General features: G+C 32.2%; 9 protein-coding genes and 1 long non-coding RNA gene across 11 annotated transcripts; 6 read left to right on the forward strand and 4 right to left on the reverse strand.

Annotated features, from left to right (window-relative positions):
- Positions 1–5,611: 5,611 nt before the first annotated feature.
- On the reverse strand, positions 5,612–8,148 carry LOC136970829 (zinc finger MYM-type protein 1-like). Its single transcript, XM_067265296.1, has 2 exons — positions 7,435–8,148; positions 5,612–5,698 (listed from the first exon to the last, which is right to left on the reverse strand). The coding sequence occupies exons 1-2, from the start codon at positions 8,146–8,148 to the stop codon at positions 5,612–5,614; spliced, it is 801 nt and encodes a 266-aa protein (XP_067121397.1).
- A 3,889-nt stretch (positions 8,149–12,037) lies between these two features.
- On the reverse strand, positions 12,038–216,181 carry LOC136970830 (protein kinase C eta type-like). Its single transcript, XM_067265297.1, has 10 exons — positions 216,120–216,181; positions 13,757–13,811; positions 13,444–13,608; positions 13,172–13,375; positions 12,862–12,956; positions 12,650–12,786; positions 12,489–12,574; positions 12,337–12,412; positions 12,128–12,265; positions 12,038–12,054 (listed from the first exon to the last, which is right to left on the reverse strand). Exons 1-10 carry the CDS (start codon positions 216,179–216,181, stop codon positions 12,038–12,040), a joined length of 1,035 nt encoding a protein of 344 aa, XP_067121398.1.
- Positions 18,668–177,245, forward strand: LOC136970833 (uncharacterized). Its single transcript, XM_067265301.1, has 6 exons — positions 18,668–19,095; positions 23,612–23,666; positions 23,815–23,979; positions 24,049–24,252; positions 24,465–24,559; positions 177,017–177,245. Exons 1-6 carry the CDS (start codon positions 18,668–18,670, stop codon positions 177,243–177,245), a joined length of 1,176 nt encoding a protein of 391 aa, XP_067121402.1.
- LOC136970837 (RAC-gamma serine/threonine-protein kinase-like) lies at positions 24,697–25,934 on the forward strand. The gene is made up of 6 exons (XM_067265303.1): positions 24,697–24,771; positions 24,851–24,936; positions 25,015–25,090; positions 25,162–25,299; positions 25,373–25,452; positions 25,828–25,934. The coding sequence occupies exons 2-6, from the start codon at positions 24,886–24,888 to the stop codon at positions 25,912–25,914; spliced, it is 432 nt and encodes a 143-aa protein (XP_067121404.1). The 5' UTR covers positions 24,697–24,771; positions 24,851–24,885; the 3' UTR covers positions 25,915–25,934.
- On the forward strand, positions 30,445–84,117 carry LOC136970832 (stromal interaction molecule homolog). 2 transcript variants are annotated; one of them, XM_067265299.1, is made up of 14 exons: positions 30,445–30,706; positions 41,085–41,206; positions 44,403–44,517; positions 55,553–55,664; positions 58,092–58,204; positions 58,304–58,475; positions 62,144–62,219; positions 62,337–62,576; positions 63,187–63,287; positions 65,511–65,674; positions 74,905–74,982; positions 82,276–82,467; positions 82,636–82,948; positions 83,028–84,117. In XM_067265299.1, the coding sequence occupies exons 1-14, from the start codon at positions 30,472–30,474 to the stop codon at positions 83,380–83,382; spliced, it is 2,388 nt and encodes a 795-aa protein (XP_067121400.1). In that variant the 5' UTR covers positions 30,445–30,471; the 3' UTR covers positions 83,383–84,117. The 2 variants fall into 2 exon arrangements, with proteins under 2 accessions (XP_067121400.1, XP_067121401.1); XM_067265300.1 differs by lacking the exon at positions 82,276–82,467 and having other exon boundaries at positions 30,446–30,706.
- On the forward strand, positions 86,889–87,201 carry LOC136970834 (uncharacterized). Its single transcript, XR_010880046.1, has 2 exons — positions 86,889–86,952; positions 87,029–87,201. It is a non-coding gene; the product is annotated as an uncharacterized lncRNA (long non-coding RNA).
- Positions 87,642–88,331, forward strand: LOC136970835 (uncharacterized). The gene is made up of 2 exons (XM_067265302.1): positions 87,642–87,691; positions 87,778–88,331. Exons 1-2 carry the CDS (start codon positions 87,650–87,652, stop codon positions 88,177–88,179), a joined length of 444 nt encoding a protein of 147 aa, XP_067121403.1. The 5' UTR covers positions 87,642–87,649; the 3' UTR covers positions 88,180–88,331.
- On the forward strand, positions 89,602–93,667 carry LOC136970827 (clotting factor B-like). Its single transcript, XM_067265294.1, has 8 exons — positions 89,602–89,800; positions 91,095–91,162; positions 91,283–91,504; positions 91,586–91,683; positions 92,746–92,852; positions 92,925–93,181; positions 93,256–93,419; positions 93,497–93,667. The coding sequence occupies exons 2-8, from the start codon at positions 91,111–91,113 to the stop codon at positions 93,665–93,667; spliced, it is 1,071 nt and encodes a 356-aa protein (XP_067121395.1). The 5' UTR covers positions 89,602–89,800; positions 91,095–91,110.
- LOC136970828 (RAC serine/threonine-protein kinase-like) lies at positions 119,268–136,031 on the reverse strand. Its single transcript, XM_067265295.1, has 11 exons — positions 135,947–136,031; positions 135,815–135,869; positions 135,520–135,684; positions 120,956–121,159; positions 120,625–120,719; positions 120,413–120,549; positions 120,244–120,329; positions 120,090–120,165; positions 119,881–120,018; positions 119,728–119,807; positions 119,268–119,354 (listed from the first exon to the last, which is right to left on the reverse strand). Exons 1-11 carry the CDS (start codon positions 136,006–136,008, stop codon positions 119,268–119,270), a joined length of 1,185 nt encoding a protein of 394 aa, XP_067121396.1. The 5' UTR covers positions 136,009–136,031.
- A 3,085-nt stretch (positions 216,182–219,266) lies between the features above and the next one.
- LOC136970831 (calcium-independent protein kinase C-like) lies at positions 219,267–221,420 on the reverse strand. Its single transcript, XM_067265298.1, has 10 exons — positions 221,392–221,420; positions 221,260–221,314; positions 220,950–221,153; positions 220,620–220,714; positions 220,408–220,544; positions 220,243–220,328; positions 220,090–220,165; positions 219,881–220,018; positions 219,728–219,807; positions 219,267–219,353 (listed from the first exon to the last, which is right to left on the reverse strand). Exons 1-10 carry the CDS (start codon positions 221,418–221,420, stop codon positions 219,267–219,269), a joined length of 987 nt encoding a protein of 328 aa, XP_067121399.1.
- Between the last annotated feature and the right edge of the window lie 19,031 nt (positions 221,421–240,451).

A 240,451-nucleotide genomic window follows, 5' to 3' on the forward strand; every position in this document is an offset into this window, starting at 1 on the left:
GGTTAATGTTACCTATGGTAGCCAAGATGGCGACGGGGAAATTATGGAGGCCGACGGGGAAATTATAGACCGCGGTGGGGAAATTTTTTCACTCTCCGTTCGAGATTGCGACCGGGATTACGTCATGATTTCGTCATCAACTGAAGATATCCGTAGAGGGCGCTTTGATTCTTCGAATTGCGTGTTATCGGAATTATGCAAATTTTTCCTCCGAGTATGAGTGGGCGTCTTGTCGTGCCGAGAGATTTCGTTGGTTTTTTCTTACTTCTGGAATTTTTCTATTACGAGGTAATTTGTAATGTTCTTAATTTTATTTGCGAATTTAGGCTGTTGGAAAAGTTGTTTATATTGAAAAGTAGGCTAAGCGTTTTCTGTGATTTTTGGAATAGATATTTCGCAACCGAGTCATGGCGGATTGTGATTTAGAATCGGACGGATTTTGGAAACAGTGTACTGGACGACGTTTTTATCAGTTAATCGAAGCGGAGTATTCCGAGTTGGGATTAGACGAAAGAATTGATGGCGGACTGAAATTCGCCGTGAAATTAGGCCTCCAACACGCCGAGGAAGTTTGCGAGGAATGCGGCCAAACATGCAAATTGATTTATCGCAGCGACCGGAAGTCTTGCGCGATGCGTTGCCGAAAATGCAGGCGGAATAGTTCGGCTTTCGATGGAACGTTCAAAGGGAAATGCGGCAATGTTTCGTGGGCCAATCTGTTGGCATTCATATGGCACTATATTGGTTTAGAGTGCACGACGAGTAATTCGGCAATTTCCTCGGGCGTTTCTAAAAAGGCAGGAATAGACTGGGCTAACCACGTACGTTTCGTTATGTTAGTGTCCTTACACAATCTGACATCGTTTAAAATAGGAGGCGTCGGCAAAACAGTGGAAATAGACGAAACAGTGATATGTAAACGAAAATACGAGAAAGGAAGAAAGATGAAAAGCACTAAATGGGTCGTCGGAGGTTTGTGCCGGGAGGACAAGACTTGTTTTATATGCCAGGTTAATGACAGATCTGAAATAACTCTCAATTGGATCATTTCGAAATACGTTAACTCCGGCAGCTCAGTGTTCACAGACGAATGGAAGGGATATAACCACATCGACGATTTAGAAGGTATAGAAATTTCTCATAAAACAGTAAACCACTCTGAAAATTTTGTCAACCCGATTACAGGCGTTCATACTCAGAATATCGAAAGATTGTGGGGTCACTTAAAAAACAAGAAGAATTTGCCGAAACATTACACAGAAGATTTGTCGGATTCGTATATGTACGCATTCATGTATAAGAAGTATCACAATTGGACGTTAAAAAATCCCGGCGAAAAATTCCACACCTTTATCAAACACGTCAGAATGATATTTCCCGGTCGCGGAAAAGTACCTAGTTGGAAAGAACCGGAGACCATTCCGGCCGCTCCCGCACCTATTGCCAAGAAGAAAAAGGTGGAAAAAAACGAGAACATTGTTAAAAGAAAAGCGCAAAAGAGATCCTCTTCTCATGCCGGAGAATCAAGTTCAGTCGACGGGAAACGAAGAAAAAGAGGAAAGGCTCAGTAACAAAGTAAGTGCTCTTGTTTTTTCGTTCGTGTTTTTTAGTATTCTTAATATAGACCGTCGGGTAGAAATAACCTTCACGTCGCCGTTGAAATGTACGGTAGAAAGAAAAAATTTCGCGGTCGCCGCGTGCAATATACGGGCGGGGGAAAAATCCCTGCCGCCGTCTAGATTGTAGGGTAGAAAAATTTCCCCGTCGCCATCTTGGCTACCATAGGTAACATTAACCTATAAAACTAACCCTTAAATTACATACCTTATTTGCCAAAATGGTCATAATGAATTTTCCTGGATGAAAAGTCCGCAGTAATTGAGAAAACAATTCATGATGACATTCCTAAATATTAAAGATAACATTCTCAACGTAAAAACCAAATTTAAACAAATATAATGCAATTCTATAATTCAACTGCATCCTCTAGACCTGTGGTTCCCAATTCATGGTCTGCGGAACACAGGTGCTCCGTGAAGCCACTTCAAGTGTTCCACAAAAATTAAAATATACAATTAAAAATTGTTGCAAAAGAAAAATTGATACAATGTACAATAACTTTTGTATGGGAATGTAATCAGTAAACACCAATGACATCATACTAGACAGTGTGCACTTTTGATTTTAAAAAAGTTTGCTACCCCTGCTTTAAAGCTAGTGTACTGTGGGGGGTTGTCAAAGTTTAGTATTCCCTGACTTCAAAAAGATTGAGAACCACGGCTCTATACCAGTGTTTTTCAATTACTGGTCTAGGGACTGATATTTTTCAAACTAGCACTGCATCCACAGAAAAATTTTTGATCATACTGACATTGGCACAGTTAATTACAGATGACATTTAAATAGTAATCTACAATTACATACAGAAACTGTAGATAAGCATAATTCATAGTTGCATATAATTATTGGTCCATGCAAAATTATTCATAATTTTACTGGTCCATGGATAAGAAAAACATTAAAAAACACTGCTGTGACAATCTACAGTAACAAGTTTTGCCAAAACATTTCTCAAATCCTTAACTTTTTTGTAACATCCTAGTTACAAAATGCATTTCGAAACTACACCATTAGAAAAGTTTAATATTAAGAAATAAAATGTGTGTTTTGGCGAGACTTGTCTTATTGTAGATTTTGTCGATAAGACTGAAGTTGAATTACCTATAATTTATTACAAACCTGAGGAATATTAGTTTCAAAACTCACCTATGAACAAAGTGTTTCTGGTGTGATGTGAATTGTTATGTAATAACCCTACATATAAATAAGATCATTATTAATCATCAATTTTAAATTGATTTCAAAGGTTAAACAAAACTTACTCCTTTCAGTAAACCATAGAATATCCACATGGATTAAAGGGAAAATCATCAATAGTCACCCCTGGTAACAGTTTATCAATTCCTGACTTCTGAGTTGCATCTTTACGCACTCACTTCTCTTGTGAATATTTTCATTATCTTTTGATCTAAATCTTGCATGATAATGTGTTTTTCATTAAGGTATATTTTAAAGAAATTATTATGTCAGTTGAAAAAAATTAATGAAAAGGATATCTCCAAAGTTTGGTCTTGGATTTGGTTTTTGGAACTTGAATTCTTCCAAATTGTACAGATGGATTCAATGTATATAGATACCTGTAATAAAATTTAAACTTCATAAATTGAAAATGATTAGATTTTAGTTTTAAGTTTATACTTCAAACAATGAAAGAAGTGCACATGAACATTAGCATTTAAAATTTGCTGCTTCAGTTAAAACCAAAAATATACTTTGGAAGAGTACCAGAATTAAACTTTTAAAATGAGTGTGGTTAATTCAAGAAGAGAGCATATAAGAGGCTGTCCATAAATTACATAAGGTATTTTGGGGTGGGTGGGGTCAAGGATTTCTTACAATTTCTTACTCGGGGGTAGGGGGTAATAGATCTCGTCTTACGTAATATTCTTATTTTTATGTTTTGATCTCGTTGAGTGGTGGAGTTTTGAATTTGACGGTTTCTATTAAGAACGCTTGTTGTACTAAAACTATCAGGTGTGACATGATAAAATAATAACTCTAGCAAACTCACTCTCTAAACATTTTTTTTATCATGGGTGAAAGGCCGTGTGGTGGTTTCTGTCTCTTTTTTCTTTTTTATTAGAATAAGTGCACCACTCCTATGGGTATATAACACTAAGAATACATAAACAAAAATACAGTCAAACCTGTTTTTATGCGCTCCTTTTATGTGCGATTTTTATTTGTGCGATTTTTTTAATGCGAATTTTTAATTTGTGCGGTATAGTTGGCGACTAGTCTCGTGCGATTCGTCATGTCTTACGTTGACTTATTATAGCATAAATGCACTTATTATAGTAATATTATTGCATGAATATGCGAAAAATGAAATAATTTACTTTTTAAGTCAACAAAACACCACCTGGACAAAAATATGTAAAACAGACGATAGACCAGACGATGCAGTCAAGTGCTGACATCTGTTGTCAATAAATTCTATTTCGTACGGTTTTGAGTTATTTTCTATGTGAGACTTTTTTTATGCGGTCCCTGTTGACCGCATAAAAAAATTATTTTTTTAATTGTGTTGCGAAAACTATTATTTACAGCCATTCGTGAAGTTTCGTGAGATTTTTTTTAATGCGTTTTTTTAATGCGGTCCCTATCCCCGCATAAAAACAGGTTTGACTGTACATGATACAAAGTAAACATAAAATCAGTATTCGGCTTTTAGTGAAAACTAAAATGTAAAACTAGAAATTATAAATTATAGTCTTATCTTCCATATTTTTTGAACATAATTGTAAAAAGCATCAAACAGTGGCTTCTGAACAAGCTTATCGAATGGATATGGCCACCTGAAACCAAGCGTAAAGATTTCTAATTTCAGAATAAGTCTATCTTGATAGTAAATTGGACAATGATAGATCATACGGTCGACGGTGTCTAGGTTTTCTGTAGAGCAAAAGCAAGAGGCAGTTTCTGCCCGGTTATACATTGCCAGGTAGCTTCTAAAATTATGCTCAGTAAATAGTGGAGCAGTAGCAAACATTAAATCTCTAAGTGGTGATGAGAACCTGCATTCAACACTAGAAAAATAAAGTCTTGTTATTCTACCAGTTTTACTGCTGAACCATTGTTGATTCCACTTTTGCACAGCATTGTCATGAATATAATTTGTAAGGCTGCTATGTGAGAGAGGCTGTTTCACACTATGACCGACTGGTCCAACCTGAACGATCCTATAATCAGACCAACTAGTAGTAGAAGCATTCACATTGAGTACGATTATATGTCGGCGGCCAATTCGTAAGGACAATCAGAACGGGTGTTAGAAATCGTTTTAAGTTTTTCTAATTTTTAAAAATATTTTTGTAATCTACCTGATTAAACTTTGCAGTTATGATCTTACTTCGTTGATAAATTCTTATGAAAAGTCTAAATAATACCATCTTTTCTCATTATGTCGATAATGTTTTTTAATATATAAATTAAAATCATATGTGTTCCCATTTAAAATTTAAGAGGTTATGAAAGAAATAAGGTACAAGGAAAAATTTAAATAAATCAGAAATATATATAAAGTAAAGTTATGTTTGATTGATTTAATAGTTTTCATATATCCAAAGTCTGATTGGTTGTAGTTTCGAAGCTTTCATTGGCTGTAGCTCACTGACTGCTCTGACCCAGCTACAAATATTTAACTTTTTAAATCTGTCAGACTGGAACGACCAGTCAGTTGACCAACTGCTGTTGCCATGGCAACACGACTTGAAGTCCGACCAGTCGGTCATAGTGTGAACCAGCCCATAGCCTGAAAGTTGGCTTTTTCATTTCCAAGTATGTCAGTATGGCCAGGAAAAAAATATAAAAGTTATCTTATTTTCAAGATTTATAATATGGTGCTGGATCTATGTAATATATGTGTAATATGGTATTGGATATATTGATGCCCAGTGTGACATTGGGCAGGATTAACCAATAGACAAATTAGACAAATGTCTAGGGCCCGGCTTCGGTGCAGAATCGTTGTTTTAAAACGAGTTAAAAATTATTTAAGAAATTCGATAGCACAGGAAAAGCTGTCTTTAACAATGCTTACTAAAGACAATCCCAAACGGCTAGAATGATAAATTTTCTGAAATAAAAATCCAAAACGAAAAATTTAAATATTTTAAAGGCTGATTAATGGCTAAAATTATATACGTTTTTCGTTGCACCAGAAACTCTTTTGTTGTACAGTTATTATTGTATAAGCAGTGGTGATATTCAAAATAATTAACAAAGGGTTCGCTAGCAGAAAATTTTTCCCTGACAATCACCGACAAAGAAATGGAAGTTTTGGCTAGAAATAAATACAATAACTTTTCTTGCGATATATCTAATAATCAGTGGCGTATTTGGAACGTAACGATCCCTGGGCGAAGACCAGGCAACAATAGTATATTAGTGCTGTCGACCTTTTTTTTTTTTTTTTTTTTTTAGGCAGAGAAATTTTTCACCCCGAATGGCACTGCTGATAATAGACAGATGTCATCATCTCTCGAAATACAATATCCTTTTTATTTCGCTGTCCATAGACCGACGCGAGATAACACAGCCATCTTGTATTATCTCGCGCGTGTGGGATTGTAGGATCTCTCTTATGACTGGATCTAGTTTCAAGAACTCTCTTGAATCGATCGCGATTAAACCTCGTTTCGGTTGAGAGAGATCGCACCAAGACATAGTCCCCGACCTTGCTCACAATCTAGATTGAAATGCTCGGTGCGAACAGGTTTAGTTTAGTAGTATTACAGAGTATAATACGTATATTTCAGTGGCGTGCCGTGACATTTGATGATAGGGAAGCTGTGTTTCTGTAAGAAGCCGACTTTCAGGGGCAATCAGTTAATTGCGCGTCAGTGATGGTCTAGGGTCCATTCGTACGTGCGAATGACAAAAATAAACAATTTATGTACTTTAATTCTAAAATACAAATAATACATACATAATACAATTATAGAAAAACTTGTTTCTTTTTTTTATTTTCTATAAATTAACTCTATTCGGCGATGTTTTCCCGCAAAGTCGTTAATTACTTTATCATAAAAGTCACTCGTCGTTGATTCCATCAACGTATTTAAAAGTTCTTTTTCTATAGAAAGCAACGCTAGTGACGACAATCTTTCCTCCGACTGAGTGTTCCTGGCGAATGTATGAATTCGCTTCATTGTTGAAAAACTACGCTCAACAGACGCACTGGTAGATGGTATTGTAAAAATTAATGATATTAAACCATATAATTCTATTAGTACGTCTTTGTTTAGGTCATCATTAATTATAATATTTTTTATGTCTAAGAGTGACTTGCCAATATAGTCCGGACACGAATATAAATATTGCAATTCACTACGTAATTTACATAAATTAAAAAATTCTCCATAAAATTTACGTAAAGCATTAAAACTCTCTTCGGGAAATTGTTTTTCATAATATTTAAAATTATTAAAATCTAAAAGTGATAAAAATTCTAGAGATTTTATGTCGGCAAATCTGTCAATACAATTTTGTATCAATGTATCCATTATTTCATAAAACAGACGTCTATATAAATCCTTTTTAGACTCAATATCAGTATGTCTCATTCCTCTTTTTGGTTGAATTTCTAAAAAAGTTTCATCTTTTTTCAAAGCGTCCCAAATCAAATCAAAATCATTTCTTTTCTGTCGTAAAAAATCAATAAAGTGATTTATTCTAGTAATACAATATGCTATATTAAAATTTTTTTTGTAATATATCAAAAAGGATATCTGAATGTGCAAATATTTGATGAAAAACTAGTAATAAAAAGTGAAAATCAAAATCTATTAAATAATGGTATAATCCTCTTGCGGCAATTGTAGTATCAGAATCCCATTGTTCTGGACTTTCAACCATATTCAACAACAAAAGTTTTAATTCTTCTTTATACTCCATAACGCAGTTTACAATCCTGCTATTGTAATTCCATCTAATAGGTGTGGCTGAAGGAAAACGCTTATTGACTTCTAGGTCTAAGGCGTGAGATCTTTTAGAAGATTTAGAAAAAAATGAAGAAAATCCTGTCATAGTTTGAAAAAATATTTTACATTCTTTTATATATCCAACAGATTGAGAGAAAACTAGGTTCAATCTGTGAGCATAACAGTGTACGAAAATAGCATGTTTGGATATTTCTTTAATTTTAGCTCGGACACCATTATGTTGTCCGGCCATTACGGCAGCACCGTCGTATGTTTGTGCCACTAATTTTTTAGTGCATTGAAATTCGTCTAAGTAACTCTTAATGTGAGTGAATAACGAATTTGCGTCTCTGTTCTCACTCGCATCAGTAAAGCCCACAAATCTTTCTTCGACGTTACCGTTTTCTTTCACGTAACGAAATACAGTCGACATCTGGGCTCTGTGGCTAATGTCCGTTGTTTCATCTACAATTATAGCAACAAATTTTGCGTTTTCAATTTCTTTTTTAATTTCTTGCAATAAAACGTTTCCTAACGAATTAACGAGCTCATTTTGAATTTTGTTCGATAAGCCAGTAAAAACTGTAGACTTCTCTAAATGCATTTTTAATTGATTATCTGACGTACTTAATAAAGAAACGAGTTCAATATAATTACCTCTGTTATTAGATTCAATACATTCCCTATGCCCTCTAAATGCCAATTCTTGCTTTGCTAAAAAGCATGTAATATCTATTAATTTAGATACAATATATCTATTAGCCGTAACTATCTTGTTATAATTTTCAATATTAATTTTATATTGTTTACTAATGTTAAATTCTATTCTATTTTGATTTCCAAATTGCTTCAATTTTACGAAAGAATCGATGTGACATTTACGATTTTCGTGTCTTTTTCTAGCTTTACTCAAATTATTTAAATCGTCAAAGCCATTCTTATTCCACACACTAATTTCATTTGAAAATAATAGGCAAGGCCAACAAAACAATTTTTGCATTTTTATGCATCCACAAAGCCATTTTACGTCTTGATAAATTTTATCGTGAAAATGTCGAACAAATTTTTTTGTCGAAGTACTTATATTTAATTTAGGCGTTGGTCTTTCTCTTTTAATAATGGCTTCTTTTTCATTATATTGTCTTGAGCCAAAACTTTTTTTAAGTAAATTTTCAATATCACAATTACAGTTTAAATCGCTAGCCATGATATAAGGGCTAAAATTAAAAATAAAATTATTAAAACTTACTTAGTAAAATAAAATTTGTGATGGATATACAATTATACATACCTGGTACAAAATATTCAATTGTATGAATATACTTTTGCGAAGAAACGTATATAAAAATAACATAAAATATTGTTTATTTTTAAATATTTAAACAATCCACTGAGTTAAAATTGCTCCCTGCGAGTGGCTCACGAATGGAAACAGAGACGATTTTGGTAGGTGTACAGTGAATGCATGCGTGACAAATCCCGAGGGTGCCGATACCGGTCAATGTCAAATGCCTCTTTTGTCGCATCACTAGTATATCTCAAAGGACGCGACAGGGCCGTTGTAAATTTTAAACGTTTCTCACCATAGATGTAAATATGTTAAACTTAATAGTCATTTGTTTTCTAACTACTGTAATTCGTTTTAGTACCAGGTGTACACGGAAATCAGTTCCCCACTGTACTGAGCTAGTAATTGTTTCGGTTAAGCTTTTGTTTAAGTCAGCAGGGTTTTACTTATGTAACCATTCCCTAATCTCTTAATTATTTAACTACTTCTTAGTAGAAATAACTCGAAACCAGTTACTTTGTACTCGAATATCTGTAGTCTTGGGAAAAATGTGGAAAGAAATTTTTATGACAACCGATACTTAGATTGTACATTTAAGAAAAATAAATTCTAGAGCTTTTTTTGTACCATTGTACGTCTCATTCATTAAATTCGGTTGTAAATAATGATGCCAAAGTAACAGTTAATTTTTTAACATTATACAAGAATTGTACACGTTTTTTCTGCATTCCCTTACAGATGGGACATACTATAATCGTAATATCACCGGTTTAACATTGAAACCCGTAAGTAATATAAGATGGGAGAGCGGAATAAATATATCAAATATTTTAATGGATTTTTTTTAAACTCCTGTCAACTATACAGAACTATTATAAAAACATGCCAGTAAACTCCTATCGGTTGGGTTAAGTTATAAATCTAGTCTAGGGTGGGCAACCTTTTTTATAACACGGGCCAGAATAAATTTTACGTTTTTCCGCGGGCCGTAGTAGTTAATTGACGCCTTCTTGTGACTCGTAATTTTTTTAGTCTGCAAATATGAAATAAATAAATAAAAAGTTTATACTACATTTATTTCTCTTATCGTTTTCGAAAATTACAAAGAATTGGAAAATTAACTATTAATTAGTTATTTTTCCAATTTAATAATCTATTAAAGATCTCGCGGGCCGGATATAAACTTTTCACGAGCCGTAGCTGGCCCGTGGGCCGGGGTTGCCCGCCGTTGATCTAGTCTACTCGTGATTCACGTAATCGGGCGAGAGCGGCCGAATATCTAGCAGGCAGGCGGCTAAACAGCCCACAACCGGTCCGGGATATAAAGTTAGAAGCTTTATGTGTGAAGCATCCACCAGCTAAACCGGGTGACGTTGGTGCTCTGTAAAGCGCATGCGCCAATGCCTATAATCTGGCTGGTTGGAAGTTGACAGGCAGGTGGCTAACAGCCCACAACCGCTCCGGGATATAAAGCTGTACTCTTTACGAGTGTGTCGCTTACCCGGTTTAGCCGGGTGAGCTAAACCGGGTGAGTTTGGTGCACTGTAAACCGCATGTGCTAATGCCTATATAATCTGGCTGATTGGAGACTGACCCGGTTTCGACATTCCTTCCGCCACCGAATTATTCGAATATACAATAGCAATCTTATCGTTTTTTTTTTCACATGTAGTATAGAAATTTGTAAAAGATAATATTTTATTATAACTGCATTATGTAATTTTAATTAATTCAAAGTACGTTAAAATATGAAAAAATTTATATTTTATAAAATTCAAGGGAAAGTCATTGGAAGGTGGAATCGGCGCTTCCATCGCTTCCAATGACGGCACGCCACTGGTATATTTTAATATATTTAAAAAAAAAACAAAACCACTGAGAAATGTTCCGTGTGTTTAACAAGGTTCGGAAGACTGAAAATTTTAACAACGGGTTCGGCCGAACCTGTGCGAACCCGCTGAATATCACCCCTGTGTATTAGTGTTTGTATTCTCTATTATTATTTAAAATTTTAAAATGGCATTATTTAAGATTTGTTTAGAAGTAACTTATTTAACTGGAACCCCAATTTAAATTTTGTCTAAGGCTCGCTAAAGGCTTAATCCGGCGCTGCCAGTGTTTTCCTATGCACACAGTTGTGAAGTAAAAAATATTTTTCAAATTATTTTCACTGGGACGGTTTTCTTGTGTACACTATAACAGCTTTTGACGAATATCAATAATGTCTTTCCAAAATGTCTGTAGGGTTGTTTAGACATCGACATCCGCAAAACATTTCGCAACAAATTAAACGAAATCATAAATGTTAGTCTTTCACACATGCATTTAATGTATTTTTTTATATACATTTTCATTATATGTGTTATTGATACAGGATTTAATTATTCTTGTAGTCTTTATCCTCGTCTTTACTCGCGCTTGTTCAGACTATTCGCCATACAAATCCTACATGATTCTTTTTTAATATCCACCACACAATACGAATGCTTATCGTACAATATTCAACACACAAACTACCAAAAACGATCAAGCGCAATTAAGTTTAATTCGAAACGATTAGTTGAAATCATTTAAAGATACAATTAAAGTTTAATTAAGTATAATTAACAAAATCATATAATAAATTATATTTTGAAAAACAATTTCTTTTGAATATATATATAAATATATATTGAATCAGTCAATTGTGAACTGATTCGGGCCAAGGGACATCATCAAAAAATCTGTGTATTCTGATGTCTCCTTCTTGAAGACGTTTATTTGGATCCTGAAAAGACAAGAAATCATAAAAATTAGTAATTTTTAATCATATTTTTATCTGTAAACTTTCAAAGTCAATTCGTATTACAGTAAGTTATTCAGCTTATGATTACTAATTAAAATTTGATTATCACAAACATTGAAATTAAGTATTCAACAGTGTTGATTAAACAAATTGAATTAGTTATTCAAATATTCACCTAATTATTCAGAAAATGTGTTCAAATGTTATTAAATGAACGCGTTTCTTATTAACTACATAAAATTTATGAAATTCTCGTATAAAACAAGATAAATACTAACATTTTATACTTCGAAATGTAATGAAAAATAATTATGCAAATGAAATGTGTCATAACTAGAGTAGATATTATAACCTTACCTTTTGTAGTAGATCCTCGATCATGTCTACGGCATTCATCGACAGTCACATTGGATACTGCAACTAAACATTTTGAGCCACTGAAAAGACACGCTTACATTAGTCACAACGTTTCTCTTTCTTGTTAACAAATTAAAAATAACGATGGCTTACTTTTCGCCATCTCGATAAGGGACGTCAGGTTCATTTTGTCAACGTTGTTAATTCTTTTCAAATAAATAGCCATTGGGGTTTGTCCAATTAACATCTCATATAATATTATTGCAAATGCCCACCAATCGCAGTAAGCATCTAAACGTAATACGTATTGATTACAAGAGTTAAACGAAATGATTCGATTAAATTCGAATAGAGCACCTTACCGTATGGCTTTCTCTCAAGAATTTCTGGACAAAGATAGAACAAAGTCCCGCAATAGTCTTTGGGATTACGTTCATACTGACGGAAAGAAACGACAATGTCATAAAATGTGTACCTCTACGTAACTTAGGATATTACAGTATACACTACTCACTGTGCACTGACCGAAATCGATTAACTGTGCTCCTTTCGTCCTATCTATCATGATGTTGCTGGAGCTAATGTCCCTATGAATTATCCCTGTCGAAGACAGAAACAAATTCGTCATACAATTTGCATTTGTGAAAACATGAATAAATAAATTTAGAAAATCACCTTTGTTATGAATAAACGTGATGGCCGAAGCCACTTGAGCAGCGAGTATTTTGGCTTCGGCTTCCTCCAGAAATTTGTTGTGGCGTATGTAAGTTGTCAAGTCCTTTCCGTCCACATACTCGCAGACAAAACAGAAACTGAAGAAAAGAATTATTAGACTACAGAAGCATAAAGTATTGCCAATAACTCAAATGAAAAAGGTTAAAATTTACCTCGTACTCATTTTGAAACAACTCATTAACGTCACAATATGTGGATGGCTCGATGCGAACGTCCATGCAGTTTTTTCTCTCTTTAACTCGCGCCTCTGTAAAGAAATTATCTTAATTTACACTTAATAATATCTACATAATATTTTTATATTAATTAATGTTTATAGAACATCGCTTAGTGCATCATTAATAATTAAATAAATTTCGATAAGCGTGTAATAACATAAATGATGATTTTTGAAGTCAAGAATAATTTAATATACGTGTTCTGTTTTTTGACGGCGACACGAAAACGAAGCTCAAAGCATACCTGTGAAAGACAAAAGCGCTTCATCTTGACGGCTTTCAGAGCCAGTTTATCGTCTGAATTTTTACACCGAGCCAAATAAACTGTACCGAAATTTCCATTTCCTATTCCTTCAAACTCGTAATTCTCATTAAGAATGTGTTCATCATATTTCGATGAATTCTGTCGAATTTGAGAACGTGCCAGATTATGTTCCAATTCGCAGTTCTGAAAAAAACAGAATCTTAATTATAAGCTTCTTTAATTCAAGGATTGTATAAAGAACGAGAACTTACCCGTGAATCGGTAATCTCGCCCGACATACGACGACAACAACATAATTTATAGAATGCATTTCTGCAGAATTCTATAAATTTTCTCCTCTTTGAATACTTGTCTGGGAACTGTAAATCTTCTTTGTTTGAGGGGAAACACTTTGTTCCAAGACAATTTCCGTCCAACTAAGAAAAATCGATAATCAAAGTCATTTACACTTGCAACGTTAACGGAAAAAGTATATAAAACTGCTTTAGAAAAATACTCGTAGATACTAACTCAATCTTAGTCATAAATAACGCTGATTTTCCAAGAGAAAGATAAATATCTTACCTTTGTAGGACAATCCGTAACTTGCTGACCACTTGGTTCAGCATCATCATCTCCCCTGTAAAGAAATTCGATTATATCGTAATTAATATTAAACAAATCTCAATTATAAATCCATTTTCGCTTCCAAATCGCAACAATACAATATTGTTAAATGCAGTTTATTGTTAAGAATTGTTGTAATTCATTGTTATGAAATTACATTTAATATGAAATCGCGTGATTAAATATATGAAATTTTATTCGCGTATTAAAATGAGTTTTTGAGAATTCTTTACAAAGTCTGATCATTGTTTTAAATGTACATTTCTCTCTCGTTGCCATTAAAACGAAAAGTTTAATCCTTCGGAATTAATAAAGTTAGAAATTTATAATAGATGCTTTTATATGTCTGAGACTTCAGCTTGTGTTAAAACACATTGCACTCGAATGGCTCCACTCAAAGATATGTTTAGGTTCTCTATAGGAGCCGATATCTCCGGAAGTAATGCGGTTGTCTCTCCAGGAAGCGCGAATAAGTATTATAGCGGTGAAGAAATGAATTCATCCGTTGTTAATGAGCGATACAGAGAATAAGGGGCCGATCACATCGCTTTAGTCGCCACGATTAAGCAATATTAAAGAGTCGCTTTGCACTTATAATAACTTAGAAAGTCGTGAAATATTTTTTTAAAAATATTCTTATTGTAATAATTTAATTTATAGAAATATTGTAAATGAGTTGTAGGATAAAGCATTCTGTAAAACTCTAATTATGTTTTGAAAAATGACTATTAAGCAATTATAAAATATATTCGATATTTAAATTCAAACGGATTATTTGCCACTCTCTTGGATTTGATCGCGTAAGTGGTTTTAAGTCATGCACAAGAAGAAAGTCTATTTTCCATTTCACATGATATTGAGTTCCACGCTTCTGTTCTTCCTCTTCCATTTACATCTATTCTCTTGCGGAAGTGGCTTGCCTCCTTTCGGCTGCCAACAATTCGAACGACGACGTAAAATAAAAAAGTCATCTTCTGTGTTTGTTTCGAAGAAAAAAAATTTTTGCCCTACCGATGAGTGACACCATCCGTTAGATATGTAATATATAAACGCAAGCACCTAATGCTACATGACAGCATGGTCGGGAGATCGACCAATGCTTCTGGTTTATTTATTTGTATTGAATAATGAAAAAAATCAAGAAGCAGCCCGCTCGGTACAATCTAATTCATCCAATACAAGCGAGCTACAGATGGATTTGACAGTTTTAATTTTTAATATCTAAACGCTGAGTTTTGGGGTTAGAATATTGGATAGCCTGATACATCCACGCATAGCTGCAGCTTCTAGGTATGTATATCGAAAGAGATTATCTACTCAAATTAATTTCTTTTCCCCTTTTTTTAGAGAAAACATTTTAACATCAAAAATCAACAGAGTATTGCATCTCAGGAGACGTCTGAATCGACTCAACTATAGATACATCGATATTACAAGTCCCCGATATAACGCTGAGTTTTGGAGTTATTAGAATATTGGTTATTGGTTATTAGAATAGGACGAGATATTGTTAAGACTAATCATATTCGTTATTGTAAATTGCGCTTTAGTTAGGCGCTATCTGTTCATTTGCTTGTTTTGTATGTCCGACCATCGAAAGACCGTCTGTTTATAACTTGAAACATAATCTTCTCGGTTGTATATATGTTATGGACAAAGTGATTAATACGGGCATTATGAATAATGACCAACAAAATCGGGCATTGTAATAAATTTCAAAAATTTATCAAATTGACCTGATCATTATGAATATTGTACCACCTAGTCGGGCAAAGTGATAATAATACGTTGAGGAGTGATCATCCGACATACGCTAGCCACTCAGAATTTACATCTTAGTTGCGCATGCGTACTGCATTTATTACCAAATTTTAAATTTACGTGACCAGTAGTTAATCTTTTTTCTTTGACAAAAGTAACGATCATGGAGGAATCATTAAGTGACATGAACAACCGATTAAACAAGTTAATAGCAGAAAAAGGTGAAAACAATTAAATTTTTACAAAATCAGCGTAAATTAAATATTAAATATAATTAGTTGCCGAGTTAGAAATAAAGAATATTGATGTTAAAATACAAAATATACCTGGGGTAAAAATAGTAAGAAGGTACGTAGATGATTATTTATTAATCTTTAATAATAAAATTAAAATATCTTTTTCATTTATGAAGATTGTAAACAATATAAGTCAACATATAAAATTTGACATAGAGTTAGAACAAGATAATAAAATTAATTTCCTGGATATAACAATAAAGAAAATGAAAAATATTCATTTACTACTTATACAAAATCCCCCAATGTACAAAAAACAATGAACTATTACTCAAGTGCACCAATAAGTTTTAAAAAGAATGTATATATAATGGAACTGAGGAAAATATACACAAGAATCACTAATAATAACGAACAAATCATAGCATATAATAAATTAAATTTAAAATTTATTCTTAATGGTTACCCACAATACATATTAAAGAAATGGCATACTAATTATGAAAGAAATAAATTTAATATTAAGCAGAATAAAAAACATCTCTAATAGTTTCCCTTATGTGGATATTATATATAATAAGTGTATAAATTTTTTAAAAAGTGATGAAATTGTTTTGGCCCCGTCCTTGACCAATAAGATATTAAACAATATTAAAGTAAGAACTAACCCAATTAAAATTGATAAGGAAAAAAAAAGATTGGTACTGTGTATAAAATTAATTGCAACTGTCAGAACCCGAAAGTTTATATCGGGGAAACAGGTCGTACATTGGAAAAACGAATTAAAGAACATGAAGCAGCTATACGTTTGAAAAATAATATTTCTCCTTGGTACCCTCATGTTGTTAATAATAATTGTCAAATTGATAGAAATAGTGTACAAATTTTACATAATGAACGGGATATTTATAAACGCAAATTTAAAGAACACATAGAAATAATAAAATACAACAATAGTAAAAATAATAATTTGATCAACATTTCTAACGGTATGCAAATTGATCAGAGATGGTACCCTCTGATAGATGGCGCAGTGAGATAAGACTGTATAACGAGTGTGTTACAGAGTAAATTTGTACGGGTTGGTTATGTGACGTATTACCACTGAAAATTGTATACCACAGTGATGTTTTATTGGTATATATATATATAGTGCGGAATTGATTCCACAGTCACCAAAAAAGTATGTATTTTTGTATATTTTTTAATTTTTTAAATTCGGTTTTATACATATATTATAACAAATTAAAAAATTACATTTAATGTGCAACCCTAACTGTTTTAGCACCACAGTTACCAACTGTGTGAATATTTGCATGTAAATTAGCCGTATTAGTGCCGTAGAAGCGCATATAAGATCTGGGAGTATGAAGGTACTGAAGAGGGTCCATGATGTAAAATAGGACCGAAATGCATTTACCATACTAAATAAAAGAAGTTATTAGCAGTTTGGCTGAAAGATAGTCTACCGATTTACAAGTATATGTTGTTCGGATTACAGAGACTTTTATATTTACAGCCGTCATTACAAATCTCAAAAATCAGCGTATTTGTTAATGATAGAAAAAGTGAGAGTCAAAAATGGAAGTTACTTCTAACTTACCGGAAGAATATCCGTTAATAGTACTTTGAAATAATTCACAAAAAATAAATATTTCTAAGTGAAATAAGTGGAGTTTTTTTAATCAAATTTAAAATTCGGCACTAAACACGATACACACACGCAACCGAGTGCCGATTGGCTAGCGTATGTCGGATGATAACTCCTCAACGTATTATTATCACTTTGCCCGACTAGGTGGTAGCAGTATTCATAATGACCGGTCAATTTGATAAATGAATCAATATTTATCACACTGCGCGCCCTTTAGTCATTATTCATAATGCCCGGTCATTATGAATAATGCCCGATTAATCACTTTGTCCATAACATACACATTTATCAGATAAAAATACAAAATAATTTATTTGTTTATTTTATTTCGTCAATTGTTCACGATAGCAGATGCTTTTTGCGTAAAATCCAAGTCGGACGTATCTAAGCTAATAAACGTTCTCGTTAATCTTATCTCGCCTTTTAATTCGTTCACTCTTACAAGAAGTCACCTCAGGTTATGGGCCCAGGACCCGTGAACGAACCTCGACGGTCGAATTTGTCCGAGAGAAAGGAAAAGGCATAAATTGAGAACCGCAAGTTGCGTCGAGACACGTGTCAGCAACATCTCCGTTCATCGTCCGCAATCTCCATCTTTGACGAGCTTCAATCGTCGGTAACCTCGACACTGTTCGTAAATGATCGTGAATTGCTACCCGCCATCACCGTAAGTGTATTTAGATAAGACACAAACTATTTAAGTAAATTATTTAGTCTGTCAATATGGATATCGTGAAATCTCAAATGGAAACTTTGTCAGAAGAAGATTCGCAGGGAAATATTAATTATATTTCATGGAAGTTTATACAAATTCTTCGATGTCAATGTAAGATGAAACTTACATTGACATCGAAGAATTTGTATAACATTGCGAGCGGCATTACTCTTAAACCTGACGATGCGAATAATGCAGCAGATATCGCAGCGTGGATTAAAAAGTATTTAGACGCTCAAAGTTGTATAGGTTTAAATGTGAGCAGTAATATCGCAAAGAAAACTGCAAATTGCACCTCTGCGTATAGTATGATACACAAATTATTAGAAATCTTGTATGGTAAAAGGTTCGATCTCACAACTGAAGGGTTACAGAGAAATTTTTTTAATTATTAGTATGACTCAAGCAAGTCTGTAGCGGAGAATTGCTTATCAGTCCAACAATATGCAGAAGACTTAAAAGCTGAAGGAGAAACAATTAAGGAAAGCTGGATTATAACAAGAATGCTCGGAATACTGCCACCGAAACTATACCAATTCAGGATATCATGGGATAATGCTAATTCAACGGACAAGAACATCGACACCTTAATTGAACGACTTCGACTGGAAGAAGACAGATTGAAGGAAGACGACAAGAAGGAATCAACTGCACAGACTGCCCTCATTTTAAAGCAGAAATCGCAAGATAACAACGACAGAAATCAGCTGAAAAATTCAGGAGTCGAATGTTTCAAATGTGGACAGAAGGGACACGTAAAGAAATATTGCAAAAATAAGCCGTGTCAGAAATATTTGGAGTATTGCAGGAAAACCTACAATTGTAACAACTGCAATCAAAAAGGCATTTCGCAAAGGAATGTAAAAATGAGAAGTCAGACGAATCAAACAAAGGAGATAAAATCAAAGGACAACGACGAGCTCTTGTCACTGTAGGACTGACGTCTACGAAAATAAATAACAAGAACTGAAGACGAGATCGATAGGATATTTGGTATCAAGATTTGTGCTGTGTGGCAGCACTGACCTACAGGAAAGAATGGCTGACAAACTACAAAGCGCTGGAGGAGTATATGAATTTGATATTCTGGAACAACACGGAAATCAATGGAATCGGAGTAGTTGACGTCGAACTCGAGGCCTTTAGTGGAAGGGAATGGTATCCAGCAACCCTGCAAGACGTTTTATACGTTCATAATATACCATTCAATCTATTTTCGTTTACCCAAATGTTGGATAAAGGATTTATTCAGACTGCCAATGCAAACACGTCAATCGGTTCCTTTCTATCGAAACGGCCGATAGAAAGGAGCAAATAGCAGTAGCACAACGACTCGAATAATTATAAATCAAATGATGTTCCGTAGAGAGGTCATAGGAATGTGCATGATGGCCAACTCAATCAAAGTCTGGCACGAAAGGCTGGCACATCAGAATGTGAAGTACTGCAAAAGTATTTTTGACCGAAACAATATAAGGTACATTGACGACTGGGACAACAACGTATGAGTTGGCTGTGTCTACGGCAAACAACATCATATCTCTCACTCACGAAATAACAAGGTAGCGAAGGAAGTATTGGATCTGATACATGTTGACTTAGGTGAAATGGATACCTTATCTCTGGAAAAGGCAAGATATTTTCTCTTATTCAAGGACGACTTTTCTCATTTTAGAACTGTTTATTTTTTACGAATCAAGGATGAAGCCCCTGCAGCATTGGATAAACACATGAAACTAGTTGAAAACCAATTTGGAAGAAAAGTGAAAAGCCTAAGGTCTGACAACGGGACAGAAATCAAAAATTCGACTACCAGAGAGTTATTGGACGAGCTTGGAGTTTTACATACCAGGACAAACACGTATACACTGCAGCAAAATGGACAAATAGAAAGGGAGATGCGAACCATAGTGGAATCAGCTCGATCTGTTTTACATGCCAGGAACCTAAGCGAAAATCTTTCGGATGAAGCTGTAAAGTACTTAATTTTATTATCTTAGGAAACCGACTATAATTACGGTCGGTGAAACTTCCGTTAACCTAACGGGTACTTTACGCGGATTCGAGATTAGTTTGCCAGGCCTGGGCTTTTAAGCGTGCACCGAAAAATTAGTAATAATAACGACAAATATCAAGTCAGATCAAAAGTTCAAATATATTTAATTAGCAACTAGAACGTACTACGTACAAATATCAATAATTCCAAACAAAATTTATTAACGAAAATCAACAAGTCAACCCGACAATAAACTTAGCTACTTAGCTTAACTTAATAATAATTTCCCCTTTGAAATTCGACAATCAAATACTTAGAAACTATGAACAAAATCTCTTACTAATTAAACGTCTATCCGTCACCTCACTATACGAAGAAACTATTTCCTCAATCCTTTCGATATCGTCAAATCGTCAATCGAACTCCTCTTTAACACCTTGGATCGTCCAATTATCAATCTGGACTTCTATCAGAAAATACTTCGCTTTCGAATCTACCTCGCTCTCAAAGTCGCCTCGGTTTGGAACTCACCTCTCCTTCTTCGGTTAACGTACGGGTTTTATACTGTGAGGTGACGTTACACTTGAGCTGGGTTACTCCTCTTATTTACATACTTAGTTGCTAACATTAACTTTCTGTTCTGGCAGCTTTAAGTTTCCGACAAAGCTTATAACTGGGATGTTTAAGACGGTTTATCAAGTATTTCTCTACTAGTGATTGTGGGGACTCCCCCCTCCATTTTTTTTCTGCGGACTGTTACTTCCGCTGGGCAGCGCAAGTGCGTAAGATTTTTCCTACGGCGCTTATTTCTCCGTGAGTTGTTTTATCTTCATTTTTCATTACTAACAAGAGAGTGGTGGGGAACCTTCGTCTTAAATAAACATAAGCCCCAAACAAAAGATAATAAAACAGAAATAATAATAAAATAAAAATAACGTTTGGACTCAGTTCCTTACAAAGCTATTAACTACGCTGTATTCACTATTAATCAAACAGGCAAGAGCTCTATAGATAATGAAAGTCCTGCCGAACTTTGGTTTGGACGTAGGGTAAACATCTCAAAACTAAGAAATTTTGGCTGCGAGTGTTATGTGTTGATTGAGGATCATGAAAGGAGAAAGATGGAGAGAAAGTCTATGAAAGGAATCTTCGTCGGATATGATCTTGATTCACGTTGTTACTTGTCGACAATCAGTCGGCAATTCACATGCTTAAAAACGCTCACCAAGGAAAGATAACCAACGGTAAAAAGCATATTGAGATTCAGAGAAAATTTATTCAGCAGCTTATTGGTACGACTGTTGAATTGCAACATATTAAAAGCGTCGACCAGCTTGCTGACATACTAACAAAACCTTTCAATCGTGTAATATTCGAAAAGTTACGCTGTAATATGATTAAGGAGTGTTAAGATTCATCATATTCGTTATTGTAAACCGCGCTTTAGTTACGCGCTATCTGTTCATTTGTTTTGTATGTCTGACCATCGGAAGACCGTCTGTTTATAACTTGAAACATAATCTTCTCAGTTGTGTATACAAAAAAGTAAATTATTTATTATCTGATAAATGTATATTTTTATTTCGTCAATTGTTCACGATAGCAGATGCCTTTTGTATAAAATCCAAGTCGGATGTGTCTAAGCTAATAAACGTTCTCGTTAATCTTATCTCGCCTTTTGATTCGTTCACGGTTACAAGAAATCACCACAGATATGACTTGCTCCGGCTGTAAAACGAAAGCATAACAGTGTTCCACCTACCGAGGTGAGATGGAACACCATTGGAATTTCATGTTAGAACGACCAACCAACATTGTTGTTCTACCCTGCAAATTTAAAAATAACGGATATCCCGAGAGACGAGTTCTCAAAAAAAGAAGAATCCAAGAACGATGTTACTTTTATAATGCTTGTATGTATCCAACTCTAGATTCAACATCCCAGCAGGAGAGAGTCAATCGATAAGTATTCCCTCATCTTATAGACTGACATCAAGCCATGTTATCCTTAACTCGCTATACCGTTCGTGTGGAAATAGTCGGGTTGAAATTGTCTCAGGCTGTACTACTTGCCTGTACGTCGTAGTTCAAACGATCAAAACAAACACAGATAACTTCTAAAGAAAAGGGAGAAAGAAATTAATTTGAGTAGATAATCTCTTTCGATGTACATACATAGAAGCTGCGCTATGCGTGGAGGTATCAGGCTATCCAATATTCTAATAACCCAAAAACTCAGCGTTTAGACATTAAAACTTAAAACTGTCAAACTCATCTATAGCTCGCTTGTATTGGATGAATTAGATTGTACCGAGCGGGCTGCTTCTTGATTTTTTTCATTATTCAATACAAATAAATAAACCAGAAGCATTGGTCGATCTCCCGACCATGCTGTCATGTAGAATTAGGTGCTTGCGTTTATATATTACATATCTAACGGATGGTGTCACTCATCGGTAGGGCAAAAATTTTTTTTCTTCGAAACAAACACAGAAGATGACTTTTTTATTTTACGTCGTCGTTCGAATTGTTGGCAGCCGAAAGGAGGCAAGCCACTTCCGCAATAGAATAGATGTAAAGAGAACAAGAACAGAAGCGTGGAACTCAATATCATGTGAAATGGAGAATAGACTTTCTTCTTGTGCATGACTTAAAACCACTTACGCGATCAAATCCAAGAGAGTGGCAAATAATCCGTTTGAATTTAAATATCGAATATATTTTATAATTGCTTAATAGTCATTTTTCAAAACATAATTAGAGTTTTACAGAATGCTTTATCCTACAACTCATTTACAACATTTCTATAAATTAAATTATTACAATAAGAATATTTTTAAAAAAATATTTCACGACTTTCTAAGTTATTATAAGTGCAAAGCGACTCTTTAATATTGCTTAATCGTGGCGTCTAAAGCGATGTGATCGGCTCCTTATTCTCTGTATCGCTCATTAACAACGGATGAATTCATTTCTTCACCGCTATAATACTTATTCGCGCTTCCTGGAGAGACAACCGCATTACTTCCGGAGATATCGGCTCCTATAGAGAACCTAAACATATCTTTGAGTGGAGCCATTCGAGTGCAATGTGTTTTAACACAAGCTGAAGTCTCAGACATATAAAAGCATCTATTATAAATTTCTAACTTTATTAATTCCGAAGGATTAAACTTTTCGTTTTAATGGCAACGAGAGAGAAATGTACATTTAAAACAATGATCAGACTTTGTAAAGAATTCTCAAAAGCTCATTTTAATACGCGAATAAAATTTCATATATTTAATCACGCGATTTCATATTAAATGTAATTTCATAACAATGAATTACAACAATTCTTAACAATAAACTGCATTTAACAATATTGTATTGTTGCGATTTGGAAGCGAAAATGGATTTATAATTGAGATTTGTTTAATATTAATTACGATATAATCGAATTTCTTTACAGGGGAGATGATGATGCTGAACCAAGTGGTCAGCAAGTTACGGATTGTTCTACAAAGGTAAGATATTTATCTTTCTCTTGGAAAATCAGCGTTATTTATGACTAAGATTGAGTTAGTATCTACGAGTATTTTTCTAAAGCAGTTTTATATACTTTTTCCGTTAACGTTGCAAGTGTAAATGACTTTGATTATCGATTTTTCTTAGTTGGACGGAAATTGTCTTGGAACAAAGTGTTTCCCCTCAAACAAAGAAGATTTACAGTTCCCAGACAAGTATTCAAAGAGGAGAAAATTTATAGAATTCTGCAGAAATGCATTCTATAAATTATGTTGTTGTCGTCGTATGTCGGGCGAGATTTCCGATTCACGGGTAAGTTCTCGTTCTTTATACAATCCTTGAATTAAAGAAGCTTATAATTAAAAGATTCTGCGATTTCAGAACTGCGAATTGGAACATAATTTGGCACGTTCTCAAATTCGACAGAATTCATCGAAATATGATGAACACATTCTTAATGAGAATTACGAGTTTGAAGGAATAGGAAATGGAAATTTCGGTACAGTTTATTTGGCTCGGTGTAAAAATTCAGACGATAAAGTGGCTTTGAAAGCCGTCAAGATGAAGCGCTTTTGTCTTTCACAGGTATGCTTTGAGCTTCGTTTTCGTGTCGCCGTCAAAAAACAGAACACGTATATTAAATTATCCTTGACTTCAAAAATCATCATTTATGTTATTACACGCTTATCGAAATTTATTTAACTATTAATGATGCACTAAGCGATGTTCTATAAACATTAATTTAAAATATAAAAAATATTCTTAATTAAGTGTAAATTAAGATAATTTCTTTACAGAGGCGCGAGTTAAAGAGAGAAAAAACTGCATGGACGTCCGCATCGAGCCATCCACATATTGTGACGTTAATGAGTTGTTTCAAAATGAGTACGAGGTAAATTTTAACCTTTTTCATTTGAGTTATTGGCAATACTTTATGCTTCTGTAGTCTAATAATTCTTTTCTTCAGTTTCTGTTTTGTCTGCGAGTATGTGGACGGAAAGGACTTGACAGCTTACATACGCCACAACAAATTTCTGGAGGAAGCCGAAGCAAAAATACTCGCTGCTCAAGTGGCTTCGGCCATCACGTTTATTCATAACAAAGGTGATTTTCTAAACCTATTTATTTATTCATGTTTTTACAAATGCAAATGGTATGACGAATTTGTTTCTGTCTTCGACAGGGATAATTCATAGGGACATTAGCTCCAGCAACATCATGATAGATAGGACGAAAGGAGCACAGTTAATCGATTTCGGTCAGTGCACAGTAAGTAGTGTATACTGTAATATCCTAAGTTACGTAGAGGTACACATTTTATATGACATTGTCGTTTCTTTCCGTCAGTATGAACGTAATCCCAAAGACTATTGCGGGACTTTGTTCTATCTTTGTCCAGAAATTCTTGAGAGAAAGCCATACGGTAAGGTGCTCTATTCGAATTTAGTCGAATCATTTCGTTTAACTCTTGTAATCAATACGTATTACGTTTAGATGCTTACTGCGATTGGTGGGCATTTGCAATAATATTATATGAGATGTTAATTGGACAAACCCCAATGGCTATTTATTTGAAAAGAATTAACAACGTTGACAAAATGAACCTGACGTCCCTTATCGAGATAGCGAAAAGTAAGCCATCGTTATTTTTAATTTGTTAACAATAAAGAGAAACGTTGTGACTAATGTAAGCGTGTCTTTTCAGTGGCTCAAAATGTTCAGTTGCAGTATCCAATGCGACTGTCGATGAATGCCGTAGACATGATCGAGGATCTACTACAAAAGGTAAGGTTATAATATCTACTCTAGTTATGACACATTTCATTTGCATAATTATTTTTCATTACATTTCGAAGTATAAAATGTTAGTATTTATCTTGTTTTATACGAGAATTTCATAAATTTTATGTAGTTAATAAGAAACGCGTTCATTTAATAACATTTGAACACATTTTCTGAATAATTAGGTGAATATTTGAATAACTAATTCAATTTGTTTAATCAACACTGTTGAATACTTAATTTCAATGTTTGTGATAATCAAATTTTAATTAGTAATCATAAGCTGAATAACTTACTGTAATACGAATTGACTTTGAAAGTTTACAGATAAAAATATGATTAAAAATTACTAATTTTTATGATTTCTTGTCTTTTCAGGATCCAAATAAACGTCTTCAAGAAGGAGACATCAGAATACACAGATTTTTTGCCGATGTCCCTTGGCCCGAATCAGTTCACAATTGACTGATTCAATATATATTTATATATATATTCAAAAGAAATTGTTTTTCAAAATATAATTTATTATATGATTTTGTTAATTATACTTAATTAAACTTTAATTGTATCTTTAAATGATTTCAACTAATCGTTTCGAATTAAACTTAATTGCGCTTGATCGTTTTTGGTAGTTTGTGTGTTGAATATTGTACGATAAGCATTCGTATTGTGTGGTGGATATTAAAAAAGAATCATGTAGGATTTGCATGGCGAATAGTCTGAACAAGCGCGAGTAAAGACGAGGATAAAGACTACAAGAATAATTAAATCCTGTATCAATAACACATATAATGAAAATGTATATATATAAATATAATAAATGTACACGTTGTTCGGTTTTTTATAAATTTATTATAGTAGTAGCAACTAGTGATTGCATTACCGGTAATCGGTTTACTGGTACACCGATAAATTACCCCGGTAAATTTACCGGTAATTAATTTTTTTGCCAGTATTTCGGTTAAAAAAATCTTTTAATTAACCCGATATTTATTTTCCCAAATTCTTCACGGGTATTTCCCATGAAAGAAGCTTTCCCTTTTCTCTCGCCCCACACCATTACTAGAAACAGCGAGACATTACATTTGTAATATAAGGTTACTAAAAGGAATTTTCTAGTCTCTTTATAACTTGATTCCCTACGAAAACGGGTCATGTCTTTGCTTTCGAGATACCTGAGATGCAAAAGGAAAGTTCTTATCAAGTCTTGATTTAAAATAGTTCATAAATATGTGCTGACTAAAAACACGACTTACATAGTAATATTCTTTTCAGTTTCTTTACAAACATTATCAATATTTGTCATAATGGAACGATAATCGTTGTGACGATCGGGATATTGTGAACTTTATCATTTATATGTACCTTTATAATCTTTTAACTATATTTTATACAAAAACGGAACGAAATAGACCAAAAAGGGTTAGTTAAACGGGAAATCAACTGATAAATTCTGTTGATAAGAACAGTTTAAACTCGATTCCCACGAGTTGAGTTCCTTGTTAAGATGAGTCAAATTTCGGTGACACGACTACGTCACCAATAATTTTATTGGTCCAAGAAGATCATCTCTTCTGACGAAATCAAAGAAGGGCCTGCAAACTCCCTCCCCATATAAAAAGGGAGTACGATGAGTAAGACGAAGAAGTTGTTACTGACCGTGTGTTTGTGCGCTCAAAAGGATAGTTACCTGTCGCCGCCGATCCTCCCTCATCATCTATATTCAAGCCGAACTGTCATCGTTACACTTCCTACCTGAACAACTATTACCTGTTAGTGGACAGAGTCATTACCGACGATCTACTATAAGATCATTTATTCTTAGCCCGAACACCTACAACGGTCTATAAGGATATCATCGATTATTACATCGACATCCGACTACATATCTTGAGGTATTTATCCTACACGCGAATATTTGTAAGCTCTCTCTCTCTCTCTAATCCGCGTAGAATTTATGTTCGCGGATCGTGAGCCATGTACCTTATCACGTGTTTCTCTGTAAAGTAATCGCTTGTATCTAATTAGTCCTATGGAGAAAATAAACGGGTATATTTTTATATATAAATCTCTGGGTGCGTTCTTTCCGTCATCCTCTCCACTCGCTTCATTCCGGGTCTAACCCATACGTAACCGCTCGCGCAATTGATTTTCTGTATCAATCTAAGGATACAGTGGTGTCATCCTGACGTGGTATCAAAGAGATACCGGCCCTATGGTCACATCGTAATTAAATTGGATTAAGCGCAAGACTCGTAGAAGCTTGTTTTTAACTTTGTGTGTTTCTTGTTCATTGGTGTGTGCTTTATTACGCTGAGATTTCGTTAGTATCAGATTTCCTAAAATTGATATATCAGAATCTTTATTGTGAGATTAATTGAAACAGAAACAAAGAAACGCATTAATAAAAATATAGAGATAGTTATAGATAAAAAGATTAATTAAAATAGAACTTACCATTTTCCCTAATACAGCATGTTTCACGTTTATTGTGGTAATAAATAAAAATTCGCCATGGGATTACTGCGAAGGCACGAGAGAAAGAGATGCTGGAATGTGCAAACTATGCTTTAAAACAATGAAAGCAGTCGGAGGAAGTACTAGCGGGCTGCTTAATCACCTCATACGACGTCGTGATATAAACTTATTGAAAAGAAAATCTGAGGAGACAGCCGGAAACAGTGCACAATGCAAATCTATTTTGTTTTTTCTTTTTTTTAAATAAATAACTACGTTTATCAATAAAGAAAATGACGAGTCTTTGCCTGCAGTATTATTTCGTATGGCTTCAGTTGACGGACTGTTATTCTCCAAACTTTGCACATCGAAAGTTCTAAGACGACTTTTCCTTGCATGCGGATATGCAAATCTTCCCAAATCTCCCCATTCCATTAAAAAGATTATCACTAAATTTGGAGAAAAATTCAGATGAGATTATTAAAGATACATCGAAGTGAAAAGTTCGAGGAGAATCCGTCAGTATATCTTGTGACGAATAGACATCACTTAACAACCGTCGATTATACAGGCCGGATGGCCGAGCGGTCAAGGTGGCAGCCTACCACTCTGGGGGACCCGGGATCGAATCCGAACGGGTCGAATAATCCCCAGGATTTTTTGGGGGTGGTCCGTTCGGATATGTCGGGCCCCGTCCCTCACCACCCGGTCGCCCCATTGTGGGCCTGGCCGAACCCATAATGGGCCTACTAAAAGAACCACCCGGTCGCCCCATTGTGGGCCTGGCCGAACCCATAATGGGCCTACTAAAAGAGGCCCTCTTAGTGCCCACAGGGCAGAAAGAGTTAAAAAAAAACCGTCGATTATGGATGTTAAGCCTGATGATGGCCTATTGAGTAGGCCGAAAACGTTAGTTCTTTCAATAAAACTATCTCAGCAACAAGTAAAGGTGTTGTGTTGTGAATTAGACAATAACTCTAACTGTAAGGGCTGTTTCACACTATAACCGACTCGACCGACCGGTCCGATCCGACCGATCCTATAATCGGACCGACTAGTAATAAAAGCATTCACACTGACAAGTGAGTATGATTATATGTCGGTAGCCGACTCGTAAGGACCAAGCGGAACGCGTGTTACAGATCAGAACACTAGCCGATCATGGTAAGTTTTTCAATTTAAACAGAAAACATGGCCGTCACGGAAAGCGATCATGCATTTCGCGTTATTTTAAAACATATTTCATTCGTATCCAGAAATTGTAGTTCTGAATATGTTACAATTTATCGTCTGGCCATATCTTTGGCAACAATATCTATTGGAATGTTTTATAGTCAATCACGTACCTTCAACACTTAGTTTCTTGGAAATCTCCGTCCAAGAATTATTTTTTTTAATGTTGTCTTTATAATCGGCTCGCCGAATATCATAAAGCCACGGATATTTTCTGATTTCGTTTATTAAAGCTTCCTAGAAAACTGTACCTTCCGCCATTTTCTAACTTCGAATAAATCTAAACTCTGATTAGTTATAGCTTCGAAGCTCTCATTGGCTGTAGCTCACCGACTGCTCCGATCCGACTACAAATATTTAACTTTTGAAATCTGTCCGACTGGAACGACCAGTCGGTCGGCCGACTGCTGTTGCCATGGCAACACGACTTGGAGTCGGACCGGTCGGTCCAGTTGGTCATAGTGTGAAACAGCTTTAACTCTAGAAAATCGGCGAGTAGACGATAACTCTGGGTTTGACGCCTGCGCAAAGAAATCTATTTCAGAGAAAAATAGCCACATTTGACTAGGACGAAGCTGAGATGCTAGAAAATCTGAAATATCTAGATTATATAGATCGTATGGAACCAAGAAGTCGGCAGATCATTTCTCCAAGAAGAAATGATCTTGAAGAATTGAATGGTTACGACTTTCTATGTCGATATCGTTTGCATAAGCTAATAAGACAGCAGGACGTACGATGTTATAAACAAGACAGTCTTGTCAACAATCTGGATTTATATCACTTATCTAATTGTCTAAATCTCAAATCTAGGGACAAACAAAACAAATTAGTTTTATATGAGAAAAATCAGGTTCTAAAGTGACAATCCTGCCCAACACATAATATAGACTTTAATGTTTTGACTTAAAATAAAATGGCGGTCGATAGTACCCGTCGTTGCCACCAAGAGCGCTGTATGTAAGGTTGCAACCATTGTATGTAGTATATTCTGGCTCGTTGAAATTTTCTTAAAAATCTTACTTTGAAATCTTCTCCTACACCAAATTACCAAAAAAAAAAAAAAAAAAAAAAAAAAAAAAAAAAACTAAACTTAAAGCACTTTTAAATTTTAAAAATTAAAAATAATGTTTAAAATTCCCAATCGTGTGAAAATTATTTCGATTTGTATATAAGTGAATATTTATAAAATTAGTTTTAATTTACAAAGACATAAAATTCGATTAATAGAAATTTAATTTACCGGAAAAGAAAGAAGAAAGTCGAAATATATTTGACGTTAGATGTCGTGGGAAGAAACGTACAGAAGTTTGTTTTGTGTGTTTCTACTGTATGCGTGTGTTTGTCGGAAGAAAGTTTGTCAAGATGTTGAGTTTTGCTTGGATCGTTATAGTTGTATGTCTTTTAACAATTGACTGTGATCATTGTACTTACGTAAACTGTGCCGAGGCTTCGGAATTGAGCGTCAAATCGTCAACATTTAGTCACGATAGTAATGTCAAAGTTTCCAAAAGAATGTCAACTTCGTCAAGCGTATCCAGTGAAAATGTCAATGATGAAGAAGAGAGTAAGTATTTATTTTCTACAAGACACGTTTGTAAATTATTAATAAATATCCATGTAAATATCGACGTCGCAGTATATATAATCAAAGTTTATATTTTATAAGTTTCTATGATGCTAGCAAAAAGTTTGGATAAAGTACATTTATCTCTAAGTCTCTTGCAGGATTGTGTGAGAGGGATTATACAAACAATGGTAAGATGTGAATTGTGAATGAAGTATTTGTCACCCTTCAGAGTTATAAACCCCCCCCCATAAGAGCAAAACAGACCCTACCTGTATGTGCAATCTTTGACAGGTATTCTTCCCCAAAGATTGGTTTATACCGTGAACCGGTATACTGCTTGTTCTCTGTGCTCCACGTCGGTCGAGGGGTATGGTTTCTTTAACTTTTTTGCTCCAACGGGTACGGTCTATGGCTCTGTTAAGACTGTCTCATTCAGAGGTGTAATTGTACTTAAATGATTGAAGGCCCACTGGTGGCCAAACGTTTCTGTTCCCCGAACACTGGAAGTTCAGTTGTGGGTTTGCACCTCTCCAGGATGAGTTTTCCATGTGGAGTTTTCTGGATTTTCTCCAAGTCTGTATTGCCTGAATAGGGGCCAGTTACCCTTAAAAAGATATCCTGGAAAGTATCCCCCTAGGCAGATTGCTTAAGTGTTGCATTGCCATAACTTAACAAACAAACCTAAATGATTGTGAGAAAAATGTTTGAATAAATATATAAACTTTAAACTTTCTGTTGTCACCATTTGTAATTTTTGTTGAAGCTGCATAAAATAAAAATAGAAAAAGATATTAGTGCTGTAAATGAAATGTGATTCCTGAAGATGAGTTATTTAATATTGGTAAGTAACTTTGATTTTGAACAAATTTTTTTGTTGCATTCCAAGAAGAAAATATGGGAAATATTATAAAAGTTTTCATTAATTATCTCAAAATTAGGTTTTACTGATAGGGATCATTCTTTTTTTGAGATTGTCATATGTACTTTTAAGGATTTAATATGGAAAAACCAAACAAAATTATTTTAATTCTTAGAAAACAATGCTGATGTTATGTTTAATTCATGAATATGTTTGGATATTAAGATAATTGAATATAATAACTTGGCAGAAATCTGCAAAAAATATATAACTATAAATGAAATTTATTAAAAGCCAGTATACTAAGTACATTTTAAATCTGAAGGCAAATAATAACTTTTAAACAAAATATTTAATTTGTAAAAGAATTTTTATAGGATACATTTCAACTTACTTCAACATCTAACTAAATTTTTATTTCATTAAATCTAAGTAGCTTGAAATCTATGAATAAAATGTAATGTTTTAATATATTACTTTATTTACTTATCTAACTTTTTTTGTAAATAATAAGTAAAAACTTTTCTGGATACTTTTCAGTTTCTTCTGCTTTATAAATCACTAAACAAAACACATTTCACTCTGTCATTCAAAGTTTCATATTTAATATAGAAATCATGTAGGAAATTGACTTCTCTTATTATTTTAAACCAAAGTAATTTTCCTGGTTGGGTTTATACAGATCATCGAAGCTTCCTTCAAGACAAGTTTTCTATAATTAAAAAAATAAAAAGTGTTTTTATGTTAATAACCAGTAAGAAACTCAGAAAAAAATTTATGCTAGAAAAACCTGTTATGGAGATTGATTAATTTCAATGGCAAATGTTAAATAAGACTATATAAGTTTTTCCATAACTTTTTTGGATACTTTAAAGAAAAGTTGTTTTTAAACTGATTCTTAACATAAACCTTCAATAAAAAATTTTATGATTTCCAATATTACTTTATTAATGAGGATATAACAACTTACTTAAAATTGTAGATAATATTTGGATTATTAACTTAAATGTGGATATATAAGTAATTGAAAGTTTTTATTTTGATAATCATGGAATGACTTTTCATAAGTTTGATTATATTTTCAATTTGGTATGATGAAAATCAAATTTAATATTGTATAAACCTACAAATATGAGGCTATAATTGTTATTTATTAATTATTGATTATGCCATTTTTATATGCATTACTCTGATGATTTCATTCATCATAAGTTGTTACAATATGTGATGATTTAAAATTTTTTCCTTTTAAATTTTTACAGAATATTAATATATAATACAAATACATACATATACAAGGAATATATAGTTTATTGCAAGAAGGCTTAATATTCTATTCCCAAGTTGAAAATTAAAATCTTGGAATAAATCAATAAATATTTCAGCCTTTCATTTCAAATTTAAAAATAAGTTTTGAAATGTTTATATTAACTGATGATAGTTACATATAATCTTATTAGGTAAATTGTTCTTTTCTTATTTCAATTTTGAATAGAATAATAGTACAAAATATAATTTGAAGCATATAGTGTAAAAAAAGTTTTTTTTTTCCATATAAATAGAAAATTCTTAGAATGACAGTTATTTCAGAGATGCTATTAAATGATTGTGCAATTGTTTAAACAGATTTTGTTAGAAAAAAAACAAATTTTTATCGTACTTTTTTTCATTAGCAAACTGTTTTCGACATTTAAGATTTATTCGTAAAATTCTATTGATTTTATTACACAGGTATCGAAATATATAATAAAATAAATGTTTTTTTTATAATTAAACGAAGGTTGAATCTCTATTACGAGAATAAAAAATCAAAATGTAGATTCTGACTGGAACACTTCCTAAAATAACAGAGCAAATAAATAATAAAATTAGTTAATATGTACAGAATTTTAAAGTAGTAAAATCTTCTCTAGAAATTTGTTATTTATAAGTTTGTTAAGTAATTTGTAATTTTAAAATAATTCAGTCATTATATTGAATTTAAAAAATATTATTCTAGAAATAATCAAAAAATGTTATCAGAATGATGGGATTTTATATAGATTGTAATCTCTCATAAATTATTACACTTAGATTGAATTTTTCCTCCTCTCTCATACAATAATCATAGCTAAATAACACTTTAATTAAAATAATTGTCTCTATATCCTGAATACTAACAATATTGCTAGATTATTAATTATGACTTCATATTAACTGTTTTATTTTTTATATATCTTTGTAATTAAATGCATATTAGCATTTTTAACAATTTTTTTTTTTTTTATTATAATTATTAAACCTTTTTCTAATTTAAAAATAAAATAATAAAGTTTATTTAAAAAGATTGAAAGCTGAATATTGTCACAGATAAAATTGCTAGTTAAATTATATCAGGTCATTAACTAATGAACGGATTTTTATTAAACTGCTAATTAGAAGGACAAATTTAAGTTTTTATCAAAATATTTTTATAATAATTGAAGAGATTTTTACAAATTTCAGTGTATAAATTAAAATATTTTTAATGGTCAGCTCTTACAATACATTTGGTTAAGACCTGGGAATATATCAAGCAAAAGATTCACAATTAACAATTTTAAAAAAGTTTAGAAACATTTGAATAGTTTTAAATAAATTTCTGCAGATTTTCATTATTGATGATTTGACTTTTTTGTTTATTTTTGTATGTTATATGTTGTTAGATATTTGATATTATTTCAAATAATTCGATAACTAGAAAGTAATTTAAAAAGAAAAATGGAAATAATTTGAAAACAAGGTTAAATCATTAATATTGAAAGTAAAGAAATTTATTTAAATTAAAATTTTTAAATTTATTTTTCTGGAAAGCTAAATGATGAAGAAATTCTTCCTTTTTAGAATATTAGATGATAAATAAGTAACTTAACAAGTAAGAAAACAATACATTCTGATTTTCCTTATGCTAATTCAATGAAAAACTTGATGACTTACCATATTTTACGGACTATAAGACGCACCTGAATTTTGGAGGCAATTTTTCGAAGAAAAAAGTGCATCTTATAGTCCGTAAAATATGGTACTAGAAAATGTAAGTTACTATACAATAAATTAATGTTTTAATAGTAATTTCAAGTAATTTAAATTTAAAATAGCAATATTTTTAAATATATGACAACTAAACTAACTTGTTTATAAAAAGCATAAGTAATATTATATAATAAAAAGGCAGATCTAATTATTTCATTTAAAATGTGTGTGTAGTGTAATATCTAATATGTCCTGAGATATTTAATATATGTACTTAAGTAATAAATAAACAAATATAAATTGTTAGGAGGGGGCAAGTTACCAGACCATTCTTATCCTTAAGAGCTATGATAATATTTTTGATTAGATAGCATTTTCAATGACTCAGTACAGATAAGACTGTTAACTACTGAAATGTGGATTAAAACAATTGTTTTAAAATCATAAAATAGAAATTTTATCAAGTGCAATTGTTTACTGTAATAACTAGAAAAAACTGCAATATAAATAACAATAATGCGTATACGAAAATAATTTAAAATCATTAATGTTTATAATTATCATTTTCACATGTAAAAATTAAAATATTGAATTATCATTATTTAATAATCAGAAATTTTAAATAACTTTTTAAATATTTAATAATAATAATTACGTATAAAGCAATACTTTAAAGAATTCTTGGAATTTATTAAAGTTTTGGTTTAGATACGTCGAGGTGGGAATATCAAGATTTTATAGTTCAAGAAATGGATAGATAACAAAATGATTAAATTCTAAACAACTTTCAAAATATTACATTTCAGAAAATGTACTTTGCCCTTCAAAAGCTTCTCGTTTTCTTCCTATTTTATGGAAAGTCATTTTAATTAATACCTGTATGTGAGCTATTAATAAAATTAATATTTTATATATGTAAAGAGCATTGAAAGTGACAAAATAACATGAAAAATAAGAGCTATATGAAATTTCTTATTATTTTAAAGAAAAGTTTAATATTATATATATGTTCATCTCTCGCTCTCTTGTCATTAATTCAACACCATATTGAATTGGAAATCTTAATTTACTGTTTTAGTAGATCTTAAAAAATAAATTAAATCTCTTAAAACTGCTTTAAAATATCTGTAATTTAATCAATTATATTTTTCACATTTATAAATACAGTAGAGCATCGATTATCCGACCCTCGATTAACCGATTTATCGGTTAACCGACTGCGTTCTAGTCGGCAAATTCAAATGTCCGCTAGTGATGTGGCGCTACAATATTTGGTTATGTCTTGGCTACTTTAATATTATTTTTGTTAAATTTCTGCATGTTTTAGCTGGCAGCACTGGCTCGACCATGAAAGGGAGGCTAGTATTTAAACCAGGCCTAATACACTATACTAATAATGTATTTTTTCATACTTTTCGGTTATCCGACTTTCGTTATCCGACCAACCCCAGTCCCCAATTAAGTCGGATAATCGATGCTCTACTGTAATCTTTTTCTCTTTGTAAGAAATACGGATTCAGTTTACATTCACTACATTTCCTATTTTCATCTGAGACAAATATATACATTCATATTTATAATGAAAAACATTCAAGTACATATTGTAGAATACTGTGTTACATTTTGTTTTAAATAAATATGAAAATGCTTAAGAATATTAATTTTTTTAAAGCCAGAAGTATGTAGTATTAAGATTCAGCAATCTTACACATGCTACAAGAAAACTACATCTATTTAATATACATCATTGCTTATTAAAAAATCACATGTAATATTTCAATGATATGACTTAAGAATATTGAGTATAAATGGAATATTATACATATATATATATAATGATGACTCATTGTAGTGTTGATTTCACAGAAAACAAAATTTTGTTTATAGTAATAACATGAATATATGAACATGAATACAGTAATAACATGATATGTATTTTTTTATTTCTTTAAAAATAAAAAAGGATTTAAATATGAGTATTTTAATAAAGGGAACAAACAAATATACGAGTTTCGGTTGTTATTTAGTTTGTTTAATAAAAAAATAAAGGTAGGCCACTGTAAGAATCTTGATTATTTTTATAAAGTTGTGTAAACGGATATGTTTATACAATGCTATATCATTAAAATGTGAAGGTGAAGTCTATTAAAAAATGTTTCATTTTGAAATGTATTTCAGATAAATTATTTTTGAAATTATTATTAATACTTTAATAAATTCTAAGTCAAATTGTTGGCCGAAAATATTTACAGAAATTTTTATTTAAGGTCATAACTAGCTTTGTCCTACTAATCAGTTTCCTAGAATTTTATTTCTGATAAACTTGTTAATCAGACTGTCTATGATTTCAATTACATAGTACTTTGATGTATAATTAGATTAATCTTGATATTATTATTATATATTATTGTAACAGTAATCAATTAAGTTATTCATTTTTTTAAGATTTAAAATATTTCCTGTATATAAAAATAGTTATTTTTTCGGTTAGAAGAATGTAATAATAATCCTTTACATATTCCTAATAAATAAAGAAAAAATCATTAACTGTAATTTTATTAAGAGAAATGTTAGTGAAGTTTTATATAGGTTAAAATAAATTAATTTTCCTTATATAGCCACACAAAAAAGTTATGGAAAAACTTATATAGTCTTATTTAACATTTGCTATTGAAATTAATCAATCTCCATAACAGGTTTTTCTAGCATAATTTTTTTTCTGAGTTTCTTACTGGTTGTGAGCATAAAACACTTTTTATTTTTTTAATTATAGAAAACTTGTCTTGAAGGAAGCTTGGATGATCTGTATAAACCCAACGAGGAAAATTACTTTGGTTTAAAATAATAAGAGAAGTCAATTTCCCACATGATTTCTATATTAAATATGAAACTTTGAATGACAGAGTGAAATGTGTTTTGTTTAGTGATTTATAAAGGAGAAGAAACTGTTTTAAGAAGCAAGGATACAGCTTTCCACATAACTTATTTATTCATCGTTTAGAATATAAATATAAATCTGTTCTAAAATATAAATATTTTAGAACAGATAGATTCTATTTTGTTAAGAAAATGTTTTTAGAATGACAGAAGATTGCTTAGTTTTAAGTTTGCGCTCTTTGGAATACAGTAGTTTAAGGCAGTTATTTCGAAATACTTATTTAATTATATATAAACAACTTTTAAAATCGATCAGAAGTTAACGGATGTTTATTCTTTATCGTTTTTCACCACCTGTCATAGAAACTCATTCCGTATTTTAATTCTCCGCCTGCTGTAGTTTTTTCACAGAATAATAAATCGAACGAAACCTTAAAATACGTTTATTAAAATTGTTTTTTCATCTTTTTCGGTTCTTCCTGTAAGATTCGTGCTCGCCCTTTAACTAAGCTCGTCGTTATTCACTAAACACCATTTAGATTCCACGTAAGTGGTCGATGAGTTAGCAACTCTTTACTTGAAGCATATATATATTTATATGTATTTTTTTAAAGTTAGAATCTTATCATTTGTATTTTCTATCATATTTCCTACACTTACAGAAACAGTAGCGCGAATAAGTCAAGGTCGAATCGGTGACATTTCACCTCTACTTCGATGTTTTTCTACTTCAAAAAATTGCATCCTATGTGCCTACATTTAATGATTACTTATGTATATGTAAAGGTCATTTTATCCAATATACAGAGCTTATTGTTCGCTTGAAGGATCTTTATTGATTAAGCTAAATTTATTTCTTCACAAGTTACTCCGTTATTTAACACTCGATATTTGTATTTCTAGTGTTTCTGCCGGTTTTATCCTCCTGTTAACCAGACAATATGGAATATATACAATCGTCCTCGTTTATGAATATTCGCAACCGGTTTAACAGTTGTTAAAATCAGTCGACGTTAATTCACAGAAAAGAATTACAGTAGTGGGAGGATATTTGAATTTTTTTTTTTTATTTCCATTTTTTTTTTTTCTTTCCTTTCTGTCAGTTTTGTAAGAATGCCAAGCGTTTAAATACCTCATATACAGTGTCTACATTTATATATAACTTATATATTTACGTTCTATACAAAAAATGACTTGCATACTGTATTTACTCAATGGATATTACAGTAAAGTTTATAAAGTGGCGATTCTTTCTTCGGTAAATAATTAAATAAAACAGAATTTTAATTGATAACTGCAGCTGTTTTTATTTGAAATTTATTCCAAGAATAAATTTCAAATAAAAATTGATAATGGCAGTTGTTGAAGTTAATAATATTTAAATAAATAATATAAAAATTGCGGAAACTTTTGTAATGTAACACAACAAATTTTAAATATCGTTACCAATTGACTCGAACGTATAAAAAAATAGTAAACAAAAGGAAAAGTAGCTGTAAGATTAGTAGAAAAAGAAGATAAAGAGTTATTTTATGGTTGGTAGAGTAAGAAAAGAAATTGTAAGATTAGTTAAACTAATAAAAAATAAAAGCGGTTGTAACATTAGAACAACAAGGAAGACGGTAGAAAATAATAGGGAAGTAATTTCTCGATTAGTTAGAAAAAGGTGGGAAAGTCGAGAGATAAGTGAAATAAATTTAAAATAAAAATTGTAAACTAGCGAAAATTTTAGTTTAATAATATGTAATCAATTCAGAAAATACAAATTAGGTCAGATTTAATAATTATTTATTTATTACGGATATTGGTTATTTCAATTGTAATACGAAGCAATGTTAAAATATAAATATAAAAAGATTCAAAACACTTATAACAATAATATGAAAGATATAATAGCAGTTGTAAGGTTTGTAAAGGGGGGGGGAAATTACAGTAACGGTTGTAAGGTTTAAAAAAAAAAGTTGCTAAAGCATTTGTAAGATGTTGTAATGATACTTATATATGTCTTTATTCATATAATGGTAATTTATCTGTAAAATTTCGCTATTCTTATATTTAATATTATTTAAATGGTTTGTAGATTTGCTGTAGAAATTACAGTAGCAGTTGTAAAATTACCATAAAGATTACGAAAGAGGTTATAAAGTTTACTATGAAAGTGATTGTGAATTTGCAACAAAAATTATGCGGGTAGCCTAGTTACAGTTTAAAAATTTGTTGGTAAGATAGGAATAATTTGTATTTTAAAAATTTTTGCTATTTCGTAACTGTTATGCTTAAAGTATTTTACAATAATGAATTGATTTCGTCAGCCGTGTATTGTCTCATCATTCATAGGAAACTGATCGGTAAAATATTTACGCTCTCTCGTATGTCAAATTTTTATTTTTTTTTTCGTGTTAGAAAAATTGAAATTTAAACTGAATATTCTCGAAAAATATTAATTCTACTGCAAAATGAGCAGGTGGAGTTTTCTTAAAATGAAAATTTCGTTCGTAGACGGATAATTTTGCCACGTTAATCACACGTGGAAGCTCAAAAAACAAACTCGAAAGGTTGACTGTTGGAAAACTGTCAAGTTACAGGTTTATATAAATACAAAATGAGATACTATCCGGTTGCATATTTTGTTATTTACTAAAATCTATTTGAAGTGTCTATTTAGAAACATTTTTTTTTTTGTTTTTTACTTCAATTATGAGTAATGGTTAGCGGGTTTAGTATTCTTCGTCGGAGAATTTAAATTGCGCTAGTGTATTTACACGTAAAATAAATATAAAATCACCAACTGTATTTAAATAATTCTATATATTTATTTACAGGAAATGCAGTTTTATTTATCGTATTATCGCGATTACCATTAATTACAACGTGAAAAAAATTACACGATCGATAAACGATTCTCTGACATTCCCTGCTGTAGCAGTTTAAAAAAGCAATTTTAATTTAATACACAGGCACAGATGGTTTGGCCGTTATTAAGTCTCATTTGGTTTGTAATCTTTAATTCTGACCTAAATTTGACACGTTGTAGCGGCCTTGTGGATTCATTTTTTCCAGCTTTTGCTACGGAATTAATTTCTCTTGGCATTTAACTTGGTTATTGTCCAAAAAAACTAATCGTCTTAGTTTCTAGGGTAAACAAACTTATGCCGCTTATAACTTTCCGTAGAAAAAAAAATTATATATCGATTATCTGCGATAAAAACTAGATTAAAAGGTATTATAAGAAGTAAAGTCTCTGAATCCAATATAGTTGCACAACGCATCCAACTCTCGATTCAGAGAATTAATCAGATTAAACGTTTTGCAATTCATTGCGACCGCTCGGTAAACTGTCAAGGTCGATCCAATTTTCTGTTTTAAGTTCCATCTAAACTAAGTATTTTACAAATTTGATGTAGTAAAATAATGTTACCACGCTGCATACAATTTTTAATTAACAAAATTAATGCCAGAAGCGTCACGAATCGAGCGAAATTTGTTGAAAAAAATCGATTATCTGTGATGCATTTTATTGTTTTAATGAGAATAATATCTTAGCGATTAATTTCTCGCGAAAATTGAATGTAAAATCTTTAATTTGTGTAGTTTCTAAACGTTTTACATGAATTTTTAACACTTAAATTTATTCCTATATTGCTTTAGAGTGGGATTGCGAAGCCATAAATGCCTGTTCTGATAAAATGGGTTATGATGCCATTGTCACGCTTCATCAACAATTGGATGATGATGCTAACGGAAATATAGACATTGCCGAAAGTGACGAAGTGAGTAATTTTTAAATTGTGTGTACTTTATACATTTCTAATGCAATTAAATCTGATTTTATAATTAATTTTTCTTCTTGTGAATTATGTATAAGATGATTCTAAATACTGTAAACTATTAAAATTTTAATCACACGATATTATTTAACAAGATAAGCATTTAATTTATTTATACTTTATGCCTATTTTAATATGTTATCATCAGATTTAAGATCTTGGCCATTGATGTTATCATTCTGTTCTTTCTTAAAATATCTCTTATACAAATATTATTATTTTATTGTAAAATTCAGTGAGATAATGATTACATAATACTTAAAAAAATCGTTTCTTGAGTAGTAATTCTGTTGCCAAAATTTTCAGTGTCAATGCTTACTTAATGAAAAAACTTAGTGCAACCAAGCTAATTTATTAAACAATAAAATTAGAAATGTTAAACTGAAAAGTATTCTTTTAGAGATTGCTTTTCTTGTGATATTAATACACAAATTTATTAAATAAAGGTTGTGATATTAGTATTAATAAGTCAGTAGTGGATTAAATTTCTCCAAGGATTGCACATATTTCAGTGCCCTTAGATCCTGATATATATGTCATTCCTGTATAAATTTATCACTAATTAAGAATTAGTATGAATTATGAATTAAGTCATTAGCGAGGTTAAGGCTGAAGTTTTAAATGCAAAAACATCTACGTCGGTTGTTCAGTGCAGCTTTCCTGTAAGCCTAGAAGTTTTACAGTGGTGTTTGGAGTGTCGAGCACAATTCCACTGACTTTCCAAACACCGTTGTCAAACATCTAGGCTTACAGGAAAGCGGCGCCGAACGTCTGACATACACGTTTTCGCGTTTAAAACATCGGCCTCAACCTTGCTATTAAAATTTTATAATAATTTTATTATAACTATGCATATACAAAAGCAAAATTATTGGAATGTTTTATACGTTTAGAAAACATTTTATATTTAAAGAACTGTGTTAAAAATATTATATATGCAAGTAACATTTTTAATATTCCATGTACATGCATGCATGCAAACATGCCAAAAAAAAAAAATTGTTTTGAGATAAACCTGTACAGGTTATAAAAAAATATGTAGAACAGTTATTTGAATTTTTATGGATATAAAATTTGATGTAGAAGACATTTTTGTGGAAAGCATTACACATCTCTTGGGATTACACAATGCAGATATGTAAATATAATATTACTTCAGGATATCCTTTATTGATGCTTCATTCAAATTAATATGTAAATTATTCTTTATTCATATGAATTTATTAAATTATATTTTAAACTATTAGACGTTAAGATCTAATAAAGAACTATATAATCAATATTATAGTAACTTAATTAGCTTAATCCCTGTTAGAGACTTTATTAGCTTAAACACTCTTATATACTATCGTTCAGTAATAATTTAGAGCATAATTACCAGTCAAATGATGCATCATATTTTTCAGCATGAATAATCATTTTAAAAAAATAAAATAATTAGTAAATTAGTTTTTAATAAATAAATATTGCTTCTATAAATTCAGAAAACTGTTTTAATATTACAGCATTTTTTTTTAAGTTATAATTTAACTAATAAAGAGCATAGTTCCTATGTTTTATTAATTAAAATGTATTATCAGATTTAACTAATGTAAATATAACTATTGTGAGTTTCATTATAGAAAAGTTAGTATTGTAGTATTAAATTCTTACTTAGTCATTGTAATGTAAGAATATGTGAGAATACTTTTTATATTTGATACTCTTATTGAAAATATTATTAAGTGATGCAACGTCGTATAATTAATATTTTTTGACATAATAATTATTGCAAAATTGTCTTGTATTAGTATTAATGTTTATATATGGTATTGCATGATCCAGAAAGTTTTTAGGTATCAGACTATAATTTGATATAGATACATTTATTGGTTGCCAACCAGTTGGGAGAGCAAAACAAAGATGGTATGATACAATCAATGCAGATCTAAAGGTCACTCATGTTCATCCAGATGATGCCAAGGATCAAAACAAATGATGGTCAAAGATCCAAATGACAGATCCTGCCTGCCTAAGTGGAAAAATGCTAGGTTGAAGAAGTATATACATTCACATATTAACCGTAATTTAAAATACGACTAAAATTAATTTTTGTGTTCTTAAAGAATCTTTTAATCTTGTATTTTTCTCTATTTATTATAAAAATATATTATTTTGACTGTAGCAAAATAGGATGACACATTGTTTCTAGCATCATTTCAATTATAAAATGTACCTTGATGATAAGCTGAGAATTATTTTAGATTATATAAAGGAATATCCATTAACAGAAAAAGCAAAAATTTGCTTTTCTATTTATCATACACAGTGAAAAGAATAGAGATGAATAAATAGAACTAAAAAACAATTATTAATGGCAATTGAATATAATGGTATTAGATTCCCTAATGAAATTTTACTTTCTCTTGTTAATCTAAGAGTGAAAATGCTCAATTAATTATCCGACAGTTCATATTCACCACTTCTAAAAATGAGAAATAATAATCAGAAAAGAAATAAAGAAATAATCACCATCAAACAATGACGTAGATTATTTCTTTAATAGCATATTATTTACAAGCTATATCTCTGCTTTCGATATTTTATCAAGATATCAATAACATACATATATATTTAGATTTAAAGATGTTAAAAATACATAAATTGATTTTACTTTTCTTAATAATTAAACATTTGATCACATATGTTAGCTTATTAATAATTATGTGTACAATTTATTTAAAATATAGCATTTTTATTTTATAAAGTTTATTTAATGACGTTACTTGATATTACATTACATACAACATTTACAACTGTAATTTACTCAGGAGGTAGCATATTATGTAAGAACATTTTTAATTAAATCTGTAGCGATGGAAAAAAGATTGAACATGCTTATGAAAATATAAATTTAGCATTTCACTTGTACTATGCTAGTAAGAATGCTAATGATAGCAGTTTACAAATGTAAATTTAGATTCTAGTGCCAGAATATTAGTTTTGAATAGTACAATTATTTTATTGGCATACAAGCAATTATTTATGTAATTAAATACGTAGAGATAAAGAAATAGCTCTATGGTCTTTTATAGATTAAGGACTTTTTAATTAGAATTTTAATATGCCGAGACTAATTTTTGAAACTTTTTCAATGTAGTTTTTAAGAGATGAACTTCAATATGAAAATGGATACGATAGACAAAAAGGCTTTCATCGTAATGATAAATATATTAGTATTGACGAATTGTGGCAGTTTTGGATAACATCAGAAGGTAAAATTATGACTTTTTAATTGATTATTATTAATTACTTTTTTACTTTTTAACAATTGCTGCTTATAAATGCTTACAAATTATAAAAACATGCATATAAAATAATTAAAGCAATAAAGACAAATCTAGAATTTGATATATGTGATAGAAAAGTAAATTTTGCTGTAAAATTGAGTGATGTAAATGTGATTGAAATTGTTGATTTTTAGGTTTCAATGACAACTGTCTCTAGTAACATTTTACTGTAAATGCCTCTTATAAATATATTCATTAATCTGTAGAATAACATGCATCCAAAAAATGAAACTTTGGATTTTCCATTTTATAGGCTGCATCACATATATTTTTATTAATTTATAGATGATTCAATTTCTATGGTTACTACTATAGAGTTGATATAGTAGTAGCTATGAATATGTAATGACATGGAAATTGAATCATTTATGAGCTATATTAAAATGTATCACATGGATCTGAAAAGTAATATATTTAAGTTATGATCAGAATTGACAATGATAACACATACAGTACAGAGAATAAACCAAAAAACATGTAATTTATTACATATAATGCTACACTGAACTTCTGTTATTTCATATCACATTCTCATCAGTACTGTTAGTGAGCACTGTCATAAGAACTTTCCATTTGCAGTTAGGAAAAAAAGGTTTTCATAAATAGGTCTGAAAAACTTAACATAAACAGTTACTTTTCATTGAATTGTATCCTAATATTTTGTAGAATTACCTTGAACATTAATAGTAGTTTGGCAACACTGACATAGAGTGGATGAGTTTTTTTAAGTATTCTAAACCAAACTTTAAGTATTAATATCAAACATTTCTAATACACTCCTGCAGTTCATTTTCAGATCTCTCTGCAATTTATGTGCTTATAATGTGCCAGTAGTTCTCAACAGTGTTGAGATCAGGAATGTTGTCTGACCAGCTTAAGCATCTGATTTGGACCTTTTGTAGAATTTTTTAAAAACTTAAACAACAGTTTGTGTGTCAATTTCAGTGACAATACAGAAAGAACACATTATGCTTTTACTTATCACCTCGGTTATCGTGGTCTTACATTATGGTGACATGACACAAAATTGTTCTAGAAGATACAGGATTTCATATCATGAAATGTTCCTTGATTGTTAAAATTAGTTTGGCAGATGAAACATTTTTTTAGCACTCTGCATTTACAGATTCATCTATATAAAGTGTTGTCTTTATTGGATATGCAATCCCAAATCATTTGACTCATTGAAACTTTACTGTTCTCATCAAACAACTCAAGTTTAGGTCTTGCTTTTTCAATGTCTGATGTAGTGTTTTTCATTACATCTGTGCTAATTAAATTTGAATTCATTCGAAAACATAATAACTCCCAAATGTCACTGCTTCAGTCTTCGTTCTGTTTAACCAGATATAAGCCACTTTTTGTACATTTTACTCATTAGTAAATGTCTTCTTACATGGATGAAAAATGACGACATATTGCCAGAAGGTTAAACTTTCAAATGTCAAAGTGTGATACTGATGAGGCTTGTTGAATCGAAATGCATTTATCACAATAAAGACATTGAAGAAAAGTAAATTAATTTTTATTTGATTATTCTTTAATGTCTATTTTTTTAAATAGTTTTATCTCGGATGAACAGTCAGAAAAGAAGTTTGTATCTTAACAACTAACTACCCTTTTTAAATATTTAATTAAAATAGTATAATTTTGCTTTTTCTTGTCTTGAAATAAATTACAAGAGAAGAATTTTATAATATGACAATTTTTATATTTGTTGAAATGGTTTTTAGAATTCATTGTTTCATAGGAAATTGTGCTATATTTCAGTTGAGCAAACTTTTAATCTTTGATTTATGATATTGGCCTATTTAATATTTAATGTATGAATTAAGTAATTTAATGATTTATTTTATCAGTTTTGAAAACAATAGTTGAGTACATTGTAATAGTTTAAAATTTAAGATTTAAATTATTCAATCGTTATATTAACATTACATTTAATTTATAGCAAAATACATCAAGTTTATCTGGAACAGTTATTTTGGTTCACAGCTATTGATGATATAGTAGATATCCTATCTGAATTCAGTTTCTTACATATCGTATACTGTACATCGTCAGTTTGGTAACTGCAATGATTATTTGAGTTTTGTGCTCAAAGGGCAGAATTAATTCTAAGACTTCAATAAATTTTCAATACAGATATTTGTGATTTTCTCAATAAAGATATCCCAGACCAGTAGGTTGGTCAAGCAGGACTGAGAGCATGGCCACCTCATTTCTCAGATTTGACATCTGTTGGTTTTTTCTTTTAGGACTTTATTAAAAATCTAGTATTTATGTTACCCTTGCTTGTAAATTTTACTGAGTTTAAAACTCAATTTACACGTGTAGTTACTGAAATGACGACTTTGAGTTTAGTAAGAAATTGAATTCAGATGGGAGGTCTGCTATATCATCAATGACATTTGTATTGAACTAAAATGATTGTTGAGGTAAAACTTTGTTTTGCTCTAAAGTAATGCTTTAACTGATTCTAGAAGGATTTTGATTACAACTTTGAAAGTATTTAGAATTTTAAGTCCTTTTTGAATCATGCTTTATGGAAAATGAGAAAGATTCATGTATTTCCTCTGTAATCATATATTACTGTCTCTCATATAATAATAATTCATCTGTATTGATAATATATTAAATTTACTGCAGGTATAAAGAAAAATTTTATGATAAATTTTTTAAGAGAATTGTGTTATACTAAACATTTACCAGTACAGTTTATATTCTGTGATATTCAAACAATTTTATTTTTGATATTGATTATTGTTTGTGACATTTAGTCAGTTATAAGATTACATTTACATTTAAAATATTAAAATATATTGCATTTAGTAAACAATATTACATCATACATTTATTATTTAAATAAGTAATAATTCATAATGATCTCATACATAAAAAGAAACTTCTATATCAAAAATGATATAGCTATCAGGAATTTTGGTTAATTATTAGAAGGTATTATTAAAATAGATAGATAAATTATATCTGTTGAATATTTACATGTCTAATCAGAATTTTGATCAAAATTTGATAAACATTACTAATTATAAATTGTTTATAATCATTGATAAAATTGCTTCACAGTGTAATTCTAATCTAATTATTAATTAAGTTAAAAAATTACACCTTAGTCAATCCAGCAAGAATTTAATAGCATAAAAATGTTTTCAATTATTTTAAACGATCTTCCTCTGTACGTCAAAAAGATTAAATGGATATTCTGTTGCCAAAATATTAGACCACAGAAAATGCAAGGCTCACATATCATGACATAGAATAACATCATACCTCCACCATGCATTTTAGATGTTCTAAAATTTGGACTTCTCTTTGCTCCTGCCCCATACCGCAACCAGAAACGCTCATTCCTGATATTGAACTCATCATTAACGGCATGAACAACACCGATCAATATTATAAACGTTGGAAAACCAGATTCCACATGGCACAAGAAAAAAAACGATAGTTTGGATGCAAAACAGTTCCACCTCAGCTTAAAGAAATCACAGCAATGATTGCAGCAAAATAACATTCTGCTATGAGGGCGGATAAGTCAAAAGGTGTAGTACTTCTAAAACAGGATACTTACAATGAGAAGTTGAATGAATATATTACAACCACCAAATTCCAACCTGCACCTGTGAATTTCTTGGATACTTTACAACAAAGGGTTAGGAGATTCACTTCCAATGCTCTAGCATGACTTATGCATATGCAAAACTCTATGATCCTCACTCCAAAAACACCTAGGATATTTGCATTTGCCAAGACACACAAACCGGGAAACCAGATACGTCCATGATTGAAAAGTGTAGCTCCCCAACATTCTTGATTGAAAAACAACTAGTCAACTTTTTCCATGGTAGGGATCAGGTGCCATCCATTTTCCATTATCACTCACTACAGCTTGTGGAAAGTCTCAGAGGAATTTCTCTTACAGACAATGAGTATATGACTGTGTTGGACTACAAATCCTTGTATCCTTTGATCGATAAAATTACCTTCTTGCTTCTGTGCTTTACGGGATTTTTTATTTACCAATATAGATAATACGCCACATTATCATGTTCATATCCTGAGCTTGCACATTTGATTTGTTATACATCTTTTTTTGAGTTTGAGGGAAAAGTATCCTTAGAAGAGAGAAGTGTACCTATGGATAGCCCTACGTCTGCAATCCTTTGCAAATTAGTACTATGTCAACTCGAAAACTCTGTCCTACTCAAGTTTCAACAACATGTCATCCATGTATCTAGCGTACAAAATGATATTTTCATACTGTGGCAAAGGGAGTCTGACCCGCAACATTTTTTAAACACCATCAATGATAACCCTTACGACTTATCACTACAGGTTGACCAAAAGAGCAATACTAAGGTTATCTTCCTTGACATTTCCATCACTTGCAAACAAGGGGAAATCTGGATCGACATATATCATAAACCCTGTTTTCAGCCATTATTATCCCATATTAATCCATTGATCCCAAGCACATCAAGTTAGCTTTCAGGTCTTGGATTAAACGTGCCTATACACATTGCACAAGTTCTCATGACATGATAAAGGAGCTGAATTACATTCTTGAGATAGCTGAGTAACAAGGATACCAGAGAGGAGAGATGGAGAGGCTTATCATATCCTTCCAAACCGCAAGATGACATGCTCCCAGAATAGACTGGGCGAAAAGAATGGTGCTAAATTACATCCCATTTTTAAACAAAATTCATAGAAATATTGCCAAGGCTAATAATCTTCAAATTGTATACTGATGTAATCCCACTGTTTACAAGCTTTTAAGAAATGATAAAAAGAAAGTAGATCTGAATTCAATGACGGGAGTTTATTCGGTACCTTTACACAATTAACATTTCGATCCAAGCTTGTTTATGTGGGGGCAACTATGCGCAATTTAAAACAAAGACTCAAGGAACAAAAGTATACATCAATAAGAACCTCAACAGCATCATGCTAGCAGCATACGCACGACAACAAGATGTTAATGTGATCAGAACAATAGGATCAGGCAGCTATTATCAAAACAACGATGAATAGACATGTGGTGAAGCATCTGGAGAAGTTGGAAATCTTCAAGGCACACATGAGGACTGGTTGTATAAACCATAGAGATGCAGACACGTTATCTACTGATCATTTTACAATAATTGATAATTCTATCAATGTTATATCTTATATTTATTCTTTTTTGTTATTCTTGACCTTATTTATGTCATTTATTTTATTTATTTATATTTAGTCCGCAAGGACATTTTCCGTTAATTTTTATATTTTCATAAACATAATCATTTTATGTTTTATTTTTAATGTTCTGTTTTCTGTAGCTGAGGAAGATCATTTAAAATGATTGAAAACGTTTTTATGCTATTAAATTCTTGCTGGATTGACAAAGGTGTAATTTTTTAACCTATTCCATATCCTGTATATAGTTTGTTAAAAGAATTATTAATGATAAAAAAAACTACAATTTATAAGAATTTATTATTTTGTAAGCCTTAAATTTATTTTTGTTTTTATTTAAAACATTTTTTGGTCAATTTTCTTGGATTTTACATAAGATTATTGTTAAATTATAAATAAGATTTTGATGCTTGTCTTTGTTTAAGAGATTTTAGACAGTGACATGTGCATCAGCTGACTGACAAATGGCCAGACATTTCTCTCTCCAATTCAAATGTAACTTGGTGAGCATGTAGCTGTAAACACAAATAGTTTCTTGTTCAAATATTAGGATTTGCTCTCAAGCATTTCCAATAAACAGGTCTCTGAAAATTGAGTGTTTAGCTTATAAGTCTAGAAGTTCTACCTATCCTAGGAATCGCAATAGCTAAGTGGGTAAGGTTCTAGACACTGGAACTACATGGGTTCAGTCCTCCGCAACTTTAGTTTTTTTTTTAACCCATTGCCATTTTGTTATTTCTTCTTATCTGTTAGCATTTGTGCACATCATGTTCCAATATTAAAAATTGCCAGATATTCTGGTAATGTTCAAATTTTTTAAGCTTTTTATTTATTAGTATTATTATAATTATTGTGTGCCTATAAAATGTAGTGCTTGTTTAGTCATCATAAACAAAGGACAAAAATATTTTAAGGTTAACAATAAAGTACTATAGCATATTTTTTATTTATTAATTTTACTTTTGCATTATTTTTGTTATGCCTATCACTTATTTATACTATCATTCATTAATTAAGTACACAATATGTTTTTGGCTTTTATATGAACCGGTAAGTGTAAAAAAAAAAGAAATGCTATGATTTTCTGATGACTTTACAGTGATTATATAGAAGCTAACTCATCACATTAGCGAATGTGCCTGTACCAACAAATTGCTATATACTTTTTCTATAAGTTTTTAAACACTCTTTACTGCAGAAAGTAAATTTTTTTTCTTATTTTACACTTTTTTATTCATTTGCTAATTAATCCAACATAAATTGATATAATTTAATAAATGCATAGAAAAAATTTTAAGTAAGAAATAACTACACTGATAAAAGCTGCCAAATGTAATTCAGTTATTCTTTCAACTTTTTTTTTTTTCAATGAAAATAATCTGTTTGAGGATAAAGTATGTATAAAACATGCAAAAATAAGAATTGTTAGCAATGAAAAGAAATAGAATTTTTTTAAAAGAAAATAATTTATCAAGTAAAGCATGCTGAGTGACAGAAATAAAAATTATTTCATGTACTTTGTTACAGTTTCAATTAATGTATCACGTAATTTCGATTAATGTATTATTTGTATGTTTTGTAATCTGTAGAGCTTTTCATATTTCTAAAGTTATAATAAACGTAAACAATAGAGGCTTGTTAAACAACTGCTTTGTTATAAAAAAGAAAATAATCATCCAATATTGCATCACATAAGAATTTAATTTATAATAGAATATTTTTAAAAGTTATTTTCAATAATCAAAAATTAAAGTTGATAAGAGATGTTTTCATTAATCTTAGAAAACTTTTTAAATTAATGAAATATGAATTGCATTATCAAATGCACTCATAGTTAAGATTCTGAGATGGTGTTGAGATTGTACAGTAAAAATGTTTTCAACAGTTATTACCTGCTTTCGAAAATAAATTGAAAATACAATAAAGTATAGGATATTTCTGTAAATAAGCCTGGCATAATTATGGAAAATAAGTTCTGTAAGCTTTGGGCTTGATTATGGAAACTTTGTTATTACATTCTATTACTTTGATATCATTCTTATTCTGTTCATCTTCATTCTGAATTTTTACATTCATTACAGCTAATATTGATCTAAACTTAATGTTGAATTTCTCATTGAAATTTAGTCTATTCCATAAACTTTGAAACGTCTATTGTAAAAATGAGCTAATCTGTGGTCTGGAATGAATCTGCATTCCCTATATTTCTATTCAGAAGTGAACTCTAAAATTCTGATGCTAAAAGTTATCTCGGAAACTGCAGCATTGAAATTAAGTCTAGTATTTGAGAATAGGCCCATTGCATTAATTATGGAAAGGACTTATAAATATATGGCAATGAAAAAGAATATAAAATCTCTCCTTTTATGTAGAAATATATGCTACATATTTTTAATTACTGTGTTTGTTTTGTATCTAGTTTAAACTGTTGATATGTTTATTGATACTGGGTCCCCTTATTACTAGATTTTTCACATTGGTGGACTCAACAGACCACAATTCATACTTGTTTTAATATCTTTTGGTTGAAATCAATATACATTTTGATCTTTAGTCTCCTTCAGGTGATTTTTTTTTACAATTCTTTTTACAATATGTTTATCTATATAAACAACTACACTTGTTATTTTTAATAATTATTAACATTTAATTATGTGACAATTATATAATAATGTTACTTTATAATAATTTGATACTTTTCAACATACTTATTTGTATAGTGACTCTTATTCTACAACTTATAAATTCTTATACATTTGTATTTTTAAAAACTTCAATTTTCCTGAAAATTATAAAACATATACAAACACATTTCTACAATTTTAAACAATAATAATTATGTATAGTTATGTGTATGTTATAATTTTACAGAACATCGACAGAACATAAAACATTTATTGAGAGAACAATAAAGTTTCTACTTCACTTATTTTTAATAATAATTGAAGCGTGCAATGCCATAAGGTTGTAAATGCCAAAAAACAAATTTTTCAGGAGAGAGAAAAAACACTTTTTCTAATGAACAAACTTTAATCAAATGCTAGAAAAATTATTTTAACAATTTATAGTTTGGAATAAAACATTGGGTTTAATTTCAAACACCTACGAATAATAGTAAGGAAACAAAAAAAGTTTAAAAACAGGGTTAGAGCCATAACGTTGTAAATGCCAAAATTGTGCAAGTGCATAAAGTTGTAAATGCCAAAAACGATTGCAGTCATAAAATTAATGTTTCTACAGCTGAAAAACAGTTTTGAATACCAAAAACTTACATTTAAATTATTAAACACAATTTACAAATTCAATATCAATTTTAACATAATAATCTATTAATGACTTGAACTGGGCTGTAATCTTTATCAATAAGGTATTAATTTAGTGTAATAAAAGTTAAAACGTATTTAAAAACTTCAAATTTGAAAGATTAATGGAAGTCCAAATATCATTTTGAAATATCAAATAATAAAGTGACAGGTTAACTATTAATAAACTGGCATTTAGTTATCCGGTTCTGCTAGCATCTCCTTGAAATAGGTTTGTGCTATTGGAGTTAAAAATGGTATCATTTTACCAATGTCAGGTTTCTTCTTTTGAGGAATCCCAAAATGGGAGCGAGCAAGAGGAAGTGGAAGATTTTTGAAATCATCAATGCTAACTCCATCTTTCAGCACATTAAGCCCAGTGCACCATCTTGCTGCTTTACCTCCATCTTTAGCAATCATAACTTTACCAAAGTTATTTGATGAGAGTCTAATTTGGGATGCTGTTGAGATTCCCAGGTCTTTTGTATTCAAAAATGCGTGGGCAATCGATTTAAAGTCATGAAATTTCTCAAATACGATGCAGGTAAAAGGGTTTTTGGTCCCTGCACTTTTAATGATGTCCACAAGATCCTTTAGTGTGTAGGCTTTGCATTTTTTCCTCCGTTTTTCAATTAGAGCAAAGTCTCGATCACAGCTGAGAAATGTGTGACCCTTTACAGGGTATTTATGTGTTATTTCTGAAAATACATTATTGGCCAATAACACCAGATACATGGCTATCACGTATTGATTTTTGTTTTGACCAACACCATTGTCTGTCCACAAAGTCAGCTTCTTTCGGTCACCAATAGCAGCCTCAGTAGTAATATAATGGTATATACAGGATGATATTTCCAAAGACCCTCTTCCTCCAAAATTCTCACTCCACAAACACATGCATCCTTTCTCTTTAATTGAATCGTGAATTCCAAGGTTGTAGCATGCCAATTGTTGAGCATAATACATTTCAGTGTGTGTTAATTGTGGTATATACATTTGCTGCTGCAAGTCAAAAGATATAACATACGAATCTGAGGTTTTAGCATTTTTTGTGTCATCAGACATGTCTTTTGTGGTTACTTCAGCTCTGTAATGATGTAATTCCAGTTCTGTTTTTGCTGATGCATCACCAGCTTTTATTCGTACATCAAGGCGGTCACAAGTTGAGCAAGTGTCCATGCGAGGTCTTTGAAAAGACAGATTGAATTTGGTCAGGAAAATTTCATTGTACCATTGTCGAGTAACTGGGGCTTTGCTCCCAGCATACTGTTGACAATATTTCTCAAGGAAGGCTCTATACATTCTGCTAACATTGAGATCAGGTGATAAGTACATTTTATCTGTACTTTTGGCTCGAGCATAATGACTTTCTTCACTTGGAAAACTCTTAATGTGCTCAATTATTTTTTCCGTCCACAACTGCTTTTCAGTACATTTTCACTGGCCTCCTCTTTGATCAGTAGCATCCATTTTTCCTTCCAAAATCTTTTCTCTAATCAACTGAATTCTTCTTGCAGTAACCCCGAATGTATTACACAAAGTCTTAAGACAAACTCTTATTTCACTTCCACCGGGAAGAAGCAAATGATAACTGAAAGAGTGTTGCCTTCTACTTCCAGAAGGATGGTGGTACTTCCCATATCGTCTCCTTTTTATCATCTGGGGATGAACAAGTTTTTGAAGATAACTCTGTTGCTTATTGTAGTCAGCCAGTTCATAAAATTGTTGGAAGAGTTCCTGACGGTAAGCCAACGTTACGTTTTTGCAAGCGAAGGAACACTTGCATGTCACCTGTAACGTAAACAAAAAGTTTGACAAACTTGTTGGAAACAGTCATATACAAGTTGTTCACCCATGCATAGACACAATAACTATCCATATCTTGCAAATTTCAAATCTACGTCTATATTTTTGAAGTATTAAGTCTTTTACTTACCCCTGTTGGTGGATCCTTTCTTGGATTAACTTTCTGTGATATGGGAGAAATGTACTCTAAGCCACTATTTTTTCGTTTCTTTCGAATGTTCTTCCATTTTTCTGCACATTTCTTTCTTCTTTTAGTTATTTCATACTTTAAGGAATTCATTTCACTCGTAAAAAACTCACTGCGTTACAAATTGGAATAACAAAATGATGTAAAAGTAAACCGTAACATTTTACGCGCCAAAAGTCACGTGGCTTGCGCTTTGGCGCTTAAAACGTTATGGCTTGCACATAACGTCATTTTCAAAATATAGCCACTTAGAGCGCCACAATCGCCACAATATTTTTTTGTAGGAAAAAACATTGCATTTAAAATTCATTTCTTCAATAAAATGAATTTTGAGAAAAATGGCATTTACAACCTTATGGCATTGCACGCTTCAATTTAAGAAAATTGTTTATTAATAATATAATTAATTATTTTCATAAAAATATTTTAAAATGATTGTAATTGAATTTGTTTGTATATATTTTAGTTCATAATTGGACAATGGAGGAGACAATTGAGTGGTTGGTGTCATCAGTTGAACTGCCACAATATGTAAAAAATTTTCAAGAAAATGCTGTTACTGGCACAACTTTACCAACGTAATGTACTATTTATTTGTTATGTAATCTCTAATAATTGCATAATGCTACAGAAAGAAAATATAGTCTTTTAAATGATGCACTTAAATTTTATTTTTGTAATTTGAAAATATATTACATAAAATATTTGAGGAGCATTAGTGAAGCCTCTTCTATGTGGCTTATAGAATTGAGCTCATTCTCAGATTTTGATTAAACTTTTTCATTTTACATAATATGAGATGAGGAAATTAAAATGTAAAAAAAATTGGAGGTCCATGATTTCATTTTTTGAGATACAAGGTCGTTAGCATGACTGTGTACAATTTTTTTCATTTTTTTATTCTAGTAACGACGTCACTGCTGCGGTAGTGGCAAGTGATTATTGTAGATGACCCCTGAAACAATATTATTGAACCGATAGCATTTTGACTCAATTCTGAGTTTATGTTTGGATAGAAAATGAACAGTGTGCTTAGTATATTTTTTTCATATGAATAACTCATGTTACATTTCTTGTATTCTTCATTCAGTATCTGCAAGCATTCTTTTTACAGTGCTATATTCAGAACTAAAAGTCACATGCTATCTTAGAGCAAACTACCAATTTAAAATGGTAGTTAAAAAAACTTTTTTTCATAGACCACTCCCGAAAAGTTTTTGGGATCTTCCAATCTGTCTAGATTCAATTCTGCATTCCCAGAATGGTAGGCTGACATCTTAATTGCCTTGACCCTCTGGCTGGCCAGTTTTGATTAGTTATTACAGTAGTCCTGCAAACTTAACTTAATATAACTGAAAAGTGATGAGTTATTGAAAACAACATGTTTTACAGTACAGCAATGATGATAGTAAAAATAGCAGACTTTTTAAAAGATATTATATGTGCAAATTTATATACACATTAACTACATACCAATAGTAACTATTTCTATTTGTAGTTAAATTTTAATTTAAAACTTGCCTACTTTTGAATGAGTGACATTTGCATTCTGGTGTTTTACAGTGACATTTTAAAAAGGGTTATATTCTTTGTTAACATGTGGAATTGATGCTATTGTCAAGTGTTGCCAGTGAAGAATGATAATTTATTTGATACTAGTGTTACGTTACAGAGATGAAAATTAGATTACATGTATGTTTTTGTTTTTGAATGATGATTTTCATGGAATGTCAAATAATCGACAGTTGATTTTTCAGGGCTGTTGTATTGTAAAAAAATTTATTAATTCAAGACAAATATATTAATTTTAATTATAATATACAGAATAAACATAAATTATCATATTTTGTTTTTTTTTGGGTTGCAATGTTTTCAAATTGCAGCCCCCCCAAAAAAGCCAGTATTTTGAACAGCAATTTGAAAAATTTGTAGACCTATAAATTCTCACTTTTGTCTGTCAGTCTATCCTTAATCTCGAGAACAGAGTTAGATAGATGAAAGCCGAGACCAGATATGGAAATATTAGGGGAGGGAGGTCCCGATTAACTATATACGGATTTCCAGTGTAAACCAGAAGTCACATTATTTCAATTAAAAAAAAATTTCCTTTGAAAGGAGTTAGATAGATGACTGGCATGACTATTGCTAATGGAAAAGTATGATGTACAGGGGCAAGACACTACTAATTTGAGGTAGAAAGAGTATATTTTACATTAAATAAATTAAAAATATGATTAAAAGTTGTGGCCCTGCATTGCATTCTGATGATGTCACAATAAATAATTGCTTGTTTTAATTTTGTATTATTCAAATATCAGTTCTATTCGCATGGAACTGATATTTGATATTTAAATCCAAAATATATTTTTTTTAAATTAATTTTCTTAATTATAAAACTATAGAACTATTAACCCCTTAAGCTTCATATTATATAAATAATTTATTTTTTAATGAGCAATTATTTATTGTGACATTGTCACAATGCCAGGCTGCAACTTTTAATCATATTTTTAATTTAATTTAAATATATGCTCTCCACCTGAAATTAGTATGGTAGTATCCTACCCCTGTACATCATACCTTTCCGTTAGCAAAAGTCTATGCCTGTCATCTATCTACCTCCTTTCAGGAGAAATTTTTAAATTGAAATTAAATTGAAAGTGACTTCCAGCTTGCATCGGAAGTTTGTATATAGTTAATCGGGAACTCCACCTCCTAAGCTTTCCATATTTGTTTTTGAATATCATTTACATAACACCGTTCTTGAGATTAAGAAAAGACAGACAGACAACGGTGGGAATTTATAGATCTACACTTTTGTTAAATTGCAGCCCAATCAATATGTAACATTCTTAGTTTAAAATATCTTGAATAATAATAATATTTCAAAATAATTTTTAATTCATTAAATAATTAATGAATCTTTTGATAAAACAATTTTTTAAATTTAAAGATAATACAGCTTTTATCATTAAAAAATAACAAATGATTGTTTTTTATTCTAGAATGGCTGTAAATATGCATTTTTTAAATTCTGTTTTGGGTATTAAAGATTCCATTCACAAACATAAAATTGCTTTGAAAGCAATGGATGTTGTTTTATTTGGACCACCAAGACGTAAGAACATGTTTTTTTTTTATTTAAAGTCTTTTTTATCTTATAGTAAAATAAGATGTAAAATATTTATTTTAAAAAATATGTTTAATTTTTATTTAGATCATAATTATGTGAAAGATGTTCTTCTTGTATTTTCTTTGGTCATTGCTATTGGAGGATGCTGGTTTGCCTATGTGCAGCATAAATATGCTCAAACGCACATGCGTAAAATGATGACAGATATGGAGAGTTTACAAAGGGCTGAAGAAACACTTTTAGAAGTTCAAAAAGAGTAATTCTAATATTTATAAAAATTATAATAAAATTCAATTAAAATGTAATATATTCATAAAATATATGGTTATGTTACAGTATTATTAAAATATTAAATTAAATTTTCAATTATACTCTGATATGTAATAATTATAAGTTTTGGTGATTAAATTCTAGTATTATGTAGTTATAGAATTTAATTGACAAAATGTAGAAAAAATTTATAATTATAAATATGAAAGTTAGAGGAAATAAAACTATGTATTTAGGAGTATAATATCTGTAGAAGAAATACCAAAAATAGACAAGTGTCTTTGCATCTTTATCCACTTCACACTTTTGTGGTCCAACAACAGTCAAAGTGTCAGCAGAGACAACCTTTTCTTAGAGAGTCTCGTATACCTTAGTAACATTAAACATTAAAAATCCCTCTAACAACAATTAAAGTTAAAAATATTTATGTATTACAAATATATGTGACCGTAGGGCCAGTATCTCTTCAATACCGCGTCAGGATGACACCACTGTATCCTTAGATCGATACAGAGATTGTAAATTCGCGCGAGCGGTTATGTATGGGTTAGACCCAGAATGGAGTGAATGGAGAGAATAGCGAAAGAAAAGCACTCGAAGATTTTTTATAAATAAATAATACTTGTTTATCTAGATGTAATTTCTGTTAGGTACAGGTTATTTAGATTAATTACTATATAAATTTACAGGTTCTCTGTATGAATATCATAAGTGTACATATTTTAGATGAGAATGCAACCATAGTCGACTTTACAAGAGGATGAGAGAGAGAGCTTACAATTAGCTGCGGGTTGGATAAATACCATAAGATATGTAGTTGAATGTCGATGTAATAATAGATGATATCCTTATAGGCCGTAGTAGGTGTTCGGTCCAAGAATAGATGATCTTGTAGTAGATTGTGGGTAATAACTCTGTCCAACAACAAGTAATAGTTGTTCAGGTAGGAAGTGTAATGACGACAGTTTGGCGTGAATATAGGTGATGAGGGAGGATCGGCAGCAATGGGTAAATATCCTTTTGAGTGCGCACACACGTTTAGTAACTACATCTACATCCTTACTCATCGTACGCCCTTTTTACATGGAGAGATGTTTTGCAGGCCCTTCCTTGATTTCGTCAGAGGAGATGATCTCTTTGGGCCAATAAAGTGATGGGTGACATAGTCGTGACACAGAAATTTTACTCATCTTAACAAGGAACTCAGCTTGTGGAAATCGAGTTTAAACCAATCATCAGAAAGTTTTGTCACTTGATTTCCCGTTAAACTAACCTTTTTTGGTTTACTTTGTTCCATTTTTGTATAAAATGTAGTTAAATATTTTAATTAAAATTATATAAAAATGTTCACAATCTAAAAATCCTGATCTTCACATATATATCGGGATGACACGTATTATTATAACACTTGTAGAAAAAAACATCAAAAATAAATAAGTATTTTTACATTTTTCACATCCCACTTTCAAAATAACAACAGTCTGATGAAGATGTTGGTGAGTCAATTTTATTTTTCTTAGAGGCTCTCATCTGCCTCGATTTGAAGTGGACAAAGATATGATGACAACTTTTATAATTTTTCCAAATGTGTGATAATGTGTTTGTATGAATTGTTATGTACAAATGAAGTATATGGTTTCAAAGCTTAGCAACTTAACAGATTCGATGATAAACGGTACTATGTGAAATTTGAGTATTATTAAAATATTAAAATGTGTTAGAAACTGAAAAAAAAAGTTCATTAACAAATATGGAGACAGGATATAATAATTGCTGAGGAATTATACGTGAAATAGTAAACAGTTGTTATTTTTGTTACAAAAACTTAAAAACTAAAACAAATGAGGATAATGTAGAAGTAAGGGTAGGAATTTTTTAAACTGTAAGTCTGATGGTGATATGATTATTATATAGCTGCTTAGTTTTAACTTTTTGCAAGAGCTTAAAATAGTCATAAAAATTGAATACATTTTTGTTTTATGGAGAAGTTAAATAGAGGGTTAACCTGTAAATTGAGAATTAACTCCTCTATATCAGTGAATTAAATCACTATTTAGATTTAAGAATTAAATCTAGAGTTTTAGTGAGGGTGAACATCAATTTTAACTGGCCTCTCAATTCAAACCGTACTTTAGAATTAACTGGATGTGTTAAAGATGATCACTAGAGCTTTGGACATAGATTTTAAAACTCATTTAGATTTACTATCACAGTCTTAAAATAGAAATAATATATTGCATTTAATAAAATGCAATGTATTATGTTTTAAGATTGTCTTTCTTTTTTTAATACCAATTTGATTTTGTGAAACAAAAGTTATCTGTCATATATATATATTGTGGAAATAAGAGAAAGTATATCTTTGTAAAATAGGGCTGGTGGAAATACAGTATTAACAACATAAAAACACGTAAACAGATAATAAACAGATAATTTGGCAGAGGCTTAGTCTCTAAAGAAAGGTCGTCTCTGCTGTGGAGAATAGTTTGTTCCTGGTGATTGGACATGGCAAGTAAAGAAGATATTTTTATTATCTGTTTATATGTTTTTATGTTGTTAAGAGAAAGTATAATTCTATAATTTAGTAATTATAAAAACTTCTTAATGATCAATGCAAAATGAGGCTTTGCAATCAGGAATGTCATTAAAAATGTATGAATTATTATTTTTTTTATCATTAAATCTTCTACATGCAAGAGTCATTTGAAGAATACATGCAATTAATTCATGAATTTTTAAAATGATTTCTGTAATTTTAATCTGCATTTGTTGGTCAATCACAATGTTAATTATCATCAAGATTCTCTGTATTTAAAATATATATATATGCATATACAGTATTTACTCACATATAAGATGAGGTTTTTATTCATTTTTCATTGCTTCAAAAACCTAGGTTGTCCTATATGCACGAGCAAAGGATTCTTTGCGTTTTTGCAATAATTTTTGTGAACCACGTGTTTGCATTTTTTATTGGATGCTCACCCTCTGGAGTTTAAAAATAGAAGTATTTTATCTGGGTCATTTCAATCATTCTTGTGTATTGTCAGGAGTAAAGATGAATAGCAATAGGAAAAGCAAAGCTTTTGAATTGAATTCAAATTTGAAATTCCAAAATCACACAGGAGCCTGATATAAGTTTTAATCCATTTCCACATGAAAACATGATTATTCAGAAATCAGAATTCGGAGAAACTCAATCGATGGAGAGTGGATTCGACTGTTAAGAATTGGCAAAAATGGTTCCTTATTCTCCAACTTTACATGAACAAATTATGTTGTCGATTTTACAAGATTTTTCCTTAGTTTAAAATGCCAATAATTTTTTCAGGACAATGTGTGCATTTACATTTATTTGATATTTTATTTTTGTTAATTGAATGAAATAAAATTAGAATTCTATCACATCTAATATTCTTTATTTTGATCTTTATAGTCACACCTCGTCCTATATGCGAGGTTGTCTTATAAGCGAGTAAATACAGTATAATATATATAACATATATATATTATTTATATTATATATAATATAAATAACATTAGATTAATATACATATTTATTCTACATTAAATTTTTTCTTGATTAATAAAGCTTAAACTTTAAACTTTATTCCCTAAACTTAAAATAATACAAAAATTATATATTTATTACAGATTGGACAAAGCTAAAATAGAACATGAAAGTGTTATGCAGGAGAAAAAGAATTTAGAACAAAGGTTACATGAAGAAGTAAGCCATTTTAATAAATAATAATATATTAAATAATTTTATAATAAATTAAAAAGAAGTATTTTTCATTGATTGAACTGTATAGATATTCTTGCAAATTTTTTCATATTTTATTAGATTAGTATTGAAGAGACAGATAATCTTGATACTGGGCAATCTAGATTACAACAGTTAGAACAACAATTACAAAATGCACGAGAAGAATTGAAAGTAGCAAAAAAAGCTTTGGAATCTAGGTCTTGGGTACCACCTCCAGCACTACAACACTGGTTACAAATGACACACGAATTAGAACTACGGCATTATAATGCTAAAAGATCTGCAGCAGAACAACAATTAGCAGCAGCCAAGGAAGGAGTAAGTAAATACAGTATTTAAAAAAAAAATTAAGTTAGTTTTTTACCTATAAATATGTATAAGCTCAAATGATTTGAGTATAAAACATTGAACTAAATCTTCTACCATAAGCTGGAATTTTTATAAATTATATATAAAAAAACACATCTTTTTGTAGATTTCCAACACTTCTTTATAGTTCTAGTGAAAGTTTATTATTATTATGTTCTTTTATATTTTCAATAAATAATTTTATTTAAATTTATAAATCTCAAGTTACAACATAAGAAATTTAAATAACCTTAAAGAAATTTTGAATTGTTCCATTTTGGAACATCATAACTCCTAATTAGAACAGCTTCTAATCTGAAGAAGGCCTGTAAATCAAGTCAAAAACATTTGTTAGAACTATAAAGACATGCTGGAAATGTATGAAAGGGTGTTTTTTATATATAATTATTATATATATATATATTTGTTTTATTGCAATTAAAATTATTTAATTTAAATTCTTGATAAGTTGTTCTAATTTTATTTTGAGAGATAATATAAAAAAAGATCTTTATAACTGAGTTAACATTTTAAAAATTGTAGATATATTTGTTAATAAATTTAATAAAATACTTTCAAGTGTGAAAAACTTCGTAAAAGAAGAACTAGTTTTCTTGGATCTTTTCGTATTGCTCACGGGGGATCAATAGATGATGTGGACAATAGAATTCTCCAAGCAAAGTAAGTTTTATATTTATAAAAGTATTTCTTTAATAATTCCAATTAATGAGATGAGAGAAATATTTTCAAAATATAGATAATTTATAAATTGGTAATTTATGGATCAATTTTAATCTGTTTATTTATTTATTTTCTTCTTTTTTATATATTATTCTTAAAATATTGATTTTCATTTTTCCATTATTATTATTTAAAATCCTCGTAAAGAAAAAAGTGCAGAAAACGAAATTTTTGAGGTCGTAATTTGTAAATTGTTGTTAATTTACTGAATTCATAAAGATATTTTCAAATAGATAATTTAAATCAATTGATATAATTTTTAATTTTTCTTAATGCATTTATATTATTTTCTCTGTTATAATATTATTTGTTTTTGCTAAGTATCGGTAATGACATGTAATTTGTATAATAGTTTAGAACTTGTTTGTTCAATATTGCTAATTTTATGTTGAATTTTTTTAATACCAAAGAAAATGCAACCTACTGAGACTATGCGAGCTGACTACGTAATAGGTTGTGGATAAAGGTTTTGTTCGAAAATATGTAACGTTCAATTTAAAAAAAGGAGTCAAAATTATCTATTAGCGCGGTTTTTTTCCACTGTTAACGCGTTATCATTAAAACACTTGTGTGAATTTGAATAAATGATAAATCGTAATATAATAATAAACTTATTATTTAAAATAACACTGATTATTGTTATACTACATGACATTTTAAAATATTTGATACAAATAATTAACTGTTTCGTGTAACAATGAGAGAACATGTGTTGGGAAAGGCAAATTTGAATGAAACTTTGCAGTTTGTAGATGGGGCCTCCTGAGCGCGCACGTAAAATTTTAGATGCAGATGATCAGCCATTCAATGATAATTAACAAAATAGATTTTAATGTCTGTAATAAAATGTGCGATAAGGATGGCATTCTAATGTACTACATTGCAGCATGCTAAGACTTCTGCATACTACTGTGATGTCTCAACTTTGTATCCTGTTTCTGGATTTTTTTCCAAACTTTTCTTAAAATAGTTTTTGTTTATAAATAACAGTTAAATTAATTAGACAAAATAGTATGTATTTAATTTATTAGATAGCATTTGTTGACTAGTATACCTGGTGTTGATCTACTTACTTGGAATGGATAAATTTTATTGTTTATTAATAATAGTAGTTTCTTGTTCTTTATTAGTTTAGGACTTATCATATCATCAGTGTGGTATAATAACTCTTAAACTAATAGCAAAATATGTAGCTATATAAAGTAAAAATAAAAAAATAATTTTATTGTTTCATTGCATTATTGCCTTGTTACTGTACTTACAAATTTAAAACTAGTTAGTCATATTTGGTTGTGAGCCATCAAAACGAGCAGATTAAAATTTTCTGTCTTTGTCAGTAAAATGAAGCCTGTGCCATCAATATCTAAAATCTTGTTTCCTGATTGCTTCAAATTGTTAATTTGAAGCAATCAGGAAACAAGCTAGCTATCCTACACCCCATATTTTACATGTCTACTCAGGAGGTCCCAACCTATGAACTATAAAAAATTCTGTTCAAATTTGCATTTCCTACCATTCACATTTGCCTTATAAGATTCAAATCTGTATAGGATTATTCATTAATCTCATATCTTCTTTTATTTATGAAATTACTGTATTCTTTTCGGATCTAATTCTAAAAAAAATATATATATATTTTAAAAATTTCTATTTGAATTAATAAAAAACTAGAAAATTCAGTTAAATGAAATTTTATGTATTATAAAATAAAATATGTAAAATTTTATCTTAATGACACCAAAAATGTGTGTGTAGCAAATAAATCATAATTTTTAAAAGAAAACAAATTTGTGCTTTCCTCAAAGTTAAAATTCTGCCCTTTTTTCTGGCATCCTGGCATTTATCGAGGTAAAGAGCTTTAAGCTTTTTTTTTTTTTTAATTTGAACCTGTATTTCAAATGTTTGAGTGTATATATTTTAAAGTATGTTTTGTGAAAATTTGTTTTATTTATAATTATTTCCTTAGGTAATTTTATATAACTGATTTTCTAATTAATTTTCTTTAGTTTAACAAATGTATAATAGTGTATTTATTATTTAAATTTTCAGAATATTTAAAAATTATGTAAGAATTGATTTTGATGTTACAATCATTCATCTGTTTAATTTTTAAAATTTAGATTAATTTTATTAACTTTTTTAAGCTATATGAATATCTTTCAGAGCTGCTTTATCGGAAGTAACTAAAGATCTTCAAGAAAGATTACACAGATGGAAACAAATAGAGTTGCTTTGTGGATTTCCTATTGTCGTTAATCCTGGTTTAATACACCTTGAGTCATTATTGCAAAGAAATGGAACATCTGGAATTTCAGTTTATCCGGCAGGTAAATTATTCATTTTTTAATGTGTATTTAAAAATTCATATTTTAGCATGTATGTTTATACAAGTTTGTAATTACTTACTTAATACAATTCTGAATTATTTAATGCCAGTTAGGAATTCTGTTAGATTTTGAAGCATTTGTGAGATCTGGAAATCCCCCTGAACGTAAAATTATAATCATTGTTTCCTATTTTTTTATTGAAAATTTTCCTATTATAAACATTTTGGCTAAAAACGGTTCTGGCCAAGAAAATATGCATCCCCGGCCGTATAACTGTCAACTATCCATTGTTCTTACGCTGAGTACAGATCATCTTGCAACTTAAGTTTATAGTTAAAGCCCGAATTCACCGTATTGTTTCCAATCCCAGGAACACCTATGGCCTAAGCACATGCACGTGACCAACTTTCCCAGCAAAAAGCTATATAAGATGCTTCCTTCCCCCCCCTCACGGGGAGTCAATCATCGATTTAGATCGAGTTGCGATCTTACCCTTTATGCCTACGGAATATATTTGACTATTGTGCCTCAAGTGCCACCGACCCTTCCCTTTAAAGGAATATTCGATCATCGTGACCAACCGCATATTTGAATTACTGATTGTCCAAGAGGTATGGAACCTATTTCTGTGAGCTCTCTCTCTCTCCTGGCGTGGTAGGGATGTATAGCTTTTTATAGGTCCCCTCCCTTTTTTGTCGGATTTTTGGTAACGTATATTATGTTTTCCATTAAATCGTTGTTATCCTGTTATATGGTGTCTTGTTTGCTTGAATATTCGCTTATCGCCTTACCACGACTCCACCTTCCCTCCTACACTCGACCGGATGAAAAGTAGTCCCGTCCCTACGAGATCCCTACCGACAAATAAGCCATCGCTGACTCATGGGCAAGTCCCTCCGACTTGTTAGCCGAAATTAGACAGAGGTCTGACCTCTTCGTCCCTCCTCGGTACCCACAAATTGGTTTTTCAGGAGTGGGGTTTTGACTTTTTCGGAACCCTGGTAAGGCGAACAAAAAGGCCATATCCGAGCAACACGACCGAATTGAATTAGGTCTCTTTCCCTACCTTAGATACTAGAATTGAGCCGTAAATGCAATGGAGGACAAACCCCATCCTGCGGCTGGGCCAAGCAACCCAAATCCAAATCCAGCACTGAACCCACTCACGTTGGGCGGTCTGGGCGGTATTATACCCTTATTGCCCGTATTTACGGGAGAAGCAGGTGGTCTTAGAATAACTAATTTTTTCGATTGTTTGGCGGACGTTACCAAGGTCGCCACCTGGTCAAAGGCATAGATGTTAGCGGTAGCTAAGCTAAAACTTACGGAAATAGCTGGAGAATTTGTCTGAAAGGACAGACGAATTAAAGAAGTCGATGACTTCGACGAGTTTAAGAGATTGATGATAGTCCGCTTTAAATGCGAGCCATTTACCTTTTGATTATCAAAATTTTATGCTTGCGTCCAAAACGGGACGAGGATGTTCAGACCTATGCCGCTAGACTCCAAGCGCTGGCGATGGAGATAGAGATCAAGCTCGAGCCCGGCACGAATGCCGCAGAAACTGCGATTATCGAAAGAGTTCAAAGAAAGGAGTTAGACGAGAGACTCAAGGCACAATTTTTAAATGGGATTGATATCTGGATCCGAAAAAGAACTATGAGCAGACAACCTGCAACGTTCGATGAGGCTTTAAAACTGCTATTAGCGAAGAAACAATCGAGAATCTCACCGCACACCTGCGAGGGATCATGCGTACAATTAGGGAAAACCATAGATCGACCAATTTCCCTCCCTCCTTAGATGATCTAGAACAGTGATTCTCAAAGTAGGAGTCACGACCCCCTTAGGGGTCGTGAAAAATATTTGGGGGGTCGCTGAAAAATTGATGCCAAATCAATTTTTTTTTCAAATATTTTATAAATTTACTATAGATTCATGTTTAGAAATAGTAGAAATAAAAAATATATAAAATAAATTTTACTTAAATAAATTGCACATATAAATCATAAAAACAATATAAATATTTAAATTAATATTAAGCCTATAATTAAGCCTAAATATTATAATCATAAATTTGTGCGCTATTGGGGAATCCCCCGAGTTCCACTCTCCGCCTAAACTATGATAGAACAGCGTTGTCGTTTCGAACGATGGTCGCTAGCAGCGTTGCGTCTGTAGGCAAGTCGACTTAGGTAGAGCGTCGATTATCCGAAAACCGATCAACTGAAAGCGTTTCAGTCGGCAAATTTGAATTTCCACTAGTGCTGTGGTGCTGCAATATTTGGCTATGTCTTGGGATACTTCAATGTTATTTTAGTTGATATGCGTTTTTAGCTGGCAGCCTGGCGCGACCATGAGAGAATACTTAAGGACACGCCAGTTTTGAACGAGACTTTTTCCCATCGTGAATGGTAAGTTATGCTTGTTTTTCTGAGGACTGTGTTGTGCTGAATCGGAACGTTTTGAGACTAGATAAACTTTCGAAATATAATGTTTTTTGTTTTTATATTTTTCAATACATTTATTTTGTATGTGAAAAATAAACAAATAACTTTTTAAAAAATTTCGTTAGTCTTAACATTGACAAAAATTCAAAAGCAAAGCGACACGCAACGGAGAGAAATTTCAACATGGAATAGATTAATTAAACAAAAGAAATTAACTCGTCCTGAATTTAAATTAACCCCCCTCCCTCCGGGATGTTTTTCTACACATACTCATTCTTCGGGGTCCTTTGAAATTTTTAAGTGCAAAAGGGGGTCGCGGACCAAAAAGTTTGAGAAACACTGATCTAGAACATTTAACCGCAGCGATGGAGGAGCTTAAAATCTGAATGGATAGTCTAAAATGCGACTCTTCTTGCAACAATTCTCGGAACCCTATCTCCGAACAGAATAATCGAGGAAACTTTAATAAAACTTTTAATAAACCACCTTTCAGGCGAAGCGAATATCATCCTATTCCTCCTCATCGTCGAGCCGATCGACCAAATAATCAACCGAACCTAATCCGGAATTCACCCGATAGCCGAGATAATTATGATAACAATCGAGGTGCGCGACAATGAAATGACTCCCCACAGAGATGCGAAAGAGGTCCAGACAGTAACTGGGTCCGTTTCCGATCGCAGCCTACCGCTGAGGATAGAACCCACTGGATAGGCAAAATAGGACTAACGACAACCTTTTCAGGACTTAACCCCATCCTATTAGTCTATGTTAACAATGTTCCTGTGAAAATGCATATTGACCCTAGAGTAGAGCGCACGCTTTTATCAAATACCCTATCCAATAGATTAAAAGGAAAAGCTCCTATAAAGTTTGGACGTAAACAAAAATTAGGAAACGTCTTAGGGAAGCCAACCACCGCCATAAGAACGGCAATACCCACTTTTAAATTTCGAGGAAGGAAAGTTAATATACCCTGTGATATCGTACGACTCAAGGTCACAACCCCATGTGAAGGGATTTTGGGACAAGACATCATCAAAGCCGCCGGATTAACCCTAGACCTTGCAAATGCTCAAATAGTTTTACCTAATCGGAAGACGATACATTTTTGTACAGCCAGACGGCCGCGCAGAACAAAAAGGCGGTGGAAAGACCGCCATAAAAGAGAGAAAAACCCGTCAGACCTCCTCCGAATGGAACGACTAACTTCCGCTGAAAGGAAGGAAAGGAGAGGGAACCAACAAAAACGGAGCGCAAAAGGAAAAATTCCAGCCCATATAAAAGTTAAGCGACCTAGAAAACAGTGAAATAACCCTGACATGATCGACGAGCAACCTGTCATATCACAGGGAGAAGACTCATTAAAGGCCGCGCCACAACCAAGTGTTTATTCCCCTCCTGAAGATGACTTCACCTTGTCCTCTATACTCCCTCCATTGCCGGAAGAACAACCTAATCCAAGCGATGAACGGGAAAGCGAAGCTTCCGAGGCGGAATCAGATGAGGGACCGGAATCTACTCCACCGTATGCCCTTCGAAGCCAATGGCCGGTTGCGGAACTCCCTTGGGTAATGCCTCGCCCCACGCGCAGCAGCTGCATACCACGTTTTATTTCACTCGCCTCTAATAGGTCATCTTCCCCTTAACTTAGAATTGAACGCGAATTCCGATATTAAACTCTCCTATCGATCATTATCAGCCATCACCTATGACCTCAATCACCTGTTACGAATGACACTGAAATCAACTTCCTCATCCGTCCCTTTTTCGGTAATAACCATAATCACCAGCTGCCTTGGGATCATTGTTATTGGACTCTGCCTCATCTGCACCTTTCGATGTTACTGGCGCTGCAAAACAGGTCGTTCAACGAACCAACAACGTCCACCAGAACGAGGACCGGAAGAAATTTCCCTCAACGAAGATACAGGTCAACCTCGAACCGAGACCCTGCATAGCACTTCCCAGGAAGTGACACCCCGAGGCGATCCAACTCTACGAAAGCAACAACCCATTGTTAAAACCTACTAAGGGTCCCTTAACTAAACACCCAACCGCCATATTGTAATCCATTTGTATTTTTATTTTATATTATCCTAAACATTATTTTATACCTTCGTATTCGCGTTATGTTCCATATTATTTTAACCTTTAGTTTACCCCTTTGAGAAATTTTTATGTTTAGCTAGCTTTGATCTTACAAAGGATTATCGAGAGAGAGAGTAAATCGACAATTATTGTCTTCTTCCTACCTTATTATCTTCCTACCTCTGTACCGACCTCCGTGATAACTTCAAGCACCTTTTCACTGATCTTTATTTTTTTTTCACTGTGAACAGTCCAATTTCAGCACCTCAACCCATAGAATGCTGATTCAAGAAACCGCTACGACCAGACAACCGATTAAGTGCCAGTAACCCATTCACGTGGTCGCACGACAAAGGAAACTTTCCCAACTTACCTACGATTTCTTCAGTGTTCGACACCGTTTATATCCATAAATTCAAATTAGTAACATTAACCGACCAACCATCTAACTTATCTAACACAAAGAAAATTCCAACGAACAGTCTCAACTCACTGTGAACTTTGACCTGCATTCTCAACCTGAACTCCATAATGACGTCACCCAGCCAATTGACCACTTCCAAGCAACCCAGGACTTCGTCTCCTACCCTCCAGCTACCAATATTGTCACGCGTCTAACACGCGTCGGGATTTATTTGTATACACTTGATATCCAATTTCTGTTGCACATTGTAAACTCTGTTACCGATTAATTATTATCAAGAGAGAGAAATAGAAAAAAAAAACACAAAAAAAAAAACCCCCCCACATCAATTTCATGTAACCATACCTCTTGCCCCTCCGAACAATAACGGAGCAAATAATTTTAAAATTACACTAATTAAGTATGATTTTAAAGAAAGCGTAGAGTGAATGTGAGATCTGGAAATCCCCCTGAACGTAAAATTATAATCATTGTTCCCTATTTTTTTATTGAAAATTTTCCTATTATAAACATCCTGGCTAAAAATGGTTCTGGCCGAGAAAATATGCATCCCCGGTCGTATAACTGTCAACTATCCATTGTTCTTACGCTGAGTACAGATCATCTTGCAACTTAAGTTTATAGTTAGCGCCCGAATTCGCCGTATTGTTTCCAATCCCGGGAACACCTATGGCCTAAGCACATGCACGTGACCAACTTTCCCAGCAAAACGCTATATAAGATGCTTCCTTCCCCCCCTCACGGGGAGTCAATCATCGATTTAGATCGAGTTGCGATCTTACCCTTTATGCCTACGAAATATATTTGACTATTGTGCCTCAAGTGCCACCGACCCTTCCCTTTAAAGGAATATTCGATCATTGTGACCAACCGCATATTTGAATTACTGATTGTCCAAGAGGTATGGAACCTATTTCTGTGAGCTCTCTCTCTCTCCTGGCGTGGTAGGGATGTATAGCTTTTTATAGGTCCCCTCCCTTTTTTGTCGGATTTTTGGTAACGTATATTATGTTTTCCATTAAATCGTTGTTATCCTGTTATATGGTGTCTTGTTTGCTTGAATATTCGCTTATCGCCTTACCACGACTCCACCTTCCCTCCTACACTCGACCGGATGAAAAGTAGTCCCGTCCCTACGAGATCCCTACCACAAATAAGCCATCGCTGACTCGTGGGCAAGTCCCTCCGACTTGTTAGCCAAAATTAGACAGAAGTCTGACCTCGTCGTCCCTCCTCGGTACCCACACATTGAATGAATTATTGGAAATACGAAAATTGCTACTTTTATAGAATTTCAGTTTTTGAATTACTAAGTTCTCATACATTATTTTGTTGTTTGGCATGATTTATCATCAATTGGAAAACAAAATAATTATCCAGTCAGTATAACGTTATTCATTCTTATCTCCACAGAATTTACTTTAATTTCTGTGCAAAATCTCATTATTATATATTTGTTTGATCTCTTTTTTTTTCTTCTTATTCTATTTGACATCACAAACTATTTATTCTATTTTTTCAAAGCATTTTATTAGTAATAACTTATTAAATAAAGTCTTACGTTGCGAGAAGCAAGGGGGTCAATTAATATTGGTTTAAACCCCTCTTGATTGGCGACATGTCGGTAAGACCCGCTCACGGGATGTCACCGGATGACTTTGGCTTAGTTTAACAGGAAGATCATTGAGATCTTCCGATTTATCGGAGGGCTTTATATCAAGTGGGGAGAGCCTCAGGTAAATGACAGTGTGCCTGGTTTGAACAATTGAAATCAACACCAGTTTAACTAAACAACAAATTTAATATAGAAAGAAATGATTACAAGCTTGAATAGATTCTAGGGATACAGGTCTTCATGTTCTGATTTACTTACAAACTAACAGATTGCGAGGGAGTTCACAGAGTGGTTATCAATCATATCTCTTTACAGTCATTTCAGTAGTTGAGTGGCAAATGTCCAGGGAGACAGGAAAACGATCTGGACGATAAGTCACAAAATAAAAGAATACTCCTTGATGAACGATCAGTTGGAGTACAGTGGGACAAGAGTCTTGGGAGCCACCTGCTACTGTGGTGGTACTACTATGGTTTATGTCCATCTTCTCCTCATATTATGTCCACACTGAAAACCGGGTCTGCAGCCATTATATCTCCATCAGGTATGAGAATTCAGTCTTGTGACCTTATGTTTTCTAGTGATGACACTTCAGATGTGTCATTGCTGGGCCAGCTAGGTCTGTGGGAATTAGACTTGTTCTCTTTTCGGCGTGGAATTGCTTAAGCCATTGATGTTCCCATGCGTCAGCAACTGGATAATGTTGACGATTTTGAATGATTGTTGCGGGTTTGACTTAATGTTTACTTGTCCTTTATTTATTGGACTCGTGGGAGACGGAAATACAGTCAAACCTGTTTTTATGCGGTGGATAGGGATCGCATAAAAAAAAACGCATAAAAAAATCGCACGAAACTTCACAAGTGGCTTTAAAAAATAGTTTTCGCAACACAATTAAAAAAATATTTTTTTATGCGGTCAATAGGGACCGCATAAAAAAAGTCTCACATAGAAAATAACTCAAAACCGTACGAAATAGAATTTATTGACAACAGATGTCAGCACTTGACTGCATCGTCTCGTCTATCGTCTGTTTTAAATATTTTTGTCCAGGTGGTGTTTTGTTGACTTAAAAAATAAATTATTTCATTTTTCGCATATTCATGCAATAATATTACTATAATAAGTTCATTTATGTTATAATAAGTTTATTTAGCTATAATAAGTCAACGTGAGACATGACAAATCGCACGAGACTAGTCGCCAACTATACCGCACAAAAAAAACCGCACAAATAAAAAATCGCACAAAAAAAAGACCGCATAAAAACAGGTTTGACTGTACTGTAAATCAGGAAAAACTTTTCACCCCCATTGTAATAAATCGAGCAATTAACTCCCGGATCTCAGAATGTTGAAGAAATCATTATTTTAAATTTCTATTTTTAGATTACAAATTTCATGATTTTTTTTGTTTCTGATCAGTAAATTATTATTTATTTAGAAGATTGGAGAAATGGAAAAGATATTTTATAACTTATATTGAGCATTGCAAATATGGAGAATGAAGAGAATCACATTTTTTTTCAGCATTACATCTGTGAATACAGATCAATTCAAATTTAAAAAAAAATATCCTTAATCTGTCTTCTAATATATAAAAATTAAAAAACTAACTTCTTTACTGATAGCAAGCAATTTAATTTATTTTTAAATATTCTTCATTCTTCATTCTTCACTTTATTTAATTTACAACTAAGCTTTAAATCAAAGTTTTTAAAATATTTTTAAAAAATCATCCTCAATATTTTTAAACTTAAAAAAAATTAAATTTAACATTTTATATTTTAAAATTAAAATGTATATAAATACAAAGCAATTTAATTGGATTATCTAATTTTTCCAGAAGCGATCTTATCATAATAGGTATTTTAAATCCTTTCAAACACACACATGATCAAGTATAAACATACAACAACAATACAGTTTGAGGCTAAGTATTGCAAAAATTTCAAAGACATTAAAAGCTTTACCTTTTATCTTTTGAGTTGTATTTGATTATTGTGATTAATCCTTGGTTGACATAATTTAAGATCTTTATAATACTAAAACTCTATAAACTGAAGTATTTCTATTTGTTACTCTAAAGCTAAATCTATGATTTTTAGCTTTAAATTGAAATTTTTAGCTAAATCTGAAAATATTTTTGTGAAATAACCGATAACATTTATTTTTATTTACCTCACCTTTCACTCTATAGAGAAATAATAAATTCTAGTTGATTTAAACAACATATTGTTTTATTCATCCAGCCTACATTGGATAGATTACAGATTATCTGGCCAAAGTGAAACACTAAATTATCTTTGTGCTTTATTCAAATTAAAGTCTTATGCAAAATTAACTGAATAGTGAATTTGTAATGAAAATTAATATTGAAAAATTTAACAAATTAAATTACTTGGAGAATAGAATTTGAGTTTTGATTTGGTAATTGAAGCTCATTGTATTGCTTTGTAGATATGCTTCAAGTGAAGTGGGATTTAGACATAATTCAAATATTAGCATTCTGAATTAGCAATGTTAAAGTACAATTCTGTTTGTTTTTGGGTTGAGTATTCTAACACATGAGTGTGTATTATTGAGTTGGTTTTAACTTATGCCACTTAGTATTTGAAGAAGTATTAAATCAAAAATATTATTCTTTTTAGTGAAGCATAGCACTTCAAATGAAGGAAGTGAAAATGATGAAGATGTTTCTCCACCCTTTGGTCTTAGAACAAGTGCAGGTAAAATTAAAAACTCAAATGATTTTACTGATAGAATTATATGAATTTTGCATTGTATGTTTTTCAATTTGTTATAAATATATTATTTAAAACAATAAATTCTCATTAAAAGTAGGATTTAAAAACAAAAATGAAATTTAAAGAATACATTTTTTTTTTAATTTATTTAGCTAATTAGAATGATTTATCTCTTATTTCATTAACATATTTAATTATATTTATGTAAGATAACCACTAGTTATCTAAATTTTATCATTTTTATAAATATTATTATTTACTTTTAATTTTGTAAAATTTATTTAAATCACTAATAATATATTTACTTTATTATCATATCATTTTTATAAGTTATAGATTCTTAATCACAGGGCTCGGAGTACATTTAAAGAAAAAAAAAACAAAAACAAAAAAAGCAAGAAAGTAAACAGAAAGTAATTCTTTTAAATATTATCATTACTAAAAATTAAAATTTTTATGTATAGTAGAGATTACAAAATTACAGATTTCTTATATTTAAGCACATGTATTTGTAGATGTATCAGCAATTATAAATTTTTAAGTTAAAAGAGATTAACACACTAAAAATAAAAAATTTTTAGTTAAATAACAAGTAAAAATTATACTCTTTCCATTTCCGACTTCGAGGATTCTATGAGCCAAAACAAGACAAAAAGGTAGCAAGGAACAACAATTACTTTATTACTTTATCCATATGCATTTCGCCATCTAGGCCTCATCAGTGGATACATCAGGATGTTATTCGTTGATTACGTTTTATACCCAACAGCCGTTCCCAGCATGCATCAACAATCAATCCAGCATTCAAATTAAGTAAATTTACATGTTCGGCGATACAGAAATGTTCTACAATTTTTCTTTCTAAGTTATTTTCTATTTTATACAAAATTTTAGTATTTTTTATATTTATATTACAATTAAATTTTTGGCAATGTAAAAACCATGCTGATTCCGTTCTTCTCAGTCTAATGGCTGCCTCATGTTCCCTTACTCTCAACTCCAATCTTCTTCCGGTTTCTCCAATGTAATAGTTTGGATTTCTACATGTACATGACATCCTATATATGACACCGGCGATTTTAAATTGGTCTCTGGGCGAATTTTCACTGTTCATTATACTAATGATGTTAGACATCTTATTCTTTTGGCTCGCAACTATGCATACAGAGAATTTTTTAAAAATTGGTTTATATTTTTCAAAAATTTTAGCAACATAAGGAACCTTTACATAAGAAATATCTTCTATGCTATTTTTAACATTAAATCTACGTTTTAAATATAAATTGTACCACTTACAGAGGATATGTTTCGGATAATCATTTAACTGAAATTTTTTAAACAATTGTTTTACTTCGATGTCTATGTTTTCTTGCTGAGTTGTTCGATTTAGTATCTTTCTCAATTCCATAATAAAGACATTCTTTTTATTTTCTAAAGGACAGTAAGATTTAAAGTTAATGGTTTTACCATTATTACATGGTTTTTCATACTTACTAAATGATACACTTGTTTCTTCTCTTTTTATAGTGACATCTAAAAAATTCATTTTATTTTGTTGTTCATCTTCACTTGTAAACTTTAAATTTTTATGTAATCCATTTGCATATTCTTCAATGTGTTTGGATGAAACTGTTTGAGAATCATAAACTATTATTATATCATCTACATATCTTGCATAATATTTAATACCTGTTAGACTTGAAATTCTTTCATCTATTTTATTCATATAGTTATCAGCCAATTTTGGTCCTATAACCGATCCCATGGCAATGCCTTTTTTCTGCCTATAATATTCTGTAGAAATTTTAAAGTAATTATTATTGAATACAAATTTAACAAGTTCTATTATATATTCAGGGACGTTATATGTTTTAAGACTTTCTATTATCATTTCTAAAGTGATAGATGGGTACATAGACTTTATATCCAAACTCATAATACGGAAAGATTTTTTTATAGTTACCTTTTAGCAATCCGTTAATTAGTTCTTCTGTATTTTGAATACTATAGGTTGATTTCTCCATATTCTGAAAGAAGTTTTTCAAAAAACATTCCAAGTTATACAAAACAGTTCTTCTAAAGTCTACAAGGGGTCTGCAAGCATTACCAGGCTTATGTGTTTTGATTCTTACATTTAACTTAGGCTCTCTTACATTATTGAAGTCCAGAATATTTTTGACTTGATTGGCTGGAATTTTATTCTTGTATTTTTTGATTAATTTAGTAAGATTGCTTTTAATTTCTTCAATAGGGTTTCCTGATAATAATTCATAGTCATCCGATGAAATTATTTCTAATTTTTTGGATAACAATTCCTCCTTTTTAATAATCACCAATTGCTTCGATTTATCTGCCATGACTAAAGAAATATGTTTTTTATTAAAAAATTTAATTAATCTTTTCATTTTTTTAGCTATTTTAACAGCTTTTTTATCTATAATATAACCACTATTCTGATTAAAAGAGATTAACAATTAAAAGAGATTACAATTCATTTTGAGAATGAAGTAAGTTTTAATGTAGGTTATGTGCTTCCTATTTTAAGTGTGTCCACTGCAAATGTGCTTATATTTCAAAATTTAAAACTCAGTTATATCTCAAGTTGTTCTTGTACAATAATATTTTAGATGAAAATACAGTGGGTGATTGGTTAACGAACAAATTGGATAACAAACACTTTTGCAAAAGATTTTTATGTTCGGAAACTGAACACATGTTTGAATAACGAACACCTCACGGAACAAACCCAAGAAGAAGCGATGTAAAATAATGAATACTGATTGGTCTTCCCTTGTCTTCAGGCAACAATTCAAAACTTTTTGGAGCACGGGAGACGTTGACATTAATGCTCAACCCGGTATATACTGATCGGATAGTTTTCCTTCAAACTCTCAAACTCTCTCTTGTAATTCCAGCCTTTTATTTTTCTGACAGAAACAATTCTTTTATAGTATTCGCGAGACTGTTGGGCAGGCACACGTTAAGTTTTGCATGGGTTTTTATTTTTGAAAGGTGAGAATATAATAGCAAAGGTAGAGAGTGGGCAGAAGATGTCTGATGTTGCTGGGCAGTATGGCTTGAAGAGGTCTACACTAGGTCGCAGTTCAATCTTATCTAAGAAAGATACAGTATAATCAAGAAGGCTCAAGCAGCTTAAGGAGTAACAAAAATCACATCTGAGAAATAAAGAACATTGAAGAGCTCAAAATGAAACCTGAAACTGATCTGATGACAGAAGAACTCCAAGAACTCTTGAATGAAGAACACCAAGAAACGTGGCGAGATGTTTTCTTCTGAAAAAGAGGATTAATGCCAATATCTGCTATTAAACATCTTTTGAAGAATTGGGAGGATGTCAGAACAATGGTCTTAGAATGGCCCTGGTAGTGCCCAAAGCAGAACTGGGCTATGTACTACAATTGGTAAAAAAAAAAAAAATAAAAATTGGTCTTAGAATGGCATCCAAACCAGATTGAGGTTAATAGGCTTGGGGATCTCTACAATTACAATGCTATTAATTACTTCTGAAAAAATCCTAAAGAAGAGAGAAAAGCAATCGACATTAGACATATTCTTTAATCCTTACGAATGGAAAAAACATGACTAATAAAGATGCAAGACTGTGTATATATGTATTTTTATTATTACATATAAATAAACGTAGTAAGAAAGTGTATATTTTTTATTTTTTGGGTCTCCAGAACGAATTAATCAAATTCCCATAAAAACCTATGGTAAATCGATAATCGGTTAACAAACAATTTGGATAGCGAACAAAATCTGGGAACGGATGATGTTCGTTAACCGATCACCCACTGTATATAACTTTTGTATTTAAAATATGAAATTACTGTAATTGTGATTATACAAATTTCAGTATTAAACTGAATAGTCATTGTGATACTTACTTAATAAAGTTTATACAAATATGAATTATAGCTGACAGTTGAACTCGATAGCAATTTTCACAAAAATAATTTTTACTAATATTCTTTTAAGTACTATATATATATAAATCCTTTTGTTTTCATTAAATAGCTGTATATACTCCTAACAGTTACATTAAACATATCTAAGAGTATTGTTAATGAACAGTTTCATGATAGTTCATAAGTTAAGAGTTAATAAAACCAATGAACACTGGTGGATTGTTTTGGGTTTGTGCCTGGTCACCTGAGTTTTCTGTATTTTCTTCATGTGTGTAACACTTAAATAGGGGTTAATTTCTTAAAGTCCTCCTAGGAGGCATCAACCGTTGGCAGATTAATCATATGTTTTGTTGCCAAACACAACACATGGGTGATCTGCCAAGAGTCAATATTGAGTATCTAACAAACCAAACCAATTTCATGATATTAATGAAAAATCTTGTAATCATCAGTACGGTAATCTTATATCAGCTGGAAGAGGAGAGCGGATCGGAGGTCCGGGTAGCGTAACTGGTAACGTGTCTGCACGGATAGCAGAAGTTGTGGGTTCGAGTTCCACTTCGGGTCGTTTGTTTTCTTCCAGTTAGGCCTAAATTTATTTAAATTATTTAATTAAAATTCTAATTATTAAATTTAGCAAGAGATGGCACCTAATGCCTAACTCTAGTACCAAATTATCTTTAATTATTAATATTACTATAGCCATTTGCTAGCCTGATAATTCGGCATTGGTTGATCGTAAAAAAAAATACATTGAAGGGGTTTAATATAAACTGTCTATGAATTCATTTATAATTTAAAGATAACAGTATTTTAGCACATTCACTGTTAGTATAAAAACAGATTTCCCTACCAATATGCTGAAAAAATTTAATTTTTATTTAATTGTAATGTTTATATTAAGTGTCAGGTATTTTTGCAGTCACATCTTATTTTACCTGAAAAAATATGGTGTGATGCTCAGATGCCTGCAAGCACCCTAATATACTGAATACTAATACAATACTAATGGATAAAATGTATTCTTTTAAAGTGTACAATAAATGATAAAAATAAACTTTTCTTCAAAACAAAGAATAAAATTTCCCTAAATGCTTTTAAAAACTTTTTGTATACTTCATATAATTTTTCATTATAAATTTTATTTAACTTTCAATAAATTAGTTCTCAATACTTGATGTAAATTACAAAAATTGTTTAAGTTTGTAATTACACATTTAATGACGAATCTTTCAAAATTTTAATCAATTTCTGTGTTCAGCTCTACCAATGTAACTCTACATAAATCATGTCCACTTATTGTCAACATTTCACTAATTTTTATATATCATAATAATTGCTTTTAATATTTTTTATTGTCAATATCGTTGTTTAAATTGAAAGAGAGAGAGATGCAAATTAATACAGGTTTTTGAAATGTCGGGAAAACTGTATGACTTTGTGTATAAAATGCCCTTAAGGCACACATCTGAATTATTTCAGATACCTGGATATGAAAATTTTTAGTGCTCTATACTAATTAAGAATTCATGCTACAAGTTTTTGCTGGAAAATTATGAATGGTAAATTTTTTTAACAAATCATAAACAGTTTTAATAATAACAGTGAATAAATTTTATTATTAGTTTCATCTACGTGGATTGTCCAGTAAATATCCAACTGATTTTATTACTTCACAGATACTATACATAGAAAAAATTATAAGCATGTGTAAAAATGCCCAAGAGTGGTAAATTTTTTGCCACTTCTAGGCATTATTACACAGTCCACCAGACTCTGTATTTTGGTAATGTAAAATTTTTTTGATTTACCTCAGAACTATTGAAGGATGATGAGAATAGCCTCATCTTGATATGTGAACTTTTTGCTGTCAAGATATTCTTTCAGGGAACAAATCAGATAATTGTTACTTGGTGACAAGACTGGATTGTAGGGAGGATGAAGCAATGCTTCCTAGCCCATTTTGACAAGTATCTCTGTAATTTTCTTAGCTGTGTATGACCTTGCATTATCCTGCAAGAAGATGGTACAGTTGCTCGATAATCCCAAAGTTTTTCTTGAATATGGTTCCAAAAATATCCACAGAACTTATACCAATGCCAATATGGAGTGCAGCATCATGTATGGTGACTCAAGAATTGCAGAAAATTATCTGCCACACTATGTTGTGCTGCAGATAATACTTATGGATTGACCTGGCTATTTCTTCAATGAACTCGTAACCATTCTGGAAGTAACTGCATCACTGAAATATAGATATGAAGGCTACGTTGTTTTCTCTGAACACTGCTAAAAGTCTGTGAGGAATTGCCTTGCTGCTGATATTTTTCTTCAAGTGAAACTTCTTCATAATTTTCTGTTTCTGAGCAGAACTAACCATTATGATGCTATCTTTAATAAAACGATGAGAAATTAAGTCGGGAAGTTCATATTTCAAATGGCCATTGTATGGTATGATCTGTAAGAGAAATGCAGATCCATTGAGCTATGTAGCTGCATAAATTTGAAATGAAATATCCAGATGGATATTTACTGGACAATCTGTATAAAATTATTTGATTATGATTGGAACGATTGTAATAATTATATAAGAAATAATATGTTTTTTAAAAGTATATTTCTAATCACAGTTAACCTCCAGATGCAGATTGTAACTTCTTGCAACTATGAGAAGCAAGCACACTGGTATATAATTTGCATTATATTTTCATAAAGAAGTTTTAAAGACATTTTATTAATTATACATTTTTACATTTTTTTTTTTTAAATTTTTGATTAATCTTACAAATGATAGGTCATCCATTTCATACAGTGTAAATGGACCATAACAGGATGATATGTCATTTATATTGCATTGAGTAATGGTTCAATGATAGCGACTAATTGGCCCAGGTATTGGGTTATGTAATTAGCTCATTGTCAAAATAATCAATAGAAGTACAGTCTGTGCCTTTAATTTTATTTTGATTGCTGAAATATTCTGTAAATATAATGAAAAAGTAACTTATAGTAATCAAAAATGTAATAAAGTAATTTAATAATCAAATCTGTAAAAATACCTTTCATTAACTTGCACAAAAAAATTGTTATTTATTAAAAAGTAACTTCACTCCGAGCCCTGTAATCATAGTTTATTAAAATATTTAATGATATTGATAAGACTGCATGAATTTTATTGTCTCTTACAGCAAGATAATTTTTCAACGCTAATAGATTGTATTGAATGGCTTTATTAATGCTCATGTTTTTAATATTAAATACTTTTTTGTCTTTTAAATAATAATTCTTCATCTTTTATAATTGCATTTCTCTCTTTCCCTCTCTCTGTTCTCTGCAAATCGTCTAGTGCAGCAACTAGTCCACAATTCCGCGACACTTTTTCTTGCACCCGCCCCTTCAAGTTACCTAAGTCAATATAATGACACACTGTTACTTAACCCATCCCTTCGGAGATTAACACAACATGATAATAGAGTCTCTATGGTGGCAAGTAAACATGTGTCTTCCTATGTCAGCTGTGATCTTCCTTTAAATAATGGTGAGATCTTAAAATGCATGTTTATATGTATATTTGCTATAGCGCATGTGTTTCTTTGTAAAATTTATGTATATATTCATTTAAATATTTAAAATTAATTTATAGAAGTAATAATAATAATGATTTAAGAAATTTCGTTACATTATTATCTTAAAAATTTTTATTCAGGTTCCATAACCAGCATTTCTTCAGTTCCCTACAGACGATCTGGATTTTGTTTAGATATTCATAATGATGTAGTACCTGGTGCTACTGATGTAGCTTGCATTCTCAAAGCACCAGATTTGAAACATTGTTCGTCATCAAGTGCAATTTTGCAGATGAATGCTAACTTTCTTAATAGTGATCAGTTTATTAACGTTGGTCAAAAGGAGGAAAGAGTGAATGAGGAATATGCGACCGAAGACACTACTGTTTCTATGTCTCTTTCACCCGAACTCACATTAGAAAACATTCGTCCAAATTTTACTCTAGGAGACAGGTAGCACTTTAATTCATTTTGATAATATAATTTTGGATAACAATAATTTAAAACTAAGAAATATAAATACCATTTTCAGTCCACAAGAAGCATTTCCACCTGGAAATCAAATATTTGATAAAAAGTTTGTTAAAAGTCATAGTCAAGACAACCACTTTACTCCTCCAAGAGAAATAGGAAAGAAATCTCTTTCAGAATCTTGTTTGAATCCAGAAAAGGACAGTTCTGCATCGACAATCACCGACGGAAGTACAAAAGTAGCAGGTCGATGGAAAAAATCCAGCAATCTCTCGTCCGTGTTTCGTAGTTCGATACTGGACGAAGAAGGCACCACGGATTCCAGTCCCACCAATTCTATACCCGAGGAAGGACAGAAGGACAAAAAGAAAAAGTTCCTGCCACATTTGAAAAAGAAAAAATCAAAAGTCTCATGAAAGTAAAATAAGAATAAACGATGTGACATTAATATTGTAGACACCCCCAAGAAAAATTTATATCAAGTAATAGAGTTTAAAGACACGTCAAATATATAAGTTTAGTGAATTGTTATCACTAACGTTTGTATCCTAGACCATCAGCTATTTACTATTATCATAAGGATATACACATACCGGTATTATAAAATGTGATAATCGCAGCCATTAGATGGTCTTTCATTTGGTTGTCATTCTCAGCAATGTATGGTTCTAGATAAGACAACCACATATTTTTTATCAAGTTTCCACAATTGCAAACAGTAATTTCAATAACAAAAACTAATTCATACTTTTTTTTTTAATCGTTCCAGTATTTTATTTTCTCTTAACAGTGATATTCACCATTCAATTATTTTTGCAGATTGGCATATACAATTGTTTTATAATTAATCAAAAGTATATTTCAAAGCTATTTTATAAACAAAGAGACACATTGTAAATTAATATTAAAACTTAACTGTAAAGAAAGAAAAATATATAAGAACTTTTATAATTTAATAGCATTTATTGTTTAACTAGATATTTTAAATGCTATTCTACAAGAGAATAATTTGTTATTGTTGGATACTATGTTATATACAAAATTGTATTGGATATTGAATATGAACTTTATCGATCATTGTTTTTATTGCTGTCAAATTGACAGCTTCTTGTTAATCAGACCTTGTTTAGAGTAAAAGATGTAAAATGAAATTTTGGTTATGTTTAATGTTAAGATTATTTAAATAATCAACAAAATAGTTAGTGTTTATCAAAAATAACGTAAAATTAATCAGAAAGTAAATAATTTCATGAAATGCATGCTTCAACTTTCTCATTTACAATAGCAATTAGATGAATCATAATTCTTTCTTCTGCTTATTTCTAACAGCTCTACAAATAATAGATTTATATAAATACATAGTCTTACTCTGCATCTTTTAAAATATTAATAAATAAGATCCTACATAATAGGGAGAAGTTCAGATTGTTTCCCTAGTTACTTGTATTTGGGAGGGTTTGCAGAATTATGCCCACCTTTTATGAAACCCTAGCAATTTGAGAGTACAAGGACAATAATGGTCTTGTTCTGTACATTGATGATATTATTTTATGGGACAAAACTGATCGCAGTAAAGCACTTGTAGTGAAGATAAATCAGAATGAAGTAGGTGTAATTTTGAAGTTAGAACAGATATGTTCTCGTGCCAGTTCTTTACACTTAACCAAAACCTCTTCTATCCTTGTGGATATCTCAGTCTATTGAAAACCAGTCCCGTGGTATATTCGTTCCATCTGATAGCATTTGTCATAGTCCAAAATCTCTTGAAATTAGTTAATAAATCTCCAGAATTCAATGATACTACTACTATGTTAAAGTGATTGAAACAGATGTTACTCAACTATTCCAATTGCTCTAAAGAACAATATAAGAAAATTATCGCACACCAACCCACTACTGTGATCTCATCAAAACAAAAAATTGGATAAAACAACTAAACACTGGTTGTTGGTCGTGGGTTCGTGCCTCACAACGGGCTGGCCACGTGGAGTTTTTCGTGGTTTCTTCACGTTTCTAACATCTAAATAGGGGCCAGTTTCTCTTAGAACATCCTCCCGAAACAGATTGCCCAAGTGTTGCGTTGTATACAAATAAACCAGGTGAAATAAACTAAACCAAACTGAAAGGTCCCCACTAAAGGAAGACCAAAATAGCGGTATCTATAAAGTACCAAGCAGCTAACATGAAGTGGTATATAGGAAATATTTAGATAGGTTGATAGGGGTTTAAAGAGGGGGGAAATACAATATACAATAATCAATGCAACATATGAACATTAACAATTTTTCATGTATTTTACGGTACTTTATGAATTTAAAACCCGTCGCGATTTGTTTTGTTTTTGAAATGGTAATTCTTAATTAGAAGTATAACCTTCAGGTTTCAAGATGAGACGGTATCTGTCTTGAAAAACGTGCAATCTAGGTTAACAATGGGCTTCTTAAAACACATAGAGTAGATTAAGAAAAAGCATATATAGCGCTGCTCAAAAGTAAGAAGCTACATAAATATATTTTAATGGTTTGATCATTTGAACTAGTGTTTTAAAGAAAAAGTTGAAGGGCTTAATTTTCACTAGTTTAGAAGGTTTCAGACAAATTATATTGGCCTTTTATATACACTATAGTTATGTCTTGGTTTCCATCATGACAAAACTAAGTTAGGGGGAGTTTTAAATATTTATTTTAAAGATCCTTTTTGAAAAAAGATGATGATGATCAAAAAACTTTTAATAAAAAATTGGTTAACGTAACACTTGGTGCCAATATGGCGGCTCGTTTCTGATTCCAGCAAGGAAACTGTGGGACACACGTTCTAACCTAACCTATTCTAATAATTTGGTTGCTAATAATTATGGTAATTTATTAGAATAGGTTAGGTTAGGTTAGAACGTGCGTCCCACTGTTTCCTTGTTGGAATCAGAGACGAGCCGCCATCTTGGCACCAAGGGTTACATTAACCAAAACATTTAACTGTACACAGGAGTGAAAAGAACAGCATAACCCTGTTAAAAATACATAAGCAGTTCAGATACTTTACACAATGCTTTCATTTATTTATTCCTTTAATATAAAAGGAAAAAATAAAAGCATTGCTTATTATGGATACAAATTTACTACATAATATAAAGAAGTAAATTTTTATCCATAATTTCTCACCATAGAATAATTTAGATATTAATTTAAGCATTGCAGTTTAGATCTGCAATTTTATAGTTAGAACCGGGAAATTACTTAAATATATACAATTAAATATTTAATTATTTTCCAAATATCAATTAATAAACTATATTATTTACAGTGACTAAATCAATATTAAATAATAGCTTTAGAAGGAAATATATATATATATATATATGTTGAAAATCAATACAGCTGTAAATTAAACCTTATCTCCTTTTACAATATATTTTTAACGTATATTTACTGTAGATATAATAGGATATATATACATATATATAGAATAAGTATATTGTATGCACGTAGACATATATAAGTGTGAGCGGTAGAAGGATAAGTAAGAGAATAGAACTAAAGATGGAAATTACTTCAATTATTCTTAAAGTTTTGTTGCTAGTGATCATGCTGTATTATTTTGCCATTGTTTCTGAAGCAGGAGTATGTTCACATCTCTGTGATAAATTTTGTCCTGCAACGAAATTTTGCAATAAAATAATCTGCCCTGTTCTATGTTCTCCGCCAGTTTCACAGCTTCATAACGTAAGTATGATCTTTTAATAACTTCAATAAAACCTGTCCAAAACAACCTGCCTAAACGGAAAAATATTCTGTGGGACGGAGCTATTTTCAGTTAAGAACCTGTTCAGAACGGAATCTTGAAAAAATATTCGTGCGATTTCCTTTTACACAAGTTGTTTTCGTTTATATATTATATTCTTTTAAGTCTATCGTTAAACTAATTTTAGGTAACAGTGTCCAATTTAACCGAAATTAATGCGTAACACGGCATTAACAATATTAGAAAAGGTATTGAAATGTCTTATATTAACGTAAATACATTTTAAATTATATTTTTGAAGTTAATTTCTTTGTTTCATTGTAGGAAAATCAGATGAACAACTTGGAATATTGCGGTTGATCTGTATAAATATTAAGGGGACTTTCCTGTCGAATATACTATTAGGAATAATGAAATAATGCAAAAATTCTGTATGTATAATCGAAAATCAACGTACTGTATTTAATTAATTAATAAACAAATTTTGTTTTGTTTAATTGCCCTGTCTCGTTCGTGAATTCGAATTACATGTTATTCAAATTTGAAAAATCGAATAGAATAAATCCACATTTCAAATCTTTCAGTTATTTTACAAAAGACTTTCATAGAACCAGAAGAAATTGATTTTATGAATAAAAATAAATCTCTGTATAGTACTAATAAGGTAATGTAACCCTTGGTGTCAAGATGGCGGCTCGTCTCCGATTCCAGCAAGGAAACAGTGGGACGCACGTTCTAACCTAACCTATTCTAATAAATTACCATAATTATTAGCAGCCAAATTATTAGAATAGAATAGGTTAGGTTAGAACGTGCGTCCCACTGTTTCCTTGCTGGAATCGGAGACGAGCCGCCATCTTGGCACCAAGGGTTACATTAACAAATAATAATATAATTAAGCACTTTTTTATGTATTAAGTATTCGTTAGAATTTTACATCCAAGAATGTCTTCCATTTACGATTCAGATCGGAACTTTGCAGAAACAGTAAGAAATCGAAATCGAAATTCCGGTAATTTAATTTAAGCTTTTTAGTTTTATAATTCATTAAAAATTCCGTTCCTTTAAACCAGATTAAACATACCATAATTCCGAATGGAGATTCCTACGAAAGCACCGATACAAATGGTTATTACTCGAGTTCGAGTGAGGATAGTGAATCATCCGAAGAATCTTCGTACGAAGAACGTCCAAGCGATTATTATACTGCGAATAATTCTTCAAGCGTGGACAAACGTTGTGTAGAATCCGCTTTAATTGCGATTGAAGACGGAAATCATAGGGAAGCGATACGCGAATCTCTATCAGAAGATGCGTGTAATGATATCGAAATAGATTTATCGGGTGACAAAGTACAAAATGAATCCGAGGAAAAGAAAAATGAACCGTTGAGGGAAGATAAACAAAGGGGGATCATCGTATCAAATGATAAAGTGGTTGATAATCTTGTGAAAATAAGCCAGATGAAGCGATGAACCATTAGGCAATGGCTGAAATTTAATGATTTGAACTTAATAAATTTCTAAAAGAAATTCTGTAGTATTGAAACCGATTTTAAATACCCAAAAAGTTAATTAAATATAAAAATTTGTTGATTTTTAATTAAATTCTATTATAAAATTAATTTATTATATAAATAATTTACTGTGTTGATATATAAGACATTTTAATTTTCGAACAATAAAATCCGAGTTATGAAATTAAAAACGTTTCATCTCTTATATTTTCTTTTTATTTATAAATATTTCGTGGATACCTTTAACAAAATCTAAATTTTTAATTTGTATAATCTGTAATATTCTTCAATTTTGAGAAGTTACTTCAACTTTTATCTACAGATTCTGAACAATTTTCTGCGTTTACGTTTACAGACATTAAAGATCGATCTTCAGTTCGATCTTCCGCATCGATCTTTTTCGTTTCTGTTAATTTTTCTCCATTCGGCTCGTCGGAATTGAATAATTCTTCAGTACAATATTCAAATTGTGGAATATTTTCTCGGGAATTTGTAGAGAATTGTGAACTTCTGTTTTTTTCGTATAATTTCATCGATTTCTCGAAACGATGGTCGAAGGAACTTAAAATATCATCAAATTTGGAAGAGTTTACTTGGTCGTTTTCGTGTTGGCAATAAAAAATACGCTCTTCACTCTTTCCGGTTTCTTCTAACTTACAAATACTTTCTTGCCACGTACAATTATTTTCCTTCCTAGTGCAAGATGGAGGCGTTACAGAATGATTTACTTCACTTGGTACGTCGCACAATGCTCCATTTATTTTTGTGTTCAGTTGGGCGAGGAAATCTCTCATTTTTTCCGATTTTTCTTCGGCTTCGTATATTGATAATGATAAAATACTTTGCGAATCGTACGAGGAAATCTCTTCATTGTTTTCACTTTGACGATTTACACGTCGATTTGGAACGGAGGGAGTATTGCCAGATGGAAAATCCCTATCAGATCCATTCGACATTGATTATTACCTCAATAATATAAAAATATCTTCAACAATATAAATTAAAACTTCAAATTTCGTACGAATTAGCTTAAATGCAACAATGCAACACGTACCATTTATAAATCAATATTGAATTACTGTAATAAATACAAGTAAAGCCGTACGAAAAATAGTATCGAGTTCTCGTAATTCTGTAATTAAATTAGAAATTAAATAATTAAGAATTGAACAACAGAAAACTTTTCGCTTCGGAGATTGTCCAAGAATTTATTTCTCACGTATCCACAAAATTAATTAAAAATTTCAACGGTAAAAAAAATTATGAAAAAGTCATAATTAGTTCTGTATGAAAAAGTAGATGAGTATTTTTATACGTGTTTATTTTTTTAACCGTGTTCCATTGACCGATTTCATATTGAATCAGTAGCAGAGGAATGAATGATTACTGTAGTGTTAAGGAGGAGAAATTTGCAAGAGTTTATATTTCGTGGTGATTCGATTGCATTGAACCTTCACACCGTCAATTTTGTATAAAATATATCTAGAAACAATATAAAAGACTTCCTATGGAATGATAAAATGCAAACCAGTTTGATTTTTAACCTTTTCACTTCATCTGTCGTACTTCAATTATCACAGGTGAGTTTGTTCTTTCATATTTTTATTCTTAATTCACGCTTATATATAAAATGATATATATATTATTATAATATCGGGAATGTAAAATATTGTTGAAAATAACGTCCAAAATTTGAAACTATGAGTGTTGCTCAGAAATGGCTTGAATATGAATGCCAGAGTGGGTTTATTTAACTTTTAAAAAATTATAGGACCGGCCGAAATTTTGACTTTTAACAACTATATCGTTAAAGAAATGAAGAAATTACAAAGGCTTCCTTCCGGTACTAAGAGAACCATTTTATCGAGTCAATCGTGGCCATGCCACAAAGAGGACGGTTGGACGTGAAGGATGTTTTCACTTTATATTACAATTTAAAAATAAAATTTCGGTAAAAAGTTATTTAGTTGTAAGTAAATTTAATATTGAACAAAAAATAAGAAAAAAATATTCCAAAAGTAATGCGCAAAAAGATTTATAAACAAAATAAAATAGAGATAAAAAAATTCACAAACTTCGCTTACAAAAATAATTGCAGCAATGGCGTAAGGTTTACAACAAGTATTTTGGTTAAATAATTGAATTAATGAGATAATAAAAAATATATAAGAATTTTTCAATTATGTAAGAAATACTGTATATTAATACAGTATAGTAGCGCGTTATGGGCAAAAAGGACAATCGCTGGCACCGGCAAGGGGCCCCAAACCAATCTTTTACGAGAAAATACTTTTCCCAAAATAATTCCCCCGAAAGAAAAATGTCTGAAATCAACAAATTTAGCTGGGCCTCACGAAGCTAAAATGCCCCACTGCCCAAGGTCTAGTTTGGGCTCCTTATATCGTGGACCTTTATTGTTAACCGCGTTTAACAATAATTACAATTCAATCACTCGAAATATAACTCCAGTCTTCATCCGGCTGTTGAATTTAAAACATGTTTAAGAGAGAGGATCGTCGATTGGAATGTGGAAGATACAAAGACAAAATTTGGTTACAAAAAAGTCAAACGAATCATTATTGTCATAAGATAAGGATGATAAATGTCGAATATATTAGAAAATAAATTAATTGGTTTTTAATTTCCTGTTTCATATTTTATATTAAATTCCATAATACTTTTTACATAATTAAAAGGGTTTTTTTTAGTAAATTAGAAGATTATTTAGCCATTCAACCGTACAAAAATTTAATAATTTGAATGCAGCTGAATTATGAAGGGGAAATTATAAGTTCTAATTTAATTTTTTGCAGTTTTTTTTTAAAATAATTTTTTTCCATGTTTAACTTAAAGAAACTTTCTTTTCGGTTCCAGATCGTAATCTTGAAAGATGAAGGTTGTTGTGTCGATAGGTCTGGTCCATTTCCTGCTTCTAGTGACAGGTAAATATAAATTTTCCTTTTTGTATATCGCCAGTCGTGCGTATATCACGATTTTTTATGGCTTTTGAAGTCTAATTAATATAATATGTAAGTTTTCACGAAGAAATTTTACTTTTTAAGCAATTATAAAAGTGTTAGAAACGAAACAGTATCGCAGTCACCATGATGGAAGATGTCGAACGTCTTGGGGAGAAAATGGCACTTGTCGACACGTGACAATGTGCGAAGGGAGAGTCGATACGGGTTCTGTTTGCTACTGGTTTCATGGCTCACCCCACGTATGTTGCATTCAAGAAAAGCTGTCGAGGAGAAGCGCCGAGGTACCCCATTTTCGTCAAGTCGGTAAGGATTTAAAGAACTCGGCTTTTTTCGTCTTCTCGAAATGATTTTTTTTTTTTAATTCTCGAAATTTTATACTTGAAGGTTGCGGCGAAGATTTCGATGTTAAAAATGCAAAAAATACAAGAATTGTCGGTGGAGTACCCGCAGGAAGTTTAAGTAAACAAGGCTGGCCATGGATGGTTGGTTTATGACATAATCTATTTATTTAAGATGATTAATTGCTGCGCTAATTAGCATAAACTTATGATTCGGATTATTACGCTCGATTTAATACATTTGCAGTAATTTACCGTATAAATAAAATAATAATCACTTGGGTGAATTTTTTTTATAAGTAATTTTTTCGCTTCGGCGGCATGAATTTTGTTTTACTTTTTCTGCCCTGTGGACACTAACGGGGCCTTTCCTCTAACGCCCATCGTGGGTGTGATGCCACGATACGGAGGCGAGATGAGCACTTTCTTATTTAAGGTACCGCTTATTACAGTTTAAACAATTTTAGAAAATATATTAGATTAGATTAGACATTAGATTATAAATACACAATAGGTTGAAAGGTGTGTAATATGCAGCAATTATGAATTTCTGCATGTTTTACACACTTTAAATGTATGCATTTCTTCAGAAATCTTAACAGACATTAAGATTTCGTGCAATTAATTTTTCTGTTTAAATTCAGCTGTTCATTCGGTGTTACTGTGTTCTAAACCATAGGTTTCGATATTTCGTATTTGTAAATTCGAATAAGCCTACTTAATACATATTGTATTGATTAATTGTCAATTTTCATTGTAATTTATGAGGTAATAAATTAGAATTTGGTTTCGTATGTGGGCAATGGCACACTCAGGATTTAATCTTGGAGGAGCCGAGTTGAACAAATGAAAATATTTTATGTGAATTCAATAAAATTCTTACCTTATGTGACCGCTAACTCATAAATAGGATAGAAATATAAGACACCATAAATAAAATATAAATAAATTTTAATTAGGAAAATAATTGGAAAATTTTCTAGTGTTCGTTTTCCTTTTTCTTTGGATGCTACCGGAGCCCTTTGGTCCCTCTGGACATGCCATGTAATATGGACTTTCATGTGGTACTTTAGAATGGTTCGTTTAGGACTGGATTAAGACTTTTGTAGACTAAATTAAGCTTAAATACTGAAATACTCGCTAGCTGTACTATAATATACCAATTTTATTCATTTTACACAATAGTTTGACTGTAATTATTTACAGGCTCAAGTATTTTTTCGAATGCCTGGAAGACAAGACAGATTCTTCTGCGGTGGAAGCGTCATCACTTCCTATTATATTCTTTCAGCCGCTCATTGTTTCGATTTTGGGTAAAATTTAAAGAATAATATAAATATTTTCCAGTCTTTCAAAATTCGCGACATTTTTGTTTTTGCTTTCAGCTTAACCACAGATTATTTTGTAAGAGTTGGAAGCCATATAGCCGGCCAAGGTACAAGACACGATCTGCTAAACATATACCAACACGAAAATTACAGGAGGGGTGAGTTTTACGACGATATAGCCGTTTTAGAAGTTACCGAAGAGATAAATCTGAATGGTAGAGTGGCACCTATATGTTTGCCATCGCCTAGATTCTACGGAGATAGCCTAGTAGGCAGAGATGTTACTGTAGCCGGTTGGGGTTTGACTTCGTTTGGTAAGTGTTTACGATACACAGAATATAAGGTGATGGTACTGTTAACGTCTAAAATTAATTTAAATAAACTAAAGCGGGATTTCCGAGTTCGATACTGCGTGAAGTCAGCGTGCCCGTAGTTCCAAATAGCAAATGTCAGAATGCTTACGGACGAGCCATCCTTCCCACCATATCCAGAGGGATAACTGAGAAGATGATATGTGCTGGAGTGGACGAAGGTGGAAAAGATTCTTGTCAGGTAATGTATAACCAATAGGAAAATAATTTATGTGAGAATTATCGTATGTATTCTTCAATTCTAAATGCATATTTCAGGGTGATTCGGGTGGCCCTCTAGTTTTAGAAGATGGAGGGAAATGGATGCTGGTGGGTATCGTGTCGTTCGGTTATAAATGTGCAGAACCCGGTTATCCAGGAGTGTATACGCGGGTTGTTAATTATTTGCGTTGGTTAGCGGACAATACGGATATTACTCAGTATGCATAGCATAAATTATAAAACTAAATTGTTTTATTAAAAGAATAAATATTTATTTTTGTATTTAAATTTTATTAAAGTGAATTAGTGATTTTTATACCACGTGTTACGCGAAATTATTTTCTATATTTTCTACAAAAATTCTTTATAAATCTTGATATAGTTTTATTATTTGTAATTAGAATGAAGGAAATAATATAAATACACACAATTTTTCTTTTTTACTTTTAAATGGAAGTTCTTGTGTTTATTTTATTTAAAAGATTGTTTAACAATGTAAACTTTGATAAAGCAATCCAATTCTTAAGTCATTATCGACATTGTACAGATGAACCTGTGTACAGTAGACGAAGGTGGAAAAGATTCCGCTTATAAAGAGGTTTTGGGATGAAATTATTTGAGCTAAACATGAATTTAGGCCGAAAATGCGAGTGAAAAATAAATTTCGAGATAAACATGTTTGAGATAGACAGGTTTAATTGTATATGAATTATTTTTAAATTGTTGGGAGTTTCCAACCCGACAATTATTCATAAATTAATTAAATTTTCCCAATAAAATCACGCTTTTTTCAACCCGAGTGATACGACACCCGTTTAAAATCAGCCTAACGCTCTGGGAGATCCGAGAACAAATCCTACGGGTCGAAAAACCCCCCTTATTATCAACCTTACCGTGAATTGGGATATGCCCAATCCACGGTAAGGTTGATAGAAAAAAAAAGTCATATTAATGCCACAGGGCGTACAGAGATAGAAGAAAAGAAAGGTCCTTTCGAGTTTGAAATACCTATTTAAATCTTCAGCGAAGTGATTTTTATTTTTATTTCATTTAATGTTAATATTTTTCACAAATTCTCTGTATTAATTTAATGAATGATTTTTATCTTTATCTGTTTTATTAATTACTTACATACAACTGATGATAATAATGATCGAGATAGATAACCTTTTTTCAGTTTTTTTACATCTGATTAAAATAACGAAGTGCCATTTGCAAAATATCCGATTTAATCGTTAATTTTAAAAGTTATTAAGTTTGTCTGACAGTTTTTTATTGTATACAACGGAGTAGTAAATTTTTTAATAAAATAATTATCGAACATTGACTTAACAATCTGCGGATTGTATGCTTACAATCAATTTATTTAACAAAAATTCAAGTTTGTGTTTAAAAAACTGGTGATAAAAAATCCAGCAACGAGTTGCGTAACTTTCCTGGTAATAAAGTGGCTAGAAAATATAGTGTCGGAATAGAGATTATTTTCTGTCCGTTTATTTCCTGTTCACTGACTGTATCATCCTATGTTTATATTGGTTTTAAATGGGATTTTTAACGTTTTAAAAATATACATTTTCATATTTATGATCGACGTATACATGTATGCTCTCATGTATACATGTAGACACTCATTCTTAAAAGCAAAAAAAAAAAAAAAAAAAAAAAAAAACGGTAACGGAAATTTTGGGTCTGTTTTGGAATTTGACACTAACAAATAAATTCAAAATAGATACAGATAATGCACTGATCAAAACAATTAGCGGAGCACGTGACTGCTCTAATTGAGGAGTGACAAAGAATTCTTCGACATCATCGATTCGATTTCATATCACACAGATGTGCAGCAGTAAAAATCCCCAGGAAGTTTTCGGGGAGTGGTCCGTTCGGATATGTCGGGCCCCGTCCCTCACTACCCGGTCGCCCCATTGTGGGCCTGGCCGAACCCATAATGGGCCTACTAAAAGGGGCCCTCATAGTGCCCACAGGGCGGAAAGAGTTTAAAAAAAAAAAAAAAAAAAGATGTGCAGCAGTTTTGAGTCATACAACCTACTAACGTCTGCACAATACCCTGTATTTGCTGGCAATTTAACCTAGCTGCAAAGTATGTCTTAAGATTAGTAGAAATCTTTTTAACTAGATTAAAAATCTCCTATGATGTATAAATGTTTTTAGCTGAAATCCCACTGAAGTCAGTACTTTACGTTAAAAGTTGGTTATTGCTAAGTCGTGATTTTCATAGGCAGAACAATTTTTCATCGTTCTTCTGTATTTTATTTATTTACTTGTATTTATTTAAAATAAACGATGCTACGGCTATTGGCCTTTTTCAAGTGTAAAAAGATACATATATAAAACACAAACAATCAACAAAGAAACAACAAAAAAACACAAAACACAATTCAATATTTTAAGAATTTATTTAAATTGCCTGCAAGTTCTCAAATCTTTATAATTGTGAGGATAATCAGGGTAAAGAGTTTTTACTCTTTGTCACTTAATCGACGACAGATCTAGATCTGCCCACAGGGTCATAATAATAGGATGGCGTTAAATGTTAAGTTAGTTAAAAGAAGATGCGGAGACAAGGCGATCGCTATTTCCCGCCTAAATTTAAGCGTTAGGCGTGCTGCTAATTAAATTAGATAACTCTTTCGGGTGGGAGGGACCGTGGATAATTCATAGGATTTCGGCTTGGAATTCAGCTCAGAGACGAGACCATGATTGAATAACAAAAATAAAATTTAATAAAGACGTAGCTTCGGCGGGACGGTTCTCGATGGAGGTTCCGTATGGAAGTTGGAGGATCTTGTCAGAAGCGACGGCGGACATGTAAAAAATAAATCTTCAAGAGCAATAATTGGGGTTGTGAAGTCTAACGAAATCTTCAGAGAACTCCTCGATGCAGGAAATGGCCCTTTTTATTCTGAATTTTAGACAAAAAAAAATCGTAGGGTTTTGTGTACGTAAACAGGATGTTCGGGAATGTGTAGAGGGGATGGACGGACAGATGGATGTTAAACTTGGGAGATAAGGTTGTGAGAAGGGAAGTTAATTTTTCTTTTTGTCATAAAAGTGTCAAGGCGTTTTCTTTAACGTAAACATCACGTGGAAGAAATTTACTTTTCACACTAATTTATTAACAAACTTGAAGAAGAAAATATTACTTTCTTATGTAGTAGAAATGATATCGTTGTTTTCTCTGATATATATATGTATTTATCACGGGCGTCTTCTGAGGAGACAAATACACCATCTGTCTATCTGTCTTTACTGGATTAGGTTTTGTTATCGAGGGCGAGGGGATTCAGAATTTGGAACCTATTTTTTTCTTACTTTTCCCACCCTGTGAACACTAAGAGGGCCTCTTTCGTTCTCTTTATTGTTAACAAATCAAAAAATAACAATGACTTACTTTTTGCTATCTCGATAAGGGACGTCAGGTTCATTTTGTCAATGTTGTTAAATTTTTTCAAATAAATAGCCATTGGCGTTTGTCCAATTAACACCTGGTATAACACGGTTCCAAATGCCCACCAATCGCAGTAAGCATCTAAACGTAATACGCATTAATTACAAGAGTTGAACGAAATGATTCGATTAAATTCGAATAGAGCCTCTTACCGTATGGCTTTCTCTCAAAAATTTCTGGACAAAGATAGAACAAAGACCCGCAATAGTCTTTGGGATTACGTTCATACTGACGAAAGAAACGACGATGTCATATGAAATGTGTAGCTCTAAGTAACTTAGGATATTACAGTATACACTACTTACTGTGCACAGACCGAAATCGATTAACTGTGCTCCTTTGATCCTATCTAACATGACGTTGCCGGAATTAATGTCCCTATGAATTATTTCTACCGAAGACAAAAAACAAATTCGTCATACAATTTGCATTAGTGGAAATATGAATAAATAAATAGATTTAGAAAATCACCGTTGTTATGAATGAACGTGATGGCCGAAGCCACTTGAGCAGCGAGTATTTTGGCTTCGGCTTCCTCCAGAAATTTGTTGTGGTGTAGGTAAATGGTCAAGTCCTGTCCGTCCACATAATCGGAGACGAAACAGAAACTGAAGAAAAGAATTATTAGTCTATAGAAGCATAAAGTATTGCCAATAACTCAAATGAAAAGGGTTAAAATTTACCTTGTACTCATTTTGAAACAACTCATTAACGTCACAATTAGGGATTGCAATCCAGCAGTGTTTTGAATCCAGCTGGATTTTTGCTGGATTGAAATCATTCCAGCTGGATCCAGCGCGGATCCAGCATGGATGTATTTTTGGTGCAATAAAGTGTTATCTCTTTATCTATCCATCCTGCAATTTATGTTTTTTTAACGAAATAAAACATTTTTTAAAAATACTTAAAAACCTTTTATTATTTAGACTGGTCACTATAAACCAGTAAAACTTCTTACACATTTAGGTAGTAAACTTAACTTTGGTTCGGTTTAACATTTGAGATAGAGATAATTAACTTCAAATGTTTAGTTAGATTATAATTATAATGTAATCTTTAAGTTAAATAATAGCAAAGGTAATTCTACTGATTAATTTATATTAATATATTATAATAATGTAAGGACGGATAATCAGTGGCTAAGTGGCTATCAGTCTTACCAGTTTTCATATATAGGCTCTACATATTAGTCTGTAGTTATTTATAAGTATATAAAACTATGTACTGGAAGTAGAATAAGTTAAATAAACTACACCTTTATCAATCCAGCAAAATTTAATCTTATACAGTCAAACCTGTTTTTATGCGGGGGATAGGGACCGCATTAAAAAAGACGCATTAAAAAAAATCGCACGAAACTTCACGAATGGCTGTAAAAAATAGTTTTCGCAACACAATTTAAAAATATTTTTTTTTATGCGGTCAACAGGGACCGCATAAAAAAAGTCTCACATAGAAAATAACTCAAAACCGTACGAAATAGAATTTATTGACAACAGATGTCAGCACTTGACTGCATCGTCTGGTCTATCGTCTGTTTTACATATTTTTGTCTAGGTGGTGTTTTGTTGACTTAAAAAGTAAATTATTTCATTTTTCGCATATTCATGCAATAATATTACTATAATAAGTGCATTTATGCTATAATAAGTTTATTTAGCTATAATAAGTCAACGTGAGACATGACGAATCGCACGAAACTAGTCGCCAACTATACCGCACAAATAAAAATCGCACATAAAAAGAGCGCATAAAAACAGGTTTGACTGTATATAAAATTCTCGTGTCACAATGTTAGTTACCGTACTCCTCCGAAACGGCTTTACCGATTTTTACCAAATTTTATATGCATATTCAGTAGGTCTGAGAATCGGCTACTATCTATTTTTCATACCCCTACACCATTTCCCCCCTTTCAAAAATATATTTACATATGGATTAAGGCTTTTATGTCCAACAGATGGCGCTAACTTCCGACGACCTAAGTTTGCTTTTCTGTGAGGCATTATGCTTTTCTGTGAGAATGGACTGAAGCAGATCATTTTCTATCTATCTATATACATAAAATATAACGTTCGTTTGTTCCTACCGATTCCTTTGAAATTTTGACACAACGTTGCATTCGAATACGCACTTGTTTTTATATAATATACATGTTGAAATTCCCCCCAGTGGGGGGAGATGGACGGGATTAAGGCTTACCGTGAAGAACTCGGCTTCTATTATACTATTTTACATGCGGTTTTTTGTGTTTTTAATTGCGTTTTAATAGGTTACGTCAACAGAATATATACTAAAAAGGGATTTTTCGATATTCCCCAGCGGGAAAAGTGACGGGATTAAGGCTTACTGTGAAGAACTCGGCTTTTATTATACTATTTTAGATGAGTTTTTGATTGCATTTTAATAGGGTACGTCAAGAGAATGTACACTAAGAAGGGATTTTTTGAAATTCCCCCCACGGGGGAAGTGTTATACATTTATAATAGATACATTTTGAGCCACAACAACGCGTGGCCGGGTCAGCTAGTAAAATAATAACGTTTTCAATCGTTTTTAACAATCTTCCTCGGTTACAAAAAATTAGAACATTAAATATAGAACATAAAATGTGTTCGGAATAAATATGAAAATTAACGGAAAACGCCCAAACGGACAAAATATAGATAAATAAACAAAATAAATAGCGGAAAAAATATATACAGGGTGTTTTTTTTAAACTGACTGTACTCAGAAACATCTGTAGAGCAATCTAGCAGCCAGACTGTCGCCAAATTTGGGAGAGTGACTAAGGATGACATGGAAAAGAGATTCTGCGAAGAAAAAAGTAGTACCTAAATTCGCCGGTAGAGGAGGATTTGGCGCTGTTGTAGCGAAAAAGCTACCAGCACTTCACTGAAGAAAGGGTCATCAGTCGCTTTTTTCCACTTGCATGGCCGCCTCGCTCCCCGGATCTAACCCCATGTTACTTTTTCCTGTGGGGTTACTTAAAGTCCAAGGTCTATCTTGGTAGTGTCCCAAACTTGATGACTTTGAAGGACAACATTTCTCGAACTGTGATGAACATTCCTGCGGACATGTTACGTTCGGCCATAGAGAACACGGTGTTCAGCATGCAATGAGTTGTCCAGCAGGACGGTGATCACATTGAAGAAGGGAGAAGGTTATTTGCTGATTAATTAAACTTTCGTTATTACACTGAAACCTCTGTCTGATTATTCATTCGTGTGTTTGTTAATTGCAGCTGGATTTTATGCAGATTCTTAGCTGTTTTGCTACAACAGCGCCAAATCCACCCCTACCGGAAAATTTGGGTACTACTTTTTTCTTCGCGGAATCTCTTTCCCATGTCGTCCTTAGTCACTGCTCCCAAATTTGGCGACAGTCCGGCTGTTAGATTGCTCTACAGATGTCTCTGAGTACCGTCAGTTTTAAAAAAAAAACACCCTGTATATAAGATCCAACGAAACCAGCCTTGTCCGTTAATAACATTAATTAATGTAAAAGGATCTCCACATGGTAGACAATGAGTCCTCATCTCTATGGTTTATACAACCAGTTGTCATGTGCGCCTTGCAGATTTCCAATCTCTCAAGATGTTTGATCGTTTGCCTATTCGTCGTCGTTTTTATAATTGCCACTTGATCCCATTGGACGTTAACATTCTTCTGTCTTGCGTATGATGGCAGCGCAGTGTTGTCAAGGTTCTTACTGATTGTATATTTGTGCTCTTGAGCCTTTGTTTTAAACTGCGCATCGTTGCACCCACATAAACAAGCTTGGAATTGAAACGTTGGTTGTGTAAAGGCACCGAATATATACCCGTTGTTGAATTCCGATCCTCTTTCTTTTTATCGTTTCTTAAAAGTTTGAAAACAGTGGGATTACGTCGGTATACAATACGAAAATTATTAGACCTGGCAGTATATCTATGTATCTTGTTTAAAAATGGAATGTAATTAAGCACTATTCTTTTTACATTTATTCCAAACACATTTTATGTTCTATAGTTAATGTTGTATTTTTTTGTAACTGAGGAAAATCGTTAAAAGCGATTGAATACGTTATTATTTTATTAAATTTTGTTGGATTGATTAAGGTATAGTTTATTTATAAGCAATTTAATTATTAGTGTTAGTAAAGTATTGAGTAAGTAATTAGTAGCAGTCTGGTAGTTAGCAAAGCGGCAACGCGACGACGTAGACTTTTGCGCAATTATTTAGAAAGTTAATTGAGTATTTGCGGATCCGCAGCGCTGGATCCAGCACTTGCTGCTGGATCCAGCAGGCTGAAGAATGCGCTGGATCCCACTGGATTGCTGGATGAGGGATCCAGCAATTGCAATCCCTAGTCACAATATGTGGATGGCTCGATGCGGACGTCCATGCAGTTTTTTCTTTCTTTAACTCGAGCCTCTGTAAAGAAAGAAATCATCTTAATTTACACTTAATTAAGAATATTCTGTAGGTATTTCTAATTAATGTCTATAGAACATCTCTTAGTGCATCATTAATAATGAAATAAATTTCGATAAACGTGTAATAACATAAATGATCATTTTTAAAGTCAAGAATAATTTGATATACGTGTTCTGTTTTTTGACGCCGTATTACGATCGAAAACGAAGCTTAAAGCATACCTGTGAGAGACAAAAGCGCTTCATCTCGACGGCTTTCAAAGCCACTTTATCGTCTGAATTTTTATACCGAGCCAAAAAAACTGTACCGAAATTCCCATTTCCTATTTCTTCAAACTCGTAATTCTCATTAAGAATGTGTTCATCATATTTCGATGAATCCAGTCGAAATTGAGAACGTGCCAGATTATGTTCCAATTCGCAGTTCTGAAAAAAACAGAATTTTTTAATTATAAACTTCTTTAATTGAAGGATTGTATACCTGTGAATCGGAATATGAAACAATCAATCTTTATATGTTAGTTGGTAACAAATAAAGATGAAAATTGCCAAGTGTCTATGAACACATTACAAAGTTAATGCTTAATACGTCAAATCCGAAAAAGGAAACGGTTTCAAAAAATACATGAAGCATTACATTGAAGTTGGGCGTTAAAAATGTTATCTCGTTAAAAAAAAAAAACCTTTTTGTCTATTTGGAGGTTCATTCAGTAGGATTAACTATACAAGATAATATTTAAAACACTTTTAACGTTTCTCTTTACATCTAATGGCTTTTAACAATTCCACACTTATAAATACAAATATATTAAATGTCTTTATTCTCTTTCTGCTAATTTAGTTTTAATACGCTTTTTAAATTTTTGTGTACCAACAACTAGAGCTAAGACAGCGAACCTGTGGCATGTCAGGAGAAATTTGGTATGCAACAGATACGATCTTCTCTAATTGTTTCTGTTAAATTGCACTACTTTTTTCTGGTTTTATATTCAATTCTGTATATACTCGTACTTTTCTCGATAAGCTTTACATTTATTTAAATAAATTTTGTAGGTAAGTTGCTACCATCCACGTTCATATAAATTAGAAAATGTATGAAAACTTAGCTAGTAATCCATTAATAAATAAACGTAAAATATTTAAATCATCCTATAATATTATTTAGTAATAATATATAACATGAATGAATGATAAATTTATTATAGCAATATTGCATAAAACAGTAACAAGCAAATACATAAGCAGACAAGCATTCTAATGCAGAAAATTTAATGCATTATGATTATATAACACACGTATTCGATATTAATGTTTTATAGCCACATTTCAATATAATATGGTTTGCTGGATATAAATAATAAATTTCAGAAAGAAATCGCACGATCATTGTATAATTTATTATCGATTTTAGCTAGAGCAAATGTACTCAAAATGGCTGACGGCTGCCTGTACTGTACTCTGTATCCTTCCTTATCCTTATCGGTATTATTTGGTGATGTATTTTACGAACGTTGCGTCCACCATCAATTAAATGTCAGACAAACGAAACTTGTATCCTTTTATGCAATTTTTCTTAATTTTCTTACTTTCTCCCACTTCTTACTCGTTTGCGTACAATTTTTTGCCACGGAAAATTGCATCATCGCGTGTAGCCCCATGGAGACGTTAAATGGTAAAAATAGCGTGCCTTTTTTCAAAGGCGCAGTCATCTGCATAGCACTAGCTGGTGCTGTAACGATGTACAATGGCAGGAAAAACAAATTGACTTTCGATCTTGAGCTATCGGCTTACGAAACAGAAAAGGAAAATTTGCGCATTTATCAGTTAATTTCTCGTCTATTCATTTTGATCAGTTATCCTACCGTACTGGTTGTAAGCTGGGCTACGATTAGTATTCTCATTTACAAAAGAATCGAGGAACGTGCAAACTATATTAGAGCAACCGTCTGTGCGATTTTCCTGAATTTATGCGTTCTGTACGAAGCAACCGGATTGTTTTGGGAGATATCAATAGTCATGTTAATTTTGCAACTTGAACACAAACTATATGGTGTATTTTCTCGGACACATGGCAAATTGTGCCATGTGTCCGAGAAAATACACCATATAGTTTGTGTTCAAGTTGCAGAATAAGCACCGGCACGGTTTCATAAACACTACAAAAAGTCATGTTAATGTTAATTACGATAATAAAAAGATTCCATGTCCTGTCTAATGATCTGCAACGAACTAAAACTACTTGTTCTTATGATGCTATCCAACAATTGATAATCAAACACAACGAATTGTGCGAATTTTTAAATCAGTTTAATGATAAATGGAGCCGGTGTCTTTTCTTTATTTACGGTTTTCTTATTACTTTTGTATCGTTTCTGTTATACAACACGGTATTTCCCGGTTTCCCTGCACATCTGTATGTTTTCGTTTGTCTGGCAACTGCAATTTCTATCGCAGGAACAATTATTTTTTCTCTGGTTGTTTCTCGTGTTTCTTCAGCCGTAAGTCACTTTCTGTTTGCTTCGGTAAATCCACTTTTCCTGACATTGAGCGTTATTTGATTTTCAGGCTTATGATTCTTTTCAAGAAATTCGAAAATTAGGAGCAGGAAACTTCAGATTAGAAGAAAAACTAAAGGTTTTTTTTCTACAAATAATTGCATGGTTTTTTGCCATTTTAAATCAATTCTTTTACAGATGCTGGATTTCATGAAAAAATTTCGAGAAAATGAAATTGGATTCAGTTGTGGAGATTGTTTTATATTTTCGAAAGAAACGGCAGTTGAGGTAAGACGATTGCATAACATAAAATTTAGCAATTGATGGCATAGAAGAAAACAACCCGTTTGTTTGTCCAATATCATAGTAACAATGCTTACACATCACGGAGTTGACCAATCAAACTGTTCTTTTTTAAATGCAACATAAAGTCAGTCAAATTTATATATATAGTAGACCCCCATAACACGGGTTCATATAACACGGATTCGTATAACTCACGAAAAAATTGCGCTCGTATTCGTATAACACGCTTAAAGAGACTCGTATAACGCGGTAAAACGTCATCGCGTACTCGTGTCTCGATAGGATTGGTCGAATCTGGACCAATAGCGGGCATTGTACAAACCGTCGAGTTTAAACGAGCACTGGACCTACTAAAAAACAGTTATTATTCAACGGCCATAAAAATTATATTTTTATTAATGATATCTCCAAAGTTAAGTTATTTTTCTTCGAAAAATTCGCTGATCAGGAAACGCGTCCTCCGTTCGATGAGTCGCTCCGCGACGAAAACAAGCTTAAGTAGTGGCGTCGTCGAACGGTACTCGGTAAGTAATCCTACAATTTTTTGTTTATAGCATATTTTATAAGGATCATTCCCAAAAAATTATCCGTGATTTGGAAATATTGAGCTAAATTAGTCTAGAATCGATTAATTTTATGGAAGAAAACCTTTCAAACAGCCGTAGCCCTTAAATTGCACACGTGCCAGGCTGTGATTGGCTTATGTATTTAAGTGACTCGTACAACACGAGTTCATATAACACGGAACGTATCTACCGTGTTATAGGGGGGTCTACTGTAGTTACATAATAATGAAATCAGTAAATCTTATATGGTAAATAATTAAATATTTGGTATTAGTAAGTAAAATGATTGTTTATATAATTAATTGATGGCTGTTTTACCAATTTTAGGTATACAATGGAATTTATACCGTATTCAACATGTTGCTACAGATTAGAGACATCTGGTTGGGAGTAGAGTCAAAATGTGTTGCTTCGAAACATTCAATTTCACCTTTCAATGCTACAGAAACAGTTTCTCGAAAATGAATACTGTAACAATATCAATTAAGAAGTTACAGATTAAGTATTCATGCTTAATATTGATTTTTCTGTGGCTTTGAAGTCATCCTTGAGAACACCATCGGCGTTTTATAAACATCTACATATCCTATATATGGAGCCGAAACAGACATAGAAGCATAGTTGTAGTTAATTCTACAATTTTCTTCATATCTGCAATAATAAGACATCAAATTCACTAAGGTATTAAGACTCCTACTACACTGAACACGTTACTTTTGCTCTTATTAGAAATGTATTATTAGAAAAAAATAATATTCAATCTGCAATGATGAGATATGTTCGCACTAACGTGCACTAAGATATTATTAATAATTTTTAAATTAATTTTAGATGGTGAATCTTTTACATATTTAATCTTAGATATATTAGAGTTATTACAAAAAATAAAGACATATAAGTGCAGCGCTGTAAATCAATATTCTTCTGGAATGCCAGGAGACTAAACAGAAAATTTTTACATTTTTACTGTTATTAGAATGATAGTTCAAGTATGTTCAATTCCTAGTGTTATGGCCATGACATCAAAATGACGGTAAAAATCAAATACTTATAAACAATCCCGATATTTAGTTCATAACTATTATATTTCTTGATTATGTTCGCAGGCGATTTTACATATTTTATTGATGACTTAAGCGTCTTAAAGGATAATTTTTATACTATATTTGCATTTACTTCCATCAGTTAGATGTTATTATAAAGGCTATTATAAATAAATGCAAACAAAAGAATAATGGAATAGAGAAAAATCTCAATTATGTAAAATTAAAAGTTGAAAAATTTGATAGTTGAAACAAAGTTTACTACACTTTCGTTCAACAGATTTTCAAGAGAATACTTTGTCGTATGGCAATAAAAATGAATTGGTGCTGGACAGACAGAAGTGATCGTTGAGCACAGAATCCTTTTAGAGCGATCAATTGCGTCGGGAAGCGCGACAATTGAGTTAGGAAGCTTTGACTGTGCTGTAAATGTAAACAAGTCGTGGGTCCGTATTTTTTACATATAAAGGGAGTCGTTACACTTTTAAATTCTTCGTCGCAATTTATGGAAAATAGAAAAGTGTCGTCAAAAGAAGACAATCACATTTCGAGAACGAACTAAATTCTATAGGCCTAAAGAAGACGTGCTAGCGACTTATGTACATCGCCCGACAAAGTCGTGCGATTCTTGCGATATCGCTTTGTCTCGCCGCCTTGCTACAATCTTGTATTAGGAAACCACACACTTCCGAATAAAAGTAATCGCAAAGTATTATTTCCGCAATTAATAATTTCAAAAATAAAAAAATTAAGAAGTGTTTAATCTCATTACTTTGATATTTTTCAAAGAGATTTGTAATAGATTTCATTGCGAGACGAATTACTAATTGTACAAATTAATGAAAAATAATAGTAGCGTAACAGGACAATGAATTGGCATAAGAAATATTTTTAACTACTGTAAAATGTGCTTACTGACTTACTCCAAAGTGAATCTAAACCATCACATTCATAAAAATACAAAATTTTACTGAAATAACATGGTTTATATAATCGATTTTGTGAGTAGTTTTACTATTTTAGAAGGTTTCGAACTTAATTAGTGATGCGAACCTTTATAATTATTTCATTGTGGATATAAAATTCTTTCTGTATTATATAACGACCAAAACTTACTCTGTACATAGAAACATTTCGATCGTCATTGATGTTTCATAAACTAAATCGATATTTCTTGTCACGAGTAAACTGCATTTAGAGATATCAAATATACATTTGTAATTATTTCCGAATACAATTTTTTAATATCTTCACTCAAAATTTAAAATACATTAATGCTCGTTACAAATTTTATTTTTTATAAAACTCATTTTTACCCTCATATTTGGCTTTTTTTATTTTTATGGTAGTTAATGGTATAAATGATTTTTATAATAAAATCTCAAAAGACGACATCACACACAATTTCCATTATAAACAAACTTTGGCCCGAAATATTACGCTACTCTTTCCTGTATGTTTATTTATGAAAAACAAAAGTTTTGTCTTCATAACTGAGAGAAAAAATTAAAAAATGTAAAACAAAGAGGGAGGTTTCCGACGAGATCCCTTTCACCGCAAGGCCAATACAGTTGTCTGTTTTGTTTCGTGGAAAATTCGTCACTGTTGCATGATTGAAAGCTAACTTTATGTAACTTGCAAGTAAATGCAGCAAGTTTCACTCATACTTGTAGTAAAAGGTAAAAAGTTCAATTTATATTGGAGTGAAAGATGAGGTTCTTAAAATAGGAATTTTGCTTATTAGTTTTTTAAATATTTTGCTTATTATGGCGTGTCACAGATTGTCAATAATCAATATGTAGCCCATTCTCTCCATATGTGACAAGACTCTGAAAATTCTTTATTTGTCAGAACCTGTAATATTTGGAATAATTGCGCTGATTCTGTCTTTATTTTTAACCATGCCCGGTATCTTTAATAACTGCATTACGCCGGGTTGTGCAAATTGAGCAAACGAGTACGAAGTACAGTACGCAAGCATGAATTTTTTCTTGATAAACCTGATTATTAAAGACAAACAAACTGCCGAATTATAAGCTCGATGCCGCTATTAAAGCAGCCGAGATAGACAAATCAAGAATACTAGACGGAAAAAGAAGTACTGCAACGCATCTCGAAAACGAACTAGAAATGTTCCAGGCTACGGGTGAAAAAACACATAAGATCCGTCTTCTCTTAAACGCATTAAACACGATTCCAGCCACATCAATCGAATTGAAAAGGGCATTCTCGGTAGCAGGACTTTTCTTTATTAAAATAAGAATCAGATTGAGTGATCGGCGTATCGACCATCTTTGCTTTTTAAAATCTTATTATAAAAATTTACAATAATATTTTGTATTATGTTTTATTTACATAACGATAATTTCCTTCTAACTTAGAAGTTTGATCTAAGTACATTTTATTTCTTTAAATTTTCAACTCAATCCAAAGGGATTTTTGTTGTAAGCAGTTTCCAACAAACTTTAATATATTTCTTCTATTTGTGAATATTTCTACCTAACTCAAAATAATATATTTATACATATTTTACACAGCATTATTAATATTGTGAGGTCAGCCGGAATTCAGAGTTTGTTATCACTGTTTTACTGCTTATTTGGCGGTCAAGTTGGATAAACTTGCCCACAGGGTCGTAGGATGGCTTCTTAAGAATTTAATCTAAAGTGCAGAAGCTCGTACGAAACCCCTGCAAATTGTTTTCCTGATACCGCCTAGTTTAAGCGTTAGGCACGCTCGTATTTATCTGAGAGGAATTTCGAGTGGGAGGGTCGCGAATAAGTGGACCTGACGTTAGTTTGGATTCGAGACATTGAAGAGACCGTATTAAACAACAAATAAGAATTTAAAAAAACAAAAATAAACAAGTTACAGGATAATTTCTACTCCTTTCCTAACTCGCGAATAGAGAGAGATTACAATATGATCTAATTATACTATCTCCTCTTGTACGACTTGAGTAGATTTTCTCTTCTCTGTGAGATAGGCACAATTTCCAACGATGACTGGTGGCGAGGAAGATACGGTCAGTAGCGAGGTTGAGGCCGAAGTTTTTAACGCGAAAACGTGTACGTTTGACGTTCAGCGCCGCTTTCCTGTAAGCCTAGAAGTTTGACAATGGCGTTTGGAAAGTCAGTGGAATCATGCTCGACGTTCCAAACGCCTTTGTCAAACTTCTAGGCTTACAGGAAAGCGGCGCTGAACGTCCGACGTACACGTTTTCGCGTTTAAAACTTTGGCCTCAACCTCGCTAATGTCGAATGCAGGATAAACGTCTGATCGGGAGCCGGTAGAATTTCTAAGGCTTCGGCGGTACTTTGGGAAAACGACTAAATGATTTGTAGATCCACGGAGAACTCTTCTCTTTGGGAACTTGTTGAGATCCTCTTCTTTGGAAGTTGGCCGAGAACTCCCCGATCGCAGGAAATTGTTCTCTTTATTCGAATATGCTTAACCAATCAAAATGAAGGGTTTCCCGTACGTCAACGGGATGTTCGGGGATATTCGAAGGAGATGCACATTCAGGTGGACGCCTAACTTTGGAGATAAGGGGTGTGTGAAGGGAAATTCAACTACCCTTCTGTCATGAAAATGGCAAAATGTTTTCCTTTTCGTAAACATGTGGAAGACATTTACTTCTCACAGTAATTTATTAAATACGTAATGTAGAGAAAAATGTTATTTTAGTGAACATAATCGTTTTCTCCATCGAAACTGTAGTCAAACCTGATAAGAACTGTTGGCCTGTTCTAGTTAATAATATTTTATATTGTCTGGGTTATCCCTTTCTGTCTTTAAACCGTCAGCTTCAACGTTGAGAACTGTTGTGATAAATGCAGGGTGTGACAGTGGAATAAAGTGAAAAAGCAACTGCTCGGTTAGAACACAGAGTTTAATCTAACAAGTAAGCTGTATATACTACACATACTAAAACGAGGGGAGATAAGGTATGAAGTACAAGAACGCAGTTGTATAAACAAAAGTCTATACATCCCCTGGAATGTCCCTAGGAGAGTGTCATGATACTCTCACCAACAAGAACTTATTTAAAGCGGAGACGCAGAACGACCGCTATTAAAGAACGCACCCATGGAGCAGTCACCAATTATGCCGGAAAGTCCGTTGTTCGCAGCCAGTCCGTTGCTCGAGTCACGTAACTGCCAAACAGAAAGTCCGTTGTTCGCAGCATCCGTTATACGAGGCATGATCTAATTCAAATTAGGTCAGGCCAGTTATACAGTCAGGATGTTTTGTTTGTCTTGGCCGATCGAGTGAACTTGTTCGAAACGCGCTTGGGCTGGTGTATAGAAAATGTGAGTTCAATTTTTCTATAAAAAGCCTCATTATGCAAATTATACAATAAATTTCGGGTTTTGTTAAAGGGCTAGCGGCTAAATATATCAAGAGATAAGGCTTGTAGCTATTGTTGTAATGAAGTAGAATAGTAGATGAAAGCCTTTTGATTCACTTGTTTGGTTCTTGTCGGGTGACTTACCAATTGAAATGCTCTGTTTTGGGTTTGAATTTTAGGTATAATCATCTAAAATGTGAAAATTTGTCTAGAATTACGTTATTTAAAATCTTTACCTTCTTTATTAGATTTTTAGATCTTTTGCGTTAAGTTTATAACCATATAGACCTATACCAAATAATATTGTATAACCAAATTTGTTTTTCCCGTTGAAAGAATAATTTAAATCAATAAACAATTCGAATTTGAATTCAAATAAATGCCGACGTTAATCTTTGCATGTGTTTTCTATTGTAATTAAAATCTTCACCGTGTTATGTTCAATTATCTAGTACAAACTGGTACAAAATGTACAGATATTTTTTGGACCAAAAATACTTGGTTATTGCATCTCGATTATATAATAAAAATCACAATAAATATTTTTGATTAAGCGGAATAGAAGAATTTAAATAAAGAGTATTTTTACAGCTTATTTAATTTACTTTTCTTTTAATCGGATTCACCCAAATAGATTGTTTGGAATATATTCAAGAAAACTAAATAATGCATTAAAATTTTATAGCGTATCGATTGATAAATTAAATATCGACATGGTATAATTAAGGAACAATTTCATAATCAAGAATTTCATTATCGGTATTCGTTCGTAACTTTGTAAACAGTATAAAGAATTGATTGAAGAGAAGAACACGCTTGAACACATACTAAGCGTATAAACACGAAGCATTACATTGAAGTTGGGCAGTAAAATTGATACCGCGTTACTTATTCTGTTTGGAGGTTCATTTAAATAGGATTAACTGTACAAGATAGTATTTGAAGGTACTTTTTACATATCTCCTTACATCTAATGGCTTTTAACTTTTATTATAACATTTCAGAATTTGTAGAGCGAAGAGTGTTTTAAAAATGAAAATTTTCTTAAATCATTTTCCGTTGCTAAAGTATTCTTTTCTGTTATTTGAAATATTTTTCGAGTAATCGTAGCATATTACTATAGAAATTTATATGGAATCTTATCTTGATAACATTTGTCTCGTTAGGCAATTCGATCCTTTTATTTCTGTGAGTGAAATTTTCGGATTGAACCTTATAGAACCTTGTAAATGCAGAAAGAGTAAAATATCTGCCTCTCTTTTCTCCACATACGAAAGAATAATTGAAATATATGCATGGCTCGTTGTAATATTTATTGCCATCATTTTCGTGGTCGATATCCCATGCGCTAGAATATTTCGTGTGTTCGAAGAGCACGCTTTTTATTCTAAACTCGTGCCGTTAACTTGTTCTTTGTACGTTGCCTCGCAATTCAGCATCGTAAAAAGAAAAAAGTTTAATTTTCATTATTCCATACTGAAAAGTAGATACGAAGGTGAAGAAAAATGCCTCGATAAAGCTCAACCATACGTACTGGTTTTCTTTTCGTACACAGTCGTTATACTCGCTCTGCTTGCCGTTTTAATACCATTGATTGGTTATCCATACGTTAATATTGGAAGTAAATACAAAATTAGAGCCATTACATGTTTAATCGCTATCCAAATATGGTTTATGGTAATATTTATTCATTTGTCCTGTATGCTTACTCTAAGCACGCTCACTCTATTAGTCGCATCGAAAAGATTATCTAAAATCTCCTCAGAATTACAAATCGTAAATAATGCGACAAAATATTATTTGCAAAATCTAATTGAAAAGTTTATGGAACTATGGGAATTTTTTCAACAAGTAAACGAAAAATGGGAGCTTCTTTTGCCACTCATTTACATACATTTTGTATACGAAACCTGCTTTATTTGGTACGGAGTCCTTTTTGCTAAGACGAATCCTATCGTTCGCCTAACTATGGCTGTAATTGCGTTACAATTATTAAGTTCAACTCTATTGGCCTGCTGGGGATTGTCGACTTTAACATCGACCGTAAGTAAAAATTAACGTAAACCCTCTCGTGATTTTTTAAAATGAAAATGTAATAATATTTTTCCAGATATATGACAATTTCATCTCTGTCGAAAAGTATTTCTCTGCTCCTCTGACCTTAACATATAAGTTAAAGGTATAATATGTTATATTTCTCTTATAATATCATGCAACTTTTATTTTCATTGATATTTTAATTGAAATTTTTGATGTTAGGTCGTTTGCTTCATGAAGATATTTGGAGGATTACCCATTGGACTATCCGTTGGAGGATTTTTCTTCGTGGAAAAGAACTTCTTGATTCGGGTAAGATCTCAGTTGCCTAAGCAAATCTATCCTTTTACTTTGTGTTTAAAATACCAGAATAATAAATGTTATCATAACTTAATAGTAAAAAATTTACAGTAAACTAGTTCTTTATACTGTTTACAGGCAGCCAATGGTTTTTATTCGGTCTTATCGACTTTAATTGAAGTAACAGGAGTACTGGACAAAAATAGATGCACTTCAAAACTGCATGCAGTTACACGTAACAACGACACAATTATTTAGAAAGATTTAATTATGTTTCATTGCAGATTAAATGAAATATGTACGAAATATGTTGGTGCACCCAATGTAAACAAAAGAAATTTTGATATTCATATCAGTAGCACTGGCAGGATTGCATAATGCATTAACTAAAGTAATTAAAATTAATTATTATCGTATTTTTCGTTCAAAATCAACGTAAATTTGCATCCCGTTAAAAATTGTTTATGCATTTATGAATAAAATACATTTTTAATTAAATTATATTCTTTTCTTTTCCTCTTTCCATATTTTCACTTTACCGGCTGTTATATATAACAGAGGGAAAGTATGGCGATCGGTCAAAGAATGACTCCAAGATTTTTGAACATGTTTGGACTCAGCGGACCTTGAAACGTCCAGAAATGCAAAAAATTCTGGGTTTCTTACGCATGTACAGTACATATGTATATGTATTTGGGGGCGCCGTTTTGTTCACTGTGTTTGAAAGTTTTTGTCTGTTGTGCTTTTTGTCGAAAATTTTTGAAATTTTGCAGGGAGGTTTGTGTATTAGGGGGATTGATGCTATTAATTTTGGTGATTAAAGGTCGAGGAGATGGAGAGATAAAGAAGGTCGTGTAGGTCGTTAATTTTGTAATCTCGAGTAGATCAAACTTAATGACGATTTAACTCATTAATAGCTTTTACAATTTTTTTTTTTATAAAACTGATCCCTACTCTCAAAATTAAGTTTTTTTTTTGGCATTTTATAATAATTAAAAATTTGAAAAGTTTTTTAAAGCAAAATATCTTAACAGATGGCGCTACCAGATATTGCCGGAGAAGTTAAGAAACTCGTTTCTAGTTTTTATTTTAGATAAGAAGTACTGTACATGGGCACCTATTTGCAATTCTCGTGCTCTTGATTCTTACATACGGTATTAATTAAATTCCTTTGTAACTGTCCTTTGTTTAATTTCTTAATTTCTCAAAATTAACAATCTTAAGTATATTTTAAAACAATATTTATACAAGATTCTCTCATAAGTGCGTTTAAATTTTGTGCGTTATATAAACATTGAAAAGAATAAATATTTAGTTGTATGCAAAATATATATTTATATAATAATGGTTTACAATCATCACACATTTTCCACATGAAACAATTCCCGAAAAATTCCTGGATTTCATTTGACTCCAAGAACCCGACATATTTAGGACAGATCGCCGTTGAAAAATCTTCGGAGAGTTCTTCACTCGGATTCGATCCGCTTTCCTGGGGTTAAAAAATTTTAATAAAATATATTTTAAACGAAATCATTTTAGAACAATGACAATGCTTTTAAAAATTCAATTAATTATAATTTCTCCCCAAAAAGTATGTAAGAATTTTTTCACTAAATCTATGGGCTTGTAAACCTGTATTCCGACTCAGTTATACAGAAGGTTTTCAATCAGCAATAATTCCGCTTTGGTTAGAACTTGGCTACAATATTCATTCTGCAGATGTTTATTTTATAAATATATGATCTTATAAACTCTATTTTAATTAAATTATCCATTTTGCAATATAATGATTTATGACTAGCGTGTCTACTAGTCATAAATGAGTATATTGCAAAATGGATAAATTCTGCTATATTAATTAAAATTCCCTTTTTGTTCCAATATGGATTGTATTCGTTTTCATTATAGTTAATACGACTTTACATTTTTGAAAATCATGTGCCTCTAACAACATGTTTAATTGTCGGTCCTATGATAAATTCATGTATCGGTAGTCCACTTGATAACCAACCATGAGTATGAAGGTTGTGAAGATAATGGGGAATAACTGGCTCTCTGTGAACAAGACTATTCTTTTCGAAAAGGTTATGATTGTATTATTTACAGTACTTTCTTGAAAGCTATGTTGCTATGTCGCTCGTTGCCTCGTAGATAGAAAGTGTAAAATTCTCTCGACGGAAACGATTTCTTCGTCTGAATTTACTTTAATCACTAATATCGAGACACACTGTTATCTATTATATCAACGATCTAATTATTTAATTTTTTCAAGCTGGCAGAAGAGCGCATTTCTTCCAGACTCGGATCCTGTATTAGCTATACTTATGCCAATATCATTACAACTCTGTTGTCATATTTGCAGCTAGCAGATAAGCAAGTGGCATGTGAAAATGTCAGACATCGTAAGAGCAAATACCGTATACTTTTACATCACTCGCAACGACACTGTTTTGTGTAAGACTGCCGACAAAGAGAAAAGCGAAGGTGTATTTCCTTCTTGTCAAAATGAACGAGGGGTGAGAGCGAATTATGGATGTGGTTGTCGACACTGAGATAGGTCGCTTTTACGTAACAAACCGTTTTTTGGGACATAATTCTGGTAGAAAACTTCTCTTGGACGAAAACAAAAAGTTTTAGTTTAGTCTACATTACCAGTTATCCAACGGCAATCGGACTGGCCGGAAGTCAGACAGTTCGAAGGAAAAAAAAAAGTCTGAGACAACCGGAAAACCGACACAGGAGATTAACAGATTTGCAGAGAAAAGCGAACATTTTTTGTTTTTGAATTTCTGGCGTTTCAAAGGATCTTTCCCCTAAATTCTTAATTTGATAGGCTTAATAAATTTGACACTTCTGTCCACAAGTGTTGATCCAACTTTGAAAATTTCGTTCGTACGTCAAACGATGGTATTTTCTTTTCTGACGGCTAAGACTTTTTTAATGTCTTCATTATTTACAATACGACAGTTTTGCTCTCAAAAGAATGCTACATTTCCAAATTTTGTCATGTCTACCGCGAGTCAGAGTCAAAGCATGATTTTTCCGATTGACATTATAAACATTCAAATCCGTTAGTTCGTCGTATTATTTATTTCCTACATTCGCGACAAATCTATTTTACAATTTTTTTTGTAAAAAATATTTTTTAAATGAATCGAATTTTTGTACGCTTAACTTACCGCCCATTGACGAGTTAAGCCGTCAAGCATGACGTAATTCTTATGCCTGTTGACAATCTATTTCGTCCAATTTTCAAAAATCTATTTCTATTTTTCTTGTGGATAAAATAACTCAGGAAAAGCTTATTTTACGTTCTATTGGATGTTGTTTATGATCGCAGCAAATTTTGAAATTATACACCCAATAGAATTTTATATTTTGGACTATTTTTGCAGTCCCCATTTATTGAAAGAGAATACATTATTCAAAATTTTGTGATATGTTCGAGTTTTTACGGTAACTGATGAACATTTGTCTAGGAACCTGTCTTCCCCTGAAACTTTCATGGGAATAACCCGCCAACTTCGGTAAAAAGCTGTTCTTAAGGACATTTAGCTCTGTACACCGAACTGTAACGCGTCTCACGTGATCCGTTACGATTTTTTTGTTATGTGAAAGATAATTCGTTTGTAAATAATACGTAATAAATGAAATAAAGTTTTATGCTAAAATTTTTAGAAATGTATTTTATTATTGTTTTCTATATTCAGTACATTCAGACATACATACACAGTACATTCACGTTTGATTTTATAACATTATTTTACAGTTATTTCTCATTCTTCTTATTACTTGAAATTATTTAAAATATGTCTTTATGTCAATAAATTTATTTTCAATTATGTTTTGTCATGTTTTCGTTTTTAAATTACAGTAGACCGTCGTTTATCCGAAATCCGATGAACCGAAACGTCGGTTAACCGAAAGCTTTCTAGTCGAACTGTGTTGTGCTGAATCAAACGTTCTCGATACTATATTAACTTCTAAATTATATATATATATATATTTGTTTTTATATTTTCAATATATTTTATTTCGTTTGTACAAATTAAAGAAATAATTTTGGTAAATATGTAGTAAGGTATACAAAATGGCGGCGCTTCGATTAGGTTCGTTTCGTCTCCGTTAGATTTACTATATTTTTAGTAGATGTTTGTTTTTTTAGTTTGTTCAATCACTACCGTGAATCAATAACTAGTGACTAGTGATGTAACGAATAGTATATTCAGCCTCAGCCGAATACCGAATATTCGGCTAAGAGCGTTGCCGAATGGCCGAATATTCGGCCAAACTATTCGGCTTGATTAACGCACGTACGAAAATTGGCGCGCAAACCGCATTATGGCAAAGATCGCGCACCGTGCTCTCTATTGGCCCGCTGTCACTACGATTTTTTCTTCCATTAGGTCTAAATTATTTAAATTAATTAATTAAATTATAATTATTAAAGTTAATATGAGATGGCGCTTAACGTCTAACTCTAGTGCCAAATTGGTTTATAATTTATGTAATAGCCGTAAATAGCCCGCTATGATTCGGCAGTTGTTGGTATTTAGATGTAAGTTATAACTTATAACTTATTTTATTTGCAATCGATCATTTTAACTCTTTAATTAAACACTAAAGTTTTGTTTTTTTTACGTATTTGTAGACTGAATAGTTCCCTAGGATATACTTTGTGGTGACACAATATGGTCTAGTTTCTCCCCAGTTGTGGAACAGTTCAAATATATCGTAAAAACGAATATAACATAATTAACTAAACAATACCATTAATGCCCGATACATTCTAACCTACCCGCCATCAATGCCATAAGATATCGGGCTAGATAAACGTTATAATATTATTAAATTACGAAATAATTTAATACTAGAGTTAGATGCTATTTTTTATTAACTTTAATAATTATAGTTTAATGTTCAGCATTAATAAAAGTTACAAAAATGATTAATTTACTGTGTTTTTGTTATTTCTTACTCCTGTTTTTAGGTATTCGGTATTCAGCCGAATAGTGATTTAAATATTCGGTATTCGGCCGAATAGTGAAAAATAGGCCGAATAGGCCGAATACCGGGTAGTAACCGAATATTCGTTACATCACTACTAGTGACGTTTAGCGCATGGCGGCCTGCCGGCAGCTCCCCTCCGGAAGGAGTCCGTCGGGAGTACGTTCCACCATTTTGTATACCTAGGTTCACATTAACCATAATGTTTAACGATACAATAGCCACAATTATTATTATAAAAATTTTTGTTAGGCTTAAAATCGACGAAAATTCAACGCGAAGCGACATGCGACGGGGAGAAATTTCAACATCGGATACGTTAATATATTTTTTCGTACATAATCGGTTATCCGAAAAATAAGTTATCCGAACAACCCAGTTTCCAATTCATTCGCATATACGACGCTCTACTGTATTTTTAACGCTAACCTATGAATGGCAGCTTTCCAGCTCAACAGCGACTCATGCACAAAAGACACTGTTTTCAGGCTCCTGTAAAGTTGCCTATCCAAAGGGAAACATGCCATTTAGGAACCAATTTTACTAAATTGAAAAAAATAAAAAAAAACACTTTTTTTCAATTCAAATGAATAACATTTTTCAATAATAATAAGGCTTACGTAAAGCCAATTATTATAATAAAAAAGACGTATAAGGAGGGAACGGATTCTGTCCACAACCTAACGTTTGCAAGATGAAGAAACAATGAACAAAAAACTTCATTTCAAAATAAAACACTAATTTGGCAAGAAAGTTGTCCCACTCACATTAAATTTATAACGTAATAAAATTTTGCATAATATTATGCAAATATTGCAAATAAACTGGAAATTGAAGTATATGCTTGAAATATTTTTAACTTTCATTGTTTTAAACTGAAACAGTCTTATTTACAAAACAATTTTAAAACTTATTTTTATTATTTCTTATCCATTTCTATCACTTAAAGTTATCACCTTTCTCTTTAATGTTAAATTTTCTTGCTTTTGATTTACATGCCATCAATTATAGAATCAATTATAGAGTTTTGATGTTATAGAATTAGACATTGAGATAATCAGATTTTTCTAAACTTTCTGATGCAACGAGAAAATAATAGCCAATGTATTTGCGAAGGATGTTTTTATTATTGCGTACATTAGTAAAATCGTTATAAAAAGTTTTAATTGGCATTAATTTGAAATTTTGTTATTTTGGAGAACATTTTGAATAAAATTCATTCGTTTAATGCAATTTTATTTTTATAAACATAAAATTAAGCTGTAGAACTAAAATAAAACGATGGGAAAATCCCTTGAACTTTGACAAATAGATCTAGAATACAAGATCCTGATAACGTGTAAAGCTCAAAGCTGTTAATAATGCAAATACTCGTATGTTAGCAGCTAGCATATTGACGAGATGAATAGTCTTTTTTAAAGACAATTAATTCCTTTAATATCTGTAAATATGAAAACAGTTGCTACTACTGTATTTATTTTATAAACAATTGAATAACACGTGTATTTATTGTATTTTTTATATATCTTTTAATACAGTATTTAACTATTCTTGTGTTCTTTACTTCGTCTTTACTCGCGCTTGTTCAGACAATTCGCCATACAAATCCTACGTCATTATTTTTAATATCCACCACACAATACGAATGCTTATCGTTCAATATTGAACACACAAACTACCAAAAACGATCGAACGCAATTAAGTTTAATTCGAAACAATTAGTTGAAATCATTTAAAAATACAATTAAACTTTAATTACTTATAATTAACAAAATCATATAATAAATTATATTTAAAAAACATTTTTTAAAAATGTATATATGTAGTGAATCAATCAATTGTGAACTGATTCGGGCCAAGGGACATCAGCAAAAAATCTGTGTATTCTGATGTCTCCTTCTTGAAGACGTTTCTTTGGATCCTGAAAAGACAAGAAATCTTAAAATTTATCACAACAGTTGATACTGTTTTAATTATATTTTTATCTGTAAACTTTCAAAGTCAACTCGTATTACAGTAAGTTATTCAGCTTCTGATTACTGATTAAAATTTGATTATCACAAACATTGAAATTAAGTATTCAACAGTGTTGATTAAACAAATTGAATTAGTTATTCAAATATTCACCTAATTATTAAGAAAATGTGTTGAAATGTTATAAAATGAACGCGTTTCTTATAATGAATTTCTAATATTAAACAATATAAATACCAACATTTAATACTTCGAAATGTAACGAAAAATAATTATGCAAATGAAATGTGTCATGACTACAGTAGATATTATAATCTTACCTTTTGTAGTAGATCCTCGATCATGTCTACGGCATTCGTCGACAGTCGCGTAGGATACTGCAACTGAAGCTTTTGAACCTCTGAAAAGACACGCTTACATTAATCACATCGATTCACTTTATTGTTAACAAATCAAAAATAACGATGGCTTACTTTTCGCTATCTTGATAAAAGACGTCAGGTCTATATTGTCAATGTTCTTAAATTTTTTCAAATAAATAGCCATTGGAGTTTTTCCAATTAACATCTCGTATAACACGATTCCAAATGCCCACCAATCGCAATAAGCATCTGTAAGTAATACGTATTAATTACAAGAGTTAAACGAAATGATTCGAGTAAATTGAAATAGATCACCTTACCGTACGGTTTTTCCTCAAGAATTTCTGGACAAATATAGAACACAGTCCCGCAATAGTCTCTGGGATTACGTTCATACTGACGGAAAGAAACGACGATGTCACATGAAATGTGTATCTCTACGAAACTTAGGATATTACATTATACATTACTTACTGTGCACTGACCGAAATCGATTAACTGTGCTCCTTTTGTCCTATCTATCATGATGTTGCTGGAGCTAATGTCCCTATGAATTATTCCTGTCGAAGACAAAAATAAATTCGTCATACAATTTGCATTTGTGAAGAAATGAATAAATAAATAAATAAATTTAGAAAATCACTTTTGTTATGAATAAATGTGATGGCCGAAGCCACTTGAGCAGCAAGTATTTTGGCTTCGGCTTCCTCCAGAAATTTGTTGTGGTGTATGTAAGTTGTCAAGTCCTTTCCGTCCACATACTCGGAGACAAAACAGAAACTGAGAAAAACAATTATTAGTTTGTAGAAGCATAAAGTATTGCCAATAACTGAAATGAAAAAAATTAAAATTTACAGTGTTTTCATTTTGAAATAACTTATTAACGTCACAATATGCGGATGACTTGATGCGGACGTCCATGCTGATTTTTCTCTGTTTATCTGACGACTCTGTAAATAAAGACATTTTCTTAATATACACTTAATTAAAAATATTCTGTAGATATTTTAAATTAATGTCTATAGAGCATCGCTTAGTGCATCATCAATAATTAAATAAATTTTCATAAACGTATAATCACATAAATGATGCGTGAATTGATGATTTTTGAAGTCAAGAATAATTTAATATACGTGTTCTGTTTTTCGACGCCGTATTACAATCGAAAATAAATCTTAATGCATACCTGTGCGAGAGAATAGCGCTTCATCTTAATGGTTTTTAAAGCCACTTTATCATCTGAATTTTTACACCGAGCCAAATAAACTGTACCGAAACTCCCCTTTCCTATTTTTTCAAACTCGTAATTGTTATTAAGAGTGTCTTCATCATATTTTGATAAACCCAGTCGAAATTGAGGACGTGCCAGATTATTTTCCAATTCGCAGTTCTGAAATCGCAGAATGTTTTAATTATAAACTTCTTTAAATGAAGAATTGTATAAAAAACGAGTCATAAATAACGCTGATTTTACAAGACAAAGATAAATATCTTACCTTTGTAGGACAATCTATAACTTGCTGACCACTTGGTTCAGCATCATCATCTCCCCTGTAAAGAAATTCGATTATATCGTAATTAATATTAAATAAAACATATTTAATAAACAGATAATATACTACAATACTAAATTACAACAATACAGTTCAACTAGGAAACGACAATACTGTTGCCTATTCGGCTCGAACGTCCGGTTGTCGATATTCGGTGGTGTTATTATTGTCGTATTATCTTAGAACTAGGCTTATGCTAACTTAGAATTATGAGAGAGAAGAGTTTCCAAGACTGTCAATACCTCGGGTCGTTCATATCTCTTGGCTTATGCGGGTGAATCGGTAGACACTTGCCGATCTAGCTGAATATCGGAGGTGGACTGTCGGCGATTATGGCGGACTATGGGCCGCTGTATGGTAGGACGATTTCTGGGTTTCCCGTTGATGTTTGCTAGTGACAGCCCAGAGCTTGGGTAGGCCCCTATTTTATACTCGTTTTGCGGAAACTGACTAATGCATCGGATGATATAACTTGTTCTTAGTTAGATTTGTGTCTAGTAATTGTTTATATTAACTTGTCACAAATCGAACGTTTCGTACTATTACTCATTGTAATAGGGAAGAAATTTCCAATGGACAATAGATGATGATGATGATTACTCATTCTACCTCCTAACGTTTATATTAAGTGTCAAACAAGTGAATCATTAGCGAGAGATCACTTAAGATCATGATTACAATGTTCCCTCTAATTGTTTTTGTAGCTGAGCGGAACGTGGACTTCTCGGAGAGAAAAAATTTTTGCTAAGCAGATTCTGAGCAAAAAATTTTTGTGAGCATATATATATATATATCTATATATAAATTCTTATTTTTTCCTATACAAATTAAAATAATTAATTATAAAGTAGAGATTAAAATTCATTTTAAAACATATTTCCATACAAAAATCATCTTTTGTCAATTCTTTAATGTATTTAATGGAAATATACATAGCAATAATCATGTTGCAGAGTGAGAAATAAGTAAACAACAATTCAAATCAGTGTGCGTGCTCGCCTGCGCGGCACATTAATTGTTGTGCGCGGCAACAATTTGAGAAGGCGCGGCCGCGCAGATTAGAGGGAACTTTGATCATGATTTGTCTTGTGACCTTAGTAATGCTTGTTTGAAGTAACCCGATTTTCAATCATCTTATCGATGACAAAATCGAGTGTCTCATCGGTTGGTTTTGCTTCGTCATCCTTTTCTTCCCGGAGGGGAAAAAGTTAGAATCGAATTAAACTACTGTTTTAATTAATTATTACTTAGTTAATTGCTTGCTTCTCACACTAACAAGTAGTTTAGCGTCAACAAGTAAAACTTTGAATTTAGCTGAGTTTACTTTTTATACGATGACGCGAATTTGAATTTGTTTAAATAAATTATAAAATCTATTGATATTATTCGTTCGAAAAAGAGTAGTATCTACAAAAAATAAAATGGTGTCAAAAGACAGTTCGAGGATCCTCAAGAGATCGATTCCGCTTAAAAAGACTGTTTTGTTTCAGAAATTGTGTAAGAACAGAATGTGAAAGACTTGTTGTTTTTTCAGAAATGTGAATATTTTAATGTTATTCAAACTCTCATTTGCTTTAAGTGGGCGTTTTCGTAATACAAGATTGTAGCAGGGAGGGGAGACAAAGCGATATCTCAAGAATCGCACGACTATGTTGGGCGATGTACAGGACATAGGTCGGTAAGCACGTCTTCTCTAGGCTTATAGAATTTAGTTTTTTCTGAAAATGTGATTGTCTTCTTTTGACGACACTTTTCTATTTTCCATGAATTGCGACGAAGAATTTAAAAGTGTAACGAGTCCCTTTATATGTAAAAAATACGGGCCCATGACTTGTTTACATTTATAGTAGAGTCAAAACTTTCTAACTCAATTGTCGCGCTTCCTGACGCAATCGGTCGCTATACAAGAATTGTGACTTCTGTGTCCAACAAGTGCGACGATCACTGCTGTCTGTCTGGCACCAATTCAATTTTGTCGCCACAGGACCAAGTATTTTCTTGAAAATCTGTTGAACGAAAGTGTAGTAAACTTTGTTTCAACTATCAAATTTTTCAACTTTTAATTTTACATAATTGAGATTTTCTTCTATTCCATTATTATTTTGTTTGCATTTATTTATAATAGCCTTTATAATAACATCTAACTGATGGAAGTAAATGCAAATATAGTATAAAAATTATCTTTTAAGACGCTTAAGTCATCAATAAAATATGTAAAATCGCCTGCGAAAATAATCAAGAAATATGAACTATATATTAAATATTGGGATTGTTTACAAGTATTTGATTTTTACCATCATTTTGATGTCATGGCCATAACACTAGGAATTGAACATACTTGAACTATCATTCCAATAACAGTAAAAATGTAAACATTTTCTGTTTAGTCTCCTGGCATTCCAGAAGAATATTGATTTACAGCGCTGCACTTATATGTGTTTATTTTTTGAAATCACTCTAATATCTTTCAGATTAAATATGTGAAAGATTCATCATCTAAAATCAATTTAAAAATTATTAATAATATGAATGTCTTAGTGCACTTCAGTGCGAATATATTTCATCATTGCAGATTGAATATTATTTTTTTTCTAATAAGAGCAAAAGTAACGTATTCAGTGTAGTAGGAGTCTTAGTACCTTAGTGAATTTGATGTCTTATCATTGTAGAAATAAAGAAAATTATAGAATTAACTATAACTACGCTTATATGTCTGTTTCGGCTCCATATATAGGATATGTAGATTTTTATAAAACGCCGATGGTGTTCTGAAAAAGGACTTTCAAAGCCACAGAAAATCCAGTATTAAACATGGATATTAAATCTGTAACATTTTTATTGATATTGTTACAGTATTCATTTGCGAGAAACCATCTCTGTAGCATTGAAGGATGAAATCGAATGTCTCGAAGCAACACATTTTGAATCTACTTCCAACCAGATGTCTCTAATCTGTAGCAACACGTTGAATACGGTATAAATTCCATTGTATACCTAAAATTGGTAAGACAGTCATTAATTAATTATATAAACAATCACTTTACTTACTAATAACAGATATTTAATCATTTACCATATAAGATTTAGTGATTTCATTATTATGTAACTATATATAAATTTTACTGTTTGGTTACATTTAAAAAAGAACAGTTTGATCAGTCATCTCCGCTATAGAGCATTAATATGGAATACTTGTGATATATAATCATAATGCATTAAATTTTATGCATTGTAATGCTTGCCTGCTTATGTATTTGCTTGTTATTGTTTTATGCATTATTGCTATAATCATTCGCTTATGTTATGTATTATTACTAAATAATATTATAGGATGATTTAAATATTTTACGTTTATTTATTAATGGATTACTAGCTAAGTTTTCATACATTTTCTAATTTATATGAACGTGGATGGTAGCAACTTACCTAGAAAATTTATTTAAATAAATGTAAAGCTTATCGAGAAAAGTACGAGTATATACAGAATTGAATATAAAACCAGAAAAAAGTAGTGCAATTTAACAGAAACAATTAGAGAAGATCGTATCTGTTGCATACCAAATTTCTCCTGACATGCCACAGGTTCGCTGTCTTAGCTCTAGTTGTTGGTACACAAAAATTTAAAAAGCGTATTAAAACTAAATTAGCAGAGAGAGAATAAAGACATTTAATATATTTATATTTATAAGTGTGGAATTGTTAAAAGCCATTAGATGTAAAGAGATACGTTAAAAGTGTTTCAAATATTATCTTGTATAGTTAATCCTACTGAATGAACCTCCAAATAGACAAAAAGTTTTTTTTTTTTTTTAAGGAGATAACATTTTTAATGCCCAACTTCAATGTAATACTTCATGTATTTTTTGAAACCGTGGCCTTTTTCGGATTTGTCGTATTAAGCATTAACTTTGTAATGTATTCATAGACACTTGGCAATTTTCATTTTTATTTGTTACCAACTAACAAATAAAGATGAAAATTGCCAAGTGTCTATGAATACATTACAAAGTTAATGCTTAATACGGTAATGCTTCATGTTTATAGGTTTATATCAAGCGTATTTTCTTCTTCAATTAATTCATTATCACTCACAAGCAATTAGTTTTGTGAATGACCTGTAAATTTAAACTGGTATTTGTGACTTAAGCCTGAATCTCCTCATAAGAAAGTGCTTTTAGTGAAGAAGACGAAAACTCTAGAAAATCTGGCAATTTTCCTGACAATAATGAGATTCTATTTAAAAAATAACTTTTATATTATTAATTATAACTAGCAGGTAGGCTCGGCGTTGCTCGGACAAAAGTAACGATAGCGAAGATTAAGATTATCACATTATAGTCAGAAAAAAAAAGAGTAATTTCATCAACGAACTATTTCTAAAGAAAGGTCGAATTTGAAAATCGAATGTTCTAATATTGTTCGATTTTCACAACGTGTTTTCATTATATCGTTCGATTTTCATCGAATGTTGTAAAGAAGACAAGTCGATTAAAATCGAACTAATCTGTTTAAATTTGAAAATCGAATGTGTTCTAACGTATTACTCTTTTTCTTTTTTCTTTTTTTTTCCAGAGCCCGTAGATTTTGAACGTCGCTTTCTCTTGTTCTCCATTGATACTTCACAGTATCATCGTTACTTAACACGTTGTTACTTGAATTTGGTACCCTAACAGTGTACCAAATTTCAACTTTCAACGCCTAACCGTTTTAGCGAAAATTAAGATTATTACGTTACAGTCAACCTTACCCGTTTTCACAGAATGCAAGAATTGGGTCCCCCTGTTTCCAGACTAATTACAGAATTTTTAGATGGGTCTAAAAATATGTTCGATTTCCCGCAAAAACGAAAAAAAATACATCTGCGTCTTGCACGTCGCTTTCTTTTAACACTTCCATTGTTACTTAACACTTATATTGTTACTTAACACTTCCATTGTTGATGGAAGTGTTAAGACTTAATTGTGTCCCTCTTTCCCGTGGGAGGAATTTCGAAAAATTCCTTGTTAATGTGCGTTTTCGTGACGTAGCCTAACTGTGTACCAAATTTCAAATTTCAACTCCTAACCGTTTGGGCTCTGCGTTGATTCTTCTTCTTACTATTATTATCAGCTCGTCTCGATTATATATGTTACAGTAAAAACCCGTTTTTAGTGAAAACGCGTTTTAACTAGTTGAAACTAGTTTTTACTGGATGTCATTGTTAAAACTAGAATTTACTGCTAGTGAAAAATGAATTCGAGTTAAAACTAGTTTTAACTAGACAAAACGGCTTTTAACAAAATGGTTTAGTAAAAACTGTTTCGACCAAGCTCATTCAGCTAACACGTTCCTATAGTGTATGATGAATTTCGTATCGCTTTAATATCTTTAGTTTTAAATACGATATTTTTCAATACATTTTATTAGAAAAAGTTATAAGAAAAAAAATAATATATATCAGAACTGATACATAAACTTGATAGTTTGTAACATTTTATGAAAATTAACATTGTCTAGTTACATAGTTGTTTGCTGGCACTGAGCCAGAGAGACGTAGAATATTGTTTTGTACAATTCGATATAACACTTATGCATGTGTGTTTATTCGTTGTGAAATTATCGCACATTATATCAAACATTTGTTTGAAATCAAAATTTTATACTGCTATCAACTAATATAATGAATTATTATACAGTAGAGCATCGATTATCCGACTCAATTGGGGACTGCGGTTGGTCGGATAACTAAAAAGTCGGATAACCGAAAAGTATGAAAAAATACATTATTAGTATAGTGTATTAGGTCTGGTTTAAATACTAGCCTCCCTTTCATGGTCGAGCCAGTGCTACCAGCTAAAACATGCAAAAATTTATCAAAAATAATATTAAAGTAGCCAAGACATAACCAAATATTGTAGCACCACATCACTAGCGGACATTTGCATTTGCCGACTAGAACGCGGTCGGTTAACCTATAAGTCGGTTAATCGGGGATCGGATAATCGATGCTCTACTGTACTTTATTCACTTCGTATCGAACGAAATTATATCTGTTGTTAATAAATTTTACAAAAATCGATATTTACCAAAGTAACGATGAATCGGTACCCCTGAAGTTTTGCTTAAAAAGCCAGGGGACCGATCGATCGATGCATTCAGGGACAAAGGGTTAATTAATGTTAATAACACAGATGTGTGACCAATATTTTGAATAAATATCGTATTAAATAATACAAATGTTTTAATCCTAATCATCACTTTATTTATTTCCTCCCAAACATATTTATGTAGCTAAAATTGGTTTATATAATGTTAAAAGTTCAAAAGTTAATGTTTGATTTTAAAAAGTTAATGTTTTTTTTTCATCTAAAATCAAAACATGTACAGCAGTAAATTTTAGTTTTAACTAGACAAAACGGGTTATAACAATGACATCCAGTAAAAACTAGTTTCAACTAGTTAAAACGCGTTTTCACTAAAAACGGGTTTTTACTGTAACATATATATATATAGATAAATTTTCTGGTGGCGCCATCTGTTATTAGATTTTGTTACAAAAATGTTTTTACATACTAATTATTATAATCTGACAAAAAATTCAATTTTCAAGGAGGTGATGAGTTCCATGAAATTTGTAAATGCTAATAACGAGTAAAATCTTCATTAAATACAACTTCACTCGAGATATGACAAGTAACACTCTTCTAAACAACCTTTAACCACCAAAGTATAATAGAATCAATACTTCTAGTACAGATGCTACCATGCCAAATTTCGTTTCTTTAATCGTTAAAGCATCTTGAGATATTAAACGTGATACACAAACAACACAAACACACACACGTATCCTGGAAATTTTTTTTTATTTTTTAACATTTTTAGTTTAGCGGTCTGAAAACTTACCTATTTGCAAACAGATCGGAGGTTCAAATTTCACACGATTCTAATACTTTCCTTTGTCATTTATACATAACAATTGGGAAAAGTGAAAGGTGAACGTAAAGTCAAAACTTAACACTACAGTTTGTTTGTTAAGTTATGGCAACGCAACACTAGAGATATCTCCCTAGAAGGCATGCTTTCCGGGAGGTCTTTTTAAGGGACCTCTATTCAGGCGTTACAGACGTGGAGAAAACTCGAAAACTCCACGTCCTGATGAGGAGTGATCCACTTAATCTAGAACACAGAGTCAATCAAGCCGTGAAACTTAATTCGCTCAATGGAAAATCCCGTAAACTTTGATAAACTTTTGAGCCGTATTACGGTTCACGGCTTTAGTGTGTAAAAGTTGTTGCCTAAATTTTGGAAAAATATATAACGGGTTAATTAAGAGGTTTTTTTCTTTTTTACCAAAACACAGGTAAAAAATTTATAACCGGTAATTTTACCGGGGTATAATTTTCTTAATTTATCCGTATACCAGTAAACCGGTTACCGATAACGCTGTCACAGGTTGCTATTACTGTATTTAATTTATAAACAACTGAATAACGTGCATTTATTGTATTTTTTATATATATTTTGCATTAGATGTGTTATTGATACAGGATTTAACTATTCTTGTATTCTTTATCCTAGTCTTTATTCACACTTGTTCAGACAATTCGCCGTACAAATCCTACATGATTCTTTTTAACAATACGAATGCTTGTCGTACAATATTCAACACACAAACTACCAAACACGATTGAACGCAATTAAGTTTATAATCTTCTAAAACCGTGTTCTTTAGTTCCTTTGATTCATTAACACAAGATGTGTTACCAATTGAACATTTGGCTATATTTCATTGTTATTTGAGCCACTCAGTGCACACATCGATTAACTCCATAAAACGAAAAGTTGAGAAACGCGATGATGTAATGTATATTGTTTTTTAAAATTCCTCTGATAATATGAATTCAAATATATAATGTAGAATGCATAATTGCAGATATAGCTTTCATCTAACGGTATATAAAATTAATAAGAAAGAATAGCCAACAAACAATCGTCAGTAATGTTACAGTTTTTATGTGACTGGTGGAGTTAATCGATTTGGCAACTGAAAAAAGTAATAAAGTTAAATTTAGTCTTTACATTTTTAAGTTTTTTATTACAGAAAAAGTTAGTTATTATACATTTTTATCACAGCTTTTCCATAAAAATGAATGTTGGCAGTTCGGTTATAATATAATTTTTGTAATTAATTCATAGCAGCTTTATGTTAGCGGCATTATTCTTTGGGATGATTCAGCAATATTATAAATAATGTCTTCTTCATCAGCTGTATGCGAGGATTCGTCATTTCGATTTGTTGACAAGTTCTTATAGTAATCGTGTTTAACAGGAGGAATGAATTTTAGCAGGTCCATCATGTCTCTCCATTTTTCCTTTGTCACAGTTCTACCTTTAGGATATAATAAAGGCTGATCTATATTTTTCAAACTTTGCGGTCTACCCACTAAAGATTTTCTGATATTAATGGCTTGAAATTCTGTATCTTCATTATAGTCACATTTGAATTGTATGAGATAGGGTTTGGACCTTTCTAACTTTATCCAGCGTATTTTAAGCCAATTTACTGGAAGCCCTGTGACGGTTACTTTTCTGTTAATGATAGACTGTTCTAAAGGTTTTGTTGACAAAAAATCTTGGTGAGTCATTTGGATTAGATGAAATGGCGCTTTCTTTTTACATGTTTTGATTATATGGTACCAATCATCTGGTGAAAAAATGTTTTGATTTTTTTTTCGCACATGACTCAATAATGGCAAAATCTGAGTCATTGGGCAAATAGCTGTGTCCACTTACCAAAAATTTCATGTCAATTGATTCAGCTTTGATTTCCGTGCTTTGAACAAGTTTCAATAAACTTAAGACGGTTTTAATATTTCTGTTTTGCCCGGTACACGAATCCGAATATGTTATTATTTTTTCGAAGTTTGCAGCGTAAGTCTTTATGTACTTTATTAGACAAGATGAAATTTCTTGAGACCCACGAGATCCTTCAGTTTCTGGCCAAACAAACATGTGGCTTATATTTTTATTGAATTCATGACATCCAAAATTATAAACATATAAATTTCGCTTATAATAAGCTACGGATGTGGTCAACTTGGGAAAGGCTAAAGCTTTTTCCAAGTCAAAAGAAAATACGAACAATTTTTCCGATGTTGCCATTCGATCGGCAGCCATTTGACTGCGAGCCCGTTCAGCCTCTTCTAAGTGAGTTTCCTTTTCAATTTTCGCCATCTTAATTCCCTCATCGTCTGAAGATTGAATTTTTATTTGAAAAGCATCACAAGTTTGACACGTATCCTTTGATGGCTGTTTAAAATGTAAATTAAATTTTGTAGAGAACACATTATAGTAATATTTTTCTTTCACTGGTGCTACGTTTTCCTTTTCACATTCTGTGATGTATAGTTCATACATCTTCTTAATATTTAAGTCAGGATTTAAATATTGTCGTCTTGGATTATGAGCTCTGGTGTAGTGACTACTGTAGGCTGGAAATGACTTTATATGCTTTATAACATTTGTATCATCTATTTTATTGCTTGCAGCGCGGCCTTTGCGCTTATCAATCAAAGATGTAACTTGTTCTTTAGAACAACAATCGTATATCCGCCCGTCACTCACCTGATAAGTGTCTCTAAAATATTTTTTACAAACGGGAATATCAAGTCTCTCTTTTCGAAAGTAATATGTAAACGAATGTGATCTTCGTTCTTTAGTTTCATTCGTAGGGCGCCTTCTTTTTATTTCGTTAACTTTGATACAACCTCTTAAGAAAATATTTTGGTCAAGTTGACTATGTAAACTATAAAATTCTTTCATGGCAGCCTCTCTCTCATCCGAAAGAATTTTTTGATTGCAATTTTGACGGCATCTGCATTGTATATCGACAAATGTTTTTGCAGGTATTAATTTTCCTCCCCTATTCCTGTATGCCAAACCCTTTATCCTGTTATGCTTTTGTAAATTTCGTATTCATTTAACAGGATTACGACTTCTTTTCCTCCTAATCAATGTGTTTGTTGTGTTTGTACTGTTGCAATCCGATGAATCCGAGGAAAACGATAAACGTCTTCTTGGACCAGACTTTCTGTTGATAAATCGTATTGAAGAATCATCACTGCTTTCCTCACTCACATTATTAGTCTCACTCATCTTGATTATAACGGTATAATACAGTCAAACCTGTTTTTATGCGGTCAATAGGGACCGCATAAAAGAAGTCTCACATAGAAAATAACTCAAAACCGTACGAAATAGAATTTATTGACAACAGATGTCAGCACTTGACTGCATCGTCTGGTCTATCGTCTGTTTTACATATTTTTGTCCAGGTGGTGTTTTGTTGACTTTAAAAGTAAATTATTTCATTTTTCGCATATTCATGCAATAATGTTACTATAATAAGTTCATTTATGCTATAATAAGTTTATTTAGCTATAATAAGTCAACGTGAGACATGACGAATCGCACGAGACTAGTCGCCGACTATACCGCACAAATAAAAAATCGCACAAAAAAAGAGCGCATAAAAACAGGTTTGACTGTATTTATTTCTTTAAAAACAATCTGGGAGTAATGTTGAAAAGACTAAGAAGTACACAGTAACATTCAGCGTGCGAGATCACTGCTATACTAACTACCGTTTGCATTGTGCTTCTTTTTATCTGTTTACCGATGCGATTTTGTTACGAATATTATTGAGAGGGAGAGAGCATCTTCGGCTGTTTAAAAACAAATAAGCGTCGATGCACGGCCAGAACAGATACAGCGTTACTGAAACGATTTACATTAGAGTATGGAGTTAATCGAAATGGCTTCTGAAATAAATTACTCATTATTCAATGGCCAAAAAAATTTGCCATTTAACGGTGCTAATCTTTATTATTCAGGAAAGTTATTATAAATATAAAAAGTTATGACTATACCAAGGGCTTTGACACTTAAATTTAAGATTTTTCAAAAAGTGGAGTTAATCGATGTGTGCACTGATCGGCTCATTTAGTTGATTTTTCAGCACACTACTCAAACGATTACAGGTTACACTTTCAAGAGTTTTATACAATAAATTACATAACATTACACAACACCGATAGCCGTGTTTGCATCTAGTCATAATGCGTTTACATAGATTTGCATAATTTAACAAGTTACAATTATTTAATTTACAATACTACAAATTTATTTACTTTACACCGTTTAATATTAACTAAAAATTAATTATAGAACATTTAACCAGTTTTCACTTATTTTCAAACTTAAATTTTTATTAATACTGTTTTTAGCATTAAGAATTTCAAAACTTTCTTTAAATTTTCTATTAGGTCTATATGTATTTTTACATTATGTAAAATTTCAACGTTTAACTTGTCAATGTTACAATCATTTAGTACACAGTGATCATGAAAAACAGAATTTATTCTATTATATTTTAAATCTGCAATATGCTCTTTTAATCGTACATTCAATTTCCGTTTTGTCTCACCTATGTAAACATTAGTATTGCTGCATGTGTATGGAATTCTATAAACAACGCTTGTTGTTTTACCTATTTCATGTTTACTTATTCTTGTTAGTTGTTTTGCCTTAACCTAGACTGTAACTTTTCATAATTTGGTGCTAGTTTTACGTTTATTTTTCTTAATTTTTTTTGAAACTTTTCATATAGACTTCTTATATAGGGAAATTTAATATATCTGATGTTATCATTTGTTTTTATTCTTTCGTATTTTTTACGTTAAGCATTTTTTCCCAGGTGTTAATTGTTTTGTTGGGGTAGCCATTTAACATAAACTTCTTTTTTAGTTCGCTTATATATTTATTTATTTCAATGGATTTACTGGTTCTTGTTTTAATTTTAATGTATTCCATGTTGAAGATGTTTTTTTTTTAAATATACATAGGTATGTTAGAAGTATAATGAATTGTTTTATTTATAGAACATTGTTTTCTAAAAAGCGTGAAGGTTATGCTAGTATTGTTTCGTTTAATTGTTAGATTTAAGTAATTAATGCTGTTATCGGTACTATTACTATTACTTCAACTAAATAAAGATGAAATATAGGCAAGTGTGCAAATGGTAACACATCTTGTGTTAATGAATCAAAGCAATTAAGTTTAATTCGAAATGATTAGTTGAAATCATTTAAAGATACAATTCAAGTTTAATTAATTATAATTAACAAAATCATATAATAAATTATATTTTGAAAAACAATTTCTTTTGAATATATACATTAAAATATATTGAATCAGTCAAGTGTGAACTGATTCGGGCCAAGGGACATCATGAAAAAATCTATGTATTCTGATGTGTCCTTCTTGCAAACGTTTCTTCGGATCCTGAGAACACAAGAAATCATAAAAATTAATCACAACAGTTGACACTGTTTTAATCATATTTTAATCTGTAAAGTTTCAAAGTCAATTCGTATTACAGTAAGTTATTTAGCTTATAATTACTAATTAAAATTTGATTATCACAAACATTGAAATTAAGTATTCAACAGTGTTGATTAAACAAACTGAATTAGTTATTCAAATATTCACCTAATTATTCAGAAAATGTGTTGAAATGTTATAAAACGAACGCGTTTCTTATAATAAAATTCTCATATTAAACAACGTAAATACTAACATTTAATACTTCGAAATGTAATGAAAAATAATTATGCAAATGAAATGTGTCGTGACTACAGTAGATATTATAATCTTACCTTTTGTAGTAGATCCTCGATCATGTCTACGGCATTCATTGACAGTCGCATAGGATACTGCAACGGAACATTTTGAATCGCTGAAAAGACGCGCTTACATCAATCACATCGTTTCTCTTTATTGTTAACAAATCAAAAATAACGACGGCTTACTTTTTGCTATCTCGATAAGGGACGACAGATCCGTATAGTCAATGTTCTTAAATTTTTTCAAATAAATAGCCATTGGAGTTTTTCCAATTAACATCTCGTATAACACGATTCCAAATGCCCACCAATCGCAATAAGCATCTGTAAGTAATACGTATTAATTACAAGAGTTAAACGAAATGATTCGATTAAATTCGAATAGATCACCTTACCGTATGATTTTTTCTCAAGAATTTCTGGACAAAGATAGAACAAAGTCCCGCAATAGTCTCTGGGTTTACGTTCATACTGACGGAAAGAAACGACGATGTTATATGAAATGTGTATCTCTACGAAACTTAGGATATTACAGTATACATTACTTACTGTGCACTGACCGAAATCGATTAACTGTGCTCCTTTGATCCTATCTAACATGACGTTGCCGGAATTAATGTTTCTATGAATTATTCCTACCGAAGACAAAAAGCAAATTCGTCATACAATTTGCATTTGTTAAGAAATTAATAAATAAATAGATTTAGAAAATCACCTTTGTTATGAATAAATGTGATGGCCGAAGCCACTTGAGCAGCAAGTATTTTGGCTTGGGCTTCCTCCAGAAATTCGTTGTTGTGTATGAAAGTTGTCAAGTCCTGTCCGTCTACATAGTCGGAGACGAAACAGAACCTAAAGAAAACAATTATTAGTCTGTAGAAGCATAAAGTATTGCCAATACCTCAAATAAAAAAGGTTAATATTTACCGTGTTTTCATTTTGAAACAACTTATTAACGTCACAATATGGGGATGACGCGATACGGACATCCATGCTGATTTTTCTATCTCTATCTTACGCCTCTGTAAATAAAAAAAATTATCTTCATTTACACTTAATTAAGAATATTCTGTAGATATTTTTAATTAATGTTCATAGAACATCGCTTAGTGCATCATCAATAATTAAATCAATTTTGATAAACGTGTAATAACATAAATGATGTGTGGATTGATGATTTTTGAAGTCAAGAATAATTTAATATACGTGTTCTGTTTTTTGACGCCGTATTACAATCAAAAACAGAGCTTAAAACATACCTGTGCGAGACAAAAGCGCTTCATCTTGACAACTTTCAAAACTACTTTATCGTCTGAATTTTTACACCGAGCCAAATAAACTGTACCGAAATTCCCATTTCCTATTTCTTCAAACTCGTAATTGTCATTAAGAGTGTGTTCGTCATATTTTGATGAATCCAGTCGAATTTGAGTATTTGAATCAAGTTTATTATCGTATTCGCAGTTCTGAAATCGCAGAATCCTTTAATTATAAACTTTTTTAATTAAAGGATTGTATAAAGAACGAGAACTTACCTGTGAATCGGAAATCTCGCTTAGCATACGACAACAACAACAGAATTTACAGAATGCATTTCTGCAGAATTCTATGAATTTTCTCCACTTTGAATTCCTGTCTGGGAACTGTGAATTTTCATTGTTTGAGGGGTAACACTTTGTTCCAAAACAATTTTCGTCCAACTAAGAAAAATGAATAGAAAAATTTATTTACACTTGCAACGTTATTTAAAAGTATATTAGAAAAATAGATAATATCTCAATTTTAGTCATAAATAACGCTGATTTTCAAAGGGGAAAAGAAATATCTTACCTTTGTAGGACAATCTGTAACTTGCTGACCACTTGGTTCAGCATCATCATCTCCTCTGTAAAGAAAGTCAATTATATCTTAATTAATATTACATAAATCTCAATTATAAATGTTATTACTGAGGAAATTTACTCTTTCTTCTTCTCCTTAATACTCCGCATTCGCAAAAAAGCCTTCTTCAGGCAGCGCACCATTATCGCTTCGAAATCGCAACAATACAATACAATATTGTTAAATGCAGCTTATTGTTAAGAATTGTTGTAATTCATTGTTACGAAATAACATTTAATACGAAATCACGTGATTAAATATATGAAATTCTATTTGCGTATTAAAATGAACTTTTGGAGAATTCTTTACAAAGTCTCATCATTGTTTTAAATGTACATTTCTCTTTCGTTGCCATTAAAATGAAAAGTTTAATTCTTCGGAATTAACAAAGTTAGAGACTCTTAGTTTTTTGTGATTTCAGCTTGTGTTAAAACATATTGCACTTGGATGGTTCCACTCAAAAATGTGTTTCGGTTCTCTGTAGAAGCCTATATCTGCAGAAGTGTTTCGGCTGTCTGTGCAGGAAGCGCAAATAAGCATCGTAGCCGTGAAATGAATTCATCCGTTGTTAATGAGTGATACAGAAGATGAGGGACCGATCTTATTGTTAGTAAAAGCAAAGATTATTTTCATCAAATCAAAGCTCTTGAGCTACAAATTCACTCAGATATAAAGTTATATTTTATTTGGACGTAAACTCTTAATAAAAGGAATCAATTTTAGGGATACTATAGATTACCACATATGGAATTTCGGGACTTTGAGTATATATCTGAACTGAGGGGACTGGGCCGATTTTAACGGTACCCAACTTTTGGACCGGTGACGAAAAATAAGAAAGTTATCATACTTTATTAATGCTTTCATACAGACGGCACCGTAGTTGCTAGTGCTGCCATTTTGCGGTAAAGTCTGGAAACAAATTTAAAAAAGCACTCAGAAAGGCAAGAAATTGCACGAACAGTCGAACGCCACTTCTTTTTTTCCTTTTGTTCGAGAACTACCGTGAATCAATAACTAGTGACGGTAAACAATCGGCGGCCTGCCGGCGGCTCCCCTCCCGAGAGAGTCTGTCGAGAGCACGAACAGTCGACTATCGTCTTATCTTGGCAGATAAGACGATAGTTGAATAAAAAAAAGGCCCCCAAAATCCGGGGTCGTCTTATAGGACAGATACAGTAGAGACTCGTTAATCGGCACCCCGGTAATCGGAATCGCCGGTAATCGGCACGATTTTCAGTCGGACTGTTGTCGTGTGAATCGAACGTTTTTGATACTAAATTTACTTCTAAAATATAATTTTCATGTTTTTACATTCTTCAATATAATTTATTTTGTTTGTACAAAATGCAGAAATAATTTTTAACGATACGATAGCCTCGATTATTATTATAAAAATTTTCGTTAGGCTTAAAATCGACGAAAATTCAACACGAAGCGACATGCAACGGAGAAAAATTCAACACGAAGCGACACGCAACGGAGAAAAATTTGAACATCGGACAGGTTAATATATTTATTCGTACATAATCGGTAATCCGAACAAATCACTAATCTGAACAACCCAGTTCCAAATTCATTCCGATTTTCGGTTCGCTACTGTATATGCTAAAACTATAAAACTTCGACGAAAATTTATACATCGTCTTATCTGAAAGTCGTCTTATCCGTCGAGATATACGGTACATTATTTTTCAGAGTAACTGAATGCTCGTAACCTTTTCTTAGAATTTCGTATTTACATTAATGTTCTTTTTTACATGTAATTTATAAAGAGACCAGAAGTTGAAACCTTATACCCTATTCACACTGTACATTTTAAGCGGGATTAAGATTTAAGCAGAATTAAGTTAAGTCGCATTGTCGAAAACAAGATTAACTACTCGTTCACACTAGGTAATTAAAGCGAATTATTCGCTTAGCCCTCAAGTGGGTGTACTCAATATTACATTTTAAATAAAATCAAACTTTTGCTTATTTTTCGTAAATCATCATAAATTAATTTATATTTAGTAATTTAAATTATAAATAACTTATTTAAAGAGCATAAGACGTTAGTTAGGAATTATTAACATTTATTATCAGTGATGTCGTTGTCCTTGGCAGCACGATTCTCTCAATGTTTATATCACGTTAGCGATAGAACTGTAATAAGTATGGATTTTTGACAGAAATTTATATATATATATATATTTTTTTCGTAAACAAGAAATTTATATTATCATTTAAACTTCTTGTACCGAAGCAGCATATACATGCTAACAGAGAAGAGTATCGTTTGTTCGAACATTTGTACAGTACCTGCACATCTGCTTCCTCCATTATTTTTGAACTTGTGGTGGACCTCGTGGAAAGCTTGAAGCGACTTAAGCTCCTTTGAGAAAGGATTTAAGCTGAGCTGGTTGTTGGTAGTCAAACCGGTTTAACGTTAAGTCACTTCCGTTCATATTTCATACCTTAAGCTGGCTTAGTCATTTAAGCTGGCTTAAAATGTACAGTGTGAATAGGGTATTAGGGATGGGAGGCTCTGATTAAATATACTCAATCTCCGATTAAAACCGGAAGTTATGTTATTTCAATTCAAAAATTTCCCTGTAAAGGTGTTAGACCCTATCTGCCGGCGCGACTATATCGTTAAAGGAAAAATATAATTAACAGGGCAATTATCTAGTAATTTGTGGTGGAGAAAATATACAGTATATTGTAAATATAAATATATTTAAAATACAATTAAAAATTACAACCCGGAATGACGATGTCATGATAAATAATTGATCGTTCTATTTTCACCCCTCCTCCCCTGTTATTTATAGCAAAGCGAGGGAAAGCTATCGGTCAAAAAATAATCCCCAAGAGTTTTACATTATTAACTCAAAGGATCTTGAAACTTCAAGAAATGTAAAAAATTGGGGGTTTTCTGTATGTATGGATGTTAGTGTGTGTGTATGGAGCCCGATTTTGTTCACCCTGTCGGAAACCTAATAACTCCTGTGCTTTTTGTATAAAATTTCCGAAATTTTGAAAGGTTTATATATCAGGGAGATTGATGCTGATAAATTTTGGTGATGAAAGGTCGAGGGAATGGAAAGATAAAGAGGGTCGTGTGTCATATTACGAGTAGGGTGAAACTTAATTACGACTTTATTCGTTAATAGCATTTACAATTTTTTTTTTTGTTTTTTATAAAACACATCCCCACCCTCGAAATTAAGTTCATTGCCTTTTATAATACTTAATAATATAAAAGGATTCTAATAAAATATTATAACAGATTATATCAAATGTTACTGGCAAAGTTAAGCAATGAGTTGTTGGATTTTTAAAGTAGTTTTCGCTCATGTTAAAAACGTGTTTATCAAAAAACTCGCGGATCTTATTGTTATCTTTCTTAACTGTCAATCATAACGTCTCTAATAAAAATTAATGCAAAAATTCACAATTTTAATATTTTCATAAATATCGAATCTTTAAACTGGTTTAAAGAATCGATATTTATACTCGCGGGCCCGCATATACTCGGGGGCCCGCGTATCCACTGCCACAACATGACTTCACAATCAGATCAAATGCCCCAGATAACAGTCAATTCGGCGAAATGGTCATCTTGCTTTTCCCGACCAAATGATGCGGTTTTTCTCAAATTCCGACAACCGTACACGAAGGCTTCGACCGTATCGTACTGGCATGTCTGGCATCAGAAGGCAAACAGCAGACAAAAAAATATAACAGCGAGTTGCTTAACGTTCTCGGCAACATTTGGTGGCATTATCTGTTATAATATTTAATTAAAAGTGTTTTTATATTTTTAACTATTATAAAAATTCAAAAAGCTTAATTTTGAAAGTAGTGATGGGTTTACTTTTTAAAAAAATAGTGTAAATGCTAATAACGAGTAAAATCGTCATTAAGTCCGACTCTCCAAACAAATTATTTCTGCTCACTTATTTGTTATTATTCCTTACGATTTTATTTTATTTCGATTCTAGTTCTAATATGAGAACCGAGGGGAAGAGCTTTGTGCTTGATCCCGCTTACCGGTGCGGGCTGGAGGAGTCCTTCACACGGTCAGTGGATGGCGATGAATCGAAGTGGAGGGGATAGCGAGGTCGAGATAAGGTGTCTGTCGTACTCAAGGATGACTGGCATTAATATACAATAACATATTTAATAATCAGATAATATACTACGAGACTAAATTACAACAACACAGTTCAGCTAGGACACGACAATACTGTTGCCTATTCGGCTCGAACGTCCGGTCGTCGATATTCGATTGACGTTCGACCGGAGTTATTATTGTTGTATTATCTTAAAACTAGGCTTATACTAACTTAGAATTATGAGAGAGAGAGAGTTTCCAAGACTAAGTCAATACCTCGGGTCGTTCATATCTCTTGGCTTATGCGGGTGAATCGGTAGACACTTGCCGATCTAGCTGAATATCGGAGGTGGACTGTCGGCGATTATGGCGGACTATGGGCCGCTGTATGGTGGGACGATTCCTGGTTTCCCGTTGATGTCCACCAATAGGCTTGGATAGGACCCCTATTTATACTTGTTTTGCGGAAACTGATTAATGCATCGGATGATGTATTTAGTCAGTTTCTGCATGACAATTCTTAGTTCAATTCTTAGTTCGATTTGTGTCTAGTAGTTGTTTATATTAACTTGTCACAAATCGAACGTTTCATCAGATTTATTACCTTTTACCATCTTGTATTATTACTCATTCTACCTCCTAACGTTGATAACAGGTGTCAAACAAGTGAATCATTAACGAGAGATGACTTAAAGACATGATTTGTCTTGCGACCTTAGTAATGATTGTTTGAAGTAACCCGATTTTCAATCGTGTCATCGATGACTAAATCGAGTTTCTCATTAGTTGTTTTTGCTTCTTCATCCTTTTTTTCCCGGAGGGGGGAGGTTAAAATTCAATGAAACTACTATTTTAATTAATTACTACTTAGATAATTGTCTGCTTCTCACACTAACAAGTAGTTTAGCGTAAACATGTAAAAAATTGAATTTAGCTGAGTTTACTTTTTATACGATGACGCAAAATTGAGTTTGTTTAAATAAATTATAAACTCTATTGATATTATTCGTTCGCATAAGAGTAGCATTAAAACAGAAAAAAAATACAATGGTGTCAAAAGAGTCTGTGGATCCACAAAAGCTCGATTTTGCCCGAAAAGACTGTTTTGTTCCAGAGGTTGTGTAAGAACAGATGTGAAGATTTCTTGTTTCTTCAGAATTGTAAATATTTTAATCTCATGCCAATTCTCATTTGCTCTAAACATATGTAAGAAATTTGCTCTGCTGCAATTTTTAACCTTATTCTGCATTGGGCTGTATTCTACATTGTACAGTACAGAAAAATCGTCAAAAATGAAATTACGAAGACAAGTGCCTTTATAATTTCATTAATTGAGAACTTTTTAGTGTTAAGTTGATATTAAGTTAGAGAATTATTTTTAACAAAGTACTCGCGGAGACACACTTCAGCTTAATAATCTTTGCTTTATATCATTTAATTTCTTGCTTTTGTATCAATATAAACTTGCAAGTTTTTAAAATTTCTTTTACTTCTTTTATTATTAAGTTTTTCTTTCGTTATGAATCTTGTACATTGCCTTCTGCTTTTACTTTTGGTTTAATTGTTAAAAAGATTACTTTCAACTTAAATAAAACGTGCGGATATAATATTTAAACTAATACACGTAATCAATTAATATAAAGTTAAAAGGGTTTATTAAGTAAAAGTTTATATACGTATTTAATTGTTCAACATAATTATAATTGTGGCTTAGACATATGCTAACTGCGATATTTTCCTTTTGTTTTTATTCAAGTATCCAGTGTTGACACGCACGTTGCTGACGCAGTGCTGACACGCAGCGAAAAATCCATTATTTTCCGCTCAAAATTTCACCAATCGAACATCCTCAGTTGAGAGATTTCGAACGACCGAAGACGATGCTAAGTTGTCGCCGTCGACTTTAATTAACTGAAGTGGAAGAACACGTACTTCGTTAGCGATAACGAAGGACACGTATCATTCCAAGTACCGTCAGCAGGAAAGGGAAGACGCCAAACCGCCACAAAAAGTCACATCCGATAAATGAAGTCGCATCCGGTCATTAAATCATAGCCAGGTAAAAGTCCATATCCGGGTAAAAAAGTCACAATCGAGGAAACAGTCACATCCGGTGAGAAGACCTTGAAGATTTATTTCTTCCAGAAGAAGAAAATCTTCTTCCACCAAGGCTTCTTTTTCCTCTTTTTCAGAATCGATTTACACTCCTCTTTCGTTCCTTCTTCGCGTGCCTGTCTCTGCACCGACCATTCCGGAACTTCCGGATACCTCTTTTTCAGGTAATCGATGACGGACGAGGTGCTCTCATTCGGAGAGATGACAATGACCCGTTTCTTGTCGAGTTGGCCAGATTTCTCCTTCGCACCCTCCACCATCTCTTTCGGACGCACGCAAATTACTCGAAATGAAGAGGAAGTCGATTCCGATGTCGCGGTGCTCTCCTCTGGACTGTCTCCTCCAGAGGTATTCCATTTCTTTAACGCTTTGAAATGATCCATTCTGCAAGCAAAAAACAAACGAGTATTAAATATTGTAGAACGAGCGTTAAGACAATATTAAAAAATGAAATGAAAATTTAATAATATAAATACGACAGGAAATGATCGTTTTAATTACAAAAAAAATTGTAATCACAAATGAATATAAAGTTGTAATGGAATTATAAACAAAAACGTTAAAATTATTCATTCAGTTATTATGTATTAAATAAATTATAATAATAACAGTTCTATGGTTTGTAAAAGTTGTGGTATTCTGTCGATTGTCATTAAAACTAATGAAAATATTCTAAAAACATTAAATAAACTCATCTATTCTAATTCATTGAAGGTTAGATTAATTATAATAATGTCATATGGGTTGTAATATGTAATACACACAAAATTATAATGGAAAAATAACAGAATTTTTTATTCGAGTTTGCTTTAACAATTCGATTCGATTGACGAAAATGAACAATGAAATGATTACATGCACTTCCCCAAAATAAGTCAAAGGTTCTATTTTTCACTTTGAAGAAACCACACAACGATTCGTTCTGTGAAAGTTATCGCTGCTAATTGTGATTTAATACTTAATAATGTTAAAAAAAAAAAGTACCTATATCTAGAAACATCAGGGACTAAACTTACCCAAAATAATCGCTTTATCTACAGCAAAACTCAGATAACAATGGAAACAATTCACTGAATAATCGCATTCCAACAAAGCGAAAGACCATTATCGAAATTCTATTGTTGCGTCGCGACTTGGTTTAATGCTAAAAATTTAGACTTTTGACAGAATTGCGGGGTTTCCGTGTCTGTCTTTCTATAGAAACGAACCATTCCGCTTTTTATTTGTAGTCGTTCACTCATCACCAGAGAGACGAGGTAGAATCCAATTTGTTAGAGTTTGGATATTCGAAGACTTTCATAAACGAAGTAGATTTGAGTAGGATTCGACTTAAATGGAGCAATGGTAGCATCTTCTGGAACTATTTTTTCTATATTGTTGGGCTGCAATTTAAAAACTTGTAGATTTAGAAATGTCCACTGTCGTCTGCCTGTCTGGCCTACCTTTGTCTCGAGAACGCAGTTAGGTAGATGAAAGTCGAGATCAGATATGAAAAGACTAGGAGTTGATCGCATCGGAAGTTCATATATAGTTAATTGAGACCTGCTCCCTCGATTAACTACATATGAACTTCTGATACAAGGCGGAAGTCACGTTATTTCCATTGAAAACATTTTCGCTGAAAGGAGTTAAATCGATGACAGGCAACAACTGTATTGCTAACAGGAAAATTATGATATACGGAGGCGAGACAGTAGAGAGAATATATTTTAAATTAAATAAATTAAAAATATGATTAAAAATTGCCGCTTGGCATTGTGACCATGTCACAATAAATAATTATTTGTTATTTTTTTAATTACAACGTTAAGAATTCTGAAAACAAATGGCTTATCCCTCGGGGTGCCTGGTGAAGAAATTTCCGCCGAGCGCCTGGTGGGGTCCCACAGACCCCAAAATAAAACACTACATTATATGGCTTGTAAAGATAATTTCAATGTTATGTTAATATATATATACAATAGGTTTATTAAGACATATTTAGAATAAAACTCATTAATTTACGTGAAATATTTATTTACCCGACTACATAATAAAGAAACATCAACTTTTTTTGTTGTAAAAAAAATATTAACTTTGTTTCTCTAGAAATCATGATGTAATCTCATTATAATTTAAGTATTTTGGCTTCATTTTAATGGCACTTAATATAATTATCTGTTAAAGCATAAAAATTAAGCTTTTTCAGTTAAAATTTGAAATTGAGAATTCAGGCATTTTTCCCATAGGAATTTCGCATGTCCCATGCAAATAAATCTGGATCATTTTTTACAGACGCTCAGTAGCTGCTTAAACGTTTATCTACTGACAACGTAAACGTGTTATGAATCAAGCAAACACAAAAAATATTACTTACACTTTTGCAACGCGAAGCGCCTGGTGGGGTCAGTGAGGCCCGGCACTTATTCAAACACGCCTTGTTCGCAGGATATCGCGCGATGAACTAAAAATTTTGTGGGGATCGCAAGCGCATGAAGAGAACTGAAGCTACTAATAACCTTTAGTCTCTAACGCAAATATTAAAATAGTTATGAACTTTTGAATATTAGTCGGGCCTCTCAGACTCCACGTTCAGATTCTGAACACAAATGCTTATAAATAAATAATATCGTTATTTCGTTTCCGTGCGGGTGATTTAAATATTTCTTCCGCAAAAACTTACGATATTTGTCTTTCACCAGAGCAAAATTTACAGGTTTTTGGTGTTTTTGCTTAACACGACAAACACTTTAATTAAAATCAGCATTAAAATCTAATAACTTTGCTACGTTAAAAATGCCGCGATTTAAACATTTATTTGATTTGTATATGAAAAAACGTATAGTATAAAACGTTTTTACTATTCTGACAGCGACTACAACGGGTAAGCTAGATATTAATTGGTCAAAAACACTTGACTATTGTAACACATTAAATATTATTAATTAAATTCCTGTGTAACTGACTGTCCTCTGTTTAATTTCTTAATTTCTCAAAATTAACAATCTTAAGTATTGTTTAGTGTTTATGAAACCGTGCCGGTGCTTATTCTGTAACTTAAACACAAACTATATGGTGTATTTTTTCGGACACATGGCAAATTTCATCACTAAGTTTTCATCAACTGAGGAAAACTTAGTGATGAAATTTGCCATGTGTCCGAAAAAATACACCATATAGTTTGTGTTCAAGTTACAATCTTAAGTATATTTTAAAACAATATTTATACAAGATTCTCTAATAAGTGCGTTTAAATTTTATGCGTTATATAAACATTGAAAAGAATAAATATTTAGTTGTATGCAAAATATATATTTATTTAATAATGTTTTGTAATCATCACACATTATCCACATGAAACACTTCCCGAAAAATTCCTGGAGTTCATCTGACTTCAAGAACCCGACATATTTAAGACAGATCGCCCATAAATATCTTCCGAGAGTTCTTCAGCCGGATTCGATCCGCTTTCCTGGTGTTAAAAAATTTTAATAAAATATATTTTAAACGAAATCATTTTAGAACAATGACAATGCTTTTGAAAATTCAATTAATTATAATTTCTCCCCAAAAAGTAGGTAAGAATTTTTTCACTAAATATATGGGCTTGTAAACCTGTATTTGATTCAGTTATAACAGAAGGTTTTCAATTAGCAATAATTCCGCTTGGTTAGAACCTGGCTACAATATTCATTCTGCAGATGTTTATTTTATAAATATGTGATCTTATAAATTCTATTTTAATTAAATTATCCATTTTGAAATATAACGATTTATGACTAGCGTGTCTACTAGTCATAAATAAGTATATTGCAACATGGATAAATCCTGCTATATTAATTAAAATTCCCTTTTTGTTCCAATATGGATTGTATTCGTTTTCATTATAGTTAATCCGGCTTTACATTTTTGAATGTCATGTGCTTCTAATAACATGTTTAATTGTCGGTCCTATGATAAATTCATGTATGGGTAGTCCACTTGATAACCAACCATCAGTATGAAGGTTGTGAAGATAATGGGGAGCAACTGGCTCTTCGTGAACAAGACTATTCTCTTCGAAAATGTTATGATTGTATTATTTACAGTACTTTTTTGAAAGCTATGTTGCTATGTCGCTTGTTACCTCGTAGATAGAAAGTGTAAAATTCTCTCGATGGAAACGATTTCTTCGTCTGAATTTACTTTAATCACTAATATCGAGACACACGGTTATCTATTATTTCAAGGAACTAATTATTTAATTTTTTCAAGCTGGCAGAAGAGCGCATTGCTTCAAGACTCGGATCCTGTATTAGCTATACTTATGCCAATATCATTACAACTGTTGTCATATTTGCAGCTAGTAGATAAGCAAGTGGCATGTGAAAATGTCAGACATCGTAGGAGCAAATACCGTACATTTTTACATTTCTCGCACACGACACTGTTTTGTGTAAGACTGCCGACAAAGAGAAAAGCGAAGGCGTATTTCCTTCTTGTCAAAGTGAACGAGGGGTGAGAGCGTATTCTGAGTGTGGTTGTCGACACTGAGATAGGTCGCTTTCACGTAACAAACCGTTTTTTGAGTCATAATTTTGGCAGAAATCTTTTCTTGGACAGAAACAAAAACTTTTCAATTCAGTCTACACTACCAGTTATCCAACTTCAATCGGACTGGCCGAAAGTCAGACAGTTCGGAAGAAAAAAAATGAAGTCTGAGAGAACCGAAAACCGACACAGAGGATTAACAGATTTGCAGAAAGAAGCGAACATTTTTTGTTTTTGAATTTCTGGCGTTTCAAAGGATCTTTCCCCTAAATTTTTAATTTGATAGGCTTAATCAATTTGACACTTCTGTCCGCATGTGTTGATCCAACTTTGAAAATTTCGTTCGTACGTCAAACGATGGTATTTTCTTTTCTAACGGCTAAGACTTTTTTAAGGTCTTCATTATTTACAATACGACAGTTTTGCTCTCAAAAGAATGCTACATTTCCGAATTTTGTCATGTCTACCGCGAGTCAGAGTCAAAGCATGATTTTTCCGATTGACATTATAAACATTCAAATCCGTTAGTTCGTCGTATTATTTATTTCCTACATTCGCGACAAATCTATTTTACAAATTTTTTTTGTAAAAATATTTTTCTAAATGAATCGAATTTTTGTACGCTTAACTTACCGCCCATTGACGAGTTAAGCAGTCAAGCATGACGTAATTCTTATGCCCGTTGACAATCTATTTCGTCCAATTTTCAAAAGTCTATTTCTATTTTTCCTGTGGATGAGATAACTCAGGCAAAGCTTATTTTACGTTCTATTGGATGTTGTTTGTTTATGACCGCAGCAAATTTTGAAATTATACACCCAATAGAATTTTATATTTTAATCTATTTTTGCAGTCCCCCTTTATTGAAAGAGAATACATGATTGAAAATTTTGTGATATGTTCGAGTTTTTACGGTAACTGATGAACATTTGTCTAGGAACCTGTCTTCTCCTGAAACTTTCATGGGAATAATTCGCCAACTTTGATAAACAGCTGTTCTTAAGGACATTTAGCTCTGTACACCGAACTGTGGCGCGTGTCACGTGATTCGTCGCGATTTTTTGTTATATGATAGATAATTTGTCTGTAAATAATACGTAATAAAAAAAATAAAGTTTTATGCTAAAAGTTTTAGAAATGTATTTTATTATTATTATCTATATTCAGTACATTCAGTACATATATACACAGTACATTCACGTTTGATTTTATAACACTGTATTTTATAGTTATTTCTTATTCTTCTTATTACTTGAAATCATTTAAAATATGTCTTTATGTCAATAAATTTATTTTAAATTATGTTTTGTCATGTTTTCGTTTTTAAATTACAGTAGAGCGTCGTTTATCCGAAAGCCGATTAACCGAAAGCTTTCCAGTCAGACGGTGTCGTGCTGAATCGAACGTTCCCGATACTAGATTAACTTCTAAATTATATATATATATTTTTCTGTTTATATATTTTTCAATATATTTTATTTCGTTTGTACAAAATAAAGAAATAATTTTGGTAAATATGTACTAAGGTATACAAAATGGCGGCGCTTCGATTAGGTTCGTTTCGTCTCTATTAGATTAACTATATTTTTAGTAAATGTTTGTTTTTTTAGTTTGTTCAATCACTACTGTGAATCAATAACTAGTGACGTTTAGCACATGGCGGCTTGCTGGCAGCTCCCCTCTGGAAGGAGTCCGTCGGGAGTACGTTCCGCCATTTTTTATACTTAGGTTCACTTTAACCATAATATTTGACGATACAATAGCCACAATTACTATTATAAAAATTTTTGTTAGGCTTAAAATCGACGAAAATTCAACGCGAAGCGACATGCGATGGAGAGAAATTTCAACATCGGATACGTTAATATATTTTTTCGTACATAATCGGTTATCCGAAAAATAAGTTATCCGAACAACCCAGTTTTCAATTCATTCGCATATACGACGCTCTACTGTATTTTTAATGCTAACCTATGAATGGCAGCTTTCCAGCGCAATAGCGACTCATGTACGGAAGACACCGTTTTCAGGCCCCTGTAAAGTTGGCTATCCAAAGGGAAACATGCCATTTAGGTACCAATTTTACTAAATTAAAAAAATAGGAAAAAAAAACTTTTTTTCAATTCAAATGAATAATATTTTTCAATAATAACAAGGCTTACACTAAGCCAATTTTTATAATGGAAAAGACGTTTAAGGAGGAATTCGGATTCTGTCCACAACCTAACGTTTGCAAGATGAAGAAACAATGAACAAAAAACTTTATTTCAAAATAAAACACTAATTTGGCAAGAAAGTTGTCCCACTTACATTAAATTTATAACGTAATAAAATGTTGGATAATATTATGCAAAGTTTGCAAATAAACTGGAAATTGAAGTACAGTCAAACCTGTTTTTATGCGGTGAATAGGGACCGCATTAAAAAAACGCATAAAAAAATCGCACGAAACTTCACGAGTGGCTATAAAAAATAGTTTTCGCAACACAATTTAAAAAATATTTTTTATGCGGTCAATAAGGACCGCATAGAAAAAGTCTCACATAGAAAATAACTCAAAACCGTACGAAATACAATTTATTGACTACAGATGTCAGCACTTCACTGCATCGTCTGGTCTATCGTCAGTTTTACATATTTTTGTCCAGGTGGTGTTTTGTTGACTTAAAAAATAAATTATTTTATTTTTCGCATATTCATGCAATAATATTACTATAATAAGTTCATTTATGCTATAATAAGTTTATTTAGCTATAATAAGTCAACGTGAGACATGACAAATCGCACGAGACTAGTCGCCAACTATACAGCACAAATAAAAAATCGCACAAAAAAAGACCTCATAAAAACAGGTTTGACTGTATATACTGTATTTATTTTTAACATCCATTGTTTTAAACTGAAACAGTCTTATTTACAAAACAATTTTAAAACTTTTTTTTATTATTTCTTATCTATTTCTATCACTTAAAGTTATCACCTTTCTCTTTAATGTTAAATTTTCTTGCTTTTGGTTTACATGCCATTGTGAAAATTCGAACCCACCGGAATTAAACCGTTAATAATAAAATTTTTTATTGTTTGGTTCCCATGGAGAAAACATGAATCATGAGGAACAACATTCGACTAATGCTGGTTGGTGTAACGGAGAAACGTGACCGAGACGATAAAAGGCCGACAAGAGCGGGAAAAGGGGTCAATTACGTAGTGTCCCTTGGCTAGTGTGCGCGCATCCCGACGTCTACGAAAGGATACCCGAGGATATCTCAACCCCGTCGGAAAAACGAAAGGATTACGAGGTATGACTTTTCCAAAATCGTGTAAACTCTCCCTCCGCGTATCCGAACTTAGGCGACAGTAGCTCGCCCCTATTGTAACGGTAATGTTAGCCTTAATAAATCGTTGTTGTTGTTGTTATCCGTTGTAATGTTCTTTATTCGAATGTCGTCACCGCCGCTCTACCGTCGAACCCATCAACTTCCTCCACTCGCGTAACGCGTAACGCGTAACCGCCATCTTGACGTGGGCAGGTCTCACGGACCTGTGAGCCGAAAAAAGGAGGTGCGTCCACCTCCCGTCGCAGCCACACCATCAATTATAGACTCAATTATTCAATTATTACTCAAGACTCAGGTTTTGATGTTATAGAATTAGACATTGGGATAATCAGATTTTTTTAAACTTTCTGATGCAACGAGAAAATAATAGCCAATGTATTTGCGAAGGATGTTTTTATTATTGCGTACATTAGTAAAATCGTTATAAAAAGTTTTAATTGGCATTAATTTGAGATTTTGTTATTTTGGAGAACATTTTGAATAAAATTCATTCGTTTAATGCAACTTTATTTTTATAAACATAAAATTAAGCTGTAGAACTGAAATAAAACCATGGGATAATTCCCCCGAACTTTGACAAATGGATCTAGAAAACGAAATACTGATAACGCGAAAAGCTCAAAGCTGTAAATAATGTAAATACTCGTATGTCAGCAGCTAGCATTTTGACGTAATGAATAGTCTTTTTTAAGGACAATTAATTCTATTAATATCTGTCAATATGAAGACAGTTGCTACTACTGTATTTAATTTATTAACAATTGAATAACACGTGTATTTATTGTATTTTTTATATATCTTTTAATACAGCATTTAACTATTCTTGTGTTCTTTACCTCGTCTTTACTCGCGCTTGTTCAGACAATTCGCCATACAAATCCTACATCATTATTTTTAATATCTACCACACTATACCAGGAGTCGGCAACCTTTTGAGTCGGAAGAGTCAAAAATTACAATTTAAAAAATTTCAAAGTTTTTAAAGAGCCACAAAATTTTTTCTTGCCAACAATAAATAGTACTCGCATAAATAAAGTTTTTTGATAAAAAAAACTAATCTATTTATTCATATATAAGTAGTGTTTTTCACAACAAATTAGATAATATATATATGGCATTATTAGATAATTACTTATTATTTAAGTAAAAAATTAAAACAATTAAACATTTACTTAAGTATGCTGGGGTGTAACCCAAAACCTGGTGTTCTGTGTTTTTTTTTTCTTCTGCTTTTTTTTAATTTGTCATTAAAGGTCTTTATTATTAATTAAACATTTACTTACAACACTAACTTATACTTGAATAACAAACAATTGAGCAAACAAATTCAATGGGAGCGTTGGCTTTGCATGGTTTTAGAAAGTTTCGATAAATTTGGCTCATAACTTGTTTTAAGTTTCAGACACGATTCTATATTATCATTTGTTAGTTGGCTTCTTACTTTACTTTTAATTATATTCATGCAAGAGAACGCTTGCTCGCACGAATATGTCGATCCGAAGATAGTCAGCACTTCAAATGCCAACTTCTTCACCTCACTGTAGCAATCTGGAAGACTATTCCATGCGTCGAATATAAGTGCCTCAAGTCGCGGCATTTCTTTTAAAGCTGTCCACGTTTGTTGCGTTACGTACATACATTTCTGGACCTCCAACTCTTCCAACTTGCTTTTCAACTCTGTAAATTTTCCACTCCACAAAGCTTTACTTTTTAAATCGATCAATTGCATTTCTAGAGATCCAGTATCAATTCCAAATGGCTCAATGTGGATTTCGTTACTATTTGTGTTAAGAGGATTTACTATGAATGCTAGAGTGGTTTTGTTGGTTTTGAATTGCTCAAATCTGTCAGCAAATTCATCTTTAATTTTTTTTATAACTGTGCTGAAGTAATTCGTGTCAACAGTTGCACTGGTTTTATCGCGATATTGCTTTAGAAATTGAAAATGAAGTAATTTACCGCTCTGAATATCTTCTGCAAAAAGAATTAATTTTTCTTCAAAACAAACCAATTCTTCTACCAAAACATAGGCTGGGTTTCCCTTTCCTTGCAGTTTTAGATTCAGCTCATTTAATTTCGCTGTGATATCCACCATAAAGTAAAATTTTTGCAACCATTTGTTGTTCTCTAATTCAGGGTGATGAATGCCTTTTTCATTTAGGAATGTATTTATTTCATTCAAGCACAAAGCGAAACGTTTCAACACCTTACCTTTCGAAAGCCATCGCACTTTATTGTGAAGAAGGAGGTCGTATAAATAATATTTGCGTATGGAACTAAAGAGCCGCAGACTTCACATCCAAAGAGCCGCATGTGGCTCGCGAGCCGCAGGTTGCCGACCCCTGCACTATGCGAATGCTTATCGTTCAATATTCAACACACAAACTACCAAAAACGATCGAACGCAATTAAGTTTAATTCGAAATGATTAGTTGAAACCATTTAAAAATACAATTAAACTTTAATTACTTATAATTAACAAAATCATATAATAAATTATATTTTAAAAAACATTTTTTAAAAATGTATATATACAGTGAATCAATCAATTGTGAACTGATTCGGGCCAAGGGACATCATGAAAAAATCTGTGAATTCTGATGTCTCCTTCTTTCAGACGTTTCTTTGGATCCTGGAAAAGACAAGAAATCATAAAAATTAATCATAACAGTTGATACTGTTTTAATTATATTTTTATCTGTAAACTTTCAAAGTCAACTCGTATTACAGCAAGTTATTCAGCTTCTGATTACTAATTAAAATTTGATTATCACAAACATTGAAATTAAGTATTCAACAGTGTTGATTAAACAAACTGAATTAGTTATTCAAATATTCACCTAATTATTCAGAAAATGTGTTCAAATGTTATAAAATGAACGCGTTTCTTATAATGAAATTCTCATATTAAACAACATAAAAACCAACATTTAATACTTCGAAATGTAATGAAAAATAATTATGCAAATGAAATGTGTCATAACTACAGTAGATATTATAATCTTACCTTTTGTAGTAGATCCTCAATCATGTCTACGGCATTCGTCGACAGTCGCGTAGGATACTGCAACTGAAGCTTTTGAACCTCTGAAAAGACACGCTTACATTAATCACAACGTTCTCTTTATTGTTAACAAATCAAAAATAACGATGGCTTACTTTTCGCTATCTCGATAAAGGACGTGTGGTCCATATTGTCAAAGTTCTTAAATTTTTTCAAATAAATAGCCATTGGAGTTTGTCCAATTAACATCTGATATAACACGATTGCAAATGCCCACCAATCACAATAAGCATCTGTAAGTGATCCGTATTAATTACAAGAGTTAAACGAAATGATTCGATTAAATTCGAATAGAGCATCTTACCGTACGGTTTTTCCTCAAGAATTTCTGGACAAAGATAGAACAAAGTTCCGCAATAGTCTCTGGGTTTACGTTCATACTGACGGAAAGAAACGACGATGTTATATGAAATGTGTACCTCTACGAAACTTAGGATATTACATTATACATTACTTACTGTGCAGTGACCGAAATCGATTAACTGTGCTCCTTTCGTCCTATCTATCATGATGTTGTTGGAGCTAATGTCCCTATGAATTATTCCTGTCAAAGACAAAAATAAATTCGTCATACGATTTGCATTTGGTAAAACATGAATAAATAAATAGATTTAGAAAATCACTTTTGTTATGAATAAATGTGATGGCCGAAGCCACTTGAGCAGCAAGTATTTTGGCTTCGGCTTCCTCCAGAAATTTGTTGCGGCGTATGTAAGTTGTCAAGTCCTTTCCGTCCACATACTCGGAGACAAAACAGAAACTGAAGAAAAGAATTACTACTCTATAGAAGCATAAAGTATTGCCAATAACTGAAATGAAAAAAATTAAAATTTACCGTGTTTTCATTTTGAAATAACTTATTAACGTCACAATATGGGGATGACTTGATACGGACGTCCATGCTGATTTTTCTGTGTTTATCTTACGACTCTGTAAATAAAGACATTTTCTTAATATACACTTAATTAAGAATATTCTGTAGATTTTAAATTAATGTTTATAGAACATCGCTTAGTGCATCGTCAATAATTAAATAAGTATTCATAAACGTGTAATAACATAAATGATATGTGAATTGATGATTTTTGAAGTCAAGAATAATTTAATATACGTGTTCTGTTTTTCGAAGCCGTATTACAATCGAAAACAAAGCTTAATGCATACCTGTGAGAGAGAAAAGCGCTTCATCTTGATGGTTTTTACAGCCACTTTATCATCTGAATTTTTACACCGAGCCAAATAAACTGTACCGAAACTCCCCTTCCCTATTTTTTCAAACTCGTAATTGTTATTAAAAGTGTCTTCATCATATTTTGATGAATCCAGTCGAAATTGAGGACGTGCCAGATTATTTTTCAATTCGCAGTTCTGAAATCGCAGAATCTTTTAATTATAAACTTCTTTAAATGAAGGATTGTATAAAAAACGAGTCATAAATAACGCTGATTTTCCAAGACAAAGATAAATATCTTACCTCTGTAGGACAATCTGCAACTTGTTGTCCACTTGGTTCAGCATCATCATCTCCCCTGTAAAGAAATTCGATTATATCGTAATTAATATTAAATAAAACATATTTAATAAACAGATAATATACTACAATACTAAATTACAACAATACAGTTCAACTAGGAAACGACAATACTGTTGCCTATTCGGCTCGAACGTCCGGTTGTCGATATTCGGTTGACGTTCGACCGGAGTTATTATTGTCGTATTATCTTAGAACTAGGCTTATGTTAACTTCGAATTATGAGAGAGAGAGTTTCCAAGACTGTCAATACCTCGGGTCGTTCATATCTCTTCGATTATGCGGGTGAATCGGTAGACACTTGCCGATCTAGCTGAATATCGGAGGTGGACGATCGGCGATTATAGCAGAGTAAGGGCCGCTGTATGGTGGGACGATTCCTGGGTTTCCCGTTGATGTCCGCTAGTGACAGCCCGGACCCCTTTTTATACTCGTTTTGCGGAAACTGACTAATGCATCGGATGATATAACTTGTTCTTAGTTCTATTTGTGTCTAGTAATTGTTTATATTAACTTGTCACAAATCGAACGTTTCGTACTATTACTCATTGTAATAGGGAAGAAATTTCCAATGGACATTAGATGATGATGATGATTACTCATTCTACCTCCAAACGTTTATATTAGGTGTCAAACAAGTGAATCATTAGCGAGAGATCACTTAAGATCATGATTACAATGTTCCCTCTAATTGTTTTTGTAGCTGAGCGGAACGTGGACTTCTCGGATAGAAAAAATTTTTGCTAAGCAGATTCTGAGCAAAAAATTTTTGTGAGCATATATATATATATATCTATATATAAATTCTTATTTTTTCCTATACAAATTAAAATAATTAATTATAAAGTAGAGATTAAAATTCATTTTAAAACATATTTCCATACAAAAATCATCTTTTGTCAATTCTTTAATGTATTTAATGGAAATATACATAGCAATAATCATGTTGCAGAGTGAGAAATAAGTAAACAACAATTCAAATCAGTGTGCGTGCTCGCCTGCGCGGCACATATTTAAATTCTTGTGCGCGGAACAATTTGAGAAGGCGCGGCCGCGCAGATTAGAGGGAACTTTGATCATGTTTTGTCTTGTGACCTTAGTAATGATTGTTTGAACTAACCCGATTTTCAATCGTCTTATCGATGACAAAATCGAGTGTCTCATCGGTTGGTTTTGCTTCGTCATCCTTTTCTTCCCGGAGGGGAAAAAGTTAGAATCGAATTAAACTACTATTTTAATTAATTATTACTTAGTTTATTGCATGCTTCTCACACTAACGAGTAGTTTAGCGTCAACAAGTAAAACTTTGAATTTAGCTGAGTTTACTTTTTATACGATGACGCGAATTTGAATTTGTTTAAATAAATTATAAAATCTATTGATATTATTCGTTCGAAAAAGAGTAGCACCTACAAAAAATAAAATGGTGTCAAAAGACAGCCCGAGGATCCTCAAGAGATCGATTCCGCTTAAAAAGACTGTTTTGTTTCAGAAATTGTGTAAGAACAGAATGTGAAAGACTTGTTGTTTTTTCAGAAATGTGAATATTTTAATGTTATTCAAACTCTCATTTGCTTTAAGTGGGCGTTTTCGTAATACAAGATTGTAGCAGGGAGGAGAGACAAAGCGATATCTCAAGAATCGCACGACTATGTCGGGCGATGTACAGGACATAGGTCGGTAAGCACGTCTTCTCTAGGCTTATAGAATTTAGTTCGTTCTGGAAATGTGATTGTCTTCTTTTGACGACACTTTTCTATTTTCCATTAATTGCGACGAAGAATTTAAAAGTGTAACGAGTCCCTTTATATGTAAAAAATACGGGCCCATGACTTGTTTACATTTATAGTAGAGTCAAAACTTTCTAACTCAATTGTCGCGCTTCCTGACGCAATCGGTCGCTATACAAGAATTGTGACTTCTGTGTCCAACAAGTGCGACGATCACTGCTGTCTGTCTGGCACCAATTCAATTTTGTCGCCACACGACAAAGTATTTTCTTGAAAATCTGTTGAACGAAAGTGTAGTAAACTTTGTTTCAACTATCAAATTTTTCAACTTTTAATTTTACATAATTGAGATTTTTCTCTATTCCATTATTCTTTTGTTTGCATTTATTTATAATAGCCTTTATAATAACATCTAACTGATGGAAGTAAATGCAAATATAGTATAAAAATTATCCTTTAAGACGCTTAAGTCATCAATAAAATATGTAAAATCTGCGAACATAATCAAGAAATATAATAGTTACGAACTAAATATCGGGATTGTTTACAAGTATTTGATTTTTACCATTATTTTGATGTCATGGCCATAACACTAGGAATTAAACATACTTCAACTATCATTCCAATAACAGTAAAAATGTAAACGTTTTCTGTTTAGTCTCCTGGCATTCCAGAAGAATATTGATTTACAGCGCTGCACTTATATGTGTTTATTTTTTGAAATCACTCTAATATCTTTCAGATTAAATATGTGAAAGATTTATCATCTAAAATCAATTTAAAAATTAATAATAATATGAATGCCTTAGTGCACTTTAGTGCGAACATATCACATCATTGCAGGTTGAATATTATTTTTTTTCTAATAATACATTTTTAATAAGCGCAATAGTAACGTATTTAGTGTAGTAGGAGTCTTAATACCTTAGTGAATTTGATGTCTTATTTTTGCAGATATAAAGAAAATTATAGAATTAACTACAACTACGCTTATATGTCTGTTTCGTCTCGATATATAAAATATGTAGATTTTTATAAAACGCCGATGGTGTTCTGAAAAAGGACTTTCAAAGCTACAGAACATCCAATATTAAACATGGATATTAAATCTGTAACTTTTTTATTGATATTGTTACAGTATTCATTTGCGAGAAACTGTCTCTGTAGCATTGAGAGGTGAAATCGAATGTTTCGAAGCAACACATTTTGAATCTACTCCCAACCAGATGTCTCTAATCTGTAGCAACATGTTGAACACGGTATAAATTCCATTGTATACCTAAAATTGGTAAGACAGTCATCAATTAATTATATAAACAATCACTTTACTTACTAATAACAGATATTTAATCATTTACCATATAAGATTTAGTGTATTTCATTATTATGTAACTACAGTAGAGAACCGAAAATCGGAATCAATTGGGGACTGGGGTTGTTCAGATTAGTGATTTGTTCCGATTACCGATTATGTACGAATAAATATATTAACCTGTCCGATGTTCAAATTTTTCTCCGTTGCGTGTCGCTTCGTGTTGAATTTTCGTCGATTTTAAGCCTAACAAAAATTTTTATAATAATAATCGAGGCTATCGTATCGTTAAAAATTATTTCTGCATTTTGTAGAAACAAAATAAATATATTAAAGAATATAAAAATATGAAAATTATACTTTAGAAGTAAATTTAGTATCAAAAACGTTCTATTCAGCACGACACAGGCCGACTGAAAATCGTTCCGATTACCGGCGATTCCGATTACCGGCGTTCCGCTTAACGAGTCTCTACTGTATATATAAATTTGACTGTTTTGTTGCATTTAAAAAGAACAGTTTGATCAGTCATCTCCGCTATAGAGCATTAATATCGAATACTTGTGATATATAATCATAATGCATTAAATTTTATGCATTGTAATGCTTGCCTGCTTATGTATTTGCTTGTTACTGTTTTATGCATTATTGCTATAATCATTCGCTTATGTTATGTATTATTACTAAATAATATCATAAGATGATTTAAATATTTTACGTTTATTTATTAAGTCAGCAACGTGTTCTTTTAATCTGATATTTAACTTACGTTTTGTTTCTCCAATATAAATACTAGCATTTCTTACAAGTACTTTATTTTTTAATTTTATTTTATATTGTACTGTAACAGTATTTTTTAATATTGTGAATTATATTCTATTTTTATTTTTCAATTTTTGATCTTTTTCTGATCATAGATGTATATTTGTAAATATTTTATTATTTTTCATGTATTTTTTCATTTTTCATTTTAATTTTATTTTTATGTTATTAAATTTATTTCCATTTAATGTTGTATTATGTTTTATTTCTTAAATTATTTTTAAACGTTAACCGACGCTAACTACGAATGGCAGCTTTCCAGCACGACACGGGAGTCATGCAGACAAGCCAACATTGCAGGCTCCTGTACCCCTGTAAAGTTGGCTAACCAAAGGGAAAGATGCCATTTAGGAACCAACTAGGGCACATTCAAAAAATTAAAAAAAAATTTTTTTAACTCAAATGATGTTTTTTTTTAATATTCAAAAAGAAAGGTATATTCCGATTTACATTGGAACCGTAAAGTCTGAGTCCCAAGGAGTTAATAGATTACCAGCTAAGTTTTAATACATTTTCTAATTTATAGTAGGATGTGGTAGGATTTATGGTATGAACGTGGATGGTAGCAACTTACCTAGTAAATTTATTTAAATAAATGTAAAGCTTGTCGAGAAAAGTACTAGTATATACAGAATTGAATATAAAACCATAAAAAACAGTAGTGCAATTTAACAGAAACAATTAGAGAAGATCGTATCTGTGGCATACCAAATTTTTCCTGACATGCCACAGGTTCGCTGTCTTAGCTCTAGTTGTTGGTACACAAAAATTTAAAAAGAGTGTTAAAACTAAATTAGCAGAGAGAGAATAAAGACAATTAATATATTTATAAGTGTGGAATTGTTAAAAACCATTATATGTAAAGAGATACGTTAAAAGTGTTTCAAATATCATCTTGTATAGTTAATCCTACTGAATGAACCTCCAAATAGACAAAGAGGTGTTTTTTTTAACGAAATAACATTTTTAATGCCCAACTTCAATGTAATGTTTCATGTATTTTTTGAAACCGTGTCCTTTTTCGGATTTGACGTATTAAGCATTAACTTTGTAATGTATTCATAGACACTTGGCAATTTTCATCTTTATTTGTTACCAACTAACAAATAAAGATGAAAATTGCCAAGTGTCTATGAATACATTACAAAGTTAATGCTTAATACGGTAATGCTTCATGTTTATAGGTTTATATCAAGCGTATTTTTCTCTTCAATTAATTCATTATCACCCACAAGCAATTAGTTTTGTGATTGACCTGTAGATTTAAACTGGTATTTGTGACTTTAGCCTGAATTAGGAATTGTATACAGGTTTGCCGATTTACCGGTTAACCGATAAATTGACAAAAAATCATTCGGTAAACTTACCGGTAAATTTTTGAAATTTACCGGTAATTCGGTAAATGAAAAATCCATACTACAAATTTTCATGTAGAAAATATTGTGTTTATAGATATTTAAAAGGGCTAAAGGGACATTGAAAATAAAAAATCAGGTAAGTGTAAGCAACAATATACCTAATTATTAATTTTATGTGAGATATTTTTTGTTTAATTTTAATTTAAACTTTCTTGGGTTTGAGAAGCGCTGTAAATCGTACAGAAAGCGCTAGTTATCATATGTGATTTGTGCTCTGCAGTTTTTGAGATTTTTAAAGGTTTAAAATCTTTACAATCAACGCTTTTTTTAAAGAATAAGTAAATATTTTTTTTTTAAGCAGACGAAGTAAGCATAAATAGTTCGCCCATAAATTATGTAATGCTATTTTTATACTTTTATGCAATTACAACCCTTGTAATGCTTCAAACGCTATCGTATATATTTGTTTTCAAATTTATGTATCTCTACTCTTAATGAATTTCGTTAAATGTACTAAACGTAGATTATTTTATTAATTACGTGCATTACGAGCAAAACACTAACATAACCACTACGGTTTGCTGTGCAACACTTTAAAAAGAAAGTTGTCACTCAAGGGTTGATACCGTAAAGTTGCGTAACGGTTTTGTATATACTCCATCCCATTGTAACGCGTCGTAACGATTACCTTCACATCCATCCAAATTTGCATACATAATTTACAGACAGCCCCCTAAAAAGAACAATCTATCTACGTGCTTTGTAATACGTTTATTGCAGAATAAGCAGTTGTGTTATTTAAACTTATTAGAATACAGTATTACCTCGGTTTTCGTTGTCATCGGTTTTCGTCGATTTTTTTCGCGAAAAATTTCTCTCGGTTTTCGTCGGCGTGCTCAAGTGACTTCGCTGCTAATGTTGCGAAAACAAAGGGCATATTCTATGTGAATATGCAAAATTCCAAAATCGACAAAATTATATCGAATTTCACTCTTATTAGACGTTAACGCGAATACAATTATACAAAGTTACTTTTTGAATTACAGAATTGGAGAAGTATCTTTGTATTATTTATTACTATCTTTATTATCTAAATAAATTTATATTTGTTGTAAATATTCTGATTCATTTAAACAGGAAATTCCTTCTGATTTAATAAATCATATACTTTACGAACCGAAAGAGCTACGTCCTTACATTGGATACAACAATAATTTTTAGTACAATTGGTTCGTCTTGGGAAATGAACCTCTGTGTCCGTGAATACAATGTAAAATGAAAAACCTGAAACCGCAGGAATAAATAAATTATTTAGTAATTATTATTGCCTTATTGTCCTTATTTTCATTCTTAATATATTTGTCAAGTAGGACATTAATTATTAACAGGATTGTTCAACTGATGTTAAGTGTTTATGCAAAAATTGAGCAAAAGTTCTTAAAGAAAACAAACTGTTTATTGATCCTCCTGTACACATACTTCCATTTACAACTGTGTGTCGGGCTATCACGTCCCTCTTCAGCAGGGTTACAATGGCTATAAGTTTTAACTATGAATAAGAAATAAAATATTAATAAATTTAAACACTAAAATACTAAAATTAATATATACAATGTAAAAGGCTTACGAAAAACAAGTATCCAGCTCCTGACAGTAATAGGGCTTTTGATAGATTTTTAAAAAGATTCATAATCCTTTTATTTAGCATTATTTAGCAATTTGCTTATATTTGCACTGCAATCACCGATCAGTAATCTCACTACCGGCTATCTTGGATTTTGGCCGGTGTCGGTGGTCTTTGGATTTAATAGTTCAAACTTAGCTAGTGCCAGTATTTGACGCTAGATGGCGCCACGGTTGGCAGAAGACCTTTGATCTTGCTACAGATATACTGGTGAAGTCAGTGATTTCGACCTATAAGGCCAGGAACACACATGCGTAAAATTCGGCGTAAAATCTAGCATAAAACAGAAAACGTAAAAATTTTTCTGAAATTTTGGCTGAAACAGAACTGAAAAAAGAGTAGAGCATGTCTCTACTTTTTATGCCGTAGAATTTTTACGCCAAAATTTCTCCAATAAAGAGAAGTCTTTTCTGTGACGTCAAAGTAGACACGTAGTTTTTATTCTAATAATGGCGGCAATGAGGGTGAACCCTATAATTGTGACAGACTTGAAAAAACGAAAAATAAATTAAATACAGGGGTTTATTGAATCCGTTCGACCACATCGGTGTCATGTATAAAGACACTGTATTTAAACAATGTTTATGGATGGCTGTAGGTGCAAAATTTCAAATAACAGGTAGGTCTAATAGATCGATATATAGGCCTAGTATTTAGATTACACGTTCTTTATTTAAATTCGGAATACATGTGTATTAATTTAAATTTTCTATATTATGGCAGAGGAAGCGGAGAAAAAATGGAAGGTAGAAAAGGATATTATATGTGAGGAAAAAATTAATAAAATTAGCACTGTTAGTGGCAATGGTGTTTCCTATTCGGCTAGAATTTTTACTTGTGTGGTCTGGCATAAAAGCGTAAAACAGAAACTAAACTGAAAATTGATTTCTGATTCAGTTTTTTGCCACAATTTTACGCATGTGTGTTCCTGGCCTAATAGTTCATTTTTTTTACGCTACGTAAAAATGCCAGGATGCAAAGCAGGATATGAGTCATCAAAGGAGAAGAGACATTTCTTCCGTGTTCCCTGCGATAAGATTGAAGCGTGGATGCGATGCATTCCACGACACGACAAGATGCTAATAAATAAATGTGTTACGTTTGTGACGTACATTTTACAAGTAAATTTATTTTAAAAACCTACTCCATGTTATAAATGGAGACAAAGTAGAAATTCCACGATATCGCAGGGCATTGACGTCAGATGAATATCCATCAAAGTGGCTTACCAGTGGCCATCGGTTTGTTCGCTGAACACTGGCAGCCGATTGCAGAGAGAACGTTTAGACGCCGACGGTGGTTTACAGATCAGGTAGACTGCGGTTCAGGACAATTTCATTGCAAAGATGGCAGTGGCGTAGCGTAGTGGGGGCGGCAGGGGCGGCCCGTCCCGGGCGGCAGTTTTAGGGAGCGGCAAAATTTCACAATAAATAATAATATCTTGTAAAAATTTGAACTTGTACAATACACAATAATAATGATTGTTCTTGCTGAAAAGTTCTTTAGAATTACTGTATATTTTAGTCTTTTAAGTTGAGATACCTAAATAAGGGGGCAGCTGATACCCACGCTACGCCACTGAGAGATGGCGTTTCGAGCTTGCCACAATGTAGACAGCGATTAGGAACAAGTTATATGACCTACTTTCTAGACTCACTCGACAGCCGGTTTAGAGGGCTTTTTAATTCGATTGGTAGTTTTCTTGGTGGAAAAGTTTAGATAAAAATGGATATCGTTCCTTCGATAAATGTTGTAAACGGTACGAAACGACAAAATTATTCATTAATTAATTGCTTGGAGTAAAAATAACAAAATTAAATATTTTAAATTTGTTTTAAATGTTCCAATTCCGATATTCAAATGGGTGAAGACTTAAAACTACAATTAATTTAAATCGGATGCATTTATTTACAATTCGAGTATCGTGTCGGTTATAAAACGTTAATGCATTTGGAGTCATTGTAATTAATAACCTAGTCAGAACGTTCTGTTAAACAAACGAGACAATTTTAATAATTACCAAAATATTTTTATACAAATAAAAAAATGTAATAGTAATAATAAAACATTTAAAATTGTTCATATCGACAGTTACGAAGGGCGACAGCAATACGATGTCGAAATAATTCCTTAAAAATCTATTCCGAAGACGAATTTCGAATTCGATATAAATTGTCTAAATATGGATTTGTTCTCATTTTAAACCGTATTGGCGACGAAATGGAAAAGGATTGTCATTAATTGCCGAACAATGATTGTTGACGGCCTTAAAATTTTATTTCCGGAAACTTTGGAAATATAACTGGCAACCTTTCCTGACGTCACAAACGAATAACCCGATTGGCCGAACGACTCCTAAAACAGGAGAATAACGGCAAATAAAGTAAGAGCCAATGTTTTCAATAATAAAACCAATGGGATCGGTATACTTCTAAAAAATTAAAAGGATTATCCTTAGCTTTAAAACAAGTAAAACCACTTTCTTAATCCGACTTCGAGGAAACACTACAAGTTCAGACGGACGAACTAACAATGAAAAATGACCTCATTATTTTATTATTACCAGTTTTATTTTATCCTTATCACAATTTATATATTCACAATTCACATATTCACATGGAATATGCCCTTTGTTTTCGCAAAGTTAGCAGCGAAATCACTTGAGCACGCCGACGAAAACCGAGAGAAATTTTTCGCGAAAAAAATCGACGAAAACCGAAACCGACGATAACCGAAGACAACGAAAACCGAGGTAATACTGTATTCTAATAAGTTTAAATAACACAACTGCTTATTCTGCAATAAACGTATTACAAAGCACGTAGATAGATTGTTCTTTTTAGGGGGCTGTCTGTAAATTATGTATGCAAATTTGGATGGATGTGAAGGTAATCGTTACGACGCGTTACAATAGGATGGAGTATATACAAAACCGTTACGCAACTTTACGGTATCAACCCTTGAGTGACAACTTTCTTTTTAAAGTGTTGCACAGCAAACCGTAGTGGTTATGTTAGTGTTTTGCTCGTAATGCACGTAATTAATAAAATAATCTACGTTTAGTACATTTAACGAAATTCATTAAGAGTAGAGATACATAAATTTGAAAACAAATATATACGATAGCGTTTGAAGCATTACAAGGGTTGTAATTGCATAAAAGTATAAAAATAGCATTACATAATTTATGGGCGAACTATTTATGCTTACTTCGTCTGCTTAAAAAAAAATATTTACTTATTCTTTAAAAAAAGCGTTGATTGTAAAGATTTTAAACCTTTAAAAATCTCAAAAACTGCAGAGCACAAATCACATATGATAACTAGCGCTTTCTGTACGATTTACAGCGCTTCTCAAACCCAAGAAAGTTTAAATTAAAATTAAACAAAAAATATCTCACATAAAATTAATAATTAGGTATATTGTTGATTACACTTACCTGATTTTTTATTTTCAATGTCACTTTAGCCCTTTTAAATATCTATAAACACAATATTTTCTACACGAAAATTTGTAGTATGGATTTTTCATTTACCGAATTACCGGTAAATTTTTGAAATTTACCGGTAAGTTTACCGAATGATTTTTTGTCAATTTATCGGTTAACCGGTAAATCGGCAAACCGGTATACAATCCCTAATTCAGGCTTAAGTCACAAATACCAGTTTAAATCTACAGGTCAATCACAAAACTAATTGCTTGTGGGTGATAATGAATTAATTGAAGAGGAAAATACGCTTGATATAAACCTATAAACATGAAGCATTACCGTATTAAGCATTAACTTTGTAATGTATTCATAGACACTTGGCAATTTTCATCTTTATTTGTTAGTTGGAGGTTCATTCAGTAGGATTAACTATACAAGATAATATTTAAAACACTTTTAACGTATCTCTTTACATCTAATGGCTTTTAACAATTCCACACTTATAAATATAAATATATTAAATGTCTTTATTCTCTCTCTGCTAATTTAGTTTTAATACGCTTTTTAAATTTTTGTGTACCAACAACTAGAGCTAAGACAGCGAACCTGTGGCATGTCAGGAGAAATTTGGTATGCAACAGATACGATCTTCTCTAATTGTTTCTGTTAAATTGCACTACTTTTTTCTGGTGTTATATTCAATTCTGTATATACTCGTACTTTTCTCGATAAGCTTTACATTTATTTAAATAAATTTTCTAGGTAAGTTGCTACCATCCACGTTCATATAAATTAGAAAATGTATGAAAACTTAGCTAGTAATCCATTAATAAATAAACGTAAAATATTTAAATCATCTTATAATATTATTTAGTAATAATACATAACATAAGCGAATGATTATAGCAATAATGCATAAAACAGTAACAAGTAAATACATAAGCAGGCAAGCATTATAATGCATAAAATTTAATGCATTATAATTATATATCACAAGTATTCGATATTAATGCCTAATAGCGGAGATGACTGATCAAACTGTTATTTTTTTAAATGCAACAAAACAGTCAAATTTATATATAAAGTAGAGACACGTTAATCGGAACGCCGGTAATCGGAACGATTTTCAGTCGGACTGTGTCGTGCTGAATCGAACGTTTTTGATACTAAATTTACTTCTAAAGTATAATTTGCATGTTTTTATATTTTTCAATATTACGAAAACGCACACTTAAAGCAAATGAGAGTTTGAATAACATTAAAATATTCACATTTCTGAAAAAACAACAAGTCTTTCACATTCTGTTCTTAGAAAACCTCTGGAACAAAACAGTCTTTTTAAACGAAATCGATCTTTTGAGGATCCTCGGGCTGTCTTTTGACAGTACTGTATTTTTTATAGGTGCTACTCTTATTCGAACGAATAATATCAATAGATTTTATAATTTATTTAAATAAATTCAAATTCGCTTCATCGTATAAAAAGTAAACTCAGCTAAATTAAAAGTTTTACTTGTTGACGCTAAACTACTGGTTTGTGTGAGAAGCAGGCAATTAACTAAGTAATAATTAATTAAAATAGTAGTTTAATTCGATTCTAACCTTTTCCCCTCCGGGAAGAAAAGGATGACAAAGCAAAACCAACCGATGAGACACTCGATTTTGTCATCGATAAGACGATTGAAAATCGGGTTAGTTCAAACAATCATTACTAAGGTCACAAGACAAAACATGATCAAAGTTCCCTGTAATCTGCGCAGCCGCGCCTTCTCAAATTGTTGCCGCGCACAAGAATTAATGTGCCGCGCAGGCGAGCACGCACACTGATTTGAATTGTTGTTTACTTATTTCTCACTGTGCAAGATGATTATTGCTATGTATATTTCCATTAAATACATTAAAGAATTGACAAAAGATGATTTTTTGTATGGAAATATGTTTTAAAATGAATTTTAATCTCTACTTTATAATTAATTATTTTAATTTGTATAGGAAAAAATAAGATTTTATATATATATATAATCTTATTTATTTGTGAGCATATATATATATGCTCACAAAAATTTTTTGCTCAGAATCTGCTCAGCAAAAATTTTTTTGCTTCGAGAAGTCCACGTTCCGCTCAGCTACAAAACAATTAGAGGGAACATTGTTATCATGATCTTAAGTGACTTCTCGCTAATGATTCACTTGTTTGACACCTACTATAAACGTTAGGAGGTAAAATGAGTAATCATCATCATCATCATTATTTATTGTCCATTGGGAATTTCTTCCCTATTAGAATGAGTAATAGTACAAGATAGTAAAAGGAAATAAATCTGACGAAACGTTCGATTTGTGACAAGTTAATATAAACAATTACTAGACACTAACTAAGAACAAATTATATCATCCGATGCATTAGTCAGTTTCCGCAAAACGAGTATAAAAAGGGGTCCTACTCACGCTCCGGGCTGTCACTAGCGGACATCAACGGGAAACCTACGAACCGTCCCGCCATACAGCGGCCCATACTCCGCCATGATCGCCGACAGTCCACCTCCGATATTCAGCTAGATCGGCAAGTGTCTACCGATTCACCCGCATAAGCCAAGAGATATGAACGACCCGAGGTATTGACAGTCTTGGAAACTCTCTCTCTCATAATTCTAAGTTAGTAGAAGCCTAGTCTATATATATAATCGAGACGAGTTGATAATAATAATAATAATATTAATCAGCGCAGAGCCCAAACGGTTAGGAGTTGAAAGTTGAAATTTGGTACACAGTTAGGGTACGTCACGAGAACGCACACTAAGTTGGAATTTTTTGAAATTTCTCCCCACGGGGGCGAGGGACAGGATTAACTCTTAACACTTCAATCAACGATGGAAGTGTTACGTTACAATGGAAGTGTTAAGAGAAAGCGACGTGCAAGACGCAAATGCAGATTTTTTTTTCGTTTTTGTGGAAAATCGAACATATTTTTAGACCTATCTAAAAATTCTGTAATTAGTCTGGAAACAGGGAGGACCCAATTCTTGCATTCTGTGAAAACGGGTAAGGTTGACTATAACGTAATAATCTTAATTTTCGCTAAAACGGTTAGGAGTTGAAAGTTGAAATTTGATACACAGTTAGGGTACCAGATTTAAGTACCAAAGTGTTAAGTAACAATGGAGAATGAGAGAAAGCGACGTGTAAGATTTACGGGCACTTGAAAAAAAAAGAAAAAAGAAAAAGAGTAATATGTTGGAACATATTCGATTTTCAAATTTAAACAAATTAGTTCGGTTTCTCTCGACCTTTCTTCTTTAGAACATTCGATGAAAATCGAAGGATATAATCAGAACACGTCGTGAAAATCGAACAATATTAGAACATTCGATTTTTAAACTTCACCTTTCTTTAGAAAAACTTAGTTCGTTGATGAAATTACTCTTTTTTTTCTGACTATAATGTGATAATCTTAATCTTTGCTATCGTTACTTTTGCCCGAGCAACGCCGGGCCTACCTGCTAGCTCTAAGTAGTGATGTAACGAATAGTATATTCGGCCTCAGCCGAATTCTGAATATTCGGCCAGGAGCGTGACCGACTACTGAATATTCGGCCAAACTATTCGGCTTGATTAACGCACATATAAAAATAAGCGCGCAAACTTCATTATGCAAGGATCGCGCACCTTGCTCTCTATTGGCCCGATGTCACTACGATTTTTTCTTCCAGTAGGTCTAAATTATTTAAATGTATTAATTAAATTATAATTGTTAAAGTTAATATGAGATGGAGCCTAACGTCTACCACTAGTGCCAAATTGGTTTATAATTTATGTAATAGACGTAAATAGCCCGATATGATCCGGCAGTTGTTGGTATTTAGATGTAAGTTATAACATAAGTTATTTTATTTGCAATCGATCTTTTTAACTCTTTAATTAAGTAGTAAAATTTTATTTTTACTACGTATTTGTAAAGTGAATAGTACCCTAAGGATATATACTTTAGTGGGCACATATGGTCTAGTTTCTCCCCAGATGTGAAACAGTTCAAGTATATTATTGGGGGTTTCTATTTGTGATATTTTGTTGCTATTGTTTTTGTCAATATTTTTAAAATTAACCTGATTTCAAATGTTATCTTTTGCATATAATGAGAAATGCTCATTCTTTGCTTTATATATAAAATAAATTATATAGTAGTTACTCATCTTCTAGAAATAAATAATTCTTTCATTAAATACGATAAGTTTACAATAAAACGTTTCGTAAATCATTTTAAAATATCGTAAAAAATCTTAAAATATACAAGAATACGAATATAACATAATTAACTAAACAATAACACTAATGCCCGATACATTCTAACCTACATGCCATAAATGCCATAAATGCCATAAGATATCGGGCTAGATAAAGGCTATATTATTATTTAATTACGAAATAATTTACTAGAGTTAGACGCTATTTCTTATTAACTTTAATAATTATAATTTAATGTTTAACATTAATAAAAGTTTCCAAAATAATTAATTTACTGTGTTTTTGTTATTTCTTACTCCTGTTTTTAGGTATTCGGTATTCGGCCGAATAGTGATTTAAATATTCGGTATTCGGCCGAATAGTGATTTAAATATTCGGTATTCGGCGAATAGAGAAAAATGAGCCGAATAGGCCGAATACTGGGTAGTAAGCGAATATTCGTTACATCGCTAGTTCTATGATAATACGACAATAATAACTTTGGTCGAACGTCAACCGAATATCGACAACCGGACGTTCCAGCCGAATAGGCAACAGTATTGTCGTTTCCTAGTTGAACTGTATTGTTGTAATTTAGTCTTGTAGTATATTATCTCTTTATTAAATATGTTATTGTATATCAATGCCTGTCATCCTTGAATACGACCGACACCTCAGTGGCGTGCCGTCATTGGAAGCGATGGAAGCGCCGATTCCACCCTTTTAATGACCTTCCCTTGAATTTTATAAAATATAAATTTTCATATTTTAATGTACTTTGAATTAATTAAAATTAATATTTTATTATAACTGCATTATGTATCTTTTACAAATTTCTATACTACATGTGAAAAAAAACGATAAGATTGCTATTGTATATTCGAATAATTCGGTGGCGGAAGGAATGTCGAAACCGGGTCAGTCTCCAATCAGCCAGATTATATAGGGCCTTACAGGCATTAGCACATGCGGTTTACAGTGCACCAACCTCACCCGGTTTAGCTGGTAGAAGCGACACACTCGTAAAGAGTACAGCTTTATATCCCGGAGCGGTTGTGGGCTGTTATCCGCCTGCCTGTCAACTTCCAAGCAGCCAGATTATAGGCATTGGCGCATGCGCTTTACATAGCACAAACGTCACGGTTTAGCTGGTAGAAGCGACACACGCGTAAAGAGTACGCGACTTTATATCCCGGAGTGGTTGTGGGCTGTTAGCCGCCTGCTAGATATTCGGCCACCCTCGCCCGATTATGTGAATCACGAGCAGACTAGATCAACGGCGGGCAACCCGCGGGCCAGCTACGGCTGGCGAAAAGTTTCTATCCGGCCCGCGAGATCTTTAATAGATTATTAAATTGGAAAAATAACTAATTAATAGTTATTTTTCCAATTCTTTGTAATTTTCGAAAACGATAAGAGAAATAAATGTTACTACATTTATTTCTCTTATTTCTCTTAAATAAATAAAAAGTTAATTAGGAGTAATTAACTTTTTATTTATTTATTTCATATTTGCAGACTAAAAAAATTACGAGTCACAAGAAGGCGTCAATTAACTACTACGGCGCGGAAAAAAACGTAAAATTTATTCTGGCCCATGTTATAAAAAGGGTTGCCCACCCTAGACTAGATTTATAACAACCCAACCGATAGGAGTTTACTGGCACGTTTTTATGATAATTCTGTATAGTTGACAGGAGTTTAAAAAAACTCCATTAAAATATTTGATATATTTATTCTGCGTTTATTCCGCTCTCCCATCTTATATTACTTACGGATTTCCAATGTTAAACCGGTGATATTACGATTTAGTATGTCCCGTCTGTAAGGGGATGCAGAAAAAACGTGTACAATTCTAATACAGTGTTAAAAATTAACTGTTACTTTGGCAGCATCATTTACAACCAAATTTAATAAATGAGACGTACAGTACATACAATGGTACAAAAAAAAAGCTCTAGAATTTATTTTCCTTAAATTTACGATTTATATATCCGTTGTCATAAAAATTTGTCTTTTTACTGTTTTCCCAAGACTACAGATATTCAGGTACAAAGTAACTGGTTTCGACTTATTTCTACTTAAGAAGTGACTAAATAATTAAGAGATTAGGGAATGGGGACATAAATAAAACCCTGTTGAAAGAGCCAGAATTTTACTTCAACAAAAGCTTAACAGAACCAATCACTCGCTCAGTACAGTGGAAAACTGATTTCCGTGTACACCTGGTATTAAAACGAATTAGTTAGAAAAACGAATGACTATTAAGTTTAACATAGTTAGATTTTTACAGCTACGGTGAGAAACGTTTAAAATTTACAACAGCCCTGTGGCGTCCTTTGAGATATACTAGTGATGCGACAAAAGAGGCATTTGACATTGACCGGTATCGGCACCCTCGGGATTTGGCACACACACACTCACTACACACCTACCTGGACCGTCACTAGTTCCATCCATTAGCTACTCGTATCAAGATATTTGACTAAGTGGATTGTTTTAAGATTTAAAAAGTAAAGAATATTTTATGTTATTTTTATGTACGTTTCTTTACAAAGCTATATTTTAATTATAATTTTCTTTAAAAGTATATTAATACAATCGAACAATACATTGTACCAGGTATGTATATCCATCGCACATTTTATTTCACCGAGTAAGTTTTTATAATTTATTTTTAATTTTAGCCCTTATATCGTGGCTAGCGATTCACAATGTAATTGTGATATTAAAAATACATTTAGAGAAATTCTACAGTTTTTACTGGCTTATCGAACAAATGAATACGAATGGACCCTAGACCGTGATTCTTAACAGGGGGCCGCGGCCCCTGGGGGTCCATAAGAAGTTTGCCTGGGGCCGCCAAATTATGCAAAATTTCCTTCAGAATATAATAAAAAGAAAATTGATGTATAATTTGAATATCGTATTGAAAAGTGAAATAAGAAAGATAAAGTTTTCCTATTTAGTTTTATTTATTTATTTTGTATTTCTTCCTACATACAACTTTGCTAGTACAGAAGAAATAAATGTAAGTATGCTACTTACACCGCAGTATTTACTTCTTTTATTCCAAAGCAATTTTAAGAAACTATTAATGCTTGGAATTTTAAAAATAATTAGGAAAAATAGTAGGCTTTGAAAATTTAAATATTTTTGCAAAGATATGCAAAATCCTTACGACAAGTGGGCGTTTTAGTTTTAGTTTAGTTTTAGCATCGACATTGGATCGATTTTTCGACATGTTTCTTATTTTATTTTCTGTTAAAAATTAATGAGTTTTCATGTTTAATTGTGAAGTTTGAATGTTATTTAAATAGATAATGAAATAATAAAGTTATGATTTACATTTATTATATAAAAAATAAAGCAATAATAAAAAAATCAATTTATTATAGATAAATTATCAAATTATCAAATATAAATTATTATTAAAAATGGGGGTCACAAAAAAATTATGAAATATTTGGTGGGCCGCGAGTATAAAAAGGTTAAGAACCACTGCCCTAGACCATCACTGACGCGCAATTAACTGATTGCCCCTGGAAGTCGGCTTCTTACAGAAACACAGCTTCCCTGTCATCAAATGTCACGGCACGCCACTGCGACACCTTATCTCGACCTCGCTATCCCCTCCACTCGATTCATCGCCATCCACAGACCCGGTGACGTACTTCTCCAGCCCGCACCGGTAAGCGGGATCAAGCACGAAGCTCTCCCCTCTCGGTTCTCGCATTAGAACTAGAATCAGAATAAAATAAAATCTTAAGGAATAATAACAAAGTGATTAGAAATAATTTGTTTAAGACAAATTTATAAAATATAATTGAAATCTAAATAAAAATGTGCTTTTGGTCGACAATTTTTGAAATTATTCAAGCAGATTTCTGTATTATGGTGTTTGATGCTCTTAAATTTTGGAGATTAAAGGTCGAGTAGGCGATGAGATGAAGGGAGATGAATCTTCAGTAGGGTCAAACTTAATGACGATTTTACTCGTTATTAGCATTTACACTATTCTTTCTTTTAAATTAAACCCATCACTATTCTCAAAATTAAGCTTCTTTGACATTTTATAATAGTTAAAAATATAAGAACAGTTTTAATTAAATATTATAACAGATAATGCCACCAAATGTTGCCGAGAAAGTTAAGCAACTCGCTGCTATATTTTTTTGTCTGCTCTTTGGAAGTCTTCTGATGCCAGACATGCCAGTGTGATACAGTCGAAGACTTCGTGTACGGCTGTCGGAACTTGAAAAAAGCCCACTATTTGGTCGTGGGAAGCAAGATGGCCATTTCGCCGAATTGATTGTCATTTGGGCATTTGATCTGATTGTGAAATCTTGTTGTGGCAGTGGATACGCGGGCCCCCGAGTATAAAAATCGATTCTTTAAACCAGTTTATAGATTCGATATTTGTCAAAATATTAAAATTTCGCATTTTTGCATTAATTTTTATTAGAGACGTTATTATTAGCAGTTATAAAAGATGACAATAAGATCCGCGAGTTTTTTGATAAACACGTTTTTAACATCAGCGAAAAATACTTTAAAAATCCAGCAATTAATTGCTTAACTTTTCCAGTAACATTTGATAACGCCACTGTTATATTTTATTGAAATCCTTTTATATTTTAAGTATTATAAAATGGCAATAAACTTAATTTCGAGGGTGGGCATGGGTTTTTTTTAAAAAAATTGTAAATGCTAGTAACGAGTAAAGTCGTAGTTAAATTTTACTCTACTCGTAATATGACACACGACCCTCTTTCTCTCTCCACTTCCTTGACGTTCAATCACCAAAATTTAACAGCATCAATCTTCCTGATACATAAACCTTTGCAAAATTTCAGAAATTTTATACAGAAAGCACAGAAGTTATTAAACTCCGAACAGGGTGAACAAAATCGTGCTTCACACACACTCACTAACATCCATCCATACATAAAAAAAATTTCAAATTTTTTCATTTCTCGACGTTTCCAGTTGCCAATAATGAGTCCAATAATATAAAAATCTTGGGGGTTATTTTTTGACCGAAAGTTCCCCCGCTCTATTATTTATAACAGAGCTGGGAAAACTAAAAGTAGAACGAGAATTATTTATCGTAACATCGTCATTCCGGATTGTAATTTTTAATCGTATTTTAAATATACAGTGAAAACTGCTTAGGCGATTACCTGCATTCGACGGGCACCTGTCAAAACGGGCAAAAATTTTTGGCACGCAATAGTTTATCTATAGAGTCTATGTATAAGTTACCTGTATTAAACGACCACCTCTGTAACGTGACCGCGGGCAGCGATTTTTGGTCCGAAACAACATACAACAACTGTAATAAACGACCACTTCCGCGAATATATACGGTCTAAAGTATTGTTCGAACCCATTTCGGGCACTTCTCCCACCCTTGAAATTAGTTAAGTTGCAGATGTTAATGGATTAGTCCAGTGCCATGGTGATATCGTGCAAGGAACATGCTTAGTCGATTTGAACTGGTAACGAGCACTGCCGAAGAGAGATCGTCGGTTAAATTTAAATCCATGGCGCATGCGTCTCAATGGACATCGCACAATCGCTGAATGTAATGAAGTCGTATTATGAAAAAAAATAATAAAATAGTTTTATTATTAATTAATAATTTTCCTTGTTGTACTTAAGAAAATATTAAAAATTAAAAAATACAGTATTTTTGAAGTTAAAATAAGATAAAACTAACCAAAACCAAAACGATAGAGCGATACCACGCGCTTTTATATCGATGATGTAATACACGTAACTGCGGAGCAAACGAATAAAAACAACTTGAATGAATTATCTCAGAAAAAGAAAATGTGCACTATAATCGAGAAAATGCAAGTACTGTGTTAATCCTTAAAATATTGATATTAAATCTGTCATAAAATTTCGACGACTCCTGTAAATCAAGTTATCCGATAAAAAAAAATACTATACCAATATAGCTCTATCGTTGAAAAACTCGCTTATAAATGCTCACTTCGAGTTTTGTTTAGTAAAAATGGCTAAAAAGTGCGCAAAATACGGTATTACAGCACTACCTGTATTCGACGACCATCTGTCTAAAAAAGGGTTTTTTAGACAGGAACCGTCGCTGATCGTTATAGACAGGTTTCACTGTATTTCATGTAAAATATACTCTCTCTACCTCAAATTAGAAGTGAACTGCCCCTGTTCATTATACTTTCCTTTAACGATAGTGTCGCGCTAGTATTAGGGTCTAACACCTTTCAGGGAAATTCTTGAATTGAAATAACATAACTTCCAGTTTTTATTGGAGGTTGGGTATACTGAATCGGAACCTCCCATCTTTAAAGTTTCTACGTCTCGTTTCTTTATACATTTCATGAAAAAAGAACATGAATGTAAATACGAAGATGTAAGGAAATGTTACTAGCATTCTGTTACTTTGAAAGATAATGTATTTTCTATAAAATTGGTTCCTTTTATTGAGATTTTACATCCAAATATAATATAATTTTATATCTAAATAAATTTGTAGCTTAAAAGCTTTGAATTGATTAAAAAAAACCGTTGCTTTTACAAACAATAAGATCGGCCCCTCATCCTCCGTATCACTCATTAACAACGGATGAATTCATTTCTTCATGGCTATGATGCTTATTTGCGCTTCTTGAACAGACAGCCGAACTACTTCTGCAGATATAGGTTTCTACAGAGAACCTAAACACATTTTTCAGTGGAACCATCCAAGTGCAATATGTTTTAACACAAGCTGAAATCACAAATAATAAGAATTTCTAACTTCTCTGTTAATTCGGAAGGATTAAACTTTTCGCTTTAATGGCAAAAAAACAGAAATGTACATTTAAAACAATGATAAGAATTTGTAAAAAATTTTCTAAAAGCTCATTTTAATACGCGAATTAAAGTTCATATAATTAATCACGTGATTTCATATTAAATGTAATTTCGTAACAATAATTTACAACAATTCTTTACAATTAACTGCATTTAACAATATTCTATTGCGATTGCGAAGCAAAAATGGTGCGCTGCCTAAAGAAGTTTCTTTTGCGAATGTGGAGTTATAAAGAGCAAAAGAAAGAATAAATTTTCTCATTAATTACATTTATAATTGAGATTTATGTAATATTAAATACGATATAATCGAATTTCTTTACAGGGGAGATGATGATGCTGAACCAAGTGGACAGCAAGTTACAGATTGTCCTACAAAGGTAAGATATTTCCGTTTCTCTTGGAAAATCAGCGTTATTTATGACTCGTTTTTTTATACAATCCTTCAATTAAAGAAGTTTATAATTTGATTTTGCGATTTCAGAACTGCGAATTGGAAAATAATCTGGCACGTCCTCAATTTCGACTGGGTTCAGCAAAATATGATGAACACACTCTTAATAACAATTACAAGTTTAAAAAAATAGGAAAGGGGAGTTTCGGTACAGTTTATTTAGCTCGGTGTAAAAATTCAAATGATAAAGTGGCTATAAAAACCGTCAAGATAAAGTGCTATTGTCTCGCACAGGTATGCATTAAGCTTTATTTTCCATTGTAATCCGACGTCAAAAAACAGAACACGTATATTAAATTATTCCTGACTTCAAAAATCATTAATTCACACATCATTTATGTTATTACACGTTTATCAAAATTTATTTAATTATTGATGATGCACTAAGCGATGTTCTATATACATTAATTAAAAATATCTACAGAATATTCTTAATTAAGTGTAAATTAAGATAATTTTTTTTATTTACAGAGGCGTAAGATAGAGAGAGAAAAATCAGCATGGACGTCCGCATCAAGTCATCCCCATATTGTGACGTTAAAAAGTGTTTTTAAATTGAAAACACAGTAAATTTTAATATTTTTCATTTGAGTTATTGGCAACACTTTATGCTTCTATAGACTAGTAATTATTTTTTTCAGTTACTGTTTTGTCTCCGAGTATGTGGACGGACAGGACTTGACAACTTACATACGCCGCAAAAAATTTCTGGAGGTAGCAGAAGCCAAAATACTTGCTGCTCAAGTGGCTTCGGCCATCACGTTTATTCATAACAAAGGTGATTTTCTAAATCTATTTATTTATTCATTTCTTCACAAATGCAAATTGTATGACAAATTTATTTTTGTCTTCGACAGGAATAATTCATAGGGACATTAGCTCCAACAACATCATGATAGATAGGACGAAAGGAGCACAGTTAATCGATTTCGGTCAGTGCACAGTAAGTAATGTATAATGTAATATCCTAAGTTTCGTAGAGGTACACGTTTCATATAACATCGTCGTTTCTTTCTGTCAGTACGAACATAATCCCAAAAACTATTGCGGGACTTTGTTCTATCTTTGTCCAGAAATTCTTGAGGAAAAACCGTACGGTAAGGTGATCTATTTGAATTTAATCGAATCATTTCGTTTAACTTTTGTAATTAATACGTATTACTTACAGATGCTTATTGCGATTGGTGGGCATTTGGAATCGTGTTATACCAGATGTTAATTGGAAAAACTCCAATGGCTATTTATTTGAAAAAATTTAAGAACATTGACAATATGGACCACACGTCCCTTATCAAGATAGCGAAAAGTAAGCCATCGTTATTTTTGATTTGTTAACAATAAAGAGAAACGATGTGAGTAATGTAAGCGTGTCTTTTCAGACGTTCAAAAGGTTCCGTTGCCGTATCGTATGCGACTGTCGATGAATGCCGTAGACATGATCGAGGATTTACTACAAAAAGTAAGATTATAATATCTACTGTAGTTATGACACATTTCATTTGCATAATTATTTCTCATTACATTTCGAAGTATTAAATGTTGGTATTTATGTTGTTTAATATGAGAATTTCATTATAAGAAACGCGTTCATTTTATAACATTTCGACACATTTTCTGAATGTTTTGGTGAATATTTGAATAACTACTTCAGTTTGTTTAATCAACACAGTTGAATACTTAATTTCAATGTTTGTGATAATCAAATTTTAATTAGTAATCAGAAGCTGAATAACTTGCTGTAATACGAGTTGGCTTTGAATGTTTACAGATAAAAATATAATTAAAACAGTATCAACTGTTATGATTAATTTTTATGATTTCTTGTCTTTTCAGGATCCAAAGAAACGTCTGAAAGAAGGAGACATCAGAGTTCACAGATTTTTTCATGGTGTCCCTTGGCCCGAATCAGTTCACAATTGATTTATTCACTATATATATACATTTAAAAAAATGTTTTTTAAAATATAATTTATTATATGATTTTGTTAATTATAAGTAATTAAAGTTTAATTGTATTTTTAAATGATTTCAACTAATTGTTTCGAATTAAACTTAATTGCGCTCAATGGTTTTTGGTAGTTTGTGTGTTGAATATTGTCGATAAGCATTCGTATTGTGTGGTGGATATTAAAAATAATGACGTAGGATTTATATGGCGAATTGTCTGAACAAGCGCGAGTGAAAGACAGGTAAAGAACAAAAAATAGTCAAATGCTGTATTAAAAGATATATAAAAAATACAATAAGTACACGTGTTATTCAATTGTTAATAAATTAAATACAGTAGTAGCAACTGTCTTCATATTGACAAATATTAATGGAATTAATTGTCTTTAAAAAAGACTATTCATTACGTCAAAATGCTAGCTGCTGACATACGATTATTTACATTATTTACAGCTTTGAGCTTTTCGCGTTATCAGTATTTCGTTTTCTAGATCTATTTGTCAAAGTTCGGGGGAATTATCCCATGGTTTTATTTCAGTTCTACAGCTTAATTTTATGTTTATAAAAATAAAGTTGCATTAAACGAATGAATTTTATTCAAAATGTTCTCCAAAATAACAAAATCTCAAATTAATGCCAATTAAAACTTTTTATAACGATTTTACTAATGTACGCAATAATAAAAACATCCTTCGCAAATACATTGGCTATTATTTTCTCGTTGCATCAGAAAGTTTAAAAAAATCTGATTATCCCAATGTCTAATTCTATAACATCAAAACTCTATAATTGAGTCTATAATTGATGGCATGTAAACCAAAAGCAAAAAAATTTAACATTAAAGAGAAAGTTGATAACTTTAAGTGATAGAAATGGATAAGAAATGATGATAAAAAAGTTTTAAAATCGTTTTGTAAATAAGACTGTTTCAGTTTAAAACAATGGAAGTTAAAAATAAATACAGTATATACTTCAATTTCCAGTTTATTTGCAAACTTTGCATAATATTATCCAACATTTCTTACGTTATAAATTTAATGTAAGTGGGAAAACTTTCTTACCAAATTAGTGTTTTATTTTGAAATGAAGTTTTTTGTTCATTGTTTCTTCATCTTGAAAATGTAAGGTTGTGGACAGAGTCCGAATTACTCCTTAAACGTCTTTTCTATTATAAAAATTGGCTTTATGTAAGCCCTATTATTATTGAAAAATATTATTCATTTGAATTGAAAAAAGTGGTTTTTTCGATTTTTTTCAATTTGGTAAAATTGGTTCCTAAATGGCATGTTTCCCTCTGGATAGCCAACTTTACAGGGGCCGGAAAACGGTGTCTTCTGTACATGTGTCGCTATTGTGCTGGAAAGCTGCCATTCGTAGGTTAGCTTTAATAATACAGTAGAGCGTCGTGTATGCGAATCAATTGGAAACTGGGTTGTTCGGATAAATTATTTTTTGGATAACCGATTAGGTACGAAAAAGTATAATAACGTATCTGATGTTGAAATTTTTATCCATTGCATGTCGCTACGCGTTGAATTTTCGTCGATTTTGAGCCTAACAAAAATTTTTATAATAATAATTGTGGCTATTGTATCGTCAAACGTTATGGTTAATGTGAACCTAGGTATACAATATGGCGAAACGTACACCCGACGGACTCCTCCCGGAGAAAAGCTGCCAGCAGGCCGCCATGTGCTAAACGTCACTAGTTATTGATTCGCGGTAGTGATTGAACAAACTAAAAAAAAGATACATCTACTAAAAATATAGTTAATCTAACGGAAACGAAACGAACCTAATCGAAGCGCCGCCATTTTGTATACCTTAGTACAGGAGTCCCCAACCTGTTTGTACCTAAGAGCACATTTTATAATACCGGTCGGACGGCGGGCACCATTTATTTTTTCAAGGTGAATTTAGAATTTGACATAGTTAATAATACATACATATAATATACAAAAAACATTTAATTCCAAAAATGTAATTTAACATACACAAGAATATTAACAATAATTTTTATAAAACAAGTAATTACTAAACAATGCATACAAAATCTACAAAGTATAAATGTTCTTTATAAAAAAAAAAATATAAATCTTAAAGTTAATGTGATTTTTGGCATTGCATTTCATTGGTCATTGCTTCGTAATTAGAAGAGAATGATGTTGTTCCTGCTCGTAAGCAATCGTAAAGGTGTTCATCTGTAAGTCGTGATCTGTACTTTGTTTTCGACAATGAACATTATAAACTCAATGATTCACACAAGTATGTGGAACCGAAAAACTATTTTATTTTATATGCTGCTTTTTTCAAGAATGGAAATTTGTTTCTTTTGTGAGATCTGGAAACCCACCTTGATCGAAAGTTTTAATAAATTATATCCGAATTAATAATTACCTCTTTCTTATATCCGGATATAATCCGAATATAATACGAATAATAATAAAATTGTTCCCTATATCGAAGCGAAAATTTTCTTAATATAAACATCCTGCCTAAAAACGGTCCTGGACGAGAAAATATGCGTTTCCGGCCGTATAACTGTCAACTATCCATTGTTCTTACGCTGAGTACAGCTCATCTTGCAACTATAGTTTATAGTTAGCGCCCGAATTCGCCGTATTGTTTCCAATCCCGGGAACACCTATGGCCTAAGCACATGCACGTGACCAAATTCCCAAGCAAAAAGCTATATAAGATGCTTCCTTCCTTCCTCTGGGGAGTCACTCATCGATTTAGATCGAGTCGCGATCTCGTCCATTGTTGTCCTTTGTGCCTAATTTTACGTTGTGTCTCAAGAGTTACCGATCCTTCCCTTCAAAAGAATTACCGATCCTTGTGACCGACAGAATATTGGAATACTGATTGTCTAAGACAGTGATGGGCAAAGTACGGCCCGCGGGCCAACTCCGGCCCGCGAAAGTATTTAATCCGGCCCGCCGAGGGTCCATCGACAAGGATAGTATATGGCCCGCTATAATTACGTTTTGACGGTCGAGAAGTATAAAGTAGATTCTAACTGTAATGTTTTTATAATATTATGCATTAAAAGCTTTAACACAAAATGCATTTTTCTATAATTCTGGCCCTCCTCTAGAATTTCTTAAACTTTGTGGCCCCCCATTAAAAAAGTTTGCCCACCACTGGTCTAAGAGGTATGGAACCCACTTATGTAAACTCTCTCTCTCCCTTCGCGTGATAGGGATATATATAACTTTATATATGTCACCCTTTTAATGTCAGAATTTGTAACGTATATTTTGTTTTTCCATTAAATCGTTGTTATCCTGTTAAATGGTGTCTTGTTTTGCTCGAATATTCGCTTATCGCCTTACCACGACTCCACCTTCCCCCCTACACTCGACCGGATAAAGTCTCGTCCCTACGGGATCCCTACCGGCAAATAAGCCATCCCTGACACGTGGGCAAGTCACTCCGACTTGTTGCAGAAGTTAGACAGAGGTCTGACCTCGTCGTCCTTCCTCGGTATCCACACTTTCAACTATATTCCAGAACTTCTCATCTGATACAATGGATTTTAGGATAATGTCGTTCTGAAGATCCAAAATTTTTATCTCTACCCCTCCAGCCTACCCCCTCTGGAGAGACTCGGAATCCAATCCGATCGGGTCGAAAAATCTCCAGGAATTTTTCGGGATGGTTCAAGCGGATATGTCGGGCTCCGTCTTTCATCACCTGATATAGATATATTCATTTATTATAAAGGAGACAAACATAAATGTATTTGAAAAAAGCATAATTTGAAAAACATAATAAAACAAATATTTGTTCTATTTGAGTCTGTAATTAATCAAAAACAACAAAACACCATTTTAAAGTGATTTTTATTCAAATAATATATTTATAAATAATATGTAGCCAAAAATGTAGCCACGTCAAATTTATGTAACCCAAAAAGTAGCAAATGCGCCAAATGATATTTTTTACGCCAAACTAAAAAAAGGGTAGCCAAATTTGGCGCAAAGTGGCCAAATATGGCAACGCCAGATGACCATAGAACAGCAACCATAGAAACGGACTGATTCATTTTATTTTAGGTATGGGAAATTTGGTTGGCGAAGATTTGGCGCGAGGGGAAAAAGAGATCGGTCGCGTTTCGCTTTGTGCTTTTATCTGTGTTGGATGCCATTTCTACTTTTGTGCGGTTAATCATTAAAAATGAGAAACTTTTACATAGCATTTCACTGAAAAATGAAATAATTTTATTTTTATCGTGGTCGCACACCGACGGGCACACATAAAACGATCGGCGGGCGCTATGGTGCCCGCGGGCATATGGTTGGGGACCCCTGGTTTACATTGTCGGAGACGAAACAGAACCTGAAGAAAACAATTATTAGTCTGTAGAAGCATAAAGTATTACCAATAACTCAAATGAAAAAAGTTAAAATTTACCTCGTACTCATTTTGAAACTAATTAACGTCACAATATGTGGATGACGCGATACGGACATCCATGCTGATTTTTCTGTCTTTATCTCGCGCCTCTGTAAATAAAAAAATTATCTTAATTTACACTTCATTAAGAATATTATGTAAATATTATTAATTAGTGTTTATAGAACATTCTCTCTGGGTTCTCTGTAGAAGTTTATATCTGCAGAAGTAGTTCGGCTGTCTGTTCAGGAAGCGCAAATAAGCATCATAGCCGTGAAGAAATGAATTCATCCGTTGTTAATGAGTGATACGGAGGATGAGGGGCCAATCTTATTGCTAGTAATAGCAACCGTTTTTTAATCAAATCAAAGCTCTTAAGCTACAAATTCACTCAGATATAAAATTATATTTTGAAGATAATTAAGAAATAATTTTGGTAAATATGTACTAAGGCAGGTATTTCCAACCAATGCCCGCGGGCACCATAGTCGCCCGCCGATCGTTTTATGTGTGCCCGTCGGTGTGCGACCACGATAAAAATAAAATTATTTCAGTTTTCAGTAAAATGATATGTAAAAGTTTTCTCATTTTTAATGATTAACCGCACAAAAGTAGAAATGGCATCCAACACAGATAAAAGCACAAAGCGAAACGCGACCGATCTCTTTTTCCCCTCGCGCCAAATCTTCGCCAACCAAATTTCCCATACCTAAAATTAAATGAATCAGTTTGTTTCTATGGTTGCTGTTCTATGGTCATCTGGCGTTGCCATATTTGGCCACTTTGCGCCAAATTTGGCTACCCTTTTTTTAGTTTGGCGTAAAAAATATCATTTGGCGCATTTGCTACTTTTTGGGTTACATAAATTTGACGTGGCTACATTTTTGGCTACATATTATTTATAAATATATTATTTGAATAAAAATTACTTTAAAATGGTGTTTTGTCGTTTTTGATTAATTACAGACTCAAATAGAACAAATATTTGTTTTATTATGTTTTTCAAATTATGCTTTTTTCAAATACATTTATGTTTGTCTCCTTTATAATAAATGAATATATCTATATCAGGTGATGAAAGACGGAGCCCGACATATCCGCTTGAACCATCCCGAAAAATTCCTGGAGATTTTTCGACCCGATCGGATTGGATCCCGAGTCTCTCCAGAGGGGGTAGGCTGGAGGGGTAGAGATAAAAATTTTGGATTTTCAGAACGACATTATCCTAAAATCCATTGTATCAGATGAGAAGTTCTGGAATATAGTTGAAAAAAAAACAAATTTCCATTCTTGCAAAAAGCAGCATATAAAATAAAATAGTTTTTCGGTTCTACATACTTGTGTGAATCATTGATTTTATAATGTTCATTGTCGAAAACAAAGTACAGATCACGACTTACAGATGCTTGACGATTGCTTACGAGCAGGAACAACATCATTCTCTTCTAATTACGAAGCAATGACCAATGAAATGCAATGCCAAAAATCACATTAACTTTAAGATTTATATTTTTTTATAAAGAACATTTATACTTTGTAGATTTTGTATGCATTGTTTAGTAATTACTTGTTTTATAAAAATTATTGTTAATATTCTTGTGTATGTTAAATTACATTTTTGGAATTAAATGTTTTTTTGTATATTATATGTATGTATTATTAACTATGTCAAATTCTAAATTCACTTTGAAACAATAAATGGTGCCCGCCGTCCGACCGGTATTCTAAAATATGCTCTTAGGTACAAGAAGGTTGGGGACCCCTGCTGTACGGTAAGGTGATCTATTCGAATTTAATCGAATCATTTCGTTTAACTCTTGTAATTAATACGGATTACTTACAGATGCTTATTGCGATTGGTGGGCATTTGCAATCGTATTATATCAGATGTTAATTGGACAAACTCCAATGGCTATTTATTTGAAAAAAATTAACAACATTGACTATACGGATCTGTCTTCCTTTATCGAGATAGCGAAAATTAAGCCGTTGTTATTTTTGATTTGTTAACAATAAAGAGAAACGATGTGATTAATGTAAGCGTGTCTTTTCAGCGATTCAAAATGTTCCGTTGCAATATCCTATGCGACTGTCCATGAATGTCGTAGACATGATCGAGGATCTACTGCAAAAGGTAAGATTATAATATTTACTGTAGTTATATGACACGTTGCATTTGCATTTGCGTAATTATTTTTTATTACTTTTCGAAGTATTAAACGTTAGTATTTATATTGTTTTATACGTGAATTTCATAAATTTATTGTGTTAATAAAAAAAGTTTTCAGTTAATAACATTTCAGCACATTTTATGAATAATTAGGTGAATATTTGAATAACTAATTCAGTTTGTTTAATCAACACTGTTGAATACTTAATTTCAATGTTTGTGATAATCAAATTTTAATTAGTAATTATAAGCTAAATAACTTACTGTAATACGAGTTGACTTCAAAACTTTACAGATTAAAATATGATTGAAATAGTATCAACTGTCGTGATTAATTTTTATGATTTCTTGTTTTTTCAGGATCCGAACAAACGTTTGCAAGAAGGACACATCAGAATACATAGATTTTTTCATGATGTCCCTTGGCCCGAATCAGTTCACACTTGACTGATTCAATATATATTAACGTATATATTCAAAAGAAATTGTTTTTCAAAATATAATTTATTATATGATTTTGTTAATTATAATTAATTAAACTTGAATTGTATCTTGAAATGATTTCAACTAATCATTTCGAATTAAACTTAATTGCTTTGATTCATTAACACAAGATGTGTTACCATTTGCACACTTGGCTATATTTCATCTTTATTTAGTTGAAGTAATAGTCATAGTACCGATAACAGCATTAATTACTTTAATCTAACAATTAAACGAAACAATACTAGCATATTTTCGTTTCTTTTCTTTTCTTTCGAAGACACAATGTAGTGACGTAAACTTAAACACTGGGCGAATTTTTCATCCTTTTTATTCGGTTGGAACGCTTTTTTATTACATAACGCGTTTCGGGCCGATGCCCCTCTTCAGCCAACTAAACATTAAAAAGTGAGAGATGACTATATACAAATATTTAAAATAAATATCGTGACAGTATACATAATTAGTTTTTTAGAGGTTGTTACCTTCTAAATCCTGGTAAGAGCTTGTATACCGTTAAAAGCTGGTCCGTACCTCATTCGGTAGTTTAGACGGATGTAATAGTCCAAGGGTACGAATCTTGATAAAAATTCCATAAAAAAGGAAGGTTTAGTATCAGTCTGTAGAGGTATACGGGGTTATTCTTTCACAAATCATATTCGTGAAACCATACCTGAGATTCGTCTTCCGGTGTGTTGTCTAACACTGAGCTCGTACTCCTCCACCTCAACTGCGGAGCACGATCTATTTTTAATTTGCATATGTCTGGTCGAGCATTAGCAGGGGAATGTTCCTTTTTTTTTTTTTTTTTTTTTTTTTTTTTTTTTTATAGGCTACAGACTGATACTAAACCTTCCTTTTTTATGGAATTTTTATCAAGATTCGTACCCTTGGACTATTACATCCGTCTAAACTACCGAATGAGGTACGGACCAGCTTTTAACGGTATACAAGCTCTTACCAGGATTTAGAAGGTAACAACCTCTAAAAAACTAATTATGTATACTGTCACGATATTTATTTTAAATATTTGTATATAGTCATCTCTCACTTTTTAATGTTTAGTTGGCTGAAGAGGGGCATCGGCCCGAAACGCGTTATGTAATAAAAAAGCGTTCCAACCGAATAAAAAGGATGTGTTACCATTTGCACACTTGGCTATATTTCATCTTTATTTAGTTGAAGTAATAGTCATAGTACCGATAACAGCATTAATTACTTTAATATAACAATTAAACGAACCAATACTAGCATAACCTTCACGCTTTTTAGAAAACAATGTTCTATAAATAAAACAATTTACTATACTTCTAACATACCTATGTATATTAAAAATAACAACTTCAACATGGAATACATTAAAATTAAAACATAGAACCAGTAAATCCATTGAAATAAATAAATATATAAGCGAACTAAAAAAGAAATTTATGTTAAATTGCTACCCCAACAGAATAATTAATACCCGGGGAAAAATGCTTAACGATAAAAAATACGAATGAATAAAAACAAATGATAACATGAGATATATTAAATTTTCCTATATAAGAAATCTATATGAAAAGATTCAAAAAGAATTTTAAAAACATAAACGTAAAACTAGCACCAAATTATGAAAAGTTACAGTCTAGATTAAGACAAAACAACTAACAAGAATAATTAAACATGAAAAAGGTGAAACAAAAAGCGTTGTTTATAGAATTCCATGCACATGCAGCAATACTAATGTTCACATAGGTGAGACAAAACGGAAATTGAATGTACGATTAAAAGAGCATATTGCAGATTTTAAACATAATAGAATAAATTCTGTTTTTCATGATCACTGTGTACTAAATGACTGTAACATTGACAAGTTAAACGTTGAAATTTTACATAATGAAAAAATACATAAAGGCCTAATAGAAAATTTAAAGAAAGTTTTGAAATTCTTAATGCTAAAAATAGTATTAATAAAAATTTAAGTCTGAAAATAAGTGAAAACTTGTTAAATGTTCTATAATTAATTTTTTTGTTAATATTAAACGGTGTAAACTAAATATCCGAGAATTAGAAATTACTTAAAGCGTCGTCTAATTTTAAGATGGTTCGTGTTAGTTTTACCGACTTTTTAATTGTCGCATTTCCTGGACCAACTCGACACGTCCCCAATCGTAAATCAAGAGAGAGAGCGACTCCCCGGGGGAGAGTTGGCCCGTCATCTTACATCGTGTTCAAAGAGGAATTTAGCGTACCAAGAAACGACTTAAGTCGAAACACGAATTTACTTGTCACTAGGCTAAACCACAAATAACCATTCCCAGTTCTGCATTTTTTTTTATAAATGCATTTTTAATAATATATGGTTGATAAGAAATATTTCGTTGGTGCACAAGAATAGTGACACAACTCAAAAATTGCCAATTTTAACTTTATTGATAGAAATGTATAGCAAACTCCCCATATTTTTATGTGAAAGAACGAACACTAACATTTAGAATAGATTTGAAAATTTAAAAAATCCAAGATCATAACGAAGCCTTACAGGAAACAAGAAACTTTTAAGTGGCTGTTCTGGAAGAACTATTTTTTTGAGTTGTGTCACTATTCTTGTGCACCAACGATTTATTCGTGTATAAGTAACAAATATATGTATTTATTTATGGTGCGGGTTTTTAATATATTTTAAAGACAATTTTTTTCTTAAAAAATTAAACAACTTCTAGGGTTTAACCGTCTTTTTTTTATCTGTAACTGCATTTTTTCAGTGAGGAACTACTACAAACTACTAAATTGTCTTTTAAAAAAGTATTTATTCAGTTTTTTCTTTCTAGGATAAATTTATCATTACAGTTTTTATTAAACTTCACTATATAAATTAAAATACCAATTATATTTTATAGATAAACATCTAATAAATTGTAATTAATTAATCGAAATTTATTAAATTTAAGAAAATTTATATACGCTCAATTTATTTATCAAAACTTTTAAAAATTATTCTAGAATGAAAATATAAATTGTTTTAAACTAATTTTTGTAAAACAAATTTTGGTAGCCATCATAAACATTTAAATCATTTAAATAAACTAAAAACAACCATGCAAAACTATATTTTTTGGAGTTAAAGAATTTCTACATTGAACAAAATCATAACGTATTGAACATTACATATTTTATTACTTAGGTACAAAGAAGTGACATAAACTGCGTAATTTTCTATTTAACTCTCCAGAAACAGAAAGGAATCATTATGTTACCAAAGACTCTAGCATTATCTAACATTTTTGTAAACACCCCGCCCCTTTTAAAGCATCATAATGATTATCTGCAAACCCACCTATCCATATCTATATAATTTATTTTTTGGGCAGTCACTATATGAATAAAACACAGAATAATTTAAAATTAATTGCATTGATTAGCAATGCACAAGATAGATACTTGGGATAAAAAATATAAAAGATTCTATTAAAACATTACAAAATCTATAATTTTAATCTAATAATCGAATCGAATGATTTTTGCACATCTTTCCTATTAAGTTCTTGTTTTAACATGACCTAATGAAAATGTTCGATATCATTGTAATGTCCCAACAAAGAATGCCTGTTATTCGCACATACAGCCCTCAGGGTCCCATTCCTTTCTTTTGTTCTAAAGGGATTAGTCACCAGAAGGGTTGGGAAGGAAATTTCTACAAGGAACAGAATATATATCTAATATGGCGTACAGCCACAATACAAAACGATCTTTATCGAATCTTAAATTCCAGAAAAATTTAACGCTTTTAATTAGTTGATTTCTTTATCGATTTTTATAAATTTAATAGAAGATAGCCTACTATAAAACTGTACTATAAAATTGTACTATAATTGTGCTGTACTATAAAATAATTTTTATAGTATAGTAAAACTATAGTACAATTTTATAGTACAGTTTTATAGTAGTTGTATAGTATAGTATCTTCCATTAAATTTATAGAAAATAATTTTTATAGTGCTGTTTTTAGGCAAAACAAAATCTAGCTCTTCATGGTAAAAGTACAAAACTCTACGATCGCAACAATCACAATTTTCTAAACTGCACTGACATATTAAAAAAGTTTGATTCTTTTATATCGCAACAACACGCATCAATAGCAACACGCGAATCGTGTTGTTGTTGATTATGACTAAAAATGTTTTCCTATTGCGATTCCTATTCGAAGATAAAATTCAAAATGAAATACTCGTTTTATTGGCATTAAATATTAAAGTAATATTATTAATTTGAGTCAACAAAACAAATATTTTTCAATTATTTTATATTATACTCCGGATCTATCACATACTGATCAAATAGTCAGATACAGTAGTTCGATTCGTTCATTTTAATTCGGAATATAAAAGGTTTGAAAAACATGAAAACTGTAGCATTCTATCAAACTATAGTCACTACAGTGGCTGGATTGACATTATTTCTTATTGATTTGTTGACTATGAACACAATATAGTGCTTACGACGATCACTTGGCTTTTCTTCTCTCTGTTATTTAGTTCAATATAGTGCTTACGACGATCACTTGGCTTTTCTTCTCCCTGTTATTTAGTTCAACTAAATAACAGGGAGAAGAAAAGCCAAGTGATCGTCGTAAGCACTATATTGTGTTCATAGTCAACAAGAATCAAGAGCGACACGGTTTCAAGTCATTAATTAATTCTTATTGATTTACTAAAAAAATTAAATTTAGACATAAATAAGTTAACAAGTGAAGGCTATGATAACAACTCTAATATGCGCGACAAAAATATAGGTTTACAAAAAGAATTTTAAATTTAAATTCCCATCTATTTTATGTCCCATGTTCAAGCCATAGTCTAACTTGTAAGTCTGATAACCAATGATGCTACAAATATCAATCATGAAACTATTCATTTATTTTAATATAGTAGAAATGTTATATTGGTTATGTAAATGTATGCCTCTTTAATCCGAATAGACAATTAATTTCGGTACACTTTCTCACAGCTATCAGGTTAGGTACTTCTTTTATTGATATTCATATAAGCATTTTGGGCTTATTTAACATCTAAGCCCCACCTCAGTGTAATGCTACAAAATTAAAAAAACAGTTATTTCACAAATTTAACGCGTGTAGATCATCTTTACAGACTTAAAAAAATTTCATACCAAAAAAGGTATGAAATTTCAGCAGCGCCTTTCAAATTTTTTCGATATTCCTATATGATACTTCTGGTTATGTTTTTTTTTTTAAAAAAAAACATGAGTATGTATCGAATGATCTTAAAAAGTTTTCATAAATATGACGATAAAATCCATAGCGGTACCCCCATTTAAAACAGTATGATAGAGGGCGTGACAGAAAAAAAGTAACCTATAATGTAAGTGTCATACTCTGTTTACAAATGTAATACTGTAGATAATAGAAAAGAAAATATAATGTATGCATTATCCTTTATAATTTGTGAAATAATTTCCTTATCGTATGTAAAAAACCTGTAAAACTGTTACTGTAATTACAGTTATTCCGAAACGTTTTTAAAAAATACACCACATAAAAATTTCTTTCACTGAATTGTATTATTATTCTGTTCGGAAAATACCAATGTTGGTATGTATCCCAGGAGTTGTATAATTTTCTTAATTGTTTATAGCTTGTAAGAATATTACAGTTACTGTATCACTGTTTTAAAAAGATGTACCGCTATGGATTTTATCGTCATGTTTATGAAAACTTTTTAAGATCATCCGATACATACTCATGTTTTTAAAAAAAACATAACCAGAAGTATCATATAGGTGTATCGAAAAAATTTGAAAAACGCTGCTCTACCTTCTTTGGTATGAACATTTTTTTTTCTTTTATGTCTGTAAAGATGATCTACACGCGTTAAATTTATGAAATAGCTAAGTGTGTTTTTTGATTTTGTAGGATTACACTGAGGAGGGGCTTAGATGTTAAACATAAGACGTATGTTTATGACACATAATTGACAAAAATTTAATCCTTCCAAAAAGTCGGGACTTTTCTTAAAACACCTCGGGACGCGGGACAAATTGTTAAAAATCGGGACTGTCCCGCCAAAACCTTATTTACAGCCCAATCATTTAAAGGGATTGTTTGGTCGAGTAAAAAACAACGAAAAGAGATCAGATCCACGTAACAACTTCCACACATCTTCCATCCCTTTCAGTCGACCCTTCTAGCTCAAGTTGACTTTGTGTCTACTCTTTCACTGCATGGACTATAGCAGCATTCAAAATTTTGGCTTTAGAAACAGCCATTCTGTTGTAAAAAGCAGAAAACAAAACACTTGTCAATATGTCCAGTGAAAGCAAGTATTTGATTTTATACTTGCACTTTTCAGACAAACTTTATCTGTTACATTCATTAAAACATGTAACATACGTATCTTATTTATACGTTACACTCATTTCATAGTGAAAATAGTAATATGATTTATAGTAATTTTATTCAAACGAACATTAAAAATAAATAAACAAAACATGTACCTCGAACGATAATTACATCTTTAACTCGACTATTTTTTCCTCGTCGCCCCTGCTGTTAAATTAGCTCGATTAAATAAAAATAATTATAAAAGCAGTTTAAATGCATTTAGCGATATTTTAAATAATTATGTAAGTAGAGATGACGAACAGTTTTGTCGGATGAAAGATAAGAATTTGATTAAAGATATTTCAGCTGAAAAAAAAACACTTGCCTGCTTCAAGAAAAAGAAGTTGATAAGGCAGACATCAACTGTGAATCAGGATATTCAAATGATGATGAAAAAGCTGATAAGAATATAATTTCAACAAAACGAAAAGACGAAATTCTTAACTTACATAAGAAACATTCAAAACGAAAATTACGCATATTACAGTGGAAAAATGGCTAAAGAAGTCATTTTCATGATTTATATAAATGGGGAAAACAATTTAAATGTAGAAAACATAAATTGAAACATTAAAAATTATTAAAGGACACGCTAAACAAATGTTTGACGAAGCTCGAGGCAGCTATAAAATTTATTAGTTTTGTTGAAACTGTGTCTTCTATTTCTTGTTTTGTATGATGTTACAACTTGGTGAATTTAAAAACACTTGGCAAAATTCATCGATATTTATTACATAAGCTTTACAGAAACGCGTTTCGGGCTTTCGCCCCTCGTCAGTCTGTTACGTGATGAGCATGTGCTGCATCTAGAGTGCATATACTTTTGAAATCAAGCTAATCCAAGATCACTTCGATCGTTCGAATCGTGTATACAAAGGAACTACTGCGATCCGATCAATCTCTATTTGCGTATACAAACGCCATATAGGATCAACTGAATCGCGACCAAACTAATTCGAGTGGAGGGTAGGATCGTTTGGATCGGTTAAAAGAGATTAAAGATGGCGGCTTCCATGGTTGAAGTTAAGCTTACAGTAAATAACGAAGAAACACGTTTAACTGTTGACAAGGAAACTTTTTTAAACTTATAAATGGCAAGTAAAAACATCATTATTAAAATATCCGATAAACTGAGATGAAAAAATAAGTATTTAGAGACGATTTTGCGAGGTTGTACAGCAAGAATGTATGGCGTGCACTTTCATCTTTTCTGCAAGTTTTATTTTTTAATTTTGTGAAATTGTTATTTAAATTTTATTTTGTGGAAAACAATTTTATTCACAGAGTAATACGATTTAAAAATTCGTATAAATGAGCACAAACAATTTTGTCAAATAAACGATAATTCGTAACAGCGTGTGTCGTTTAGTACTAACTACAGTTTTAATATCGAAAGACAAAATGGATTATTTTAATTTAATTAATTGATTTTTGTTAGTTAAAATATACAGAGTTTCAAAGATATTCTACGTATAATATTTTTAAAACTCAGTATATGTTAACTAACAAGGAGAGACTATTATTAACTAACAAATGTTTGCCGCCATATTCGATACTACTTGTATACTTTCTGCCATGACAGAAGCTATCTGTATCACGTGACAAGGACTGATCCGATTTTACAGATCGATCCATACAAAACGAAAAGTATATGCACTCCTGAAGGACATCTGTTCGTCACCTGCCGCACAAAGTCTTACACCCAGAATGCTTCACACAGCCACGCCTACAATTGTATAAATATACTTTTTAAGATTTTATTAAGATTTGTTATTTCAGTAGTTGTAACCAGCTTTTATGGATTTCGATGCTAAGGTTCTTGTTAATATTATTTTTGTCGATCGTTATTTCGTAGCTTTCTTTAAATTTTCTTCTGTACCAATTTTTTCCCCTGTGAACTATTTTAACATCGGTTTTAGCTATGTTGCAGTCATGCGTTGTGCAATGATGGTAGAAAACAGAGATTAATCTATTGTATTTTAGGTCCGCGATGTGTTCTTTTAGTCTTGTTTCCAATCTTCTTTTTGCTTCACCAATGTATACTTTTGGTGAGTCACACGTGCAAGGTATTTTGTAAACGACGTCAGTAGTGTTGTATTTGTCTGATTGATTATTTGCGCTAGGTTTAGTTTGCTGGATTCTTTTTTGTAGGTTTTTATAGGTTGGTGCCAGTTTTATATTCATTTTATCAAAACTTTTATTTATCTGTTCGAAGAAACCACGGATGTAAGGGAAGGGGGTGTATCTTAGACTGCTTTTATCTTTGCTTCGAGTATTTACCGGTTTGACGAGGGGCGAAAGCCCGAAACGCGTTTCTGTAAAGCTTATGTAATAAATATCGATGAATTTTGCAAAGTGTCTTTAAATTCACCAAGTTGTGACATCATACAAAACAGCTATAAAATTGTTAAAGGTAGTCAATTAAAAATATGGGAATTACAGAAATTTGTTGAGCTAAATAGTTCAATTAAATTTACAACTAGTGATTCCTGGGTTGCTAAATGCAAAAAAGAATACAGATTAGTATCTCGAAAAACTACAAAACTTGTAAATAAAATTGAAATATTAAACGAAAAGGATATTTTAATAAAAGCTGCTCAATTTCAAACAACAGTAAACGATTTATTGCCATCTTATTCGCGTAACTTTATATTCAATACAGATCAGTGTGGTTTTTCGTACGAAATGACTTCACCGAGAACACTTTCATATAAAGGAGAAAAAATACTATTTTATTTGCACATTCTTCAAGTAATAAAGTTGCGCATTCCTACAATGTTCAATATTTAATTAATGCTAACGGACAAGTTGTAGGTAATGTATTTATGTGTTTAACTACTCACAACATTAAAACCAATAAAAATCAATTTCTGTTGGATGAGAGAGATGGCATATAGACAAGACTATGAATGATTTACTCGACTCGATGTCAACTTTAACGAAGAAAACTATTTTACGTCTTAAAAAAATCGACAATATTATCACGTAATGACTCGAAGAAACGAGAATTAAAATTAACGTATCCCGACTTAGTACTGTATATGTTTACGATCGAAATTACAGTAGCATTTTATTCAGAAGTGTATAAGATACTCAGAAAACCTAAATTTATGTAACGAATGTTATAAGTTATTTTGTAACCTGTCGTTAAGTTTTAAAAAATGCATATTTTTATAGATGTAAGATATGTCTCCGAGTTATGAAAAAATGATATATGCCTAGGATAAAATGTTCGTTGCTTTAATGTTCAGTGTAATGTAAGGAATATAAATCAGCTATTTGTTTTTCATATATGTAGATAACTTCTTTGTTATAGCTTTACAAGTGTTCAATCTTTACAATAGTAATGAGTCACCCTTCGATCACAGGCGTGTGACTCACAACTGGTCCCCGACTAAAATTGACCTATTTTTACAAGTTAGTAAAATAAAAATTCCACGAAACTCGCCACAAACAATATTTGCTACAATTTCTTTAAAAAAAATGATTAAATCGAATTGAATTTTTTGTTTTAATCCCATAAAAAAAATGCGAAATTTCAATGCTAATCTTCAATTCAAAAAAATAACAAATATATGGTATGATAGCGAGTGTTCGATCACGAGAAAAAATCTCCAAAGAACATTCTTTATACATTAATGGTGAACAATTGTCATTGGATCTGTATAAAGTGTTTCCAATAAAAAAAAAATGTTTTACAGATTTTACTCTGGGGAAATCAAAACGAACTATTAACCGTTTTAAATCTGGTACTTCACCTGGAATCGATTTTATTAGAACAGAATATTTAATGTGTTTTTCAGAAAACTTTCTTCTTACAATATTGGAAGCTTTTAACGCTATTAAAAGAGATATTACTTTTCTGGAAAAATGGATCGAATCTTTGGTTATTCCAATATATAAAAGAGGCGATGTATATTATCCCAAAAATTCTCGACCAATATCTTTGGTTCCTGTAATCGGTAAACTATTTACTTCCTTGTTAATGTATGCTGACGACAGTAATTTTTGATGATACTCCACATTTGTGGGGTATCAGCAAAAATTAAAATAAAATTGCAATTCTGGAGAAATTTTGTTTTGACTATGGACTAATTATAAATGTTTCTAAAACAAAAGTAATGGTATTCAACAAGGGTGGTATACGATCACCCAGAGATAAGGCGACCAGACGTCCCGCTTTTGGCGGAACAATTCCGATTTTTAACAATTTGTCCCGCGTCCCGCGGCGTTTCAAAAAAGTCCCGACTTTTTGGAAAGATTACATTTTTAAAAGAGCCTGGCAATGGTAGAATGGTTGATAGAAAAGCAAACCAATTAACTGTTTTTAGATCAGCGTTTCTCAACCGCCGGTCCGCGGAAAATTTTTACCGCTCTATGTTAAAAAATTTTCTTATTCAAAAAAGTAATAATTGTCGTGGCTATAATTTGGCTATAGGAGGGCGGCGGGCACATCTCCGCCAGAGGGCGATTTTGTACCATTGAACCACGAGATGTGCTTGTTACCTTCCATGTAGAGCTGGTGAAACCTTTATAGTTGAAAATAAAGTTGTTATGTTGTGAAACGATTAGATTAATTGCGAATATAGATATCCAAGCATGCGATAATAACGTAACAAAGGGTTATGGGCCCAGGAAGAAAATTCCAGCGTTGATGCAAATGGATTGAACAACTTTTTTTATATATCTTTTAATACAGCATTTAACTATTTTTATGTTCTTTACCTTGTTTTTCCCGGCGCTTGTTCAGACAATTCGCCATACAAATCCTACGTCATTATTTTTAATATCCACCACACAATAAGAATGCTTATCGTACAATATTCAACACACAAACTACCAAAAACCATTGAGCGCAATTAAGTTTAATTCAAAACAAATAGTTGAAATCATTTAAAAATACAATTAAACTTTAATTACTTATAATTAACAAAATCATATAATAAATTATATTTTTAAAAACATTTTTTAAAAATGTATATATTTAGTGAATCAATCAATTGTGAACTGATTCGGGCCAAGGGACATCATTAAAAAATCTGTGGATTCTGATGTCTCCTTCTTGCAGACGTTTGTTCGGATCCTGAAAAAATAAGAAATCATAAAAATTAATCACAACAGTTGATATTGTTTTAATTATATTTTTATCTGTAAACTTTCAAAGTCAACTCGTATTAAAGCAAGTTATTCAGCTTCTGATTACTGATTAAAATTTGTTATCACAAACATAGAAATTAAGTATTCAACAGTGCTGATTAAACAAACTTAATTAACTTTTCTCTAGTCGCGTGATTATTCCACCCCCCCCCTTTGTCGCGCGGCGTTTAATTAGTCAAAAAATGTGTCGAAATGTTATAAAATGAACGCGTTTCTTATAATGAAATTCTTATATTAAACAACATAAATACCGACATTTAATACTTCGAAATGTAATGAGAAATAATTATGCAAATGGAATGTGTCATGACTACAGTAGATATTATAATCTTACCTTTTGTAGTAGATCCTCGATCATGTCTACGGCATTCATCGACAGTCGCATTGGATACTGCAACTGAACATTTTGAGCCTCTGAAAAGACACGCTTATATTAATCACATCGTTTCTCTTTATTGTTAACAAATCAAAAATAACGATGGCTTACTTTTCGCTATCTCGATAAGGGACGTCCGCTCCATATTGTCAATGTGGTTAAATTTTTTCAAATAAATTTCCACTGGAGTTTTTCCAATTAACATCTCGTATAACACGATTCCAAATGACCACCAATCGCAATAAGCATCTGTAAGTAATACGTATTAATTACAAGAGTTAAACGAAATGATTCGATTAAATTCGAATAGATCACCTTACCGTACGGTTTTTCCTCAAGAATTTCTGGACAAACATAGAACAAAGTCCCGCAATAGTTTTTGGGATTATGTTCGTACTGACGGAAAGAAACGACGATGTTATATGAAATGTGTACCTCTACGAAACATAGGATATTACATTATACATTACTTACTGTGCTCTGACCGAAATCGATTAACTGTGCTCCTTTCTTCATATCTATCATGATGTTGTTGGAGCTAATATCCCTATGAATTATTCCTGTCGAAGACAAAAATAAATTCGTCATACAATTTGCATTTGTAAAGAAATGAATAAATAAATAGATTTTGAAAATCACCTTTGTTATGAATAAACGTGATGGCCGAAGCCACTTGAGCAGCATGTATTTTGGCTTCATCTTCGTCCAGAAATTTTATGCGGCGTATGTAAGTTGTCAAGTCCTGTCCGTCCACATACTCGGAGACAAAACAGTAACTGAAGAAAAGAATTATTAGTCTGTAGAAGCATAAAGTGTTGCCAATAACTCAAATGAAAAATATTAAAATTTACTGTGTTTTTATTTTGAAAAAACTTATTAACGTCACAATATGGGGATGACTTGATGCGGACGTCCATGCTGATTTTTCTCTTTCTATCTTACGACTCTGTAAATAAAGACATTTTCTTAATATACACTTAATAAAGAATATTCTGTAGATATTAAATTAATGTTTATAGAACATCGTTTGATGCATCATCAATAATTAAATAATTTTCATAAACGTGTAATAACATACATGATGTGTGAATTGATGATTTTTGAAGTCAAGAATAATGTAATATACGTGTTCTGTTTTTTGACGCCGTATTACAATCGAAAATAAAGCTTAATGCATACCTGTGCGAGACAATAGCGCTTTCTCTTGACGGTTTTTAAAGCCACTTTATCATTTGAATTTTTACACCGAGCCAAATAAACTGTACCGTAACTCCCCTTTCCTATTTCTTCAAACTTGTAATTGTTACAAAGAGTGTGTTCATCATATTTTGATGAATCCAGTCGAATTTGAGAAAGCGCCAGATTATTTTCCAATTCGCAGTTCTGAAATCGCAGAATCTTTTAATTATAAACTTCTTTAAATGAAGGATTGTATAAAGAACGCGTCATAAATAACGCTGATTTTCCAAGAAAAACGGAAATATCTTACCTTTGTAGGACAATCTGCAACTTGCTGTCCACTTGGTTCAGCATCATCATCTCCCCTGTAAAGAAATTCGATTATATCCTAATTAATATTAAATAAATCTCAATTATAAATGTAATATATGAAAAAATGTAGTCTTTCTTTTGCTCTTTATATCTCCACATTCGCAAAAGAAACTTCTTTAGGCAGCCCACCATTTTTGCTTCGCAATCGCAATAGAATATTGTTAAATGCAGTTTATTGTAAAGAATTGTAATTTATTGTTACAAAATTACATTTAATGTGAAATCATGTGATTAACTATATGAACTTTAATTCGCGTATTAAAATGAGCTTTTAAAAAATTTTTTACAAAGTCTTATCATTGTTTTAAATGTACATTTCTGTTTCGTTGCCATTAAAGAGAAAAGTTAAATTTTTCCGAATTAACAGAGAAGTTAGAAATTCTTATTATTTGTGATTTCACCTTGTGTTAAAACATATTGCACTTGGATGGCTCCCTTCAAAAATGTGTTAGTAAAAGCAACGGTTTTTTTTAATCAAATCAAAGCTTTTAAGCTACAAATTCACTTAGATATAAAATTATATTATATTTGGATGTAAAATCTCAATAAAAGAAACCAATTTTATAGAAAATACATTATCTTTCAAAGTAACAGAATGCTCGTAACATTTTCTTACATCTTCGTATTTACATTCATGTTCTTTTTTTATGAAATGTATAAAGAAACCAGACGTAGAAACTTTAAAGATGGGAGGCTCCGATTCAGTATACCCAACCTCCAATAAAAACTGGAAGTTATGTTATTTCAATTCAAGAATTTCCCTGAAAGGTGTTAGACCCTATTGCCAGCGCGACACTATCGTTAAAGGAATGTATAATGAACAAAGGCAATTTACTTTTAATTTGAGGTGGAGAGAATATATTTTAAATGAAATACAGTGAAACCTGTCTATGGCGACCACCGACGGTTTCTCCAAAAAGCAATCTTTTAGACAGGTGGTCGTCGAATACAGGTAGTGCTGTAATACCGTATTTTGCGCACTTTTTAGCCATTTCTACTAAACAAAACTCGAGGTTAGCATTTATAAGCGATTTTTTCAACGATAGAGCTATATTTGTATAGTATTTTTTGTTATCGGATAACTCGATTTACAGGAGTCATCGAGATTTTATGACAGATTTAATATCAATATTTTAAAGTTTAATACAGTACTTGCGTTTTCTCGATTATAGTGCACATTTTCTTTTTTTGAGATAATTTATTCAAGTTGTTTCTCTTCGTTTGTTACGTGTATTATCGTCGATATAAAAGCCTGTGGTATCTCTCAATCGTTTTGGTTTTGGTTAGTTTAATCTTATTTTAACTTGAAAAATACTGTATTTTTTAATTTTTTAATATTTACTTAAGTACAACAAGGAAAATTATTAGTTAATAATAAAACTATTTTATTTTTTTTCCTCATAATACGACTTCATTACATTCCGCGATTGTTTAATGTCCTTGAAACGCATGCGCCATGGATTTAAATTTAACCGACGATCTCTCTTCGGCAGTGCTCGTTACCAGTTCAAATCGACTAAGCATGTTCCTTGCACGATATCACCATGGCACTGGACTAATCCATTAACATCTGCAACTTAACTAATTTCAAGGGTGGGAGAAGTGCCCGAAATGGGTTCGAACAATACTTTAGACTGTATATATTCGCGGAAGTGGTCGTTTATTACAGTTGTTGTATGTTGTTTCGGACCAAAAATCGCTGCCCGCGGTCACGTTACAGAGGTGGTCGTTTAATACAGGTAACTTATACATAGACTCTATAGATAAACTATTGCGTGCCAGAAATTTTTGCCCGTTTTGACAGGTGCCCGTCAGATGCAGGTGGTCGCCTAAGCAGTTTTCACTATATTTAAAATACGATTAAAAATTAGAACCCGGAATGACGATGTTACGATAAATAATTGCTCGTTCTATTTTTAGTTTTCCCTGCTCTGTTATAAATAATAGAGCTGGAGGACTTTCGGTCAAAAAATAATCCTCAAGATTTTTACATTATTGGACTCATTATTGGGAACTTGAAACGTCGAAAAATGAAAAAATTTTGGGTTTTCTGTATATATGGATGGATGTTAGTGAGTGTGTGTGAAGCACGATTTTGTTCACCCTGTTCGGAGTTTAATAACTTCTGTGCTTTCTGTATAAAATTTCTGAAATTTTGCAAGGTTTATGTATCAGGAAGATTGATGCTGTTAAATTTTGGTGATTAAGCGTCAAGGAAGTGGAGAGATAAAGAGGGTCGTGTGTCATATTACAAGTAGGATAAAATTTAACTACTACTTTACTCGTTACTAGCATTTACAATTTTTTATGTTTTTTTTATAAAACACATTTCCACCCTGGAAATTAAGTTTATTGCCATTTTATAATATTTAATAATATAAAAGGATTTCAACAAAATATAACAGGTGGCGTTATCAAATGTAACTGGAAAAGTTAAGCAATTAACTGCTGGACTTTTAAAGTATTTTTCGCTGATGTTAAAAACGTGTTTATCAAAAAACGCGCGGATCTTATTGTCATCTTTTATAACTGCTAATAATAACGTCTCTAATAAAAATTAATGCAAAAATGCGAAATTTTAATATTTTGACAAATATCGAATCTATAAACTGGTTTAAAGAATCGATTTTTATACTCGGGGGCCCGCGTATCCACTGCCACAACAAGATTTCACAATCAGATCAAATGCCCTAAATGACAATCAATTCGGCGAAATGGCCATCTTGCTTCCCACGACCAAATGTGGCTTTTTTCAAGTTCCGACAGCCGTACACGAAGTCTTCGACTGTATCACACTGGCATGTCTGGCATCAGAAGACTTCCAAAGAGCAGACAAAAAAATATAGCAGCGAGTTGCTTAACTTTCTCGGCAACATTTGGTGGCGTTATCTGTTATAATATTTAATTAAAACTGTTCTTATATTTTTAACTATTATAAAATGTCAAAGAAGCTTAATTTTAAGAATAGTGATGGGTTTTATTTAAAAGAAATAATAGTGTAAATGCTAATAACGAGGAAAATCGTCATTAAGTTTGACCCTACTGAAGATTCATCTCCCTTTATCTCCTCGCCTACTCGATTTTTAACATCCAAAATTTAAGAGCATCAAACACCATAATACACAAACCTGCCTGAATAATTTAAAAAGTTTTCGACCAAAAGCACATTTTCATTTAGATTTCAATTATATTTTATAAATTTGTGTTAAACAAATTATTTCTAATCACTTATTTGTTATTATTCTGATTCTAGTTCTAATGCGAGAACCGAGTGGGGAGAGCTTCGTGCTTGATCCTGCTTACCGGTGCAGGCTGGAGGACTCCGTCACATGGTCAGTGGATGGCGATGAATCGAGTGGAGGGGATAGCGAGGTCGAGATAAGGTGTCGGTCGTATTCAAGGATGACAGGCGTTGATATACAATAACATATTTAATAAACAGATAATATACTACAAGTCTAAATTACAACAATACAGTTCAACTAGGAAACGACAATACTGTTGCCTATTCGGCTCGAATGTCCGGTTGTCGATATTTGGTTGACGTTCGACCGGAGTTATTATTGTCGTATTATTTTAGAACTAGGCTTATACTAACTTAGAATTATTAGAGAAAAAGTTTTCAAGACTATAAATACCTCGGGTCGTTCATATCTCTTGGCTTATGCGGGTGAATCGGTAGAAACTTGCCGATCTAGCTGAATATCGGAGGTGGACTGTCGGCGATTATAACGGACTATGGGCCGCTGTATGGTAGGACGATTTCTGGGTTTCCCGTTGATGTTTGCTAGTGACAGCTGAGAGCGTGGGTAAGCCCCTATTTTATACTCGTTTTGCAGAAACTGACTAATGAATCGGATGATATAACTTGTTCTTAGTTAGATTTGTGTCTAGTAATTGTTTATATTAACTTGTCACAAATCGAACGTTTCGTCAGATTTATTACCTTTTACCATCTTGTACTATTATTCATTCTAGCTCCTAACGTTCATAGTAGGTGTCAAACAAGTGAATCATTAGCGAGAGATCACTTAAGATCATGATTACAATGTTCCCTCTAATTGTTTTTGTAGCTGAGCGGAACGTGGACTTCGCGGAGCCGAAAAATTTTTGCTGAGCAGATTCTGAGCAAAAAATTTTTGTGAGTATATATATATATATGTATATATAAAATCTTATTTTTTCCTACAAAAATTAAAATAATTAATTATAGAGATTAAAATTTATTTTAAAACATGTTTCCATACAAAAATCATCTTTTGTCAATTCTTTAATGTATTTAATCGAAATATACATAGCAATAATCATCTTGCACAGTGAGAAATAAGTAAACAACAATTCAAATCAGTGTGCGTGCTCGCCTGCGCGGCACATTAATTCTTGTGCGCGGCAATAATTTGAGAAGGCGCGGCCGCGCAGATTAGAAGGAACATTGATCATGATTTGTCTTGTGACCTTAGTAATGATTGTTTGAAGTATATTCGACTCACAATTGTCTCATCGATGACAAAATCGAGTGTCTCATCGGTTGGTTTTGCTTCGTCATCTTTTTCTTCCCGGAAGGGAAAAGGTTAGAATCGAATTAAACTACTATTTTAATTAATTATTACTTAGTTAATTGCCTGCTTCTCACACTAACCAGTAGTTTAGCGTCAACAAGTAAAACTTTGAATTTAGCTGAGTTTACTTTTTATACGATGAAGCGAACTTGAATTTGTTTAAATAAATTATAAAATCTATTGATATTATTCGTTCGAAAAAGAGTAGCACCTACAAAAAATAAAATGGTGTCAAAAGACAGTCCGAGGATCCTCAAGAGATCGATTCCGCTTAAAAAGACTGTTTTGTTTCAGAAATTGTGTAAGAACAGAATGTGAAAGACTTGTTTTTTCAGAAATGTGAATATTTTAATGTTATTCAAACTCTCATTTGCTTTAAGTGGGCGTTTTCGTAATACAAGATTGTAGCAGGGAGGAGAGACAAAGCGATATCTCAAGAATCGCACGACTATGTCGGGCGATGTATAGTACAGTACATAGGTCGCTAGTCTTCTCTAGGCTTATAGAATTTAGTTCGTTCTCGAAATGTGATTGTCTTCTTTTGACGACTCTTTTCTATTTTCCATTAATTGCGACGAAGAATTTAAAAGTGTAACGAGTCCCTTTATATGTAAAAAATACGGGCCCATGACTTGTTTACATTTATAGTAGAGTCAAAACTTTCTAACTCAATTGTCGCGCTTCCTGACGCAATCGATCGCTATACAAGAATTGTGACTTCTGTGCCCAACAAGTGCGACGATCACTGCTGTCTGTCCGGCACCAATTCAATTTTGTCGCCACACGACAAAGTATTTTCTTGAAAATCTGTTGAACGAAAGTGTAGTAAACTTTGTTTCAACTATCAAATTTTTCAACTTTTAAGTTCACATAATTGAGATTTTCCTCTATTCCATTATTATTTTGTTTGCATTTATTTATAATAGCCTTTATGATAACATCTAATTGTTGGAAATAAAGGCAAATATAGTACAAAAATTAACCTTGGGTCGTTTAAGTCATCAATGTAATATGTAAAATCGCTTATGAACACAATCAAGAAATATAATATTAATAGTTATGAACTAAATATTAAATATCGGGATTGTTTACAAGTATTTGATTTTTACCATCATTTTGATGTCATGGCCATAACACTAGGAATTGAACATACTTGAACTATCATTCCAATAACAGTAAAAATGTAAACATTTTCTATTTAGTCTCCTGGCATTCCAGAAGAATATTGATTTACAGCGCTGCACTTATGTGTGTTTATTTTTTGAAATCACTCTAATATATTTCACATTAAATATGTGAAAGATTCGCCATCAAAACTCAATTTTAAAATTATTAATAATATGAATGTCTTAGTGCACTTCAGTGCGAATATATCTCATCATTGCAGGTTTAATATTATTTTTTTTCTAATAAGTGCAATAGTAACGTATTCAGTGTAGTAGGAGTCTTAGTACCTTAGTGAATTTGATGTCTTATCATTGTAGATATAAAGAAAATTATAGAATTAACTACAACTACGCTTCTATATCTGTTTCGGCTCCATATATACGATATGTAGATTTTTATAAAACGCCGATGGTGTTTTCAAAAAGGACTTTCAAAGCCACAGAAAATTCGATATTAAGCATGAATACTAAATCTGTAACTTTTTTATTGATATTGTTACAGTATTCATTTGCGAGAAACTGTCTCTGTAGCATTGAGAGGTGAAATCGAATGTTTCGAAGCAACACATTTTGAATCTACTCCCAACCAGATGTCTCTAATCTGTAGCAACATGTTGAACACGGTATAAATTCCATTGTATACCTAAAATTGGTAAGACAGCCATCAATTAATTATATAAACAATCACTTTACTTACTAATAACAGATATTTAATCATTTACCATATAAGATTTACTGTATTTCATTTTTATGTAACTATATATAAATTTTACTGTTTGGTTACATTTAAAAAAGAACAGTTTGATCAGTCATCTCCGCTATAGAGCATTAATATGGAATACTTGTGATATATAATCATAATGCATTAAATTTTATGCATTATAATGCTTGCCTGCTTATGTATTTACTTGTTACTGTTTTATGCATTATTGCTATAATCATTCGCTTATGTTATATATTATTACTAAATAATATTATAGAATGATTTAAATATTTTACGTTTATTTATTAATGGATTACTAGCTATGTTTTCATACATTTTCTAATTTATATGAACGTGGATGGTAGCAACTTACCTAGAAAATTTATTTAAATAAATGTAAAGCTTGTCGAGAAAACTACGAGTATATACAGAATTGAATATAAAACCAGAAAAAAGTAGTGCAATTTAACAGAAACAATTAGAGAAGATCGTATCTGTTGCATACCAAATTTCTCCTGACATGCCACAGGTTCGCTGTCTTAGCTCTAGTTGTTGGTACACGAAAATTTAAAAAGCGTATTAAAACTAAATTAGCAGAGAGAGAATAAAGACATTTAATATATTTATATTTATAAGTGTGGAATTGTTAAAAGCCATTAGATGTAAAGAGATATGTTAAAAGTGTTTCAAATATCATCTTGTATAGTTAATCCTACTGAATGAACCTCCAAATAGACAAAGAGGTGTTTTTTTTAACGAAATAACATTTTTAATGCCCAACTTCAATGTAATGTTTCATGTATTTTTTGAAACCGTGTTTTTTTTCGGATTTGACGTATTAAGCATTAACTTTGTAATGTATTCATAGACACTTGGCAATTTTCATTTTTATTTGTTACCAACTAACAAATAAAGATGAAAATTGCCAAGTGTCTATGAATACATTACAAAGTTAATGCTTAATACGGTAATGCTTCATGTTTATAGGTTTATATCAAGCGTATTTTCCTCTTCAATTAATTCATTATCACCCACAAGCAATTAGTTTTGTGATTGACCTGTAGATTTAAACTGGTATTTGTGACTTAAGCCTGAATTAGATTGTATACCGGTTCGCCGATTTACTGGTTAACCAATAAATTGACAAAAAATCATTCGGTAAACTTACCGGTAAATTTTTGAAATTTACCGGTAATTCGGTAAATGAAAAATCCATACTACAAATTTTCATGTAGAAAATATTGTGTTTATAGATATTTAAAAGGGCTAAAGGGACATTGAAAATAAAAAATTAGGTAAGTGTAAGCAACAATATACCTAATTATTAATTTTATGTGATATATTTTTTGTTTAATTTTAATTTAAACTTTCTTGGGTTTGAGAAGCGCTGTAAATCGTACAGAAAGCGCTAGTTATCATATGTGATTTGTGCTCTGCAGTTTTTGAGATTTTTAAAGGTTTAAAATCTTTACAATCAACGCTTTTCTTAAAGCATAAGTAAATATTTCTTTTTTTAATATTTAAAAATAATAATACCTAAATATTTCATGTATTTTTTTAAATTAATAGCATTTTTGAATACACCACATTATGACAGGACATTAATGCAATATTATTGTAAAATAACATTAAAATGTTTTACTTCTAACAACTGTTTAAAAAATTAAATACAAATATTTATTACAAGATTTTAATATTATGCTTTAAGATTGTGCAAAATATGTATTATTTTCTTGGGAAATATTGGATTTGGTCGAATTTATGGACCTGCGCCTGCTGAAGTTTGCGCAGAATTAGTAGAAAATAAATTAAAAGAATTTCAAATTTCTTTGAAAAATGTTGTCCGCATAACATCGGACAGAGCTGCCGTTATAAAGAAAACGATGGCATTACTCAATAAAAACCATCAGTTATGTCTTGTACATGGATTGCAAATCGCAATCATAAAAGTTCTTTACAATATAAGCACATCAGATGTACAGAATGATGATGAATATAATGCTAATTTACTACTTACCACAGATTCTGATTCTGATAATTCGGACATTGAATACGATAATTTTGAAAAACCAAAAAACTACTGGCTGTACCGAACTTACTGTACGAAATGCAGAATTAAATTCTTTAATTACAAAAATACGGCAGATAGTAAGACTTTTTAGAAAATCGCCAACCAAAAATACATTACATCAAAAATATGTCAAAGAAATTATTGAAAAAAAACTTTCTTTAATTTTAGATTGTAGAACCAGGTGGAATAGCTTACTAAACATGCTGGAAAGATTTTTATTACTTAAAGATGCTGTCCGAAAAAGTGTAATAGATTTGAAACTAGACTCAGATTTTAATGACAGAGAAATAAAATTACTACAGATATAATCTCAAGCCTGCAACCCATTAAGTTAGCCGTTTAAACACTGCAATGAAAACACTAATTTATATGTAGCCGATGTTACTTTGAAATTTATGTTGGATGAATTAACCAACCAAAATACATATTTAAGCGTTGAACTGAAAAAAGCGTTAATATATAGCATAAAAGAGAAAAGGACTGTTTCTTCAGACATATTACACTACTTTACAGACCGTAATTTGGTTTTGTCGGGTCAAGAAAGTTATGACATTTTTAATATAAACGGTAAAGCAACAATAATCAAAAGCATTGTTGAAATACTTTCGATTATTGTTGATAGTAGTTAAAGGCACTTAAATGATCCTGATTTAGATTCCAATTCAAAGTCAGATAACGAAAATATTGATATTTCTACATTTAATGACAAATTATCAATGAAGCAGAAACTCTATGACCTTATCAAACAAAAACAGAATGTCAAAAAAAGTCGGTTCCACAAGCAAAAACACGAAAGATTGGAAACAAATAGTAAAAAAAGAATTAGAATACTTCCGCCAAGAAAAAGTACAAGGGAAGTATATTCAAATAGTATTTGATTATTTAATATACCATTCGTCCAACAAGTGTTAAATTAGAAAGAGTATTCTCGGGATCTGGATTATTTTGTACAAAAATTAGATCAAAATTAGGAGATAAGACTTTAAATAATTTAAGTTTCTTGAGAAGTTACTTTTTAAAAAATGGTAATCAATGAAATGGTATTAGGTACTATATATTATTTCTGTTGTATTTTTATTTTTTTGTATTATTTTATTTCTGTTTCTATAAGTTATTATTTTAGTTTGTTTACAATAACACTTTAATTTTTATAATTTTTATATTCTATATCTTTGAAATAAAAAATGTGAAATGGAAATCAAAATGACTTATATTTTTTATCACCTTAAGTTTATTTTTCAGGAAAAATTTACCGGTAATTTACCGGTAAACCAGTATTTTAATTTCCATTTACCGAATTACCGGTAAATGAAAAATTCGGTAAATTTACAATCCCTAGCCTGAATCTCCTCATAAAAAAGAGCGTTTAGTGAAGAAGACGAAAACTCTACGAAAAATCTGGCAACTTTCCTGGCAATAATGAGATTTTATTTAAAAAATAACTTTTATATTATTAATTACAACTAGCAGGTAGGCCCGGCGTTGCTCGGGCAAAAGTAACGATAGCGAAGATTAAAATTATTATGTTATAGTCACAAAAAAAAAGAGTAATTTCATCAACGAACTATTTCTAAAGAAAGGTCGAATTTCAAAATCGAATGTTCTAAAGAAGAAAGGTCGAGAAAAACCGAACAAATCTGTTTAAATTTGAAAATCAAATGTGTTCTAACATATTACTCTTTTTCCTTTTTCTTTTTTTTTTTTTCAGAGCCCGTAAATCTTGCACGTCGCTTTTTCTTGTTCTCCGTTGATACTTCACAGTATCATCGTTACTTAACACGTTGTTACTTGAATTTGGTACCCTAACTGTGTACCAAATTTCAACTTTCAACTCCTAACCGTTTTAGCGAAAATTAAGATTATTACGTTATAGTCAACCTTACCCGTTTTCACAGAATGCAAGAATTGGGTCCCTCCTGTTTCCAGACTAATTACAGAATTTTTAGATGGGTCTAAAAATATGTTCGATTTCCTGCAAAAACGAAAAAAATGCATCTGCAAATTGCACGTTGCTTTCTCTTAACACTTCCATTGTTACGTAACACTTCCATTGTTGACATTTCCGTTGTTACTTGACACTTCCATTGTTGACATTTCCGTTGTTACTTGACACTTCCATTGGTACTTGACACTTCCATTGTTACTTGACACTTCCATTGCTACTTGACACTTCCATTGTTGATGGAAGTGTTAAGCCTTAATCCTGTCCCTCTCCTCCGTGGGGAAATATATCGAAAAATCCCTGTATAGTGTGCGTTTTCATGACGTACCCTAACTGTGTACCAAATTTCAACTTTCAACTCCTAACTGTTTGGGCTTTGCGCTGATTTTTCTTCTTATTATTATTAACAACTCGTCTCGATTATATAAGTTACAGTAAAGACCCGTTGTAACTAGTTGAAACAGCAGTAAATTCTAGTTTTAACAATGACATCCAGTAAAAACTAGTTAAAACTAGTTTTAACTAGACAAAAAACGGCTTTTAACAAAATGGCTTAGTAGAAACTTTTTTCGACCAAGGTTATTCAGCTAACACGTTCCTATAGTGTATGATGAATTTCGAATCGCTTTAACCCTTTTCCTCCGACATCTTGTTTACGTTTATTTTGCGATCCCTCCTAAGGCAATATACGTCAGTCAGGCGATATTATTTTAAAAATTCACCAAAAATCAAATTATCATTATATCTATATGAAAAAAATTACTTACATTTATTAATATCTTTAGTTTTAAATACGATATTTTTCAATACATTTTATTAGAAAAAGTTATAAGAAAAAAAATAATATATATCAGAACTGACACATAAACTTGATAGTTTGTAACATTTTATGAAAATTAACATTGTCTAGTTACATAGTTGTTTGCTGGCACTGAGCCAGAGAGACGTAGAATATTGTTTTGTACAATTCGATATAACACTTATGCATGTGTGTTTATTCGTTGTGAAATTATCGCACATTATATCAAACATTTGTTTGAAATCAAAATTTTATACTGCTATCAACTAATATAATGAATTATTATACTTTATTCACTTCGTATCGAACGAGATTATATCTGTTGTTAATAAATTTTACAAAAATCGATATTTACCAAAGTAACGATGAATCGGTACCCTGGAAGTTTTGCTTAAAAAGCCAGGGTACCGATCGATCGATGCCTTCAAGAACAAAGGGTTAATTAAATTAATGTTAATAACACAGATGTGTGACCAATATTTTCAATAAATATCGTATTAAATAATACAAATGTTTTAATCCTAATCATCACTTTATTTATTTCCCCCAAACATATTAAATGTAGCTAAAATTAGTTTTAACTAATGTTAAAAGTTAAAAAGTTAATGTTTGATTTTAGTTTTATATAAAATCAAAACTTGTACAGCAGTAAATTTTAGTTTTAACTAGACAACACGGGTTATAACAATGACATCTAGTAAAAACTAGTTTCAACTAGATAAACGCGTTTTCACTATAAACGGGTTTTTACTGTAACATATATATATAGATAAATTTTCGGGTGGCGTCATCTGTTATAAGATTTTGTTACAAAAATGTTTTTACGTAACTAATTATTATAAGCTAACAAAAAATTCAATTTTCAGGGAGGTGATGAGTTCTATGAAATTTGTAAATGCTAATGACGAGTAATATCTTCATTAAATACAACTTCACTCGAGATATGACAAGTAACACTCTTCTAAACAACCTTTAACCACCAAAGTTTAATAGAATCAATACTTCTAGTACAGATGCTACCATGCCAAATTTCGTTTCTTTAATCGTTAAAGCATCTTGAGATATTAAACGTGATACACAAACAACACAAACACACACACATCTTGAAAATTTTTTTCCATTTTTTAACATTTTTAGTTCAGCGGTCTGAAAACTTACCTATTTGCAAAAAGATCGGAGGGTCAAATTTGGCACGATTCCAATACTTTCCTTTGTCATTTATACATAACAATTGGAAAAAGTGAAAGGTAAACTAAAGTCTAAACTTAACACTACAGTTTGTTTTTTTTGAGTTATGGCAACGCAACATTAGAGCTATCTGCCTAGAAGGCTTGCTTTCTGTGATGTCTTTTTAAGGGGCCTCTATTCAGTCGTTACAGACGTGGAGAAAACCCGGAAATCTCCACGTCCTGATCAGGAGTGATCCATTTAATCTAGAACACAGAGTCAATCAAGCCGTAAAACTTAATTCGCTCAATGGGAAACCCCGAGAACTTTGATAAACTTTTGAGCCGTATTACGGTTCACGGCTTTAGTGTGTTAAAGTTGTCGCCTAAATTTTGAGAAAATATACAACGGGTTAATTAAGAGGTTTTTTTTCTTTTTTACCAAAATACAGGTAAAAAATTAATAACCGGTAATTTTACCGGGGTATAATTTTCCTAATTTATCCGTATACCAGCAAACCGGTTACCGATAACGCTCTCACAAATTGCTATTACTGTATTTAATTTATAAACAACTGACTAACGTGCATTTATTGTACTTTTTATATATATTTTGCATTAGATGTGTTATTGATACAGGATTTAACTATTCTTGTATTCTTTATCCTAGTCTTTATTCACACTTGTTCAGACAATTCGCCGTACAAATCCTACATGATTCTTTTTAACAATACGAATGCTTGTCGTACAATATTCAACACACAAACTACCAAACACGATTGAACGCAATTAACTTTATAATCTTCTAAAACCGTGTTCTTTAGTTCCTTTGATTCAATAACACAAGATGTGTTACCATTTGAACATTTGGCTATATTTCATCTTTATTTAGTTGATTTTTCAGCACACTACTCAAAGGATTACAGGTTAGACTTTCAAGAGTTTTACACAACAAATTACATAACATTACACAACACGGATAGTCGTGTTTGCATCTAGTCATAATGCGTTTATAGAGATTTGCATAATTTAACAATTTACAATTATTTAATTTACAATACTACAAATTTATTTAGTTTACACCGTTTAATATTAACAAAAAATTAATTATAGAACATTTAGCCAGTTTTCACTTATTTTCAGATTTAAATTTTTATTAATACTGTTTTTAGCATTAAGAATTTCAAAACTTTCTTTAAATTTTCTATTAGGCCTACATGTATTTTTACATTATGTAAAATTTCAACGTTTAACTTGTCAATGTTACAGTCATTTAGTACACAGTGATCATGAAAAACAGAATTTATTCTATTATGTTTAAAATCTGCAATATGCTCTTTTAATCGTACATTCAATTTCCGTTTTGTCTCACCTATGACTATGTAAACATTAGTATTGCTGCATGTGTATGGAATTCTATAAACAACGCTTGTTGTTTTACCTATTTCATATTTACTTATTCTTGTTAGTTGTTTTGCCTTAACCTAGACTGTAACTTTTCATAATTTGGTGCTAGTTTTACGTTTATTTTTCTTAATTTTTTTTGAAACTTTTCATATAGATTTCTTATATAGGGAAATTTAATATATCTCATGTTATCATTTGTTTTTATTCTTTCGTATTTTTTATCGTTAAGCATTTTTTCGCAGGTGTTAATTCTTCTGTTGGGGTAGCCATTTAACATAAATTTCTTTTTTATTTTGCTTATATATTTATTTATTTCAATGGATTTACTGGTTCTTGTTTTAATTTTAATGTATTCCATGTTGAAGATGTTTTTTTTAAATATACATAGGTATGTTAGAAGTATAGTAAATTGTTTTATTTATAGAACATTGTTTTCTAAAAAGCGTGAAGGTTATGCTAGTATTGTTTCGTTCAATTGTTCGATTTAAGTAATTAATGCTGTTATCGGTACTATTACTATTACTTCAACTAAATAATGATGAAATATAGCCAAGTGTTCAAATGGAAACACATCTTGTGTTAATGAATCAAAGCAATTAAGTTTAATTCGAAATGATTAGTTGAAATCATTTCAAGATACAATTCAAGTTTAATTAATTATAATTAACAAAATCATATAATAAATTATATTTTGAAAAACAATTTCTTTTGAATATATACATTAATATATATTGAATCAGTCAAATGTGAACTGATTCGGGCCAAGGGACATCATCAAAAAATCTGTGTACTCTGATGTCTCCTTCTTGCAGACGTTTGTTCGGATCCTGAAAAGACAAGAAATCATAAAAATTATTCACAACAGTTGATACTGTTTTAATCATATTTTAATCTGTAAAGTTTCAAAGTCAACGCGTATTACAGTAAGTTATTCAGCTTGTGGTTAATAATTAAAATTTGATTATCACAAACGTTGAAATTAAGTATTCAACAGTGTTGATTATGGATACACTTTTTCTGTGACAGTTTAATGATACAAAATTCACCTAATTATTCATAAAATATGCTGAAATGTTATTAACTGAAATCGTTTCTTATTAACACAATAGAGTAATTTATGAAATTCTGGTATAAAACAACATAAATACTAACATTTAATACTTTGAGATGTAATAAAAAATAATTATGCAAATGTAATTGCAACGTGTCATATAACTACAGTAAATATTATAATCTTACCTTTTGTAGTAGATTTTCGATCATGTCTACGGAATTCATTGACAGTCAAATAGGATACTGCAACGGAACATTTTGAATCGCTGAAAACACACGCTTACATTAATAACATCGTTTCTCTTTATTGTTAACAAATCAAAAATAACGACGGCTTACTTTTTGCTATCTCGATAAGGAACGACAGATCCGTATAGTCAATGTTGTTAATTTTTTCAAATAAATAGCCATTGGAGTTTGTCCAATTAACATCTGGTATAATACGATTGCAAATGCCCACCAATCGCAGTAAGCATCTAAAAGTGATACGTATTAATTACAAGAGTTAAACGAAATGATTCGATTAAATTCGAAGAGATCACCTTACCGTATGGTTTTTTCTCAAGAATTTCTGGACAAGGATAGAACAAAGTCCCGCAATAGTGTTTGGGATTACGTTCATAGTAATGGAAAGAAACGACGATGTCGTATGAAATGTGTATCTCTACGAAACTTAGGATATTACATTATACACTACTTACTGTGCACACACCGAAATCGATTAACTGTGCTCCTTTCGTCCTGTCTAACATGACGTTGCTGGAATTAATGTCCCTATGAATTATTCCTATCGAAGTCAAAAAACAAATTCGTCATGCAATTTGCATTTGTGAAGAAATGAATAAATAAATAGATTTAGAAAATTACCTTTGTTATGAATAAACGTGATGGCCGAAGCCACTTGAGCAGCAAATATTTTGGCTTGGGCTTCCTCCAGAATTTCGTTGTAGTGTAAGAAAGTTGTCAAGTCCTGTCCGTCTATATAGTCGGAGACGAAACAGAACCTGATGAAAACATTTATTAGTCTGTAGAAGCATAAAGTATTGCCAATAATTCAAATGAAAAAAGTTAAAATTTATTTCGTACTCATTTTGAAACTACTTATTAACGTCACAATATGAAGATGACTTGATGTGGACGTCCATGCTGATTTTTCTCTTTCTATCTTACGACTCTGTAAATAAAGACATTTTCCTAATATACACTTAATTAAGAATATTATGTAGATATTATTAATTAATGTTCATAGAACATCGCTTAGTGCAGTGATTCTCAAAGTGGGGGTCGCGAAAATTATTTGAAGGGTCGCTGAAAAATTGATGCCAGATCAATTTTTTCAAATATTTTATAAATTTACTATGGATTCATGTTTAGAAATAATAGAAATGAAAAATATATAAAATGATTTTTACTTAAATAAACTGCACATATAAAGAATAAAAATAATATAAATATTTAAATACGAGCCTAACCCCCTTTCTCCTGGATGTTTTTTGACACATACTTATTCTTCGGGGGTTCTTTGAAATTTTTAAGTGCAGAAGGGGGGTCGCGGTCCAAAAAGTTTGAGAAACACTGGCTTAGTGAATCATCAATGATTAAATAAATTTTCATAAACGTGTAATCACATAAATGATGTGTGAATTGATGATTTTTCAAGTCAAGAATAATTAAATATACGTGTTCTGTTTTTTGACGCCGTATTACAATCGAAAATAAAGCTTAAAGCATACCTGTGCGAGACAAAAGCGCTTCATAATGACAACTTTCAAAGCTACTTTATCGTCTGAATTTTTACACCGAGCCAAATTAACTGTACCGAAATTCACATTTCCTATTTCTTCAAACTCGTAATTGTCATTAAGAGTGTGTTCGTCATATTTTGATGAATCCAGTCGAATTCGAAAACCTACCATATTATTTACCAATTTGCAGTTCTGAAATAGCAGAATCTTTTAATTATAAACTTCTTTAATTAAAGGATTGTATAAAGAACGAGAACTTACCTGTGAATCGGAAATTTCGCCCAACATACGACAACAACAACAGAATTTACAGAATGCATTTCTGCAGAATTCTATGAATTTTGTCCACTTTGAATACATGTGAATTTTCTTTGTTTGAGGGGTAACACTTTGTTCCAAAACAATTTTCGTCCAACTAAGAAAAATGAATAGAAAAAGTTATTTTCACTTGCAACTTTATTTAAAAGTTTATTAGAAAAATAGATAATAACTCAATTTTAGTCATAAATAACGCTGATTTTCCAAACGGAAGAAAAATATCTTACCTTTGTAGGACCATCTGTAACCACTTGGTTCAGCATCATCATCTCCCCTGTAAAGATATTCGATCATATCGTGATTAGTACTAAATAAATCTCAATTACAGATGTAATTATTGAGGAAATTTACTCTTTCTTCTTCTCCTTATTACTCCGCATTCGCAAAAAACCCTTCTTCTTGCAGCGCACCATTTTCGCTTCGAAATCGCAACAATACAATACAATATTTTTAAATGCAGCTTATTGTTAAGAATTGTCGTAATTCATTGTTACGAAATTACATGTAACATGAAATCACGTGATTAAATATATGAAATTCCATTTGCGTATTAAAATGAACTTTTGGAGAATTCTTTACAAAGTCTCATTATTGTTTTAAATGTATATTTTTCTTTCCTTTCCATTAAAACGAAAAGTTTAATTCTTCGGAATTAACAAAGAAGTTAGAAACTCTTATTTTTTGTTATTTCAGCTTGTGTTAGAACATATTGCATTTGGATGGTTCCACTCAAAAATGTGTTTCGGTTCTCTGTAGAAGTCTATATCTGCAGAAGTATTTCGGCCGATCTTATTGTCAGTAAAAGCAACCGTTTTTTAATCAAATCAAAGCTCATAAGCTACAAATTCACTCAGATATAAAATTACATTTTGAAGAGAATTAAGAAATAATTTTGGTAAATATGTACTAAGGTATACAAAATGGCGGCGCTTCGATTAGGTTCGTTTCGTCTCCGTTAGATTAACTATATTTTTAGTAGCTGTTTATTTTTTTTAGTTCGTTCAATCACTACCGTGAATCAATAACTAGTGACGTTTAGCACGTGGCGGCATGTCGGCAGCTTCCCTCCGGGAGGAGTCCGTTGGGCGTATGTTTCGCCATATTGCATACCTAGGTTCACATTAACCATAATGTTTTACGATACAATAGCCACAATTATTATTATAATAATTTTTGTAAGGCTTAAAATCGACGAAAATTTAACGCGAAGCGACATGCAATCGAGAAAAATTTTAACATCGGATACGTTAATAAATTTTTTCGTACATAATAGGTTATCCGAAAAATAAGTTATCCGAACAACCCAGTTTCCAATTCATTCGCATATACGACGCTCTACTGTATTTTTAACGCTAACCTATGAATGGCAGCTTTCCAGCTCAACAGCGACTCATGCACAAAAGACACTGTTTTCAGGCTCCTGTAAAGTTGCCTATCCAAAGGGAAACATGCCATTTAGGAACCAATTTTACTAAATTGAAAAAAATAAAAAAAAACACTTTTTTTCAATTCAAATGAATAACATTTTTCAATAATAATAAGGCTTACGTAAAGCCAATTTTTATAATAGAAAAGACGTTTAAGGAGGGATTCGGACTCTGTCCACAACCTAATTTTTGCAGATGAAGAAACAAGGAACAAAAAACTTTATTTCAAAATAAAACTATAAATTGGCAAAAAAGTTGTCCCACTTACATTAAATTCATAACGTAATAAAATGTTGAATAATATTATGCAAATATCGCTAATAAACTGGAAATTGAAGTATATACTGTATTTATTTTTAACTTCCATTGTTTTAAACGGAAACAGTCTTATTTACAAAACAATTTTAAAACTTTTTTATTATCATTTCTTATCCATTTCTATCACTTAAAGTTATCACCTTTCTCTTTAATGTTAAATTTTCTTGCTTTTGGTTTACATGCCATCAATTATAGACTCAATTATAGAGTTTTGATGTTATAGAATTAGACATTGGAATAATCAGCTTTTTCTAAACTTTCTGATGCAACGAGAAAATAATAGCCAATGTATTTGCGAAGGATGTTTTTATTATTGCGTACATTAGTAAAATTATTATAAAAAGTTTTTGTTTTTTTTTTTAACTCTTTCCGCCCTGTGGGCACTAAGAGGGCCTTTTTTAGTAGGCCCATTATAGGTTCGGCCAGGCCCACAATGGGGCGACCGGGTGGTGAGGAACGGGGCCCGACATATCCGAACGGACCACCCCCCGAAAAATTCCTGGGGATTATTCGACCCGTTCGGATTCGATCCTGGGTCCCCAGAGCGGTAGGCTGCCACCTTTACGCTTCGGCCATCCGGCCGTCTATAAAAAGTTTTAATTGACATTAATTTGAGATTTTGTTATTTTGGAGAACATTTTGAATAAAATTCATTCGTTTAATGCAACTTTATTTTTATAAACATAAAATTAAGCTATAGAATTGAAATAAAACTATTGGATAATCCCCCGAACTTTGACAAATTGATCTAGTATACAAGATCCTGATAACGCGAAAAGCTCAAAGCTGTAAATAATGTAAATACAGTCAAACCTGTTTTTATGCGTTGAATAGGGACCGCATTAAAAAAACGCATAAAAAAATCGCACGAAACTTCACGAATGGCTGTAAAAAATAGTTTTTGCAACACAATTAAAAAAATATTTTTTTATGCGGTTAACAGGGACCGCATAAAAAAAGTCTAACATAGAAAATAACTCAAAACCGTACGAAATACAATTTATTGACAACAGATGTCAGCACTTGACTGCATCGTCTGGTCTATCGTCTGTTTTACATATTTTTGTCCAGGTGGTGTTTTGTTGACTTAAAAACTAAATTATTTCATTTTTCGCATATTCATGCAATAATATTACTATAATAAGTTCATTTATGCTATAATAAGTTTATTTAGCTATAATAAGTCAACGTGAGACATGACGAATCGCACGAGACTAGTTGCCAACTATACTGCACAAATAAAAATCGCACATAAAAAGAGCGCATAAAAACAGGTTTGACTGTACGCGTATGTCAGCAGCTAGCATTTTGACGTGATGAATAGTCTTTTTTAAAGACAATTAATACCATTAATATCTGTCAATATGAAGACAGTTGCTACTACTGTATTTAATTTATAAACAATTGAATAACACGTGTATTTATTGTATTTTTTATATATCTTTTAATACAGCATTTAACTATTCTTGTGTTCTTTACCTCGTCTTTACTCGCGCTTGTTCAGACAATTCGCCATACAAATCCTACGTCATTATTTTTAATATCCACTACTACACAAAGCGAATGCTTATCGTACAATATTCAACACACAAACTACCAAAAACGATTGAACGCAATTAAGTTTAATTCGAGATGATAAGTTGAAATCATTTAAAAATACAATTAAACTTTAATTACTTACAATTAACAAAATCATATAATAAATTATATTTTAAAAAACATTTTTTAAAAATGTATATATGTAGTGAATCAATCAATTGTGAACTGATTCCGGCCAAGGAACATCATTAAAAAATCTGTGAATTCTGATGTCTCCTTCTTTCAGACGTTTCTTTGGATTCTGAAAAGACAAGAAATCATAGAAATTAATCACAACAGTTGATACTGTTTTAATTATATTTTTATCTGTAAACTTTCAAAGTCAACTCGTATTACAGCAAGTTATTCAGCTTCTGATTACTGATTAAAATTTGATTATCACAAACATTGAAATTAAGTATTCAACAGTGTTGATTAAACAAACTGAAGTAGTTATTCAAATGTTCGCCTAATTAATCAGAAAATGTGTCGAAATGTTATAAAATGAACGCGTTTCTTATAATGAAAATCTCATATTGAACAACGTAAATACCAACATTTAATACTTTGAAATGTAATTAAAAAGAATTATGCAAATGAAATGTGTCATGACTACAGTAGATATTATAATCTTACCTTTTGTAGTAGATCCTCGATCATGTCTACGGCATTCATCGACAGTCGCGTAGGATACAGCAACCGAAGCTTTTGAACCTCTGAAAAGACACGCTTATATTAATCACATCGTTTCTCTTTATTGTTAACAAATCAAAAATAACGATGGCTTACTTTTCGCAATCTTAATAAGGGACGTGTGGTCCAAATTGTCAAGGTGGTTAAATTTTATCAAATAAGTAGCCATTGGAGTTTTTCCAATTAACATCTGGTATAACACGATTCCAAATGCCCACCAATCGCAATAAGCATCTGTAAGTAATACGTATTAATTACAAGAGTTAAACGAAATGATTCGATTAAATTCGAATAGAGCATCTTACCGTACGGTTTTTCCTCAAGAATTTCTGGACAAACATAGTACAAAGTCCCGCAATACTTTTTGGGATTACGTTCATACTGAGGGAAAAAAAGACGATGTTATATGAAATGTGTACCTCTACGAAACCTAGGATATTACAGTATACATTACTTACTGTGCACACACCGAAATCGATTAACTGTGCTCCTTTCGTCCTATCTATCATGATGTTGTTGGAGCTAATGTCCCTATGAATTATTCCTGTCGAAGACAAAAATAAATTCGTCATACAATTTGCATTTGGTAAAACATGAATAAATAAATAGATTTAGAAAATCACCTTTGTTATGAATAAACGTGATAGCCGAAGCCACTTGAGCAGCAAATATTTTTGCTTCGGCTTCCTCCAGAAATTTTTTGCGGCGTATGTAAGCTGTCAAGTTTTGTCCGTCCACATACTCGCAGACAAAACAGAAACTGAAGAAAATAATTATTAGTTTATAAAATCATAAAGTATTGCCAATAACTCAAATGAAAAATATTAAAATTTACAGTGTTTTCAATTTGAAAGAACTTATTAACGTCACAATATGGGGATGACTTGATACGGACGTCCATGCTGATTTTTCTCTTTCTATCTTACGACTCTGTAAATAAAGACATTTTCTTAATATACACTTAATTAAGAATATTCTGTAGATATTTTTAATTAATGTTTATAGAACATCGCTTAGTGCATCATTAATAATTAAATAAATTTTGATAAACGTGTAATCACATAAATGATGTGTGAATTGATGATTTTGGAAGTCAAGAATAATTTAATATACGTGTTCTGTTTTGGACGCCGTATTACAATCGAACACAAAGCTTAATGCATACCTGTGCGAGACAAAAGCGCTTCATCTTGACGGTTTTTAAAGCCACTTTATCGTCTGAATTTATACACCGAGCCAAATAAACTGTACCGAAACTCCCCTTTCCTATTTTTTCAAACTCATAATTGTTATTAAGAGTGTGTTCATCATATTTTGATGAATTCTGTCGAATTTGAGAACGAGCCAGATTATGTTCCAATTCGCAGTTCTGAAATTACAGAATCTTATAATTATAAACTTCTTTAAATGAAGGATTGTATAAAAAACGAATCATAAATAACGCTGATTTTCCAAGAGAAAAAGAAATTTCTTACCTTTGTAGGACAATCTGTAACTTGCTGTCCACTTCGTTCAGCATCATCATCTCCCCTGTAAAGAATTTCGATTATATCGTAATTAATAATAAATAAATTTCAATTATAAATGTAATTAATAAGAAAATTTACTCTTTCTTTTGCTCTTTATATCTCCACATTCGCAAAAGAAACTTCTTTAAGCAGCGCACTATTTTTGCTTCGCAATCGCAGCAATAGTATAATGTTAAATGCTGCTTATTATTATGAATTGTTGCAATTCATTGTTACGAAATTACATTCAATATGAAATCACGTGATTAATTATGTAAACTTTAATTCGCGTATTAAAATGAGCTTTTAGAAAATTTTTTACAAATTCTTATCATTGTTTTAAATGTACATTTCTGTTTCATTGCCATTAAAACAAATAGTTTAATCTTTCGAAAATTAACAAAGAAGTTAGAAATTCTTATTATTTGTGATTTCAGCTTGTGTTAAAACATACTGCACTTGGATGGCTTCCTTAAAAAATGTGTTTACGTTCTTTGCAGGAGCCTATATCTGCAGAAGTAGTTCGGCTGTCTGTTCAGGAAGAGCAAACTAGCATCATAGCCATGAAGAAATGAATTCATCCGTTGTTAATGAGTGATACGGAGGATGAGAGGCCGATCTTATTGTTAGTAAAAGCAACGGTTCTTTTAATCAAATCAAAGCTTTTAAGCTACAAATTTACTTAGATATAAAATCTCAATAAAAAAAACAATTTCATAGAAAATACATTATCTTTTCAAAGTAACAGAATGCTCGTAACATTTTCTTACATCTTCTATTTACATTCATGTTCTTTTTTCATGAAATCTATAAAGAAACCAGACGTAGAAACTTTAAAAATGGGAGGGTCCGATTCAGTATACCCAACCTCCAATAAAAACTGGAAGTTATGTTATTTCAATTCAAGAATTTTCCTGAAAGGTGTTAGACTCTATTACCAGCGCGACACTATCGTTAAAGGAAAGTATAATGAACAGGGGCAATTCACTTCTAATTTGTGGTGGAGAGAATATATTTTAAATGAAATACAGTGAAACCTGTCTATGGCGACCACCGACGGTTCCTCCAAAAAGCGGTCTTTTAGACAGGTGGTCGTCGAATACAGGTAGTGCTGTAATACCGTATTTTGCGCACTTTTTAGCCATTTCTACTATACAAAACTCGAGGTGAGCATTTATAAGCGATTTTTTCAACGATAGAACTATATTGGTATTGTATTTGTTGTTATCGAATAACTCGATTTACAGGACTCATCGAGATTTTATGACAGATTTAATACCAATATTTTAAAGTTTAATACAGTACTTGCATTTACTCGATTATAGTGCACATTTTCTTTTTCTGAGATAATTCATTCAAGTTGTTTCTATTCGTTTGCTCCGCAGTTACGTGTATTATCGTCGATATAAAAGCGCGTGGTATCTATCCATCGTTTTTGTTTTGGTTAGTTTAATCTTATTTTAACTTCAAAAATACTGTATTTTTTAATTTTTTAATATTTTCTTAAGTACAACAAGGAAAATTATTAGTTAATAATAAAACTATTTTATTTTTTTCCTCATAATACGACTTCATGACATTCCGCGATTGTTTATTGTTTTTGAAAAGCATGCGCCGTCATTTTAAATTTAACCGACGATCTCTCTTCGGCAGTGCTCGTTACCAGTTCAAATCGACTAAGCATGTTCCTTGCACGATATCACCATGGCACTGGACTAATCCATTAACATCTGCAACTTAACTAATTTCAAGGGTGGGAGAAGTGCCCGAAATGGGTTCGAACAATACTTTAGACCGTATATATTCGCGGAAGTGGTCGTTTATTACAGTTGTTGTATGTTGTTTCGGACCAAAAATCGCTGCTCGCGGTCACGTTACACAGGTGATCGTTTAATACAGGTAACTTATACATAGACTCTATGGATAAACTATTGTGTGCCAGAAATTTTTGCCTGTTTTGACAGGTGCCCGTCGAATGCAGGTGGTCGCCTAAGCAGTTTTCACTGTATATTTAAAATACGATTAAAAATTACAATCCGGAATGACGATGTCATGATAAATAATTGCTCGTTCTATTTTTACTTTCCCCCTTCTGTTATTTATAACAGAGCGGAAAAAAGCTGTCGGTCAAAAAATAATTTTCAAGAGTTTTACATTATTGAACTCAAAGGATGTTGAAACTTTGAGAAATATAAAAAATTGGGGGTTTTCTGTATGCATGGTCGTCAGCGTTTGTGTATGAAGCACGATTTTGTTCACCCTGTTTGAAGCCTAATAACTTCTGTGCTTTCTGTATAAAATTTCTGAAATTTTGCAAAGTTTATGTATCAGGAAGATTGATGCTGTTAAATTTTGGTGATAAACAACAAGGAAGTGGAGAGATAAAGAGGGTCGTGTGTCATATTACGAGTAGGATAAAATTTAACTACTACTTTACTCGTAAGTAGCATTTACAATTTTTTGTTTTTTTTTATAAAACCCATGCCCACCCTCGAAATTAAGTTTATTGCCATTTTATAATACTTAAAATATAAAAGGATTTCAATAAAATATAACAGGTGGCGTTATCAAATGTTACTGGAAAAGTTAAGCCATTAATTGCTGGATTTTTAAAGTATTTTTCGCTGATGTTAAAAACGTGTTTATCAAAAAACTCGCGGATCTTATTGTCATCTTTCATAACTGTTAATAATAACGTCTCTAATAAAAATTAATGCAAATATGCGAAATTTTAATATTTTGACAAATATCGAATCTATAAACTGGTTTAAAGAATCGATTTTTATACTCGGGGGCCCGCGTATCCACTGCCACAACAAGACTTCACAATCAGATCAAATGCCCCAAATGACAATCAATTCGGCGAAATGGTCATCTTGCTTCCCTCGACCAAATAATGCGGCTTTTGACAAGTTCCGACAGCCGTAGACGAAGTTTTCGACTGTATCACACTGGCATGTCTGGCACCAGAAGACTTCCAAACAGCAGATAAAAAAATATAGCAGCGAGTTGCTTAACTTTATCGGCAACATTTGGTGGCATTATCTGTTATAATATTTAATTAAAACTGTTCTTATATTTTTAACTATTATAAAATGTCAAAGAAGCTTAATTTTGAGAATAGTGATCGATTTTATTTAAAAAAAAAGATTAGTGTAAATGCTAATAACGAGTAAAATCGTCATTAAGTCTGACCCTACTGAAGATTCATCTCCCTTCATATCCTAGCCTACGCGATTTTTAATCTCCAAAATTTAAGAGCGTCACACACCATAATACACAAACCTGCCTGAAAAATTTCAAAAATTTTCGACCAAAAGCACATTTTTATTTAGATTTCAATTATATTTTATAAATTTGTGTTAAACAAATTATTTTTAATCACTTATTTGTTATTATTCCTTAAGATTTTATATTATTCTGATTCTAGTTTTAATGCGAGAACCGAGAGGGGAGAGTTTCGTGCTTGACCCCGCTTACCGGCGAGGGCTGGAAGAGTCTGTCACAGAATCAGTGGATGGCGATGAATCGAGTGGAGGGGATAGCGAGGTCGAGATAAGGTGTCGGTCGTATTCAAGTATGACAGGCATTAATATACAATAATATATTTAATAAACAGATATGTAAGTGTCTGAATTATGGACCTACAGTATATTTTCCATGACGTCATAATTGTCGTCTTGTTGTCACTTGCCTAACGACTAACTGTCAACTTTCCACATGAGAACGTATTCTCTGTTTAGTTCTCAGATGCAATTCTCATCACCTTCGCCCTTAAGTGCATCGAAAAGAACAACAATACTACGAGAATTCGGGCAGTTGCAGCTCGGATCGCCTCTCGCGCAGTGATAACTTTTACGTGGTTCGCTATCTCCTTGGGTTTTTGTGTCAGATCTTGTGGATTAGTGATATCGACACCGAAAACGTCGTTAGTGCCAAACGTCGTGACCGAAACGCCGTTAGCCCCAAAAACGCCGTTACCGAAATCGCCGTTAGTGCCAAAACGTTTGGACTAAGACTTTCGTCGATACCAGAACGTCGCCTTCCGCCTGACTGAATCCACGAACATTTTCTCAACAAGGTATTTATCGCCACGCGAACTCGTCTGTAATCTCTCTCTCTCTAAATCGCGTTGCTAGACCCTTGATGATGTACATAAATCATGCTTAAAATAAATATACGTTATGGTTTTGTTAAAATGGCCTCTGTTATTTCCGGGGCATTGTTTCGTCTTCCATCCCGAATCCGATCGCCGTAAACGCGACTGCTCGCGCGTCGTTCGTGGAACCGCCGCAGCTTCCGTGTCAGCTGAGACACGGTGGTGTCAGTTCTGTCGTGACACCAAAGAGGTGACGAACCCCCGGTCACACTGGTTTCAGAAGTGGGATATTTGAGGCCTTGTAGGCCCTACAGTTCGAATCAATAGTTGTGAACCAAGTCTAGGATGGAGGCAGGGGCAGAAGGACCAGCGCGTGGAGCAGAGGGTCCCGCGCGTGGAGAGGCCTTCATTGGTGTAGGCGTCGGTGGATTGGGAGCGCTTGTCCCTTTAATTCCCTCATTCTCAGGCAGCGAGGATGGGCTAAAGGTTACGGATTATCTCGCGGCCATAGATGAGATCGCCAAATTGACCAATTGGACGAAAATGCAATGCTTAAGCATAGCTAAGTTAAAACTAACCGGGATAGCCCGAGATTTTGCCTGGAAAGATGAGAAAATGGAAGCGGTGGAAACATGACGAGTTTAAGAAACTCATGATTAAAAGATTCGAAAGAGTTCCATATTCTTTGAGGCTTCAAAAATTCCATGCATGTGTACAAGCACGGGACGAAGACGTACAAACGTATGCCGTACGCTTACAAACTCTAGCCGCCGAAACTGTTATAGAACATACCAGTCAGGATGCTCGAGAAGCAGCAGTTATTAAGCGATGCCAACAAAAAGAGCGAGACGAAAAGTTAAGAGTGCAATTTCTTAGTGGGCTAAATAATCGCATAAAGAGACCCATAATGAGCAGGGAACCAGACACATTCAATATGGCTGTGCGAGTCGCCATCAGCGAAGGAACTATAGAACAACTAACGGGAAGATCTCGAGCGATAATCGAAACCATAAATAATCCAAGTGATACTAAGGAAGAGGCTAACATTGCAAATCCGAATCGGTTAGAGGAAACCTTGGCGAATATTCAAGAGCAATTAAAACAATTGGGAACCTCGGAAGGTGGCCGACGTAGAACTCCGCCCTTTTGGCGTTCTCAGAGTTACCTAGATTCACGATTACAATACTTACCCAGGCGAGCGAGCGACAACTCCCGAGGGACCCGAGATGTAGCTAGAGGGAGAGCGAGAAATGAGAATCGAGACCGTCGAGAACCTGCATATCCGCCTCGATACGGTACGAGAAATATACCTACGATATATAGAGGTCACGGAGACCCCCGAATGAGAAGAAACGCCGCCCCTCCTAATAGACAGGCATACGAGCGAATCAATAAAGTTAACAGGAGGAAATTAAAAAGGGGGCCCTTCCGAGAAGTGGCAGAGTACTCCCGCCATGCATCGGGTTACTCCCAATATACGAGGAATTCCGGATCTCGGTTCCGGTCGTCCGAACCGAATATCCCTCTGATGAGGAGCGACGCGCCATCAAGAATTCAAAACCGAGGAACAATTAGGTCTCTACATCGAGACTCAGAACCGAGTTTAGCTTGTAAAATGAATGGATATCCTGCCCGATTGGCTATCGATACTGGCTGCAAAGTAACACTTTTATCTAAATCGCTGGCGGAGAGAGTAGCTCACCTTGAATTAAACCCCAGACAAGGAAAGACATTATTTCAAAGCGTTACGGGCCATGGAATAAAAACGTATGGAGCTAGACAATTCCAGATTGGGATTGGGCCTTTGCGCTTCTCTTATTTATGTTACATAGTAGATGATCACATAACTACGCTCTGCGATGGACTCCTTGGGAGAGACATCATTACGGCCAAAGGGTTTATGATTTGTTTAGCGAGAGAAAAATTAATTCTGCCCGAGGGAGAGGAGATTAACTTCCGGTCGGCTCCGGAGGTGAGGTCTTCAACGACCCTCGCGCAGATGACGGGAAGCAGGGATTGCCGGGGTACATTTATCAACTCCTAACATGCGATCCCCAACGCCACTTTGTCTAAACCTACATCTTTAGAACACTCTCCAGACGTGATTTTGTTAGAAGACTGTAATCTTCCCCCGAGAACGGAACTTGTCACTATGGCAAAAATTTCAGGAATAAAGCAGAGAGGCAAACTCGGGATCATAGAATCCACAACCCTTAGTCAAGAGGGAGTAGTATGCGCCGATATATTAGCCAAAACGAAAAGGGGAGGACAAGTACCAGTTCGGATCACTAATTTTTCCACCTAGCCTCGAAAATTGTCAAAAGGTGAATGTGTTGGAACCTTTGTAGGAGCGAGAGAAGACTCTACCCTCGCTCTGAATCCAGTCAATTCACGCTCTACTCCGAAGCTTTCAAGAGAGAAATTTAGTCAACTATTTCACTGGTCTCACATTGGAAAGGACCAAAAGCAACTTATCTTAGATCTATTATATACATATCATTTTGTCTTTGCAACACACGACTACGATTTGGGATATTGTCAAGTGGTGGAACACGAGATTCACACACAGCCCTATATATCAGATCGGATACCTTTTTTTTTTTTTTTTTTTTTTTAACTCTTTCCGCCCTGTGGGCACTAAGAGGGCCTCTTTTCGTAGGCCCATTATGGGTTCGGCCAGGCCCACAATGGGGCGACCGGGTGGTGAGGGACGGGGCCCGACATATCCGAACGGACCACCCCCCGAAAAATTCCTGGGGATTATTCGACCCGTTCGGATTCGATCCCGGGTCCCCCAGAGCGGTAGGCTGCCACCTTCACCGCTCGGCCATCGACCGTCGATCGGATACCTTATGCACAGCGCGAACAAATGAATAAAATTATTGACGAACTGTTAGAAAATGGAATTCGCTCATTCCAAATTGCCCTGGTCAGCACCCGCTTTATTGGTTAAAAAGAAAGAGCCAAATTCATGGCGTCTTGTGATTGACTATCGGAAATTAAATAAAATTACCAAAACCGACCCTTATCCCTTGCCTCTAGTGCAAGAAGCGCTCAGTCTGATGGGACAAGCTAAATATTTTTCCACTATGGACACAATATCAGGATTTTGGCAATTAGCCTTAAAAGACAAGGAAAAATCAGCATTTTCTACGCCTGACGGCCACTACCAGTAGAATCGTATGGCTATGGGCCTTACTGGAGCCCCAGCGTCGTGGCAACGCCGACTTCATTCTCCATGGATTGAAAGGGAAAACCTGTCTAGTGTACATGGACGATATCTTAACTTTTAGCTCCGATTTTCAAAGCCATTTAACTTGGAACAAATCTTCCAACGCCTCGCCGAAGCTGGGTTAAAACTAAAACCAAAAAAATGTCATTTCCTACAAAGACAAATCAAATTCTTAGGGCACGATGTCTCCGATGAAGGAATAAGACCCGATCCCGATAAAATCGACTGCGTCTTAACCTTCCCCAGACTCACAAACAAACATGACATCAAGTCATTCTTAGGATTAACCGGATACTACCGACGCCATATCGATTCGTATGCAGCTATCGCAAAACCGTTAACCGATATATTAAAAAACGATGTCCTCTTCCAGTGGAAGGATGAACATAAGCGTAGCTTTGAGAGACTCAAGGAAATAATGACTTCCGCTCCACTTTTAAAGTCCCCGGCCTTTTCTAAACCCTTCCTCCTAGCTACAGACGCCTCTAACGACGCTCTAGGAGCAATATTATCCCGGGAGGATGACAGAGGAGACATGCCTATAGCCTATGTCAGTCGCATACTTCGGAAAGCAGAAAAGAATTACAGCACCACCGAAAAGGAATGCTTAGCAGTTGTCTGGGCCACTAAATATTTTAATCCTTATTTATATAGAAGGAAGTTCACAATTATTACCGATCACCGCCCTTTAAGATGGCTCATTAGTAATAAAGATTCTAGTCACAACTCCCGAATCGCCCGTTGGATAATCTTCTTACAGGAATTCGATTTTGAAGTCAAACATAGGGCGGGAAATTGCCATAAAAATGCGGATGCACTAAGCTCTATCCTAATTCGTCAGATCGGAGAAGCGACAGAATTGGAACCCATTTATTCAAAGACGCAAATTCGAGACCTTCAAAGAAAGGATGTACTATGGAATCCTATCATTCAAAAACTGGAAGACGAATCAGCTCTAGATCCCCCTTTTGAAAACCAATTTTTCCTAGATGAGGAAGGAGCACTTTACCACCGACAATCTGTTATGCAAGGAGATTCTCTCAAGCAGCTAGTTATACCATCAGTCCTAATACCTTATATTTTACATATTTATCATGACTCTCCGATTGGAGGTCATTTGGGAGCACAGAAAATGAAGCAAAAACATCGATCCTTGTTTTACTGGCGAACTATGAATAAAGATATCACAGTTTATTGTCAAAATTGTCAAAGATGCGCCTTACAAAGGAGAAGAGATAAACAACAAGAAGCGGAACTACACCTTCGAATGGCCAGTGCGCAGCCGGATGGCCGAGCGGTAAAGGTGGCAGCCTACCGCTCTGGGGGACCCGGGATCGAATCCGAGCGGGTCGAATAATCCCCAGGAATCTTTCGGGGGGTGGTCCGTTTGGATATGTCGGGCCCCGTCCCTCACCACCTGGTCGCCCCATTGTGGGCCTGGCCGAACCCATAATGGGCCTACTAAAAGAGGCCCTCTTAGTGCCCACAGGGCGGAAAGAGTTAAAAAAAAAAAAAAATGGCCAGTGCGCACCGGATAGCACAGGAGCATGCCAAACGAGCAGCGAACGAACGTCAGGCATACCACCGACGTACTCATAAATTACCTACGTATCATGTAGGGGACCGTGTATTTCTCAACGCGGTCGTTATTTCTCAAGGCCTAAAGAAAAAACTCGCTCCAAGATGGTCAGGCCCTTTCCGTATAATAACGGAATTAAGTCCTGTCACCTTTATTATCGAAAATATCCAAACCAAGAAACAACTTCAAGTTCATGCCAATCACTTAAAACCCTGTACGGCACAGCTCGAATTCGAAAGACAGAAGCCTCTCCCTGCTACTCAAACGACTCCCAAATCCTTATCATTAGATAGTCCACTTAATGTCGATCCATGGGATGAATTTATTTTAACCGAAGCTACCCAACACCCCGAAGAAACCGCTGAGATAGATGACGAATCGGAAGAGGAAGAACCGATCGAGGAAAGACCAGTAGAACCTACTCTCCGACCAACTACTCAACCGGAATCGGAAGAGCAACCAGAACCACGCCTCCTTATGCTCTTAGAAGCCGAGGTCCGGTACCCAATCAACTCTGGGTAATGCCTTGACCCCAGCGAAGTAGTCGAATCCGGTGTCGAACTCCTCGATCTCATTCCTCCTCGCCTTATGCTCTTAATCATTACTAATTTTCTCAGGGAAATCAAATCATTCAGAGATATAATAGTAAGAGAGAATATTTAAACATATCATATAAATCACGTAATTAATGCCATTTCCATCTAATCTTTCCCTTTGTTTATAATATCCATTTTGTATTTACTACTGACATATGTATTCGACCTTTAACTACAATAAACATTGATACTTATATTTACCGTATATTTACGTTTGTGGTTTATTTTGACCGCATTATCATAACTAACAAGTAAGAGAGAGAGAGTCAATATTTTCTCTGTAAGTCATACACTACCAGCAATACGCAAATATATTAATGCTTTCTTTGATTAATTGTATTATTTTAATTGTAACATTCTTAAAATAGAGACAGAGAGTTAATCAGAATTTAAAATCGATCTTGCTCATGAAGAACAAGCACGATTTTGGAAACGCCGGGGTGATGTAAGTGTCTGAATTATGGACCTACAGTATATTTTCCATGACGTCATAATTGTCGTCTTGTTGTCACTTGCCTAACGACTAACTGTCAACTTTCCACATGAGAACGTATTCTCTGTTTAGTTCTCAGATGCAATTCTCATCACCTTCGCCCTTAAGTGCATCGAAAAGAACAACAATACTACGAGAATTCGCGCAGTTGCCGCTCGGATCGCCTCTCGCGCAGTGATAACTTTTACGTGGTGCGCTATCTCCCTGGGTTTTTGTGTCGGATCCCGTGGATTAGTGATATCGACACCGAAAACGTCGTTAGTGCCAAACGCCGTGACCGAAATCGCCGTTAGTGCCAAAACGCCTGGACTAAGACTTTCGTCGATACCAGAACGTGTCCCTCCGCCTGACTGAATCCACGAACATCCTTTCAACAAGGTATTTATCGCCACGCGAACTCGTCTGTAAGCTCTCTCTTTCTCTAAATCGCGTCGCAAGACCCTTGATGATGTACATAAATTATGCTTAAAATAAATATACGTTATGGTTTTGTTAAAATGGCCTCTGTTATTTCCGGGGTATTGTCTCGTCGTCCATCCCGAATCCGATCGCCCTAAACGCGACCGCTCGCGCGTCCGTTCGTGGAACCGCCGCAGCTTCCGTGTCAGCTGAGACACGGTGGTGTCAGTTCTGACGTGACACCAAAGAGGTGCCGACCCCCCGGTCACAGATGATATACTACAAGACTAAATTACAACAATACAGTTCAACTAGGAAACGACAATACTGTTGCCTATTCGGCTCGAACGTCCGATTGTCGATATTCGGTTGACGTTCGACCGGAGTTATTATTGTCGTATTATCTTAGAACTAGCAGGTAGGTCCGGCTTTGCTCGGGCAAAAGTAACGATAGCGAAGATTAAGATTATCACATTATAGTCAGAAGAAAAAGAGTAATTTCATCAACAAAGTATTTCTAAAGAAAGGTCGAATTTGAAAATCGAATGTTCTAATATTGTTCGATTTTCACGACGTGTTCTGATTATATCCTTCGATTTTCATCGAATATCATAAAGAAGAAAGGTCGAGAAAAACCAAACTAATTTGTTTAAATTCGAGAATCGAATATGTTCCAACATATGTCCCTACTCTTTTTCTTTTTCTTTTTTTTTTTCAAGCTCCCGTAAATCTTGCACGTCGCTTTCTCTCATTCTCCATTGTTACTTAACACTATCATTGTTACTTAACACTTTGGTACTTAAATCTGGTACCCTAACTGTGTACCAAATTTCAACTTTCAACTCCTAACCGTTTTAGCGAATATGAAAATTATTACGGTATAGTCAACCTTACCCATTTTCACAGAATGCAAGAATTGGGTCCTCCCTGTTTCCAGACTAATTACAGAATGTTTAGATAGGTCTAAAAATATGTTCGATTTCCCACAAAAACGAAAAAGAAAACTGCATCTGCGTCTTGCACGACGCTTTCTCTTAACACTTCCATTGTTACGTAACACTTCCATCGTTGATTGAAGTGTTAAGAGTTAATCCTGTCCCTGTCCCCCGTGGAGAGAAATTTCAAAAAATCCCTTCTTAGTGTGCGTTCTCGTGATGTACCCTAACTGTGTACCAAATTTCAACTTTCAACTCCTAACCGTTTGGGCTTTGCGCTAATTATTATTATTATTATTATTATTATTATTATTATTATCAACTCGTCTCGATTATATATATAGACTAAACTTCTACTAACTTAGAATTATGAGAGAGAGAGTTTCCAAGACTGTCAATACCTCGGGTCGTTCATATCTCTTGGCTTATGCGGGTGAATCGGTAGACACTTGCCGATCTAGCTGAATATCGGAGGTGGACTGTCGGCGATTATGGCAGACTATGGGCCGCTGTATGGTGGGACGATTCCTGGTTTCCCGTTGATGTCCGCTGCTGACTGTCCGGACCCATTTTTATACTCGTTTTGGGAAAACTGACTAATGCATCGGATGCTATAACTAGTTCTTAGTTAAATTTGTGTCTAGTAATTGTTTATATTAACTTGTCACAAATCGAACGTTTCGTCAGACCTTTTACCATCTTGTATTATTACTCATTCTACCTTCTAACGTTTATAGTAGGTGTCAAACAAGTGAATCATTAGCGAGAGGTCACTTAAGATCATGATTACAACGTTCCCTCTAATTGTTTTTGTAGCTGAGCGGAACGTGGACTTCTCGGAACAAAAAAATTTTTGCTGAGCAGATTCTGAGCAAAAAATTTTTGTGACCATATATATATATATATATCTATATATAAAATCTTATTTTTTCCTATACAAATTAAAATAATTAATTATAAAGTAGAGATTAAAATTCATTTTAAAACATACTTCCATACAAAAAATTATTTTTTGTCAATTCTTTAATGTATTTAATGGAAATATACATAGCAATAATCATGTTGCAAAGTGAGAAATAAGTAAGCAACAATTCAAATCAGTGTGCGTGCTCGCCTGCGCGACACATTAATTCTTGTGTGCGGCAACAATTTGAAAAGGCGCGGCCGCGTAGCCGCGCAGATCAGAGGGAACATTGCTCATGATTTGTCTTGTGACCTTAGTAATAATTGTTCGAAGTAACCCGACTCTCAATCCTCTTATCGATGACAAAATCGAGTGTCTCATCGGTTAGTTTTGCTTCGTCATCCTTTTCTTCCCGGAGGAAAAAAGGTTAAAATCGAATTAAACTACTATTTTAATTAATTATTACTTAGTTAATTGCTTGCTTCTCACACTAACAAGTAGTTTAGCGTCAACAAGTAAAACTTTGAATTTAGCTGAGTTTACTTTTTATACGATGACGCGAATTTGAATTTGTTTAAATAAATTATAAACTCTATTGATATTATTCGTTCGCATAAGAGTAGCATTAAAAAAGAAAAAAATACAATGGTGTCAAAAGAGTCTGAGGATCCACAGAAGCTCGATTCCGCCCGAAAAGACTGTTTTGTTCCAGAGGATGTGAAGATTTCTTGTTTCTTCAGAATTGTAAATATTTTAATCTATGCCAACTTCTAATCCCAAATGAATATAAAGTTGTAATGGGATAATAAACAAAAACGTTAAAATTATTCATTCAATTATTATGTATTAAATATATTATAATAATAACAGTTCTATGGTTTGTAAAAGTTATGCTATTCTGTCGACTATCATTAAAACTAATGAAAATATTCTAAAAGAAATTAAATAAACTCATCTATTCTAATTCATTAAAGGTTAGATTAATTATAATAATGTCATCTGGGTTGTAATATGTAATACACACAAAATTATAATGGAAAAATAACAGAATTTTTTATTCGAGTTTGCTCTAACAATTCGATTTGATTGACGAAAATGAACAATGAAATGATTACATGCACTTCCCCAAAATAAGTTAAAGGTTCTATTTTTCACTTTGAAGAAACCACACAACGATTCGTTCTGTGAAAGTTATCGCTGCTAATTGTGATTTAATACTTAATAATGTTAAAAAAAAGTACCTAAATCTAGAAACATTAGGGACTAAACTTACCCAAAATAATCGCTTTATCTACAGCAAAACTCAGATAACAATGGAAACAATTCACTGAATAATCGCATTCCAACAAAGCGAAAGACCATTATCGAAATTCTATTGTTGCGTCGCGACTTGGTTTAATGCTAAAAATTTAGACTTTTGACAGAATTGCGGGGTTTCCGTGTCTGTCTTTCTATAGAAACGAACCATTCTGCTTTTTATTTGTAGTCGTTCACTCATCACCAGAGAGACGAGGTAGAATCCAATTTGTTAGAGTTTGGATATTCGAAGACTTTCATAAACGAAGTAGATTTGAGTAGGATTCGACTTAAATGGAGCAATGGTAGCATCTTCTGGAACTATTTTTTCTATATTGTTGGGCTGCAATTTAAAAACTTGTAGATTTAGAAATGTCCACTGTCGTCTGCCTGTCTGGCCTACCTTTGTCCCGAGAACGCAGTTAGGTAGATGAAAGTCGAGATCAGATATGAAAAGACTAGGAGTTGATCGCATCGGAAGTTCATATATAGTTAATTGAGACCTGCTCCCTCGATTAACTACATATGAACTTCTGATACAAGGCGGAAGTCACGTTATTTCCATTGAAAACATTTTCGCTGAAAGGAGTTAAATCGATGACAGGCAACAACTGTATTGCTAACAGGAAAATTATGATATACGGAGGCGAGACAGTAGAGAGAATATATTTTAAATTAAATAAATTAAAAATATGATTAGAAATTGCCGCTTGGCATTGTGACCATGTCACAATAAATAATTATTTGTTATTTTTTCAATTACAACGTTAAGAATTCTGAAAACAAATGCCTTATAAATAAATAATATCGTTATTTCGTTTCCGTGCGGGTGATTTAAATATTTCTTCCGCAAAAACTTACGATATTTGACTTTCACGGGAGCAAAATTTACAGGTTTTTGGTGTTTTTGCTTAACACGACAAACACTTTAATTAAAATCAGCATTAAAATCTAATAACTTTGCTACGTTAAAATTTCCGCGATTTAAACATTTATTTAATTTGTATATTAAAAAAGGTGAAGTATAAAACGTTTTTGCTATTCTGACAGCGACTACAACGGGTAAGCTAGATATTTATTGGTCAAAAACACTTGACTATTGTAACACATTAAATATTATTAATTAAATTCCTTTGTAACTGACTGACCTTTGTTTAATTTCTTAATTTCTCAAAATTAACAATCTTAAGTATATTTTAAAACAATATTTATACAAGATTCTCTCATAAGTGCGTTTAAATTTTATGCGTTATATAAACATTGAAAAGAATAAATATTTAGTTGTATGCAAAATATATATTTATTTAATAATGTTTTACTATCATCACATATTTCCCACATGAAACACTTCCCGAAAAATTGCTGGAGTTCATCTGACTTCAAGAACCCGACATATTTAAGACAGATCGCCCATAAATATCTTCCGAGAGTTCTTCAGCCGGATTCGATCCGCTTTCCTGGTGTTAAAAAATTTTAATAAAATATATTTTAAACGAAATCATTTTAGAACAATGACAATGCTTTTGAAAATTCAATTAATTATAATTTCTCCCCAAAAAGTAGGTAAGAATTTTTTCACTAAATATATGGGCTTGTAAACCTGTATTCCGACTCAGTTATAACAGAAGGTTTTCAATTAGCAATAATTCCGCTTGGTTAGAACCTGGCTACAATATTCATTCTGCAGATGTTTATTTTATAAATAGATGATCTTATAAACTCTATTTTAATTAAATTATCCATTTTGCAATATAATGATTTATGACTAGCGTGTCTACTAGTCATAAATGAGTATATTGCAACATGGATAAATCCTGCTATATTAATTAATATTCCCTTTTTGTTCCAATATGGATTGTATTCGTTTTCATTATAGTTAATCCGGCTTTACATTTTTGAATGTCATGTGCTTCTAATAACATGTTTAATTGTCGGTCCTATGATAAATTCATGTATGGGTAGTCCACTTGATAACCAACCATCAGTATGAAGGTTGTGAAGATAATGGGGAGCAACTGGCTCTCTGTGAACAAGACTATTCTTTTCGAAAATGTTATGATTGTATTATTTACAGTACTTTTTTGAAAGCTATGTTGCTATGTCGCTTGTTGCGTCGTAGATAGAAAGTGTAAAACTCTCTCGATGGAAACGATTTCTTCGTCCGAATTTACTTTAATCACTAATATCGAGACACACGGTTATCTATTATTTCAAGGAACTAATTATCTAATTTTTTTCAAGCTGGCAGAAGAGCGCATTGCTTCAAGACTCGGATCCTGTATTAGCTATACTTATGCCAATATCATTACAACTCTGTTGTCATATTTGCAGCTAGCAGATAAGCAAGTGGCATGTGAAAATGTCAGACATCGTAAGAGCAAATACCGTACATTTTTACATCTCTCGCACACGACACTGTTTTGTGTAAGACTGCCGACAAAGAGAAAAGCGAAGGCGTATTTCCTTCTTGTCAAAGTGAACGAGGGGTGAGAGCGTATTCTGAGTGTGGTTGTCGACACTGAGATAGGTCGCTTTCACGTAACAAACCGTTTTTTGAGTCATAATTCTGGCAGAAAACTTCTCTTGGACAAAAACAAAAACGTTTAAGTTTAGTCTACATTACCAGTTATCCAGCAGCAATCGGACTGGCCGGAAGTCAGACAGTTTGGAGGAAAAAAATGAAGTCTGAGACAACCGAAAACCGACACAGAGGATTAACAGATTTGCAGAGAGAAGCGAACATTTTTTGTTTTTGAATTTCTGGCGTTTCAAAGGATCTTTCCCCTAAATTTTTAATTTGATAGGCTTAATCAATTTGACACTTCTGTCCGCATGTGTTGATCCAACTTTGAAAATTTCGTTCGTACGTCAAACGATGGTATTTTCTTTTCTAACGGCTAAGACTTTTTTAATGTCTTCATTATTTACAATACGACAGTTTTGCTCTCAAAAGAATGCTACATTTCCAAATTTTGTCATGTCTACCGCGAGTCAGAGTCAAAGCATGATTTTTCCGATTGACATTATAAACATTCAAATCCGTTAGTTCGTCGTATTATTTATTTCCTACATTCGCGACAAATCTATTTTACAAATTTTTTTGTAAAAATATTTTTTTAAATGAATCGAATTTTTGTACGCTTAACTTACCGCCCATATGACGAGTTAAGCAGTCAAGCATGACGTAATTCTTACGCCCGTTGACAATCTATTTCGTCCAATTTTCAAAAATCTATTTCTATTTTTCTTGTGGATGAGATAACTCAGGCAAAGCTTATTTTACGTTCTATTGGATGTTGTTTATGACCGCAGCAAATTTTGAAATTATACACCCAATAGAATTTTATATTTTGGACTATTTTTGCAGTCCCCCTTTATTGAAAGAGAATACATTATTCAAAATTTTGTGATATGTTCGAGTTTTTACGGTAACTGATGAACATTTGTCTAGGAACCTGTCTTCCCCTGAAACTTTCATGGGAATAACCCGCCAACTTTGATAAACAGCTGTTCTTAAGGACATTTAGCTCTGTACACCGAACTGTGGCGCGTGTCACGTGATTCGTCTCGATTTTTTGTTATATGATAGATAATTTGTCTGTAAATAATACGTAATAAAAGAAATAAAGTTTTATGCTAAAAGTTTTAGAAATGTATTTTATTATTGTTATCTATATTCAGTACATTCAGTACATATATACACAGTACATTCACGTTTGATTTTATAACACTGTATTTTATAGTTATTTCTCATTCTTCTTATTACTTGTAATCATTTAAAATATGATTTTATATCAATAAATTTATTTTAAATTATGTTTTGTCATGTTTTCGTTTTTAAATTATTTTTTAAGCTAAACTACGAATGGCAACTTTCCAGCACAATAGCGACGCATGTACAGAAGACACCGTTTTCAGGCCCCTGTAAAGTTGGCTATCCAGAGGGAAACATGCCATTTAGGAACCACTTTTGCTGAATTGAAAAAAATCGCAAAAACCACTTTTTTCAATTCAAATGAATAATTTATTCAATAATATTAAGGTGTACGTAAAGCCAATTTTTATAATGTAAAAAACGTTTAAGAAGGGATTCGGACTCTGTCCACAACCTAACATTTCCAAGATGAACAAACAATGAACAAAAAACTTCATTTCAAAATAAAACACTAATTTGGCAAAAAAGTTGTCCCACTTACATTAAATTTATAACGAAATAAAATTTTGGATAATATTATGCAAATTTTGCAAATAAACTGGAAATTGAAGTATATACTGTATTTATTTTTAACTTTCATTGTTTTAAACTGAAACAGTCTTATTTACAAAATAATTTTAAAACATTTTTTAAAATTCTAATCCATTTCTATCACTTAAAGTTATCACTTTTTCTTTAATGTTAAATTTTCTATGTGACCAATTATAGACTCAATTATAGAGTTTTGGTGTTACAGAATTAGACATTGAGATAATCAACTTTCTTTAAACTTTCTGATGCAACGAGAAAAGCATAGCTAATGTATTTGCGAAGGATGTTTTTATTATTGCATACATTAGTAAAATCGTTATAAAAAGTTTCAATTGGCATTAATTTGAGATTTTGTTATTTTAGAAAACATTTTGAACAAAATTCATTCTTTTCATGCAATTTTATTTTTATAAACATAAAATTAAGCCGTAGAACAGAAATAAAACCATGGGACTTTGAGAAATTCCCTCGAACTTTGAGAAATAGATCCAGAAGTTTCGCCAGCACCTCACTTGTAACGAGAAAAGCTTAAGTTGAAAATTTGAGGTTTCTAGACCTTAAGGTCTAGAAACCTCAAAGTTGTATATATCGTAAACATGTAAGCTGCTAGAATTTTGACGTGATGAATAACCTTTTTCAAAGACAATTAAGCCTAATTCCATTAACATCTGCCAATATGAAGACAATTGCTACTACTGTATTTAATTTATAAACAATTGAATAACATGTGTATTTATTGTATTTTTTATATATCTTTTGTTATTAATACAGGATTTAGCTATTCTTGTGTTCTTTATCCTCGTCTTTACTCGCGCTTGTTCAGACAATTAGCCATACAAATTTTACGTAATTATTTTTAATATCCACCACACAATAAGAATGCTTATCGTACGATATTCAACACACGAACTACCAAAGACGATCAAGCGCAATTAAGTTTAATTCGAAATGATTAGTAGAAATCATTTAAAGATACAATTAAAGTTTAATTAATTATAATTAACAAAATCATATAATAAATATTATTTTGAAAAAACAATTTTTTGAATATATTAATATATGACTGATCACATTTGACTGATTCAATATATTAATATACATTGAATCAGTCAAGTGGGACTGGTTCGGGCCAAGGGACATCGGCAAAAAAACTGTGTATTCTGATGTCTCCTTCTTGTAGACGTTTGTTCGGATCCTAAAAAGACAACAAATTATAAAAATTAATCACAACAGTTGATAATGTTTTAATTATATTTTTATCTGTAAACATTCAAAGCCAACTCGTATTACAGTAAGTTATTCAGCTTCTGATTACTAATTAAAATTTTATTATCACAAACATTGAAATTAAGTATTCAACAGTGTTGAATAAACAAACTG

This window comes from Centruroides vittatus, unplaced genomic scaffold (genome assembly GCF_030686945.1).
Source record: "Centruroides vittatus isolate TY-2023 unplaced genomic scaffold, ASM3068694v2 contig_2206, whole genome shotgun sequence".
Taxonomy (NCBI): domain Eukaryota; kingdom Metazoa; phylum Arthropoda; class Arachnida; order Scorpiones; family Buthidae; genus Centruroides; species Centruroides vittatus.

What these genes read in the sequence shown, in the direction of transcription:
- LOC136970829 (XM_067265296.1), bottom strand. Translation starts at nt 8,148, where the DNA reads ATGCATTTAGAGAAGTCTACAGTTTTTACTGGCTTATCGAACAAAATT. An exon ending in ATTCTGATACTACAATTGCC is followed by an intron (nt 5,699 to 7,434) that starts GCAAGAGGATTA and finishes TTTTTATTTCAG; the next exon opens with AAAATTTATCATTCTAGCCG.
- LOC136970833 (XM_067265301.1), top strand. Translation starts at nt 18,668, where the DNA reads ATGCTCGGAATACTGCCACCGAAACTATACCAATTCAGGATATCATGG. An exon ending in AACGACGAGCTCTTGTCACT is followed by an intron (nt 19,096 to 23,611) that starts GTAGGACTGACG and finishes ATTTCTTTACAG; the next exon opens with GGGAGATGATGATGCTGAAC. An exon ending in TTACGGATTGTTCTACAAAG is followed by an intron (nt 23,667 to 23,814) that starts GTAAGATATTTA and finishes GATTTTTCTTAG; the next exon opens with TTGGACGGAAATTGTCTTGG.
- LOC136970837 (XM_067265303.1), top strand. Translation starts at nt 24,886, where the DNA reads ATGATAGATAGGACGAAAGGAGCACAGTTAATCGATTTCGGTCAGTGC. An exon ending in TCGATTTCGGTCAGTGCACA is followed by an intron (nt 24,937 to 25,014) that starts GTAAGTAGTGTA and finishes TCTTTCCGTCAG; the next exon opens with TATGAACGTAATCCCAAAGA. An exon ending in CCTTATCGAGATAGCGAAAA is followed by an intron (nt 25,300 to 25,372) that starts GTAAGCCATCGT and finishes GTGTCTTTTCAG; the next exon opens with TGGCTCAAAATGTTCAGTTG.
- LOC136970832 (XM_067265299.1), top strand. Translation starts at nt 30,472, where the DNA reads ATGCGTGTGTTTGTCGGAAGAAAGTTTGTCAAGATGTTGAGTTTTGCT. An exon ending in CTTTTAGAAGTTCAAAAAGA is followed by an intron (nt 58,476 to 62,143) that starts GTAATTCTAATA and finishes TATTTATTACAG; the next exon opens with ATTGGACAAAGCTAAAATAG. An exon ending in AATAGAATTCTCCAAGCAAA is followed by an intron (nt 63,288 to 65,510) that starts GTAAGTTTTATA and finishes AATATCTTTCAG; the next exon opens with AGCTGCTTTATCGGAAGTAA.
- LOC136970835 (XM_067265302.1), top strand. Translation starts at nt 87,650, where the DNA reads ATGTCTTCCATTTACGATTCAGATCGGAACTTTGCAGAAACA. An exon ending in ATCGGAACTTTGCAGAAACA is followed by an intron (nt 87,692 to 87,777) that starts GTAAGAAATCGA and finishes CCTTTAAACCAG; the next exon opens with ATTAAACATACCATAATTCC.
- LOC136970827 (XM_067265294.1), top strand. Translation starts at nt 91,111, where the DNA reads ATGAAGGTTGTTGTGTCGATAGGTCTGGTCCATTTCCTGCTTCTAGTG. An exon ending in ACCCCATTTTCGTCAAGTCG is followed by an intron (nt 91,505 to 91,585) that starts GTAAGGATTTAA and finishes TTATACTTGAAG; the next exon opens with GTTGCGGCGAAGATTTCGAT. An exon ending in GTGGAAAAGATTCTTGTCAG is followed by an intron (nt 93,420 to 93,496) that starts GTAATGTATAAC and finishes TGCATATTTCAG; the next exon opens with GGTGATTCGGGTGGCCCTCT.
- LOC136970828 (XM_067265295.1), bottom strand. Translation starts at nt 136,008, where the DNA reads ATGGTGCGCTGCCTGAAGAAGGCTTTTTTGCGAATGCGGAGTATTAAG. An exon ending in TTACAGATTGTCCTACAAAG is followed by an intron (nt 135,685 to 135,814) that starts GTAAGATATTTC and finishes CATTTTTCTTAG; the next exon opens with TTGGACGAAAATTGTTTTGG. An exon ending in TATTTCAAAATGAAAACACT is followed by an intron (nt 120,550 to 120,624) that starts GTAAATTTTAAT and finishes TGTTTTTCTCAG; the next exon opens with TTTCTGTTTTGTCTCCGAGT.
- LOC136970830 (XM_067265297.1), bottom strand. Translation starts at nt 216,181, where the DNA reads ATGGTGCGCTGCAAGAAGAAGGGTTTTTTGCGAATGCGGAGTAATAAG. An exon ending in AATAAGGAGAAGAAGAAAGA is followed by an intron (nt 13,812 to 216,119) that starts GTAAATTTCCTC and finishes ATTTCTTTACAG; the next exon opens with GGGAGATGATGATGCTGAAC. An exon ending in CACGTTTATTCATAACAAAG is followed by an intron (nt 12,575 to 12,649) that starts GTGATTTTCTAA and finishes TGTCTTCGACAG; the next exon opens with GGATAATTCATAGGGACATT.
- LOC136970831 (XM_067265298.1), bottom strand. Translation starts at nt 221,420, where the DNA reads ATGTGGAGATATAAAGAGCAAAAGAAAGA. An exon ending in TATAAAGAGCAAAAGAAAGA is followed by an intron (nt 221,315 to 221,391) that starts GTAAATTTTCTT and finishes AATTCTTTACAG; the next exon opens with GGGAGATGATGATGCTGAAC. An exon ending in TCTTGAGGAAAAACCGTACG is followed by an intron (nt 220,019 to 220,089) that starts GTAAGATGCTCT and finishes TATTACTTACAG; the next exon opens with ATGCTTATTGCGATTGGTGG.